This window comes from Python bivittatus, unplaced genomic scaffold (assembly GCF_059951505.1).
Source record: "Python bivittatus isolate LINGU-HERP-01145 unplaced genomic scaffold, Pbiv_v1 ctg000220_np1212, whole genome shotgun sequence".
NCBI lineage: Eukaryota > Metazoa > Chordata > Lepidosauria > Squamata > Pythonidae > Python > Python bivittatus.
The window spans coordinates 19,773,733-20,029,662 of NW_028277048.1; the positions used below are offsets into that span (position 1 = coordinate 19,773,733).

At 42.1% G+C, this 255,930-nt stretch overlaps 5 protein-coding genes across 17 annotated transcripts; 2 read left to right on the forward strand and 3 right to left on the reverse strand.

The window, feature by feature from the left end:
- Window positions 1-28,317: 28,317 nt before the first annotated feature.
- On the forward strand, window positions 28,318-38,611 carry TMEM106C (transmembrane protein 106C). The gene is made up of 8 exons (XM_007432328.4): window positions 28,318-28,469; window positions 30,926-31,144; window positions 32,291-32,354; window positions 33,798-33,957; window positions 34,052-34,192; window positions 34,867-34,910; window positions 36,192-36,245; window positions 37,175-38,611. Exons 2-8 carry the CDS (start codon window positions 30,961-30,963, stop codon window positions 37,281-37,283), a joined length of 756 nt encoding a protein of 251 aa, XP_007432390.1. The 5' UTR covers window positions 28,318-28,469; window positions 30,926-30,960; the 3' UTR covers window positions 37,284-38,611.
- Window positions 38,612-39,910: 1,299 nt separating this feature from the next.
- On the reverse strand, window positions 39,911-168,813 carry AGAP2 (ArfGAP with GTPase domain, ankyrin repeat and PH domain 2). Its single transcript, XM_088138053.1, has 18 exons — window positions 168,503-168,813; window positions 68,929-68,987; window positions 67,447-67,534; window positions 65,317-65,402; window positions 63,064-63,205; window positions 61,342-61,476; window positions 60,011-60,108; window positions 58,126-58,278; window positions 56,510-56,596; window positions 55,978-56,082; window positions 54,939-55,101; window positions 52,711-52,812; window positions 52,445-52,591; window positions 48,676-48,827; window positions 45,568-45,658; window positions 44,529-44,751; window positions 43,609-43,864; window positions 39,911-42,420 (listed from the first exon to the last, which is right to left on the reverse strand). Exons 1-18 carry the CDS (start codon window positions 168,660-168,662, stop codon window positions 42,214-42,216), a joined length of 2,454 nt encoding a protein of 817 aa, XP_087994179.1. The 5' UTR covers window positions 168,663-168,813; the 3' UTR covers window positions 39,911-42,213.
- A 28,719-nt stretch (window positions 168,814-197,532) lies between these two features.
- LOC148216290 (uncharacterized) lies at window positions 197,533-202,639 on the reverse strand. Of its 5 annotated transcripts, none has more exons than XM_088138057.1 (3): window positions 202,535-202,639; window positions 200,208-200,312; window positions 197,533-199,774 (listed from the first exon to the last, which is right to left on the reverse strand). In XM_088138057.1, exon 3 carries the CDS (start codon window positions 199,685-199,687, stop codon window positions 197,759-197,761), a length of 1,929 nt encoding a protein of 642 aa, XP_087994183.1. In that variant the 5' UTR covers window positions 199,688-199,774; window positions 200,208-200,312; window positions 202,535-202,639; the 3' UTR covers window positions 197,533-197,758. The 5 variants fall into 5 exon arrangements, with proteins under 5 accessions (XP_087994183.1, XP_087994184.1, XP_087994181.1 ...); XM_088138058.1 differs by having other exon boundaries at window positions 200,208-200,309; window positions 202,535-202,634; XM_088138055.1 differs by having other exon boundaries at window positions 200,208-200,532; window positions 202,535-202,633.
- A 154-nt stretch (window positions 202,640-202,793) lies between these two features.
- Window positions 202,794-226,082, forward strand: TSPAN31 (tetraspanin 31). The gene is made up of 6 exons (XM_007432639.4): window positions 202,794-203,036; window positions 212,930-213,097; window positions 216,512-216,592; window positions 217,835-217,975; window positions 221,645-221,758; window positions 222,313-226,082. Exons 1-6 carry the CDS (start codon window positions 202,974-202,976, stop codon window positions 222,385-222,387), a joined length of 642 nt encoding a protein of 213 aa, XP_007432701.1. The 5' UTR covers window positions 202,794-202,973; the 3' UTR covers window positions 222,388-226,082.
- Window positions 226,083-229,723: 3,641 nt separating this feature from the next.
- CDK4 (cyclin dependent kinase 4) lies at window positions 229,724-244,744 on the reverse strand. Of its 9 annotated transcripts, none has more exons than XM_015888830.3 (10): window positions 244,620-244,698; window positions 244,181-244,248; window positions 243,691-243,898; window positions 242,378-242,627; window positions 239,955-240,090; window positions 239,651-239,818; window positions 238,967-239,076; window positions 232,128-232,178; window positions 231,210-231,345; window positions 229,724-230,592 (listed from the first exon to the last, which is right to left on the reverse strand). In XM_015888830.3, exons 4-10 carry the CDS (start codon window positions 242,602-242,604, stop codon window positions 230,500-230,502), a joined length of 921 nt encoding a protein of 306 aa, XP_015744316.2. In that variant the 5' UTR covers window positions 242,605-242,627; window positions 243,691-243,898; window positions 244,181-244,248; window positions 244,620-244,698; the 3' UTR covers window positions 229,724-230,499. The 9 variants fall into 9 exon arrangements, with proteins under 9 accessions (XP_015744316.2, XP_015744315.2, XP_015744318.2 ...); XM_015888829.3 differs by having other exon boundaries at window positions 244,181-244,251; XM_015888832.3 differs by lacking the exon at window positions 243,691-243,898 and having other exon boundaries at window positions 244,620-244,696.
- Window positions 244,745-255,930: the final 11,186 nt, after the last annotated feature.

Consider the following 255,930-nt stretch of genomic DNA (forward strand, 5'->3'; position numbering starts at 1 on the left):
TATTATCCAGTTGAGGAAAATTATTTCTATATCGGGGGAAAAAACTCAGAAATCTATTAGTACAATAAAGCAGGCACTGGAGGCTACTGATTCTCATTTATTTTTCTCTGTGTTAAGAGATTATGGATTCTCTCTAGTACAGTATATATTTGAGAGAGTGGTAAGTGAATGAATAGCACCAATGAAGCAGTCTATTTACGGACACATGTACAAGCTGATCAAGCATTACTAAGCAGAGATGAGGTTCAGAAGAAGAAAAAAAGCACTGATAAAGTATAAGGCCCATAATTTGCTCTTGTACAGTATATGACAAAATTTCCAACCATTCTGGCTTGATATGAATGTTCAGGAAATGTAAATTGTGTTAAACAACCTTCTGGCTTTTAGGCTCCAAGGCATCTTCAACAACTGCCCTTCCCCTGAAAGTATTTTGAACTACCTAGTACACAGTGTACAAGCCTTCTAGGCTTATCACACCAAAAGCAAAACATTTTGCATGCAAACAAATCCTCCTAACATGGAAAATACGTTGCATAAGATATGGATCTAAGGCATGGCTTTTAGTTTGCCTTCCAACTCAAACTGCTGCCCCTCAGCTTTTGTCCCCCAACAGTTCTCCTTGGATTAAGTTTGGGCAATGCAACTGCAGCCCCACATGCATTGATTCTGGAGCCTTCCCATAGTCTTCTGCCAATATCAGAAGCTTAAAAAGAGAGGGATTTATTTATTTATTTATTTCATACAAAAATGAAAATGTTGCGAGCAGCATGACTCACAACAGTTTACTTAAAGGTACCAGAAGGAACTGGTGTTTTCGACTTCAGTCTTCGCTCTTGATGTTGTAGACAAATGTCTACAGGTGTGGCAAGTTGATATTACGGAAGCAAAGGTCAGGATGCACCAAGGATGCACAAAGGAAAGGTTGTGGCTTTCTGTGGCGGTTCCTCCTTATTATTTTAATTCCGTCTCTTCACATTCCATTCCCAGAATGGGCACAATGGGGTGCTTTTAAAACTTGGATGATGTCTAATGACCGAGGAGGAACAGCATGGCATCTGACATCAGGACCGGACTCCTGTTTTTGTGGGCAACAAAGACAGAGAGACCGTTGTTATAGGAGTATTCTCTGAATGAGGAAAAAAAGTAACCTGTGCTTCCAAATTACATATTATAATTCTCATTATAGCAAGGAACACTCCATTCTGCCAGGAACCTCATTGTTTGTAAGTCATTGTAGGCAATTAAAACCTAAGTACTGTGGTACTTGTTTGCAGCTCTGAGCCTACATTGTTTTTCAGCCAGTGGTTGCCTGTGCTCTTCTTGATGAACACGTCAGTTGTTAATAGGGCTGCATGTAGGCCTCAATCCTGGGATGGTGGCCACAGAGGTGCAATTTCAGGAGGCTCTGGGGGGCCACAGAAAAGAGGGTGAGCCAAGAGTTCCACTGCACTCGTATTTTCGCAGGGGTCATTTGCAGCCATAGTAAATTACTAGGAGGAAGCCTGGCTGCTATGCAAAGCACGCGATCTCTGCACATTGAAAAACTCTGTCTTTGTTGATTGTTAAGTCATTATCCTAATCAGGCTGTAACTTGAATTAGCCAGTCCAGAACCCAGCCAAGAGAAGTGCTCCAGTCATGAAGACACATGACTGGCTAGGTTTTTACAATTATTAAAAAGGATCTCCAGACAGGTTTTACCCATGATGTCTGTGTCCTAAAAACCTCTAGGCCATTTTGTGTGTGCAATGGCAACTCCCAAGCAGAAGTGATAAAAAAGAACAGAGTTGTGCTTTCTCCCATTCCATTCCAGGCACTGAGTGGGATGGAACAACATCTTGCATTGCAACCTGAGTTTCCTAACCAGTACTACTTAGAGGATGGAGCAGTATAGGACAGGCCATGCAGTACATGGAGTTCTGTATTCCCAAACTTTTTCCAGCTCTCTGCCCTTTAGTTCTGCTGCCTATGGAACTGCTTCACTCTGCCTAAAAGAAAAACCAAATGTAGTCCTATCATTTCCCTTCTGACTTTTACCAGTTAAGTTGAGAGTTGCCATAAACTTTGTCTAGTGCTTTCATTTATGTTCTAAATTGACTCAGTTACATCTTCCCATACTATCTGCCAAATCTTTAACACGGTCCCCTTCCTTATCTGGCACTTTCTGTTTCTCTCATTCTCTTTCATAGTTCTGTATATTCATGTGTTAGCTGCTGGTTGAAGTTTGATTCAGAAGTGGAAAGTTTGTGGCTGCCCAGACATTGCAGTATGACAGATCATATTTCTCATAATTGGCCATGTTGGAGAGGACTGTTGGGAACTGTGGTTCAGCAGCATTTGCTTCCCCATTCCTGGATTAATCTAAATAACCTCTCTATTCTATATCACAGCTACCTAAGTGGTCTAGCCTACATTTCTCTGATTTAGGCTTCTGTAGCTACCCTATTGGTATCAATAAATAGTGCAACTTTCCCTTGACACATATCTCTAGACTCAAACTCTACATACACATTATCACCTGGGTGTAGTATGTGTTAGACATATAGTAACCAGAGTACATTCCTGTAATCGATGGTCTGGCTGAAGACCGCTTGAAAGCATTCTCTATGAAAAGACTGTCGATTCCAAGTCTAATGTGAAGATAAAGAGATACAAGAAGGAAGAGGAAGAACCACCTTGAAGATGCTCGTCAGTAGTCAATACCTGAGTAGCTGCTTGAATAGGCACGTAGGTCACTGCCTCCCCTACTGTCATAGGAGTTAAATTATAACATAAGAAATGTCTTGTTGGAGTCAAGCTTGACTTCTGGTGATGTCATGGCCACGGCCATATGATGTGCTTCCCAGCAGCATAGAAATGATTTACCCTTGCTTCTTTCTGGATGATTTTTTTTTTTTTTTTGACATTTGAATCTAGCCTCTAACCCAAGAATTCCTTGATGGTCCCTCATCCAAATATTTATTTATCTGAATTTAGGTGCCGTCCAACTACCCAACCTTGTTAGCTTCCAAACCCAGAGAAGGTCCAAATGCTGAAATATAAAGATTCAATGGCAACTGCAGGAGGGGTCAACAGTGTCAAATTGGTGGATGTGGCCAGGCAATTGAAACGCTGCCCCCTTTTAACAAATGTTGCATGCGTGTAAAAAAGAATGGGACTTCAGTCACCCCAGCCACAGCTGACATTTGCATGTTGTTGACCCCTTCCTGTGGATGCCCCTGATATTTCCCTACTTTGCCCTTTCCTTTGGTAATTTGCTTTTTTATTAATACTTTCCTGGCTGCCCTATCTTATGGAATAACAAAAGAAAACATGGGCATGTACCGTATATGCATATATAAACCCAAAGAGAGAGCATGCAACACACTGGCTGCCATGGAAGCTTTACAGACAGATCCCCAAAGTATCCAAATGATACTTCTCTAGTGCCGATACCAAACAAACAAACAAATAAATGCTTCATTTTAAAGAAGTTTGAAATGGCCAGAGGATAGGGGAGGAGATGGGTTGGTGGAGTTCTCTGAATGATACAGGAAGTTCCTGTCAGCTCTTTGAGGAACTCCAGACAAGAAGTGCAAACCATGAGTACTAATACTACCTTTATTGTAAGGTTACATTAACAGAATCTTGCAAGTCTGAAAGTACTTCTCCCCTCCTTTACTTTTACTCTTCTGAGATGCTTCCCACGCCCCTTCTTCTTCTGTCGGCTGAGATACCTTTTGCATGGCAGTTGTCCAGTCTGCAGCTCTTCCTCCTGTCTCCCAAGGTCATTCCCACAAACCATTACAGTTCCTAGCAAACACCTCACCTCACCCTCATAGCCTGTCATTGACACTGTTCCTAAGGTTCTCAGTTTTCAACAACAACAAAGATATGGTTTATAAATCCTCATGATGACAAAGATACATTTGATATTACTATGCAGATAACAAATTCTTAGAGACTATAGAGGGTTAGTTTAGGCTATCAGAAATCCAGCTGAACTGCTGTGCTATAGACAGGCCAGTATGTCTGCCCATTGTCACCCCAATGTGTAACACATTGATTTGGATCAGGGAGAAAAGTCTCCTATGTGAGACATGCAGAACATTGAAACAATATTTGGGGATTGTCCAGGAGAAGCTCTGTACACAGATGGGAAACTCTGGCTCTATCAGTTTGAATGCCTTGGTCCCCAATCCTCTGCTAAAATTTGTCCAAGGTTTTATCAAAGCTGAGGTGGAGACTGCTGAAACAGAAAGGCCATAGTATGCCAAATCACGATTTGTCTCCTCAGGGAAGAAACACAGTTATATACAGGTAGTCCCCATTTAGTGACTTTAACATCCATTTGTAGTTATGATGGTGATGAAAAAGTAACTTTATACCAATCCTCGCATGTACGATCTTTGCAGGTCTGTAAAGCAAAGGAAAATTCAAGTAAGATCATAAGCCTAGTCACGGTTTCACCTAGCGACCGCTTCACTTAACAACTGAGTTGCTAGTCCCGTTTGTGGTCGCTAAATGAGGACTACCTGTATGTTCCAACCTAGAGGTTCAACTTGTATCACACGTACTATTAAAATGCTCAATGGCAAACAGATAATTGTCAGAAAATGTAACTGTTCTTATGAATAAGGGGTTATCACTCCTTTTAAGTGACCAATTTCCAGTTACCTCCAAGAAAGTTGCAAAATCCATATCGATAGCTACAGTTTATAGAAGTTGTTTGGTGCCTTCCTTACATTATTAACTTTCAGGCTTTTTTGGCAACTTTTTATTATTTTTTTATATTTTAACATGATATTTGATATATTTTATGACTGGATTTGGACTGTAAATAAATAAATAATGAATGTGTTTTATATAGCTCCTCACCACTATTCTTGTCAACTAGAAACAGATGGAATTATTCTGGATTATAAACCTGCAGAATATTTTATGCAAAACTCATGTGGGCTTGATTGCATAATCTTTACAGATCAAAGAAGGTATCTTTCATTTCTGCAGATCTCACAACCTATATATTGGGCTTACAAAAAGAGATTAATAGCATCCTTCTGTGTGTCAAATGGGGACTTGTAATGAAGGTGTGTTGAGTTTATTGAATGAACAACCCTGCCTTTAGCACAGGAACAAATAGGCAGCTGCAGGCCTGTACTGAACCACACCAAGGAGCTGAATAAAACCCTGTTAATAAAATTAATTTGGTTATCCTCATTCCAGAGGTCTGAATATTATAATCAAGTTTCACCACACAACACAAGAATGTGGTGGGGGAAGAGAGACTATATTGAAGATGGGATTTTCAGAAGTTGTAGATAGCCTGTTTCTAACATAGCCGATGTGGGCAGAGCCCTGAGAACACAAACCCAACAGAGAGGGACAGTGACCAAAGTCAGAATGGAATTCTTGTGATGGCATTTCTAGGTATAAGATCCTGCCCAGTAAATAAGCAATCAGGTTTGGGAGTGGGCCAGGCAGCAGGAGAGCATATGGTCTGCCAGAAAAAGACACCACACTTTTGTGGACAGTGACAGATGAGGATACCAGAAGCCTGCACTTTCCATGGAAGGTGTCTTATTCTGCAGACCTCTAAGTAACACTTTCCACAGAAATAGAACACGTTTGGTTTTCTAGGAAATGGCACTGATGGAAAATTCCATGACCTCACAGTGACTGAGACATTAAAAAAAAAAAATTGACATGCAAGGAGAAGGAATGAGAAAGAGCAGGCTACCACTGACCCAACCTTCCCCGGGCCATATCACCTTTCATGTGTAGAGAAGGATTGTCTTTTCTATCCGTGGAAACCAGGATCTACATTTCTCCTCTATTGTGAATAGAAGGGGGCACTATTAGAGTTGCCTTCTATCCGAGGAGGCAGACAGTGGGGTGGGGTGGGAGGACCTGGAGCAGAGGCATCTGAATCGACCTCTTCAGAAAAGGATGCAATTGACGCAATGACATCGGTCACATCAGGCCATCTGGTTTTGCATCTTGTCTTCCTCTGAAGGCTGGAAAGCTGTTTGCAGAAAGTTTACACGCAAACCATGAAAGGCACCCGGCACCGTAAGTGGGGCTTGCCCTCAGGTGCTGCTTTCATCCCAGAGATCCAGGAAAAGGGGGCAGCTCATCAACCTCCAACTTCACCAGTTTGTTTTCAGGAAAAGAAGGGATTGGCTGTGCCCTCCAATTTGATAGCCATATTGTGAACCTCCCTCCCTCTCCCTGGCAACCTTTCTGGGGAGTACCCACAACATACTCTCAAAATGCCCAAAGCATCCTAATAGCCTAAAATGTCTGCCAACTCTGTTCTTGGTGATACAACTGTATCGTTATAAGAGCCATTACAAGTTCCTCTGCTTGCTTCAGTGGACAAGGATTGCTTCCCTGAATTCATTCATTTTTGCCATTCTCACCATTCTTGGAGCAAGATTTGGGCTCTCCTTTTTATTAGCATTGTTATGGTTATTTCTTCTGCTTTGTTTAGTTCTTGTTTATTCGGTATCCCTTTGGGGATCTGTTAAAATTATTTCTGAAAGCATGGACTGTGTGCTTCTTGGTTGCCCAAATTAACCGATTTATTACTTTTATTTCCACCCAAAATAACACTAAAAGGTGGCTAACAATCACTGTATAGCAACACATCTAAAGTATTCAACAATTGAAAAGGCATTAATAAAAACAACAGCAGCCAATAAAGAACCCATCCCAGCAAATCTATCAGTTTGACTTTTCATGTTTAAGGCATTTCCACATGAGGTCTTTATTCCAAAACTGGCTGTGTACCTCTGTGGTCTCACACTTTCATCTACTGTATATGTAGCAGCTGAGCATGTTGATTTCTGTCTTCACTATGGGGTAGCTAAGACAAAAATCTTAGTGGATGCAGGGGAGTGCTTCTTCTGTTTGGAATGATAAATCTTTGCAGAGCTTGTGGGTGATTTGGTTTGCCATGGGCAGGTACCCTTTGCCCTGCCACTGAGCTTCAAATGCACTACATAGTCTTTCAGGTCCTTAAAGGAGAAAGGCGGCTTGCTGGTTTTGTATGTACCCCTTCAAGGCAACCGCTCAGATGTTTTTGAATGTAGCCAGAAAATGCTGATTCCATTTAAGATGAAGCTAGGATTAATCTGGCCTATTTTGATTCTTTGCAGATCCTTGCAACTGTTTCTGCCCAACCAGGTGAAGACTGGTGGGGTGAAATTGACAGGAGTTCAGCTTGTTTCCCCCTTTTTTTCAATAAACCAAAGCTTTTCAGGCTCCTGGATGTTTCTCCACCCCAAACAACTATCCCTGTTAAATGGGTGAGGATGGGTGTATATACATATGCATTTAAACATGTATAAATTTCTTTTATGTATTTTGGGAATGAAATAGGGAACGGTGATTTTGATCTCATCTCTCTCTTCGCCACCCCCCCCCCCATTTCCTTTTCTGGGATTTAGCTACAGGCATTGTTTAAAATTTATTGTCCCTCTCCTCAATGTTTATTTATTTATTTTATTTATTTAGCAGATTTGTCCCCACCCATCTCCCCCCAGTGGGGGACTCTGGGCAGTTTACAACAATTAAGACAAATAAATACATAATTACATAATGTTAGCCACTACTGCCACTTATAACCATGAAGCTTTGGGAAAAAATAGCTGGTGGTTGAACTGCTGACATGTCAGTTTCACAGCTCTCAATGGGATTTTCAGTACAGGAGGAACACAGTCTTGGTAGTTAAGCAGCTTTAGCCTGTTACAAATGTTCAGAAAACAGAAAACCCTACACCTGTAGGTATATGAGTGGGGTGCTCATAATGGATTTTCTTTCCTGTTGCCTGGAGTTGTGAATGAGAAGATTTTTATTCTTCCAGGACATGCATTACTTTGGAATATGGCATTTATATTTTTTGTACTCTCTTATTGGTCAGCTGGGAGAGCAATGATTGGCACAGGATGTTCCCTGCTTCTTTTTTCTGCATGCCAATGCCTAAAGGAGTGAAGAAGAGTCCATGGCTGGGTTCAAAATGGTTTGGAAACTGTTGTGTAGACTAGCAACTATATATTTAAGGGTTAATGGAACAGCAATCTGTAAATTAGGTAAAGAGAGAGAATACCTTTAAGATTGGTTGTTTTTTGGGGGGTGATAATCAGCATTCTGCCAAGCCACCATCTCCTGGTAATGGGAAGAACCGACTGATCTTCTCAGTTCTCCTAAGGTTGCTGTCATTGTTTTCCTGGGCAAGGGGTCTTCCTGCTGCAGCAGAGCAGCTTCCCACTCTGTTGGTAGGCTGCCATTACTTGTTTTAGTTGAAGGAGGGGTCTCCTCTCTGTTCTTGGGTTCTGCCAGAACAGAAAATCACTCTTCCCTCTTCATTTTCAGATATATTATTGTTGTAGGAGATCTCCATAGCTAGGCCTAGCAGATGACGTGGTGCTGAAGGGACTAGCCCTCAAAGACCAAATTCAGTCGGAGTGCAGAAATATTATTTTAATTCTCCATAAAATATTGACATTCACCCACAGTGGCCATTAGGGAATGTTTCTACACACAAAAATGAACAGAGAGAACAAAATGTATATGCATAACTAAAAATAAAACCTAATGTGACGGTGACTATCTAATCATAAGCCCTATTCTAACATAACTGCTCCTATCGTTCTTGGAAGGGAAGGTCTAAACCACTCACTGTTGGATGTAATTTTCTCTATTCCCATCTGTCCTCCAACCACCAGTGTCAACTGCCCTTTTTAACTCTTTAGTGGCTGTTCCCTTGTAGAGGGACATGGTCTAAAATTGAAATTCTGTACCCAATGGCTTAGAGGTCAGTCTTTCTAAACAAATTGGAAACATGGAAAGAGGACCTGCTTCAAAATGTAAGCATGAAAATAAGGCCTTTCTTCATAGCTTCATGGACTATATTCCACTGATCAGGTGATTCGCTTCTGAATAAACATGCTTGGATTAGACTAAAAGAAATATAAAGTAAGTCAACTAATTACTTAGATCAAATGCTCACCTCCTATAATACTGCAGGAGTGATTCATCCATCTTTGGGGGCTCCATTTCCCATGAGATAATAGGGAAAGGCTAAGAGCTACAGGCAGTCCTCACAATAGGGACTGGCAATTCCGTTGCTGAGCAGCATGGTCATTATGTGTGATGTCATGTGACTGCACTGACTTACAATGTCAGTTCTGTCAGTTCTGGCTGCGATTGTTAAGCAAATCACTGTGGGTCGTTAAGTGTGACGTCACGTGATTGTGATTTGCAACTTCCTGCTGGCTTCCCCATTGATATTGCTTGTTGGAAGCTGGCTGTGAAGGTTACAAATGGAAATTACATGGCTGCGGGATGCTGTGACCATTGTAAATGCGAGCTGATTGCCAAGTGCCCAAACTGCAATCATGTGACCGTGCGGAATGCTACGATGGCCACAACTTCAAGGACCAGTCATAAGTCTCATTTTTTCAGTGCCATTGTAATTCTGGATGGCTGCTAAACGAGTAGTCAGTAAGTGAGGACTACCTGTATTTGGAAGAGAACATAATCAGTGATTGGCAGGAGGAAGAAAAGGATGGGTGGATGGATGGAGCAATGATCAGCAACAGAGAGTGGAGAGATCTTGAGGAACCCTGCCTGGCTGAAATTTAAATGCCTTCTTGGGAGGTAGGAGGAAGAGTCAAACTTAATGGTGCATTCTTATTCCTGTCATAACTGAGCATTGGACTGGATGCCTGCTGAAAACACCACACAGCTGCCAAATACATGTCAGTCACTGCAAATTTACTTACAAAAAGCATCAACCCCCGTTTCATAGTGTCAAGATCAGACTTCATCTGAATCAGTGTTGAAATGATAAGCTAAAACACAGGCAGCAAAACAGTGTATATTATTCCCAGGGAAAGATGACAGTGAGCATAAGAGAGTTTGGTAGGCCACAGGAGTAACTAGTAATCCCACCAGTTCCTGTGGGAGTTATTTCAATGGGGCTTAGCTGATTCTGGTGTCATTCTGCCCAGCCATTTAGCAACAGAAGCACTTAGGAGCACACCAACTGGTACATTCTGAGGCTACCTCTCAGGATTGATTAGCAAGGTAGGTTTTTTTGGTGGGGGGAAATCTCCCCCTGTTCTTTTTTTTTTTTATCTATTATCTATTATATGCCAAAAAAAAAAAAAAAAGGCAAAAAGAGGCCCACAGAAGCATACAGGGTTAATCCTATACACACTCCCACACAAAGGTCAAAATCAGTTCACAATAGGAAAAAATGGGAAATTAAGCATCTAAAATAATATATGCAGCCTGAATGGTCTAAAATACTGAAATATAGAGAAGGAAGTGAACTCTTCAACCAGTGATATAATTGATTGAGAGGAGTGTCATTCTAACCATGGAACATTTTCTTTTCTAACCATAAAAGTACACAGAATCTATTTCCATTGTCTTCCTGTTGCTTTTCAAACCATTTGGAATACAGTTCAAAATCATAGATAGGTAATATTTTTTTTGGTCACTGACCAGCAAATTAAAGAATCAACAGCATAAAAAGAATTTTTTAAAAAAGCACAGGAAGCCATGGCATTGGAAAGACATCATGGTCTCGGTGAAGCAGCCCACTAAGTAAACTCCACTCAGTGCTTGTTTTATTTGGTTTCTGTTTTCTAGACATTTATTCTATCACCTTTGAATTATTTTATCTTATTTATTCCCATATGTTACTTATCATAGAATCCCACGATTCTGCCCTGCAGCTTGTAAGTTCAAAATACTGTCAGTTGCTACAAAAGTTTTCTAGAATAGGAATACATGCAATAAGTAGCATCCAAAAGGGAGCCACAATAGCTAGAACCAAGTCGACATTTCAACTTGAAAAGAGAGGGAGGAATTCTCCATGTGCTCCTGCATATTGTTTGTGTGTGTGCATGCAAAAGAGAGCGAGGGAGGGAGGGAGTTCAGGCCTTGCCTTCTGTATGACTGGTTCTGTCCTAAGGAGGTCCTATATGGATCTGAGGTTCCACAAATTGCAGAGATCCAGTAACTGGAAGACTGCAGGATAAGGGCTTCTAATTCTCTAAGCCAGTGTTGTCCAAACTTGGCCACTTTAAGATGAGTGGACTTCAATTCCCAGAATTCCCCAGCCAGCCATGCTGGCTGGGGAATTCTGGGAGTTGAAGTCCACTCATCTTAAAGTGGCCAAGTTTGGACAACACTGCTCTAAGCAGAAGAAATGAGGCTTCCCTAAGGATTCTTAAACAATTTATTTAGGCAAGTAACAGAGAGTTATATAAAAATTGTATATGCTACTAAAAGTGTGTTACAGAGGCACACATTTAAAAACAATTACCTTTAAATTCTCATATTATTTGTTTTTTTAAAGATCTGTTTCTAATTCATCTTTTTTTTTTAATCTTTCTTGATGATGATGATGATGATGATGATGATGATGATGATGATGAGACCATGCTGAACTGAGTCCAGTTCTGGACCCACATCTCATAAAGGATTCAGTCAACTGGGAACAGATATGGAAAAAGCTGAGGACCAAGGGATGGATATTCAATTCCTGCCACTCCACAACTGAATCAATGAAACCACAGTCCAGCCTATGAACTTGGCGGTCACAACTGCGGGTAGAGCTGGATGATTAGATGAGGTTCATGGGCTACCAAAATCAAATATGTCTTTTTTAAAAGATAGCAAAGGTCTTGTCTTCTCCCTCCTCAGCTTTCTCTCATCTAGGGGTTCTCTCTGGAACAAAAAGGGAGGATATGCAGCACGTCCAAAATCTTTTTAAGAGTGACAGAAGAACCAGGACTGCTGTTGCTGGAAAGCAGATGGAGAATGAAAGGATGGAAAGTGTGCAGCAGCAGGAAAGGGAAAGTGACGGACAGAAGAGGAAAAAATGGAAGAAGAACAAGGGAGGGGATAATAAACTTTTTTGGGCGGGTGGGGTGCCTTTGAGTCCGGTGACTGCCTGGCCAAGTCCCTGCAGTTTTCTTGACAAGATTGTCTGAAGTGGTTTGCCCTTGCCTCCTCCCTAGGGCTGAAAGAGAGGGACTGGCCAAAGGTCTCCCAGCTGGCTTCGTGTCTAAGGCGGGACTAGAACTCAGCGTCTCCCAGTTTCTAGCCTGGTGCCTTCACCATGACACCAAACTGGCTCTCCATAATAAACAATGGATATGTTTATTTATATTTCTGTTTCCTTCAGGGTATCAAAGCCACCCACATACCACTCCCTCTTCTCATTTTTCTCTTGTGAGATAGGTTGAGATGCAAGAGACACTGGCCCAAAGTCACACAGGGAGTTTCTGTGGCTGAGAATGGACTTCAACCAGAGTCTCCCTGGTCCTGGTTCAACCTCTTCACCGCTAAACCACACTAACCTGTAGATTCTTCGGGCCATCTAGTACCCTCTCAGCTCTGGCATTGCCTTTGCTCACCATTTGTTTTCCTATCTACCAGCCATAGAGTTACCGAAATCCTGCTCTCCTGAGCCTCTCTAGCTATGTAATGAACTTTGTTTAACAAAAATTGTCCTTCACAGGGAATGTGGGGGTTATAGTTGTGTGAGGCTGGAGACCAAACTACAATTTCCAGGATTCTTTGAGGGAGGTGCCACAAAAGCTAACGTTTAGATTTGATATAACCAGTCTTTCAACATTTCTACACCATCATCATGTTCTGTTTTTCTAGATTCCACCTCAAACAAACCCTGCTGAAACCCTTCTTGACGCAGATGCTGATTCTAAATAAATCCCAGAGTCATTAGGTATCAATGGAGAAGGAACAGGTTGTTAGAGGGAGATAAGAGAAATATCTTATTTGACATTTTGAGAAGGTAATAGCTAATGAGGCTGAAACTTTCCATCAATGATTTGCCATTGTGCTGGGAAAGAGAAAGAGAAATGAAGCCTGCTTGTGTTCTGGGCATGTGAGAAGGTTATTACAAGCACTTTCTTGCAATAAACTGTACATTTTACAGTTCTGGCAAAGTCAGTCGAGAGAACAGTAGAAGAGGTGGAGCCGGCACTCCTGCTGTTTCTGCTAGGGATCTCAGGCTTGTGGTTGCCGGAACAGCTCCCCTGCGGCTGCTTTTCATTTAGGCTCTTCCTTCAGATTGGATGAAATTTTGAAATCTCTCTCAAATGATTCCAGGAAAAGTGTAATGATTGGGGGCATGGTACATTATAGGGCTTTCCCCTTCCTTTTTAGTGTGAATGATGAAGTTGGTCTTTACAATCCTTTCACTGTGGTTGACAAAGTCAACAAATATGCCTCAAGAAAACCCCAAATTAATCTAGCTGACGTCAGTGCTGGATAGAGCGGGCGTCAATAGTGGTCACCCCTTTCTCCCACCTGGTGGTAATTCTGTTTTCCTGAGCAGGGGGTAGCCAATGAACCCAAAGCAACCTGGCTTTGGAGAGACCCCACATTTTGTACAGACCCAAATCAGAGAAACAGGTAAGAGCTGGGCTCTTCTTACTGGAGTGTTCAATGTTATCCAGGAATGGGACTAAGAATTGTCAGGTTTGCTTCTGTTGACCTCAGAACAGACAGCAAGGAGATTGTAAGAATGTAAGATGAGAATTGCTCATCCCACCAAAAGTTCTTTGGGTCTAGCATCTTAGCCAGCTAAGAGCAATGGGAAACCCTCAAAATAGGTACAAAAGAGCAGCATTTCCTTCCCACCGTTGGTACCTGGAACAGCACAGTGCCTCTGCATTTCAAGGTATTCTACAGTAGCCTTGCAACGATTACAGCATTCAGGGCACATAATCCATTTCACTCAAGATATTCTCTCAAGCCCTCTCAGGTTTTCAGCTTCCGAGTTGAGCTTGGTTGCAGTTAATGTCTCTGTATGTGTGCAGAAAAGCTTTTCCTGTAACACAGGCTTTATTAGGCTCTTCAGCATGTGTGAGATTAGAAGAGGAGAAAGTACTTAGATCAAAAATTATGGCTTCGAGACATACATTTAAATTGGTGAAACATACCAATGTGTCAACTATGTTTGTGGCAATCACTCCCGCATTTTTGATTAATATCTGTCTTTGTTTGGATCTATGGGCGGAGCTGGCCCTGACAACATTTAAAGTTAGAGTAAACTAACTTCTGCTCTGCCCAAAGGGGAGCAAGGCATATGGAAACAGAAGCTCCTTCTCCTGGCCTCTTATCTCTACTCACATTGAGATTAGGATGGTCCTTATACTTCATAAATAAATAAAAAGTAACACAGATTTGCATATACTAATTTATGTAGGTGGAATTTAGAGATAACTGTTATACAGTACATTATATTGAGTTGTCTGCTACAAAAGAGATTGGATAATTTGGAGTTTTGAGGGATGAGGATAAGGAAGAGGAAGGAGAAAAAAACCCTCAGATATCCAAGCTATGTATTGCCATGGGATAACACAATAATTGATTATGTAAACTCTTCTATCATTTGGAAGGTAGAAGCTAAGGCAAGGAAGATCAAGGATGGGAGGAGACCTGAGATGCTTTTTAAACTCTTAGCAAATTTACACAATTGCACCCATCCAGCACAAAGTTTATATGAATGCATGGTGGTTTTTGGCAGAAACTAGACAACCCATGATCCGGGTCATCATTTCAGAGATATTTCCTTATCTAAACAGAGAAACAGAATGACCAAGGGCAAAAAAGCAGTGGAAGTGTGAGCAACTTATGACTTGCTGCTGGCCTCCCCATTGAAATTGCTTCTGGGAAGCAGGCAGGGAATGTTAGAAATCTCCCTTCCCTTCCCTTCCCTTCCCTCCCCTTCCCACATATAATATAGACCTGCGCCGTTTGTCCTCCTCTCACGACCCTCAGGAGAGCCCTGATGAAGCCTCCTCCTCCTCAGCTGACCTGTGGAACTGCTTGCCACTTTGCTGGGGGGAAGTGGAACAAAGGAAGCCATGGACTGTGAGGAAAACTACACCCCCACTCCCCATTCTTCCTCTCAAGGGAGGAAGAGGGCTTGCCCGTTGATCATGGGTGCCCCCCAGCCTGCCCTACCTCACCAGCAGGCATCCAGGTCACTCCCTCACCCTTCCCTCAACACCCACAGCCATTAAGAGATTTCAAATTTCTGCCTTGTTTCCAAAGCAGCTAATCACTGCTCCCCTGTCGGGCCTTGCTGCCAGCCAATTGGGTGCAGGGGACAGAGGAAGGTGGGAAAGAGATTGGAGATACGCCCATGACGATCATGCGATCTGGGCTGACTGCAGTGGCACAGCCACAAATTTCCCAAATTTCAATCCCACGGGAGTAATCAGTCCTGGATTTTGGATGTAATCTGTAAGTTAGCCCATTTGAGGTACCTTGGTTCAAAAATTGTTGCCCTATGACGCACCGTTTCGCCCAGTTGAAGGTTACAGACATGAGAGTTTTAGTAGTATATAGATATCCAACAAAATCCCAGTTCTAACTGGTAAAGGTTTTACAGAAATTTAAAAAAAAAACACCAATAATGGGATAAGAACATCATAGGAGCCTTATAGTTTATAAGCAGTCACACCCAAACAAAGTGTCACTACTCACCCATATCTTGGTTACTGTTTTATCATAATTTTTATGTGGGTTGTGCAGGGAATAAAATTGTTTAAACAGCAGTATTACATCCACACCACACCCACACCCATGTGCTCTGATCTGACATTTCAGGATTTCTGAATTCACATAAAGATTGTTAAAGCAACCAACAAAGCATAATTGTTTTATATGCAACCATTAAAATGGCAGCTCTGGGCTCACTCATCTGGGCTGAGGTTCCTTGTTCTCAATCAAGCCTCAGTTCTAGAATTTACTGCTCTGAAATGCAAGATCACAGGAAAGGAGAGACTGTCACCAAACAGATGACGAGAGAACCATTCCCATACTCTACTATCAGTCCACTCTCAGATGTGGACTTTTGCCATTTGTCCAATCACTTTAATGGTTTATTATTGTTATTTTGATATATTATTGTTTTTCAAAGCTTGTGTGTTTTCCTTCTCTTGTGAATAAAGGTTTGGATGGAGTTTTTCAATGGGGGAATGGCTTTTCAATGGGGGAATGGCTTTCAATTTAGGAGGACTGGGTCAGGGTCAAAGTATCACACTTGTTGAGCTTACTTAGAGGGCAGAGCAAAGAGGAGTCGTGCATGCCATTCTGAAGACAATGTGCTGCCTATGAAGGACAAGTGGTGTTTCCTTAATTTCATACACAGTGACTGACTGGCTATGCAGCTGAACATGGCTTATAGCAACAAGATAATGTGCTCCATGTACCTGAAGATAGCAAGCTAAGTTACAAAAGACAGGATGACCATGAGACTCACAGAGTCATCACCATCTCGTGGCCTCATCCTATCCAGCCCAAGATGGCTGTTTCGGTATAAAAAGTAAGAGAGATAACTTTGACAGAGATATGCAGACACCGTTACCCAGGCAGAAGGAACTGAAGTATTTTTTCAGTCCAGAACAATGAGATAACATTTGGAAGGGGCTCAGGCAGACGCCTCCCTGATTCGCAGTAGTGGAAGAAAGGGGAGGCGATACAGCACAATCAGACTTGTGAGATTCTGTTATTAGAACCAGTCTCAAGATAGCAAGACAGTCCCTGCAGTTCCCGCTCTTTGCACTGTTTTCCATCTAGCTGATTACTCTTTGCTTTAGGCTAGGCTTCCATAGTTGGGTGCCCACCAGAGGCAAGTGGGGGAGGCTCTTGGAGGCCAGGGTTGCTTTAGTCAACTTTCACTTATCTACTTTCGCTGCCTCCCCTTCTGTAACGGGCTGTGTGAGGAACCTTGAGAGAAAGGAGGCCAACAGCCTGACGGGAGAAATCCAAGTCCAAAGCAGGAATGGGGATGGAGAAAGCGTCTCAGAATCATTCCTCCCCGGTTCTCTGGTACATAAAGGCAGGGAGGGGACAGGCGCATTCAGACTTGCAAGATTCTGTTATTGTAACCTTATAATAAAAGTAGTATTAGCATTCATAACTTTGGTCTCCTGTCTGGACTACCTCAAAGGGATGAGATCATCTGACACCTTTAAATTCACTGTTCTCATTTGGTTCATTGTTCATAGTCATGCTAATAACTGTACTTATACAGTACATTTTCCCAGGGCAGTCTCTGTCTTACAAAAAACAGGTAATTTCGTGTTCTTCCACATAAATATGTCATCGTCGTGCAGTAGGTGGCATTGGATTAGACTTGATATCTAGCTGGAATCAGAGATTCCTGTCGCTTTTCTGTTGTAGAAAAGAAAAGAAAAAAGAAAAGAAAAGAAAAGTCTTGTCCTGCTTCCTGATTAATACACCCTTAGTCTAAGGCAGCCAAATGTGCTGGAACATCTGGAGGCCACTCAATTTCCCCAACTTGATTCTTTTCTTAATGTCCTGGGTTTAGGATTGAAAATTCCAAGAATTGCAGGGCCAAGTCATCTTGAGAGAACCAGGCTGGGAAAGGGTGGCCTATGCCTTCTGTGATAATCTGATTGTGAGTCTTCAATCAGTTTCATTGTATCAGGGATCAGTAATGTCATTAATTTTAAGAAAGTGGTCAAAATCTTGCAAAATCTCTCAATCTCATAAAGTTTGATAGAAATTTCAGACAACAATGCTGAAATTACAGGAGATTCTGATGAAAAAACTGGAATTTTGCAAGAACTCTGGGATAAAATTGCTGAAATCTCTTGCAGAATGGTGAGATTTTGGTAATTTAAATGTATTTATATTTTGGTGCTATGCCAGTATGTGAGATCATACATGATTTATCAGAGTTTTATCTGGGTCTCTGTAACAGCAGATCTCCATAGCAGTTAGCTAGAGATGCATCTACCTGACTTTGAATGGACCATAATTTTCCAGTCTGGCACTCACTTAATTGGCCAAAGCTGCCTTTTGAACTCAATGGGATTGCTGTCTGAACTCAAAGGGACTTTTCTGGGCTGCAAAAAGGGCAGAGTGTCCCCCATGGGACACACAACTGATTTCCTAGTGGAGGATTTACGCAGAAAATATCTCTGTTCTGACATGTTGGTTAACTCATAAGGCATGGTACTTGAGTTATCCATTTCAAGCAACAAAATAAGATATGCCATTATAAAATGCTGACAATGAGATTGTCCTAATCTGGTGGGGGGGGGGAGAGAAAAGAAAAAAGTGGAATTGGGCACTGAGGTGTCGCTTCCTCCCTAATAATTTTTCCAGAAGAAGCTACCCACAAAAATATACTATTTTCAATCCAGCCATTATAGACATGCATTCTGGCGTATTGGTGCCAATGCAAGATGCTAATCTAAAGTCCTCCACTTGTAAAAGACCTTTCCAATTGTAAAAGGAAAAAAAGGAGGTTCAAACAATAAAAGGAGCAGAGAAAAAAAGGTCAGGCGAAAAAAAGAACAGAGCTACTGAGTAACTGAAATGAATGAAGATGGTGATTGTTGGTGATAGAGCAAACATTGTTGTTATTTCTTCCCACTTTCAGATCACAGGACTAACATTAAATACTAGAACAGACTGTTAAAAAGTCTAGCCTGACACATACATATAACGTAATACACCCAGAATGCAGAATATTTTTTTGGCGTACTTGGATAGTTATTTCTAGCGAGATATTATCACCAAGACTAATTTTTTGTGGGGAAGAGGGGGAACTATGTAGGGAAGCAGTCTATGCTGTCCTAGATCACAGGAGCCCCCACTGCATTAGACTAACTCATTCATCCTCCTTCCCAAAGTATTGTGTTCTGTCCAATGTTATGTAGAATCCCATAAGAAAGGAGAAGAAAATATCCTCAGTTTTGGTTCTCTCACCAAGTATTTAAGGAACAAGTCCCTCAGGACTGGAGGTGGCTATAAGCATTGTCAATAAAGCCACCAATGTCTGGATGATAGGTCCATCATCCTAGTAGTTATAGAGATTCCACTTAGCAGGCTAATGGTTTTGCTAGACCTATCATCCAGAGAACTTTTTTTAAAAAACATGTCTAAGAGCTTTTCTTCACCCGCATCTAACTGCAACACGCTCTGGCAATTTTTTTTTTTTTTTTTTGCTGCGTCCTGAAGACATTGCCCTCATCTGATGCCCAATTCTTACCAGAGGCAGCCTTAAGTCATCTTTAAAGTTAAAGTAGAATTTTCTTCTCTTGTTCCAATACAGGTTTTGCTATAGATGCACTCTGATACATCACAACTATCAGTACAACCATGTGAACCTCAGTCTTCTGAGTGGGAGAACTATACAAAAATAAATAAAATACATACAAACTTGGTACAGTTTCAGCATTACGACTGCAGTTTGGCCCTTGGCTATACACAGAAGTCTTTTTTCAGCAGTACTTATTAGTTTTAAGAAAGAACAAGGCCAGTTACAAAGAACATATTTTCTTCATGGCACCAACACAAGAGCGGTAATAAAGTTAACTTTAAAATTAAGAACTGGGGTGCAATTAGTGAAACTGCAACCCCTTATATGACAGGAGTGGGTAATTTTATTTCTGTTGAAGGCTACATCCGTGCAAGAGCAATTTGTTGCAGATTAGAGGAAGAGAATTTTCTCCAAAGAGTTCTTTAATAAATTATCGTTATTTAAATTTATTAGCCGCCCAATTCCAATGGACTCTGAGTGGCGTACAAAACTAGTAAAAACACCCAAACAGCTAAAAATAATAAAGGGGAAAAGACACACTCTTTCATTGAAACACAGATTGGTTTATTATGGTACCAGAGGCAGCGAAGGCTAATCTAAACAGAAGCAGGACTGTAACCCCATTATATAGATTTATGCTAATTATAATATAACTCTTATCAGTTACTACTGACTAAGAGAATGGTTTAGCAGCACCTGCTGGGACGAGGTAAGGATAATGAGGGATCACAAAAGAATAGTTTAATGAGTTAAACGTTTTTTCTTTGCAAAAGAGCTACTGCAGGCATGTTACATTTGCTAGGTGCTATCTTCTAGCCCAGTGTTTCTCAACCTCGACAACTTTAAGCTATGTGGACTTCAACTCCCGGAATTCCCCAGCCAGCATGGCTGGCTGGGGAATTCTGGGAGTTGAAGTCCACATAGCTTAAAGTTGCCGAGATTGAGAAACACTATTCTAGCCACTTGGCTTTCCAGCGCCATTACTGTCTCCCAGGGTCCCAATCAACATTCCTGGGTCTAAATATTTCATGGCTGAGCTGGCAGTTTATTTCTCCTGAGGGAGAAATTTTGGAGGGGGGGGGATGATTTATTTGTCATACCTAATGCCATTTTTTCACAACACCAGACACAGGCTAGTAGTGTGTGAGGGCAAGTGGGCAAGTCCAAAGCAAACAATAAGGCCAGGAACAAGAGTGGGGGCACTTTTCTCTCTTCTTGATTCCTCCCCTTCCATTTCCTTTCTTTTTGCACTCCTTCCCCCATCTCAGATGCCTCCTCTCCCCCTCCCTTCCTTCTCACACAACAGGCAACCAGGGAAGGGGCAGATCACACGTGCCAGCGGTCTGAGCCGATCATTTGCAAAGGGCCTTCAAAACAAGGCCGGGGCTGCATAAAATTAACTTGAGGGATATCCCATAGGTGACTGAGGACAGAAGCTTGCCTTTCCCTCTTTTCACTGCCAAGCAGGGCAATTGTTGTAGCTATTGACACTTGTTCAGCTGGACCTGCTGCTGACTTGCCCACCTGCCCTCTTTTCTGGTGGTAGGGAGAGATGGCCCATGGAAGGCATCTTGGCCATTCTCCCCTCAACAGCACCTTGGGCTGCTCAAGCCAGCTTCTCCATTTAGAAATGTGAAGATCAACTCATAGAATTCACAGAAATGGTCCTGCCACTGTAGAAATCTGGAAGCTGAATCCCCAAATTTAGGGAAGGGTGGTCTAAGCAATCATATCCACTAGCAATGGGACAGGTATTTTTTAGAGAGCTACCACCTAAATTTCTATCTTTTTATCGCCCTCACTGTCACCACCATCATCATCCATTTCCTTCTAAATAACAACTTGAAATTTGGCAACTTGCTTTCTCTGTTCTAGATCCAACGTTTTCCTTTGGCAGCTGGCTCTGTAATTTTCTATCTTTAGCTCTGGACTTCAAGCCGTGGTTGGGCTGTTTACCCAACAACGTATTCAGAAGGCTGAAAATAGGAAACATAAGCGAGCTAGCCAAGCCATGGAGGCTACCATGGATCATAAACAGAAAACTGCCAATAAATTCTCCAAAGAGAGGGGCAGATTCCATTATCAGGCACAGATTAAACAGCAAGTTTTCATTCAAAACCTAATTCCTTCCAATTCTTTGTGATACTTTCCAGTGTCAAGAGACAAGATTAGCAACCTCAGGAATGAATTATCCAGTTGAAACACGAATTAACATTTGCTTCTGTCACTCCTAACTTGTGTTGTGTACAACATTGTTATGCACAAAGTGAAGGGACTATTCTGTGTAATTGACCTTACTCCCCTCAAAGGCCAGAGTGATGACTCTTGCAGGATTGTTAGACAGAAATACTAAACGCCCCAAGTACAAGAGCAACATTTCAGTTTAGTACAACCCAAGTTTATGCGAAGTATTATTGATTAATAATGCATCCTATTGATACACATAATCATTAAGAGAACAGATGAGGTCTTCCTCTGGGATATGATGGACTTCTTTCAAGGTGAAAGCTTTGGTCATGCAACTATGGCTTCAAAAGGCTTTTCTAGTGTTGGTCTCGTAATTTTTGAATTCTTTAGCTTTCAGAAAAACAAGCCATTCTCTAAGAGACCTCAGTGTTCCTGGTCTCCTTGGCAGCTTTGAGTTTTCCTGTATATTCTGATTTTCATCTCTCCAGCTCATCACATTACTCCACACCAGTGTTTCTCAATCTTGGCAGCTTCAAGATGCGTGGACCTCAACTCCTGGAATTTCCCAGCCAGCATGGGAGAGTTTTGATATTTCCATCAAAATCATTCCCCATTTTCTTTGCCTCTTTTAACCTTTTTTTGCTCTCTTACTAGATACATTGCAACTATCCTTTTCTTTCTACAGTATACAATATATTTTCCTCATTTTTTTAGCCATCATTCTCTATTATTTGTTTTTGCTCATCCACAGCCTCTTCCATTTCATCATTGTATGAAGCACCCCTTTTCACATTTCTCACACAGGTCTATGTGTCACATTCTGTAATTCTTTTTATTCTGTTCCAAACAGCTTCCATGTCCTTTTTCCTTTTGTTCATGTTCTGTTCTTTTTGTCAGGAGATACATACTCCTTTCTCTTTTTGTGAATTATTATACTTTTATTTTAGTTTTATTAATTCCTTTTCTTTCATGACCATTTTTCTCCAGATCACTCTTGACAACAAAACTAAATATCTTCAGTAAACTGAAGCACCCTAACCTGGACTGTCTTATACAGACATTATTGCACTGTGTATCTTCCCCTTTCCAAATGGTTTTACTTGATGGAATTGCCTCTTTCAGTTCCATCTAGCTTATTTGTACAGGAAAGGTGCATATGTACTGGAACATTGATTAGATTCCAGATACAGAGTTTGATTCCAATGAAAATTTGCATTTCATTAGGTTAATTGAAGTCCATAAAAGCTGACACCATAATAAAAGTCTCTAAGTTGCTACAGAGGTTATGATAGTAAAAGTATATTAATGGTATAATGATTATGGAATGGATAGCCTAAATAGCCCTTTCTGCCACTATGATTCTATTCATTTATACAAATATTGCCCGCATCAGAAAATGGAATGGAATGTGAGAATGACCTTGGAAGACGGAGGGGAGAGATGCCACCTAGAGAACAATCAGATAAAAGGGGGAGGAGCCTTCAACTGAGTAATGGGCAGAGAAAGAAACTTAGGAAGGACCCACCCTAACTCTGAGGTGGTAAATAAGGAATGGGGGAGATTTGTACTTTCAGACTTGCAAGATACTGTTAATGTAGCCTAACAATAAAGTAGAAGTAGCTCATCTGGTTGGGTTTCCTGTCTGGTTCACCTGGGAAAGCTGATAGAAAACGATGTTCCTTTTGCACATGCAAAGTGGTCTTTCTTGAAAGCTGGTTACTGCTGAGCCTCATATCTATTGCTTGGGAAATGAGAACAACAATAACCTGCTTCACAGAAGTGCTGCAGAAACAAATTCAACAAAGATCTTCAAAACCATTCAGAAACTACAGCTGGTCCAGAAGGCAATGGTATAAGTAATGATAGTTAAACCTTGCTTCTATGTAGAACCTCTATAGTAACCAGTTGGTTTCTAGGTGCAAATCAAGGCGCTGGTTATTACCCATAAAGCTCTTTGTGGCTTAGTGTGGATACTTATGGAATTGCCCTTCTCCAGCTGTTTCTCCCCATCTGGTAAGTTCTTGCAGGGTTAGGACACTCCAAGTCCCATCAGGGAAGCAGTATCATCTTGTGAGACTTCAGAGATGGGCCTCCTCTGTGATGGCTGCAACTATACTCTGGAAAAGGATTCCCATTTGGGCCAGATGGCCCCAATCCTGTTGTGTTTTCAGAAAGCCCTGAAGACCTGTTTCAGCAGGCCCTAGGTCAGGGGGGTTTGTGACCCTCCATATTGACCTACATTTTATGGTGTGTAGATGGCTTTGCTATTTCCTTGACGTGTTTTAGCAATCTTTTGCCTTATTGTTTCATTCCTAATTATTTATGCTTTGTAAACTGCCTAGAGTTGCTGCTGAGATTGACCAATTAAATAAATAAGCAATCCCTTTTCAGTTTAAAAAGGGTAGCAAGTAATAGAAGATCCTTTGATAAATGTCAGTGTTTATTCTGATACTCCCCATTTGTTTATGTTTTTTACATATGAAAACTGAAAGAATGATTCTGTTTGATACTGAGCCAGATACAATTATATTCTACATACATTCCTTTCAATCTCTGGGCAACACGGGAACTCTCCAGATGTTACATTTCTCAACATTGGCCATTCTGGCAATTTTGGAACTTGGAATTCAATAACAACTGATGGAACTAAACATGTGAAAGGAAGGCCAAAATCCCTGGTTTTAGTCAAAGGCTAAATGAAAAATTGAACTTTCCCCTAGCGTCTGGCGCCATCTAGTGAAACAAAAGGAAACAGCAATTGATACCAAGATTTCTCCTACCCTCTTCTAATTAGCTTCTTTGAGATGGGCAGGCAAGATGGTTATTATTTTTCACTCTTTTCCAGGCAGTTGGCAACGTCCATAAATTGGAATTATGACGCTCAACATTTCCAGTCAGCATGATAATGGGATCATTATAAAAGTAGTCCCATACAAGTGACAGGCATCAAGTTGGAGATTGCTACTATACAGATTATATACTGTATATTTTACCTAGAAGAAACCAGTGACCCAAATATATAACCGTATTATTAAACTAGATTGTCATTTCTGCATTTATGAAATAGATAAATGACAAGTATTTTATAGTTAGTTCATTTGGATTACTGAATGACTTTAAGGATAATGACTTTAAAGTCCAGGTTACCTGAGGGACCGTCTCACCCCCATCACATCAACCCGTCCCACCTGGTCAGGCAGAGAGCATGTTGTGGACCCCGTCAGCGAGAGAATGTCAGCTGGTGGGGCCCAGGAGAAGAGCCTTCTCTGCCATTGCCCCCAGCCTTTGGAATATTCTCCCCAGAGGAGTATGGCAGACCCCTACCCTCCTGGCTTTCTGGAAAGGATTAACGACCTGGCTCTGCCAGCTTGCGTGCCACCTTACTCAATCCGGGGGTGGCTGGCACCTTGATGACACTCCCTGAGTGACTGCCAATTTCATATCTATTCTTTGATCTATTTATTTTCTATTTATTAAGAGTATTGCATATTGTAATTTTAATTGATTTTAACTGTTTTGTAAACTGCCCAGAGTTGTTTCAATGAGATGGGTGGTGACAAATTTGATATATAAATAAATATAATAAAATATGCCTAAAATATTGAATAATACTTGAGAGAGCTTGGTCAAAAGATATGAATCAACTTATTCTTTTAAATCCAAACTGTGAGAGTTTAAATACTGTCAAACCCTCAGATTCAGATATTGTAATGGGCTGTGAGAATAACTTTGGGAGACAGGAGGAAGAGCTGCAGCTGTTCTGTTACTGTAACCTTACAATAAAGGTAGTATTATTACTCATGATTTTGGTTTCCTGTCTGGACTACCTTGAAAGGCTGACAGATATAAAGGAATCAGTCAATAATTCAGCTGGAATTGTCTTGTGTTAAAACTCTTCTTTAATGCATGACTTTTTAGAACTAGGCAATTTATCTGATCCTGGACAGGGGTTGAGAGACAGAGAGAGATCCAGCACTATGTAGAGGAATATGAAGGGATGGCTCTGGGATTTAACTCCCCATAGTAGGATGGATGGCATATCATTTTTCTGCCCAACCGTGCTGCTGAATTTGAGTGATATAGTTTTGAAGTGTGAACCATGCAAAACCCATACAATGAGCCCTACAACAGTTAACAGTATTGGAAAGTCTCCAGATCCAAATTTAGAAAAAAGAGAATCTCAGTCCCACTAAGAGATATAACGTAGCTTGCTCTGCATTATTCCCCCCCCCAGTGTCCCTCAACATGTAAAATAAAGATACCCTTAAATGTGGTTCCTAGCCACAAAAGGATTACCTACTCTAGTCCTAGAGATTTAGAATCTAATTTTATCTCTTTATGGCAAATTTCTGACTTGCCAGACAACTTCAAACCTATTAAGCCTAAGTTTTCATCTGAATATCAACTGTTAGTTGGATATTCAAAGGGAAGTTCTTCCTGTTGCACTGCACAACTACTTTCCCCTCTGGAGTCAGCATGGAGCCGCCCCCCCGCCCCCAGCAGATGGTATGTAGCTTTGGATCATTTTCCTCAATAAAGAAATGAACAAGTAAAATGTTTTTGACTCATTTGTTTAATTGGGTTCTCTTTATCTAGTTTTAGGACTTGTAGAGCAGTAGTCGCTAATAGAACTATCCTTTTTAAAGCCATCCAAGTTAATGGCCATCAACACATCTTGTAATAACGAAGTCCGTAAGCTACAGACAAAACACAGAGACCCGAGACTCATTTTCATGTATTGCTGACCACAGGAGAAAGATGCCCTAAACACTCTTTTAGAGCGCATGTCCTCATGACACAGCCTTTGTCTCATCTCCAGCTCACTGTGGAGGCAGCCTAAGTTCATCCCTAACTCTTCCAGTTTTAAAGTTGTGTTTTCCATCTTTTCCTGATACAAGTCTTGGTCTATGAACGATCTATGACACTTTGTTCATGTTATTGGTGATGGCATGGTGGGTGGCTGGCATATGCCAAGCTTCTATTGGCTGTTAAACCTGCTGTGGGCATGTCCCCTCCCCCCTGGTCACTGCCATCCATGGCCAGTTGGGTTCAGGCTGAAGAGAAACAAAAGACCTGATTTCCACAAAGCAGTATCGGATGTTCTGGAAGACTGCTGTGTCTGTTACTAGACCTGTGTTCGTTGGACTTGTCTTTAAAAAAAAGGCAGCTGGTTAATTTAAAATGGAGAATAGATGTACAGCATTACTAGTTCTGTCCCAAATGAGCATATTACAGGTTTTCAGCTGCTTCTAGCAACACAGGCTTTTGCATGTGCACGTTTGCTATTGTTTGTATTACTTTGGGAAGAAGGCAACGCCGTTTTGTCTACTGTAACGCCATTCTGCAGACTCCATGAGATATGACTGCGTATTGCTGACTGTGCATACTTGCTGCCATTCCTTTGTAGCATTTATTGATTTGGGATAGCTGGGAGCTGGGCTGAGATTCAAGTGGTGGAATATTGGGTACAGATGAGGGGAACTCACTGCTGCATTCACTGGATCAGAATTTATCAGGTAAGTAAACACATCACTAAGTTTGAAATTAGCATATAAAACTAATCCTTTCAAAATTTTTGCCAAATCTTACAGAAGAGGAATAAATGCTATTATAATTATTATATATAATAAGTTTATATATATAAATTAGTGCTAGCAAGAAGTCTGGCAGGGTGGGAAATATTTATAAAATCCTCTCTGCATAATCTGATATACAGTGACTTGCTAGCAAACCTCCCTTTGTTTAGGACATAAACACCAGGGAAGATACAAGTTTTAGATTTTAGTTAGAATCAGGGAAAGCAAGGTGACTATTTCACGTATGCACGATGAGCCACAAACCAATCAACATCATTTTCAGTACATTGTACAAACCCAGTCAATGCAGTTAAGTTTATGATTTATCCTTCATGCAAACCCAGAACATTAGCTAGTGCAAACAGAGGTTAAGTTAATCTTAGATCTCATACAAGCAACTGGTAAATGGAATGCTTGGATCCACTGGAGGGAAGGCATTATCTTGAAGAATCAAGGACAGGGCCTAAAATGCACGTGTGGTACATGGAACAGGTACAGCGTATCAGTGCCAGTACGTATTTGATAAAGGCTGTGGTCACACATGCTAAAACAGAGATCCCCATTCTTTTTAGATTGATGGGCACATTTTAAATTCTGAGAATCTTATGGGTACATTTGTTAAATGGTTACTGTGGGGCTCTGCCTGTTCTCCAAATAATTTTCGCCAGGGCCACATTCAAGTTCTATGATAATAACAGAACAATAAGACTGTGTTACACAAAATGGAGTAAAAGGCAGAACTCAAAATGCAAATCCTGTTTCTGTGTCACCCCACATTCAGGTTCTAGTTTACCAAAATGCAACATGACAGCCTTCACACGTTTTCTCCTATAGAATCTCTAGAATGTATGTATTTGTGGTAGGTGGACACCATCAGAGCGCTGGCTATAGCTGTTTCATCAATTTTATTCCTCCTAGAAGTCCATGGGATCCAGAATGGAGCCCTGCAGCATGCCCGCACCTTCCCATTTTTAAAAATAAAACTTATTTCTTTTCTATTTACAACACGAGATGGAACAGGAGCCTGGCCCGGGGTCCGCAAACGAAGCAACGCCCCGAGACCCATTCTGGGGACTCCAGCCCTCAACTACGCTTACATCACGATGGCAAGGTTCATACAAAACGCCAGGCCACGAATAAGCAAATCTCCCGTGGCTGGAGGTGAGCCGGTTCACACGACACGCTAAGCCACTTTACAGTTTGCTTCGGCTTTGTCACCGCAGTTCGTAAATCACGGTTTGACCTACTGCGCAAACACAGCCGCCGTCCACACCCGCGTCGCCCCGTCCGTTGGTCAGCGGCATACAAGAGCGACACTGACACAGGGCAGGGCCGGAGGGCCACGTCCGCGGCCAGCAGCGTTCACGTGACAGAGAGCTCCGACGTCCGGCGCGCGCCTCAGACCACAGTGCCCCCCCCCCCCGCCAACCTCATATGCGCACTCTGGCCGCCCTCCCGTCGTTCGACCGCTTCGACAACGGTGCGGGGCTTCTGCACGGTGACGCCTCCTTATTGTGATGTAAGAAGGTGTCGTAGCGACCACAGTCAAAGAGAGGAGAGCGGCTTCCGCGGCGGGAGTTTGGCGCTGCGGCGGCAGGTAGGCTGGCGCGGCGGATATGGTGCTCGTGGCGGGGGGAGGGGACAAGGTTTCGTCACGGCAATGAAAGACTGGCGGTTTTGACGGTTTGTTTTCTTACCAGTGAGGAGGGGCTCCGAGAAATTAAGTTGGGGGGCGGAATGGGGTGGGGTGTAGCTCCAGCAGTAACTTAAGGTCCTCAGAGGCAGTTTGTAGCCGGTTGCGTAGGCTGCAAAGCAACTCTGGTTATTTATTCCTATGCGCCTGCGCCGTCTTTCCTCCAAGGCGATCAGAATTTTCTGGGAGTTTTTCACAGCAACCTTGTAAGGTAGGACAGGGCCTCCTTGTGGCCACGGGAACTGGCTGGGGTTCCGGCTGAATTTTGAGGCTCGTACTCCGGAGCATTATCCATCGTAGTAGGTCTTCGGCTCTGAGGATGAAGGTCGTTGTAGCCTCACGTATCTGGAAGGGACCAGAGGCGGCTTAATCGAATTCCCAAGCGCGTTTGGCAGAAGAATTACAGTACAGCGCTGGCGTTCAAGAAGGAATTGCTGGAATTCTGCCCTGTCTCTGGCTGTGTCGGTCAGCGGAACATTTAATTGTCTCTGAAGCATCGATAGCCGTAGCCTCTGCCAGCTGTGGGCCTGAATCTCCCTGCAGTGATGCAGTGGGCGGGCTCAGCGGGGGAAAAGAAAAACCTTTCTTTACCATCCAAATATTTCTTCCAGGCGTGAAGAATGAAGTGGGCCTGCCGCTTGCTTTAGTTTGGAGGCAAAGCAGGGGAAGTGGTTTTGGGTGGGGGGTTGAAGAAGTTGGTCTCTGCCCAGTTTTTCTTCTTGGCTCCGTTTGTGGCAGAGGCTGTGGTGGACCCACGGCACCCGCATTTCTTCATTTGCAGCTCCCCAGTTGTGGAATTGTGCAGGTGCAGGTGGGTTGTTCCCCTGACCCTCCCTCTGCCTTTTGATGGCTTGTAAACATGGCAGTTATTTTGGTCATGCCTTTGGTGTGAACTTTCCCTCTGACTATTGCTTAGCTGCTAGGATGCTGCAGTACAGTAGTCTATATTTTAGGCTCAGGGCTTATAATCATTGTTACTGTTTTCTTTCAATTAAAGAAATAAGTGACTAATTTAGCAATATTTAACTCTTACAGAGGTGCTGTTAAAGAGAGTTACAGTGGAGGAAGTTTCCTAAAAATGTCGGCACTGCTATTGTTCTATTAAGATGTTTAAAACCTGGGCCTAATCCAAGAGTAGGCATTGTGGTATCTATGGTTACCAATGGCTTTACAGCCATCTTCCTTGGCATTTATCAAATGTCTTGCCTCATCCAATTTTAAATTTTTTTAAAAAAGAGATTAACTTTCAAAACAATTCTTAAATAAAGTGCAGTGATGGGAATCTGGCATGCAGTGAAGCAGCAGCAGCGTCTTCAAGTACCAGAATGCATTGGGGGTCTTTCTTAGAAAATGGTGGTGACTACAGTTAAGCACAGTGCTTGAGAGTGGGTCTACTTCCCCTGGAAAATAGACAGGAAAGTAAGCTGGATGATAGAGACCAAGTTGTGGGCCAAGGTAGGGGCAGAGGGCCGCTTTCTGGAAAGTCAGTGTTTTGTGACTGAGCATGAACAACATTTGGGCACCAACGACACGTTCCCCAAATTTCAGCTTCCTTTGCCTTCCCCAAAGGATCCCCTTCCCACATGTCCTGTAGAGCCTGTCTAAAAGGAGCATTTTCCAATATGGCAGTCTCCAAATTCATGGAGTGCACCTTGCTCAAGAAAATAAAAACACTCTCAACTTACCCAGGAGACAAGTCTAATGAGTGCAGAAAGGGATTCGCTTGAGCTGCTGTGTCATTTCATGTACATCAAACTCTACTAATTGATAACTTGTGAAAATGTTAAATGGTGTACATGTGAAAGAAATGGGGACTTCCATAATGCGATAAAACCTTTATTCATTCTTAATTACTTAATACTGGTTGGCAGACCTTATATCCACTTTTTCTGGCTTCAGAAGTGTACCATCAGTCAGATATAGGTAACTTTGTGCTCTCCAGATATTTTAACTCTGATAATGCTCCATTGAGGTCATGGATACCATAGTCCAAAATGTTTGGAAAGCATTGGTTGGCCTTCCCCACCCTACATGCTTATCTTGTTCCTAAATAGGATTATAGTCCATCCAGAATAGGCTAATCTATCTCCCTTCCTTCCTTCTAATATAGTGGTAGTCACTTCTATTCCTTTGCTAAGACAATCCATTGTGAGTCCCCCCCGAAAAAAGCAAGATTAAATTTAGAAAAAATAAGGGAAATACGCAAAACCCTGTGTATAGGTCACAGATCCTTTTCGACATTTTCCTTCAGAATTTAGACTACTGGAAGGCACAATTTTTGAAGACTGTCCATGTGGAATTTGTGCTAATGGGAAGACTCTTATTCCTGTGTAATATTTTTCCTTCTGCTTCACTTACAGTTCATGTGGGGTTACCCCTGATATTAGCTGTTGCAATGGGGTCTTCACACTCAGTGGACACCAGTAACTATTGCTCCAAGAAGCAGAAAGAGAGTGATGAGGATTTGTTGGCCAATAAAGATCGAGAAGAAGACATTGCCAAGTTTCCGTATGTGGAATTCACTGGACGAGACAGCATCACCTGCCCCTCCTGCCAAGGCACTGGCTGCATTCCCACAGGTAATTTTATGTGCCCTGCTTTCATTGGATGGTGAGTCTTTTTGGACTTGAACATTTCATGGTTCTAGCATGCCACTCTCTCTTCACTTCCTACCTTCAGCATTTCCTTCTCCTAATTCATGCTCTGCCTCAGAGGTGTAGTGGTGACATTTGAAGGGCAACTTTCTTGTCAAGTGAATGGATGGCATTGAAAACTTACTTTGCACTCTCTGATTGGCTTATCACTTTGATCTAGCTTTGTTAGCATAAAGTGAACCAGTTGCTTGCCCTGCAGAAGTCCTCAGTGTGGTGTTTATCATTTGTTGCTTTGACTGACATAAGGAATGATGACCTAATAGGGTTAGGGTTGTTTGGAGTATTTTGTTTCAAGGCAGGACTCGGGCTGGATGTTCTTGGGATCTTTTCTGCTATGGAGTTCTGTAATCTGACAGCCAGTGTACTTCATCATGGTCTGGTTTTGAGAAGTTGTTCCACCTCAGTTTATCTTCTTGATTCTCTTATCCCCCACCCCTATTTGTTGCCATGATCACATCTAAAATTACCAAAGTCCATGGGGTTGACCTGCCTGCAATTAAGTCTTTCCTCAGACAAAAGCTTTGACAGATCTGGTTTACATATCACACTAAGGCATAATGTGGTTTCCTTGTGGTATGAAACCCTGCTATTTGGACTAGTAAATTGTGGTTTACAGCTTAGCATAATGAGTGAAAGCAGACTGGATCTATTCCTGTCTACCTTACATTGCTTCTAGTATGTGATGCAATGTCTTCTGTCTGGTTCCTGAGATTTACAACTTCACTGGTATGTTGCATATCATCTAAAACAGTGACTTAGAGAGCTTAGTTTCATTACTGCCACATGAAGTGAAATCTTGCTTAAGCTATTTCTTCCAGTTTATTTAGATTAAAAATTCCTGGGAGACCATACATGGTCTCATGCTCCAGAGAGATTCCTCTGTTTTACAAAGCTTGTCACATGTCTTTTGCTTGGTAACAAGACAAAAATGTAGTTTTTTTAAAAAATGGTGTGTTCTTCACTTCCACTGGTAGCTCACAGTGCATTTAAAGTAAGACTCTAAAAAGTGGTCAGTTCTCTCTGTGACACGGAGAGGCTGGTACTGATGTTTATTATTGCTTTTTTCTTTAGAGCAAGCTAATGAATTGGTTGCTCTGATACCATACCATGATCAAAGATTGAAACCTCAAAGAACGTAAGTACAAAAGAAGAATTAATTTCTTTTCTTGTGTTACCTATAGAATTCGGGCAGGCATGAAACAAATATTCAGCTGAAAAGTGACTTGTATTTCCAACTCCACCCATATCAGTTGAGAATGCTTGGCAAACCATTTTAATCCCTAAAATGTCTGGGGGCTTCTGGATTATAACCTAATATGATCAGACAGCCAAAATAATTTGTTGTCCTCAGTTTGTCCCTGTTATTACCAAGTGAATTCCAGCATATCTGGTGTTGAATTAAATAGGAACCTTTCCTAAATGCATCTTATTTGGAGGCAACTGTTGTCATTTTTTCAGTGCATCTTAGAGCATCTCTCTCACTTGATCTGTTCATGATTGATTCTGAATGGGTCTCATTTCAAATAATTTAAGTCTCAGATGTGGAAATGTCCTTGAACAAGGAATATTGATTGACATGTATATGGTGAGAGACATTTTCATGGACGGAACTGAGAAGTATTGCTTCTGGGATGAAGGTTCACAGGGGGAATACTTTAGATGAAGCAGGGTCTAGTCTAGGGTTGAGGACTTGGTGATTCTTCACATGCTACTGGATTACAGTTTTCAGTATTATTATATCATATACAGACTGGGGTTGCTGGGAACTGGAGTTAGCAATATGAGGAGAATCCTGGGTTAGAAATTTCATTTTCCTCAGTGAAGTCTTACCTTTAGGTTTTGATATAATTAAATAACTGCTTTAAGTTTCTCAGTTGCATTGTAACATCTTAAAAATAAGGGGGTTGCAGCATAGGCTTTCACAAATCCTCACTTGACTGATTGAAACTGTGTAGCACACAGTGCCCTGGAAATGAACAGTATGAATGGCCAAAGCAGTTTTAAGAATAGTGGTTTATAATCAGGGTTTGCAATAGAAAGATTAAAATAGAGAAGGCTTATCTTTATTTTTAAAAAATCCTTCTCAGCTTTATCTCTTGTGTACTCAATGAAATTAGCTGTGGAAGTGGGAGATTGATTGAAGTCTTAGCCGTGGCATGGGAAATCTAATTTTTGCTTAAGATTGTACAAGGCCTGTAGGGAACAAAAAGCATTTGAATATCATATTTGCCTATTTTTAGGCTATGATGAAATATTTTGTCGTAACTTGTTATTGGCCTGTGATTTGTGTCTCCAGAAAAACTAAGGTGCATTTTAGAATGGTTGGGAAGATTCTCATATACAGTAAAGTCATTTTCCAGATCTTATTATGTCTGATATGTGGACTCAGAATTTTGCAAACAGTAAACAACAATACTATGTTGAGATGCATTAACGAATTAAACAATAAGTAGAATGTCTTCAGTAGAATGTCCATTGCTAAGTGGAGCATGGAATCGTTTGCAACACAGCAAGATCTGGCTGCTGGACCTGAGCACAGAAAGCAAACTGACTGAACTATTGGCCTTGTCTTCTGCAGGAAGCTCTACGTCTCTGTGTCAGTGCTGCTCTGTCTTCTGGTGTCAGGGCTGGTTGTCTTCTTTCTCTTTCCACATTCAGTGCTTGTGGATGACAATGGCATCAAAGTGGTTACAGTCTGGTTTGATGAAAAAAACTCCCTTGTCATTCTTGCCATCACGGTAAGGTGCCAGTGCATTAGCTGAATAAAGTTAGACGGCCAGGGTGACTGGAAATCTGTTTTCAGCGGTTTTCCTTCCTCTCTCCTATTCACAGGCCACCCTCCGGATCAGGAATTCCAATTTCTATTCTGTAGCAGTAACCAGCTTGTCCAGTCAGGTGCAGTACATGAACACTGTGGTTGGCACCCAACAAATCAACAATGTTACTCATATCCAGCCACTGAGTGACCAGCTGGTATGGCAGTTATTTTACTTACATGAAAACTGGGATCTAATGGAGAGAGGCACTGTGTGTGAGGAGAACAGATAGTCTTCTAGCTAACTCAAAGATTGCTTACACTAGTGAAAGGCAGTTTGGCTCCTATGAGAATTGATGTCCCCATGGACTTCTCTGTTGGTTCCTTGCAATGTGACTTTATTTGTTAGATTATTCTACTGAAAAGTCAACAGATGGGAAGCTGGCATACTCCAAAGTACTCCCCATCACATCACGATCTATTGTGGTGAGCTGCCCAAAATTACGCTCTAAGATGGGTGGCCCTACCCATAGTCAAGAGACATTCTTTACTCATATATTAAATATATGAGTAAAGAATGTCTCTTGACTCAAAACAGACCCCACATGTATTCTGAAAAAAATGCAGTGCCTTGTTTTATTTGGAAATGTACTTATTTGTTGCCCCCGCCTCAAAAAAAGAGGAAGATAATCTGGGAGTGTTGAGGCCATCTGGGGATATGGGTGCCTCATTGTTAGTTTGGAAGGTTTTTTTGTGACTGGCACCATCCACTATGGCATCCTCTTTGTGAAGAAGCAAGCTCTTGCTTTCAAGACTCCGAATTTGCCAACTGCCCCCCAGACTCCTTTGACATTGCTAGCTTATAGTTAATTCACGACTTCTGTTTTTCCAGGTGAATTTCACCATGAAAGCTGAAATGGGTGGACCTTATGTATAGTGAGTAATTTATGTTTTGGTATTTGGGCTGTAATGAAGATCTACAGTATTTGCTATAGGATAGCTGCCACCATGTGATGGAATGTGAGGGCGACCTTGGAAGACGGGGGGAAGAGATGCTGCCTAGGGAACGATTAGATAAAAGAGAAAGGGGTCCACAACAGAGTAAGGGCCAGAGAAAGAAACTTAGGAAGGACCCGCCCTAACTACTCAGGCAGTAAATAGGGAGGGCAGAAGATTGTACTTTCAGACTTACAAGATTCTGTTAATGTAGCCTGACAATAAAGGAGAGTTAGCTTGTCTAGTCGTGTTTCCTGTCTGGTTTCCCTGGGAGGGCTGACCTCAATCTTGCAAGTCTGAAAGTACAAATCTCCCACCTTCCTTATTTACTGCCTGAGTAGTTAGGGCGGGTCCTTCCTAAGTTTCTTTCTCTGGCCGTGTTGTGGACTCCTTTCTCTTTTATCTGATCATTCCCTAGGCGGCATCTCTTCCCCCCGTCTTCCAAGGTCGCCCTCGCATTCCATCACACGCTGCTATGTTCCCTAATAAAATTTCAGCTACCTTGTCTTACTTCTGCAGTAGAACTACAGCAGCTCCTTCTGTGCTAGAGAGCCAGTGGATGGATATAATTTATGTGTAAACTTTCACTTGTGTTCTAGGCTTCCAAGGATCATGCCTGCTTACTCCCATTTGGCCAAATTTAAAAGCTTTTTCCTTGCATGCTTCCATGTCAAATAAAAGAATATTGGGTGTACCTTCCTGATTCTTCAGAAGCCATAAAATCCCATGTAATCTTTCTCATTGCTTCAAGCTGCTGGAAGAACCCAAGCCTCTTTTGAAATATTTTAATTGTATGAATGGCCTGGAAAATATGTGTAGAATAAGTATTTTCCTTATCATTCTGAAAGAAAATTGATTCCTAAAGAGATGTTGCTGTGTCAATCTTTTAAATTGCATCTCTGCTAAATGTTGTATATTCATAGCCTGGACATTTTTTTAAACTAATGTAGTTTCAGTGCTGGTGACTTTCATAATTGGAGTTGGAGGCTGAATACTGCAGCACATTGTGACTGATTTAACAAAAATCCTTATTTATAAAAAAATAGTCCATATCTCAAATAAAGTTGAAAACAGACTTGGCAATAAAATCTGCTAAAGTTTAAATTCAAAAAGCACTGGGCTATATTATGTACTGGACATAGAATAATAGTTGTCTTAAGACTTCTTGCATCATTTGGTTTTCTAAATTATTTTAAGATTTTGTGATTTTCTCTCTTTTAGTTTCTTTTGCACGCTACCCAAGATCCGAGTGCACAATATTGTGATTTTCATGAGGTGTGTAGCTCTTACGGGTTTTTTATGTGTGCGTGTCTCTTGGATTACAAACTTATCTGAAAACACTCCTCCTTCCTGTTCTATATTTTCAGATATAAATCCCTAACTAGTTATGAGTTCATTTTCTGGTATTGGGGAGAGGGTCAGTCACCAAATAACTTTTTCTTAATCCCCAAAACCCTCTTTAATAATGCTGCTGATTTTTGACAGCACAGTTGCCAAAAGCTGGAATTATGGTTTGCTAAAAAAAAAACAAAAAAACTGGAAAAGTAGTAAAACTGTTATGTATACCCTGGAATAGGCTTAACACATTTAAAATAAAAATCTCTCCCAAAGTAATTTTCCCCTCCCCCCTCATTTAATGTTTCCTTCCCTATTGTTTTCTTATAAAAACACCAAGTGAACCACCCAGGTTTAGTAGAAGCAGAGGGAAGGTTGGTTGGACCCTTTATATGTCAGTAGGCCCCAGATTACTCTCTGAACTTGACCACTGCTGGTGCTTAGCAAACCTGCCTTTTGCTGAACTGTTTTCTGGGCTTCTGAAGGGGAAGAGAAGAGAGGAGCTGCAGACAATTTAAACCAGGTGGGGAGTCTGTGCCCCTCGAGATCTTGTTGGTCTCTAATTCCTACCACCTTGGGCCTCCATGGCAGATGGTAAAAGACGCTGGAAATTGTAGATTTCGCTTCTCTACTTTAAATGCAGATAGTTTTATTAATATATAAATGGTGCCCTGGTACTCTGTAGATAGGTTTTGTATGCAGCTTAATGAGCATTTCTCCAATGTGGAGCTGCTGTAGTTATATGTTGAATGATACAAACATTCTGGCCCGTAATCTAGTATTTCAGTATAGGTATACGTTGTCTGGAATCCAGTTACTTTTGGTTTAAGAAAGAATTCTGTCTTTTTCTCTTTGCTTCTGCCTTTTAGAACCTCAGTGAAAATCTCCTACATTGGCCACATATCTCAAAGTTCCTTGGAGACGTACAATTACGTTGACTGTGGTGCAAACTTCACAGCTGCCCATTCTGGTCCTTAGTCCCCAATTCTAGAAGATGAAGCTCAAGAGGAGGCCAGCTTAAGTCAGCTGCTTATACTGGTGATCCTAACTCTCCGGCTTCCATTACTGTGTAACGTATGGTGGAATTTGTGTCTTTGTTTTGAGGAAGAAGAAGAGGCTGTTTTAGCCCTTGGCAAAAAGAAAGGGCTGGGCACGCAGCCTTCCTTCCACAATTTTGCATGGACAGCTGGACTGCGCCTTGGTGCTGTTTTGAAGAGGATCTGTTTAATTCTCCCCTCTCCAGTCCCTACCTTCTCTTCAGGCACCAGTTTGTGATTTTTCTGTTGTTATTCCTCACTGACTAACCTTGCTTCTTAATAAGATTTGTCAAGTTTACAGGTTTCTCCATTAAAATTTAAGAAAGGATAAGTTTCTGAAAACGTTTCGTTCCTTGTTGGGCTGGACTACTAACCGTGAAACATATTCCAAGACTTCTGACTTTGTTACTGCCAATAAGGGAGCTACTATCTAATTGTAGAAAGGGAATTAATCTCGAATAAGGTTTCAAACTTCTGTCTTGCTTATTGTCAAAGAGAAACAAACCAAGAATATTTGTAGAATAAGCCCCACTGAAACATGAGAATGTAGCAACAGTTACAGCCTTTATAGGTGAGATTCCTATAAATGTAATGTGTCTTTTCCTGGACATAACTTTTAAAACTACTTTCATAGTTCTGTGTACACCATTCCAAAGAGCACCCTGTTCACTTAAGAATTCTCACATTTACTGAATCTATTTTGATTTTTTTTGCTTTTAAGAATGAGCATCATGGAAGGGTTTGAGATCTTCAGATTTCTACAGAAGCAGTGAGCACTTTTTAATCCTTGTATCTCCAGAGTCTCTGAATTGGGGATTATAGTGGCTTAGCTGGCCTTTATTATTAGCACAGAAGCTTGATTGTTTGGGTAGGGATGGGAATACTTTGTTTTCTGCAAAGAGAGATTTATCTTAGTGTTGGTGTGTAGTGCTTCCTCTCTTAAAAAGATCAGTATGGGATAACTTCAGACAAATATTTAAATAGTAACATTAGACTTGGAGAAAGATAGATCTACAGCAGATAATCTTATTTTTTCAAATACCAGTTAGCAGTTCATCTTCTTAAAACATTTTCAGTGTTCTAACTCATCTGCTACAGTTTCTTTATTTGAAGAAGAAAAAGAAACCTATTTAAACTTGAAGTAAATTTTAAATTTTATTTTTTTACTATTTAAATGATGGGGGAATTTATGTTCATTTAGAATCTGTACTTTTCAGCTTGGCAGACTGGATTCCTAAAGAATAAACCCTTAAATCTTCTCTTTTGAGGAGTCTGCTGGTTTTTCTTTATCAAAATGGACTTGTTTTATTTTTTACTTTAGGGGGGCTAATGGAGACACAGAAGGAGCGTTTCAGGACTGACACTAAGCAGCAGCTGCAAATAAAACCCATTGAGTTTGAAGCCTGTAAGGGTGAGGAAGCCAACAACTACTTGTAACTGTAATGGATTATTGCTCAGTGGCATTTTCCCCCCAAATAAGTCTTAATCTACTTGTTTTAACCACATTTCCTATCTACCAACTCAATTTACAGATCACCAATTATCATACTTTAAATGAAGATACAGTAAAACCTCAATTCAGCAGACTTGTGAGGCAATGGGCAACATTTTTCTTTCTTTTGCTTCACCCCCAAATAACAGACAGAAGCCCATTTCTGGACAATTTACATAATTCACACCATTTGTGTCACGCAACTGGTGTAAATTGATGCAAATGACCTAATTCTGGAGTTAACAGGTACCCCTTCCCCTCTAGTCCATTAATTTGAGGTTTTCCTGTAATGACCATTCATGCAGCAGTTTACAGATGAAGGCATTGCTATAGCAAGAACAGGTGAGAATGGCTAGTAGGAGAAGCATTTATCATGCAGCGCATGTATTTTGAGTATGTGGTGGACAAAGTTCTCATGAACGTAGATGTATTTAGTTGTCTCTGTATGTATAATACTACAGCAAGACACCAACAGGAGCTAAGTAATAAGGGGTAAAGCAATGTGAGTTAAGCAAATGCTCTTAGGAATCTTCCTGCCCAACTATTTGCCAAGTTTTTCCTACTTCTGTCATCTTAATCACTAGATTTTGGTGTAATGGGGTAAAAGATACACAGGAGATGATCAAGTGGAGAGAATTAGAGAATTGTCACTTTCTCTTAGACTCCTGGGAACACTGAAGGGCTTCTGAGATCTCCTGAATATCATGTCCTTAGCTGGCATTTGACCAATTGTTACAAGCTCCGTTGCTATCCCTCTCCTTCTCCTTCCCAGTATAGTAATTTTCAAGAGGCCTAATGTCTACCTTCTCCCAAATGCTCTTCCTTATTTGCTGCTGCCACAAAGAGAAAAAACATGGAGAGAAGCATTCCCACCCACCTGCAATCCAACTCTGGAGAGCTATCACAAGAAGGAATAATCAGTCACTGTTATTACATCTTCTTACATTGTCACATACTTACAAGTTACAATCCAAGAGATTACAACAGCTGCACAGGGCCAATAATATCAGCTCTGGCACTTCCACATTCCCCCCCCCACTTCCCCCCACCTTACCTTTCTAACCCCAGATCTGGGGCTTGCACAAGAGGCTCTCCCACAAACTTGTGCTGAACTGCCAGCCCCCAAAGCATAAATTACATTCAGTGTTGACGGGCCAATGCCCCCTCCTTTCTTCTGACCCCCAAGGCTGGATTCAAAAGTGCTTGGAAGCCATGATGTGCAGGCCTCCCAACAGCCTGCTATGCTAATCCAGCACTGCTTGTCGTACCGTGGAAGCGGCAGCAACGTGGGTGCAGCTATCCTCTTGGCACCGGGCCTTTTGGGTTCCATCTCACAGCTAAGGGGCATGGGCCTCGTGCAACACAATCGCCAGTACATTCAAGAGCTTGTTCAGATTCAGAAGGGCAAGAAAGCCCGAGGTGTCTAAGAGGTGATGTGGCCTGGCTGGGCTGTGCCCTTGCCCACACGTCCAGCTCTAGTGGTACAAACCAGCGGCCAGAGGAATAAGATCAGGCTGGTTTTGACCAGAGGTCAGTGAGATGGAGCCGGCTATTGTAGCGGCTGCTCCAGCCCAGATCTGTCCACATTGGGGAGGGAGGATTCATTGCATTACCCTGATCACAGATTTGAAATAAAGCCTGAGACCACATCACTCATCACAACCACACAGATGCCCCTGCCACAACAGTGGAGAGGAGGCCTGTAAACACTTGCACCAGGAGAGCTGCCAAACTAGAAACAGAAGAAAGAGTGGGAAGGATTGGATCCTTCTCAAAACGAAGCCGTAAACTAGAACAAAAGTCAGAAAGGGGAGATAATACTGGGAGGAGTGAAGAAAGGAGCTTTTTACAAATGTTCCTTCATTTCTTTCTTTTAAAAAAAGACTCTTCTTTTAACAGCCAGGCTCTATGTTGCTTTGGAAGAACTCTCCCTCAGCTGCTCAGTATTTAGCGTCAGGAGGATGTTCAGCATCCATAAAAGATGGCCTTGTTGAATTCCTCAGAGATGCCCAGAGTTTGCCTCACCACAGTTGAGCCCCCTTCTGGTCCTGGAACCAGCTGCCTCAACCTTTTGCTACCTCCTCTGAATGATCTATAAGAGGGAGGCACCCTGGGGCCTTCAAAGGAGTGTAAGACATACAGCTATTTTCAGTGCAAAGATCAGGCACCGGACCTGAGGAAAGTTAGCAGAAGGAATGTGTTTCAGTGCGGCTTGAAGGAGGAGTGTGCTTGGTGTTTCCGAGTGATGGCAGGGAGATCCTGAGTCTAAGTCTAAGGGTGTCTGGCAAGGCAATAGGTGGAGACGGCTGCTAACTGGTCTTGGCCTAATACAGACAGCCCCCCACCCCCTGACTTGGACAGGCTGGGGTGTGGGATGCTGGTGGCCACCGCAACAGCCTCATGACATTTCAAATTAAAACGCTTCACAAAACAGGCATTAGGAGCTGTGTCTGCTAAATAAAGATATGTTCTCTCTGTTGGATAAAGGAAAATGCTCAAAAGAGTCAGTAGGTGGTTTTTACTGCCTGGGGAAGTTAGGATGCTGTGTTTTATATTAGGATACTCCCACTGGGCTGGACTTGAGCAAGCATCTTCATTCCTGTTCTTGTACACACTCCTTCGTAGAAGATGAAGGAGGCTGACCTACAGCCCCTTTAATGCGCCACAGCTCGAGTGCCTTCACTAAGCCCAATACCCTGACACAAGGAGGAGAGGGGTTGTGTCAAGTGAGTGACACAAAGGTTCTCTCTTGAACCTTCATCCCTCAGTGCTATTGTCATGACAAACTCTCTTGGACCCTTCAACACTCCCCCCATATTGTCATATTTTGGGGGTCCATAGAAGCGGTTAGTTCAGTTTAGTCACCAACCACTGCAGTAATGCTGATTTACATTCCGCCTTCAACACTTCTTACAAACCCAGAAAGAAAGGGGGAGCCAACACCACGTAAACCCCACTCGCCCCTCTCATTTCCCAAAGTCTTCATTGGGAAGACGACAACATCAGCCCAGGCCCTAATTCTTTGCTCCAAATACTGGGATGCATTGCTCTCAATTCTCTGTAGGCTTCTCTGATAACCTGTCTGGAGAGATGGCTGTTGCCCAGGACGTCAGCAGAGCAGCTCAAGGCCTGGCAGTAGAGAGAGCTGTGAGACAATGAGGTGGTCTTGGTGATGGCAGCCTATGCCAAGCAGAACCACTGAAGTTGGGCTCTGGATGGTAACCACCACCTCCTGTGCATGACAGAAGTCATGATCCATGCTCCTTGGCATTACAGTCTAGATGCCAGAGGGGAGTGGCATCTCCTTAAGGAGAGGAGGCATCAGTCACTGCACTCTTGCTGGCACCATTGGGATGGGGAAGAGGCTCCCCCTGGCATACTACACCAGGGCAGTTCGGGCCTCCGTCCTTCCCATGCTGGCACTGCTGCTTTTCCGGCGCAGGCCTGGGGTGGCAATAGTGCTGTAGCCTTCATTTGGGCAACCATGTTGCATTAGGATGTCAATGCATTCTTGGCTTCCTGCTCGGCGAGCGTAGAAGAGTGCTGTGTGCCCCACAGCATCATGGGCCTTCACGTCAGCACCATACTGTGGGAGAAAGAATGAGTGAATAATGTTAGGAACTCCAAAACTCAAATCTCTCTTCTGCTCTTGTATACGTAGGACTGGGACTCATCTGGAAGCTGGAAACCTAGAACTTCAGTAAGGAGTGGAGTATGCTGTAGTATGATCGCCTCTCTCAAAACATGGGAGGGAGTTATTTTCTTCAGCCCTTGTTTCTTTTGGTACTTTTTTGTATATTTTCCCCAAACTACACAATGTTGACTAGTACAGTCTTAGATCTTGTTCCAGATCTCCCTAACTCCACCAGTATCAGGTTTTCAATGGTATCAAAACCATGGTGAAATATCTCTCCAAAATTTTCACCCAATGCTATGGCTGGTCCCCACTTCTGCCAAGCGATGGTTTTTCTATACCTCCAGAAGGAGCCTAATTACTTTCCACTGGAGGAACAGCATGAGTTGTTTGTTCAACTGCAACTAGGCTGTAGGCTAAGGATGACCTCTGCATTTTTATGTGATGTGCTGATTTTTGGAAAAGCACATACATTGTCCAGTTTTAATTAATCAAAGAGAAACATAAAATAAATCTGTTAAGCAGAAGTAATTTTGGCCTGAGATAGTTATCGCCCTAGCTGCACAGGGCACTGGGAATAGGATATTGGCTAGAGCTTCTGTTCAGTTTCCCAGGCACAAGTGTTTTCCTTCAGTTGCTATATGATGCTTTTTAAAGAGAGATGAAGGGGATTGAAACTTCTGCATGCAAAGCCTGTGCTTTACTACTAAGTTCTGCTTCATCCCTGTTGCATAGCTTATGAGTGAAGATCACACAGGCTTTGGACATAATGTAAGTTTTTGCTTGCTTGTTTGCCTCAGCGCAGAATACACCATGGTTGTTGTAAATGGATCCAATTCATTTACCAGTCTGAAGAACTATTTTCAAGCTACTACCAACCTCCCACATCTGCATGGAGCAAGAACAACACTGTGTGAAATTTGAAAGATAGCATTTAATGCCTACATACTGAAATTATGCATGCATTACATTCTCAGAAATTAATGTTCTGACAGTCAGCCCTAGGCCACCTCTCTATATGCCAACTTTTCCCCTCCACAGCATGCCTTCCCTCTTTATTTTTTTAGAGTGAAGGAGAATCATTAAAGAGAATTCCTGCTCTCCTTGGATTTAAAGCATGTTCTACTGCCAAGAACTTACCCAGACCAGAAGCTGGGTGATAACCACGTGTGAAAGGTCACATGCCACATGCAGAGCTGTGCGCCGGTCCTTGTCCCCAGTTGGAGCATTGATCTGTTCCTTGGAGCTGTGGGCCAGCAAGAGCAGCACAGCCCCCAGGTCTTGGTCCAAGACAGCCTGGAACAGTTGGCACCCAAGGGACAATTCAGAGTTGGGTAGTGGTGCCAAGAATAGTCGTTGCTCATATTTGGCTCGAATCCAAGATTCTCGCTCTTCCCTGAGAAAGGAAAGCAAGAGAGAGCCTGCTAGCTGGGATCACAAGAGTCTCTAAACTCAGAGACTGCCTGCTATGAAAAACACACTGGGTAAGCAAAACATGACAGGTTCTTATGCAGAGATCGCCCAAGGGATGGAAGAACAGGATAAGCATGAAGTGGATGAGCAAAATTCGGACACCCAAGTACTGATTCCGCTGTGGTGAGAAATTCAAGATGGTTATATGGACCTCTTCTGACCTAAGAGCTAGGATGTTTCTCAGGTCCCATCTTGGGATGGGTATAGATGTCAAATGGTGGAACTCCTCTTTCCCCAAAGCTCCCCCCACCTTAGCATAGCTTCTTCTTCTAGACAGAGAGGGGTACAGAGTGATGATTGTCCGCAAGGAAAGATGGTTGAATTAAAGGTATAATCCTGCCCAGAGTTAACCACTTTTGAGTTCATTAACTCCAATGGGGAATTATGCATTCTCTCCCCCACACCAAATCAGCAACACTGCAATGCCCCAACTTTAGCTACATCATGCATGTTAGCAGTAATTTAACTTGCCTGTGTGTTGACCCAAAGTGTGCCATGGTGCTTACTCCCAGGTAAGTAAGCACAGTGTGACTGCATAAGTCCCCAAGCCTGCACTTTCACTACATTATGTGACTATTTGCACTTACCGTGATGACTCACAGGTGGGTTTCCGGCGTCCCTGTGTGCACTTCTCCCAGACGCTGTTGGCTGTTTCATTACCAATGGAGGTGAGCACCAGTGTCAGCTCTAGGGGCCAGTCATCTAAGTCAAGGGAGCGCACACGAGACAGGTGGGTGCCCAGATTCCGGTGGATGCCAGAACATTCAATGCAGATCAGCGCCCCCAAGTTCAGGCTGGCCCAGGTTGGATCTGCAGCAAGGAAACTGGATGAGTTAGAAAGTGGGATGAGGGGAGGGGACTGCCCTTCCTTTTCAAAGTGAAGACCTGTTATTCTGAACTAAAGGAATGTTCTGATACACTAAATCCCAAGTTAGGACAAGAGATCATATCTAGCCGAGTGAGAATCCCAGTGTGGTAAAGGGAAAACCCCAGCCTCCTTGGGAGTAAGCCTTAAATATTAGGGAATATTTTCAGATTTGGGCTTTTTTTGAGGGGGGGGAGCTTTTATAGAGGAAGGAAAAGGAAAGACAAAGAAGAGGAAGAGAGGGAACACAATCTGGCCAGCGAAAGGGAAGGGTGGAAGGGACTTCTCTCCAGAGCCCCATAAATTCCCCCAACCTTTAAAGAGGCCCAACCTTGAAATAGCTCCCTTCCCCAATGGAGAATCAAGCAGTTCCCTTAAAAAGGGAAGCAAGGGAGCCAACTGTTGTAAAGGAGAAGGGCCACAGAAAGTCCTCTGCTGAGGCTGGCATGCCAAACTTGCCTGCTGGGGAGGGAAAGACCAAAGGACAGAAATGTCTGCACTTGAAATGGCTTATCTCTTTAACTAGACATCATAATTTGATATAATAATTGTCAGGCTGAAGCTTCAAAGGAGACTTTAAAAAAAAAAAAAAGGCCTGTTCCTGAAAGCTTAAAGGAGCAGGTGGGAATAACTTCAACTATATTCCTACTCCTCTGGTGTGTCCTGCCTTTGCCTTCTTCTTCTTTGCATGCCACTGGCTGTGTTGGCTGGAAATTCAAGAGTGCACCTGGTTGGAGAAGTCTGACCCACCCCATACTTACTTAGTGCCCCACAATCCACGCACAAGGAGTTGCCTCTGGCATTTCGGATAGCCTGGATTGCCACCGCTTCGCTCTGGCTGTCCATCCGGGCCTGTTGGGGAGACAGAAGACATCTAGATGCTAAAATGCCCACTTCTTCAGGGGTTACTTCAAAGGCTGCCCTAATTCTGAATGTGGCCTTGCAAGGTGGGATAAGCTGCTATTCCTTCCAAACCTGTATGAAATTCTTGGATGATGTCCTGTTTCCATTCCCAGGTGCAACAGGATTGTCCCTGTGGATACTGTTCTTTCCCTGTGCTTTCCGTGTTTGATATGAAAGGAACAAATGAATTGCAAAGCAGGGCTTTCTTTGTGGCAGGACCTACTCTGTGGAATATTCACAAAAGGAAACCCTCTTTTTCTTCTCCAACAGATCAATCAGTTTCCTTCCAAATTCTTTGTGTGTGACTAGCTTCTATTTTTCCTGCTGTTTAAATGCTTGTGAATTGCTTTGATTGTTTCAAATGCGGTTGAGCTTTAATAACCATGTGCAAATAATGCTCAAACTGTTCTTACCAAGATGACAGATCTGTGTCTGGGCTAAGATGATAGATGAGAATTCACATGAGAGGCAGGCAGGCAGGCAGGCAGGCCGGCCGCCAGCCATGGGGTGGAGGTGGGGAGCTAGGCTCGAACTCTTTTCCCTTATACATTTACATTATGTGCAGAAATGTTTTAATGGATGAGGGTTAATTCATCTGAACCCCACAGTTGAAAAACAAATAGCTCAGAAACAGATTTAGCCAATCAAATAAAAAGCTTAGTAATATTTAATATTTTGCAAATGTCCTTGTGTAATTATTGGTAAATTACTCACATTTATTCTTTAATCCTTTAAAATGTTCTATCCCTAATTCATGTTAGGTCTGGGGATAACTAACTCTCTTCTCAGCCTATTTTCCAGCTCTCGTCCTAATAAGATGCTCTCTGTGTGTTGCACCCCCACATGGGCAACGGTGGTCTCTCTGTAGCACCTCTTTTTTGCCTGCTTATTCTTTGCTCCTGGCCTTTCTAGGCCTTCAGAGTTCAACCATCTTTTCCTAGGCTGGAGACTCTCCCAGGTAGGTGAAGAAAGAGAAAAGTAGGATTCCTGTGCATTTCCCAGCTACCATTTCAATAGCCTTGCCGTATAGAAGCACTTTTCCATTATGGTTTCCAACTTTCATCCCCAGCTGACTAATGTTTTCTTGCTCCCTCAAATGTCCATTCATTCTGCCTTGTTCCATGACATCCACCTCCTGGATATATATGTGGTGACCACTAGAATGATAGCACTGGAAGATAAACGTCTGATTTCACCATACCTTTGGGCCTCATAGTGCCAACACACTCAGATGATGCCCAGAGAGTTCAATTTTTTTAAAAAATGGTCACAATCTTTGATATAGCCAAGATATGCATTTTCACACATTCTGGCAAGATCCTGGCTATTCTTAAATTTAAAAATTAGTTTTCTTGCCTCTGGGATTCATAGTATCAGATGGAATCATATGAAGGTGCCTCTTGCTTAAAAGGTTATAATCCCTGATCTGGTCCAAGACCTCACCGATTCTAGAAATACGCAAGAGAGGAAGTCTTCTTTCTCCCAGGTATTAGCTTTTTTATATTCCCTTTGGCTGATCCCTCTTAAATAGTACTTCCAAAAATAATCAACAAAGTATATTGACATGTGCTTATCTTGTTCCATGGCTTCTCCTTCTGCTTACAGTCATAGCAGATATCTGACTGTATTGCCTATGTAACTCTGCAAAATGGCGTATACATGGTGTGGTGGTAAAAGGTAACCCCCACTCCGTAGACACATGAGCTGCATTCACTACCAAACCTATGAGATGCTCCCCCCTACATGTGAACTGCTTAAAGTGCCCTTGGAGGACAACATTCACAACAAGCTGAAGTGACCTTGAATGGCGACAGGGGAAAGAATCAGTCAGGAAGCTGTGGCCTTGTTTATATTCACTAACTATTGTTATATTGTTTAGATTCACTGACCATATCTCAGAGAGAGTGTAGCTAGCATGCCAACCTAGTAGGAAGGGATAAATAATAATAAGGTCATCCAGATGGGTTTACCTGAAACATTCCAACGTCATGCTGTAATTTACACTGTGTCTGCCTTTTTCTTTGTCTTGCCTTTGCAATGTAGTAGGCCAAGGATACATAAGCTCTGGTTCTGCCTTTGCTAAGGGCTGCCCAACAAGCTGCCAGTGCTTTGCTGGGAGCCCAGTCTACACTGTTTCGTTGTTTGCATGCTAATAAAATTATGTTGTATCTTCAAAGTGATTTGGTTGCTTTAGGTGAGCCAGGTTTTGTCCCCAACAATGGATTAGGTTTACCAGACATCTGGCAAAAGGAGGATGTGTCCTCCTTTTTGTCCTCATGTCCTCCATCCAGCAGGCATAGCCTTAAAATGAAATATTGTCTGGCTTTTTGAGTGTCTTTTTTTAAAAAAAAATTGGACTGCTTTCACAACAGTAGTCATTGAAACTGTGGTGTATTGTGACCTTGTAAATTGTCTGCTTCTTTCTATCGATAGACTCGACAGCCTAGATTTACATTATTTAATTATTTCCTGATTCCAGCAACTGGCTTCAATCTAGCAGCTTTAAATGTACAATCACCATTGTCAGTAGATCACATGACCCGTCATACATTTTTATAGTGAAATTTGGAAAGCATGTTATCGTCGATTCTATATTATGGTTAGCATATGTTCTTGAAAATAAAGATTTGTTGGAAAAATACTACATTGAAAAAACAGTCTTTCTGATGCTGGAAAAAGTAATTTCATATATGTGTAGGCCTAAGTCCATTTTTTGGCAGTTCTTTGCTGTAATTTTTGTCGTGGATGCGAAGAAAGTTAAATAGTTAGGGTGTCCTCCTTTCCCATTTGTCCTCCTTTCCAGTTGTCCATGTCCTCCTTTGCCTGCTCAGCTCTCCAGTTACCCTAACATGGACAGTGCATTTACCAAGTGGCCAAGATCATAACAGCAGTATAGGCAATCAATACTAAAGCTAGGCTTCGATCACTCTAGGGAAGGGGACAGCAGGGAGTGGAGTGATCAGTACCTTGTTCTTGCTACTTTCACAACACTGCAGGCTAGCCAAGATCTGGCTCTCGATCGCTTGGACCCAGGAATCTCTCTCCTCGAAGCTGTTGGCCTCAAAGTGCCAAGTCTGCCCTGTGCTGGAGACGATGATGAACTCAAAGTTCTCTTCCTCTGTGGATGCAAAACAGCAGTGCTCAGGCACAATGATAGCAGTCCTTGGAACTGTCTTACAGTCACAAACTGGTGTTGGGGCATAACTGGGGGCCGGGGAAGGACATTCAGAAGTTGACTGGACAAAGAAGATGCTTATTTTTCCAGCACAGACCCTTGGGGAAAGTAGTAGTAAGGATGTGATCTATCAATAATAGGGAGGTGATCTATCTAGAGTCTATGCAGGCTAACAGTTTAATTTCATAAACAGCAAGAACCTGAAAGAGTACTACAAGGATGCTGTCCTTTCTGGGGCAAAAGCCACACTTTTATTATTCTACCGGCATATGCCACTTCATCAATTCACATATTATTTGCTACTTTGAAATTATTTATAGAGCACCTTTAATTTGCAGAGCACTGTGCAATCCTTCTCTCTATGTGTTTGCTGACTACAGAACTGTAGGGTAAGTTGCTCACCCCTGAACTGGGGAGCTGAGCTTGGGTGTGGAAACACAATACACTGTACTGTGGATCTACAGGAGAAGAGAAGCTTCAACTTCTATCTTCCCAGTCTCACATTTGCTTTGAACGTGGATGGAAGGTGTGGCCACTTGAGACCCAGCCCTGAAGGCAAGCTCAGGAAGCAGGAAATGGGTACCTGCAAAGGGCTGATGGCCAGGCTTGCAATTCCTCCCAAATGAGGGCTTTGACAGGAACTAGCCTGTGGTGGGGAGCAGAAGCTTCTGCAAGCAGGCCCTAGCCCAGAGTGGGGTGGGGTGGGGTGGGGTGGGGGAGCGTGCTGATCAAACAAGCAGAAATTCTTGCAATATCAGCTTCCCTTCTCTTGGTTTTGCTGGGAAATGAGGGCAGAGAAGTGGAAATTAATTGGTTAGAATGATAAAGGACCATGATCCATCTGAGATGAAGTGCTTAGGCATCCCTTAGATTGGAATAAGGCACTTTATTTATTATATTTTGCTACCACCGTTGACTTTGCTTTGCAGTTTCCCCCTTAACTCTTCAAAGACCACGGTGAGGCAAAAATTCAGAGTACTTCTAGTGCCATAATAATAATGGAATAATGAAATATTGGTTAGTGCTGGACTAGGAGCAGGGAGATCCAGGTTCAACTCTTCACTCAGTGGTCCATGACCATTTCTTCTGGGAAGAATACTTAAGATGATGGCAGTGGAGAGTCCTTGAGGGCCTGGGGAAAGGGGCATACCTGCATTGGCTTGAAGGGGCCAAGGAATGTCTGCCTGATCCCACTCCTCAACAGGTCACGTGACTCTGCCACCAACAGAATAGACTGTGAAATGTGTCAGATTTTACACACCTAGGAATTGCTACAAATTTATTACCGACTTGAGGGAGAAAACACTGCTGCCAGAACTACCAGGGATGATCTAGGCCCATCTCACTCATGGGTTGGGAACAAGATGAAGCCAGTGTCATGGGAACATGGCAGAATAAAGAATTCATGATCATACCATTCTTAAATGCAAATGGGGAAAGGCTCTCAAGCACCCCGGGCTCTTCTTTCTGTATCCATTTGTCTTTCAAGGAACCTGCTTGTGCATGCAAAGGATTGTGAAGCCATATATTCTCCAGCAAACAATCTGGAAATGTGAAGTGCAAGCTTCTTGGGCCTCATTGTTACATGCACAGGTAGGGAAAGTACACTGGGCTAGAAACAACATCAATTGTTGTGCCTGCATATGGCAGGAGACCCTGTTAGTATTGGGCAAGGTGCCTTTCAGGGAACCTACTTATCTTTTTATAGCACTTTTTATTTGCACTCTCAGGGCTCATCTGTGTGATCTGACTGATCGTCCCCCCAAGGGACGTCTGATAGTTTCAGAATCAGTTGAACATCTCCCATTCTGAAGGAATTCTGGGAACCCAGTGATTTCTGTGATACCCAGCATGGGAAAAATGGAGGCGGGGAGGGGGAAGGGAACCGTTTGTACAGCCCCTTGTTGGCCTGGGGATGGTTAAGCCAGAAACAAGAAGGGATATATCTTGAGCATCAGGGACAGACATCAATGCAGGGCGCACGTCACAAAGTAAGCACAACTGCATGCAATGGGTGCCATGGCACAAAAAAGAGCCCGCACCTGCCACCGCCGCTCATTACCTGTTTTATAAATATTTCTTAAACTACCAAAGGTTTTTAATTTCCACATTTTACGCTTGGCTGCAGAGGGTCCGGAGGGGAAGCAGGAAGCGAGAGGCAGAGAAAGAGAAGGGAGGAAAAGAAGAAAGGGGAGAAAGTTCAGAGGAGGAAAAGGAAAATAACAAAAAAAAGCAGAGGCTATCAGAACTCCCAGACCCATGGGACAGGGTGCCAGTGGGGCGGTGGATGCGTGAAGCGCTGCGAGGGACAGTGAGGGAGAAAGCTGTGGAGGGCACGGCCCCCTTGGAGTGCAGATTCTGAGCAGAAGTGAAAGGCGTGGCAGCAGCTGCTTAGTGCAGGCAGAGCTAAGAGAAAAGGATGGGAGTGGGCAGCTCCTCGGACCGTGGCCCAGCCCCTTCTCAAAAGGAGAGGATGGTTCCTTTCCTTTCCTTTCCTTTCCTTTCCTTTCCTTTCCTTTCCTTTCCTTTCCTTTCCTTTCCTTTCCTTTCCTTTCCTTTCCTTTCCTTTCCTTTCCTTTCCTTTCCTTTCCTTTCCTTTCCTTTCCTTTCTTTCCATGGGTTGCAGTAGGCAGCCTGGCCTCCCCACAGCCTTGACTAGGGTGCTTCTCACCAACTTCCCCCCATGGGCTCCCCTGCTACTTCCCGCCGGACAGGCTTGCTCAAAACCTCCATCCCTCCTTTGAATAAGCCCTGGGAGGCATCCTTTGGGTTTTGTGCCTTTGGCCCCCCAATGGTCTTGGTCATGTTTCAGTTCAGACAATCAGTCACCGTTCCAGCATTCCTCCCTTCCTGCAACTGAGAGACAGCACCCAGGGCAACCCCCAGAATTGTGCAAATGCTTAACCCTGAAGCAAACACGATCTTCCCGTCCTTGATCTTCCCGTCCTTTTTGGGGAAAATGTTAACTACATATTTGAATGCCTTGGCTAATTCAAGACGCTCTTATCTGCCCAGTGGAAGAGAGTCGTTGCTCTCTCCTATTACCCCAAGGAGATATGATCTGGAATCTAAGACCAAAAAATGGCCCTGTTTATTGCAAACGTTAGCAGGGCAGCACTTTGGTTGGTTGGCTGTTTTTTTTTTTTTCCCCTTCTTTAAACTGGTCTTGTAAACAGACATCTTAAAGATACACATTATGAATGGCCTTAATTGCCATCTGAGACCAAAGCCTTTTTCTGCATTAAAAAATGGTTTCTTTAACACTCACAGGCATAATTTTGAATTCCTGTAATGTTATCCTGTAGGCATTAAAAAAAAAAAAGCCACTGGATCTCTCAGGATCCCCAGCTGGCCTATCACCTGAACATTCCGGCAGCTATGAACCCAGCATGGAGAGAGCACCAAGCTGGGGAAGATCACTTTAGATAGGCCACTCTAGTTTTTCTTTCTTTCTTCTTGAAAGCAAAGGCTTTCTAGCATGCCCAGTAGACCAACCTGAACTGTGGTCAAAAAGATTTATTTCAACCTTAAGAATCACGACCGTCAGCAGTGGCCCTTACCTTCGGCCTGCCCTGTGGATCCCTCCGTCTTTGATGGTGTGGTGAGCTTCTTCCGCCTGTGTTTCTTTCTGTCGATCATAGGAGATGGAGGGGGGTCTTTGCCACTGCTGCCAGGACTGGACAGTCCTTCTGCAGCCATGGATACTTCTGCAGGAATATGTAGGAGAAACAGAGGATGTGTCTGTGGGCTGATCTTTCTCGCTGGATCAGAGAGGCCAACCTTCCCTAGCACCCTCTCTGCTCCGTGGGGGTTTCTTGGAACTTACCAGCCTTGGAAGAAGATACGGAGCGCTGCAAGCGCTCAGGTTTGCCTAAGAGCTTGACTGCCGGGTCCACTGGAGGATTCAGCAGGCCCGGACTAGGGCTAGCTATGGAGAAAAAGGAATGAGCGCATGAAACTGCTAGAATCTTTGTAGAGCTGGTTTGGTCTTGAGACAATATTTTACATCTCAGATAGGTTTGATCATAAGTGCCCTTTTACCAGAGGTCTTTTAAGATGGAGGAGTTGGGAATGCAACCAGGTGTCTCCTGCATGCAAGTCGCATGCACAGAAGTAAGGTAAGGCCTGTAGTGGGATTCTAGTTTCTTTGGCCAGAGCTGAAGGACGAGGAGAACACCACCATCCTGGAGGCGGTTATTCAAGCAGTGCTTTTATGCTGAACTTTGGTGAAATCTCATCTTACCTAGGATTGAGCCTGAAGCTCAATGTGCTATAGTAGCACATCTCCCACTGGTTGGCAGAAGCATTCCATGGGATGAAGCTAAATGACTAATTAGTCCCTTTAAGGAGATTCTGAAGAAAAGTTCATAGCTGCTCATCCTATACGGTTGAGATGAACCAGCTTTACTTCCTCACAGGGCCCCCTCAATCCACCTCCATCCATCTTTTAAACATTATTTTTATTTTTCCAGACTTATAAGGCTTTCTCATTGATTCTGAGCAACGTGCAGTTCCCATCTTTGTAAATTCAGATGACAAACCAATAATTAAACATAGTCATATAAATAACAGCAGTAGAGCAAATCAATAGGAAAAAAAAGTAAAAAAAAGTTTAGAAACCCAGGAATACCACAATCAATAAACCAAAAATTGAAATACCCTTCCTCACCAGAGGGAACAGTAATAACATTCCAGGCTCATGGAACAGCCAAGTTTTAATGGACTTTCTAAAAGTCAGGAGGGAAGGGCTGTTCCAATGTCCAGAGGTGAGCTATTCCAGAGGAGGGGGGCAATAACTGAAAAGGCAGCTTCCAAAGTCCTTGCAGATGGCCATCTCTGAGAAGAGGGACTTGGACTGAGCCCACTGCTCAGTCCCCAATTTTACTGCCTATGAACAAGACAGCAAAAACAGGTGGGCATTTGGGTTCACCCTTCATTATCCCAAATCACGAAATTCTAGCCGCCACTGAATGGAAAGGTCTCCTCTAGAGGTCGCTGTTGGATTGTATTGTGCATGATTTCTGCACTGGAGCTAGCGGGAACACACAGCTTTCCAGCTTTATGAATTAAAATTGGACGTGTACTTGCTTTAATAAATGTTCTAATTCGAACAGGCAGCATTAGAAATTTTATGCCAAACTTGATTTGGTTTGATGTTAAGCTAATTGTCCAGACTGAACATTAATCAGAATAATTTCTATTTGATTATAATTTTTCCATATAGTAGGAGAAATGTGCAATAATGGCCAAAGGCCAGGAAAGTCAATGATTTTGCATCATTCATGGGCCAAATTTGTGTGGAAGAAGAAGCAGCCAAAGTGGCTGTCTTTAGAGATGCCATTCCTTATCCTATTTCCAGCAGAAAGCATTGAAAGACAAGTGTGAGAAAGCTAACACTTGATAATCTCCCAAAATATGTCTCTAGACTCACAGATATACCCACAAATACACACATCTACACACAGTGTGTAGATGTGACATATACATGGTTGGTCATGACTTCCTACCCTGGGCACACTAGGGAAAAAAGATGCATGCTTGATCATCCCACGTGACTCTCTGGTTTCTCTGTCTTCCCTCCTTCCCTCCCAGGTAGAATTCTGTAACGTTTGAGGAAGCCTTCCGTTCAAAAACACCATCTGTTGCTCTTCCTACTTTCTTTCTATCATATTCTTCTGGGCTGTTGCCAAGTAAGGTTAAAGAAAGTGTGACTACTGGCAGATCATATTGCAAAAGGAGGAGAGGAGGAGAAAGAGTGTGGGTACTCTCCCTCCTTACTCTTACACAGAAAACTGTAAGTGAAGGAATCGCAGCGCATCACAGTGTGAATTAGCAAACAGTAATTATATACGCACCTAGGCTGGCAAAACAGCTCGTGGAATTCCTCCCTTGGCTGTTTTACCAGGGTCTTAGTTCTCACTGTCTTGGCAGCATGGGTGTTGCCAAAGAAACCCCACTTCAGTGTGGCAGTACTTTTCACCACGGTGATGCCAAGCACCCCCATGATCCTCTCACCCTATGTCTATTTTGCCCGAGGCAGGACAGATCACTTACTACTGCTGTCCCCAACTCCAACGCTGCTCATATCTTTCACCAAGCCATTGATACTTGAGGAGGCACCACAGGCAGAGATGGCTCTGGGTGGGCGTTTGCCAGGTACCTTGACAGTGGTACGAAGTAGATCCATTTCTTTCCCATGGGTTCCATGGATATAATCCTGGGGAGGCAAGAGGAATGGGTGGGAAAACTTAGGAGGCTAGACACCATCTAAGCATGGCTTTTGAAACTGTCTTACTTTGGAATTCTTAATAAGTCCCATTGTTGGACTGAGAAGGTGTCTAGAACTTGTATTCCTTTCCAGGTCATGTCAAACGCTATTCCCATCAATTTAAGGCATTAAAAAAGACTAGCCCTAGAACAGCCCTTTCTGTTTTCATGCCCTTGGATGCATTTGATTACAACTTCCACCATTCCCAGCCATCATGGGGGTTGGCAACAGATGCAGTAAGTGGAAGAGAGTGGATTTGGGGAGAGGAGTTAAATCCAAAAGATATCTTGCACGTTTTATAAATCAAAGATTTTCCACTCTATTCCTCAATCTGTTTTGACCTAAAGAATCCATGTAATGAAGCATACAGTAATATAATTGAGGATCCTTTGCTTTAGTGGGGGTGGGTGAGGAGATCCAGAAGAGCTCTTGCCTTCGACAAACTTAGCCCCAATTTCCCATGGAATAAAATGAGAATCATAAAGAGACTGCTGTGGAATACAACGCCAATCCATTATGATGAATATAACACAATAAGGAAAAATAGGCTGGCCAAGGATTATGGGAATTGAAGTCCAACACTTCTAAAAGGCACTACATTGGGGAAAGGCTGCATGACAAGGTTTTAGTGCTTCCGTTCCTGGCAGAAAAATAATGGATACGGATACATATTTCCTGCAGTTACAATCAGCCAGTTTACTTCATGAGCCATGCTCTTCTCCTGAGGGCCTCCTATCAAAACCCTACCCATTTGCTTATTCTGTGAATCAGATCAGATCATCTAGGGACACCTGTCACACTCTGTTCTACTGACAAGGAACTTACATTAATGCTGGGGTGATAGAAGAGAAGCCCATTGCTGGATAGAGTGACATACTTTTTCTTCCACTCCTTGTTCAGAGAATTCCCACTTCGTTTCAGCAAGAAGCTCTACCAGGAGACACAATGGTCATTACCCAAGCCACAATTTCATTTCCTTGTTTACCCTAAAACCAAAGCTGCTGGGGCAGCCTACACAGTAAAATGAAACAGTAAGATTAAATGCAAGACAAAATATTTAAATTAAAAACAGCTAAGGAAGGAATACAAACCACAACGATATTTGAAAAGATGAAGCAAAGTTAGAAATGGAGATGTTTTAGAAAACAGCTTTGACTGGGGGGAGAGGAGAGAAGAAAAAACGGAAGGCAAGAAAAATAAAAAATAAAATAAAATAAAAGCCCCCAAAGCCTGGGAAAATGAAGCAATCTTTGGGTAGCATTACAGACGTAATGAAGATTGCCCTGTTCCCTCCCTTGCTATGACAAAGCATTAAGAGGACTGACAAACAGTGGTCAGCCCAAACTGGAAGGTTTACCTGTTTGATGGGTATAGCTCTCCCACTGCCCGTGTTGTCACCTCGGCTATCCAGGCTCCGCTTCTCTGTATCACTCCCTCTGCGATTCTACAAGGAGACAATTCAAATGTCTTGGTTGGGTTTATGAACTGCACTAAACCATGGCTTTATTTAACCATGATTTGCTTTACAAACCATAGCTGCACAAACCAATACAGTGCCCAATATGTTGCATTGGTACCCTTTATTCAGAGACATTTGTGTAAAAATAATTCAAACTGATGCAGTTTAAAACTGGGATACACATGGAAATACCATCTAGATTTCTGAACTTCAGCTTACATCTGCTCTAGCCAATGGAGGGCACCAGGTTGACTTCCCCTAGCTTAAAACAGCATCACCTTGACAGAGTAATTCTATAAACCAGGGACATGTGATCCTCTAGATGTTGTTGGATCTGGAGCAAGTCCCACTACCCCTACTGTTGGCTGTACTGGAAACTGAAGAGGATGATGGGACTTGAAAATGGTAACACATATTGCCTATCTCTGAAATCTCAACATGTAGTTTCTACTGAAGTCCATTCCTCCCCTTCACTGGGATTCAGCAAGGCTTAATCCTAGGTGTGCATGTAATGGCTGTAGCCTTAGAATGCCTTTTAGAGTGCAAACATATGAATTGCTTTTATGGAAACTTCCTTTGATAAACAATCCCTGCCCCCAATGCTTTGGGGATGATATTTACTTGCACGCTTTACCACTGCCTTATGTGAATTGCCCAAAATATACCCAAGACTTTTCAGTGGCCTTGCATTGCAGAGGCAGATTGGTAATAATGAGCAAGCTGCCATTTCTGTAAAAAGACACTTTTTGTGTCTTCAGCATTATTTATCTTTTTCTTGGGACCCCCTGAGAAGAATCTGAGCAATGCCACCTGGTCCCAGGAACATTCTTTAAAAACAGACGTTGCTTTAACTGAATAATAAGCATCACAGATTCTGATACAGGAATCTGACCCCTAGGAGGCACCAAGCTGGGAACAGCCTAAGAGGCAATAAGGGAAGAGACTTCAAGCATTTTGGATACCAGGAATGATGGAGATGACTTCACACCACACTTGATTACTCAATTACCCGTTTTTCTGGGTATGTGCTACACACTGAACAATAAAGTAATCAAACGGGCTGGGCTTGTACAATAGTCTAGGTCCCAAACAAACCTAACCAAGATTAAAATTGATCAAGCTTAGCATGTTGTACAAATACACTGTTAAATTTGTAACCGACCTTGCTCTGAGAACTCAGCTGCTGAGCTGGTCTACCATTAGATCACTTGTGAAAAGAGGATTGGGAGACCGCAGAATCCAGGAAAGAGCTATCCAGATTGGAAGCTGCCTTCCACAAGAACTCAGGGCAGAGAGAGATCCATCCCAAAGCTGAGCCATGGACCCTGCCCTAAATGACCAGGAGAGGAAAGCACCTCTTCTTCACACTTGATAAATCAATGAAACAGCTGGAATTTGGCCAAACTCCCTTAAAATGGTTGTGGTTGGTTTGACCTAGCTAAGGGTTTGGGTCATCCAGCCCTTGGCTTTCTTTCCTTATTCTCCCATGCTGATGGACTTCCAGAGAAACTCACAGTGAACAGGCTGGTCCGGCGTTTGGTCCCACGTTGCAGGGAGCTGGGTGTGCCAATTATAGCTGAAGCCTCACTGCGCAGCTCCCGATGGCTGATATTGGGTGTGGAAGGCAGGGATGAAGAGTAGTCGCTTGTATGGCCACCGTTACTCGCCTAGAAAAGAATCCAGGAAGACTTATGGGGAAGGGAAGGAGGAGGACACCAGTATGAGAATGTCCTTCTTGATTTCTAGGTGTTCATACACAATTCTGGTTTGTTTTTAATATGCAAGAGCATTCACTCGGGTAATCGCTCAAATGTAATCTGATGCAATATAGTCTAGGAAGTATTTTCACATTTCATCAGTCATTTGCCAAATCTCAGTTGGTATGATCATAGGATATCAAGATGTCTCCAAAAGGTACAGCTGCTTCCCAAAATATTTTCAGCCATTCCACCTGCTGCCTGAACCCAAGAATATTTGAATTAATTGCATATAACCAAACACTTCCTGCCATCATCATCATTTTTGTTATTCCTCCATGCCCTCAAACTAGTATTTTGAACGTGCCTCTGCCTGTTGTTGTGAGGCCCTTGGAGCCCAGGAAGAGGCTATCCTTGGCTGAAAATGCCCCATGGAAGAAAAGGCAGACCAGGGCTTCTGCATTCATACAGTTGCCACTGAACCAAAGGTAAGTATCTAAGAGGTAGGCCCTAACTTTGCACAGAAACTCCTAGTCTTGAGTTCTTCTTTACTGTTATGTTGTGTTTTTAATATGTCCTGTATGCCTCCTTGAGTGGTTTGACAATTAGGCGGCCTTACAGTAATATTAACAACCACCACAATAATATGCTCATGCAAAACTGTGGATGTTTTAATAATATAACAACTATGACTGTCTTTGACTTGTACAGGATCAGGGGAATGCAGAGTTAGGCCCACTCCAGCTTGTCTGGGAAAATGGAAGACCTTTAAGGCATTATTTTTCTTCTTTGTTCTTCTATCTATTGGTGTCCATGGCTGCACATCTCTGCTATGGGGGTTTCCCTTTCAGTTGGGCTCTTCAGATGATGATATAAAGCTAGAGATGTAACTCCCCCTTTAAAAAACAAAACAAAACTGGAAAGGTTAAGGGGAAAATACTCTTCTGCTTTTTGCTTTTCCTTTCATTCATGCCTCTTGGGGAAAAAACACAACATTTTTCTCCCAATTCTATTTTCCCTCAAGCCTTCACACCTTTACATATTGCAGAGAATTACCCCAGAACAACCCTTGATCAACACTACACCCTTGTTAATCCTGTTATTCTTCTCATCTGCCATGGGATGGCACAGGGACTGCAGATATCGATTTTGATTTTTTTTTGTTTGTTTTAGTTTTTTTTTCATTAGCCCTGGAATTAATTTTGGGTTTTTTTTCATCTTTAATTTTTGAAAAAATTCATTCAGCATCTCTGGTTCAAAGTGCTGAAAAAACACCGAACTTACATAACTGGTATTATGGTAGCCAAGTTTAAGGACTTATTTACCACACCTGAGCAGCTACATTACATGATCCAAATTTTTTGCAGTCCATGTGCAATCTGTCTGTTGTAAAGCCACAATGTTCCACTCCAATTTATTTCAATATTACGCCTGAGCACCTGGGCTGGCATTGCAATTCCACCACAGGCAGATGCTTTTCCAATCAGTTGGTCCTTAAGACCTCTTTTCCACCTTCTGCACTGACCCTACATGGAAGTGTTTTAAATCTCTGAGAAGAGAGCCCAGTGCCTTTACACCATGCCAACTTCTTCCTTCCCAGGGGCTAAGGACCTGGGTCATTTACACCCCCTCTGAAGAAATGTGATTCCTGAAAGGGAGAAAAAGACACGGGCTATGTTTGTACAAAGTAGATTCTACCCACCGGTGTGGAAACTGCTGAATGGCTGGGTGTGCTGGGCAAAGATTTGCAAGATGCAAGGAGCTGCTGCTGTTTCTTCATGTTCACAATCTTCTGGGCAACTGGAATTGGGAAGGGAGAGAGGTGTAGGAAAGTCAAATAGTTGCTGAGGCTTTCCAGCTGCCCCATCGAAGAGTAATGGAGAGATCTGACATAAGAGAATTGGAATTCTGTCCAACCCATAATTGTTCTTCCCTCAAGGACCAGGTCACAAACTGAACACATTTCTGGTAGCCAATCCGCTCACTCTATGAACCCATCCAGCAATTATCACTTCAATGTGTTGTGATCTTGTACTAGAGGGAAGTATGTGAGGACACAGCCATATGTGTGGGACTGATCGTATGTGTCTTTCTGTGCAAGTCCCTGATGGGAAGATAATGATCAGGTTAAAATAAAACACAGTGTGATCAGCCCCACTCACATAGACACATTCTGAAGATGTTCTTCCCTGCAATCCTGGGTTGCACCATAAACATGCAACTGCCACATCCTTTACAATGTTGAGCTGATTGTTCTTGCACTTTAGACATTTTGAAACAAAAAACACTCGGGGAACAGCAGAACTGCCATGGCAGGAATGAAACTGTATGCAGGCCAGTAACTTATCTACACAATGACTTATCTCTGCAACTGCCAGCCTGAAGTGCTCCCACATATCCAGCGTTAGCAGCTTGCCTCAATATTTTATAACAGGAGCATATCCTCTGAAAGTGTTAAGGACCTCACTGAGCCCTGCCTTTGCCTTCAGTTACTGAAAGTGATAGGTCTCATGGGGCTGCTAGCATGCAAACTCAACACAGGAGGAAGAAGACAAGGAACAGCCCTTGGTCAGGTGTACACTCCCATAGTCCAGTTGTATCATGTGTACTGAACTTTTCCCATGCTCAGAATGGCTAAGAAGCAACATTGTGGAAACAATGAGACAGGCATAGTTTTGCGGAGGGGGGGGGGAAGACAACAGAAACCCATGATATCACCTTGAACCTATGGATCACACACATTTAAACACCAATAGAAAAACGTCCTAAGGAGGCAGAAACTGTGCACACGCTGTTGAGCATGTGTGCTATGTGCCTTGCTAATATAATTCATCATGTCTGTAGCAGACAATAGGAATCCATCATATCTGGAGCAGAATATCAAAGATATATCCTCCTGCTGTACTACCTGCAGAGTTGGTATACGCTGGGGAGAACTGCTTATTCACACACCACTGTTTTTATTGCCATGAAGTACAGCCAGGCCTTCCTCTCTTCTACCCGCTCAAAAATACATTCTAGGAAGATACTCACCTTCACTGAAGACCCGATCAACATTCAGCCCATAAGTGGCACAGGTCTCATAATAGAGGCAACGGCGCATTTCTGTACATAGAGCCCGGGCTCGGGAATCTTCAATCACACGTGGATTGCTGGCACTGATTTTGTCTGAATGAAAGAAGAAAAAAGATAACGCCCCCCCCTCCATTTGTGAGCTGGAAAGAGATACACTGAAGAACAGAGATTTCTTCAAGTGATCTTGCAGAGTCTGCGATAAAGATTATTCCTCTGCTCTATTAACACCATGCCACATTGACTTCATTCAAACAAAAACACATTCTTGTATTATTGTCATTCTGTAAGCTTTTAAAGCTAGGTGAACCATAAAACCAGGAAAAGGGCAGTATTTATTTGCTTTGCATTAATTTGATGCATATTATGTCTGCTGTTCCATCAATGCTATGAGTTTTCAAAGTATTCTGCTGTGTTATTGCCGGACAGTGTTATAACTTCTACTGCTCTCCACTTCCCTCTTGGTTCCTGACCTGTTTGTCTCCTTACTCCAGTCCAGCTCTTCTCAGCAGCACTTTGGCACAGGTGGACGTGTGACCTAGAAATAACAAACCTGTTTGGACTTAATTTTGCTCCTATGCAGTCTGCCTGGAAGGGTCACACTGGCTTCTTTGGAAGGCATCCAAGTCAAAGCCTTTACATGGCATTACCAAACCCACTTCAGTGTCTGGAAAATACTAGGGCACTGGGTCATTGCTAAGTAGCTGCAGATGTCTTGAATGCTAAATGGAATTCCTAGCTCAAAGTGAGGTCTCTAGTCCCACTACGGAGCATTCAGGAATCTACGTATTCCATTACTGCACCCGTATTCAGGAAGTGGAGGTAGATCACTTCTTCTTTTTATGAGTATTTAAAGTAGAGCAATCACTGGGTAGAATCTCATAAACCACAGAGGGATTTCCAGTGATCAAATATAAGTAAAGCCTCTTTGATGTACAGAGCTGTCCATAAGTAGCACAAGTGGAAACCATCATACAATTTAAAAATACATATGAAAATCTCTGAGAGCACAGAATTTCAGTTATATGGCACATATTTCAGAGTCTCTTTAAAAAGAACTGTAAATGGATTAATTAAGAAAAGAATATTTAAATAACACTGGAGAGCAACTTCATCATTCTGGGGGACCCTGGCAGAAGGCTATCTATGCCTCTCCAGGGAAGAGTGAATGATGCCAACAGTGAACAAGAGATGCAGACAGAGCACTGCAGAGTGCTTTACTCTAACAACTCATTCAGTGGAGCTCAGCTACACATCAACTTCATTATGCAAGTGAAGGATGTCCATTTTCCATGCTAATATCACCCAATCTCTTGACCTACCTATCTACCAATTTTTTTATATAAATCCTCTGGGTTAAGTCCAAGTAGCATCTTGGATCCATACTCAAGATTAGAACTCCATAGCTCTTCTATAAAGGTATGTGCTGAATGGATGAAAAAACCATCCACTCTTTTTGTAACCCAAACAGTCAGTGAAAAGCCAAAGGGTGAACAGCCAATCTAGTAATGAATAAGGGGGAAGACCAAGGCCACAGCATGTCTCTACCTGAAGGTCCTACTCCATTTCCTTCTCTTATTTAAACTACTCCCAGTTGGCCTTATGCCCCTGTAATGCTCCCTTAACATCTTCTGGAGCCCCTGGAGAGCATTTCCTGAAGAGAGGCACCCTCTCCCCACTTACCCTGAGTGCCCACCAGGGCAAGAGCCATGTCAGAAACGGCACGGTAGTTGGTGAGAAGCCCGTAGAACTGAGTCAGCTCTTGGAAGCTGGCCTCATTCTCCAGACTGAAGACAAAGATGACTGCATCTGCCCAATTTGCAAACTGTAAGCGGGAAGGGGAAAAAATGGGAAAGATCAGCACCAGGCAGTTCCCAAGTAGGCTGCCTTTATTCCTCACTCAGGATGGATCTGAGAATGAGAGAATGATACTGGCTCCAAATTCTCCCCGACTAGAGAGATTATGAAGACAAAGATTTGAGAACTCTACATCAAGCCAAGCTTTTATTTCTTGATTCCCACAATTAGCACTGCACAGAGTTAAATTACACATATAAAGTCTGACATGTTTGTTTATCCACAAGTCATCTATAAAGTAAGTGGGAGGGGAGATATCCAATTTAAATTAAAAAGGCACGTGTGGTAAGAAATTTGAGACCATTCTTCTCCTTTCCTCCCTGTGTTCAGTTGCCCAAGACACTTTGCTCCCAGCCTGGCAGATTTATTATAAGAGTTGGGGTGATAAATGAGCTCCCCACACCCATGCCCTCCTTTGGAAACAAAACCAGACACACTTCTACCATCTTTTCGTTTTACATGAATGAGCCAGACAATTGAATGGCTGTCCCATCATGTCTGGTTGGGTCCACAGAATTTCTCTTGCAATTAGAAGAGCTTGTTTTCAATACAAGCTAAAAATGGGATAGCCTTTTCACAGAATTGCCAGGACCTCAAGTGGGCTGTGATTTGAGTCTTTCCCAGACCATAGCAAGCTGAGAAAAAGAACAGCTGTCTGAAACACACAGGCAGACAGTTCCTGGGCTGAAACTCTGGAGGAGTGGATAGGTATGTCCTCCTGCGCCAGACACTCAGCCCATGGCCCCCAACACCTCCAGATCATTCCACTGAAATTCTTTGGCAAAGATAAGATAAACGATGATGTAGATTAGGGTTTTTCAAACTGTGTTTCATAGAACCTAGGGTTCTGCAAGAATTTGAGGGGGTTCCATGAGAGACTAAGGGCAAAAAAAAAAAAGAAAAGAAAAGTTCACTTGAACACAGTCAATTCTCAGTCACTAGAACTATATCTCATTATTAGTGTTGCTCTAGGAGTTTTGGGGGACCTTTTTGGAGGGAGGGGGAGTAATAGTTTCCATGACCTGAGGAAGTTTGAAAAACCCTGATATAGACAAATCATGTGTGGGATCTGTAAGTCATTCCACAGCTTTTCCCTCTTTTTGTGGGGGGAAAAAATCAGAAGGGTCTGCACACATGTAGAAGTCTCCATGCATGCAGAGTGGAGACATCTCAAAACAAGTTCACTTAGGGCAGCAGTAAGCAAACTCCAGATGTTTCAGGTACCAATGTCTATTAACTTCAGCCAGTATGGTAATGGCAAGGTGGTGTGGGACTTGTACATCTGGAGGGTACCAGGAAGATTATTTCTGGTTTAAGGCAAACTGTGTGGCATATACAACTCTGTCCTCTTAAGACCATGCTATATCCCTGCACTGGTTGCCTGAAGTTGCCTCTTCATTCTGTCTGAGAATAGGGCTGGTCCTGAATAGAAAGGGTGGGCAGTCATTTCACCAAGGCTAACAGGCATCAACAACCTTTTCAGGTTCAGGTTCCATCACCTATCGTAGGAGACTTAATGATTTTGTGAGATTTTGGCCACTGTAATTTTTTAGAATTAATTCTAATTTAATTGCAGGAGATTGTGGTTTCATTCTAAGGCTTGACAGATTCCCTGACAGCTTCCTTACTGCATTGTGACTCACTCCCAGATTAGTAAGTACAGTATTTGGTTCAAATTTGCATGTGAACTGTGCATCATAAGTAGCACTGAAAATTCCTTTCCTAAAAAAATTATAAAAGACTCTCAATGGTATTAAACTTTTGTTGTTGTTGTTTAACATAACTGCTGGAATGGGGGAGCATTTTTTAAAGGTGAGGTGAAGCAGCACGCAGGAAATAGATGTCAGCCTTTACTTCTATAGCTAGGACCTTCCTGCAACCTGTTTCCCCTCTTCTCCAGAATTACAATTCCTAGACCCCCAGGTGAGGGGAAAGCATTGCTACACCAGAATAAGCCCGTTCCATAAATCAAATCCTGCCATTTAAAGCAGGATCAACTACAATTGTATACAAATTGTATTGCCAAAGTGCTGTGGCTCTCAGCAGCCTGCAAACTTTGGGCCAGTGAGAGGACAGTACCTTAGCATCTGGTGGTCCTGCTTCCTCTCGAATCAGCAGCAGATGGCTCTGTCCATCCACCACCACCTCCTTCTTGAACTGCCCCCCTGAAAAATAGAAGGCGGCAAAATATTAATTCAGGTAGCATTTATTTTTTAGATTTATATTACACTTTTCCTCCAAGAGCTCAAGGCAACATGCATAAGGAGGACAGCCTTCTCTGCCATTGCCCCCACCCTATGGAACATTCTCCCCCCAGAGGTGAGGTGGGCCCACCACTCTCCCGGCCTTCCAGAAAGAGGCTGAAGACCTGGTTCTGCCAACTCGCGTGGGGCGAGAAGAAATACAATCAACCCTGGGGTTAGCTGGTGCCTTGAAGACCCTCCCCGAGTCTAATAACTCTTAGTGAACATCAGTCTCTTGGAAGCATTAGATAGGAATCTTGTTGTGGTAGTGTATTTTAATTAATATTTATTCTATTTTAATTAACATTTATTCTTTTTACTGTAAACTGCCCAGAGTCGCTCTGCAGTGAGAAGGGTGGTGACAAATTTGAAAAACAAACAAACAAACAAACAAATAAATAAATCTCCCTCCTCAATCCTGCCCCCCTCCCCAACTAAGAAGGGGGGGCTGGTATAAATTACCCCAAGTCACCCTCTGAGCTACTAGGGCTGAGTGTGAAATGGAAGTTGGGTCTCCTGCTTTTTATTCTTTCCAACCTAATGAAAGGTTTGGAAGAAATGATGTAAAGGGATTCAGGACTTTACCTATCTGCCTGCCTGCCAGCAGGAATACTCTCCCCAAAAGTACAGAGTGAAACCAAACTTGATGTAAGGGGAAAAGTCAGCAAAAGAACGATTAAGCTAAAAAGTGGGCTGGAAGGTGTGGAGGGAAAAAAAAAACAGTGCATCTTTATGGAATGTTGCTGACTGTTTCATTCTCAGACATCCTCCCTCCTAGTCATGCGCCCCAAGACCCTGCAGCTATTAAGGATGGGAAAGAATTCCAGAAGCCCTGCAGATTTTCTCTAACTCACTGTTTCTCAACCTCAGCAACTTTAAGATGTGTGGACTTCAATTCCCAGAATCCCAGTAAATTCTGGAAGTTGAAGTCCACACATGTTAAAGTTGCTGAGGTTGAGAAAGACTGCTCTAACTTATTAATCCAGTAGTTCAACCCTCCACCCCACTGGCTGAACCATCTGTCTGAATTCCTCAAGGCAAACTGACACAACTCAGTGTACCACTCAAGCTTGAGAAGGCTGGGAGGGACCTTCTGGTCCAGCCATCAAGCGCTCCCTTCTTGTGAAATATGTAAGAGGTAGATCAGGTGACAGACCTTCTCAGTGGTGGCCCCTGCTTTATGGAATATCCTCTCCCTGGAGGTGCAGATGGACCCAAATCTGCTGGGACTTCGTAAACAACTCAACCGGTTTGTTCCAGGGTGTGTGTTCAGTCCGTAGATTAGTTTAGTTTTAAGGGCACCTATGATGCTTTTTAATGACTTTTAATATTTCTTTAACTGTTTAGACTGAATGTTTACTTTTGCTGCACCCTTTGCACTTGACTTTGTTATACCCTTCCCAAGTCTGCTAGGATTGGGGCAGATTATATATGTATGTAAAAAAAAAATGCTTATTTTTTATTTAATCCAATTTTGAGGCCGCCCGACTCGGGGTGGCTTACAGATAAGACAAAAGAAAAACAATACATATAAAAGAGAACATGGTCTCACTTACTCACTCTTAGTTCAGAAAGGAAATCTAAAGTAGAAGGACCTCCCCTCAGTGAAAGGGCGCTTGGTCTGCCTGTAGAAAGTTCCTCAGAACTGCTATTTCTGAGTTTTAGGTAGCAGACAATAATAGGAAAGACCTATCCACCCTTTGTCTGAGTCCCTGGAGAGCTCCAGCCAGTCAAAGCAGACCACATGTGGCTAGACAGAGGAACTACTTCAACTGGTATAAGGCAGCTTTTTACGTTTCCTGTCTGAATAAAACAGATTGGTTTTCTCCATTCACCTCCCTCCTGCCTGCCCCCTTTGGGCTCCCCAGTGTTGAAGCTTTGTGAGGAAAAGAACAATCCCAAAGGGCTGAGTGAAGGCTTGGCCACAGAGAAGATACTTCAGTTTGGGGAGAAGGAGGGAGCTCACCTTCTGCAGGTTCAAGGCCCAAGTAGGAGCCAGTCAAGTAGCGGTGAACCAGGGCTGATTTGCCACTCTTGATGGTCCCAAGGACACCCTGTGGAGGTTGAAGAACACAAGTCTTTTCAGGATGAAACTCACCCTCTTTGGCTTTTTGGAGCTGTTAAGGTAGCGTTTTCCTCACATTTGATGCCCTCCACTGAATTATTGGAGAACAACTCCCATCACACTGCTAGCCAGCATGGGTAGGGCCTTTAGCCATGCTGGCTGGGAGCGACGGGAGTTGTAGTCCCAATAAGATGGGTGGGGTGAGATCAAAGGAGGCTGCTTTAGAACCCGTTGCCCTCACCATTCAGGTGCTTTATTCTTCACCCCCAAATTGTGGTTCATCACCAAGTTTGCAGTTCTCAAGAGCGATGAGTCCCCTTATGAAAGGGTCCCCTAAGGAGGAACAGGCAAATCTGTTTATTCTGGTCAATATTGCTTTTATTGGTGTTCACATTTCCATTCCTGTATGTAATGGTATGTGGGAAAGACCTTGGGAAACAGCAAAGAGATGCTGCCTAGGGAACAGTCAGATAAGAGAGAGCATAGCCCACAGCTGGATAGAGAGTAGAACAAGAAGTTCAGAAGGGACCCTCCCTAGCTTTTCAGTAAAGGAGACAGCGAGAGAACTGTACTTTCAGACTTGCAAGATTCTGTTAATGTAACTTTACAATAAAGTAGAATTAGCTCATCTGGTCATGTTTCCTGTCTGGTCTACCTGGTTAGGCTGACACATATGTCTTGTAAAGCATATTTTAATAAGCTGTGGGATCCAAGAATATTCGTGAAGTGGAAAAACTGCTGGAAACCTAAGTTTCAGTCCTAACATGAATCCAGGATTGAGTCCATTTGTAATAAAATCTGCAAAGATCCAATTCTTCAAGCCTCTGCTTTTGAGGACTGATAAGCAGCAGAACAGGGAACAGAAAGGTAAAGAGAAAATGGAAGCCATGCTTGTTACCCACTCATCTGCCCACCCATTCCATCACTCTACTCTGAGGTCAAGCCAGCTCCAAAACTACTATAATGCATTGATTACTTCATACTTAATTATTAGCATCAATGTTAAGTCAGCATTATCTAAGATTAGAGAATCTGCATGTTAGATAGACAGACAGGCAGATGATAGATATAGATAGGTGATAAATAGATAGATAGGGAATAGCTAGATGTTTTGTGTCATTTCCTTAGGGAATCTGTGGCTCACTAGATGTTTGCTGAACTATAACTCCCAGCAGTCCTCACTATTGCCCTTGCTGGCCAGGTCTGCTGGAAGCTCCCAAAAGGGCCACCAATTCTTGTGTCTGAACTAGCTCCATCAGTGAGTGGTCATTTACAAAAACATTAGAGGACAGATTCTTGTCCCGAAGAACTGCAGTTTAAGGAATAAATGTGTGGTACCGCGAATCAGATACCAATTAGGAATAAAGGTGAATGAACTCTTACCAAGCGTAGCTCAGGGATGGAGCGGCTAAGGGTCCATTCTTGGCTATTTGCAACAGCCTCTAAAGAGAAAAGGAAGAAAGGAAGGGAAGAGAGAGATATATAGATTAATAATAAATAGTAACTATAGTGCTATAGTTCCTGCAACAGCTGCCTAAGGCAGTGGTGGTTGTTCCCACACTGCAGGTAGAAGAAGCTTCAGCAAATAATGGTTCTCAGCACTCGTGCAGCAAGTTCACAACCATTCTAAAATGCAATTTTAATTTGAACTATGTTGGCTCACAGTTCACATGTGGGACATCAGGTTTCCATCAGCACCCACCCGACAAGATAGGCCATTCCCTCTTGATCTCCACACAGAGTCAAATAACATCTTTACAAGTTCCCTATTTTTGGCTTTCTTTTAGTGGACAGGAAATTCAGGACCAAATACTTGATTGTGATGGCAAGACTGCTAAAAAGAAACCCAGCAATGAGTCCTTCTCCTCACGTCCCATCAGCTGCTCTATAGGGACAACTCACTCCACCCTTTGGCTCTCCCACGCGCAACAGTCAGTTCTTTGTGCTCCTTTCAAGGAGGCAGGAAGAACAGGGAAGGCAGCTGCAATGGGGTGTGCAAGGACAATTCTTGGGACAAGAGTCACAGCAATGGGGTGCACCCAGCAGAGCATAAAGAGCCCGTTCAAGAAACGGTTTGAGTGGCAGGGAAGGCACAAAGTGAAACTAGAGGCAGGTGTTTGGGCTGGTGCCTTGGAAAAGCGACTGAGAGACAGGTCCGGGCTATTTCTTCATTGCTGGTGGCCAAGGTTTAATCTGCCAGTTCTCAGCTTTACCAAATTTCCAAAGCGTTCAGATACTTGGGGGTGGAGGGGATGACCTTTGCCAAGGCTGACATTTATGCAGAGCAAGAGATGGTATGCAGGGAGATAAAGAAGCAATAGATATGTAAGCAGATCAAAGAGAAAACGTACCACACGTAGAAGGGGGAACAATCAGATAAATATCTAAACCTAAATAGACCTTAGTACTATATCTGCTTTCCTTAAATAGTTTAAGTCTGAATAAAGAGGAAGTCGCTGAACATGCAAAGAGGACTTTTCCTCACTAAAACAAATCTGCCCTTGTGCCGAAGGATTCGAAGTCTGACACTGCAGCTCTCAAACAGATTTTTCTTCTCCAGGTTCACTCTTTTTAGAAACTAGCGACAGAGTGAGGAAAGAAGCATCTAGACTTAGGACTGTATATCAGCACTGAACATGTTGATTCATGTTTTCTCATCTGGAAAGGTAAGCAATTTGATTCAGATAATTTGGACGTCAAATCCTATTCGCCACAGCCAACGTGGCCAATGGCAAAGGGTGTACAAAAGGTAGCGTTCAGAACATCTGGAGGGCAGCAGGCTTGATAGATTTAAAACGCACGAGCCAAAGAGCAAAATCCCATAATGTACCATGTGTGCTTGCATGCTCGTTCATGCTCTTTTCCAGCCTCGCTGAAACAGCTGTGCAACATGGCTCTACTATTTGCATATCCGTGCAGATGCTCCGTGTTGTTCTGCAGCAGGTCCAAAAGTCCCAGCCGTGGAACTACACCAGCTTCACCAGGCCGCCTGCAGAGCTCTCTGTGGGCAAAGAACACTTCTGAGGGTCCACTGCACCCGCTGAGGTCATCAAGGTCCAACTCCCTGCCATTTTTAAAGCACATTAAAACTCTTGCCATCATTTCGTCAGTTGTAGTTACGTGCACTCTGGGCTAAGTGGCCATTTGTGATTATTTTCAGACCACATGGTCCTTATTTCTAAACATTAATGTGCCAAGGTTTAAACATGCTTGGAATCAAGAAGCCCTCTAGCCTGAAAAATAAGCTCATTGGACTATATATCGGCAACGGCATTGGAGAAATGTGAATAGCAGCGGCAGGGTGTGCTCCGTGTTTGCTCAGAGGTGCTATGTGAATGCTCATGAGAAGGTACCGAATGCCTAAATTACAAAAGGAAAAGGTGAGGCTGGCACCAAGTTGGCTTGTAGTTGAGTGCAGCCTCACATCCATCCTACCTGGCAAGAATCAACTTCCACACAAGACCTGAAACAGGAGGAGGAGTTCAAAGCATGCCCAAGCAGGAGAAAGTTGAGTTGTCGAGCAAAGGAAACCTCTTCCCTGAACATAGATAGTACTATAAACCTAACTACACAGAACATACATCCGATACGTTCCAGGTTCCTGGGGTAACCCTAACCTAGTGGATTTGGATTAAAGCTAAGCCAGGTGTGAATTCAACTGAATGGCTTGAATCAAATCTGAAACCGAATTCCAGCCCTGTCCTCCTTGTACAGAATATTGCTTCCAGTGAGTTATTTCTGGCATTAAAATGGTTGACTGCTGTCCGTTGTCTCCTGTGAAGAAGGTTTGGTTACTGTTTTATTGAACATGTGAATGGGCATGAGGGGCCTACATTGACAGACAAACAAAACTACAGCCCAAGATTGCAGGGGGTACTTTCTGGGGGCACGGGAAGTTGCTACGGTAATAGAAATGACTACAAGCCAGCGCACGTTCAAAACATTACCACTTGTAGGGAATATTAGCACAATTTGTAATATACGAACCGATCCTTCCCCTTCCAAACCAGTTTCTCCTTACGCACTGGGGTGGAAAAGTAGTGAAAGCTTTCTTCTCCTGCAACTTCCCTATATTTAAATCCTGGTGGTAAGGTTCTCTGACTGAACTGCCCTTACCTTGGGCATCTGAGCATCAAGGTAAATGCAGATGGCCATACACAAAAACACAGCTAAAGCCTTTTCTTGCTCTCTGTGTTGTGTGTGTTAACTTGAAACTGTTGCTTAGCAACGGCTCCCTGCATATCACCAAGGTAACCAAAGAGAAAAGGGGACAAGGAGTGCAGACCCTGCTGGTCTTTTGCTACAGAGCCCCAAAGGGCATCACTTACTACTCACTCAGAAGCAAAGTGACCCCTCCAAATTTGACCTGTCTACTTGACCCCCACTGGCAAGTCAAGTGCCCCTTTTCAACAGCAGTACAGACAACAAAAGTGCCTTCTTCTTTTGCTAGCTTATTGACCCACCAGAATTATTTGGCAGGTCCAGTATAAGGAGAGCCCAATTAGGTTGTGTACCTGGTTGATCTTGGCTGAGCTAGAAAGCTAAGCAGGATTGACCCTGGTTAGTACCTGGATGGGGTCATTTGGGAAAGCCAGGGCTGTGGGCTAGAGTGGGAAGTTGAAATAACACCCTGAAATAAGGCAAATGCAAACCACTTCCATATCTGCCAAGAAAACTGCATGTATGTAACTCACCAAGAATCAAGCTTGACTCCAAGGTGACTTGACTTTGAAAAAGGAAGTAGTGGAGTGCAGTTCTGAACCCAAGTTGAAGCCTCTAGCTCCTTCCAAATATGATGATAGCACAGATCCATACCCTTCCTTAATGCAACCTTTCCACGCCTGGTGAGCTGCAGATTATGGATTTCTACTTCCATTATTCCTAGCCAGTGGACTCATTGGTCTTGGTGTCTACAGCTTATGGCAGGCTAATACACCTGGGCACCCACAAGCTTGGAGAAGGCTGAATGAATGCAGGCGCTGACTGATGACTTAGATTAATCTTGCTCACAATGATTTCTCTGCTGACATCCACACACGCCCATCTTTTGACTAGTTAAGACTCCAACCCTACCAGCCATGTAGCTTTTGCTCTGAAAGCAAAAGGTGGAACCTGGCAACCCCAATGTTAAGAACTTGACGGCTTTCCATTTTTAATGTTGCTTCAAGCCAGTAAATTTCATCTGCAGAATTCTTGCTTGGTTGGTGAATGCTTTAAAGTACCCTGCCCCTGCATTAAATACATTTATCTTCCTCTACAAAACTACAGCTCAGGCTGAACGTAGTTATTCTGTTGATGGGGCAGAGAGATCGATGGGGAGTTGTGATCGAAGTTCCTGGTAGCAATGTAGCAGCATGAAGCGTGTGTATGAAGGAAGCATCCACTGTGACTGCTGTCCTAAAGTCCATACATAATTCCCTTGCAAAGGAAAGTTCCTAGTCAAGCGTGGGTCTCTTTGGAGTGACTGCCCGGGGCCGACAATGTTCTCTCAGATTATGATGTAAGTAAAGAGCAGGCAGGGTAGACAGGGAACTGACAGCTTTGTCCACCCAACAGCCCCTCAAAGTTGCAATATTTTCTCTCCTGGGAATGCCATGTCAAAACCTGAACTCAAACGTGCAAAGAGGTAGACTGTGATGGGGACATCTCACATGGCAACCTCTCCCTCCCTTCCTTCATTTCTTCCTTTTTTGGCTGTGAGAGGAATATTGCTCAGTGGTTTGTGCAAAGCTGGAGCACGGTTTATAATTTTAGATCACCATGACAATCAGTTTCTATGCAAACCCATGCTTAGCTCCCCACAGCTTCCAACCCAGGGCATCTCAAATGGCATTTCCACTGGTATGAGCAGGAACAAATGAATGGAAGGGTAGCTAGTTGGTCTTCTAGACAGCTATGCCCTAGCCTTTGTATGGCTCAGTGATTCTCTGCACAAGAGAATCTTTACTCTTTCACTCATATGGAGAATCAGGGGCTGTGAATTCATATGAGGACGCAGTCCAGAGTTATTCCCATTTAGTTTCCTGGAGAGCACTGTCCTCATTTCCCTTCCAAAGTTCTGAGGCACCACAAGGAGTTCAAGAACCCTTATTACAGGGGCAGACCATATTGTGGCAACAGGGAACCAGATACCTCCCTTAGTGCTGATTAGCTGTCCCATCTGATCTCTTTAGAAGTTTCTTTTCAAACAAACAAACAAATCGCATACTGACACTGCAAAGCAAAGCACCAGCTTCTTGCCTCATATTTAACTGCAGTGATGATTTGGGATCCCATAAAGATCCCACTGGGTTGGGAGAGAGTATGGGGGGGGGGGGCGTAGTTCATCTTCTGGTAAATGCAATGTTGTGGCTGCGGCAGTCATGTTGTGAACAGACAAGCTTCCCATAACAGGCATTTGGTGAGTATGCTCAGCACATGCTCTCTAAATTCCAGTGAGTTTGTCTATATCACCCGACTCCAATGATGTTTGCAAAAAACAAGCCTGTACTGAGCCTGCTCTCTGCCACAGTGCCTTGCTTGCTGGCTGGCTGTTTCTATGCGGGCCAAGCCCACCAAGTGTTTGAGGGTGAGTCCTGGAGGAAAATTCACTGAAAAGGAAAAGCACCATGAGACCTAACCCACAATACAGACAGCCCAGGGCTGTGCCAGAAGAGAGGCGGAAGAAAGAAGATCAAAGATGTACCTGCCAGATGGCCATTAGCTAGATTCAGGCCACCTGCTAATTCATCTGAGCGAGAGAGGTAGAAAATTGCCGCAGAGCACATTTAGATAGGAGTAGCCCTAGTATTTAGCAGCTCATAAGGGGGGGGGGTGTGAGGCTCATATCATAACTGCCTAAGATATGCCTACTTCGAGTTGTTCTGAAGTTAAAAGTTAGTGAAGAAAAAAAATGCTTACTTTGTATTTTGGCATCAGGATATCACCTGAGGCAGGGAACTAACACAAAATGATCTGTGAAGCCACCAAAGCGAAGCTGCTTGACTGCTCTGAGAAGGCTGAAATGGCTTCTTACTGTCCTGCCTTTTGGGTGAATTTTAAAAAGGGTGGAAAACAGGATGGCTCTGCCTCTTTCGATCGGATCCCTCCAAGCCTTGTATGCACCGGGGCTGTCCCGAAGCCATTTTCATTTACGCACACCCCTGCTCTTCGCATCTACATACTTTGGTCTCAAGAATTCCTCTTGGGCCTGATTTTCATAGACCAATATCCCCTGGTGTGAAAGCTGCTTCGTGTAGAAATAGCCCAAGACTTTACGCTGTCTGAGGTGTAATCTCCAAATGACAACCCCAAAGGTGGGGAAAGCGCCAACTGTTCAGAGATAATTGGCATTTGCAACTCATTAATGGGTCCCCAAAGGACTGGAGACAGGGATTAACGCTGTCAGGCTGATGTGGAGGCCCACATTCAAAGGGAGCTCTTTCTTCTTGCTCCCATTCTCTGCTCACCCTCCCTCCAAGCAAGTGAACAGCACGGGGCAGCTCCAGCCGTCTCCCTCCAAACAGGAGTACAGATTAGGCCCAGAGGGACAGGACAGACAAGTGAGCAGTTCAGATTCAGGACTAGTGGTGTGACGCTGAGGGAAGGCACAGGACGTCTTCTTGTTCAGGGAACTTCCCTCTGCAAATTAAAACAAAAACTGGGCCTGCTGCCTCAAAACTCTGCCAGCCCAGGCCGACGGCATAACCTTGCCTTACAGTAGGGCTGTCAGATCTGCACTGCAAAAATATAGACGCTCACTAAACGGCAGCAAAGCGCTACTATAAGATGCTAATTCTTGGCATCTAGCAGTCATCCAGATTTTTGCAGCTCAGTTCTGGCAGCTCTGCTTCAGGGCTGGGTTGGTACCAGTTCGATGGGGATGTTGCACTTGGATCTCTGCTTGCACTTTGGGGAAATAGCATGTAGGGCTTTATTGTGGAGAAAAAGAAATCAACCACCACTGAGCCATTTTATAGACGATGGCCTTGATTTAAGCTGCCAGTTTAGTACCCCTCCCATTGTTAATCGCACACTGTTAAACTAACAGGCATCTAAACAAAGGCATGAAAGAGGGTCCTTTGGGGTGGGGGAAATCTTGAGAACAAGCCCAAAACTATTTCAGATCAGAGGTCATATGAATCTCAGTAATAAAACAGCAGCAGGTGAACGCCCCCATATGCAGGGCTTCAATCTGTTGCCATTAGAGGACTAATTATCCTCTTATTTACTCTTGAGTTCCTGCAAGCCAATAGGAATGAAGTAGCTAGTCCCTAGTCCATCTTTCCTGGCTTAGTGGCAGTTCCTGTACATTAAACAGCTTAAACAGAGCTATAAACATACTGAGTCATCAAAGTCTTGGCAATGTGCGTGTGATTGAAGAAGCTGGCCTCCTATTCAACCAGTTGGTAACTTTGCCTGCAACGCATAGCATGTCACACCCCATCACTGCAGTCAGCTCAATGCTATCAAGAAGGCAATAGGTTATCATTACTACATTTCATGTCAGCAGATTCAACAAGTTAATAATGTGTAGCATCAAGAAATATTCTCCTTTATCTGTCCTGAAAATGTAGTTCCAATATCACTGGACACTCAAATTACAGCATAATAGGAGAGTGGTATATGATATGAGCAGTTCCATTTCCAAAACTTTCTTTAATAGTCCCTAGCCCAGAATTTGCTCTCTTTGCACCACTCTCACAAACAAAAGAGAAAACAATGTATTATGTATAGGTTCATCATTCAATTTATATACAATGCTTTGCTTTTATTTTATTTTCCCTTCCAAAAGAAATTAATTACTATTTGAACAGGAAGATTAGACCCAAAGGAGATCAGTGTTTTTAAAACTCTTTTCTTCTGAGTTCTTTACTGACTAAGAGGTCTGCCTGTCCTCTTGCTTTTAGTTCTGCTCAAGAACAGAAACAAATGTAGCCTCTAAGTTCTTCTGCCTTGGACCAAGGTATCTCAATTTTCATCCAGTGAAATTAAGAAGCAGCCAAGTTTGGAGACATTGGCTGGGTTCACATATTCCAATAAATCTTTTTTTTTAACCATGGTTGGTTGAGTCATCATGACTGTGACTGATTTCACCCATGCACTAAATCTGCAGTATTCAACTCATGATGCTCCTATTCTTGAATTACAACTCCCATCATTCTCAAGAAGCTTTGTCAATGGTGAAGGACGCTGAGAGTTCTAATTCAGTAACATCTGGAATGCTATAACTTACCTAATCCTATGCTAAACCATAATGTGCTTCATCCATTTTGGCTTAATGTGAAGTATGAATCCAGCCAACCCTTTAATACTTCAAATCTCCCCAGCCTGTGCTGAAAACATCAACTCCATGTGTTTGTTTGTCCGCTTATTTAACAATTTGGGCAATCTACCAAAATCTACAGGTTCTGGGGGCCATACAAGAGAGTGAAGAAATAAAGAGCGCACACACATATTGAAAAAACAATGCTATTTCTAAAACTCTCCCAAGATAGCCATCAAGTCTGCTAAAAGCAAGGTGGAGTTGGAGTGTTTCAATGGCTTTGAGAAATGCCAAAGGAGAAGAAGCTGCATAGACCAGTACAGGAGTATACAATTCATGTCCCCTTACCCTCAGTTGGAGTGGGGATCCAGCAGGCCTTCTTGCAATGTTTTACAGGGCAGGTAGATTCAACCTCAGCCAGATGGTAACCAGTTTTATGCTGTATAGGTAATCCCCCAGCATCTTGAATTGGCACACTGTTTCATATCGGAAGACTGTGTAATCCAACTGAGTGATGATCAAAACATGAGTTACTACCCCCAAAGGCATCCTGCTTCATGTAGAGTTGTAACTTGTCGGCCCTTTGAGGTAGGCCAAGTCAGGAAATAGATACTGTACCTAATAACAGAATCTTGAAAACCTATCAGAATTTCCCTGAGCCCCTCTTATACCAAACAAAATCAAGACAGGGTTATTCTCAATTTCTTTTTCATGTTTCCCCCTTTCCCAGGGCTAGTTGTTTCTCCACCCTAAACAGCTCCTGGATGCCTTCATCAAGATTATCCCTGCAGTTCTTTTCATAACAGGCACGCCAGTGAAAGCTGAGCAAAGGACCTCCAGACTGCGGTGTCCCCCTGCTGCTTAAGCCAGGAGTGCAGGAGTATCTCCAGATCACAAACCAACTCATTCAGGGGGAATGTAACTCTATTCTGAGTCACTGCTGGGGCTAATGTTCCTGGATGTTTATTGGTAAAAATCAACTTGGTCTCAGAGAGATTTAATCTGAATTTATTCAGCCCCATGACAGCCTCCAGAAAAGTTTAAGCTTTCCATAGATCCTCAGTTTGGCCCAGGGTGGCAATGGACAGTTGAGGGATTTCAGCATACTGGTAAAACCTCACCCCAACAGATGACTTTGCCCAGTGGCTTCATATAGATGCTTAACGTGGGGGAGCACAAACCCTGTGGTAGTCCAACTGGAGCAATCACAGCCTTGAGTGCTGCTCCCCCCCCCCCGAGAACAGCCTGAAATTGTCCAATCAGGTAGGAGTGGAGCCCTTGAAACTCAATTCCCTCAACTCCCAAGATAGTTCTGCAAAATTTGGCCCATATAGCTCATGCAAGACTTAAAAAGGTAAGCAGATGATGTTCTTCTCCCCATCTGCTAAGAGGGAAGCTGCCTCAGATTGCCAGGGGTCAGAAGATGGAGCTCTGCTATTCTGCAAGATACCTTATTGACACATCTAGCATTTTTGTCCCCACAGCTAATCCTCTTCCCATTTTCCTAATCCTTCCTAGAAGAAATCCCATTTTCTTTTGAAATGGTTGGATTACGTTAGCAAAAATTAGGTACAACATGTATTATCAATTTGACAAATTAGGCAGATTTGCATGCTTCACTTCTGTAATTTATACTGGTTGTAGAATTATTTTTCTTTTGGCTGCAGAACACAAATATCTTTGCTTACCGAGTTAGAATCTGGCAGTGCAGGACTCGTTTCTAAACAGCCCTGCTCCAAAGTCCCAACTCTGTACTGGGAAATTCTTCTGCCTAAGTCTCAATGGGTAAATTATGATGAATACCAAAGGCCAAAATATATTTCTTTATGTATGATATTTAGGGAGCATATAGAGCAACAGCAACATAACCAAGGCAATATAAAGTATATCCAGTAAGACCAGAACTTTCACCCTAGACCCCAACAATCAAATCCCAAAGGCCTGCCAGAACAGCCAAGGTTTTTTCAAGCTTCTGGAAGACTATTAAAAGGGGGGCCACCTACTCCTCGGGAAGGGCTAGCTGTTTGGGGGTGGGTGGGAACTAATACAGAGAATGCCCTTTGGTGATGGTGATGGGGAAGCTCCCAGGGTATCTTCCACAAGCACTCCTTGTTTACCCAGACTGTATTCTCAGGTGCTCAGAGATACTCCTATGTATTTATTTCAGTTACTTCCATGATTCTGGGGTTTGATCAAGAGTTACTGAAGCTATGTCATGCCTCCAATGAAATCCCAATAGATCTTCTCAGTAAGATCTACTCAGGACCCAAACACTTGTTAATCTGTGGCCTCTGGCTCACACAACGCCCTGGGGAGCCAAGCACATTCCATGGCCCTTCCCACCGGCTTGATGTGCAAGTTTCAGTCGATTATGCAGGATGATTAGAGCTGACAGCTGCTAGTTGCCAGTTTGTAAAGGCTTAGAAGTATGATTGGGTGCCAGAGAACTCAAAACAAAGCATATTTCTAATAAATTCTTCCCCTCCCCCTGCTTCTTCTTCCTAAGCTTGCTGCATACTGATTCTCTGGGGCTGATTTCTTTTTTTTAGCTGTCAATCAGCGAGGATCAAAAAGAAAACCGAAGAAGTCATTTTACACCCTTATAATTCTTCCTGATGAACACATCTGCTCAGATGGAGGCTTATAGCTAGGGAGAAAATGGGGGTAGGTGGGGGAGGGAAGAGATGGAGTCAGGCCATCAAAAGCAGCCTGGCACATTTGTCTAGGGAATATTATTTCTACAGCAAATCTCAGTCTCTTGTTTCCTTTCTTGGTCTATGTATCTTTGTCTTGCTAAAGCCATACGGTTGCCATAAAGTATGGCTGAGCATTGGCTAAAAAACGGAAGCAGTGGATGATAGAACCATGTCATGTTTAATACAGCCATCGGAATTCAGATATTGTACCTAGACTTCTGCGTGAAGGATAAAAGCATATTTCCTTTATGTGGCTGTGGCTTCCTAAGAGACAGAAGCAGTGGAGAATAAGGGGATGAAACACAAACAGAGGACATTCTACAGGGTGACTGCTGGGTAATGCAAGCCAATATGAATAGCTATAATTCTACATGCGCAGCCTGGGATTCTACATAAGCTGAAGAGACTGATTGTGAAGAGTCAGAGTGATTGCTAAGTGGAAAACGTCCTCAAGAAAAATTTCAGTACTACAAAAGGAAAAGGTAAAATCCCACCAATCATTTTAAGTGTGCATCTTTTAAAAAAAGAAAAAAGAAAGAAAACAACTGTGCATTCAATAAGCATACACATATAATTGATGCACTCTTAACTGGGGGCAGTGACTGGCTGCATTTCCCAACTTAATTCACCCCCACCAAAATACCACAAGTTCATTCTGGTATACTGTGAAATGCTCCCAGCTATCTTTAAATGGATTTTGCATTATTGAACTACAATAGTATTAACCAGTGATATTCTATTTAATTTACAAAATTACACTTTTTTATAATCTCTGCTATGGTATTCCAAAAAGCAATTGATGGGTTACTTTCCAACCAAAAATGAAGGTAGAGAGATAAGGGTTTCCTAAGGCCGCACATCTCCAATGTCCAAACCTTTTGCTATAAATCCAATGATTGGATTTTTGATAAATTTCACATTGATCGGCCCATGACATCACAGTGATATAGGCTTATGATGTAACAAACATGCTGCTTATATCAGGAAAGGCAGATGAACAGCAGAAGATTCTCTCAGCTGATACAATTTCCCTGCCCCGCTCCCCTTTTTGCTGGATCAAATTAACTGCAATTTTATGGAGGCTTATTTGGAACTAAGTTCCCACTGAACTCCATGAGCCTTATTTCTGTGTGAGTAGGCATAGGGTTTGACTATCAATGGCTGTAATTTGATATACTTCTGAATTTATACTTCTGACTTATACTCTAACCAGGAAATGATTTGTTGTTAGCAGGGTACGTACCTCTTTGTTCAGTACAAAGTATTTCCTAGTAGTTTGGCAACATATCCAGAGGGAATGCAAGCTCTTTCAACTATGGTGCGCTCTCCAAGGTACTGAAAAGACCTGTTTTCAGTTTTCTAATACTGTATATTCCAGTCCTATGAAGTTGTGAGACACACTCAATATTTAGGGCTTTCTCTTTTCTTATTATAGTTCTTGCTAAAATTATTGGACAGTACATGATAATAGAAATCAAGTATTATTTTTTGTTTTTGCAGATGTTTCCATTGGAGTCTCCTGTTTGTACATTATTTGCTGCTTCTCTTTAATTTTGGTATCTGCTCCACAGTCACTACTATCCTTCTACATTTGCCCAGACTAAATGACTCTGGAATAACTTTGCTACCCTCAGACCCTCCTTATATAGTATTCTCCAGGGATAGAGACAGGGCACATGTTAAAACAACTATATGGAAGACACCACAATTCATTCCATGGGACTTTATTCATATGTGGAAGCTTGATATATGAATTGAGCACACAACTAAAAATATCTTTTGTGGGCCACATTTGCAGGGACCTAAAGAAAAGTGTCCAATCTCATGCAGTTGAACAGCTCATTAGGTGAAGTCTTGCAAGCAGCTTCCCATCTGGTTGTCTGTAACATATGGGTCCTTAAGTCAGTTTTTATTCTCTACTTTAAATGGTCCATTGTGCACACTCACCAGGGAACTTATTTCTGGATGAAGATGTTTAGGATTGGGCTGTGTGTGTCCTAATAGGCTTCTTATTGATAAGAAATGCAAGTATGATGAACAAAACTGTATCTTCCATTAAAAACAGCAGAGTAGAAGAGAAGAGAGCTACTATAGTACAATATCACTTTCCAAAATCTGTGTATTCCAAAATGTTTATATTATTTGTTCCCTTAAGCCTCAAATACCCTTGAGTTTGGACATGAGGCCCCCTCCCCTTTTTGCATGGGATGCCTTTATGTTCATGAATTTCAGCTCAACAATAACTTTGACCTAAGATTCACTTGGACACCAAGACTGTTGTTTATGAACCTTTCTTGACATTATCCTCTCTACATACTGGTGCCCATATTACATTTCCAGGGCAAAAATGTGTATTTGTTCTCTCCTGAATAAACTTGTTGCCTTGTTTACTCAAAGAGATCATTGTGGCCTTGAGTTGAACTGAGACCAGAAAGACTCAGGGTTGAGTCCACTCTCAGCTCTGGAAGCTCACTGAGGCTAGTCCCTGAATCTCTGCCCAACCCAATTCACACAGCTATTTTTGTAGTGAAATAATAGAGGAAAGAATGCAATATGTGCTTCTTGAGCTCTTGGGGGTTCTAAGTCTAACACACCAATTAATCAGCAAAATGTCCCCTGAGTTTAAAGCAGAGGTAAGGCCTTCAGAAATCTCTGAAAATTGTTACCAAACTATAATTTTAATGTGAAAAAAGGGACAAGTTGTGAGACTAATAATATTTATTTTTAAATTCAATATGTTTAAAATGAATGTATTTTATGTCTATTTTAAAATAATCATAAAAACAATATAAATATATATTTAATATATTAGTTTTAACTTTAAATAACCTTACATACAATTGAAATCAAATACAGCTTTTGTTCTGACCCAACTCACTACCTTTCAGAGTGCAGAGGGCTTGTTTTCAGTGCAGGAAAATTGCACACCTCTGCGCTAAAGTGTGGTTCTGTACACAGCACAGCACAGCACAGAGACATTTGAGGTTTTATATGTAATGCAGTGAAGGGTGTGTGTGTGTGTGTGTAAGACTAGTTCATATATTATACTAAGTATAATATAATATAAGTTCATATATTATACATGCTTAGCTATTTGGTTTGCTGAATAAAATGCAACTGGCTGAATTCACATATTTTATTAAACCAGTTGGATAATTGTTTAGTGCCTGGAGGCTACACTTTTGTTGGTGGAGCTCAGTAGCACTGTGGTTGGGCCAGTGATGCAAAGTAGATGAGGTCAGAATACATACATAGATAAGGCTGGCATTTTCTGTTCTTCCCTGGGATTTTCATTGTCCCCCCTTTTTTAAAAAACGAAAATTATTAAGCCTGATTCTGGGTTTACAGTATAACTTCCATATATCTCCCAACGTAAAGTGGTAAAAATAATTTTCAGCAAGTCTGTTTGGAGGCATCTCTGGGGACTGCATGCAGTGCTAGCACCTCAAATTGCCCACTTCTCTGTTATCAACCATGCTTTCCAAGTGTTGGGTTCTCACATCATGCTAAGTCACAAATAAACAAACCAGTATGATAATCTTCTCAACAAAGTGTGCAATCTTCCCAACCCTAACCCTTGGACACATCTAGGAGGAAGGGGAATGGGGACAGCGGGAAGAAGAGGAAATTAATTATTATTTAATGATTCTGCCAGCAAAATGGCCCACTGAATTTGAAAAGTTCTTCATGTGGAAGGAGCTATTCTGCTCATAGAAGGACCATCTAAGCCACTGTCTAGTACTTAAGAAGAAGCTCTTTCCACTTCAATAAACATAGTTCAAAACTCTGAAAAATACATATCACACTTTGGAAAGGATCCTTTTTCTCCCAAATCTCTCAATATGTGTACACATGCAAAATCAGGTACGCACTCTCTCTAGTACCCAGAAAGGGTCGGATGGTCCCCCCTGAGAACTCTATGTCTCCTTCTGTACTGCACCCACCATGTTATTGCAAGTTCCACCTGAAATGTGATCTTCACCTACGTATTTCACAGTGATCTCCTCCCAACACCTGGCTGCCTCTGGTACTTCAGGCCAGTTTCCAAGCAGTTTTAGAGAAGTTGCAAGTCTGTCAGCTTCCATAAAGCTTTTAACAAGCATTGGTGGCGTAGAGGTGACTTAGAAGAACCAACCTTCATTCATTTCATAAACGTTTCCCTGCTTATAAAGTGATCCTTATTCATCAGGAGTAATTATATTAGCTGTTTGCAAACAACTGTGAAAATTGGTAATTGAGGGAAATTTCCAGCAGGGTTTACAATGACCTTAGGAATAGATTCTTGAGGATATTTGGAATCATGTTGGGGTGCTAGCTGCAGTAAAAACTATGGCAAATTCCATTGTTAGCCTTTGAGAGCCATGGCAGTCTTCCAACGTCCCTGGAATTGGCAGAACCCTATTGTTAAAGCAAAAAATAAGTTTATTAACCCCCCCTCAAAGTCCAAGTAAGCTTATTTTAGGGCTTAATTTGTGAAAAAAGACCCCCAACATTTTGCTGCCAAAATCATTGTTTTATTGTGGAAGTCTGACAGGGCAAGTGGGAGGAGGATCCCTATGAGCCAGAAAAATTAGGCTGAGGATCACAGGAAACCCAGATGCCATGAAGAATCCTTCCCTGATCAGGGCAGAAGATAAGCAGCTTGGTATCATCTCGATTTTGAGTAATTTCCACAATTCCTTGTGGTTGCCCAAGTGTCTGGAGCTGATGGGAGCTGAAGTCTAAATTGTCTGCCCCTGTTCAAGTTAAGAAGTTTTTGTCCAAGTCCCAGATCTTATTTTAAGTTGCTCAACAGTTAAGGTTGCTCAACAGTTTCAACTTGAGGAGAAAGGTCCACTGGGAAGTGCTCTACAAGGCCAGGTAGCTGAGAGAAGGCAAATACCGCAGTCAACTGTGGGCTAATGATGCTTGCGAGTGTCCCTTCAGAAGGCAGCCTAGATCATGAGGCATGATCAGGGAGTGTGTACACAGAAGAGCAGCTGTTTACCTCCTCTAAAGAAAGTAGAGGGAAGAGATCTTCAAAGGAACAATTGTGGGTGATGGCGCCTCAGTTCAGAACTGAAAAGTAACTGTCAGCTCCAGGGCTCTGAGTCACCCTCAAAGCAGCTCATTATAGTGTCAGGCCCTGCCAAACTCTGTGGAAGGGAGTGCACCAGGGGGAACGGGTTGAGGGTGGAACTGCAATGGGGGTGATCTACCAGCATTGTTCATCCCCTGTCCATCATTAACTCACGTTTTTAAGGCTGCTAAGAGAAAGGGGTGGGAACGCCCCTGAGTGGGAGTTTAAGCAAAGAAATGCAAAGCAGCCCAAAACAGCACCTGGGTAGAAGAGAGCAATTACGGAATCTGCAAAGAAGTTACTCTTGCTGATTCTGCCGCAGATTGACTTGGAGCAAGCGGCTTGCTTGTCTTCCTGGCAGGGAAGTCACCCAGAAGCAGCTTTGGGGCACTTCCACACCACCATCGTTTCCACTCACCAGTCCCACAAAAGGTGGTCCCTCAAAACCAGTCCCTCATTGAAAATGATCTGTGGACACTTCAAAATCTACCAGTGTTGAAATGGTGAGAGCAAGGAACAAAAATTGTTGCCATAGATCCTGCAGGGAAAAAAAAAATCCCCTCACAGAAAAGGAAAATAAAATAAAATGCTACACCCCTTACCCCCAAACCCACACTTACTTCAAGCTGTGTGCATAGGCATATTGCATATACAAAATGCATTGCACTTCCTACAAAACGGATCTGGAACAGTATCAAGCCACCTTTCTAGGAGTGGGAAGCAGGGCTAGGCAGAAATTTCTGCAAAAGGGGAAATGGTCTCCCACAAGGACTCCACAGAGCCACACTATTAAAAACAAACTAACCAGTTTTACTGTGGTTTCCAATATACCACAGCTGAGCCAGTAATAAATCTCAAATAGAACGGATTGTATAGAATCACAGATGTCCAGAGCTGCTCTTGAATTAGCACAGGATATACAAGTGCTGTTAGAATCAGGTCCACACACCCACACGCACACACAAATAACCTAAAATAAGCTTCAAGGCCTTTTAAAGACACTGAGATGCTCAGGGATATAATGTTCATTCGAATCTCCCCATTCTCTTTCTTCTTACCACATCCTACGTTAAGGCAGTTTTCTTTTCCATTTTTCTTTTTAATTCCCTGAGGTCAATGCCCTACTACACAGTGTTGATCCCTAAAATACTGTAAAATCTCTCTTGAGATTATATATTTTAACTAATTAGTTTTACTACCTTGAAAAAAAACTGTTGGTCTATTTGATTCTTCCAAATGCTGATGTATATATTGGACAGGATTGATTAAAATGGTCCTGGTCAGCTTTCAAAACTTGATTTTTTCACAGAAGCTTCTCAAATCTTCCACAATGACAAAGTTGCCAGCGGCTACTTATTTTCTCTTGCATATTGTGTTTCACAACATGCACTCTTATCATTCTTACCCATGGTGTGGTGGCAAATACATTTATTTATTTGTACAAGTTATATCACTGCCTATTTCTATGACTCGAAAAGAAAAGAAAAGCCCATAATGACCCAAATAAAAGCCATAAAAAATAACATTATGTAACCCACTGCAGAATTGTAGAAAACTTCACTGTCACTGACTGACATATTCAAGAGTCACACGCTTGAATAACACGTTCCATGTAACCTTGTTGAGGTTTTAGACACACGGATATTCATGAACAGGCTACTCTTTGCTTAAAACAGAGGCATATAACTTTTCTGGGCCAAGAACCGCAAATGTTCTTTCAGTAGCATGTCTCTGACTGCACTCAAAAAAGTAAGTGGGAGCCAGGACAAAAACTAAATTTGATTTCATTTGCGTTTAAATTAAATTAAAATTACATCTAGTTAATGTGATTACATTCCCTGGTTAGATAGTGTATATTTCTGGTTTAAAATGATCACAATAAAGGTCATACCAAGCAGGCCCTTGGATTTGCACCCTAAAAATGTATTCCAGAAAATACAAGGTTTGCCCAGAGTGATGTGAAAAATGCTTCTTCCTTCCATCTCAAATTGCAGTTTTGCTGCACTACATTAAAAAAAAGTTGACTATTCAGAACAATACAGACTGAGTCGTGCTGTCCTAGATGCTTTACACTCATGTAAAATGTGAAATGGCCAAGAGGATTAAGTGGAAGTCAGGTTTGGGCAGTTTCTTCTGGAAAGTAATCAGGCCCAAAAGGAAAATGAAGCCACCCTAAAGTGTTCTTTTTCTATCTCTCTGAGTAACAGTTCTTCATTATCAACCTCTGCTTCTCTTTCCTAAACCCAGGGTGGCATGCCCGATTCTCTCCCCAGTATTCTTCTAGTGTTCCAGAATGCTGCAAAGAAGGTAGAAAGACAGTAGGTGGTCAAGGTGATCCAGGGAGCTTTTCACCCAGTAGAGATTTGAACCTTGGTCTTCCCGTTCATCACTCAAGCCATGCTTCAATTAAACAGCTGCATTAACAGCTTCCTGCCTATCCAACACACTTCACAACACAACACACGCTATGAAAGCTGAAAAGGCTTATAAAACAAGTTCTTCCTCATTCTACAGGCCTGTTGAGTTGGGTTTTCTGAGATGTTGCAGTGGAGTGATTTTTTTTTTTTTTTACTTATAGTTGTTGAAAATAATTATACTCTCTCTTTTAAGGCAGGCAGGCAATATAGCTCAGGATGCTACTTTCTCTAAGCATCTGAGCTTGAGTTGGGCCTGAATCCTGAAACAGCTTGAACGATAAAGAACATATATGATGTAGAAAATACATTTACAATTTTTCTTAAAATGTCTGTTATCGATGTACCTCCCTATGAATTGAACTGCAACACCCAGTATTCTCAGTCAGCTTGACCAATAGCTAGATCTGAGGAAGACATCATTCAACACATCTGAAGGATCCCAAGTTGGGGAAGACCATACTACATTCACATTGTACTTATTTATTACTGGAGTCCAAGAGATGGCTTATATCCTACCCAGAGAACAACTCTGCGGCTACTCACTCACAAAATAATACATCAGTTTTTAGTCCCATTTTCAAGCATGGAGTGTACACACAAATAAAGGAGTACAACAAAGGAGATTCTAAGTTGTAAAAAGCAGAAAGATGCTTGCTGAAAGAGACCAGAAAGCAAAACTAGGCAATGTCAGCGCAGGCCAGCTATGAAGAGTTTACGGAGAGAAGCTACGGCTGATGAAACAGCAAAGAAACTTCCTAATATCTGTAGCAAGAAATGGAAGCACAAAGAATGCACTGCAGATGGGCTGGCATATAATCATAAGCCTAGGCTACACCATCCATTGTGGTGGTAAACTGGGCTGTTTCTCCAAGGATGCCAGCTGGGAGAGAGGCATTGATTGATGATTGATTGATTGATTATGTGCCATCAAGTTAGGGTTGATTCTTAGTGACCACATAGATAGATTTTCTCCATGAGAAACAGTCCCTAACCTGGTCTCCCAGGTCTTCCAACTGTGCACCCATCACCACTGTAACTGAGGCCACCCACCTTGCTGCTGGTTGTCCTCTCCGTCTCTTTCCTTCCACCCTTCCCAGCCTTAGAGCCTTCTCCAAAGGGAGAGATACATATACAAGAGAAAAATGGCAAATACAGGAAGGAAGAGGAATTTCCCAGGTACAATGACTATTTCTGGTTACCTCTGCTACTGGATAAACTCTTATATTTTGCCTACCAATGAAGATAGCTTTGCAGAAATTATTTATCCGCTAATGCCCAATCACCTACATTCATTTTTTATCTTTACTTTTAGATGAAGAACGTAAAAGCATGTGCATGAGTTAACTGTTACGCTCATTTAAATTGCTTATCAACACCTTGTTTTACTATTTGCCATGCTAAACAAAGAGTGGTAAAAAATCTATTCTCTCTCTCTCTCTCTCACACACACACACACACACACACACGTACGGTCAGTGCACACTTACAGTTGAAATGGGAAATTCTAATCAGGGCCAAGTCAAAATACGTGATTTTAATGAACATTTTTGCCTTCTTGAAAAGCTGCTTATTTCTTTTGCATAATGTGGGGGGGGGCGGGGAGAGTTGAAGGGGAATTGGAATATTTAGAGTGAGGGTCACATAATGCTAAGTATCAGCCCTGTACAGAATTGGCTTTCTTTGCCTTCAGTGATGCCATCATGTAGCCAAATTAGGTGAAATATATTATAAAATTACTCTTTCCCCAGAAAAGGATGAGAATGTCACAGTTAAGTGAGTAGTGGGGTGCACAATGGTTCTGAAGCCATTAATAAGGCCATATGATGTAAACAAACAGGAGTTCAAGAAACACTTTTGACTTGACTGGGTTCATAAGCAACCTTTCATTAGAATCTCTAGTTGAACACAGTTTGATAGAAGTCACTTCGGGTTTGTTAACCACATCTTGCTTTCACAGTCAGTGTCAGGCTTTTCTGAAACAGTTATTTAGGGCCACATGTCTTCACCTCTAAATTCTGTGCACGTATCATGACAAGAGGCACAAAGATAATCATGTTTAGAAAGATCCATGGGGAGAAATCACCATGGTCTTTAAAATGGTCATGCCCACTTTACAAGAGAATGAGAGAACTGTGCTCTGATAGTGTTCCCCTAAATTTAGGCAATTTAAGCAAAGTAGCACATTGTTCCCTTCCAATTTTAGTTGTTTGACAAGACCCAGGGCATGGCCTGAGGGCACATAATGCAACCACCTTGCTGAAGCTAAGAATCTCCATGTCTAGTGAATGTTTGATTGAGAAATTGCTTGAGGACTGCTTGGAAGCAAGAGGTCACTTAAATCTACTAACATGTAGCAAGAAGAGCACACCACAAAATGAAAAATGTTTTAAAAAATAGGTTGGAATATATTTATGGGCTAACTATTAAAAAAAAACCCCAAACTCAGAATATTTGCAAAGCTTCCAGGGAAAGGAGGTTGTAATAACTCTTAATGTAGCCTGTATTGTCAAGTTGTTATGGTGTAAATCTAGTACAATTTTCCACTCAAAACTGATAAACATGATCAGTACTGAGGCTTATTTTTTTATTCTTCTGTTTGTAGGGACAAGGCTATCTGGGTCATCCTGGGGCTGCAAATATCCATAGTGAAGTGATTACCTGGTCACATGACCACGCTCCTTATGTTTTTAGCATGTGACTGCAATTTTTTTGAAACACGTGTGCTAGTACCCTTTCTCCCCAAATTTTTAGAATGCTTCACACAGATTATCCCAGCAAACTTTACAACTCTGTAAGGAGGAACAATAATTATAAGCTGTTATTCCACATGGGGAGCATGGCCGAGATTTAAAAGATAGCTCTGAAATCCTGGTGGGGTCCCACGCATCACAGAAAGGTTGAATCTGGCACTGTATGGGTATTGTGGAAACCATCTTTGAAATAAGCTCTCTTCAGGTCTAGCCTGCTTTGGCCAAGCTTTGGAATAAGGCAAAAGTTCCCTTCAAGCAAGCCCAGGCATCAGGGAGCAGAACACTTAAGAAGTGATTATATTTGCTGGCAAAATGAGTGTGTGTCTCATCAAATCAGATTCAAGAAGCAGAAACTGCCTGAGGAAGTCAAACCACTCAGAAGCAGCTCAGGAGACGGTATCTGGCTTTCCTCAGTTGTGCTGTGCTCGGAACAAGGGCAGTGAGCAGGAAAGATGAGAGACCGGGGGCCATGCATCTGGGAAACGAAGCACTGAGGTGGATTCTCAATCTACTTTTCCCATTTAACCAGGCTAATGGCAGATGTTCAGCTTCTTAATATCTTCTTCCTTGGCATTGTTCATACTTTCATTTACTCAGCTCCATATCATTATTTCCTGAATTGGTGAAGTTGAGAGATCTCATCAGGGTTGCTTTCAAACTTTTACCAAAAAGAGCACTGAAAATGCTATTCAGATGAACAGCAGGACATCTGAAGGGAAGTTACTGTGTCTATATATACAGTACAAGATGCATCTACACAAGCTTCTTATACTACCACACAGGAACATCAGCTTTCTAGTCTTTATACTTATCCATGGCATGTTCTCAGCTGACTTGGTCAAGAATTGGTTCCCTTAATGGACAGGCTCAGTTCTAACATATGGACATGTTAAATTAGACCATCCAGCTTAGCTTCCCAAGCATGGATAGCCTGTTGGAATTGCAATTAAACAAAATCAAAAGTAACACGCAAAGGAAATGGTCATTGCCTGTTCACCCATGAACAAAAATGTCCCTTTTTGTGGACAGCTCCATTTAGCTGTTCTGGCTAATATGCTGAGAATTCTCTATCAATTCTTCTAATTTTATTTTTAAAAGCCATCTAATCTAACGGCCCTCTTTATACCTAGCAGGGGCCAATTTCTATAAAGTATTACATTTTGTCTTTCCTGAATCTGAATTATGAGAATGAAGAAAAGTTTCCATAAAATTCTTGGAAGAAAAATTCCCATATTATTAACAACACACAGTAGACATTTTTAGCAGTGGTAAGGAGATTATTTATGAGATGGCAGTAACCCAGCAGAATACATTATACTATCAATCAGACTCATTCTTAGTTTTCTCCAGTCACCTGAACTGACTAGAAATCAATTCAAGTTATTATTAATTAACATACTGAACTCAACACTCTGGCCTTTTAGGTGGTTCTGGGAACACTTCAGATAGCCTGAGAACGGGTAACCTTCAGGGTCACTTAATCGCTTGAGTTGTGCAAGATTCATCAGGCCAGCGCTTAGATTCATGTAGTACTTCTGTATTTTCATGTAGAACAATCTAAGGTTTAATTTTGATCTATACAACCCTAAATGATTTGAGCTTTCTATATATGTGACACTCCCTTTTCCTGTATATTGCATCAGTCTTTAAAGTAAGAAACTTGTATATACAACTATAACGACAAATTTGCACCATGAGATGCTATCAAGGGCTGCTTGGAATTATGGAACTTCCTTCATCTGAAGATCATTGCCAAAAATATTTTTTTAGATGGTATATCTATCCAAAGATGAGGCATAGGGAAATTCTTGCACCTCAGATGGAATGGAATGGTTATTTGGCATGATATAGCTACTATTGTAAATCACTTGTTTACAGTAAAAAAAAAGTTATTAAATTATGCTGTATCCTTGGAATATATAGAACTGACCCCCCTCCCCCCTCAAGACACACACAATGAGAGAAGTGCCCCAAGTCAGCCTTACCCCATCCCTTCCGCAACACATTTTTGAAATCTTCTCAAATACTCATTTGAATCCAGTTGGAACTCCTATCAGTTGACAAATCATATATTACAAAACCAGTTAAATCTAACAAGAATCTTCAGGAACTAGCTGGGCAGGCTTTCTCTAGTAGAATAAATTTGGGGCCAATGATGACTACTTTAAAGAAATGCCTTGCATTGTCAGACACTTTTTTTTGAGCAGAAAAAGCAACTGGGTACACAGGATGTGTCCCCACTGGCATCTAACCATGACAGAGACATTTCTTTTATTTATTATTTATTTAAAATATTTGTATGGCCGCCCATCTTAAAATAACTCTGGGTGGCTCACAACATCGATACAGGTAGTCCTCAAGTTATGACTGCAGTTGGGACTGGGATTGCCATCACTAAGTGATGTAGTTATACGGCACGATGTCAAGTGACTGCATTGCTTAGCAACAGCAACCCAGGCAGTCCCAGTTGTCATCGTAACCCAAGACATGTGGGTCTTAAGCGGGAAGTGGAGGGAGTCCCAGGTAAGGAGCGCATGGGTGCCACAAGAGGGTGGGGGAGGCCTTGGGAAGCCCAGGCAGGCCACGTGGCAGTTTTGGGCGGGGTGCTCGGTGAGGCGCAAGCTCTGAAAAGCTGGGTAATGAGGGCGCAGGGTGCATGTGATTGCAGGGAGGACATGGAAAGAGGGTGCGATGCATGTGCCTGTGTGTGTACGAGTGCAGAGAGGCTGAGGAAAGAGGGTGTGGAGTGCATGGGACTGCAGGGAGGCCAGGGAAAGAGGGCTCAGGGCATGTGCGTGCATGTGTGTGATCGCAAGGAAGCTGTGGAAAGAGGGTGTGGGGTGTGTATGTGTGTGCAATACAGAGAGGCCACAGGATGTGTGCGAGCAAAGGTGGGAGAAGGGTATGGTATGTGTGAGTGAGTGAAGAAAGGCCGAGGGGTGGGGGGGAGACTTACCTCAGCAACTTGCAACTTTCTTTGCTGGCTTCCCATTGACTTTGCTTGGGGGAAGTTGGCAGGGAAGGGCACAAATGATCACATGACTGTGGGACGCTGCAACTGGTCATAAGTGTGAGCTGGTTGCCAGGCACCCAAATTTTGTTCACATAACCGCGGGGGTGCTGCAGTGGCTGGAACTTCGAGTACTGGTCATAAGTCCCTTCATTCAGCACCGTCGTAACTTCAAACGATTGCTGAATGAATGGTCCTAACTCGAGGACTACCTGTAAAACTATAAAAACCATAAAAATCATGTAACAAAAACTAAAAACCCAGTGCCTCAATCAACCCCCCAGAATGCCCCAACAGCCCTCCCCATGTTCCACCACTCAACATGCCCTGAATACTTTATTTTTCTGCTAAATTTCATTGATTAGATCTTTCCCCTTTACTCCAACCCTACCTAAGGGGAGACTCAAGGTCTAAAAATCCTGTTTGGCTTTGTCACCACTACCTCGGAGGGCAGTCAGAGGACTGGACTGCCTAGAAGCTGAGGCAGGAAAGGTATCAGCTGTGTGGACAGAACATTTCATGCCTGCATAATTTTCTACCAGTTCAAGGATGAATGGAAAGCACTAGAGTTCAGTAGCAGTGACAAAAAGCCCATAGAAAAGTGGAGCTTCCACAAAACCCTCTTTCAGGCCAGTTTGCTTTTGTTTAAGTGTAAGTTCTTTACTTTGGACGGAGACAACCTATAATTCAGTGGTCAGAAGCTCTTCTTTTGAGGAGCCATGGTGAATACAATATAGGTGGGGCCAGGGCTTCCAAGAGCCACCTCCTCCATTTTTTAGGAGATGGCTTTATTTAAACAACCCAAAACCTCTGTCGGGAAATAGCATCTCCACCAATTCTCAGCCAAATTCAACTGTTCAGTTTCTAAGACCCACAAAGAAGGAAACTGAGGGGCCTTCCCTGCATTGTAGCTTGTGGTGACTGACTTAAGGACTTAACTATAAAATACCTGGCTGTAAATGCACATTCAAGCCATCTCAATGCGGTCTACCCACCCACCCACTGATTCATAATTTTTCCCATTCACGAAGTGTCTTTCCCATCTTAATTTCTCCAATACCTTAACCGCTTTGGCATGCATTTTACTTTCCATTGATTTCCAATTGCCAGATGTGTGATTGATGTCCTCCAGGAAGCATAAGCCTTCTATAATGTCCAGAACAGAATGCCAACCAAACCTACTTTGATTTGAACTCTGCCAAGAGGCTGATGTATTTCTTTCCTATCTTGTAAACCAAGAGGTCATGTGGGACCTAAGGTAGCAAATTACAAGATGGCTTGCCTGGCACTGTGCCGGCCTGCCACTCATGCTAATTGCAAGCAGGCAAAGGGATCAACTTGGGCCTGATAAAATAAGAATGGGAGAGGTAAGAAGATATGTGCAATCAGGAGCCATCTCCCACATATCCCACAGATTTATGGATTTCCAAGAAGCCTTCTCATATTTCTGTATAAGGACACTGGGTGCCAATTGGCTCTTTCATGGAAAAAGTAATCCAAATTTGGAAACAGAAACCCAACATTCAGCACGTCCACACAATGTTCATGCAAAAGTTATTTGAAAATCAGACATTTTCAACTCCCCCCGCCTCAAAATCCAGAACAGCCTTTCTCTGGAGAGCACTGTTAGCACAGAGTAAATTACATTACAGGTGGGGCAGAATATTCAAACTTCCAAACTACCACTGGTCTACATGGGCGATTCCCCTGTACCTCATACTGGCTGAACATATTGCCATTACTTTCTAATTCATCGCAGATGAAATTAGGGCTGCTTTAAATGCATAGAATATGACAAAAAATAAAATGTACCTCTGGGCATACACAGAATGTCCTTTCCCATTCTTGTTCTTCTCATTGTTCCTTGAGATTTTTAACATTCCTTTTCCCCTCTCTCTCAGCTTTTATTTATTTGGAACGGGTTTTTGTGGTACAACATTTTCCAGGGTGAAATCTCCCCGCCTGACCACAGCGATTACCACCCAACTTCACCCATCAGGGCACCCCTTCTGTATCTGTGCCACTCTATCAGAATGCCACAATTCACTCATTTGGCATCCCATAACAGCCATAAAAACATCCACTCGCAGAATACAAAATGCATCTCCTTTGAAAGTACAGCTGGCGTGCTGCTGATAAATGGAGCCATTCTCCCTGCACATGTGGCTAACCACAGAGGCCCTCACAGACGTTTCCCTCCATTCTGTGATGCTCTGAATGCCGAATGGGTTCTGTTTAGAAACACCCCAGGACTTTCATGGGGATGCGGAAACGATTGGATATTCATGTTGCAATTACAGGATGTGAATGTTACCTCTTATAGAATTCAACCTTCTCCTGACAAAACAAGGGTGAGCGCGCAGGCCTTTTATTAACTTTTTCTGCTTATAGATACAGTCTATGTGTTTGGATAGGCAGTTAATAAATCTAACCGTTTAAGCCTCAAAGAAACCCTGGATTCTGCAAGGGATACACTTGTATTGATGCATATTTCATTTTGCTGGGGCTACTTAGGAAGCGACAGAGAGATACATCACACGCAAAGGCTCCAGCCCCAACCCTAGCACTGCGGTGAGCACAAAGCTTTGGGCTTCACAAATAAGATCCCTCTTGGCTTATGGCTCAAGCCATTATGTCACCTTCTACAGGTGGCGGAATTGCATCTGCTCCTGTCTAAAGCCAGGCTGAATTACATGCTACATTCAAGACTTCCCTAGCGCCTGCCCACACTCTCAAGCCTACTTTTTTGCCCTCATGAGGACAAGAGTCTGACTTGTGGAACTAATGTCACATCCACCTCCTGAGCTTGTTCTAAGTTCTAGTGTATGATTTACTGCCCTCGTCCCTCACAAACTGAATCAATGCTGTTTGATGTAATATGCCAATAAAACTGTCAGATAAATGCAGCTGAATTGGGCCATTAACAAACTCCACTGGAAGCAATAGCAATAATTTGCCGGAGACTTAATTGTTGGGATGGGGCACAGAGGGGGCATATGCACTGCCTGCAAGCAAGGAGGTCACACGTTCAAGCCCTGGGGGTTTTTTTTGGTAAAGGAGAAACCATTCTAGAGTCACTTGCAAATGTCAGCACTGTAGTAACAACACCTTACTACAAATCACCACTGGTTTAAAAACCTCTTCACTGTAGGGGCTAGAAGACAGATATATTCTCACGAGATTCTCTGGACCCCAACAGATGTAGACTTGTCCATAACAGAAGTCAAGAGTCAATGTCTTCTTCTAAAGAGAGCCAAGGAGATGACCTTGGAGAAAAGAGGCAGACACAACAATTGCAAAAACACACTCTAAGCCTGGGAAACAGAAAAAGTGTGAGAAATAAGCTAAGACTGACTCCTCTCTAAGAAGGAAAGCTCAAGTCGCTCTTTCAAGATTCTGTTGCTACAGCTTATATCGGTACAGGCAGTCCTCGCTTATTGACCACTCGTCCAGCAACCGTTTGAAGTTACAACGGTGCTGAATGAGGGGTACTTGCCACTGGTCCTTGAAGTTCTGGCCATCTCAGCATCTCCGCAGTCACGTGATCATGATTCCGGTGCTTGGCAACTGGCTCACAATTACAACATTGCAGCATCCCACGGTCACATGAACACCATTTGTGACCTTCGTTGCCGGCTTCCGACATGCAAAGTCAATGGGGAAGCCAGCAGGAGGTCGCAAATGGCAACCATGTGATGTCACGCTGTGGGATTTGCTTAACAACGGCAAACAGAAGTGCTAGAACTGCCATCACTAAGCGGCACAGTTGCATGTTGTCATGTTTTATGAATATGTTGTTTAGTGACAGAAATTCCAGTCCCAGTTGCCATTGTTAACCAAAGACTACCTGTAAAGTATATTCCAGCCAGACTTGCGGAGTCTATTTTCTGACCTGGCCTACCTTGAAGGGCTGATACCTCCTGATTCAGAACTCCATGGGGTTATTTCACTACTGGAGATATACCATATCCTCAATTCATATGTTGTTGTTGCTGCTGCTGCTATTATTACAGTGGAACCTCAGTTTACGAACTTAATTCGTTCCGTGACTCTGGCCGCAACCTGAATTGGTCGCAACCTGAAGGAAATTTCCCCATAAGGTTCAATGTAATTACTGTTAATCCCTTCTGGAGTGGAGGACAGGGAGGCGGCTATTGCTTGGAGGGAGAGTCCCCCTCCCTATGACCATGTGTCAGGGGCGGAAAATGGCTGCGGGCCACGTGTCAGGGGCGGAAAATGGCCGTGTATCCTGCTCGTACCCTGAGGCGGAGTTCGCAAACCAAGGTAAATTTTTGCGGCCGGAGCTGGTCGTAACCCGAAAAGTTCGTTAACAGAGGCGTTCGTAACCCAAGGTACCACTGTATTATTATATAGTACTACAACCTACTGCAAACTTTTCTTAAGGAAAAGAGGAATCACTCTCAGCTTTCAGGTTCAAAGCAACATACATGCGACAATTGTCTGCACACAACTATTCCCCATTCCATTACATTTCTAAATCTAAGGGCTCCAGGATTTCTAAGTGAAAAAGGCCTACCCTGCACACTAAACATGGCTTTGTCTTGAACTGACGGTTGTTGGCTACTTCGATTTTTGAAAAGAAAAAGTAGGATAAAAAGCATTCTAACTAAATGAAATTAAAGGATGCCTGATACACATTTTCACATAATGATTATTAATTTGTATTCCACTAATCCTGAAAAGAGCCCGAAGTGGGGCATAGATGCAAAAAATAAACCAATAGCCAATTAACAATTCAACAATAACAACAAGATTACAGTAAAATAGTCTACGATGTAATAGAAAAAAGTAATAACGAGCTGCATTTAGCTGTACAGTTAACATAAAATTCAGTCTGAAGCATCTGTTTTTCAGGCACACAAATGATCCAAAGTCCAGCTCCCTGGTCAACAATTATATTCCCTAGAGGGCCAATTCAGGAAGAGAACAACAACCACAGCAACAACAAAAAACTTCACCAGGCAACACAAACTTGCCAGAAACTGCCTCCAACACATTTTATGGTTCTAGAAAACACTTTATTCGTATCTCCAATTTGGCAAATGCAAGGAGAGGCAAGGCAGGAGAGAATAGTGTATAGGGCCAGATTTGCTCCAAGGGTTTCTAGTTGCTGACCTTTGCTCTTATCTCATGTTGATCCACGCTGCTACCTACCATCTTCTGCATCATCCACCTTAATGTAATCATCGTACGTTACGGCATCTGGCCATATTCTAACATGATAAATAATTGTTACAAGTCAGTCAGCTGCTTATAAATTTCTACCCTTTTATACAAAATGAGACAAATGTAGCTCTTTATTCTCATTTTGCATAACAGGACAAAAATTCACATATTTCCTTAACATTTAAAGAGGCAGATTCAAAGGTAGACTATGTGAAATAATGTGTTCTGGTACAGGAGTTGCAGCTGGTAAACTGTACAATTGGTAAAGGACACATTGTGTTGAAACAACTTCCCCATTGTTTTCACAGATAAAGCAGATTTTGTTTCGATGAGTCCCACAGTACAACTAACCAAACAGCAAAACTGCTTTATTACAGGGAAACTAGATACAAATTATGTACACTTTTCTGGAACAGCGTATAACTGAAAAAGTTGAGGCTTACATCCAAGTAAACCTGCACAGGAGTTGACTGCTTAATAGCTAGTCCCTTGCCATACATATTTAATCCTGGGAACGTGAACTCTGCAAGTTATTGGAAGGCAGAAGGATTAGGGATTTCAACTGCAAAATGCTTAGCCTTTCAACCAAATTCTTGAAAACAACTGGCTCTTGGATTTCTTGAGAAATGCTATAATAATGAACCTTCAAACCTGCTATAGTTTTGCAACACAGACATAGGTATAACAAGCTATCATGGTAGGTAGATGAAAAACCTGATGTTTTAAAAACTGGAATTACTGAGACACACCCAAGTGGAGAACAATTTTTTCGAAAGATGGCTATCTCTTGGCTATCAAATATTGGCCAGCTTCTTCCACACAAGAGAAACGGGCTCAATAAAACTAGCATATTACTTTACCATAAGGTGAGCTTTTTTCTTGAAGTCTTCTCTGACTGCATTGCCAGAAAACAGTAGTTGGAAGTAGGAAATACAAAAAAAATCTGCAATGTTCATTCGGAAAAGTCTACTCATCTGATAAGAACAGATGCTTTCAACTTTCTCGGTATACATGACCATTTAGCAACATCATTAGACCCACTGCCCCCCACCAAAGAGCACGTTGAGATCTGGGTTCCCAGAAGTTGCTCACATGTGCTTTAGTGACTTCACACTCTCCTAGCAACTAGACCACTGGAACAAATATCTAATGAACTGTTATGAAACCTATCATTTCCCACACCTAGTACAAAACAGATCAACTGATTGCAAGTGATTACTTTTCTCTAGAGTCCCAAACACATCACAGAAAGGAAGCCTGATGAAGACTAATCCAGTTCACGTATGAACCTGATGAATTACATTCTAGCCTAGCCCATCTCTCTTGGTCTACAATTTTCAGAATTTGCAGCCAGATGTTTATGGATTCTGGAAGTTGCATCCCAAAGCATCTGAAAATCATTAGTTTGTATTATGGTACTACAAAAGTACTATTATTTTTACAAAAGAACCACTAGGGTTAAAAGTAATAAATATGTGCTACATCAGCTCTCCAAGAAGGAAATGGGTAGGAACAGGGCTGCTTGGTTCTGCTCTTAACTTTCCAGATGACCTCCAGATGACCTTCAAGAAAGTAGTGGCGAAGACTGTGTCTTGAGTCTATGTTTCAGTTTTTCTCTATATGAAATAAGGCAGCAAACATACCAGACAAATTCATGGTCCATCTTTGTAAATGGCTCAGTGATTCTTATACAAGAAATGATGCACCCAGATCGTTGTCAGTGGTTATAACCACCTCCATTAATCCTAGGAAGCTTCTCTGGGAGGAAAGAATTTGGCTGCTCTGACAAGAGAAACTGTCCCTAGGCTGACATATTTAAAGCAAAAACAAGAAACAGCAGCTGAAAAATTATGGCTCCTTTCCTAAAACAGCAAGTATCTGGACACTGACTTTTCATCACAAAAGAAGGCTCGATACTTAAGCTCAGAGTTTCCGTGAAATTCCCAGCAGCTGCACAGCTCTGGGATGAATCTGGCTGCAATACTTCACCACTTCCTTAGCATCATGATTAATCCCAGCTTGGCTAGGAACGGCCCTACAGGCCCTTTTGCACTTACATCGACTTTTCCTTAAGCCCTTGTAATGGGTATGCAAAACAACGAATGCAAAAACATAGAGTTCCCAGAAATGAACGTTCTCTTAACTGCATCTGCAACATTCATATGTGGAAGAGCATGGGGGCGGGGGGAGGCAGTATTAAACAACTTAAACGGTACTCTTCCACATGGAAAGCACCTCAAAGACCCACACAGTCATTAGTTCATCAAGCTGAATGTAGTTCACTGGAAGCTAAATGGACCTCCTGCTTTTGCCTCCTGCAGGTTGCAAAAATGGGAAGGAGACACTTTAGCAAATACTTGATAGCCCTTCATACTTGGGTGGTGGACTGCGTTCTGTTGGATGAGTTGCAAGCCAATTCCTTGGGTTGTTAGCTTGTTTTCTCCCCCAACTGACTATCATTTATACGAAGAGCTGTCTAATGGAAACATTGAAAGACACGGTAATTTTCTCCAAAGTGGAAAACAAGTTGCATAGGACGAGCAGCTCTTGCTGAAATGGGGCTGGTATATTTTTGTAGAATGGGCTGCTGAGTATAGAGTCCGTCCCAAAAATATTAGAAGTTGTTGTGTTATAAGGGGTATAAAGTAAATCTCTGAAGAGTTTCAAAGCCTACAAGAGACATACAGGCAGTAGTAAGACTGTCAGTTTTCCACCTATATTTATCAGATTTCAGGGCTACCCAACTCCAAACAACTCTGATTAGTTTGACATGCACAAAACCTATAAAAACAGCAATAAAACCCAATAGATAACATAACTTGGAAGGAACAACCACTGACTTCTCTCCTCCACCAGTAGAGGGAAAAACAGACTGAAAGGCCCACATGACCATACTAAGCAAGCCCTGGGAGAAGAGCCATGTTTTCAATGCTGTTTGAAGGCCAATAAGGTGGGGGTCATGACTTTGAGTTATTACAACAGAAAAATTAGAATTTCCAACATAATACCGTTCCCTTATTTTCACAATCCACTTTTATTCACAGCTTATCTCTTCTGCCAACTTTGCTTTCTTTAAAGAATCTTGGGAAGTATGATTCACTAAGGATGCTGAAAATTCGTAATTAGGCAATCTCAGCTCCCTTCATAAGACCTACTAGTTACAGGGTTTCAGTGAAAGGGGCAACTTTTTGGCCATGTTTAAAGTATCAGCCTACATACATCACTATAGAAGAGCATCCCAAATTCTTTCCTCTATCAAGAGATTGCCCAGAATTGAGGTGCACTGACTGCACCCCGCCATTTCTCTAGTTGCTCCTAGTTGCTAGAGGTTCTGTGTTGTCAAAAAAGCCAAATCACAGAAAAATGATCCCATCCAACAGGGAGAGGCAACTTGGTGTCCTTTGGATATTTTTTTGGATGTCAACTCCTGTTAGGCCTGGCTAATGGCAAGAATCTTTGGAAATTATAGACCCAAACTGGACAACAAAGGTTGCCCACTCCTGCTATAAGAGCAGAGTAAGCATTTTACATTGGCATTTCCATCTTAGAGCAAATGCTATATTATGAACATTCACAAAATCTATACTTCTTTGTAGCAAGATGTCCAGGTGGGATACTACCTTGATCATGCAAATTTCATCACTCAGCTTTTCTCCCATTTCTTACCTGATTAGGAGAGATGAAGATCCTGAAAGCTTCCATGTTTTTGTGACTTCTGAGTTGTTAATAAAGGTCAACATATAATTTGTGATGGATTTTGCATTTTTTTTCTTTTGACAAACATTATTTACTTTACTTTCTTCTTTGTCAGCACTGCTAAATGCATGGGGGTGTTTCATGCTAGGTGGGAACAAGGGGTTGCCTTAGTTCATCAGAGGGGAGCAGTAATTCTGCTTCTTAAAATATACCCTTTAATTCAACTTTCCTCTTCAATTAACATCTCACTTCAGAGAGCAATTGGAGTAACAGCCTCTCTGTCTAGAAAGGTCTCCCGTCCCTCCCACAATGAGAACACTTCAAATGCAGAAGCAAAACAAAATATATACAGGCCAAGGAGTTGCCTAGCCCATAATCTAGTCTTTTGAAGGCAGTAGGTATAAGAGAGAAAGCACTTTGGTGACTAGGGCAGTTTCTTGGCATGGCCTGTGGTCAAATGACACATGGAATGCTCTGTTATTTCTCCCTGGTCACTTGTCTGTGTGATCCTTGCTCCTCCTGGCTCCTCTGGGGGTCAAGGGGGAGTGTGACGGATTGGATCAAAAAGGTGGTCCTGAAGTAAGGACAGGAGGTAGTGCTGGAAGCCTTGAAAGAGGCTGGAATTCACTCCCTCCTTAAGAGGCCCGCCCTGGATCTGAATTTATTTGAAACCATTGCACCATCCCTAACCTCTCCTTTCTAGGGAAGGTTATTGAGATCACAGCTGGTATACAATGACACATCAAGCACTCAAGAGGAAGCAGATTATCTGGATTCTTTTCACATCTGGGCATGGGATGAAGGCAGCCTTGGTTGAATCAGTGGATGAGCTTGGTCATGACATGGATGGGGGGAGTGCACCTGTCCTGGTCATTTTAGACCTCTCAGCAGCCTTAGACACCATCAACCATGTTAGCCTTCTGGCCACTTACAGGGGTTAGGGATTGGAGGTGCTGTGCTACATGGTTTCACTCTTTCCTCAATGGGCAGTTCTGGTCAGTGATGAAGTGTGGTGCGGGGAGGGGCCACGGACAGATCAGCTGAGTAGCTGCTCACTTAGGGGGTATCATAAGGTTTGCTCTTCTTTCCCTTGCTTTTTAACATTTATATCAAATCACCGAGGAGGATCAATATGCTGATGATACCCATCTGTACATTGCTATGCTAGGCCAGACTGGAGGTGTCTAGACGCAGGGAGGACCTGGATAGTGAAATGAGCAGGTTGGATTCCCCCCCCCCCCCCAATATGTGGTAGCAATGTTGTGAAGTTCAGTTTTGGGAAATGATTTACATTAGAATGAAACACAGTTTAAAAATCAAATTCCCATTTCAACCTGTTATATTATTAAATCTTACTAAACCATATTTTCCTTCAAAGTATACTGAACTAGCTTTGTCTATGTTAACTGCCACAGGGGTATTAAATGCTTCTTACTGGAAAGGCTGTTTGATTCCCTCCTTGGAAGAATGGTTAACAAAGTTACAGGAGAATGCTTTGATGTCCAGAATAACTTTATATCTTAAAAGTAAATCTGTGGTAAAAATCAATTCTAATTGGAAATAGTTCCTGGCTGATAACTTAATACACGGATTTGTGTTTTTTTTTTTGTTTGCACTCAGTCATTGCTGACCCTGCAGTGACTGCTTGGATGAGTCCTTGCAGTTTTCAAGGCAATTGTTTTTTGGAAGTGGTTTGCCAGAGCCTCCTTCCTAGAGCAGAGCCCAGCTGGCGAGCGCAGGAGGCAGGGTTTCTGTTGCTTCGCGCCCTTTTCGGGTGCGCGCGGTTTTTCGCGCTTACCAGCAACTGCTCCCAACTCCTTTTTGCAAGGCGCCGCCAGCATTTTTCCTCCCACCGGAGTGAGAGTCCCCATTTATCTACTCACGTGAGTTTTCGACCTGTTGGGTTGACAGGAACTGGGGAGGAAACAGGAGCTCACCCTGTTTAATGCGAAGGCTGGACTCGAACCGCTGAAGCGTCGACCATTTCTGGCCGGCAACTTTCAGCATCATTAAGCCGCTGCGCCACCGCCCAAAATTTGAAATTTTCTATGCATATTCCAATCTGAATAGACTATTGATTCAATTCATTGTAACTTATAATGTCAATCAGTGATTTATACTTTATCCACTGTGGTTCCTTATACACATTCTTTCCTTAAAGCTTAACAGTGTTTCCTAGCTTTTTAAAGTAATATAACATTTTATAGTTGATAATTAATGAGATATCGGAGAACTCCATAACATTCTAGTTCCCTTCCCCTGGTTCACTTATTTGTATTTTATTAATTGCATCCTCTTTTATTATTATTTTATTATTATTTATTACATTTATTATGGCTGCCGACTCCAAAAGACTCTGGGCGCCTACAAGTTCCAAATATACAATTAAAACAGTTAAAAAAACACTTATTCTTTTTATGTGTCTTTTATCTGTCTTTTAGTCCTTCTCTAAAGTACTTAATTGAACAAGAGGATACTGTTGGGACAAAACAGACTGAAGGCGAGCACAAAGAAGATGAAGCTGCTGCTTGTTCATCAAGGTACCCGGATGCTTCTGATATTGTCTCTGGGTGAGGTGGCATTGGCCCTGAAGGGGTATGTTCGTGACCTGGCAGGCCTCCTGAATGCCTGGCTACTGCTAGATGTGCAGTGGAAGCCATGGCCAGGGGCCTTTATCAAGCTCTGGCTGACTAGCAGTTGTAGCCCCATCTCTTGGGGCTTCTCAGAAGACCCTTGCAGCAGCCATTCATGCCCCGGTCACTGTTTGCCTAGACTACTTCATCCCAGCCTTTGGAAGACCATTTGGAAGGTTCAGTTGGTCCAGAATGCAGCAGCCCAGTTGTTGGTGGATACACACCCACACGAGCATATTACATCCCTCCTGCAGGCCCTGCGCTGTCTCCCTGCTGGCTTCTAAGTGCAATTCAATGTGCTAGTTTTGACCTTTAAAGCCGTATGAAGGTGGCCAAAACACTCGCAGGGACACCTTCTCCACCCGATTTCAACCCGCCACAAGCAGACATCCTGGGAGAAGTTGCTTAGGACTCCCCCACTTTCATGAAGTAAAGGAGATGGAGGCCGAACTTTTCTGCTTACAGTTTAGGACAGCCTCCCCACCACCCAAGAAATCTGGCCTGCATGCACTCTATTGCCTTTTTCGCAAGTTATTAAAAACTGAGTTAGCCATTTGAGGAAGGATACCAAAACCAACACCAATAACTAAGGTATTCTTCCTGAAATTGCTACCCACCAGATATCTGAAATTCAGTGCCCCTAATTCCAAGCTAATTGGCTATTCTGGTTGGGAATTATGGGAAAACACATCTGGAGGAACTAGGTGGGGAAGGCTGGCCTAACTGAATATTCCAGACATAAAAAGCCTGGTTTGATTTAGCACAGTCCTTCAGTCATCAGTGGATGGAAGGGTTAGATGTTAATGTGGTTATTCTCAGAATTATATTTTGAAATCGAAAGCTAACCCGTTTCTTCCAGATGGTTTGCACTACCATTTCTAAATCCCATTGCCACTGCCCATGCTTGCCAGAGCTAATATGAACTGAAGTCCAAAATCCAGTCCAAGGGAATTGAAGTCCTACTCCTGCTCTTTAATAAGGGAAAATGACACATTAATGGATGCAGATATCTTTCTATATTACCTGCAAATATTCATTTTTCACAGTCTATCTTGAACTGTGTTTCAGCTTTAAAGAATGAGAGAGAGAGAGAGACAGACAGACAGACAGACAGACAGAGAGGAAGATGCTGTCCACCATGAGTACCTCAGTCCGGTATAATCTACTCTGACTGGCAGAAACTCTCCAGGAACTTAGAGAGAAGTCTTCTTCATCTCCAGCTCTTCAATTCCTCTACCTGGAAATGCTGGAGGCAGAATGGGGACCTTCTGCATAGAAAGCATGCTGCCTCCTGCCTAGCCATGCTCCCTTCCAAATGAATGGAAGAGCAACAGGAAAAGAATGCAGTTGGAGGCTGTGACACAAAGTCACAAAGAGGCTCGCAAAGGAATGGCCTCTTGTACAATGGAGACAACTGGACAATATATACTGAGCTTCACAACTATGAGAACGATATGTTTCCTGCCTAACAAGAAAGCAAAACACCACGGAGAGGCTGTCAAATTACGTATCAAGTTCCACATGGATTTTAATGCCTATGTAATCATACAGAAGACACATATGTTTCTGTTAGAAGTCTCTAATACCAGACAGCAGTACATCACCATTAATATTTATATAACATGGTATATAAATGTTCTTTTATTTGCCTGTTAATTAAGTTGAATGCCAATAATTTCTCCCTGGTGTAAAACAGTAAACCTAGCACTTGGTTTACATTCACAGTGAAACACACTTTTTGGCATCTCCTCTTAATCATCATCTCTCTAGATTTATGTTTTACATACACACCTCACACCCCATCACATATTCTCATATCACACAATTCTCATGAAGCAACCTGTAATCATCATCATCATCATCATCATCATCATCATCATCATCATCATCTGGTTCAACACAACAAGCAAGAGAAGCATTTGCTGCAGAGATAGACTCCATATTGTGCTTGCCACTTCTGCCTTGGCAAAATTTGAATGTTTGGTATTGTAAAGAATCCAGAAATAGCCTTGCTAATGAGATCCATCCTTGGTAGAACTCCAAGGAACAGAGCCAGGTCCTAGATGGCTCAAGATCATCATCACTGTATCATCTGACAAGGGGAAGATTTTGAAGAAGGCTCAGAGAAGACTGCTGTACTATTTGGGAAGCTAACTCTGGCTTAGGAAAGTAGAAGGTGGTTTGCCTAAACAGAGCCCTGGGATTTGCTCCGTTCTTGTACCCAGCACAGCCATTCCAAGCCAAGACCGGGGAGGAGCCTAAGGTGACCCCTGCCACGTGTGGCCTGTATCATACAGATTGGCTCCACACAGAAAATCTTGAGATGGAAAGAATCCTTATCATCTACAGATCCCCATCAAAGGTGATAATAATATTTTCTCCCCAGTTTCTCACAGGGGACATGGAGGTCATCTGAAAGCCTCACACATGTCCAAAACAGATTCGGTTGCAGTAGCATTCATCTGGGAGCAAGAAATCCTTTCTAACCTCAACACTTTCCCAATCTCATATTCATTGGTGGCCATGATCTACTATCACCTTGGCAACAAGGCTAGGCTGCCCAGAATTTCCTTCTCAGAGAAACAGTAGGATTCTTCTGTGGGAAATCTATAGAAGATCAGGTAAGACAAGAGGTCCTCCAGAGGCTGTACAAAGGAATCACTATTAAAAATAGGGGAAAAAATAAAATAAAAACTATGTAAGTCTCTACTAGTGCAACTTTTTGAAGAAATAGCACACCAACCTGTTGCCTAGGTTGGATTACAACACCCAGAGTTCCCAGTCAACCAGGCCAATAGCTGGGAATTCTGGGAATGGTAGTCCTAACATCTTAGAAGGTGCCACAGACTGAGGAAACCTGCCCTACTCTTTCTCTTCCAATATTCCAAACCAAGATTTGGGGGTCTAACTTCCCTCAACACAATGCTAAAACATTCTAGTCCTCAAGCCCTCTCCATTATTTAGCCTACAGCACTCAAGCTCAGTGGATAGGAGGTCCCACCTCTCCCAAGCTTTCATCTAGAAAGCAGGATCCCATACTTACTGGGTAATTCTCCCTTGGCCAGCTCAGCACTAAGCAGCTCTTTATGGCTCAGACTCCAGCCAGGCCCGGGGTGAGTGGGAGTGGAAGCTGGGCTCTTGGTGAAGATGCCACTGATGAACTTGAGCATTTTTCGGTCACGGGTAGAGGCCCGTCCACCCTCCCGGCCTCTCTTCAGCCCCACTGCAGCCTCTGAGGAGCAAGAACCAGATGAGGCCAAGCTGGCTGGGCCATGGTTGAGGTCACTGTTGTCCAGAGTCTTGCTTTTGTTTTTGTGAGGGGACAGTTTTGCCCTGGACCCTCCTCTGGGGACAGTCTCCCCACTCCCTTTGACTGCCACCTTCATGCGGCCCTTGACTTCACTCTCTGGCCATGACAGGCGATTTGGGGTGCCCCCTTTGTGGCTCCCCTTGCTGGCCTTTGACTCTGTACCCACCTTAGCCCCCGTGGTGGTCACTGTTTTGAAAGGCTTATTTGTGGCCAAGCGAAGGCGGCGATTTCCAGCAGCAGGGTGAGGAGAGGAGGCTCCCGAGTGAGAGAAGGAAGAACCACCCACACGGCCCACTGTCGTCTCCATGGTCCCAGGCTCAGGGCCACCCCAACTGGCATGGCTGACCAACATCCGGCGTCCAGGTGCAGCAGCACTGGAGGAGCAGCTGGCAGTGGTTGGGGGTGGGAGTGGCGGCTCATCTCCAGGGACTTCTAAGGTTTCCTTCAGCCCAGCCTTGGAGGGGATTATAGTCACTTCTGGCTTTGGCGGCACACTGGGAATGACTGGAACCAAAATGGCTTTGGGCTTTGGAGCTACAGCTGGAGCTGATGGGATAAAAGTACCTTCAGGCTTAGGAAGGACAGCTGATGAGAGAGAGGGGCCGACAATCACAGGTTTGGGAGGAGCGGATGAAAAGATGATGCCCACAGGTGGCTCTGGCTTGGGGGGGATGGTGGGGGCGATAGAGGGAATTGCTGGTTCAGGTTTGGGTGGTAGAACTGGGGCTACACAGGGCATAGTTGGCTCGAGCTTGAAGGGCACAACGGGTTCAGGTTTAGAAGCCAGAGGCGGAGCCACACAGGGGGCCACTGGCTGGGATTTGGAAGTCAGCGCCATCTCAGGTTTGGGGGGCACAGCTGGCGCAACAGGCAGCACCAGTGGGTCAGGCTTGGGGGGCACAACTGGAGCCACTGAAGTCCCCAGCACCTCAGACTTCGGCATAACGGCTGGGGCATCCAAGCTGATGGTAGCTCTGGCCTTTGGGGCGGCTGCGGCTGCGAATCCAAGATTTGGATCCCAAGGGCTGCCTTGGCCACTGCCGCTGGGTGGGGTCCAGAGAGATCCAGCTCGCCCAGTGCCATCCGGGGATGGGGATGGGCCAGGCGTCTCAGGACAGCCTGGCGACAACTGCAGTAGGTAGTCAGGAGTGCTGGCGCTGCTGGTGCTAATCCAGAGCGCATCCTGCCGGTGGAAGATGCGCTCTTGCCTCTTGATCTTGGCTGCCTCCTCAGCTTCCCTGTGGCTCTTTAACCCGGAGGATTCAGCAACTGATGGAAAGGCCAAAGGGCTGGAGGGGAGGCTACCCCCACTGCCCTCGGGCTGGGGAGCTCCATCACCAGCCCTCGCCTTCTCATCTTCTGGTGGTGGTGGTGGCGGTTGCTGCTGCTCCCCTTGCTGGAGCTGCTGGACCGATTCGAGCTTCACAAGGGTCAGGGAGATCAGGTAGGTCGTCCTCCGCTGCAGGGTGGCTCCTCTGCTCATGAGTGCCTGGGGGAACGGACGGCAGTGCCCACCCCGTTAGCCAGCATCTGCCAGACGCTTCTCCCCTTCCTGCTGCTGGTTGGGTTGCTGCCACCCCCTCCGGATGGCAGCGGATGCCAGCTGCCAGCTGGAACCCTAACGCCTCCCTTGCTCTGTCCATGCACAAAGGGCAGCTCCGGAGGAATGCTGCAGAAGCCCGGGCATCTCTTCCAGACCTTATCCAATGCTCTGCAGATCAGCTGCTGACGGACGGCCTGAAGGGGAGCATCTTCCAAGCAGCCCCTTGCCGGCAGAAGAGTCGAGGCAGGCGCCAGGAGCTGGGCAAAGGGGGTGGGGCGGTTAGCCTCCTGCGAGGAGGAAATCTCAGGCACAGCCGGAGCCTGGAGTGGGATGCGGCGGCTCCGAAGAGGCAAAACAGCTGAAGGCAAAGGATGGTTGTTCTCGTGCAGAGAAGCCGGCGCAGGGAAGGAGAAGAAGGGGCAAGGGAGGAGGTGGGGGAGGAAGAAGAAAAAAATCACAGCTTCCTTGCAAGCAGGTCCCCTTTTGTGGTGCTGCGGCAACCTCGATAGCCCCTCAGTGCAGACCTCATAGTCCTGGCGAGTTGCCAGGATCTTTCACACTTCCCCTCCGGTCTTGCCATTTGCAGCGCTCCTACGGTGCATCCTTCGCCCGACGACCAGCCCTCTTCCTCGGCCTCCCGGCTTGCTGAAATCCGCCCAAGCTGAGCGGGAGGCCAGTCGGACACCTTCTTTCAGCTTCCCCCAATCACCCGCCTCTGCTGCAGCAATTCCCTCCTCCCGCTCGTTTGTGGGGGGGGGGGTCTCTGTCCCCCTCCCCTCTTGTGGTTTCTACTTTTTAGCGCATCTTTGCTTTGCACGCGCTCGGTGCAGCTGCCTCTGGCACTGGAGAAAGCGGCGGCTAGTGGCAAGCAGAAATGCGGAGATCGCGGAGGTGGGTGGGGGAAAACGCGTGGAAATCATAAAAAAGCAGCGCTATGTCAGCACGAGCAGCCAACCCCTTCGCTGAGGCTGATCCCCGAAAAAAAAGCAGCTCTCCCCGTGTCACGATCGCTTGCTGTATCCGATAGTCCCGAGTCAGAGGAAGAGAATGGGAGGAGAAGGAAAAAGAAAAAAGGATTTAAAATAAAAAGAGGGGGAGGCGGGAGAGACGAGATCTTGAGAGTTATCACATTGAAAACGCACACGCCAAGAAGTGGAGGCTGCTTTTTTTTTGCCAAGACACAAGGAAATCCCGGACTGGATCTCCCGCACACAAAACCTTCCAAGCTCTTTTCGCTTTTCCCAGCCACTCTTCAGACATTACACGGGGCGGGGTCCTATTCAAGATAGGGCATGTCTGAACCTAACACGCCCTTCCGGTGCTGGCCAAAAGGAGGGGGGGGCGCAGATGTTGCCTCTTTCGACGCAGAGTTAAATTAGCCACGCTGGTTGACTTCTTCGGTTCGGTTCGCCCCATTGCCAAGGTCATCGGGGCAATCCCCTGCAAACTGCCGGGGAGGGTCACATCTGGAAGCGTGGCGGCCGCCGCCCAATGCGCTCGTACCCCTCTAACCCACCCGCCTGCCCGCCACGGGATCAGTGGGGTAATTAGAGAAGGAAGGGCTGCGTGTGTAGTTACAGGTGGCTGCAGCTCGTTTCGGGAGCCCGCCCTGCTTAGCCGCCCCACCGTCTGCCCTTCCTATTCGTTTCCCACAGAAGGACACGCCGATGGCTCCATCAGGCAGGAGAGATTGCTAAGCGCCTGGGCTCGGCCACCTCTCTCGAATGCCCTTTTAGTGCGGTATGGATTTAGCCACAATCAGTGTTAGGGGCTGCAGAGAACATCAGCCTTCTGGATACACCTCCAGGGACTAGTGTGCTCTCATCCATTGGGACAGCAGGGGTGCAACAGCGCCACCGAATCTGGGCTGCAAAAATCTGAATGACCGCTACCTGGCATTCGGCCAGATCTAGTAGCCCTAAGCCTAACCACTGGAAGATGGTGCCGTTTTTTGAATGCTCCAGACATTCAACTCCCCATGTCCTAGAATGCGTTGCCACGTTACCTGATTCAGGATATAAGGGCACGTGGGAGTGTGTTTCCACAGGTTGCTACACCATCTTTTCCCAAACCATGGGCTATTCAGTAATCCACTGTTGGCTGGGTTTTCCCAATGCACTGACCCATATACCATGTTTTATCAACCAAACTGGTTAGTTCATACAACACACTAAGTCACAAATGAACAAATCACAGTTTAATGTGTTGTGCCAATCCAGCTGGTGATTAGTTGATAACTCAGTTGCATGGACCCAGTTAATTGGGTTCACAATTTATAACTGCGGTTTAAAGTGGTATGTAAACAACCCCAAATTTTATAAATCATACTAAGATATACTTTGCTTCATTGTTATTAAATAAAAGAGGAAACCGTTTAAAAAATTAAGATAGCCTTTATTTATTATTAGCCACCCAGAGTTACTTGTTTAAGATGGCCAGCCATATAAATTTTCCAAATAAAAATAAACCATAGTTGGCTTACTAGATACATGTTACAGCTATAAATGATTGCGGAACATTATAAAGGCTTGGTAGATACTATGTTAAGTGAAGTCCAAACCAACCATGTTTATTCTTATTTATTTATTTATTTATTTATTTATTAAATTTCTCCCCTGCCCATCTCCCCCCAATGGGGGACTCACACAAAACATTAAAACCATAAATATATATAAATACATAAAACATCAAAATTTTAAAAAACATTACTAAAAAAAAGGAAAAGGAGAGTCCAAGAAGATGAAGAATCTGGGGCCGAAGACAGCAGGTGTCTATGGGGCTAGCCATCCCCACGCTTGAAGTATTTCCTCCCCACCCCAGGCCATGTGACAGGACCATGAATGTTGAATTGAATGAATGAATGTTGTAGCTAAGCACAACCTGTGAACCTAGTGACTATTTCTACATACATAAAAACAGAAAGAAGAGTCTGTGGTTGTATTTGCACAACACATTGGCTGGTTTCATACAAAAAGAAAATGTCACAAAATAGCAAAGAGTATTTTAGCCTAACATGTTTGTGAATCCAGCCAGCCAGAAACATAGTCTTGTACTTTGGGTGGCTTATTTCAGAGTCAGACAGCCAGGTGCCTGCCAGATGTTTGGACCATAGTCCCTACAATCTAATTATCGGCCAGCTAGGCTGATGGGTGTTAGTCCAAAAATATCTGGAAGGCAGCATTTTGCCTATCTCTATTCTAATTCAGTACTGACCTAGTTCATTCATTATGTGTTTATAATAATCATGGTTTATAATAAGCCATAATAGGTTGTGTTCAATTAGCTGTAAGTTAAAAACCATTTTTGATATGTCTCAGTGACTGAGTCAGCATAATACGCTACTGCCTGAAGAAAAAACTCAACATTATGGCTTAATGTTGTGTGGGAACTCAGCCAATCATTAATGCCCCAATTAAAATCAACAAGACTGAAAAGATGACAGAAGGATCTTCTTTCATTATTTTATCCTGACCGTAAGTATGTAAGTGCGTTACACATCTTGCCTCCTTCTCAACAGGTGGCTCAGGATTGCAGGAACGCCAGGATAGGTGCCTGGAAATCAGGGTACCTAATAGAATTCCAGATATAAAACAATAGCATGGGGGTCACTGCAAATGCAGCCCCTCTTTAGTTGTGGTGTGGCCATGTTGCTCTGACTTTCAATCAACTGCTGTAACTCTTGGCATGGTTTTGCCATTTCAAGCCTTTCATGACTTTGCCACCAGCTTTCCACACATGCCTGTTCGCGCCCTGAGATGTTCAGAGAAGCTTTCTGGTGGGTATCTTCTCCATCTGAACTGCCATGAGAAAAGGTACCTAGTCCAATGATGTATTTCCTTTTGAAGAATGCTCTCTCACGAAGGCTCCCCAGGCACCGACCTTATTGTCCTTTCAGCATTAAGGTCCTTTCGTCTACTCTAAGATATCTCTTCGAGTATATTTCTGTTGCTGTTGTTTTTTTCCTCCCAACTGTACTGTCTTTAGATTTGCTGCTTTTAATATATTGCTGATATGTTTTTAGCTATTTTGGTTATTGCAGGCTGCTCTGGAATTTTTTGTCTGGGGAAGAAATCTTTGTTAAAAAAAAAAATCACTGAAATAAATGCGGTATAAATACAAAAGTGTGGGTGCGAGCATTGTTTAGAGGTAGATGTTTGGTTCTGGGTGCCCAGAATTACATCAATCAGATTGTCTGATCCTTTCCATAAGCTTTGTCATCTTACCAATGTTTTCACTCCCCAACCATCTCCTCACCTTCAGAAGAGATCTCCGAATGGCATCTAACCGTTTTGAAAACTCAGGCTTAACCAGCCAATCTTCCCTTCCCTTGATCAATTTGGGAGTACAAGATACATCCACTTCCACATCCTCCTCCTTATCCTTGTCTGTGGCTGATTGTAGTGAGACAGGGGAACAGCCGCTGCTAACTACGATGTCTGAAAATCAGTTACAAAGACAGCTTAACTGGTTTATCAGAGGCAGGGGGAGATAGAAGGTGGACATTGGTGGGAAATTCTGCTGCTAGAGAAACCACTTGTCAAAAGCCCTGCAGAACTCAAGTATCTTAAATCACAAAGTAGAAATTTTGCAACCACAGATTTTGGCCAACTGAACCAGAGGAAAAGCAGCTTGCCATGATGCCAGCTTGAGAACAAAGGGGCGTGGCACTGTTTCAGGAGCAACGCCAAAGTCTTATGCAAAAGTGCCATGTTCTTCAGAATAAGTACTAAACCGGTACCCAGGCACAACCTCATCTCTCTAGCCTTGCTAATGTATGCCCATCTCCGGAGTTTTTGTTATGTGTTCGTCCAGCCAATAATATGGTGTTGCCAGAGAAAGGACCAATTAATGCTAATTGCATCTAAATATCCCAATTGACAGCGCTATTGAAAATTATTCATACTGAAAAAGCAAGCATGCTCTGCTCTGCACTGGCTGTTTCCTTTCCAAAGTGCTGAGGGAGCAATCCTAGCCAATTGTACTTACATCATAATCACAACAATTCTCTACATGGGTTGCAAGCTATCTTACTGCGGTGACAGGAAGCTTTCCCATGGATATGCCCACATTCACATATTTGCTGCCACTGCAGAATTCAGGTTGCTTCCAGAAGCAGCTTTGCAGCCTGTGATATGGGCACACTTACTCTGGTTTAAACCAACATGGTGCTCCGTATGAGAAATTGATTATCCGCATGCATGCTTGACTGAGATCTGCTGTGAGTCCTCTACATGCGTAGAAATCCACTGCTCAGTTTAGGAACAGGCGTGCACCAATGTGAAATGGATCCAGAGAATCATTACTGTATGCAAGGCTATTTATATTCAAATCTCTAAATAACTGAGCTGTAATCTGCATTCCACATGAAATCTTTATGCTAGTTTTTTGCTGTTGTTTTTTTTGCACAAGAGCAGGTCAAAAGTCATGTAGACTGCTGCTTTCACAATTATGTGACTATACACCCTCTTGAGTGTAAAACCTGTACAGGGAAAGTCAAAAGGTTTTGCCTTTAGTTCTTAAAGTTGTATTGTAGAATTATTCTAAAAAATTTTTTTTTAAAAAAAGAAGATACCTTTAAGAATGTATTATATTTTTCTCTATTCATGAAAGTGTCCTAAAATTATTCCCACCTATTTGGCCATCAGATGTTCCTCTCAAAAATATCTGATAGTGATCATGGGAATACTAATTATATAAACAAGATTCCTAAAATGTATTTTTTTCTTCGGAAATAAATTGAGCATTCAGTCCACAGTGACTGATGAAGCTAAAATAGCTTGGAAGAATTCCTTTAACAGTGATTCAGGGGCTAGGTTCATGCATCCTTTGTGATTTGTAAACCACAATTTACAAACCACACTAGTAAGATCATGTAACATGCTGACCCAAAAGCAAACCAATGACATTTTGGCTTAGCATCAAAAGATTAGGTTCACACAGCATTTTCAACCGTAGTTCACTTAACCACACTCTGTTAGTTGCATATATACAAAAAGTATACTAAGCCCAAACCAAATCACATTATGACTTTGTACACTGTGCAAAACAAGTCATTGTCCTTTTCTTGTCAGATCCCTTTTACTGGATGGACCTTGATCTCTGGGCCAGTCTGAAAAACAGGATGCTTCCACCTTGTATATTGTTCACAATATACATAAAATGTTAATTCTAAAGAATCCCTTCCTGTTTAGATTAGAATCATTGTTAGCTGGAATGCCATATTAGCTTTCTTTGATAGGCTTGATATTATATTTTGATAATAAAGATTTCTTCACTTCATCATTCTATTTTGTTCCTTGACTATTCAAATTCTTGCCGCTCACAAATCCTTGTTAAGTGATGAGACATTCCATAGCTGGATATAAAACACAAGAAAAAGGTGATAATTTGAATAGAATTGAATCAATTCCCAACTATGGCCATTTCTTCACCAGTTAATTTAGTGTCTTAAAGTGTCACCTAGCTATCACTGTGCTGATATAACAGTAAGAAAGTCACTGTTGTTATCTACTGTAACAATGGCTGGGAGATGTTTTAAGATGCTACAAATTACTAGTGAGGAAATGACCTATATATGTCTAGGAAACCTATCTACTCTTGAGTAAAGATGGGCTCTGGAAAGAAATTTGATCAGTCTAGTATTATTTGTAAGTACTGTTTTAAATATCCACTGTGGCTATGACAAATATAATTGGTCAGAGTGAACACCAGCACATGACTATTGCATGCTTTGCAGTTCTTTACTGAATAAAATTAGATTTCCATTGTCCTCCATCTTTTTGTAGTGTGAATGGGAAAAGGCTGCTATATAAGTAACCTATAAAGACTTGTGTTAGGACACTGCAGGTGTCTTCGACTTGGTGGGATACAGGCAACTTTACGTGGCTTGCAAGATCATCTCTAAATCCTAGCTTGCCTAGAATAGTATAAGCATGCTTGGGGTAAAACTGGGCTTTGACTGCACTTTGTATCCTGGCCCAAATATGCCAAAATTAACTATTCTTCCAGTTAACAGGGAATATTACATATGGCATAGTTACAACTAAGGCTGTTAATTCAGTCCACTCCTTCGTTCTCTAACAAGTGTTATGTGAAAACTTTGATTATCCTAAGGCATGATGGATGGCAGATGTCAGTATTTATGGGTCCATCTGATGCTGACCATAGCATATGGATGCTTGTGACTTGGAATGTAAGAAGAATAATTGGTAAAGAGAATTAATTAATGATTGAAATTAAAGAAAGACATATTGTGTATGAAATGAAGAGAACTGGGAAAGGGGTATTAGATATGAATGAAGCTGTCTGAGCTTATGGAGCGGAGTTGATGAATATACAGGGAAGAGAAGGTGTAGATTTTATTACAAATTAAAAAGCTAAAATGAATATGAGAAAGCATGAACTGGCGTAATCTAGGTTGTTATGGGTTCACATGAATCTAGGGATCCAGAGGTTGGTGATAGTTGCATGTTACAGTACAGCAAATTGTGCTAGTATAAGAACCAGGGATGAGAAATTGCAGAAGATTCTGAATGTACATAATGCAAGGGGAAAAATTGTTCTGTAATGTGATATGAATGGAGGGTGGGAACAAGGCTAGAGAGGGTAGAAAGAATGATTGGGCTATTCAGAAGCTCCAGAATAAATAAGAATAGTGATTGATGAATATTTACTTAGAAAAAGGTCTGTTAATTTCAAATACATAGTGTAAGCATAAGTGCATTCATGCAGACACATGGCAAAAGAATAAATATAAATCTAAAAACATGATTGATTTGATTATGTGACAGACTGAGAAAAATTGAATGATACAAGGATGATGAGCAGTTCTGAATATGAGACAGACTATTTTCTAGTAGTGTAAAGAGTAAATCTTGAGAAAAAACAATGTGGAAAAAAACAAAAGAAGTGAAAGCTAGAGCAAAAGTAGAACAAATACAGAAAAAGAAAGTATGAGAAATTATTAGGTTCTTAAATATATTTATGGATAAAAGTATAAGCTGACAACCTGAATGATTTGCAGGGAATACTAGATAGATTGTATAATGCAACTAGAAATACGGACTTGAATATTAATGTATGAATACCAAGGTAATTGTGTCTGACGGGGAAAATGGAATAAACAATAGTAAATTATACATGTATGGTAAAACTAGACTAGTAGATATATTTATGTACCTATGATGGGAAAAGGTTGAAGAAATGTTAAGACATGCTAATCTTAACATAAAGATAATATATCTTGTGAGGAATGAATGTTTGTTGAAAAAGCAAAAATGGCTTTATAGAGGAGTGTTCTTCTGTCCATTTTATTATATGGAACTGAGAGTGGGAATGTGGTAAAAGAAGGAAAGTCAGGAATAAACAGGTGATCAATGAATGAAGATCGAATACAAAAGTGAGTGGCCAGAATGAAAGGAGTAAGTTGAAAGGTTTGATATATGGAGAGAATGAATGAGGATCAAATTGTAAAGCAAATACAGGAAGAATGAGTAAATATGTTGAGAGAAAGGGGAAGCCTGGGAAAATTGTGATTGAAATGAATTGATGAGATTCTCAAGGAGAGAGAAAAAGAGAGAACAAAAAGCAGTACAGGTAGTCCTTGACTTACGACCACAATTGGGACAGGAATTTCCATCGCTAAGCGATGTGGTCGTAAAACAAGACATCACGCGACCGCATTGCTTAGTGACCATAATCCCAGCAGTCCCAGTTGCCCTCATTAACCAAAAATTGCAGGAAGTGAGTACCCAGCCCAATCCAAGCCATTCTGGGCTTGGTCCCTCCCAGCCCCGAGCATCAGCAGAGTAAGGGACTGCCTCCAACTCTCCCCACCCACCTATCTTCCCCCCCATCTCCGCCCTTCTGGCTGCCCTGCACCCTGCCTTGCGGGATGGCAAGCAGGCCCAGAACCGCGCGGCTCTGGGGCTGCTTGCCATACCCCAGGAAGCTGCAGCCACCCCAGCCCAGTTCCAGTCACCACCCTGCACTCTGAGACCTCTGCCGCCCTGCACTCCGCTGTCCCAGCTGACCTTTGCTGTCTTCTTGCTCCCGCTGCTGACGAGGCGTCCCTGGCCTGCCTGCTGGGCTGGGCCAGTCTGGTCTTTGGCTGCAGGAAAAAAAAATGCCAAAAACAGACCCCGAGCAGCAGTGCACCAAAATGCCCCTTTGCACTATGCTCCTGGGTGGGGCTGGGCTTTTGGCTTGCTTTTTTTTCTGCAGCGTGAAGCAAAAGCCCAGCCCCGCCCCGCCCAGGAGCTTTTTGCAAAGGGGCTTTTGGGCACACTGTAGCTCTGGGGTGGCTTTTGGCTTTTTTTTTTTTGCAGCCAAAGCCCAGCCCAGCCCAGCCCAGCCCAGCCCAGCCCAGCCCAGCCCAGCCCAGCCCAGCAGCCAGGCTGGGCACACCTCATCAGCAGCGGGAGCAAGAAGATGGTGAAGGTCAGGTGGGGCAAAAGGGCATAGATGGGGGGAGATAGGAGGTGGGGGGAGCTGAAATGCCCCTGCGGTTGTAAATGTGGGCAGGCTGCCAAGTGCCCAAATTTTGATCACGTGATTATGGGGGCACTGCAATGGCCGTAACTTTGGGCCCGAGTCGTAAGTCACTTTTTTCAGCGCATTCAAACAGTCACTGAATCAATGGTCATAAGTCGAGGATTACCTGTATATGAAGCAAGCAGTGTGTGGATGTGATGAAACAAGGATGGTTTGCAAGGATAGCAAGTTATAGAGAGTTATAATGAATGGTATTGGTGTAAATAGAGGGGTTTTTTTTCTTATCTCCTGCCTACAATTTATTTTGCCCATCATTTCTCACTCCTATTCTGCAATTTGCATAGTATTCCTTACCCCAAAAGGAAATACAGGAGTCCTCCTTTAGCAACTGCCTCATTTAGTGACTGTTTGCAGTTACAGTGGTGATGAAAAAGTAACTTTTTGACCCATCCTCACATTTTTGACCTTTGCAGGTCTGTAAAGCAAAGGAAAGCTGAAGTAAGTTCTTAAGCACAGTTGTGGTTTCACTTAGCAACTGCTTTGCTTAATGACCAAGTTGCCAGTCCCAATTGTGGTTGCTAAATGAGGACTACCTGTAGTGTGATGGAAATATAGATACCTTCATACAAACAGGTCCTGTTTGCCCAACAAGCTGAGGAAGAAAGCTTAGATAGCGAGAGCATGTGCAGCCCCATTTTTAAATCTTGCCCCCATAGCAGGTTTTACACAAGATTCAAATGTCATTTGAACTCAGAGCTACGATCTGAGGAGTTTTTAGAGCCTTTTCCTACTGCTGAGCTGAAGTGCTGTCCACCTATTCTTGAGCTGGAAAAAACGATACTGCCTTGAAATTCCTATTACTAATCCTTATCCTGCCTGCATTAACTCTGTTCCCAGTCACCTCCCTGCTCTTCAAGGCAGCGAGTGACAAACGTACCTTGAGGATGCCCTTGGACAGCATTGGAAGAAGGGGAAAAGCATAAAACACTCTTGCAGCTAAGGATGATTTAAGCATGTCTTACCCCTGGGCTATGGATAAGCTGAAGGCAACGTCATGGAGCCAGGGCAGAAAAGTGATGTGGCCAGAGCATGTTTCTGCCATGGGTAGATGCAGCTGGAGAAAGGCCTTATGAAGTATACAGGCAAGTGAATAACAAGATGCCAACCATTTTGAAAGTTGCTCAGAGTCTGGCTCAAATCTCAAGAATTGTAGGTTTATGTGGAAAGCCATCAGCCCCATGATTCCCACTGAGCTGATACAGGAATATTGCTGTCTATCCCGGTGCAGCAAGAAGCAAGCCACCACTTCACTGGATGATTACCATGGTTACCCAGAGCACAAGATGCCTGAAACCCACCGTCAGAATCTGCAGCCAAATCCAGGTCTCTTTATACTTATTCACCATGTGAAGTAGCAGATAACCATTAGGCCTGGGAAGATGATTTGACGAGAGTATGCTTGTTAAAGGGGCAAAGAAGTGCAGCTGTTCAAGGCCCACTCAATATCTTCTGGGCTTCTGCTGCTTCAGACCTTCAATAAACAGCTCTAGAAGGGCACTTGGCTGTCACTGAATAATCTGCTCAGGTCTCTATCAAACATATTGCTGTTTCCTCACCCCTCATGCCATCCCAGGTAGTACAGCCCTCCTGGCTTGGGTGGTAACAGCTAGTACTAGAAAAAAAATTTCCCCAAGTTACTCAGTCTGCTCCTACATTATAGTACACTGTTTAGTTTTCACAATGAGCTCAACCACATGTACAATTTTCATCCATTATTAGACAGCTTAGGAAAGTCACCCAGGAAGAATATCCTCTACCTAGAAGCATGGTCTACTGCCAGGAAGAGGTTGATTTGGCAGAATTAGCAACACTTTGAATGGGCTTGAGAAGTTCACTAGGAAGCCAAGAAGCCAGGACACTTGATATTTTGAAGACTATAAACATGGAATATATAGATGACTGTAAAGGAGGTTATACACCTCTATGCTAGAAGCCTAACAACGGCTAATACTCCTAGTAAGACCTGAATGTTCTCTGCTCAGGGACAAACAGAGAGGATGGTTATAAGACTGTCTAATGATTGGCCACTGCTGGAAACAGGACAGAGCTTTGGGTTGATACAAAGGGCTTACAACAGGCTTAGAAGAAAGATCATTATAAACTTTAGGGGGCACAAACCTAAGGCAACCACTGATGGTCAAAGTCACACCTTAGACATCCCTGCATTTGGAGAAGCATCCCATTTTTCCCTTTCCAGAAGAGAATGATTGGAGAGCAGGAGGTAAAGTGAAACTTCAGACCCCATCATGTCAATCTGTCATAAACACTTAAGCGCACCCAGGTGGTTCTACTTTTTTGCTCTGCTGTAGACTCGTAATTTGTTCAAATCAATTGGTGCAAAATTAGTGTTCTGCTAACTCATTGCTTCTTGGTCTTTGTTGTTCCTTTAGGGCTTCCAGATCTTGATCTGACTCTTTATATATCTAAATTAAACAAATCAACACATAGCACCACACTCCTTCTCAAGCAACCAATTGCTCCATATGAACCAAACTAGAACTAGCTTTAAGCAGCTCTTACTGATTTAACAGAGGCCAGATTTTTATAAGGACTTTCTGTGCTGCTAACTGGAACCTTTCAAAAACCCATGCTGTAGTGATTACAGATGGAGCTATTAAATACAAGAGCAGAAACCTGTTTCCTATTTTAAATCCTAGAAATGAATAAATAGATAAATAGCCACACTGCAAAGAACATCCTGCTAATCATGCATTATCTTGGATATTTCCACCACTTATATCCGTGTTAAATCCAACAGTCTTTCTAAATTGGAGAAGCTAACGAATATATGCATTAGATTTTTAATAAAAATCCTAGATTTTGTTGTTATAGCAACCAAAGCTGTGAAAATGCAGGGAAACAGCAGGAATAATTAAACCAAGCGGTGAAATCAACATTAATGGGAACAGTAAAAGGTACTCACATCATCAAAGACTGAGACTGCTTATATGGGGAGGTGATATGTGGGAGGCCTGGAAAGACACTGAATATCCCCAAACAAAAGACAAAAATAGGCCTATCCAATAGATCTATTTAAATAATTAAATAGATTATAGCATAGCTATCAGGCCAGCTACAAAAGGAGAGAATCTTTTACCTTTACATGACAAAAGAGCTACAGCAATAGAGATACAGACCCCAGACAGTCTGAAGAAGCAAACACATCTTACCTAGAGAATAGGTGACAGTGAAACTATGCTGGGTCGACTTAATGTGTTAAGTCATGGTTTGCTTAACTCTGGTTTACTGAATAAGTCACAATGCCTGGGCTGACACAGCATGCAGGCCAATTCCCACCCCCAAACACATTATAGCTTAGCATAACAAACCCAGTCTATGATCTAATTCATTCATCCTGCTAAGGAATAATTTGTTTAAACATGGTTAACTGAATAAACCATCATTGGTTGGATTCACAAACTCCAGACATAAACAATCTTAAAACCAGGATTGCTGGGTTCATGCATTGCACTGTGCCAAAGTGCAGCTTGGTTTTGATGACCACTTAATGCAAAGTCGGCCACCGTCAGTAGAGTTTGGGACTTACTGATTCCAAAGGGGAAAAAGAATGAGCAAATCTGTATACAGCAGCATGCAGTCGAACTCCACTGACTAGTAAAAATATGGTGATTTATGGATACTCACTGAGGATCCACTCTAATGATACTAACAGGCATGGGCAACCTTTTAAATTCTGCAAGTAACATGCAGTGTAGGGATCCCGCATGCATGTCAATGCAGGCATACATGTACACATACTCACACCCTCTCACTATCATGCTGACAATATTCCTCTGCTTCCAAGCTGATTGGTGATCTTCTGAGAACGTGGTAGCACTTTAGTACAGCAGCAATTATACTACTATAGGGCTATAATGCTAACCCACTCCCCTGCAGTCTTGCTATCCAAAGATTTGGCTGTCTGCAGGCAAGTGCTGTTTTGCTAGGGCAAAACGTGCTCTTCCCCCCACCCCTGCTGCATTTGCTGCAGACCCTCAAAGAGCTGGCTGATAGATTTCCAGGTTGGGGAGGAGAGAAAGGACAGGCTGAACCGCAGAGTGCTGAGCCACAGAGAGTTCACAGGATATGCCACTGTACTGTGATGGAACAAATCCAATTCCCATTGCCTTGCCTCTTAACACTTTTCACAGAAAGGCAACAAAGTAGGCATTTGTCCTGCTCCTTTGGAGCTAGAGGAGCACCGGGGAGCCCACTGTCAATATTATCATTGATTCCTACTTCCCATTATGCAAGGGAATTCAGGCCTCTACTGTCATCTGGTCAACCGTGTTCTTCTGGCCAGAATCACAGGTATGTAGAGTAGGTGTAGTTGCTAAGTAACCACACTGCCTGCTCGCTATTAGGCTGCGGGAATGATTTGGCAGTGGTGGGGAGCACAGTGAGATGAAGAGGCCTTTGGTTCCTCTTACCCAGATATCCAGAGAACAAAAGCCATGACTTGGACCATGATTTCCAATAGTGTCCCACTGTCGTTTCTCCCCTTGAGTTAACGGTTATTCTTCTATTGCGCTTAACATAAACAAAGGACTTCGTACAGAATTAAGAAAAGTTGCTCTGGCACAGGCTCACGTCTTGTAAAGGTGGGTCAAGACAGGCAAGAAGGCCAGAAAAACATCAAAGGAAACAGCCGAAGAAGTATAACAGCAACCTGTTATTTACCAGGCTTTAGAAGTATGCTAAGTGACAAATAACAAAAATCTTCATCTTAACAAGGGTGTCCCTAGCTGCAAGACTCTGCAGAACACCTGTTTAAAAACTCAGGAATCTTCCTCACAGCCACATTAATGAGTATTCCTCCAGTCTTTGACTCAACAGAAAAAGATGCCGACAAAATTAGTGCTGCCCTGACACCCGAGCTCTAACCGGCCTCAGTAAAAAGGTGAGGGGTTCTGTCCTTACAGCCTGATTGTGGGAAAATTTAAGGATGGCAATTGGTAGAGTCCCCTGGCTTTGTTTCCCCTCCCAGCCAGTGTCAGCAGCCGGCATGAAAGACCAGTACGAATCACTCTCCTTAAAGCGTGGCAGGGTAACTTGGAAGAGTATGGCCAACTTTCAAGTTGCCCAGCTGACAGGTTGCCTGTGCAGAGACAGTCTACACCCGTCTCCTGTCATCTGGGCTATTTCTGAACATGCATCTCCCAATCTTCTGGAAGATCAGGAGACCTGTGTCTAAAAATAGTCTTGCTGGCAGGTCAGTAGGGCAGATGAGGGGTGTGGGATGAAGTTGGAGGAGCTCCCACAGCACACTGAGAGAACTCCTTCCCGCTACAACCTGAGCCATTCTCCATTCCACCAACTTATCATTTGGGTTATTTTTGGACAGAGGGTTTACCAGTCTTCCCAAAGATTGCTAAATAAGTTTACCAGTCTTCCTGTCCCTTGGAATAAAAGGGGACACTGACAGAACTATTGTCAATTTCATCCCAACTCCAAAATACCCCAGATTGATAAGTGCTGCAGAAAAGGTTTAATAACCCTGACTTGGGACAGAACCAACAATTCATTTCGTTCCCAGTTTAAACTGATCAGCGGGTCTTTTTTCATTTACAGACACATTTACTGATCTTTTGAGATACTACTGAATGTGTTTAATAACAACCTTAGCAGCCCTCCCAAAGACCGGTAGACCAGTATGTATATTAGGAGCCTGTATGATGTTTGGACAGCCTTTTGCAAAGCATAAGTCATGCATTCCTTGTAAAGGTGTCTCCATAGAGGCCAGTTTGGCTTCTCCTGCAGTTCAAACCAAATTGGCCACAGAGGGCAGTGCCTAGGGGTGGGAGGGAGGGAGGAGGCATGCCTAAAGGGCTCAACCAGCCTATAGGAGCTTAGCATATGTCAACCCTTGACCGTGTCATCACTTAGTTCATGAATGAGGTCCCACAAATAATTTGTATATCAAAACGTTTGTCAGAAGACGATGGAAAGCATTACTTTATAACTGGAACAACGATGGATGAATTAAGACTGCCTCCATGGTAGACTGGGGATGAGACAAAGGCTACATCATGAAAATGTGTCTTCTAACAACAGCTAGTGGGGTGTCTCCAAGTCATGGCTGGCGGGTAATATAAAGGCAAAAAGATTTATACAATCAGAAGAGTACAGCAGTTAGTGCAAAAGAGCCCTCAGAAGCCTTGTTCATGCAGTCTTCAATGTTTAGTTCAGTAACAGCAAGGAATCACACCAAGAAAGTGTAAATAAAAAGGTAGTTTCTCTTTACAGCTTTAAATGTATATGTGCTCAGCACTATCATTGCCTAGCAACAAGGTGTAACTAAGGAAGTTTGTGACAGGCTTCAAGTTATACACAGAAAAGATCTAGCATATTCATATTATAAGTATTGATTTCAATCTGCAGGCCTTCCCAAAGAACATTTTAAAATCCTTTTTATTTTACATTGAATGTATTGATTTCATTTGCCAAAATCTTAAACCATGAGATTCAGATTAGATTCATAAATCTAACCCATCATTTGTTTCAATCATGGTTTGTTGTAGTGGTTGGGTTCACACATTGGGGCAAGCCACAAACAAGGAATATTGTGGCTTGGTGCAATATAAGGATTCAGCTTCTGTTTATTCAGATACTCTGGTGACAATTCTGTAATATATTTATTCTATGCATTTAAAGACATCCATGCCACAATAGGCATGTTTACTCAACATAATGGTTTGCATAACCACAATTTAATCCAGTTGCTGGATTCATATAACACAACCATAAGCAACTACATTAGTTGGGTTCACAACACACTGCTACACAAACTGGGAAGCCACATTTAATTAAGGGAATTATAAGACCCAGACAATGGATTAGGGTCATATAAGAATCCAGTCCCTGAATAAACACCCACTTACAGATAGCAAACACAATTGCTCTGTAAATTATGTACTAATGGACATAGGTTCATGTAGACAGAACTAGCCTTTAAAGTACTACCAGCATTCCTTGAAAAAAAAAAAAAGGCTGATTTTCACTATGCCAGAAAGTGGTTTGCTTACTTGTGGTTTAGCATGTGAATGCAACCATTGTGGTTTGTAAAACCACATTTTATGTTTTAATGCATTGTGCAGAAGCAGCCAATTATAGTTTATTTAGTAAATCATGGTTGAATAAGCCACTGTTATGAACACGGCATTACCCCTGAAACCTCTCAGCCAGTTGCAACACTCAGTCTCCTTTGCGGTCTGCAAATCCAAAAAACGTGGTTAGCTGAATAAACCTTAACAACTGTTCTGAAAACACAGAACGTGTGTGCTTCAAGGAATCAGGAAAATATATTCTATCTGCTAACGTATCAGGTTCAGGAAAAGGGAGATAAATTTTCAGTGCACCGTTGGCCACCCACGAGCTCTTCTGGGCTTTGATTGTAGATAGAAATACTACTTTTTTCCAGTTTAGATGACATCATAGCCAAGCTAGAAATAAATCAGCTCAGCTGCTGAACATGGATGACAGTGTGAGAACGCAGAGGTGTAGAGCTGATTCTGGAATGGTGTCAAGAGCCCGATGTGTATTCTCCATATGCTCCGGGTGCAGCATTGAGACTTCCCTAAGAAGCTGTCTCCAGATGCATTTGGCTAACCACACTGGAATAATTTCACAGAAAGCATTACTGCGTAAAGGAAAGCATATTTCGCAAAATGAGAAAGTACAGGTTGCCCAACAGTTAGACCTTGCCATTTGAACAGTTGGCGCCAAAACTGATATGTTTTTACTTCCTCATCAGGCATGGCAAGTATATCTATAAAAGGTTGGTACCAGATAAACTCTATACAAAAACCATTTTGTCAGGCAATGGTTCTAGCAAAAGTATCAATGAATCATTCAGATCAGTTCTCCTGATAGGATCAGGTACAAGCACCGCCTTGAGAATGGGATTTTTTGCTTCATATACACTGATATGCCCTTGGAATTTGGGGTTTACAAATGATCCATCAATATCCAGCTTTCTGATCAGCTGCAATGGAGCAAATTTTGAGTCTGCCTTCTGAAAGTTTTCCTTAGTAATATCAACAGATAGTACACCATTTTTCTTCTAAAAAACGATGGGTAACGTAATACAACATGCCAACAGGTCCACGCATACTATAACATGGCAGGGGACAGAAGACTACCACCCAAAATGTTTTGCACACCATCAAAAGTATAGATAACACCTTGTACATTTTTAAATGTGCTACTTCCTCTGCACCCTTTGTGAATAAAGGCTTTTTTTTTTTTAGCTGTGGCTGTCCCTGACTTGTCTTCTGTCCTTTGTTTTCCATTGGAAAGGCTAAATCTCTGCCAAGGCCTTTGCCTCTGGAAAGGACTGGAAGACTGGAAATGGCAAGGGGAAGTGAGATGCATAGGATCAGACGGTCACCTTTATCCTCTAGTGGAGATATAGTACAGTACATGCTGTGGGAACCAGCAGGTTGCTGCTCTGTGGATTGGAGGTTCCTCCCATTGAAGCAACATATTAAAGTTCTCAGACCATTTCATACCTTGGAGGTTAGTTGACTGGTTCAGATGACTCCATTTTGATATATCTTAACCTTAATCCCTGACGAATCCCATCCAGCGCAGTGCATTGTGAGAATAGCACCCACAAACTTTCCCATCGATTTCTTCTGTTGATGCTTTGGAACAACGTGGGGCTTGGCAGTTGTTACTGAGGTCCTGAGACAAAAGCAAGCCAATACGTACTTGAGGCTGAGTCCTGATTCATAAGCCATTTTTAATGCCTTTTGGAGTATGTTCAGTATCTCCATGGATTGCTGTAGGCTTATCCAGAATGTGAGACCTAACTGAACCTTGAAAATCTTCAGTGGTGACAAGTACTGGGAGAGCTTGTCATCCTTGTTAGAAGTGCCATCTGTCCTCAGTGAAGGTTGGTTGGTTTGCTTTTTAAAGTCAAATCACCAGAACTTTCTGGGAATTGCTTTTGGATGGTATTTTTATTGTGTTTTCCAATGCGGTGGATAAAATGACGGGCTTTTTTGCATCCTCCTGCATAATCTTCTAGCGCTTTCACTATCTGGGAACGTTCTGCCTGCTGCTTTACTGAAACTGTCGTTCACACAAAACAGCAAACTCTGCGGTACTTCAGAATGAAAAATGAAGAAGTAGTTTTGCATTCCCTGCTCCGGGTTGGGTAGAGTCCACCAAAAGCTCACCTGCCTTTGGGTGGGGTGTAAAGCCTTTTGACTTTCTGCATTTACCCTCTACTTGATGGTAACTTGTGCTCTTTCTCTAGCAAGATCCACGCATGGGCCAAAATTTGGGACTTCCTGGAGTGCAGGTTTCCTCCAACTGTGACGGTCCCGGCCAGTCTAAGAGAGTAGGCAGATATTCAACTGTTAGAAGCTGAGGCTGTGTTCAGGCAAATGCACTGAACCACCAGCTAGCCGGCCAGATCTCAACTGGCATGCTGGATGAACCCAGCCACATTTATTCCAGGGGTTTGTTCATTTGCAACTGCAGCATAGCAGCCCTTTCTGAAAGCCAGAAGTGTTTTTTTTCCTCTTCTTTTAATGCAAGCCCACATCAGGGAATACCTTTGGCTGGTCAGGTGTGTTTGGCACACTTAGAAGCCTGAATAGCTGATGCAGGCCCAGAAAGACTCGCAAACAAAATCTCAGCAGCAGGCGCACAGACCCAGCTGCTCCTCTTTGTTCCTTTGATGCCAAGGCCAGCTGGGAGGGGCTGCCTGAAAGAGGCTTCCTCCACGTCCTGCGGGATGGACTGGCACCAGCATTCAGCTCCACAGCTGAACCCAAGGGCTGCTAGGCTTTTGAAAGCTGGTCTTTGTTCCAGGGGAGGCACTGGGATCAGCGGGCTGCGGGGGGAAAGGGGGAGCGGGGAGATGGGGCTGCTTACTGTCCAACAATCCAGACACATCCAAGCGTACAATTATCAACTACTTTAGTACCATTCAGATCAGAGAGTTAATAATTCATGTTTCAGCAAAACTGGAATATGGATTTACCTACTAAACACCTGTGTACTCCTATATCTTATATTAACTAATGTCAGGATTTATAATGAGCTAAACTTATCTCAATGACCTGCTTTCAGTACCAGGCATTAGATACAGAATAAGAAAGAAGGCCTCTATCTTTGTGGTAAGTGCTGTTTCCTTACCAATTAATATTCATCTGCTCTAGCTGAAATTAGAGGCCAGGGATTATAAAGACTATACTTCATAGCCTTTTTAAAAAGGAGCAGCTAGCTAGAGCTTTGCTTTTTAACACTTTGCTTCGTTTTTGGCTTATGCTATGCTAAGTTGACTGGGATTGATTTAATAAACTCTAGTGAAACAAACCATGATGTTGAATCCCATCAGTAATTACAGATAAATGAACAAATGTTACTTTTTAATTCAATGCTCAAACTTCACTAACAAGTATGCTTTGTAGCTATCTCAGTCCTGGTAAGCTCTCAGATTCAATTTAAGGTTCTGGTGGTCACCTATAAAGCCTTACATGGCACAGGACCAGGTTATTTGCAGGACCATCTATCGCCAATTGGGACTGTCCATTCCACCAGATCAGACAGAGTGGGCATGCTCTGCGTCTGTTCCATGAAACAGTGTCATTAATGGGGCCCAGAAAACTTGTCTTCTCTGTCACAAAACCTACCATACCTCACCCCACAAGAGCTGGATAGTCCTGACCTTGTTAGCCTTCCAGAAAGCCTTGAAGACATGGCTTTTCTCTCAGGTTTTGAGATCAGGCATGACATGTATAGGATTTTGATTGTACAATAGTTTGTAATGTTTTTTTGATGTCCTGTGTTTTTATGTTTTTGCATTGTGAGCTAGCTAGAGTTACAAGGTTGAGAGGAGCAACTAGTTAAATTCAATCAATAAATATGCATTCTTTTACACTCTTTGATCGCATCTGTTAATTTTTACTGCAATTGTTGGTTAAATATGGTAAAGAGCATTTTTTGCTCATCCTGCTGGTGAGCAGGGGGAAGTTTGGGAGTCTGACATTGATAATAGATAATAATAATAACTGATAATAGATGAGAATGGAGAAGTTTGATGCTGCCTAAATGCACCATTGGGCCATAGAAACTGACTGGACTTAATCACTGTGCTAAGCCATAATGTGGTTTGATTTTGGCTTACCATGGTGAACCCAATTAACTGTGGTTTTATTCAGCATATGAGCACCGTATTCGATCCATTCACTGGATGGATTCACATGACGTGCTAGGCTACAATCTGGTTGGCTAGTATACGGCTTGGTGTGTTGACTGAACCCAATTTTATTAATTCAAATCATAGCTCAGTTAAGTGTAGATGAGCATGATGTATGAACATAACCTTTCTCTGGATCTTTATAATAATAATTGCTGATTGTAATAACTGTAGCATTTGGCTGTATGCATTCTCCTTCATTTCAAAATTAATTATTCCTTTATGTACAATCTAAAAACCCAATTTTTAACAGAAGTGATGACAAGGATCTTTGTAAAGGACAAAATAAAAATGTCTCTCTCCTCCCCCAAAACCTCAATATTTGAAATTCTTTTGAGGGTTTAGCTATTGGAATTTGCAATTTAGAACATATCTAATAAGGAACTTCAGTTAATCCTGGCTCTCTTTTGAGTGTATCTGTACACGTAGTTAAAAATTCTTATCACAAATCAGCATACCACTAGATTTTCAGTAGCACACTTTTGTCAGTATTAAACAGCGGAGGAGGAAAACTTTGGAGAGATAACCAGCGTTGATAAAAAATATGTAAATCTCCTCTATTATGCTCTGCCCCCTTTCCCCAGGCACTTTTCACTTGGGGTTTCCAGGTGTATGCTCTCACTGGATGGTGGAAAAGCAGGTAAGGAAGGGTACAGTAAATCCAACCCTCCCCTCCACATTACATTTCAGGATGACTTCCTTTGAGGCTCAGACGTATGCTGAACAGGTCATAAAGGAAGCGTGTGTGTGTGTGTGTGTGTGTGTGTGTGTGAGACATATGAGCAGGTCATCCCTAGTATGAACTGCCCATTTTGATTCCCTGTATGAGTAATTTCTTTGCAGAAATCCCACTTTTGGTTGAACCAAGCCACTATGCCTTATTTAGTGAATCATGGTCAAAACGTCCTGGGTGTTAGGGATCAGTCTGAGCCTTCAGGAGCTATGTGTAACTAGCAGGAGGGAATACTGGGTTAGCATCCATGTGTGAACTAGGCCATGTGCTGTGAACATGCCATTGTCTCTTGATCATGCTTAAAGAAATAATAAATCTCCTATACAACCTCTCATTCTCCATCCCCCAGGCGAAGGCCCCATCACACCATAAATAGCCCAGCAGAATAGCCACCTAGCTCTCAGCACCCCAGCGCATGGCCAGTCTAACTGTCCGCACCTCCTTTCATACACTCACCCTCCCATCCCTCAACTCCTCTGCTCTTACTCGGTGGGTCAGAGGAGAAAACTCTCTCACATCCCGCCCACCCCATCTTTCATCTGAAAAGGGGTGAATGGTTCTGGCTCCTTTCCAGCACCTTTTGCCCAAACCATCTAACACCCGACTCTCCAGCCCAGTCAATCCAATCACAGTTCTCCCTCAAATCCTTGGAGACGCAGAGGATATAAGCCCAGGGCTGCTGCAAAAGACCCATTCAACAGGCATGGCAGATTCCTATCCATTGCAATCTCAGGTTTGTGAAATGGGGCACGAAAGAAGATGGCAAAAAAGCCAAAATGGCCGTTGGTCACACAGCAGCCACAAGATACAAGTCAGTTCTCTCCCAAGGCCACCGACCTCCTCCTCCTCCTCCTGCTGCCTCAGGCCTGGAAGCCCAAGAACTTGCATCACCGTGAGAATGGACATTCCCAGGTCCCTGCCGCCACTGCAGCCTACTGAAAGGTGCCAGCTGTTTTATCTAAGATCCGACAAGACCATCTCAGATTTCAATATTCTCACATATCTTGGGCAATATTAATTTTTACATTTTTCTGAGTTTCATTTTGTAGGCCGCTATAGCTGCACTTGCTGTTGCCCTGGTTCCTATGTTGATGTGGTGGAATGGAATTATGAAGGCCAAGCTCAGGGAGATAAACATTTTGGGAAGATTGATGTCAGGCCTAGCTCAAGGAACTCCAAGAGACAATGCCAGTTCAGTCCAGCTATGTTTATTAGCTACAACCTCTAGCAAGAATCTTCCCAGACTAAAACCGCAGTTCCCAAAGTCCTCCAGCCACAACAGTGTGAATTCCCAGGGAGGTACCAGTCTCATCCTCTTGTTCCTCCCACGCGGTTCTGGCGAGCTAAGAAAATGTTTATCTCCCTGAGCTTGGCCTTCATAATTCCATTCCATCACAGCTGCCAACCTCCATCTACTACTTAGCATGATACATAAAACCAACCCTGTGGTTTTTAAATCATGATGAATTGGCTTAGCATGATGCGAACTCAGGCTTCACCTTAAAGCAGCTGTCAAAGATAAAAGACCCAATCCTGTTATCAGGTTCCAGGGAGCAACCTTGGTAAATTAAACTGTAAAAGCATCCTGCAAGATTCAAGTTCTGATAGTGATTTGAAGGAATAAAGAGGAACTCTGGAAAGGACAGCTATCATTCTCCAAGGATATAATATCATGGCTATGATAAGCCCCCTTTGTTTTATATTTTAGTGTTACGAGATGACCATATGCGTTGGCAGCTCTGACTCTAAAATATAAAACTGAAGAGGCTTAGCAGTCTGCTCTACCTCAGAGTTGGAAGTGCAGACGCCCTATTTATTCCAAAAACATGCAGGGAAGAAGCGTTGCACAGAGAAGAATTAAGCCTTCCCTCCTGCTACTTTCCTCTTACAAACCGAGGCTTTCCTGCTGCTTTTCAGCTGCTCTGCCACAATCCAGCTTCCTCAATCATGGTCTGCTGCAGAACATCTCATTCTGTTCTGGAGAACATGAAGCAGCCCTTCAGCTCTATGAATATAGCTTGTTGGCTTGGCTTGCTCCGTATTCGTTGGAGCTAATCACTCCCATTCTGATAAGGATCCAAGAAACAAGCGTCAATTGTATACCACAGTACTGCAAGTTCTGGAAAACCTTTGAAAACAAAGCTTGAATCTGAAGATGATACATCATGATCTATTCTTGAATTGTTCTCCAGGTTTCAAGTCAAACAGGATATACTTCAATCTGATATTTATCATAAAGCTATGCTGCTACTGTGGTAGAGGAAGCATGACCTGCACAATTTAACTGAATGAAAATATTAATGAATCAAATACAGAAAATCTCCAGGGGGGAAAAAAAAACCATTGATTTCAGTCCAATGAAATGAATTCTGGGAGGAAGAAGCTGACAGCTAATTTAATAAAAAGCAAGCTACAGACTTTACCCTAATTCTGACCCTGGTATCTAGTGATACCATAGCAGTGGAAGTTGAAGTTAGGAGGAGTGTTAGGGCATATATTCCTTGTTTGAGTCTTAGACAGATCTCTGGAAAGTGAAAGAAACGTTGTTAGAGAGGTATTGCAGATACTGGCAGTATGATTTTACCTATTTAAATCTATCTCAGGAAAAAAGTGCATATACAGCAATAAAAATGTTTGAAAACAATATTTTTAGATTTGGGAGAAAAGATGCCTGCAAATATCTGTCAGATATGAGAGATGAACAGTTAAGTATCTATTAAATTAGCTCATTTCTTCCTTTCTAGAATATGGTCAAGGTAGACCTGTTAAATAAGCATTTTCTAAATCTTGATATAGGAAAGTGATTTTGATTGCGTGAACGCTGTGCCATGCTAAGCTGTCTGTAATCTTTTGATACAACATTTGCTTATTTTAACCTATGATAAAATAGTGTTCTATTAAGCCCAATGTTCTATAAAAAGAGAGGAAAATATCAGAGAATGATTTAAGACTCCAAAAGATTAGTCTGATGGTATGCTTCATATATTCTTTAATACAGTGACAGTTAAGCTAAGGATGTAACTAAAACAGAAACTCACAAGGGATTTTTTAAATATAGAGCGCTCATATTATAGGTTGTTGTGGTTTAGTTACTTCTGATTCTTTATGACCTGATAGACATCATCTGATCAGCTATCTTCCAGTAACTCCTTCTTTGACTGTGCTCCAGCTTGCATCGTCAGTGGTAATCTTGTCACCTTGTCTTCTGTTGGTCTCATTTTGATTGTCTTCCATTTTTCCAAGCATCACGGTCTTCACTAGTGACTCTTGCTTTTTCATTCTGTGTCCAGAATATCTAAGCTTTAGCCTTACTCTTAGTGCTTCATCTTCATGTGGTATGGAATGTTTCGTTGTTCACATGGTCCAGGTTGTTGTGAAGCCAGCTCAGTCAGTTGCATTCACCTAGATTCCAGACTCCTGGCCTCTCATCCCAGACTGTCAGCTGCATGTCAGGAAGACATCATTTATCTCAGGCAAGAGAGTTAATACTTACCTGTACGTAGACCCCATGGAGATCCCTTCAGCCCTTCCTCCTTCTCAAAAGAAAAACTGTTGTTCCTTTAAATAGAAGTTTTGAAAAACTGAGGCAAGGAAATGGAGCCTCTGAGAAAGGATTGCAGATCTACCAAAACCTCATAAGGTTCAGGGAAGCAAAATGGATCCTTTGCTTCAAGAACTCTTGTCTCCAAGGAATAAGAGATGTTTTAGCAAGAAATCTACTGTATGTGAAGATTTAATTTGGCTGTGTATACAGGTAGTCCCCCAGTTTAAGAACAAGTTCCATTCCCAAGGTCTGTCCTTAAGTCGAATTTGTATGTAAGCCAGAACAGCATTATTATATAATGCTGTATAAGTAGTATTGTGTAATTAACTTGAACCATTGTGTATTTAACTTAAGTCATTGTGTATTTAACTTGAATTTTGCTACAATAGGCTCCATGGTTAACTATGGGTTGTCTGTAACCTGGGTGTTCTTAACCTGGGGACTACCTGTACTTAAATCTGCTTTATTGGCTTTGATGATTATTCTCTGAAGGTCTGTTTGTTTTTTTTTAATCTATGCAAACCCAATGTTTGGATGAGTTTTATACCACTTTGAATCTCTAAGCAACAGAGCTCTCCATGATTATTAGCAAATCAATGCCATCTCATGTTTTGTTGAGAATCTTCTAATTTTAAGCTTCTCTTATGAACTTTTTGTGAGAGGAGATTCTCTGGAGATGCTTTCTATATTTTAGCAACTCTATACCGGTACTCCTCGATTTATGACTACAATTGGGACTAGAACTTCAGGCGCTAAGTGATGCAGTTGTTAAGTGAGTCACACTCAATTTTATGACCTTTTTTGCCATGGTTGTTAAGTGAATCATGTGGTCGTAAAGCAAATCCAGCTTCCCCCATTGACTTTGCTTGTTGGAAGCCCCCTGGGAAGGTCACAAATGGCAATCACATGACCCCAGAATTCTGCAAACATTGTAAATACATGCTGGTTACCAAGGGCCCGAATTTTTATCATGTGACTGTGTGGATGCTGTGACAGTTGTAAGCCACTTTTTTCAACACTGTCGTAACTTCAAATGGTCATTAAACAAACCATTGTAAATTGAGGGCTACATGTATTTCTATATCCTTTACCACTGAACATTTTCTATGTGACTCCTTAGAGTTCCAAAAGAATTTCTATATTCTCTTTCCCTTTTTTAGAAAAATAATGTTTAGGTTTAATATTCCTTTGTGTGAGTGATTCTAAAAGGGGAAGAGGGTCTAAATTCTCTATCACACACTCTAAAAGCTACAGGGCCAGTGTAATGGTATGTGGAAATGACCTTGGGAGTCAGGGGGAAGAGCCACAGCCAGGATAATGGTCAGATAAGAGGCAGCTTGGCCTGTAGCAGGAATGTGGGCATGGCAAACATCTCAAAAGAGATACTTCCTAATTTCTTGGGCTGTAAAGGCGATGGGGGAGAAATGTACTTTCAGACTTGCATGATTCTGTTAACGTAACCTTACAATAAAGTAGAATTAGTTCATCTGGGCATGCTTCTATCTGGACTACTTCATAAGGCAGACAGCCAGGAGTTGGCATAATAGAATGTACTGCCCTTTTTCATCATTATTATTACTCTTATTTCCATGTTACTTACCAGTGGGATTCCTATTTGTCCCACGCATTGGGGTTAAGAGGGAGGATGCCAGATAAAGGAAACTACCACCAACCCCGGATGATAGATGGCAGCAGGAACTATGACTCAGCTGCACTATGGAAGGCATGGTCCAGGAAGGAGCAGGTCCAGAGGACTTTTGAAAGAGGAGATGGTGATTTCCACCCTTCACCCTATGAGCCCAGCCTCTTGCTGCTACAAATTGTGGATTCTCAACAATTTTCTTGAGCACAGTTCAACGGCATCGATGTTTTCTTCATTCAGCCTTCCTGATGATCCAACCTTCATACCTATCTGTTACAACTGATGCTTTATCTCAGGGCTCGACAACCTTTTTGGGATTGGGGGTTGCATGTGGGTTTTTTATCTGAACAAAGGCATATCCAGTGACATGCTTATATCACCAGGATGGGTGGGACTGACATTATTGTTTTGTGTGTCTGTAGCTAGAATTGGCAGGACTTTAGAGATAAAAAGAATGTCCCTTATTGGGTCAAAATGCAGATAATTATACTGCTGAAAATCAGTGGCTCTACTATTGGCATCAGAATGTTGGGGTGCTCTGAGGGCTACAAAAATATGCAGCCCATGCTCTATGGGTTATCAACTCCTACCTTGCCTCAGGTCAAATAACTATATGCAGGTAAATATTGCCTTACAGTATCTATATGGCAGTGTTGTCCAAACTTGGCCACTTTAAGATGAGTGGACTTCAACTCCCAGAATTCCCCAGCCAGCATGGCTGGCTGGGGAATTCTGGGAGTTGAAGTCCACTCATCTTAAAGTGGCCAAGTTTGGACAACACTGCTATATGGGGATATGGTTATATGCTATTTGTGTACATGCAGTGTCATAGAAAGAGATCAATGATTGAAGGGTCATATTAAAGCCAAAAAGAAATGCAGCCAGGTTCTACTATTGACAAGTCTACTTAATAGCAAGAATATTCATGCTTAACTGTGAAAAATCCACAAGAATATTCGTGCTTAACTGTGAAAAATCCGCGCAGAGCAACTTAGCTTGGGGGTAGACTCCCAGAAAGCACCAGCCTTGCCTCCATTGTCCCAGCTGCTTTGGAAAGAAGACATGTTCTTCACAGGTGGCTGAACGTAAGGCAGTAACAGGAGGTTTGGGATCTCCAGGTGAGTGCCGGTAAAGATAGAAACAAAACTGATGGGGGGTTTTTTTGGTGAATTTTTGCAGGCATTCAGCCTGCACTTTTCCATGATCTGTCTTTCAGCACAGAAAGTTCCTTTCTCCTTAATATGACAGAGCCCTATTCCTACTGGGAGATTGATGCAAATTATTCCTTTATTCCTTCACCTTCTTCTTTCCAACTAAACCAAGTACCCACCTCCTCTTCCTTCTTTTTACTTTTCTCTGGATGTCCTATTTATAGGCACATACCTCCCTCCCTCAACTCTTGAACATTGACATACAGAGAGGGCTGGCACAACGGAATTAGCAAGCGGTGCAACTTAGTACAAAATAGAAACATCATTCCTGTTTCCCCAAAGGCCTAGGCTGTGTGCCAATCAATATGACATTAATAATATGGCATGTTTGCTTGTTCCCCAAGCCGATTTCTCAATTTGGGTGGGGATGGGCATTTTGCTCTGAAAAATAATAAACATTTTGCAAATGGGAATTCCAAATTCTATGTTACCAGCAAATCATACAAACCAAGCAGATATTCAGGCAGATTAAAATAACAGTATGTGGTTCTGTTAGGAAAAAAATGGAATAAGATGACAATAATGATAAAAGGATAGGCTGATGCCAGGGAACCTGTTCATGCATTTTAAAATAAAAGAGAAGGAACTGGGGGAGCCCTGAGCTGGGTGATGAAATAGGCAGAACACAGACATACTATTCTACCAGTGGTGGAAGTTCTGCACTACCTTTTTGATATCCATATCAATAAGGGTTAGAATATTCTTTTGCTAGACAGTTTACTTCTGTGTTGACAGCACAGTGATTTCACCCTGTCTGTGGGATAGAGGTTGTTGTGTCCTCCACAACTAACATGCCATTCTCATCATGCAGCAAACAAAGCTTTACCTGATCTCAGCCAGATCTTCTCTCTTGCACATCAAAAGAGAGAATCCTGATCTGGATCCAGATTTAATGTGGAAACAGAATTAAAATGAAGGATCACTTTAGAACTTATTATCCAACATTTCTCATCCCAATGGCCAAACTCTTTCCTTGTACATGCAACGTAGTGCTCAAAATCCAGATGCCCCCAGAAGTAAAACCTGTCCAGTTTAAAGAATTTTGTTATTAAATGTGGGCTCCTTTCTACCTGACTACAGCTGAACCTCTCAAGTGTCTCTTTTGTAATGGGAGTACCTTCTATTTTTCCAGTTCCTTGAAAGTCAGGCACTTTGAAACTCAGCTCTACTGAATTCTTGATTCCAGTTCTGACTGACAGATAACAAAAATAATTTTAATGTAGCTATTTGCATGGGTGGATCTTAAGGGCAAGAAGAAGACAGGAAGAAATTCAGAAAAGCAGTATAATAAATCTGGTGCCCTCCAGATATATTGAATTATAGTTGCCCTAACTTCCAATGAGCACGGGCAATGACCATGATGGCCAGGAATTATGGGGGTTGTATTGTGTGAGAGCACAGAATGGAGACACTATTCCAGACAGTAACATCTTTTCACACTACTGATTGTGGAATTGTGCCTGGTAAATGGAATTACTAGCCTGCTGTAAAATTAGTTTCCATATATACGTGCATTTTTCATAGGATCACTTATAGTCATAGAATGAATTTTACATTGTGGCAAGCCATGAGGTTGTCTTAACCATGTTTAATAAGCCACAATTAGCTGAGACTATATAACATGCTAAGGCAAAAATCTATGATTTACAAACTACAATGTCTAGGTTCAAAATTACAGTACTGTAAGCAAAAATTAAACAATCCATGTTATAGTTCTATATGATGAGAGAACCCAACTACAGTAAAGGGATATAATAGTATTAATGTTCTATATCTCTCAGGCAGAAGCAGGCAAGTGGCACCCACCAGAAATTTTGGATTAGATCTCCATAATCCTAGTTGGCATGGCCACAGTTTAGGGTTTATGGGATGTCATCATGCTTTGAGAACACAACATAGATATGTTCCCTTGTACCCATTACAGACAGGCTGGGATTACACACAACACTAACCCAGATTTTCGCATGGTTGGAATAAGCGACAGTGGCTTGATTCATACCATAATGGGTGGTTGATACATTACATCCAAAACAAACAATACTCCTGGTTTAGCATAATACGTCAGCTAGGCCTAACCCTAAAAATGATTTGTTTTGCTGAGCAATCCCAAAGGATGCAGCAGAAACAAAGAAGAAAAGCCAGCCAAACATGGATGCAAATGTAACTCTGAGGGAACTGAGAAACTAAGAGTAGTTTTCTTATTCCAAACATTTGCATCCATGTTTGGCTGGCTGTAAGTAATCCAGATCCTACTTCAAGAAAACCTGAGTGCTGAAAATTAGATATATTATTGGTTTTAACAAACTGGCAAATATTTACCTATTTGCAAAAGTTATCCCACTTCTGCTAGTTGTGGAGAGAGAAGGAGCTAAGCAGATCGATGATGCAATCCCAGCTTTCTACAGAACATGAAAGTTCAAGACATGTGAAAGGTAGAAAACTAAGGGAAGCTGACAAAGGCAGTGTTCCTTCTCCCATTTGTACCTCATATTCCACAAAGGGGGGAATAGTTCAGTTTTCTTTTTCTTTTTCTTTTTTTCAGGCACTAATCTCCTGCAATAACTAGTCTTGTGCCATATCAGGAGGAGGAGGATGGTTGAGGAATGGCAACTTTTACTGCAGTGATAGTGCTGCTGGCGTTTCCATAGCGACCCACCCACATTGTCCCTGGTTCCTGCTGGCTTTTATCATCTATTTCCACTCCCACTAGAGTCCTGGAGGAAGGGTCTCCCTGTAAAGAAATATCCTGGGCAAAATTAGGCATCAACTATAGCAGCAGGCTTGAGGCCCAGGAGGTGTTTGGAAGATATGTGAAAAATATAACTATCACAGCATTGTGCTTGATGAAACACACACACACACGTGCATATAGACTGAACTGACAGAATCGCAGCCTTGTTCTTACTGGATGTGTATGCGAGCAAAATAAAGCCTCTCAATTAAAAGTTCAACAAATCTCTGTATTCTGTTCCTGGCTTTTTCTGTACTCATCCACATGACTCCTCAACCAATTACCTCCTTTGACTCATCACCAGCCCACAGTTGAGGCGGCTGAAAGTTGTCTTTAGCTGTTCCAGTTTTAAAATAGCGTTTGCCCCCTTCTCTTGACATAATTGACATAATTTCTGCCACACTTCATCAATGATGTAATTATGGATGCTGACTACTTTGGGCTGCTGTAGAAACACACCCCTGCCTCTACTCACTGGAGCTGCATCTATGGCTAGTTTGGTTTAGGCTGCAAGAAAGATGGGGCATGTGGTTTCGCAGGGGCATATGCCCACAGAATGCCTGACAGATGCTTTCCAAAGCATTTATTGGGTCTAATGGGAGTCCCTTAAAACATGGGTTTAGTGCACTTTTGAAAGAGCATTAGATATGTACTTCAAGAAGGATTAGTGCCTTCTTGAAAGAATGCTATCGGTGTGCTGCACAGAAGATCAATTTCAACTAGGAAAGAAAACCAAATTCTTCATACCAAGTTGTAGTATGCCCAGTGGTATGTTACTGGTTCTGTCACCACTGGGCATACTACAACTTTCCAACAGCTTCCGCCAACAAGGAGTTTTATGTGGCCATCCTATTTACTGTTTTTGAGTGAGTGCCTTTTTGCCTACCTCATTCTGGCTCCATGGTCATCCACAGGTTACTTCCAGGTGCTGCCAGACAAGAGAATCAGACTAGTGGCCAACACCAGTTTATGGATCTCACTTGTTATTGCTTCCTCTTGCTCCACCCCATGCCCCTCTTCCACATCCATGACTTGTCAGCCGGGCTACTTTTGGACTTGGGTTTTTGCACACTTCCAGAAGAGTGCTAGGACCATGTTCAGAAGTAGCCCAGCTGACACTTGGCAGATGTGGAGGACGCCCGTGCCTACTTCTTTTTTAGTTCCATTGGTTTTTGCTGGTGAGAGAGGCAGCCCCTTGTACTCCTATATTGGCAAGTGGGGAAAAAGAGTATGAAGTCGAAGCAGTGCTAGACTCTAGACATAGAGGGAAATGTTTAGAATACCTGATCCACCGGAAGGGCTACCCAGAGAGATCATGGGAGGCAGCTATGGATGTGCATGCTCTGCAGTTGATGTGCCAGTTTCATGACCAATATCGCAGCAAACCCCGTCCTTGACAACTACCACCATTGCAAGAGACCAGGGCAGTCCAAAATGAGCAAGAGACATTCTTCTATGGGGTGGAGGGAGCCACAGGGCAAACTAGAGCACAGTTGGAGGGTCAGCTCCATTCATATTAGGGATGTGGGACTTGAGGAGGTGTCAGGTTCAGCTCAAAGAACTCAGTGAGACAGCACAGGTCTAGTTCGATAGCTTTTATTAGCTTCCAACCACAAGACAGAATTCTGCCAGACTGGATCTAAACTTCTCAAGCCAGCAAGCAAACACCGCGAATTCCTTAGGGTGGTGCCAGTCTCATCCTCTTAACCTTCCCACGCTCCTGCTGGGGGCTAAGGAAATGCTTATCTCCCTGAGTGCGGCCTTCACCAAACCATTCCATCACAGGAGGGGAGGTAATGGCTTTCCAATCAGGAAGACAAAGAATGGCCAATGCAGCAGGAAGAAAAGGTATGGGGAAGTCACCTCTCCAGATACAGCTGTGTTGCAAGACTTCTTGTGTGATCTTGGGGAGCTACCAGCAGAAGAGGGGAGCAATACAGCTGCGCTTTGTACTCATAGCCCACACTCAGATTCCTCTGGGAACTCGGGAGGGGTTTTGAGGCTGACAGGGCAGGTAATGTAATGGGAAGTGAGGATAGCTTGGGGAGACAGGAGGAAGAGCCACAGCCAGGGCAACAAGCAGAGAAGAGATATCTCAGCCCACAGAAGGAATAGGGGTGGAGACAGCATTTACACAAGGAAAGTAAAGGCAAGGGAGGGGAGAAGTGCTTTCAGACTTGCCAAATTCCGTTACTGTAACCTTACAATAAAGGTAGCGTTAGTACTCATGGTTTTGGTTTCCTGTCTGGACTACCTCAAAGGGCTGACAGCCACATTCCAGCCCACGTTAGAGCTTGTGCAGCTTGGAACAATTACCTCAGCATCTCCTGAACTGCAAGGAGCCTTTCCTAGAGCCAGGACTGATGTTTGCCCTCCACAGTTCTGAAAGGGAGATTTACCAAAGTCCCCACATGTATGAGAACCTGTCCATATAGCACATAAGCTATTGAGACCATAAACATATGTTTTTATACTGCTTCTATTACCAACGTAGCTGAGAAACTTTCATTCTTCCTTTACTGACACATGCTAGTGATCATAACGAAAGTTTTCTTCTTGATTTTCTCCTAAGGAACCATTTATTACATACAACATTCACTAGATTTTTCCTGGCAGCAATTTAAATTTGTAGACAGATAATTAAGGATACTGGGTGTGGGTAAACTTACTGAGAATTCCTCTTTTTAAAATTTTTTGTTTTTACATCTTTTTTGTGGCCTTCAGAGGCCCCCTCCTTTAGTCCATAGTCTTAGTATTAAGAATTTTTATAGAAGTATCTTAACATTTTAATTTTATAGTATTGTGCTAGCAATCCTAGCTTTTAGTTATCTTTCATCTCTTCAGTGTTATTATTGAAATTGATGTAATTCTTCTTGGTTGTATTTTATGCTGGTCTATGACCGAAATAAAGATTTGATTTGAATATATTAGATAGGTGTGGATATATTGTATGCATGAAATAACACATTGACTCTCACATGTATCATGTTATCATAATGTCTACATGTGTGAAGAAGTCAGAATTATAGCAGAGTTTTACTATGACTTGGATTCTAAGATATTAAGTAGAATTAAGTTTCTAGAAAGATTTCCTCTTTTTGTTCTCCCTGACAACCACCTTAAGACAATTCTCTGGACAGAGAAGTTTTGAATCAATGGAAATTATCTAAAGTTAGGCAGATTCCAGAAAGTCTGCCTGACACTGAGCAATATGATTTGCCTCTACCATATTCCAGAATATTCCATTCTGTATTCTTCAAACCATCTTTTTCTAACATTAAACAATGGCTTTTCAGGTTGCCTAGGGGTAAGGGGTAAGAAAGGGATAGATGGAACTTTCTTGTTATCCACTTATTTAAGATCTGAGCTAATCATTGGGTTCACACATCATGCTATGACACAGTGTGGTTCATTTTGTTTTGGCTTAGAGTGTTGGGTGAACACAGCCATTATGGTTTATAAAAAGTTCAAGGTATGAAGTCTGCCACTAAAGCTTACTCAGCAAATCATGACTAAAACAAGCCACTGTGTAGCACAATTTATGAATCTACGCAGTATGTAAAAAAGAGACTAAGAAGAAGGTAAGTATTGCTTACATATTAGTACTGATGAAAGGTGGGGGAAGAGTGATGATTCTTGTGTATAATTAAAAGAAACACCTAGAGTTTTGTTAATCACAAAAACCATGGCTGTTACCTATAAAGTCCTAAATGAATTGGCACCCAAATACTACAGGACCATCTCTCCTGCCCAAATTCAGCCTGGCCTGTCTCAAGAGGAACTGCTTAGGGTCTTCACTTTACATGAGGTGAAAAAGGTGGGGGTCCAGAGGTGTACCTGCTCAGCTGAGGCACCCCACATTATGCAACCCCTTGCTTCCTACCTCTCCCCCCACCCCATTGCTTTTCATTAAGACTTTAAAAACAATATTGTCCTGGTGAACTTTTGCTGTAGATGGTAGACTAGGTTGGTATCATCATCATCATCATCATCATCATCATCATCATCATCATCATCATCACCTTTGTTATTTTGCTTGTTACGTAAACTGCCCTGAGTCTTTGGAAGTGGGTGGTATACAAATGAATGTGTAATAAACAATACATACATGTATTTCCCTTGGACAGCTTGCAGGTTCAAGAGAGCAACTGTATAAGTTGGTAAGGATTATAATCCATCACGCTAGGACTGAACCCATGGTGACCAGTTCCTTGTTACGATGAGATCTTATGAAATTATGGGGAGTGTGAGGCAGACTGGTGCTAGGACTGCTACCTGAAGGGAAGCTCCACTCGATTTTCTTGATTGGCTAAGTCAGCAGAGTTGAGCAAATTGTTCAAACTTCATTTTGTCATCTCACATTTCAGGTTCTCAGCTCAAGGCAACTGACAAGCCAATAGCACTACCAAGGCTGGAAAAGCCATTAACAGAGCCATGCTAGAAAGAGAGGCAAGGGGAAAAGGACAGCATACATCTTATGCAGGATATATATAATAGCCCTCTCCTGCATTTTTTATTTCACATTAATGAATTCAGAAAGCAACCATTCTATTTTTCTTACTTCTTACTGATGCACATATGAGTTCTCATCTTTTCACCACTCATTTCTCAATGATATGCAGTCACGATTGAGTTGGTGAAGAGTCACTATTCAAAAGCATTATATCTAAGGTGATCATTTAAATGTGACGACCTTCCCCTCCATTAAATTATCACACCGTGATCTCATCCTCACCACTGCCTATTAGAATTCCCACTTCTCCAACACAAATGCATTGGAAGAACGCGTAAAGCCGAGTATGAATATTAAAATGAAACTCAGAAGTTACTTCATGATAATGATCTTCCTATAGAATGTTAAGCACTCAAAGAGATTTATGTACATTCTCATCTGGTTAAAAAAAGCAGTATTATGGGTGAAATAATCGTTCATTTAATACTGCCTAGTGAATTCATGGCCATACTGTATTTCAAAATGGATATTACAACCTCTTTGCTAAGATCAAGGTTTTAGTGTAGTTGATGAATCTCATCTCGCACATCAGTTTACTATGTAGCTTTAGTTATTGTTGCTCTCCTAAATCCTCCAACTTTGCCATTTATTTTAATGCTTCATTTCACAGGTTTTATAGCCCACCCAATTCAAAAGACTCTGGGTGGGTTATAACAAAGTAAAATTACAAATTAAACAATAGCATAAATCCAAATTATATATTAAAAAACCCAATAATTATAAATGAACTTTCCCCAAGATGGGCACCAATAAAACCTAGCTAGGTTTGAAGGCTCAGCAAAATGAAACTATCTTTAAAGACCTTCTAAAAGCCAGGAAAGAGGGAGCTGTATGGACATTTACACATGGAAATGGTAAAACTGGACAGTCTTACAAGAGTGTTGCAAGGATGTCGAGATAATGTAAGTAATAGCACCGTACAGTTCACACTTTAGGGCTTCCTCTACAGCCATGTTTCCCAACCTGGTTGGACTTCAACTTCGAGAATTCTTAGTCATGAATCTATATCTGAAAGGGGCTTGGAGTACATCTTTGAGTCCTGAGGTGGAAAATTCAACCACCGCCCCTAATAAAATAACATTCTTGTAATAGGCAAAATACTTTCTCATTTGCTGCCCTTAACAGGACCCCCAGATCTGCCTCCAGCAGCAGATTGTCTCATCCCTGCCTTCTGCCCTGTTTTAAGCAGACTCATCTTATATGCTCCCCCAAGGAAAAGATCCGTTCTCTTACACTGAACAGCCGTTATCACTATCTTCCCTGCTCCCCCCCACTCCTCCCTTGGAGCTGTTCTAGGGGGTTGGATTCCCCAACCGCCTGTCAGCTTTTGACAGGTAAGGAAGCAAGTTGTGTGGGATGGGACTCTCAGTCACGCTCTGCCACACGCCTCTCTCCTCCCTTCCCTCCCAACCATGTGGAAGCATCGCAACAAAGCACAGCCCTCGCCCCCACACACACGAGACAAGGACGTCCTTAAAGGGGCTGGAATGTTGTGGGAAAAGATTGTGTGCCTGACGCACTCATCATCCTGCACAAGATGTCCCAAGCAGCTAATGAGCATTTCACACCTTCCTCAGCCAAGTTCTCCAAGTGTACTTGGGACCTCCTGTCTTCCATGAAGTCACAAAGCCCTTGTTTATGACATCACCAACCATTATGATGGCCAAGAAGAAAGACATTTGGTATGAATACCTAATAAAATAAAGCAAGGTGGGTTTTACAAGCATAATGTGGTTCATAATCCCCTTTGATATTTTCATTTTATACATGGAAAATTGAGACTGTGACACTAACTTGTCTCTCCCAAGTCAGAAGGCAGCTGTAATGCCGACCGCTACATCCCGTAAAAATGTAAGTTATACCTCTGCTGTGCAGTATGACCTTTTCAAAAAAGTCTTTTTTTGGAGGGGGCTCTTTGATAGTTTTTAAAGACCCAGCACTTTCTGCAACATTTTCTCCAAGCAGGACATTGTGCCAATTAGCTTTAATTAATATTCATTTTCAAAAGTCACAAGGAAACTAATTTGAGATCTTAACTAGGGATATGCAGTGAGATGACCGTGGCCAACTCCTTTGAGGCTCTCTGCCCACCTTACTTTTCTTAAGTTTATTTGAATTAAACAAAAAATAATTAGAAAGCTGGCATGCTGCAAACAAAATACCAATCTCTAGCATGGTATTTATTTATAAGAATATCTATGGAAACCACATAAGCGGTATTGAAAAGAAAAATTAAATACGTACAGTACATACATACATACATACAGTAGATGGTTTTTAATCAAAATACTTTGAAGAAGTGCCTCTGCTCAGAAAAAAACACAGAGGAGCAAGATTCTCAGAGAAAATCCTGTGGAACTGGGAAGGATTGTAGGGGTTGATCACCCCTGTTCCTTCTGACAAATCTGTATTTTATGACTGACTATGCTTATCAGCAGCCATTTTGTTAAAAGGCAAGGCTTCCTATGTCAGCCATTTTATGAGAAAGCCAACAACTTATTCCAAATATGAGAACCAGCAAAAAAAAAAAAAAAGCCTGTCCTTGCCTTAATCATCTCTATACCAGACCCACACTGAGTTTTTTTTGCTTTTGTTATTTGTGGTGCTAGAATAATGAAGAGTTTGTTGCAAACATCTTCTTTCAGGCAATTCTAATGGAACACTGTATAATTCCAATCAGGATCACGACGTAGGCGAAAGGATGCTTGTTTGATTTAAATGTATTTTCTTTCCCAACGGAATTTCCTGTCTAAAATACCCTCTCCTGAAACTGCTATCAGCATTGTGAGAAAAGTGTTTGGGGTTGGTATATCCCACCCCATAGCTAATAGCATATATAGAGAGAGGGGATAAGGTTTGGCTGTTTCTCCAGAGTAATGGCCTTAACTCAAGGCCCAATTACCAGCTGATATTTAAGGGAGAAAATTATTTGAAAAGTTCCTGAATTCCTGGCAAAGCATATCAAATAGCCCTGAAGGACCCGTACTGACAACAAACAAAACTGAAATTTCAGCTTTCTCAAGAGAGAAATTACGAGAAACGTGCAAGATTTTGGTGGCTGGAATCCTAATTCATTTGGGAGAAGCGAGGGCCTCAGTGGCTGAGCTGATGATGCAAATAAGCAGAACAGGGATTTTTTGATTTTCATTTTCCTGGGTTTGGGGAAAGTTGTCTTTTTTTTTTTTTTAAGCTGTGAAGCTTTTCAGCAATTCTAATCAGAAAAAACAGGGGCCCAAAAAGGAGGCACAGGTTGCTCGATTTTGAGTTAAGGAACCGTTGTTGTTGAATTCAGAGCCCTCTTCAGACACAAAATAGAATAGAATAAAACCCAGGCAATGACCGGGTTCTAATACTGCATTAACTGCAACTTAATAAATCAACCACAATGAGTTCACACAACATGCTAAGGCCCCCCTTCCCCCCCAATCACCCTGTAGCTTAGTCTGTGATCGGTATGATAGTTCTAGTACAAATACTAGAAAGGTAGCCTTTTGCCTTTCCGTGGCTAGTAGAGAACAGTGCATCTGCTTGGTGTACTTCAAACTCCAGTTTCCGGCTCTGGAAGTTAATCTTGGAATCTGGAAATAATTATACATCCTCAGGTATGGCTAGCCAGAGCCAGGATGCTGCAGTTTAAATGATCTCCCCAGATGAGCAACCCAAGGGCAGAACTTAGGTGAAGTCACAGTAAAGCTGCCATTTAGAAGGCTTGGCACTCTCTCTCTCTTTGATCTCATTGATTCTGCTGTTGGTTTTAGAGCTATTAATCTAGGCTATATTATTCTGTCTCCAGATCTTTTTTTTTCTTTCTTTCTTTCCTTCTTCTTCAGCAGACTGGCATTTCTCTTCCCACCCCCACCCCCCATCTCCTTGGCACATTTGAGGAAATTTGAGGGTAGCAGAAGAGATGAATCACAGGAGGGCATGAAGCCCACACAGCAGGGCCCAGGATTCAACCAGGCAAGCCAGATTTGCAGCTCCATCTGGCAAACCAGGGCTGCAAAGGAATTTTTTTTTTTAAAAAAGAAAGCATGTCAGATTTCAAATTTGGGAATGGAAGAACGGAATGTCTTAAGTTCTCTCCCACCCATGTCACCTCTAGGCAGGAGACAGGAGAGAATATACCGAAGCATCCTGCCCCTCTACTTCCCTCAAAACCTCAGTGATAAATGGGCTGAGTTATCCAGATTTACACACTTGACCTCAGCAAGCCCAGCACAAATAACCACTGCTGAGCCTACCAGATCCAAGAGATTTAGGACAATCTTGCAATGGTACCTATAATGGGCAGGGCCAGGTTAACAGCAGGAAAATGATGAATAAGCACAAATATGTATTCGTTTACAGAACAGGAAAGGGGGGTGGAAACTGCACTGAGAATAAACCATGTGCATTAAGCAAATTAGCCTTTTGTCTTACTTTGGATCATTTGTATTGCCTATAAGAAAACAGGGATTTGATCCCCACCATTGGCAGCTTCAACTGCTGTTTTAAGATGTGCCTGTGGAAAATGTAACAACATCCGAATGACTGCGTGTGCACACGAGAGAGATGTTGTCTACTTATCTTCAAGGTCAACGTTATGCCAGCTGACAGAAGACCAACAGACTGGGTTTACGCATCACACTATTCTTGATTTGCTTAATCATTATTTACTGATTAAACCAAAACTGGCTGGATTCACACAGCATGCCAAACCATAAAACATGGTTCATAAACCACAGCGGCTGGGCTTGCATGACAATGCGAGCCACAAATTACACAATGGATTAGCAGAATGGATGAGCCCAGTCATAGCTTCCTCATGAAAATTCACACTTATAACTGTTTATTATACACCCAAATGGCATATTTGGGGGTCACACTGAAAAATATGGTGAGATCAAGACAAAAGGGTAGGCAAGGCCAAAGCAAAAAATAAATTGCTTTAATTTAACATTGATTTAAACAAAATGTTATGGCTTGGCTTGCTGTATTAATCTAGTAATTCTGGATTATTCAATAATCTTGATTGTGCAAGTAAGTAAGTGGGCTATATAATTAAAATTATAGAGAGAACAGTATGACTTCCCATGTATTTAACCATTTTTACTTTTATCACGTGGAAAAGAAAAATAGATAGCAATTTTTGGAGGGTTTCTTGGGGGCACCCCAAGACTTGGGAGGACATTATGTGGCTCTGAGGCAACATGTTCTGCATGTCTTCTTAGAACATAGGAAGCTGCTTTATACATGACTATTCCTCTAACCTGGCATGACACTAGCCGACAAGTTTCCAAAGGTCCCACTGGACAGAAATACTTCCTATCACCAGCAACCAGAATTTTCCAAAAAAAAGATGCCAAGGGCTACACTTAGAACCTTCTGCATATACTGTAAATCAGTTTTAGGGCATCAAAAGGGCAAGATGGAGAAAAAAACCAAAACAAAATATTTGCCTCATATGATGCTCTGCCAATCTCATTCAGAGAGAAGAGTCCTAACCTGTTTCTGAAGATTAGCGCTTACCATGTCATAATATCCTGTTTTAAAAGGTAAGGTTGTGTCACATACACTTCTGGAGTTTTTCACTTAGTCTAAGTCAATAACTTGTGCATTTGGAAAAAAAAAAAGTAAACCTGCAATAAGGACATTTAATATTTTATATAAATCACTCCCTAATCAAGATTCCTTCCACTGTCATGTTGAGGTTACTACTGTACTCAGGCTATGGCTAAATCACCTCTGAGAAAGGTGCCACATATCATTCTTAGCAACCCTCCATCCTTCCCACGCTGTCCGGTTGTCATGGCAGCAGAACATTAGGTTGCTATGTGGGAGATGGCAGCAATTGTCTAGAGCAGCAGATGCAGCATGACTGGGGCGGTCGGGAGGGAGAAAAAAAGAGGGAGGGTGCCAGATATGTATTCTTTATGGTGAAGCCAAGGCCACGTCGATGACGTGCTGGACATAAGAAGCTGGTCTAGGAAAAGTGTAAGGCTGGGTAGCAAGCCAAGTCTCCCAATGGCCTTGCTTTCCATGGGAGATAAGAGAAATGGTATAACACCAAACTGGCAAAACGAGTGGGCCAGCCAGGAGTTGGAAGAACAGCTGGAGGCTGAGGGGTGGAGGGAAATGGCAGCTGCATATGGGAGACAAGAGTCTTGAGTCACACAGTGAGTCATGGGGTTGTGAAATGAGCAAGATGAGAAGGAATATGAAATGCTGAAGGGCTAGAAACAAATTAATGTCAGATGCAACTATGTTAAAAAGATAGGTAACCCGTGAGGTGCAGGAGATCCAGAGTTGGGTTTTTAGGGGTGAGCATCAGATCCATACATGGCAACCTTGGGTAAATTACACACCTCTTCTCATTCAGATCAATCCCAAGAGCTAAGTGTCCTCCAAATTAGTGTCTTCCAGATAAGATGTACTACAGCTTCCATGAATTTTAATGAATACTGCTCTGCTGGCTGGGAAACATGGGAATTGTGGTCCAGAAAATCTGGAGGGATCTGGTGAGAGAACCCTGTTGCACACCAAAGCCTAGTAAAGTGTGGCTAAGCTGATTAATAAGGAGCCAGCCCACAGGAAAGAATTCAGATCCACCATATGCTATTGTCAGCTTCTTCAAGTCATGGAAATTGTAATGGTGTTATAGATTGCACACCAATTTAAAGTTGATAGTTCTTTTTTATGTTCTCTACCTTCCTGACCTTGACAGCATGGTCTCTTTGTCACTTTTTCCACACCTTTCTTCCTTTGCTTTACATAGCTGCTTACTTTTTGTCTCCTCCTACTACCTCTGTCTCTAGCAGCTTCTTTCAGCATGGTTGAAAATCATAGGCTGCCCCCTTTCAGTCTCTCCTCCTGACCACATCTTTAGAGCAGCCTTTTCTGAACCACCCTACGATTTGCATCAACTGTACTGCAAAGCTAAAAAGCCACAGGTCAGTGGCAGAGCATGTGCTTTGTATATTGTGCCTAATGTCTCCTTGACTGAAATCCTGTAGGCCCTCTGCCAACGAGAAAAGAAACCTTTACAATCTGACATCCTCCAAATGCGCTGGGACTTCAACATCAACATGGAGGTCCTTCTTTGGCCTACAGGATACATCTTTCTTGTCGAAAGAGAGTTAGCTGCAGCAGTTACACATTTCAAAAGACCAAAACTAAAAGCAACCCTGAGCAGAACCAATTGCCTAATTGAAACCGTAAGGTCCAGAAAACAGATTCCTTACATGGGTTACAATTCCTGAAAAACCAGGACTTCAGTACAGTCTGGGCAGATTACCATGGTTCAACCTTCATTTCTCCCCTTTGTGAAAATGCCAAAAAACACCTTGCACGTTAAATATTATGTATAAGTGATTAATACCAAACCTTTTGGAGGATAAATCTTGACACTGCATCTAGGAAACCCACTACCTCAGAATGGATGTTTGTTGAAGACTAATCGATGAGGATAAACCATCTGCAACATACAGCTAATCCAAATGCAGGATGTGAAAAGGGCTGTGTTTTTTTAGAGTTCAGTGTTGCCATGCCCAAGGAGAGAATCTCATTAAAACAATGGGGAAAGGTCTAGTAACTCTGATGGAGATCCACCCGAAGGCTTTCCCTGCCCAACCCTCCAGTTTCTGCTGTCCACTGTTCAGCTGGACTACATTTGGAAACTGGATACAGAAATAAGGTATCTTAAACTGATTCAGATCATTGGTTTATCCAACCCAATTCCATGAACTGCAGTTCACAATGATAATCCAAAATTAAGCCTCGGGAGGTCTCTCTTAGTCCTGTTTTCGGATGCTTTTAGCAGAAGAAACTGAAGACTGAAACTGGGGGTGTATACATGTGAAGCAGGTGCACTCTGAATTAACTACAGCTTTGATGTGTAGAAATGACTTTATAATGTAGCATCTTGCGGGTGCTTCTTGTTCCACATGGCTGGCCCTGTGTGAGATGTCACTTATTTTATGTGAATGTTCTTAATTCTGGAATGTGGCATTTCCATTGAAAATAGGGATGTGTTTTATTTCAGATTACTCTGGCTCCTTAAAATTCATTATACCAAATATTCAACTTCAGGATGTCCCTTTTCAATTAAAAACAAAAACAAAAGCAAATATCGAGGCAGTGCCATGCCTACAAAAGCTACAGATTTCTTCTGTTTCTCTAGAACAATAAACTGAAATGAAGGTCAAAGGAAGGGTTCTTGTTTAGCCCTCTGCTTACTCTTTCACGTCTTCTGTTATGATGAAGTTGGCTTTGACAGTCGTTCTCTTCTGAATTAGTTTGAGGACAAAATTCAGGAGCCTAAGCCATCTTGGATGTTGTTGAATTCCAGTTCACATCAGCCCCAGACATCATAGCTAGGTGTTAATGGAAATTGTCCCCCCTCCCCTTTCTATTTAACAATAGGCAGCATGGATTATTTCCTGGAACTAGGATGTGACTTTCATATAGGATTTTTGCACTTCGGGGGGAAGCTTCAAGTCAGCGTTGACTCCTAGCAACTGCCTGGACAAGACCCTGACGTTTTCTAGGCAAGATTGTCAGAAATCGTTTGCCCTTGCCTCCTTCCTAGAGCTGAGAGACGGGGACTGGCCCAAGGTCCCCCAGCTGGCTTCCATGTCTACATCAGGACTAGAACTCACAGTCTCCCGGTTTCTAGCCTGGTGCCTTCCCCACTGCACCAAACTGGCTCTTTTTAAATCCTGCACACGGCATTTTCCAGGCAGAAACACAGTAAATAATCGAAGCAAATCCGAACAAATGTATCTCAGGTTTCCTAATTTATACAGGTCACACCATTCTGCTTTTGGTGTGGATTAGCAGCAAGGAATCTGACATAAAAACAAACAACTGAAAACTGACTATGCTAAAGTTATAGCAAATCTGGATTACAAATATAACATCCAGCTGTTCGCAACCATCAAGGTATTTATCTGGATGTCCAGTAACCTGCCATGTCCCCTCTTCCTTCCGTGGTGCATCCCAAATAATTGACACGCATTATATAACAATAAAAATGCACAGAGAACACCAGTGACCATAAAGCGTGACCACAGTTAAAAAACAAACAAACAAAAAGGAGCCTAAACCTGGTTCTCTCCCCTTCCCCAATTTTTCTGGAAAAGAGCAGATTTTCCTGTTATGAAAGGTAAAAGAGGAAGATAGAAAATAAACTACTCAGTTTAGAGGGCTGAGAGAAAGAAAGAAAGCTCGTCAGATCAGTAGTACAAATGCAGAAGTGTCTGGCAGGAAAACCACAGCGCTCAGCTTAAAAACTGAGGCCTTGTGGTACTCTATTCCCTGTACCCCTATCTACACAATAGTCAGCAAGCCACTTCCTGCTATTTTTTTTTTTTAAGATAGAATAAAATCACGTGCTTAATGATCTGTCAGAGAAAAACAGGTTTTCTTGCTTTATGTTAAACAGGAAGGAAGGAATTCCTAGAATGGTTCTGAAAATTGAAACAAGCAAGCCGCTGCCATGGACATTTGCCAGCTTTTTCCTTTGACGTTATTCCTGTACCTTTAAAAGAAATCTGTTTGCAGTAAGAAGGAAACTCTCTTTGGTTTTGAACCCCATGGAAGGAGAGCTTTCCCTGTTCAATCTGTGTCCACTGGACTGCTGTTATGGGTGGAGAAGCAGTATGATTGGCACACGAGAAGTTGGCAACCTTCAAGCTTTAAACATTAATACTTTGGAGGCATATATAACAAGGGATTGGGTATTTCTTTGACTATGGTTTTACAGCATCTTGATGTTCTGCTGAATGATAATGCTTCATCGTGTGAAATACTGACTTCAGGTTGCTTTTAAAATCTCAAGAGAAAAGCCAGGCTGGTTTGTTTTTTCTCTCTTTAGTTGGCAATCGACATTCAGTCAGCTAGCAGCTGGCAATATCACAATGTAATGCAACCGACTGCAGGAACAGGAAGTAGTCACTGGATCTCAAGCTCTGTTTAATGTGTAGTGAGCTTCTACGAAGACTATTTCTGCATTCTCATCAATAAGCCTTGGCAAGAACAGGATCTTTTCTCCAGTCCACATTTTCCAGCCTCCCGCCTTTCCCTTCTGATAGAAATAAGACAAGGAATAAGGATAGCTGAGCAGTATTTACTTTGATTCCAGACCCTTATCTTCCCTGGCAATACAGTACATTTCTCTCCCCATCATGAAAATGTGTAACGGCTCACGACAGATACCCTCGCTTAGAGACTCTAGGACTTCACAGCAGCATAACACGGGCTCTAGAAACCAACCGGTTTCCTGTCCCTGTTTGTGCATGACCGTTGCTGCATTCCTGTAAAACAGCTGTTCTGGACTCTAAACTTCTGTCCATAAAATTCTGTAGATAAACTGTAATCCTTAACTTTGTTTATGGGTCTGTGATATACCTTGGGTGCGGGTGAGGGGAGTCACAGATATTTCTCTTTAGGAATAAGGTTTTCTACAAATGCTAAAGACTCATTCATAGAACTACAGAAGAGACCTGCATCTTCCAGATGTGTTGAACAACAACCTGTATCAATCCATAGGCCAAACCCAATCTTGAATCAAATGAATATATTCAAATTAACATGCTTGTATTTTTACTTGACTGCTAAGGCACCAATTTTAACTTTTTTTAAAACAAAAGGTATATTTCAGCGAAGTCAAATATCAGGTGCCATTAATTTTCTTAATTAAGTATTCATTTAGGGTTTTTTTTAAAAGAGACATATAATTTACTGCACAAGTATCTACATTACAAAATAGTTTAACCAATCAAATAACAGGCTTTGCACTTGTGATCATCTCCACCAATCATATTTTACAGCATTGTTCAGTTTCATATTAAATGCGTTTCAAATGTTGCTTGCCAAATATCGAGGTATGACATTCAGCAACAGTTTTAAAAGATACTAAAGATATGCTTAAAAAGTTGTGCATAATATGGTTTAAAAGTCACAATTAAGAATCTATATGAAGACCTCATCACTAACAATGGTCAAACTCATCACCTTGCAATCTGAATACAGACAGAAAGAAAAAAAATGGTTTCATCTCTTAGGCTGAACATTATCAGTTGCTAATTTCACATATTTGGAGCTCTGCGATGTCAAGAGCAGGCCATTTGAGTTTTCAGTTCTGCTCAGTTGATAATCACCACTGGGAAAATAACCAAGGAAGTTAAGGTCCTCACAGCATGCTTTCACCTGCCAAGAAATTCCTGCTGATTTCCAGGTACATGACGATGTTCTGAGCTTATCATTTCTGGGCTGACATTGCATGCTACCTCAGAGCGGACCAAATGGTGGAAATGCAATGCTGTGAGTACCTGCAATAAATTGAAGCCCAAAAGCCCTTGCTTCTCCAAGCTACATCCACTGAATGAATGATATTGATTAAAAAAAACCATTATGCAATTGTGTCAGTGCTGGGTTACAGAACCTGTGGCTCTCCAGATACTTCTGAACTACCATTCTTCATCCTTGGCCCTACTGGCTGGGACTGCTTGGTGTTCAATTTCAACTATATCTGAATGGCTGCAGATTCTCATGCCGGCATTAGGGCAATATTTTGAGAGTGCCTTTTGGACACATCCCACATTTCATTTACTTTGGTTTCTAGATGCTGGGGGGGTGCAAAACCTTTCTAATGTTAAGTGGTTCTCACTTAAAACAGGTTGTTCAGAGCATTCTGGAAGTGTCCTCAGCCCCAACAGGCCCCATTTCAAACCCCAAATAGTTTCTTAATTAAGTATTCATTTAGTTTTTTTTAAAAAGAGACATATAATTTACTGCACAAGTATCTACATTACAAAATAGTTCAACCAATCAAATAACAGGCTTCCACACTTCCACACTGGTCAGAACGATCTGTTTCAAGCTCAAAAATTCCTACTAGAAACCTAGTACAGCAGATCCATACAAACATTTTATTTCATGACTAAGACCATTACTTTAATGTTATATGAAACACTCCCCAAGCTGTCATTTTCCTTCAATATACTTTCTTTACAGTTCTTTGGCAGGAATGGCATCCTTCTCCTGGAAAGAGAGAGAGCCAGAGAATGCCTGCAATCAGGGAAGCAGTTACTGGGCATTTGGTGAGGATGCTGCTAAGAGGAACAGGGAAAAATGAAATGAAATGAAATGAAATAAAATAAAATAAAATAAAATAAAATAAAATAAAATAAAATAAAGCACAGATGTACCACATAATCAGGGTCAGCAAAAAGTTCACTGCTTGGCTCTTAGGGCTGGGGAAGGCTTGGTGGGCCAAAATGGTTACTATTATTCTTGCTGTTTTAAGAAGCTGCTCAAATGTGAAGAGTCAAAGACAAACATGGAATCTGCAATTACAGCATTGTGAGTTGTGAAAAATACGTGACCCTTCTTCCTGAGGTCCTTCACTTTGGTTAACTTAGTGCCACATGTTCATATATTAAACTTAACTGATCATGCTTTATTCTTTATACTGTATTTATGGCATCAAGGGGCATTTGAAGAAAAAAAATCTATTGATATCTCTTATGCAGAAAAAGGGCCTGAAAAAAATGATGACATATTCTCATTTCCCTTTTTCTTAGACTTTATTTCCATATTCTATAATTTGGTGTGTAGAATTTGCAGTAACAGGTCAATAGTGCAGCACACTTCTGCATTCAAAAATTCTTTAGCTTCTTTTAGAGCTGTGTTTCTCAACCTCAGTTACTTTAAGATGTGTAGACTTCGACTCCCAGAATTCCCTAGCCAGCATGCTGGCTGGGGAATTCTGGGAGTTGAAGTCCACATGTTTTAAAGTTGCCAAGGTTGAGAAACACTGCTTTAGAGTGTGTGTTAGCAGACTGCATCTACCTACCAACTGCTTGGTGTGATATGGACAACAGCATGCAAGCTAATCTCTGGAGTAGAGATCCTAGCTTGCCTAAAATAACCTGAGCGTGCTTGGCATAAATCTGGATTGGCTATGCTTGCAGCATACTGCCCCAAATGTGCTAAAACTGACTGGTACTATTGTTTCCATTACTAGGAATGTGGCACAGGTATGACTAACTACACTGCCTCTAACATCAAATGAGTTATGGGGAAATTTCCATTGACCAAAGCCATAGAGGTCAACATCTAGGCGACAACCACGGCATATGGAAGAGTATGACTTAGAATATTAGAGAAGCAAATGGCAACAGCATGAGTTAACAGATGAAACTAAAGAAAAATAGGTATGTTGTTTGTGAAACAGAGAGAAAGGAGAGTAATGTAATAGTTTTGAATGCAAGTAGTCTGATCTTGTGGAGTGGAATTGAATGCAGGGAAGTGAAGATGTTGAATTAATTGTAGATTAAAGTGCTAAAATATATGTCAGAAAGTATGAATTGGTGTCATCTAGGTTGTCATGGGTGTATATGAAAGTAGGAATCCTGGGTTGGTGCTAGCTGCAAATTACAGTCTAGTGAATGGTGCTAAGGTAAGAATCAGGGATGAGTTTTGGAAAAACTATACAACATTCTTAATATATGTAATTCAGTGGAAAAAAGTTATGAATGGATGGGTGAGAATGAGATGAGAAGGTGCAGAAAAAGTGATTGGGCCATTCAGAGGCCAGAATGAATGAGAATGGTGGCTGTGGTGACTATCTGCTTAGAAGAAGGTCTGTTTGTTCTGAAAACAGGATTTAACCATAAGACTATTCATACATACACATGTCAAAGGAATGAATATTAATCTAAATGGGTGACTGCTTTATTGTTTAGGATGAAAGCCTATGAAGTAGTGAATGGTAATGAGAGATCCTGAATGTGGGACGAGCCAGGGTTTAGTAGTGTCAAGAGTAGATCTCAGGGAATAATGCAGAAGAAGGGGAGCAGAGAATTTAAAACTGAAAATAGAATAACAGCAGGAACAGAAAATACAACTCTTGTGTTTCAAAAACATTAAAATATAAATTAATCTCCTAATAGAATAAAAAGAAATAGGATATGTTAGCTGCTTGATACATAGTGAAAATAATTCTGTTACAGAGTTCCACAGAACTTTATAAAATTATATTAATAGAAAGTATGTTGGGAATGGGAATTATTAAATTATTAAATTAATGGGAAGTACATTTATTAATGTAACTGTAAAGTTATATTAATGGGAAATATGAAAAGGATATTTGGTGGAATGAAGTGAAAGAGGTAAATGAGAAATATGCATATAAGGGAATGACTGCTGCAAAAATAAGGATGAGAGAAAGATACTGTATAATGTGTACAGGGAGAAAAGATACCTACAGAAAATGTAGGCAGAGACAAAAGGCTGAAAGAGGCAGAAAAAATGTGGGTCATTTTTTATAGTATTAAAAAACTGTTTTGGAAATAGGTAAAAAACGTCTGGCAGCGTAAGAACCAGTAGTTTCCATGCTCAGGAGAACTAATATGTCATCCTAGGTCAGATGCTTTCTAAGCCATCAACAGAAAAGCCAAATATCCATTGACTTGGAAAGCTAGGAGGAAAAAGCCTAGAATTTAAATCGTGAAATGTTGTCAGTCTTTTGAGGTAGGCCAAGTCTAGAAACACACATCACGGTGATTCCACAAATGCTACTTTATTGTTGTATGGTATAATAACAGAATCTTGAAAGCCTGTCCAAGTTTCTCTCTGTCCCATCTTATACTAAACAAAATCAAGGAAGAATTATTTTGAGTTTATTTCTCATGCTTCTTTCTATCTCTGGACTGGATAATCTCTTTTCCAAGTCCTTCCTGAATGGCTTGTTCTTACCTTCCTTCCTTAACAGCTCTCTCACACCTTCCTCAAGGTCAGCTTTAAATTCCTTTACAAATACAGGTGGTCCTCGCTTAATGACCATTTGTTCAGTGACTGTTTGAAGCTACAACAGCACTGAACGAATAGTACTTACAACAGGTCCTTGAAGTTCTGGCTGTTGCAGCATCCCTGCAATCACATGATTGCAATCCAGGTGCTTGGTGACCAGCTCACAATTATGATGTCGCAGCATCCCACAGTCATGTGATCACCATTTGTAACCTTCCCGGCTGGCTTCCAACAAGCAAAGACAATGGGGAAACTGGTAGGAAGTTGCAAATGGCTACCATGTGAAGTCACACTTAACAACATTGTGGATTCGTTTAACGATGGCAACCGGAAGTGCCGAAATTGCCATCACTAAGTGGTGCAATCACTTTATGACCATATTGTAAAGTGATGGAAATTCCAGTCCCAGTTACCATAGTTAACCAAAGACTACCTGTATAGACATACATATAGGCTTTGATTTCAGTGTAATGTGGTGGGTAAATCTTCTGTGTGTACATGTTTTCATTCTTGTCTGCAATAAAGAAACTAATTTAGCGCAATCATTTCTGAAAGCCTTCCGCCAAATAAGATGATTACAAGTGGGTTAAGTGTCTGAAGAGCCAAGATTTATTGCCAAGCTTGCCATGAAGCTTTACAAAGTCTAAACAAGGAGTCTCCAGCAGGAATGGAATAAAAACAATGAAATTATTTGGAATGAAACTGAAGTGAAGAAATGCTGGAAGGAGTATATTAAAGATCTATATAAGATATGCCATATGTCAGAGTGTAGAACTGAAATGAATGCTATAAATGTTAGTGTCCAAGAAGAAAATTGATGAAAAGGAAGTTGTATATGCTCTGAGGACTTTGAAAAATAGTAAGGCTGCAGGTGTAGACACTGTAACTGGAGAATTGTTAAATATGGATGTTTCTGCTTCTAAACTGGTTGTGCAATTTGCTTAAAGTATGTGAAGACTGGATCTGTGCCTAATGTTGGGAAGAATGCCATTATTGCTCACCTAGATAAAGGGGAAGGAGGAAAGAATGAATGCAAAAACATTAAGGGATATTCAGACCAGATTTTGGCTTTTCAGCAACTAATGAACAGGAAAAGAAAGTTTATGTCTGCTAATGTAGAAGAAGTGTTATAATAAAGTGAATAGCTTAAACTATAAAATGTGCAAAAACAAAAAAGATACGCAGAGGTATGGTGAATGGAGTTGGAGAAATTCATTTTAGGTATCATTCATTCATCCAGTTTACTATTTCTTACTCTGTTTCTGTGTTCTACATAACACAGCTTATCCCAAAGGGATATAGCACAATGGGTGAGTATCTTGGTCTCTTATGTCCTATTCCCAGCAAGTCCAGATACAACTGAGGGGAAAAAACAAAAAACAACAACCACAAAACTTACTGAGACTCTGGGCAGCTTGCACCAATTATTGTTAACAATACTGAGTCAGACAGGCCAATTATCTGACTCAGACTTCAGCAGCTTCCCTCAATAAATATTTGTGGTATCAGCATAGCCTTCTTTGGACAGCTATGATTTTAAATGTGTTCTGGCTAGCGCAGAGCAAAGGCAAAGGCCCACCGTATGATGCGCAGTCCAACATACTGTTTTCCTAACCAAATGTCACAAGCAGGACGTGAGCCCAGCAACTAGTGTTGAGAAGTACATTGCCTCTGATATTGGAGGTATCATATAGCTGACAATTACAGACAGACATTTCCCCGGACCCTGCTCTGGATCTCTCTATTCCTTTTGTAAAACTGTACTTTTTGTTGGCTGTTTACCCCTTCTGAAAGGAATCCTGTTGTTTAACTGTACCCTGAATGGGGAAGTACTTCCTTTTGTCTATCCTGATTCTCCCGTCTGTGACCTCAGATTCCAGAATTGGAATCCATTTGATGCTTATGTGTGATGGAATGGAATGATGAAGGCCAGACTCAGGGAGAAAAACATTTTCTTTTATCTCCTGAGGCGTGAGGGAAAGATAAGAGGATGAGACTGGCACCTCCCTGAGGAATTCACAGTGTTGTGGCTGGCATTACTTGGGAGCTGGGGTTTCAGTCTGGGAAGATTGATGTCAGGCCTAGCCCAAGGAACTCCAAGAGACCATGTAAATTCAGTCCAGCAATGTTTATTAGCTACCACCTCTAGCAAGAATCTTCCCAGACTGAAACTCCAGCTCCCAAATAATGCCAGCCACAACATTGTGAATTCTTCAGGGAGGTGCCAGTCTCATCCTCTTATCTTTCCCTCGCGCCTCAGGAGATGAAAGAAAACGTTTTTCTCCCTGAGTCTGGCCTTCATCATTCCATTCCATCACATCATGGCCTGTTTGCCGGAGAACGCAAATGAGCTACCTGGCGGTTGCCTCGCCACTAATATTAGGAGGGAGCTGTCTACTTTCTGGGCTATTTATTGCCACAGTGAACACTCATGGAAGGGGGCCCTCCAATACTGCCTTTAGGATGGGGTGTCCCTTTCAGATAATGCTTTAAACAGCCAGAGCTCAGCAGATTTCTCAGAGTCTCCCCAAACGGGAAGTGAAAACGGTGCCAAGCAAGGGCACAGACATAGCCTGCATTTTCTACTTGCTCTTCACAGACTTGGGGGGTGGGGTGGGAAAAGAAACAGGACGAAACCTTATTTCCCCATCTCTGACGCTTCTTAGAGCTCCCTGCTGAAGCCATGGGAATAGCGCGCTTTCTCTGTAGCACTGCTGAAAAGAAGAGAAGTTTTGTTGCAAAGGCAGGCTAACCTCAGCTGGGTGCGGAAGACGGCTTCCTGCATTCTTTCATGTACAGCCGAAGAATAATAACCACATGCGGAAGAGGACAGGGCTGCCATGCCTATGAGGTAGAGCTCAGCGTATCAGCTGGGGCAGGTTCTTCACCCTGGCAGCACCGTGGGACAGCCACCTGGGTAGGGGGGCCCTCAGGTAACGATCCACCCTCCATTGTGGAAGCTCACTAGATAACTTTGGGGCAGATGCCATCGCTCAGTCCAGCCGGAGGGTTGTTATGGGGGGGAAAAAAAACCAAGGGAAGTACAGTAGTGCACTGTATGTTTGGAAGAAAGGCTAGATATAAATCCAGTGCATTAATATCAATTTAATTTACACGCTACATAAAGTCCTCTTTCTTCTGCCTCTAGTGACCCGTATGTCTGATGGCAGTCCAAATGATAAACGGAGGCTAGGTGTCACTCTTCCTTTTGGGGCGGACCACTATATAGCTACTGGATACGGTCTGCAAAAATCCAGGTGACCACTAAAGGTCAGGAAAGAGATATAGAAAACTTTGAATGCTTTGCTGCTCTTTCGTTGTTGCCCAGATTTCGGCAGCCCAGATACGATAAGCCAATTGTGTACTACATATACATGCCAGAGGCACTGTTCTGTCCAGTAGAAACTTACATTTTTAGTAGGACTGTGGTTACTACAAGGCACGTTTGAATAAAAATGCTTGGGATACACTCACTTTGCTGAAGTATGTATAGCGCAGTGAACACCAGGCTCCTCTACTTTCCTTATATTCTAATCCATGCTGTAACTTAGAGTCAGGGACAATGCATATATGTTGCAGATGCATTGGGGGATTATATTAGGTAGCCTGCAGGTTGCGCACTGCTACCTTAAGACCACTGAAAACTGGTGCAAAATGTATGGGGGCTGCCTGGATGACAAACCAAACTAGGGACATTTTCACATGGCTATCTTTTTCACTCACCAATTCCTCCAGAACGATCAGAAGGTGACTTCTACTGATCTCAGAATACCAAGAACACACCAATCCACATTTCCTCCAGCTGACCAATATGTGCATGCAAGGAATATCATTCGATCAGCATCCCCAACTTACCATGAATCCAGCAGGAACCAGAAGAACATCACCCACATTCTTACCCTCACTCCACATGAAATGGAAAGATAATAAATTGCTAGCCCTTTCTCCCTCCAAATCCACATTTTAATCCATTTCTAGCATGTTTATTTCAATCTGAATGGTGGCAAATGGGGGAGCTGCAAACTCAGCAGGCCACCTTCCCATGCATTTAACAGTCCCCGTTAACAGCCCCTTTCACTAACAGTGAAAGGGAAGCATCTTGACATTTCTTCAATCAGGTATTTTCCCCAATAACTGTACCTTTGGTTCTTCATCTCCACTCCAATGGCAAATATATTCTACATGAATGATTTACTAAATGTAAGAAGCAGGGGATTGCCTTGAGTCCAGGAACCTGCAGGGGGACACTGCACACAAACTCTGCAGGGCCACAGTCTTGCGAAGAAAACACCAGTTTTGGAATCAGAAAGCCAGCCGATGCCATGAAACCATAGAGGTTCAGAACCAGTTTCAAAGTGGCACAAAACCCTTGCGTAGAAGTGCTGCAACAAGGAACGTCTCCAGGCAGCACAGCACCTCCAACTTCGTTTGAACACAGTGCTGTAACTACATATGTGTAGCTTTTTTCTGGCTGTGTTGTCTGATTGCAGCACCTACAGGACTGTGAACGGAAATCATCACCATAGGCAAAGCTAAAACCCCCAAGGAGATGCTCTCTAATTTCAGCTACAGTCTCTGGCTTGTGGCTTCTAAGAAAACTCTCAACTGGAACTAAGCCATAAGCACCTAGTTTTGAACAGGAGGAAGTGAAGATGAGTGAGGTCACTGGCTCAGTTACTTCAGAAGTGTTACAGAAGTGAAGGAGGGCTGACAATTGTTAGAGGAAGATAAGCCATGTAGGTATGGAGGCTAAATTTGGCCCATGCTTCTTCTTTTTTTTATAGTACAGTGATTATTTCAGAAATTGGTATATGGATATGACTGTAATTCTCATGTCATGGATTATTTTGAGTCTTGTCCTCTGCTACCAGAGAAACAGATAAAGAGAGAGACCGTAACTTGACTTCAAATGTTGTATTCATTTATTCTGCTAACAGCTGTTTTTCATTTGTGTAAAAGCTTCTAATGTGACTAATACACCCAAAAAGCTTAATATATTATCTTGTAATATATTTATTAGAAGTTGAAAATATAGTTTAGTAGTAGAATGAATTGCAGGCTGTGGCCTTTGATCTTCATCTACATGGATTCACTTCTTCTTGTTGATTCTGAAGAAGTGGCTATGGTTTTGGTGAGCAGTATGAGTTCTACCACATGTAGGCTGGTCCCATGGCCTCCCTGGCTCCTTCAGGAAGTTAGTGAGGGCTTGACCAGCTGGCCACCATAAAAGAAGCAGTGGCTTCTCCTGTCTTCAACAGGCTCTCCCTGGATCCAGCCACATTGGATAATTATTGTCTAGTCTGCAAAATACCCTTTCTGGAGAAGGTTTTGGAGTGTGTGACAGAGCTGCAATGCAGCGTGTCTTAGAGGAAAAAGATTATCTAGACCCTTTTCAATCACATTTCAGACCTGGCCATGGGACATAAACTATATATTGACTGCGTTTAGTACTGGTAGGTGATCTACACCAGGACATAGATGGAGGGACTGCATCCTTCCTGATCCTTTTAGACCTCTCAGTGGTATTCAATACCATCATTCATGCTGTTCTTCTGGATTGCCCACTGGACTGCCTGTAAGGATTAGGAGTTGGGGGCATCTTTCTCCACTCTAGGCGAAGCTGGCAATACAGTGGAAGTTTTGGCCTGGTGACTAGTGGCTATAAGGATCTAAATAGGGAGAAACTGGGCTACTGCAATTCATTCTACATGGAGCTGCCCTTGAAGACCATTAGGAAACCAGGTCAGCATGCAGCAGTCTAATTAGTTATGGATGCACCTAGATTTTCCAGTGTGACTGCTACTGTGGGAGCTGTGTGGAGCGCCAGCTAGTTTCTGGGTACAATTCAAGGTGCTGATTGTCAGCTTTAAAACTCTTTATGGCTCAGGGCTTTGATACTATGAGACCACCTTGTCTGGACCGAATGTGCCCATTCAGTGACATTTGGAACAGAGGGTTTGCTGAGAGTTCCTTCCCCAAGGGAATGCCATCTACAGGGACTCCCCACTTTCCATGGAACAGCTTTTCCTCAAACATCTGGACCTCTCCTATGTTACTGGGCTTCCAAAAAGGGCTGTAAATACATTGTCTCTTTAGGAAAGCATTTGGGGACATAGAGGAACAGCCTTCCCCTTATTTAGAATAGTGAATAGAGTTATATTAATTAGTTAATTAATTGTGAGTGGGATGGGATGGGATGGGATAGGATAGGATAAGATATCTGTATTACTATGTTTTGATAAGTTTCCCTTTTCTTTTCTGCAGCCGGTTTGATGTTTGATATTAAGTGATAGACATATTCAGAGCTTTTGGGAATTAAGTGGGATAGAAGCTGCAATAAATAAGAGAAACTCCAACTGATACAAAATATAACAGCCCTCTTCTTGGTGGGTGAGAGCCATCATACACGTACCACACTGCTGCTACTAGGTCTTCATCAGCTACCAATAAGCTTCTGTGTTGGTTTTGAACTAAAAAGCTCTACAGTACAATATATGCCTTGGCACCAAAGTACCTGCAGGACTGCTGAGGTTAAATAGAACCCACCCATCCGGCCCCTCTATTTTGGTGAGGATGCTGCGGCTTCCCTTGGCATGGGAGATTATAGGAGGGAGGTGCAGAAGGCAGGGCTTCTCAATTATGGCCCCAACCCTTTGGGGGAGCCTTTCCTCAGAATATGTCAGGCCTAGCCCAAGGAACTCCAAGAGACAATGCCAATTCAGTCCAGCTATGTTTATTAGCTACAACCTCTAGCAAGAATCTTCCCAGACTAAAACCCCAGTTCCCAAAGTCCTCCAGCCACAACAGTGTGAATTCCTCAGGGAGGTGCCAGTCTCATCCTCTTGTTCCTCCCACGCAGTTCTGGCAAGCTAAGAAAATGTTTATCTCTCTGAGCCTGGCCTTCATAATTCCATTCCATCACAGAATATGATGTATGATGTATGTGTAAGATAGATAGATAGATAGATAGATAGATAGATAGATAGATAGATAGATAGATAGATAGATAATTTCAAATTTGTCACTGCCCATCTCACTGCAGAGCAACTCTGGGCATTGACATGCATGATGCAGTATGATGCCATCTCTTCCAATATTCAGGAAGGAGTTTTCAATGGTTAAAACCACTGTCAGTTGGGGATGCCTAATAATAATAAATTTTATGATACATTGTTTTATTGGGTGGTTATATAATTTTATTTTATGTTGTAAACCACCATGAGTGTTTAGGGAGTGTGGCAGCATAGAAGTAAAGTCAATCAGTCAATCAATTTGCATACATGTAAGCTAGAGACAGATGCATTCCTTACTCTGACGCTGGAGAGAAAAACAGATATGGGAAAAAATGACTATGCCAGGATTGCTTAACAGAAAACAGCACTCTGTTTGAAGGATTCTCTGATTTAAAGAAGGCGAACCAGGTTGTGACGTTGCCCATTTGCAGGGAACATTTGGACAGCAAAGCGGGCCAGTACCCAGATCACAATTTTCCTCACAAGAGGAAGATATATTGTATTTTTAAAAATATGGTTATTTATAAATGGGCATCTATAGATGTACGTTTCCATATGCAGATTCTATACAAATATCTTTTAGTGTCTTTTTGGTCAAATACTAGCAGCATCTTCTAACTCTAGCATGCTGCACTAACAATATGTGAATAGAATATTACCCAAAAGGAGTTGGGGAGCAATTCAGGGAACAGAGGTCCAAAAGGAGAGGCTGTTGCAGATGGGTGGGACCATTTGGCAGGGCGGTCCTACCCGAAGGCAAGATGGGTTGTATACTGTATATACCCTGTTTCTAACTGCACTTGTATCCAGGCAGTCTTTCTGGGGAAAATGACTCCCTCTACTGTTTCTCCTCTTCCAGATGCCCTGAATTTCAGAGCAGATGCAGGGAGTAGGGAAAGCAATGGAAGTATCCAGGTGAGGCAGTTTTTGCCAACTCAGGGGGAGATGCTGGAGGAGAAAAGTCAGGATGGTATTCAAGGACCCCAATGTATGTGCTATGCAGCTTGCCCTGGAGACCCTAAGCAGTAGATCCCTACTCTCAGGAAAGGTACGGGACACATCAGTGTGAACATAAAATTTAACTGCCCCCCCCCCCGATTCTGTAAATAAAATGAATGGTGCGCGTACTATTTTATCCTTCATTTTAGGTGGCAAGCCATATTAAATCAAGCCTGCTATTTCAAGCATACAGCCCTGATCTGGACATGAGCCTTGATTCCCAATTTTCCATAGAACTGTAGTATCATAACTGTTGACATGATGCATGCTGATAGCCAGACAGTATTGTGAAGGTGAGAACAGGCTGCATTTAATATATAACCAGCCTAACTCTTAACATGAACATTTTAAAATTGATTAAACAATTAAATGTGAATGTGCTGTTCAGAGAAATCCAGATATAGATTTACTTCAACTGAATTAAATACGTCCTATATTCCCCCACCCCAGATTTGGAACATGATCCCTGTGAAGCTTAGCAAATCAGTGAGTTCTACTGATTCAATAGGTGGACACTTCACTCATGATTAACACCTATCCGTGATACCTTTGGGAATTTAACATGTTTATACTTGGGCTTGATCATACCTTTTTTAAAAAATAGAAGTAAACCTTTAAGGTAAAGACAGAGTCAAACCAAACTTTAGGAAAGGCATATAATTGGCCATTTAAAACTTTAAAGTTCACGGCCTAGCCCAATTAATGTGAAGCTGACCACAAGTGAGAGAGGCCTGTGACCCTACAGTTGGTTGCCAACTGAAAGGTAAGGAGAACCTGTGCCTTCAACACAATCTAGATAAGCAGTAGTTAATGAAGCTTTTTACAGCACACAGCACTATCATTTGCTAATACACCTTCTGCTGTAAATAAAGATAAAGGGATCATCCATACAAACAGTTTCATATCCCCCCGATGTCATAGATCTTCAAGAATTCCAGAAGTTAATCGGCTACAACAGTGTCTCTGGAACAGCAGGGCCAGGCAGACTCCCACTGACTGGAATTCCTGCAATATCCTGTCTTCCGTCTTTGAGATCTACCTTCTCCATGGGGCTTTGGTGTCTTCCCCCAATCCTTCCCCACCAAACAGAAGAACCCCAATAATGGCAAAATTGCTTTTCCTCCTTCTTGTAATATGACAAACTAATATGATAAGGCACTGCTGCCTCCTGAAGAAATGGCTTTTCTTCCCAGATTGTAAAAGCATGAGCTTTTACTCTTAAATGTTCCATAACTATTACCTACAGGCTTCAGAGTCATTTCCATTTTTTAAACCCCATCTGATCTTTTATGTTGCAGGCCCCTTCCCTCTAGATCTGTGGGAGGCCTTTTTGGAGGCCCCGTAGCATTTAGAAGAGTGAGTTCAAATCTACCCTCTTGACGGTTTCAGAGAAAGTCCTAAGCACCATTAAAGGTTTTCAGCCAGCCAGATGACCCCCCTCCATCCTTTGGCAAGCCCAAGTCACCTACCTCGTACAATGCTCAGGGATGCCTTGAAGTTCTTCTTAAGCTGAGGGTCATCAACCAGCTCCACCAGCCGGAAAAGTTTGTTGAGCTGCACTTTGATCCCTTCATACCTTTGGGCCTCAGCCCGGATAGCTGCAGAGATCAACTGCCTTTGCACATTCATGATGCATCAGTGGTTGGCAGAAGTGACTCAGGATCTCAGCCCATGGTGCAACCTCCTGTCTTTTCTTCGCCAGGGAAGTTAAGAAGGCCTCAAGCAACCTTAAAATGCCCACTTCACTCTCATGAACCTGATGAGTTTCTTCCCCCCACACTCTCTCTCTCTTTGTCGGTTGCACTTCCTGAGTAGAACGTCACATTTCAAAGTCACTGCTTTGAATCGCCCCATCCCTATCTGATTTTGACACTAGGCAAGGGCGTAGCTGGGTTAAAAAAAAAAAAAAAGCACAGCCCAGCCAGTTTCTTCTCAGCCAAGGCTGCTAATCATCCTCTAGGATCCCAGGCATAGCTACATACTCCAAAGCAGGCAGGACAGGATTCGCAGGTGCTGGAACGCTGGTTCCCGAAAGCTATAATTATTGCAAAGTATTTTTGGCAGCTGCATCTAGGTAAACAAAGAGCCATGTGGAGGCACACAGCTACCCTCATCACCCAATGATGTAGGCACACCCATTGATATGTCTTGCCCATGAAGTGTAGTCTATCCCCTCAGGAAGTAGGCATCAGTAGGGAGAAACCAGGGCCAAATAAGAAGGCTTAAAGGACAATAAGGGGAAACATGACAGAGTTATATAAAATCATGTATAGGACAGATAACACAGTTGGGGAGAAGTTTTCCTTACCTCACAGGGTCAGAACTTGACTGATCCTATGAAACTGAATGGGGGGGGGGGAGGTTTAAGATGAAAAGGAAGAAATTATTTTTTAAATCGTGCACAATTAAACTGTGAAATTTACAATCAGCAGTTGTGGTAATGGCAGCCAATTTGGATGGTTTTCAAAGGGGCAAGTACTGGACAGGTTTATGGAATATCAGGCTATTAATGTCTCTTATATTGATTTCCTATGGTTTCCTACTTTCTGAAGCTTGCCTTTAATACTGGTTCGCAGGAAGCAATGGTGAAAGGGAGTTATCAACCTCCAGGAAATGCACGTTTCCCAAGTGCATCCAGTTGGCCAGTGTCACACAGTTTGCTGGACTCAGTGCAACTTCAGCCCAATCCAGCAGGGCTTTTCTTACGTTCTTGGGATACTGAATTGCAGACCGAACAATGCAAGGTATCTCTTTAAGCAATAAGACAGAGCAAACCTAGCAATACTTCTGAACCTCCATTCTTTTTCTTCAGTAAGAGCAACTAGGAATTACGAATTGTGTTCTCACTCTAGGCAACATTGTCAGGTTTGATTTCAGCTGGTCTTCACCTACTGTGGCTTGTAAATCATGGTTGTTGCTGGGATCCAGCTCCGTCAGGAGAAGATTTGACAAAATTGTATATTTGATTTGTCACTTGCAAATTATATAGTGAAATGGCGGGGGGGGGGGATTTCTGCTCAGCACTAAACAGACAAATTTCAAATGCTAAATGAAATCCAGCTGTGCATATTTAAATAATTTTACAGTAATATTGAAATAGTACACTGAGGAAAGCTCATCTGACAAATCCAAAGGTAAAAGGTGAATTATCAAGTGTTGACAGAACCATTTCATGCCCCAGCAACAAGTAGAGTTCATGTCAAAAGTGGGCAGGATTGTTTCCAATCTTTTCTACTCTTTTTTATCCAGCTTTTATTGATGGCTGTCTTCAAATATTTGAAGGGTTGTCACTTTGTAGAGGGTTTGGACTTATTCTCACTTGCTCCAGAAGGTAAGAGTAGGACAACCGAGACAAAACTTCATGGATGTAGATACAGATTGGATATTAGGAAGAACAATAAAGGCTATCAGTCAGTGGAATATGTTACTGCATGGGGTGATTTCCTCCCCTTTACTGGAGATTTTCTAACAGAAGCTGGACAGTCATCTACCAGTGATGGCAGTGAATACTGCAGTGCACAGAGGGTTAGACCTGATGACCTCTTAGGTCCCTTCCAGCTCTATGATTCTAGGATTTAAAACCAATTCTAGGGTGCTTTTAAAGGCCCTCTCCCAAAACAGCACGTGTCACAAAAAGAAACCATAAAACTTTAACAGTCAACAAAAAGAATGAATGCCAAATCCTAATTCACAGCATTTTTAAAAATTAATAAATAATTAAATTTATTAGCCTAAAAAGGTTATTTTGGGGAAAGGTAGCAAACACAAGGAGGTCTTCAGAACATTAACCTGAAATGTCACAAAGAATAAGGACTTTCACACAGACCTTTGCGATTTGAGCAGCTTCACTGCATGGCAATGATGGGCGGGTCTCTTTCTCATTGGTTGGAACTACAGCCAATCTCCACCCTCCAGCGTCATAGCTCCCTCTTCAGATCTGTAGGGATTACAGCAGCGATGGTGAAGCTTTTGGGCTCAGTGTGTCAAAAATTCGGAAAATGCCTAACTTGACTCTGCTGGTGTGTCACCCCCCCCCCCCCCGAGCAAGAGAGAAACAATTCTTTACATATTCATTTATTTTAAAAAAAATACAGTCCAATCATGTGTGGTGCTATGTATTATATAAAGAAATATTAAGTAATTACAAAAATGAAATATGAGTAAAACAAACTCAGTTTCTTTGGTAACTCAAACAGGGAGAATAGTTGTTGTTGGGGTGTTGGTGAACCCTGGCACCCATGCTTCATCTTCAGCCCTTTCCTAGAGGGATCAGCTGTTTTGTGTGTGTGGGGGGGAGGATTTCTCATGGAGATGGGGGCAGGAATAGGGCACTGGCTGCATTCCCTATGCTAGTGTTTCTCAACCTTGGCAGCTTGAAGATGTGTGGACTTCAACTCCCAGAATTACCCAGCCAGCCATGCTGGCTGGGGAATTCTGGGAGTTGAAGTCCACACATCTTCAAGCTGCCAAGGTTGAGAAACACTGCCCTATGCGCTTCCACTAGCTGCATCCAGCGAGTGCAAGTCAACTCTGCACCCACAATGGCTGTGGCTATGGCAAGGTTGGCTGGGTGCAAATCTAGGACTGAGCCTCAGAGCAGCCTTGCCAGACATCTGAACTGGTCCCTTGAAGAGGACTTTTAAAATTAGGCAAAAGCTCCAGCTGCCCACCTCTGCCTTAGAGTCCTTGAAAATATTAATGGCTAGAGAAGATCATAGCTTATTCCAGTGCACCATCACTGCCTGCCCTGTCTGTGTGCCAGATAAAATTTGCCTCTCATGGAGACACACATCTTTACAGAATCAGGCCTTGAGGAAGCATGATAATAAACAGGCATCAAATAAGGACAGGGAACAGAGGTGTAAATGCTCTCCTGCCTTCAGTCTTTCCTGCTCTTTGTTATTAAAATTAGCTAACTTGGGAGAGGTATCATTTTGACAGTTTGCTTCGGGTGTGTAAATGTCAGGGGACACCTTCTCCTGAAGCCGCTTTCAGTTCAGGGTTTATCCCTCGAACCAGAGTGCGAGCCAGCAACAAGCCACTGGTACAGCTGGACAGCTGCCCAGGAAGGTGTGAAAAGCCCAGAGCTTAGCCGCAGAAAATGCCAATTCTATCCCACATTCTCTGCTGCTCTTCCAATGCCCGGGAGATTAGTGGCATTGATGAGAAAATTAGGCCTCTTAAGCAGATGGCAGGAGGTGAGCTACAGCTTGCCCAAGACCCACAAAACCTAAGAATTGTCCTTGTAAAGAGTATGTGAAGAGAATATTTTTTATGTCAGGTCAAGTGGCTCTTTATCAAATACTGCCAGTGGGTTTCCCAGATTGCAGTTCAGAGGAGTTTGTTATTCCTTTAAATCTACATTGCAGTGGGTGACAAGACAGGAGCTGCAGTCGTGTGAAAAAGAAAGTACACCCTCTTTGAGTTCTATGGTTTTACGTATCAGGACATAATAAAAGTCACTGGTCCTTAGCAGTTCTCAAAAGCAGGTAAATACAACCTCAGATGAACAACAACACATGACATATTACACCATGTCATCATTTATTTTACAAAAAGAAAGCCAAAATGGAGAAGCCATGTGTGAAAAACTAAGTACACCCTTACTGCTTCCATAGGTATGAAGAGGCTAGGTAGCAGCCAGGTGCTGCTAATCAAATGCCCTTGATCAACTGATCATCAGCAAGTGTGACGACCTCTGTAAAAGCCGAAGTTTTAGGAGTTTGCTGGTCTCAAGCACTGAGGTGTGTGTTAACACAATGCCAAAGAGTAAGGACATCAGCAATGATCTTAGAGAATCAATTGTTGCTGCCCATCAGTCTGGGAAGTGTTATAAGGCCATTTCCAAACAATTTAAAGTTCATCATTCTAGAGTGAGGAAGATTATTCACAAGTGGAAAACATTCAAGACAGTTGCCAAACTTCCCAGGAGTGGATGTCCCAGCAAATTCACCCCAAGGTCAGACTGTGCAATGCTCAGAGAAATTGCAAAACATCCAATATATCTCAAATTCTACAGGCCTCGGTTAGCAAGTGAAATGTTAAAGTTCATGACAGTACAATTAGAAAAAGACTGAACAAGCATGGTTTGTTTAGAAGGGTTGCCAGGAGAAACAAACGGCTTAGGTTTGCAAAGTTGCATCTGAACAAATCACAAGAATTCTGGAACACTGTCCTTTGGACAGACAAGACAAAAGTGGAGATGTTTGGCTATAATGCACAGTGCCACATTTGGCGAAAACCAAACACAGCATATCAGCACAAACATCTCATACCAACCGTCAAGCACGGTGGTGGAGGGGCGATGATTTGGGCTTGTTTTGCAGCCACAGGACCCAGGCACCTTGCAGTCATTGAGTCGACCATGAACTCCTCTGTATACCAAAGGATTCTAGAGTCAAATGTGAGGCCATCTGTCCGACAGCTAAAGCCTGGCCGACATTGGGTCATGCAACAGGACAATGATCCCAAGCATACCAGCAAATCTACAACAGAATGGCTGAAAAAGAAAAGAATCAAGGTGTTGCAGCGGCCCAGTCAAAGTCCAGACCTCAACCCGATTGAAATGCTGTGGTGCGACCCTAAGAGAGCTGTACATAAACAAATGCCTGCAAGCCTCAATGAACTGAAGCAATGTTGTAAAGAAGAGCGGGCCAAAATTCCTCCACAATGATGTTAGAGACTGATAAAATCATACAGAAAACAATTACTTCCAGTTATTGCTGCTAAAGGTGGTTCTACAAGCTATTGAAACATAAGGTGTACTTAGTTTTTCACACATGGCTTCTCCATTTTGGCTTTCTTTTTGTAAAATAAATAATGACATGATGTAATATGTCATGTGTTGTTGTTCATCTGAGGTTGTATTTACCTACTTCTGAGAACTGCTAAGGACCAGATGACTTTTATTAAGTCCTGATACGTAAAACCATAAAACTCAAAGAGGGTGTGCTTTCTTTTTCACATGACTTTATGCGACTAATTCTCTGGGCAGAAGGAGAAGATAAGAAAGCCATGTATTGACTGGCTACTGTTGTTACAGCAGGTAAGAAAGGAGATGTCATGGATTTTTGTTCTTCAATTGCACTGGGAAATTTAATGATGCAAAACAGATATCCAGTCGTGCTACCTGTTAACCATAAACACATTCAAAGTCAGAAGATCTTTGAATTGGCCATGGCACCTATTGATATGAAATAGTGCTACTAAGGAATAGTTCTGTCTAGAGTCTAGACAGATAAGAATAAGGGAGAGACTAGGAGTAAACACCTGTTAAGCCAGTCTTGCCAATGAACCACAGACACCTTGTTCTAGGTAAAACTCTATACTCTGGATTACAAAGGTTACACACACACTTAGATTGTACATTAATTCACATGTACTAAGCCAGCTTTGCTGCCCATAGTGCTGAGCAAGCCCTGTAGGCTTCTGCCCTCAAATTCTGCTGTGCTGGAGCCACCAATTTTGATGCTGCTTGCCCCATTTCCTGGGGAAAGATTCTCTTTCTGGTTTCAGTTGCAGCGCTATCTGCATTACTGTCTGTTAATGAGGATTCAGTCAATCATCTTTGCTTTACTCGTTCCACCAGCAACATTTTTTTTCCTTTTACTTAGCTTTCCTAAGAGATGGCAGGGAGGAGACCGGCTTCCTACTAGAGCTGCATTGTATCAGTAATTGCCATATTTTCTTCAGGACTGTTAGATACTGCTGAGGTGGTACAATCAGCCTTCCTTCACAGCTGGAAGAAAGGCAGACACTGAAAAGGAAGTCTAGGCCTTCCTAGAACCCCAAATTACAGTGAAATGTGGTTTACCTTTTAATCTGGGATTATTTTATTTTCTACAAAGGTTAGTCACGAAAATGCAACACAATGGAGGTTAGAGAGGAGGGGGGAAGTGGTGTGTCATCCCCATGCTACTTCTGCTCTCCAGGTGGACAACACCTCCAGGTCAACAAGGCAAATGCAGAACTAAAGCTAGTTCCCAACTCGCACAGGTGTATTCTTTAGCCTTCCTAAAATGAAGATAGCAGTTGATTTTAAAAATGTTGAACACATGAAGGAAAGGGGAAATATCACGTCCCCATCCAGTTTATCTGCTTACCTGTATAGATGCCATGGGCACGATCCCACAGTATTTATTCTAAGCACTGCATGAATATTAGGGCGAATGTGTGCTTTGAAAACGATTCAGAAGAATTTGAAGCTTAATGCAAGCACAGCACTGCTGTGCTATGCTTTAAGCAGCCCATCCCTCTTTTTTTTAGGTTTTCATGGGAGCCAAAAAAAAAAAAAAAAGAAACACCTTTTTTTCTAATCTTCCACAGAAGGCCAAAAAAAAGTCAGGCTGCTTTAACGTATGGCATAGAACTACGCTTGTATGAGGCTCAAAGATCATCATCTGAATTGTTTCCAAAGTGGGCATCTTCATCAAGCCCACTGGCACTTGCTTATCCCCTTTTGTGCAGTGGCTGAGTCCTGTAAATAGAATCTACAGGAACTATTTGGCCAAAATGCTGAAGTGACAGTCAGAGGACTCACACAGCTATAAGCTATGTACCTGTTGCGTGTTCATGGGTTTTGTCACCCCCCACCCCCACCCCCAGGGTCAAAGAGAGTGTTTGGAATTGGTTTCCGGCAATTGTATGTAGAAGCAGGGCTAATCCAAGACTCAACTGACATCAAGGTGCCCTCCCTCCCGCAAGTCTGCAAAAGCTGATCCTTCTGACCGAGGAATCTTACTTCAGCGATGAGAAGCCGTATGTACACCAAACCTGTCTTCTAGTACCCTGCTGCCTTTTCTCAGCATTTTCTAACTACAGCAACTGTCTCACACAGCCTGCTAATATCACCCATGCTGAATACAGACAGTAAGGCAGAGCAAGCCCAGCCAGCTGTGAGGATAGGACATTTCTGTAGTGTGAAGTTACCCATCTACAGCAAACATCAGAAAAAAATAAATACACAACCTATTTGGTCACCCTCTTCTTCACCATAAATTAACACATACAAATATTATGCGAGCCGACACCTCCTTTCACTGAGAATGAGTAGATGGCCACCCTAAACTGAAACGAGCTAAGTATCTTCCTGAAGTCAACATCAGGTTATCTTTTAAAAAGCACAGGAATGATAACAAACATTAAATGGATGGTGCTTCTTAAATCAGTCCCCTCTCCCTCTTCCCGCTTCCCCCTTGCGTTAACAAGCCCTGGGTGTGGAATTACAGGAAGAGTGTTCAGAGGTGTCATCTCACGAAGCTTGGTGTCTCCACTTTAAATCCAGCCTTCCACCGGCCACTCCAGCTATTCAGGGCACTCGCTCATGGACAGTGGGAAGAAATGCAAGCTTTACTGATGGATGGTTAGCGGGGGACAAATCAGTATGCTAAGCCTAGACACAAGGTTGCCGCTCTTATAGTCCTGAGGGCTGAAAGGCCAAGACCTCGATTCAGCCGATAGACACTGCCTGATTTATTATAACACACACACACGAACACACACACACACACATATATCTCCCTTGCATTCTGGAAAAGCTGCTTAGAGATGATGGAAGGTCAGGTTTCACCTGCTAGAATCATTCATTTTCTTACCCCTTCCTGCCCCCTGGAGGCCTGGAAGAGCTACAACATCCATCGACTGATCACCTGAAATACGGCATTAAAGCCTGTAATTACCATATTATCCATCATGATAGCATTCCCCAGCATTTCCAGTTTGTATTTATTTAGGGTTTCCCCCGGCCCAGAGGAGGTTACAGAAGTCATTTCAATACCACAAACATCTGGTAAGGCAGACCAGTGCGTTTCTCTTCGTTACCTGTTAGAAATGTTAGAAACTCCCCAACGTTTAGAAGAATAGGGACCTAGTTATTTGATTTATATCCCGCCTTTTGTTCAAGAGCTCAAAGTGGCATACATAAAACTTCTTTCTCCAATTTCTCCCCAGAACAACAACGCTGTGAGGGGGGTTAGGTTGAGAGAGAGAGAGAGAGAGATTGGCCCCCAGACAGCGAGTGAGTTTCCATGGTGGTGGGTAGACTTGAACCTGGATCTCCCTGAGTCCAACACATTCAGCACTACATGGAGAGAAGTAAAACTGGCAATCCTAATCAGAAGAGTTCCCATTTTCCCAGCGTTTTGTTGCAAATTATTTCACCTCAACACTTGCATACCTGATCCCCACCCACCAGATTGTTTCCTTCCTGGTGCAAAAGAGAGGAGTGATCACTTGGTGTCCTACTTTCCATCTCTATTCTGCTGCTGTTAGGTAAAGTGGTTTAAGTCTGGAATAATTAAAGGCCACTTTGGGCCTTTGGGACGGTTCACACTTATCACCTACAGTATTGTTTCCAGTGGTTCTGGAAAGTTCTGTGCCTTTTGATATATAGAGATATATGACAATTGATTGTGTGCTATCAAGTCAATGTCGAATCTTAACCACTACATACATTTTTCTCCAGGATATCCTGTCCTGAACTTGGTCCTTCATGTCTTCCATTGGTGTGCCCATTGATAAGTGAACCCATCCCCCTTGCTGCCGGTCATCTTGTTTTTCTCTTTCCTTCCACTTTTCCCTTCCCAAGAGAGCTAGCCTTTGCACAATGTGTCCAAAATATGATAATTTGAGCCTGGTCATTTGCGTCTCGAGTGAAAATTCTGGGTTGATTTATTCAATGATCCATCGGTTTGTTTTCTTGGCTCTCCACGGTACACAAGAGTCTTCTCCAACACCAAAGTTCAAGTGTCAATACTCTTTCTATCCTGTCTCTTCAAAGTCCAGCCTTCACTTCCATAGAGGGAAAAACCATTGCTTACTCAATCCTGATCTTAGTAGATCAGACATAGGTGTAGACACATCATGGCATTTGAATATTTTTTCCAAGGCCTTCATTGTTATTCTAGAAGCGCTAGCCTGTGACATATTTCTTGACTGTTAGTTCTTTTACTGTTGATAATTAATCCTGAAAGGCAGAATCTGTCCACCACTTCAGTCTATTCCCTGTTCATTCAAGGTTATACCTATTGTTATTAGTTTATTCTTCTGTAGATTTACCCTTAGTCCTATTTTTTCACTGTGCTCCTTGATCTTCATTACTGGAGCTTCCAGATCATTTGCATTTTCAGTTATCAGTAGCATCATCACCATAACACAGGTTATTGGTGTTTCTTCCTCCAATTTTAAAACCGCATTCATCTTCCAATCCAGCTTCCCTCAATATACATTCAGTGTATAGGTGGAATAAATAAGGGCGAGTATATAGCTTCTCTCACTCCTGTACTGACCTGGACTTAATTTGTTTTGTCATGTTCTGTCCTGACCTACAGTATGTATAGGTTTTGTATGAGGACAATGAGATGTTCTGTGATTCCCATTTCCCTAAGCACATTTCACAGCCTGACATGGCTGACATAATCAATGAAGCATATATTGACTTCTTTGGGGAATTCTTTGGCTTTCTCAATTATCTAGCAATAATCAGCAATAATGTCTCTTGTTCCTCAGCCTTTTCTAAAGCCAGTTTGAACATGTGGCACCTTTCTTTCTATGTAGGACTAATCTGCATCAGATGATCCTATGCATTATTTTGCTAGCATGGGAAATGAAGGGTATTGCGTGATAGCTTGCACACTCTGTTAAATTGCCTTTCTTCAGTATGACCTCTTCCAATCCGTTGGCCACTGTGTCGTTTTGCAGATTTGCTGACATAGTTTGATTAGATCCTTTACTCTTTCTTCTGTCACTTGCTGTATTTCTGTGGGTATTCCATCAGTTTCTGAAGCTGCCCAACTTGGTGAGGACCGAACAGCTGATCTAACTTCATCTTCTAGTATGTAGAGACATTGCAGGGGTTATATTAATTACTGACCACTAGGAGGCACTATACTTTCATTCTTGTCCTAGTGGTCAGTAGTGAACACAGTATAACCTTGGTAATACAAAGTTCAATAACTGTCCAGGGGGGCAAGAGGAGGAGGGAGGTCTTGGGGCTTCTAGTACGAGGACCAAGCAAATTGATAGCGATATTATCAAGTTTGAGAGTGCAAAAAAAAAAAAAAGAGGGAGGGAGGGAGGGAGGGAGGGAGGGAATATAATTCATAGCTTGTACTAGAGGTTCTTGTAAGTAGGGAATATCTTCTAAGGCATGGTTGGCTGGGGAATTCTGGGAGTTGAAGTCCACACATCTTCAAGTGGTCAAGGTTGAGGAACCCTGTTCTAAAGTATCTTGAATGTTGCCATCTCTGCTGAATAGAATTTCAGGATACTATTTCCCTTTTCGGTTGATCTTCTTTGAATCAGTACTATCTGTCCATTAGTGTCCTTTATCATACCAATTCAAGGCTGGAACCTCCTCCTTTTTTTAAAGATGTTTTTATTGTTAACATAATGAAATACAAAGGAAAAAGGTCTACGCTGAATAGGAATAGTTGAGTAACACAAACAGAAACAATTGCTCAGCATTAATAAAGCCTAAATAAAAGCATTGTGGGAAAACTTTCTAATAACACATTCTCCCCTTCCCTTCCATTTATTTCCACAACCTAGAAATGTACATGAAACATTAAAAAGATATTGTTAGTGTCTATTTCACAAAGCCAGCTGGGGGACCTTGGGCCAGTCGCTCTCTCTCAGCCCCAGGAAGAAAGCAAGGGCAAACCACTTCTGAAAAACCTTGCCAAGAAAACGGCAGGGGCTTGTGCAGGCAGTCTCTGAGAATTGGATATGATTGAATGGATTTAAAAAAAAGTGTCTAAGAACTGAAGATGTTACTTAGCCGGGTAATGAAACATTTGCAAGAAAACAACCAAGCTCAGAGAACCCCATGGACTCTAAAGGGTCTATTTAAAACTTTCTTCCTAAAAACCATATTCCAAATGTCTAAATTTGCCCTGCTGTGTAATGTGTGATATATATGGGATCCATTTTTGCTTAAATTTGGTTAAACGTCTCTTATGGATATACACTGTCAGTGCTGCTATTACTGCATATTCTCCAGTTTTGATCTCAATCTGATATCATCAGCAACGTTCCTCTTTTTCAACGTTGTGCCAGATTTGTTCTTGCAGCTGTCAGGATATAGCTTAGTAAATTGTGATATTTTTCATTTATGTTTCCTGGGATTATAGGAACCTCCTTCTAAGTTCAGAGATCTTTGGAAGACTTCCCTTGTTTTTCTATGTCTGTTTCCATTTTCAATGTTTTTATAGATGCCATTGTAATACTGCTTCTTGCCTCTTCTAACTTACAGGCAATTCTTGTTATTCACGGTAGTTACGTTCTGTGAAAATGCCACGAATACTGAATTAGTGGATGTTGAAACATGCGCTGGGAACGCACACATCAGGCAATTCCAATATTTTGCTGCTCCACATGTCTGTGAATAAGTGCAACAGCGCTGCAACTACTGATTTTGGGTTACAAAAACATTTTTGCAAATAAGGAAATTTGCAGATATGGAACCCACGAATAACAAGGATGACCTGTATTTGATTTCATTCCACAGTTCCTCTGGTTCCCTATCATTGAGGTTCAGGACTTCAAAACAATTATTGATGTTCTCCTTGAAAACGGTAGGTATGCGCTCAAGATCATATTGTGGGAACTGATTGGCTTTCTTCTTCTACTTTAGCTTGACTTGGACTTTGCACATGAGCAGTTTATAGTCTGTTCCACAGTCAGCCCCAGCCATGTTTTATTGTTATCACTGAACTCTTCTACCTCCTTGTACCAATACTATAGTCAATTTGATTTCTGTGTATGTCGTTTTGGTTATTGGAAGAATGTGTTAACAATGAAAAAAAATCATTGGATTGGCAGAAATTAATGTCATGATTCATTTCAGTTTCCTAGGCCATATAATCCAGCTATGTTTTCCTCCTTAATATTTCCAAATTTGGCATTCCAGGCTCCAACACAAGCAGCACATTTGCTTGCATATTCTGCCAATTTCAGATTAAACCTGACTATAAAACTCATCAGCCTCCTCTTCTTCCGCTTCTTCAGTGGCTGGAGCATAGACTTTAATAACCATCATATTAAAGGATTGCTTGTGAAATCCATTTGATACTATTCAGTCATTGATTGCACTGTAGCCAAGTACTGTCTTTGCTATATCCTTCCTAACTATGAAAGCAATGTCGTTTCTTCTTCGTTTTTCAGATCCTATATAGTAAACAGTATGATCTTCTCACTGAAAGTGTCCAATTCCAGTCCATTTCAATTTGCTGATGTCCTAAGATGACAAAGTGTAGCTGATTCATTTCATCTTTCACTTTGTTGAGTGTTCTCATGTTCATGCTTCTTATGTTCCATGTTCCCACTGTAATTCTATATTTGCAGCTTTGGATTTCCTTTTCTTGCATGGCAATATCAGCAACTAGATGTCCCAAAGGCTTTGATCTAACCATGTCATAAACACCATTAGTATTCTGAAAGATTCTCAGCTGTTCCTCAGTAGCATGTTGCCATCCGATCTGAAGGGCCCAATACCTGGCACTATATCATCAAAAACTTTGCATTGTCTATCCGTGTTTTTTTGGTAAAATACAGGAGCAGTTTACCACTACCTTCTCCCATGCAATATGAAATGCTTTTGCCATTGTCACTAAAGTGATCACCTGTCTCCAGCATCTTCCTGTATCGCTGCTGCCCAACATAGTTGCCTGTTGGGCAACTGGGAAAACCTCCATGCCTTGAGTGGCCCTGCTGGGATTATAGACCCTTGGCAGACATTCTCAGCATTCCTCACTCATCTTTCCCAGGAACACTCCTCATCCCATCCCTGCCATAATGAGGCAGCATGGCAAGATTTGATAGGAGGATTGAAATGCATAAATGGCTAATTCTTGCCTGTCGTTCATGACTTTCTGTCCCTGTTTTTACCTACTTTTTATCCCATTTTACCAGTTAACTGTTTTGAAGTTTGCCTATGTTTAATAAATAAGCATTGAGCTATATTTTTGCTAACTGAATGGAGTGGCATGTGATCTAGACCCTTGCTTTTTCTCATCCGGACATAGGGACTGACTGAGGGTGTGCTGGATACAAACCAACCTTGGCTCCCTGTACGTTTTCACCCATCTTTCCTGGCGACTTCACCCCTAACGGCCATTTCCATTCCTGCCTCTTATAACTTGTGTCCTGCCACCCCCACCCCCCCCGCCACTTCTTCTCACAGACCAAACATTCCCAAACTAACTTGAAGAAGAAAAACCCACAAGGAAAAACCGTCGACTTTAGCACGGCTAGAAAAATGCACATTTGAAAGACGTGTAGGCAAAATGTGTGGGTTTCTTTCTTTAAGATCTTCATGCAAAAGATCAGCAATAACCAGTTAAACATAGTTGCATCTTAGGGTTGTAAATAGAATGGCCTAAGATATTTGCTGCTCGCGGCAAGGGATAAGATGACGTTTCTCCGCTCCACATTTCATGGCAAAAACCACCTGGAGCAGCAGCAGAATCTGGCTTCAGGAAGACAGTTTACTCTGTTGCTCTTGAGGGCAGTGAGTTAATCTAGGGGACACAGAGACACTTCAGAATTGCACTTTGTTTTCTTGTTTTTGCCCAGTAATATATACAGGAGAGCCTCTGTGGCTCCCCTCCATAGGCTGCCTTGCTTCTAAAGACAGGAAGCTCCTTTACGGAGAGGCAGACCAGTGCATCTAGCTTGGTCCTGCTTCACTGGCAGTGGACCAATAAGGTCTCAAGATAGGATTGCTTCCAGCTCCCACTTGGTGATCGGGCTGGGATCTTTGGCATGGCTTCCAAGGACCATTCAACCCCAGCACCTCTTAATCAAGAGAACAAAAGAGCAGTCCTGTTGGGTCAGACTAATAGCACATCTAACCCAGTGTTTTGTGTCACCCAGTAGCCAACTAGATACAAGACAAACTCAGAAAAGAAAGTGATAAATCTCTCTGCTGTTGCTCCACAGGTGCTGATAGCACGCTATCTATCAGCCCTATCTCATTTGAAGACAGCAAACTCCGTAGTTAAACACATACTATTTATTAAGGTTTGTTAGCAAACTTGTATACACATCAGCACATCACTTGATGCACCTTTGTGTTGCGCAAAGAGGTACTTCCCATTGTTGGTTCTCATCTTTCTGGGTTTAGTTTTAATGGATGATCCTGAATTCTGTTGTGAGAGATGGAGAAAAACTCCTCCCTATCTACTTTGAAGATGGCTTGCATGATTTTATATATATCACATCCCTCTTATTTGTCTTCAAGCTAAAAAGCCTTGGATGTTGTGCTTCTAATCATGTTTATTTTTTGTTTAAAAAAGAAAAAAGAAAAGAATTTTTGTCCAGTTCAGCAGTAGTGGTTAATGTTATAACTGCTATTGGCTGTTGTATTTTCAATTGCTTTCCTAATATTTCCAAGGCTCAAAATTGCCTTTTGTTTTTAGAATAGTCTCATGCTATATTGACATTTTCATTGAGTTGTCTTCTAGGGCTCCAAGATCCCCTTTCTACCATCTCAGATTCCATGTGGAATATGAAGTATTTGTGCCAGTATGCATCACTTTGCATTTGCTTACACCGAATTACATTTGTCATTTTAAGGCCAATTCATCCAGTTTGGAATGAATTGCAATCCTGATAGTATCGTTCGATATCATCAGCAAAACTGAAAACCTCACTATAATTTACCAAAACATTTAAAAGCACCAGTTGCAATCTCAATCCCTGGGAAACCCACTTTAAACATCTCTCCAATTTGAAAATTTTCCATTTATTCCTACTCTCTGCTCCTTCTCTTTAGGACTACTCAGCCCTTCCTGAATTCTTGTTTTAGAAGGGGAACAGGTGCCTTTCATCTGACAAAGGATCCAATGTGACAATTTTGGCAACTGCTGCAATATTAGGAAGGGGGGGGGGGGACCCTGAAAGCCAAGTCCGTTTCTTCAAAATTGTGCTTGGACTTTTTTAGCTTTGCTAACAGACAGCACATTGATAAACCTGCTGAGAAACAGATGTTCTTTCCAAAGCCAAAGAATGGTGAGAATGTTCTGAGAAGGGAATGGCCAGATGCAAAAGGATAGAAATATCGTATTTTAATCACAGTGAAGCAGGGGGAATTTCAGAAATCTGCTACATTTATGCCCTTCCCAGGGTCCCTGCAGTATTTCACATGAAAGCTGCTGAAACCATCCAGCAACACTAGGCAGCTTTCAGGCATGGAAGAGACAAATGGGCACCCACCGTGCCAACTCTCTGTATGAACTAGGATGGTCAGCTTTTCAGCCAACCAATATGTGGGCTTTAAAATGTGTCTTGGTTACAGGAATCAGCAGATGAGCGTGCTGATCTCCAACTCTCCAAAGCTTCACTTGCTGATTTCTGCAGATCATTCTGCCGTTAAAGACACAAATTTTTTTTTTTGTTACTCACCTGACAATTGTAAGTACACACCAGAATCCACAGAGATGTTTTTATCCTATCATTCCGAAACATCAAACATATAAAGAGAGAAAATTGAGCCAATCCTGTAAAGCCTGCCCTCCTTTGCCTCTGATTAATCTATCCCAACAAAGATATCTGCTTGTAACTCATTAAATGGTCTGGACAAATGATGCCATGCTTTTTAAATCTTCCAAATTCCCTCCTTTGCCTTCCTCTCAGTGAGATTAAGATGATCCTTCTTAAATCCTTCCTCTCAAAATAGCATGTATAAATTTTTCATCTCAAAAAGTATATCATTCTTATCTAGATGGTCCCAAGGAATCCAAGGAATCTTGCACTACAGAAGTACAGTATTACTTTTCCAGTTGCTGAACCTGGAGTTAAAACAGAGCTTCTACACAAACAGAAACGGTAATATTACCTACTAATGTCCTTTTCCATAGCAAAGTCCTTTGACAATGTTTACTCACCACTAAGCAAAAGTTACCAGTATGTTTATTAAAAATATCCTTTTTGTAGATTCAATCTAATTCATTTCATATTAATAAGTATGACAAGAGGATTAGCAATGACTATCCTTTTTTTCTTGGACTAATTCCAGACAGATGGTTCAAAACCCAACCAGCCAAGATGGTTTGCAGCATTTCCATATTTTCCTTCTTAGCATTCTTAAAAATAGAAACAAAAAGAAAAAAAGTGGTGAGAAAACACAGGGCAGTTTCAAGTAGATAATGATAATGTCTATGTCACCCATAACTGGAAGGACACCTGCGTTCTTAGCCAGACATTATCAGGGTTCAAGAAAGTATTAACACAACTCTCCTTGTTGCTCTCCTAATTCAACAATTCTCCTTCCTCAGCTCTGCCAACAAGAAGAAAAACACTGTAGTAGTTGAAGAAGTCTCCATAAAAATGGTTTTCACCCCCAACACTGCCTGGTATGCATAACCCATACCAATATTGCTTGGTGCTGCTCTCTGTTTCCACTAGGAAGACCTTTTCCTCTACCTTTTCTCTGCTTGTTTGTTTCACAATAGCAAGCCAGAAGACAAGGTGGGCAGTCTGGAGGCAAAGCAAACTTTTGGTAATCTTCCAGCAGGTGGCATCTATGAACAGCCTGGTTTTAATGCAAAGAACTCAGAACTCAAACTGAAGAAGTATCAAGCCAATGTCTTTAAAGAATCGCTATAACCATGCGGTGTTCCCTTGCGTCACCTGAAAGCAGCTGAGCTCCACTGATTACTCCAAAGAGTGACACAGATCATGCAGGCAATGCCTTCTTTTGGCAAGGATGACACAGAAAGAAGAGCACAAGCAAGATAGGCTTTCTCTGCCAAAGTACCATTCAAGTTTGGTAAATCAAATTTGGGTATTGGACATAGCAAAGTTTTGATTGTTTGGTGTACTATGGACCAATATGGACCGGTGGCCTTCTTCTCCCAGAGGTTCAGCTATCCCAAATTCTAACATGTTTATGTTAACTAAAAATCAGTTCAGCATAATAGTATGCTCATAGACCATACAAATGAGTATGGTGAGTGTTACACGCTCCTTTCACTATAAAATCAGGAAACATCCCTTTCTTTTTATATGACTGGGTAAGTTCCACGTTTAAACCCAGAGAATTATTACCATCATGTGTCATTTTATCCCTATGCTCATCGATCTTAATACGCACTGCAAATCAAAAAATGTTACAGACCATACAACAAAGAATATAAGGTATTTTTTAAAAAAATTAATGAAGCCTAAACAGGCAGTGGTTAAAAAAACAAAACAAAAAAACAGCTTGTGTCTTTTAGTTCTTACAGCACATTCATCTTTTAAAGTTAGAGACCAATATTGGCTATGATGTTTTTATTAGGATGTTTTTTATTACCCTATAAGGATGTGTATAATATTTCACTAAATCTTGGAACCCAAGTTGAATCAGGATTCCTCTGGGATTCTCTCCAAAATGACGGATCTGGACTTTCTCAAAATTTCATGAGCAATTTGACATATTAGCATTCACAGAAAGACAATCTACAAAAAAGGGGAAAAAACCTCTGTTGCCTCTTTCTATGCATAAAAAAATAGCAAGGTGAGGAGAATTATGGCACTGACAGGTCTACCTTAACATCTCAGGGGCTAATTCTCCAAGAGCTCTCCAATCACTGCTTTTGAAGAACTTTGAAGTGGCTGGTTTGCTCAAGTTTTCTTGGGTGCACTTTATGAGATCTCTATCATCTGAGTAGGATTACTGAAGAACTTGATGGAGGAATTGCTCATGTACCATGTAGCTTCCTAATTCTTATATCTGCAAGCAATTCTTCCAAACGATCATTGTTTTAGTTTCCCGGTACTTTCTGTAAATTTTTGTCTTTTGAATTCCAACACATTCCTTCCTCTAAAAGGTAAGTTCCGTTTGTCATTGTTATTAGGCCTTGTGTCTTATTAGACTTTAGGTCACATAGGCATTGTCACTTCTCTTCCCCTCTAGCCTCTTTATACAGTTAAGGCATACACACCCAGATCATTATGTTCCATTTCCAAAAATGGGAGCAGCTGTTCTAGTTGTCTTAATTGTGCAAACAAATTTGTGGCCACTGTTGAAAGCAGATATCAGTGTTCCTTACTGAATTCAGGAACCCACCCAACCACAAAATGGATATGGGGAAACAAATCTTACCAAGGAAGACAGCTTATTCTTTTGGTAGAAACTGCTTATCAAACCAAAGGCAAGTTTATGGACTTATTTTTATTACCTTAAACTAGCACAAAAAACTCTGAATCTCTGCCTGAATTTTGTCAGGATGCATCTTCACAGAAAAGGCAACATGCACCTTTAATTGGCATCTAATTCCAGCAAGCAGACATATTTTGGTCCTTTCCTTTTGTAAAAAAATCAAACATTTAGAGAGTGAAGCAATACAATTGCTGTAATTATTTATCTGAAATTTGTCAGGATTCAGCCCTTTAACAATATATATTTTGCTTATAAATTTAGTTAATTTTATTTTTTAAAAAATCAATTCATAGATTTTCCATAACAGTCCATGAAAGAAATGAAAAGTAATATTTCCAATCCGGTTTTGGATTTGGCCCCATGACAAATCAAGCAGTTTCCAAGTGGGTATCAGTTTGGACTTTTTCCTGCATTGTCCACATGGTATACAAACTGAATCTTGTGGTCTGCGAACATCCCTAGATCCTTATAGGTGAGGAGAACTGCATTTTGTCTAATTATCAAATTTCCCAGGGCTTCTTGAAAATGTACCATAAAAATCCTACAGTAAGCAAAGTGTTTTGGTGATAAACCCTGACTGGCTATTCTAGAGTGCTACTTCTCTCCTTTAAAATGAAAGATTGAGAAATCTGCGGTGAATTGAAAGGACAGTGTAAACACCATTTCCCAGACCTGTGTTGATTTTTTTAATGGTATATTAGAATATATAAAGAGATTATATTATTTGAGGAAACATTTCCACCATTGTTATTTCCAAGAGCATTCATGATTTCAGGAGTTCCATTACACTGTTCAAGAAGTAACCTTTAATGTTCCAGCAAAGAGCAATCCCAATCTGACAGGCAGGCAGGCAGGCAGGCAGGCAGGCTGGCTTCATTTCATTATTCTCTTTAATACTGAACCAGAGTAGAGTGGGCTGATGGCTTTCTAACCAAAATGACAACAGCCATAAACAGAGAGAGGAATATTAAATTTCAGAGGATCCGCAAGATTTGCAAATGTAATTCTAAATCCTTTTGTAGAGTCTCCATCTTTTAGATATGTTGTTAATGTGCAGAACTTGGTTAATACTGAATCTACTTTACAGGGCTATTGTGCAGATTACAAAATAACATATGCGATGTGCTTTGAATGTAACCCATGTATTTATTTTTTCTAGACAGAGTCTGTTTGCTCTGGTGGTAGAGATGGAAGTATATTCTGTTTCTAAAAGAAAACATACTTATAGCAAGAACGGTAAGCTTACAGACTTTTTATTTTAAATAGTGCATGAGTGAATGCATAGTGCATACATGAATAACAGGCCACAATTTGTTCACAATTCATGGTGAAACATGCAACAGCATGAAACAGGATCAAACGTTTAGAAATCATTATATCAGCACTGAATGCAGTTGACTCTTAGCAGTATCTTCTTTCATCATTGTAAGTAAACAGGAAGTTTGATATACTGTGCTTCAATATACTTCTCCATGTATATTTCTGTCCACAGCTCTCCTAGATTATATTTTCAAACAACATCATTTTTAAAAAGCCCTTCTCTCCACTCCCTCCCTCTCTCTTATAGAAACATTGCATACTATAGAATTGCTTTCTATGGTTATTGTGGCCTCAGATGAAGATGCTTCTGAAGGGGAGAAGAGGAACTTGGTGGTGGATAGTCACAGATTCATCTTTTATGTTCAGTATAATGGCTACTCAGTAGAAAGTACAATGAGTTGGTGACCCAGTATAAGGTGGGATTTATGAACCTGATGGTCTCAGATATTGCTGAATTACATCTCCCAGTATCCCTTTGCTACAGGTCTTGTTAACTGGGGTTGCTGGCAGCTGAAATTCAGTGGTATCTGAAGAGCCCAAGATTCTCCAGCTGTGCTTTCCATGTTTCTAAGATTGCAGTTCTGCTTATCACTGAACCAAATATGGGTTAATTCTAAGAAAATGTGCTGGATCCAGACCGTCTGAACTGAGGGGATTAGTATCTCTTGATAGCAACAGATACTTCTTAGTAATATGTAATGGAGATGAGAGTCATACTCAAATGTTCTGGCTGCAGAAAATGTAATTCAATCTGGGTGGGAACTTGAGTGGTCCTTAGCAAGCATTTATACCCCACCAGGAATAAAAATTTGCCTGCCTCCCCCTTCTAAGAGGGCTCCAGCTCAAACCACAGAGACAAGTCATGCTGGTGAGTTTTAATTCTGAAAATAATTAGCTTATTCAACAACAGTATTTCCCACGCTTCAGTCAGCCTTTCCATTAGGCCAAGGATGGACAGCATTAGGTCCCCCAGTTGTTGAATTTCATCTCCTTTCAGCACTAGCTGAAGCACTGATATAGCCAACAGTGAGGACGAAGGGAGCTGCGGCTCAAAAACATCTGGAGGGGCTATGGCTGGCCACCCCTGCATAAGGCAAAATGAGGTGGCTTCTGCAGGTAGGCAGTTGTGGATATAAGGAAAAGCAGCAAATAGCAGTTTAATAATTTAATTTATTATGACTGCTTTCACTGCCAGGGAGAAAGAGCTGTTTGTGGGATTTTCTGCCTCAAATACTAAAATAAATTGGTGGCTAGTTTTGGTGCTGTGTGAGTTGTTACTTTCCAGTTACCTTCAGGACTATCTGTACCAATACATTATCTGCTGCTTTAAAGGGATGGCGGCAGTTAACAACCCCAGGGCCTATTTGGTGGTGACCCTCCCGGCTTAGGAATAACTTGCTCCCCGTGTTAGAATGCCCTTTCCTTTATTAAAATTTAGGCAAATGATTAATGGCGTGCTTTCCCAGCCACCTCTCAGAACAGAGGTTGGAGGCAACCGTTCGAGGTGATACGACGTTATGTATTGCTCTGGTTATTGTTTTAGAGTTTCATTTTATATGATCTGGTCGTAGAAGGCATAAGCTACAGAGAATTATTAGATGGAATAGCGAAGGAAGGGGGGGACTGTGAGATGGATGGATGATGAGAGTGGTGGGGAAGCAATTGCCTGATCTGCCAAGATAACAGACTGCCTTGGACTTGCCTGTTACATTCAAGATACATGGAGGGAAGGAGAATTTAATAGAGCGCCACGGTGCCTTCCTCCCAGCACCCACGCTAAAATTCTGATAATTGTCCGCTAGATGTCAGGGTGACAGGTAGGAGGCAGACATGCCATCCAGCAACAGGAGGCAACTAGCCAATCACCTTCCATCCAGGAGGAGGCTGTTTCCTTGCTGGCTCTGTGCAGCCAGCAGGAACTGGCTGTTGTCAGGCAAACCACATCTGTGCAGTAAGGAATTATACTTGCAGCGTAGGAGGAAAGAAAATGACAGCCGGCAGATCCGAATGCAGAAAGCTGCAACTCAGACCCCCACTCTGTGGCTCCGTCTACCCTCCCTTGCTGCAGTGCATGAAATCCAAGGCGCAGTTAATGAGTACAATGCAGCAGGTGATGCAGGTGATATCTGGGTAGGTCATGTTTGATGAGGCTTGTTTTTTTCAGCAGATGGGAATAGGGTGGCTCTGCAGATCGCATCGCTCACAGAAACTTGGCAATTGATGCAACAGCCAAACACAAGTGGGAGGGGAAGGCGTAATCCTTCTTCCTCCTTTCTACTCTCCTTATTAAATCGATCCTCCTCCTTCTCAACCTGATTCGTTTTCAGACCCAGGAGTGAATCTCATAATGTGCTAGTAACTGCAAAAGAAAGCATGTGTCTGAACCAGACCCAGAGTACACTTTCGGCTACTGCAGTATTTCTCAACCTCAGCAACTTTAAGAGGTGTGGACTCCAACTCCCAGAATTCCCCAGCCAGTATGGCTGGCTGGGGAATTCTGGGAGTTGAAGTCCACAATCTTAGAGTGGCCAAGAGAAACACTGGTCTACTGAATCAGCAGCATCCAGGTGGCACCCTTAACAGCAGTTTTCTGGCAACCCTCTCAGTCCCATACGCTCACATGCCAGCATTGTTGTACAGGAGAATGTGCTCACTAGTATTGTATATCCCAGGGGTACCTAATGTTTGAGCACACTTTAAATACAATTTGGAAGAAATGCTTCAAACCTAGTACAAAAACAGCATCTTTTATCACACTTGGACAAAAAGACTCTTGAAGTCTTTAAAAAAAAAAGGTTGATTTAATGAATAGCAGAGTTCTCTTTAAAATGATTTTTATTGTGTACACAGCCCTAGTATCTATAGCAGTGTGTGTAATCACATATAGCGCATAACTGCTGTGGTGTCTTAGGTAAGCATCTTTTAAAATTTAAACCCACAAAATGGTGTGCTGACAGAGATAAATCCTTCCTGATGGTTTCTGTGTGGAAATCAAAATTTGGAAATTCTGTATCTTTAAATGTAGTTGGTAGCAGAGAAAAATTGGGCAACTGTGATTAAGAAGTGACGTAGATCAATTAGTTCTATTGAGTAGAACAGCTTGTCATTACAATGGGGAGAAAAGCTACAATTGCTGAAATTCCTTCTTCTATGTACCTAATATAACTACTATCCTTATTGATATACTAGAAATGCTCCATTAAGTTAATGTCCTGTTCCTGGCCAAGTACACAAACTAGGATTAGCCTGCAGCAATTTACTTTGGGACAGCAAAAATTTACAGGCAGCAGGAGGCAGCCCAAGCATGTGTGCAGTTGCATGCATGGTTAGTGAAGTCCCAAACCCACGCACAAACAAGACTGCCTGCAACAGGTCCAAAACAGCAGGCAGCAGCATTGTCAAATCATGGTCAAGGCATTCAGTGGAGTTTGTGGGATCGTCATCCGCTGGTCAGAGTAGCAGAGTTTCTGGATATATTAGTTCAGAAGCACGAGCACACCCAGGATCCAGGGCAGAATGGCTGTCCCCAGTGGAGACGGACTGGTTGGCAGGGATCCTGATTTAGGACAACCATCAGGTGAAAACCAATTAGGAATGATGCAACTTGTGCTGGGCAAGGAAGTGTGCCAAGCGCCACTATTTTGTTCTCTGAGGCGCACGGTGCATCCAGTGCTGTCTGGGATTGGCATCCTGGTCACCTGACTGCCTACCCAGCTGCTCTGAAAGATCGCTGGCAGAATCTGCCTCAGGTGCTGGATTACTTGCTGATTCCTGAGGCTACCATTCATCCAGTGTGTTTGAAGTAGGCTCTTCAGCATGAGGTTCCTCAGAAACCAAGTCAGGCATGACACTATTCCCTATCTCACCCCCCAGGACCCCCTTCTTTCCTGACCAGGGGCCTGGGCTTCTGGGGATAGCACCGATGGAAGAGTTGCATCAGCCATGCACCACAGACTTGTTCCATGTCTCCCACAAGACTTCTCAGGTCTGCAGCTGTTAGCCCTGCAAGGTAATCCACACAAGAAGCACAACCAAGAGTATTAGCTCTATCTTTATTGTTGGGTTACATTAACAGAATCTTTCAAGACTGAAAGAAAGTATTTCTCCCCTCCTTTCCTTTACTCTCTGGAAAATTAGGGAGGGTTCCTTCTGAAACGTTTCCCATGCCATTCCCACTTCGGTGGGCTGAGACATCTTTTACATGCTGGTTGTCCAGTTTGCAGCTCTCCTTCTGTCTCCCATGGTCATTCCTACATACCATTACAGTAGTCCTTCCAAACTATGAAGTACTGTAAGCAGCCCCAAAGATGGGAGTCTAGAATGTGTATCACCTTGTATTTGGGCTCCTCCAGGATTACCACAGGTGGCAGAAGTAGCATAGCATGATAGTATGGGCTCAGGGGAACAACAGGTAGCCTCAAGAGTAACCAAGTATGGAATTTACTGTCAGCATCAAAGGCAGCTTGATCCTGTACACCATGGACTTGATTACAGCCTCCATAGGAAACAGCCCCAAGAAGCAATGGGCTAGTTTTCCCAAAGGCCATTGCATTGCCATATGCCTTGTCAATATCCACACCAAGTCCCCCATTGCTAGGGAAGCCCTGGGCTGCCAATGCTGATCAATGAAACATTTATAGGTTTCTTGGCTTTTTGGAGCTGGTCTTGGAGGACCTGGTGGCTTGAAATTTCTGCAGCAGCTTGTCTGTGGCCATGCTGGTTGCGCCCATGGGAAACATTGGGTTGGAAACCATAATTTGCCAAGAAGAGTGCCATTTGACTGGACATATGCTGGGCCTTGTTATAGGCAAACTCTGCAAGGGCCAGTAGCTGCTCTCAATTGTCCTGTTCAAGTTTATCAAGAATCTCTATATCCATCTATCAAATTGAGGATGGAGTGCCAATGGCATGGATCTGGATGCACAGATTTTTAAACAGCACCTGCCCAAATCTGGTAGTAAATGTGGGCTGCAATTGGAAATCAGGTTCTGGCAATCCATGTGGGCAAAAGATGTTCTGTAAAAAGAGCTGGGCCATGTCCTTTGTTCTGGGCCAAACTGAGCCAGGCACAAACAGCCATCTTGTCTCCAGTGCTCAGCCTGTGTCAGTTTGTCTAGGAACTGGTCAGCAAGGGCCATGTTGTTCCACACCAGAACTTGAGAGCCAGCAGCCCAAAACTGCTCATGTATTCAGACACCCAGCAGCTCTCTTATCACAGTTCTCAAATGCACCTTTTAGCTGTTTGAACTCTCACTGTGTTGTCGTACATGTCTTGAAGTTGCCTGCTGAATTCCTCAAGGTCATTCAGCAGTGGCATGGCCAATCTCACAGCAGAACCCAGCAGGAGAGTTCTCACAATCCCTACAGGGGAGCAGTCAGTCAGGAAATATTCAGTATGCAACCTTATGCAAAGTTTACACTGTGCAAAGAATGCAGAAAAACGAGTACGTACCCCATCAAACTTTTCTGATGCAGCAATGGGGCATTTTCAGGATGGGAGGGGAGTGGCAGCTTCCAGCTATTGCTGGGTCTGCAATTTGTTCAGCCAAGTGGTAAGTAATACAATTTGATGCCTAAACTGGGCATTTTCCATAAGGACCTGTTCCATGTTGTGGCAGTGGCAGAGCAAGAATCAGTCTCCCTTCCCTGGGTACTAGGGAGGCTAGGGACAAACTTCCTGTTCCAGGCCAAACGTGCACACTGGGATCAGATTACAGCAATTTATTTTGGGAAAGTAGAGATTAACCAGTATGGCACACAGCACAGGCATGTCTGTAATTGTATGCACAAAGTTAGCAAAGTTCCAAAATGTACACGCTTGCCTTCAATGAGTCTAAGCCTAAAACAGCAGGCAGTAATATCAAGGCACAGTCCAAGGTTCAGTGGTATTCATGAGATGGTTATCAGCCAGTCTGTGGTCAGAGTAGGAGAGTTTCTGGGTATGTTGATCCTGAAGCATGAGCAAACAGAGTCCATGTGGAACAGTTATGTGGAGACATGCCAGTGGGGAGCCACTGTGATGTAGGGCAATCACCAAGTGGGAACCAATCAGGAACGGTGCCACTGTTGCCATGTGAGGATGTGTGCCTAGCACTGCTGTTCTGCTCTCCAAAGTGTGTGGCATGTCTGGGGATTGAGTGCTGACTGGGATTAAGACCTTCCTTATCTGTCTACTCAGCTGCTCCAGATGATTGCTGGTGGAGTCAGCCTTAGGTGCTTCATAACTTGGCGATTCTGAAGCTGCCATTTAACTGGTGTGTCCAAAGCAGGCTCTTTGGCATCAGATTTCTTGGAGTCTGGGTCTGGCATTACAGTTAATACTACCAGCATCTATTCTGTTTTAAAGTCTTATCTAATTCATTTTAAGGGTTGGTCGAAAACAGGTTTATTACTGGAATGGACCCTCATAAGCTTGTTTGGCTAAAATGAAGTCCCCCACCTTTTTTTTTTTTTACTTCTCAGGATACACCAAGCCATTTATGCCATTCTCTCTCTCTTTCTCTCTCCCTCTCCATCAAAGTATAAATCCCAAATCTTCCATTTAACTACAAAGATACAGGAAACCATTTTAAGTAATTATTGTCCAGAAAAACACTTTTAAGAAACTCCGTGCATGACAGTTCCACCCATAAGCGTTTTCTATTTATTAAAGTAACTTATATGGCTGCCTATTTCACACAGTGATCCTAGGTGGCTCACAACAACCAATAAAAACAACAATATAAAAATAGATTCTTTATCAGTGACTAAAACACAAGCTAATCTGGAATTTCACAATATGAAAAATGCCTACATTACCTCTCAAAAACTGACCTCTATAAACCATGGCTAGAATGGACTTTTTTTGTGGAAATACAGCTGTAGAGAGTTAACCAGCACTCCCCTTTTGTGAGTTTGTACAGCCCAATTTTTTAATAAGCTGGTTATGATGCCCAGACTGGAGCAGAAAACTGGGACCATCCCAATCAAATCAGGACATACATGGGGCTCTATGTGGGGCTGCCCTTGAAGACCACCCAGAAGCTTCAACTGGTCCAGAATACAGTGGCATGGGCAGTGATGGGCATGCCTCAGTATGCCCATGTAACACCTCTGCTTTGTGAGCTGCACTAGTTGCCAGTTTGCTTCAAGGTGTGACTCAAGGTCCTGGTTGTTACCTATAAAGCCTTATATGGTCTGCTTAGTTGAGAGACTGCCTGTCTCTCCTAGTATCTGCCTGGCTGATCTGATCTGGCAGGGTTGGCACCCTCTGTTTTCCTTCAATTAAAAAAATGCCTTTACCAGGATTCCAAATTATACCTTCTCTGTAGCAGTGCCTGTTGTCTGGAATAAGGTTCCCACCAAAATTCAACCCACATCCTATTGGTGTTTTGAAGGGCCTTAAGAACCTGGCTCTTCATCCAGGCTTTTGGTGAGGGTGACTGAAATCCCCTTTTCTTCTTTTTCTTTGTTGCTATCCAGGTTTGTCATCTCTGCCATCTTCTTATTTTGTTTCCTTGTTTTTAAATGTTTTTAATTATTTGTAAACCACCCAGAGTCTCTGGGAGTCAGGTGGCATATAAATTAAATAAATAAATAATAAACAAACTGGGATTCAGTGCTGTAATGTCTGTTGCACACTTTTAATCTATACAATTCTGGAATCTGGGCATAGCAGGAAAATATTCAAACGATCTATGGGAGGATCCTGGCAGATGCAGAAGGGTGGGGTTATGCAGGGAAATGTGTCAAAAAATAACACCTACAGTTCCAGCCACCATATTAACCACTAATTCACCCTTCCTCCCTTGAAAGGCCTGTGGGACGAACTGCTCTTATACCATAGGAGCTAAAAACGACTGATCTTATGTTATTATGAAGTGAACCCTATTGGTTTAAATTATGGGCGGGCAGTTTGAGGCTCTCAGACCAATGTCGGGTACCCTTCAGCCTAAGTTTAAAACCCTCTGCAAGAGATCCGTTCAGACAGCTGATAAGAGCTATTTGGCTCTTCCCTACATCCTGCTCTGAGAGAGAGAGAGAGAGGAGTGTCAGAGAGAGAGAGAGAAAAAAAACCCCTGATATCAGAGGGAAATCAGGTGTCCCACTCCCTTTGGGTTTTGGCACCACCTACTGTACTGAATGCTTCGAGCACATCCACTATATAGCTCCCAAGAGATTACTCTGAGGGATTCTGCCATCAAAAGAAAAAAGGATATAAACTGGGAGTAGGCAATGCTTAAGCAGTATTATCTTAACCTTTAGAGTTAACCTTATAGGAATTAAAAGTAAATAAATAAATAAAGTTCAGACCTACTCCAAAATTCACAATGTACTGTGTATTTGAGGAAGCTAACAAACAAGCAAAATAGGAGGCTGATGTAAGAAACAATAACAATATACTAATAGGTGTGGTTGTCTGATTACTAAGAGTTAGTGTGGTTTAGTGGTTAAGGTGTTAGACTAAAAGTGGGGAGACTCAGGGTCTAATTTACCACAGAAAGTCTCTGGGTGACTCTGGCCCAGTAACTGTCTCTTAGCACAATCTATCTCATTATTATTGGGGGGGGGGGAGCACCGCATATGCTGCTTTGAATTCCTGAATCAAAGGTGGGATATAAATCAACTAAAATCAGTGACTCCTTGTCCTTGGACTTTCAGTTTAAGAGTATTATTGCAAGAACTGCTTCTTTAGTCTAATACAGTGCCAGAAAACCTACTGCTGTTGGGGGAAAAAAAAAAACCTGTTGAAATGAAAAATGAGGTGTGTCTGAGTGGGAGGTCAGTTTTTTCTCTAAGGAGTCACTATGCTGCAGTGAATTCAGGCACTGGAAGCAGGGCTGTGGAGTCGGTAGATAAATGCTCCGACTCCGACTCCTCAGTTTTTTGTACTTCCAACTCCGACTCCTCTCTATTAATATGTGAATGTATTTTATACATTCCTTGAAGGAAAGAAAGGCAACATACATGTCATTACCACAGGACTACTGGCTGGGAAGCCAACAGTCTACTGTATTGAACAGTTTAAGCAAAAGACAAACACAATGAAAACAACAAAGTTTTATTATTTTTTTTTATTAATGAATCAAGTGGCTGGATAGTAGCAGCAGGCATAAACATCAGGAACAGTAAATTTATTAGTTCAAACATACAAACCACATTATTTGGTTGTTTTAGAACAAAAACAAAGCTTATCTATATGAACCAAAAACAAAATTTGTAAAACCTAGAAATGGTTTATATTAATCTTGAAATGTAGTTATAGGCTTAGCAAATGCAAATCAATTCAATGTAGAGTTCTAAGGAAGAGAACTGCCTCTGCCAGATCCTCTTTCATAGAGGCTCTTAAGTCAGACTTTATTATTTTTAGGGCTGAAAATAATCTTTCGACACTGACTTGGGTGGGTGGCATTGCAGTAACTATTCTGGCCACATCACTAACAATCTCTGGATAAACAAGGATGGCTTCTTCAACAGTAAGTTTTGATGAGCGATCATACTTTTCAACTTCTTTTAGTGCTTTATAAAAATCCTGTTGGAATTTTTCTATTTGGACATTTACTGGTTCTGTAACGCTTATGCGACTTCGCTTTCCTTTAGCAGCTTCCATTTTGTCTAAGAAGGAATCAAAGTCTAATTCTTCATTTGAAGAAGATGATCCTGAGTTATCACTATTGCTTAAAAGAACTTCATCCTGTGGAGGTATTTCAGGTCCTAATCCTTTCATGCGAACTGCTACATCATAGAGGGCCTTTTTCCCAGTAGCAGTCTGTTCACTGTTCAACAAAAGTCGGCTCATTGGGTCGACATAAATAGCCGCTAACAAGATTTCATTTTCCAGCAAAAGACTCTCTCTTTTTATCATTGAAGATGCAATGCCCTCAGCTATTAACCCTCCATTTTTGTTCAGGCGATATAACAGGCTCTTCCATTCCAAGAGGAATTTACCCGGGGTTAGATCGTCACATTGCAACCTTTTGGTGACAGTGAAGGGGTGAGAAAGAAGGTTCTCCAGCTCTTTTGTTTGTGTCCACTGGCTTTCTGTTAATGCAAGGTTTTCATTGTCCATTTCTTCTATAAAGTCTTTAAGTTCAAGCAAACGCTTCACCATTAAATAAGTGCTTCCCCAGCGAGTTGGTTGATCCAAAATGGCTCCTTTTCCTGCACGTCTTTTCAAAATTGCATCTGTTTTAGGTGCCCTGGCTGCAACAGTTACTTGCCGTAATTTGCCAATTAGTGTAGCTGCATGGCGATCTTTTAATCCATCTCTTATGGCAAGTTGCAGTGTATGAACAGCACATCGCATATGATGAATAGTAGCAAGCTTCAATGCTTCTTCAACAAAGTAGTCTAAAAAAATGTCAGCATTCTCTTCAGTTTCTAAACTTTCTCCAATACTTGCAGAGCTGCCTTCCTCTAACTCTAATATCTGTTTGTTACCTTCTTCATCTGCGTTCATCTTCTCAATTGTGCTCAACATGTTAGAAGCGTTATCTGTCACACTCACAACACATAAAATCTGTTCCTTTTTAATTTCAAAATCTTCTAGAACACCCTCCACTAACTTCTGAAGGTAATCACTGGTGTGATGTGCCTGAGTGTCCTTTAATCCGAGGGTCCGTGTTATTGTTTTGTTATTTTCATCCACAAATCTAACATTAATAGCGAAATAATTGACTCTGTGACGTGTGCATGCATCCATTTTAAGAAAGACAAAACGTCCTTTCAGAACTTTCTGTAGTTCTTCCTTTTTACATTTGGCCTCCTCAATTATAAGTTTCCTTATACTTTCTCTTTCCAGAGAAACACCAAGTTTTTTTGCCATTTCTCCATTTAGGCCTAAAAAGGCTGTATGTGAAAAGAAGGATAGTGGTACACTATTCTTTACTACCATTTCAATAATGTGGTGTTTGAATTTTTCTGGTGTCATCCTTATGGTAACTTTGTCAGATATAAAGAATTTTTTTATTTGTGATTGTTCTCCAGAAGATTTCTGAACGTTTTTTGTCACAGAAGTAGATGCAATGTTTTCATCGCTATCTTTCTCATTCACGGCTTCTAACACTTTGGGGTGAAAACGCTGTAAGTGTCTTTTCAAATTTGTGCATTCAAGGTGCATTTTTATCAGGCCCACTGAAACTGCTAATTTTTGCATCACATTGTTTTTCACCATCATCTTTTCTAATACATTGGCACACGTAATGTTTTCCATCATTTGATAATGCAAAGTGCTTATAAACAGTAGACTTTGTCGTGTTTGGTGTTGGTAGTTTTTTTGCCATTTTTTAGGATGCCTCTTTTTCTAAAATATAAAATATGTTATACTAACTGGCATATAATTAGATTTTTAATATCAGCATACACAGTCTTGTAAGTTGTACATACATGGCTTTATACAAACAAATAAACTATATATCCCAGAACTAAACCTAGACATGATTTGTCCTATACAGAAAAACATGCACAGACATGTACTGTACACACACACACAACACAGAGCCTACATTTTAGTACTCAGAGCATATAATCAATCTGTACTATACATAAACATTCATACATTCTTGCACCACACTTACAAACCTAGGATAGACAGTTTCTTCCAGAAATTTGTACACGTCTTCCCTCATACAGACAAGCAGGGACAGCTATGCAATTTCTTCCAGAACCATATACACATGTCTTCCCCCATACAGACAAGCAGGCATGCAGGTTTTAAAATAAATATAAACACTTACAGTTGAATCCAAGAAGCTGTTCCACCAAGTTCTTCTAAGCTCTTCTAGCAGAGAGGTAGTTGGGCAGAAGCTGCTGCATTCTCCTTTTTGTGTGCTGATCTGCTGCTGAAGATAGGGCAGTGGGAGGATCCAGGAAGGGGCATTTATTATAAAACATGATTTCCCTAGTAGAATCCCATAGTCATGTTTAAAGTTTAAGCTGACAATCGGAGTTTACAAGTTTTTATAGCCTTAGCTGAATGACAACAGTTTTTCCAATGGTTTACAGCTTCAGTCTTGAACTATTGACCTTCCATTCCCTTCACTTATACAAGTCTCTCTAGTCCTGCAAAAAACATATTTACTTAATCCCTTATCAGTGAGAGGCTAGGTTACCAATGGGCGCTGCGTTCCCTGTAACAGCAGAACACAACACTATGGAAAGTATAAGTATTGCCGTTCCTAATTGTGCGTTGCGTGTCATATAGTGAAGCACATGAAAAGCATACTTCTTCACGGTCACTTAACATGTTCGCTTTTCGGTTACGTGAGGCACTGCATGCATTGGTCTTTATTCTTACGGTAGAGAAGTCATTAATTATAACTTTTTGTGAATTGGGACATTTAAACTTGCTTTTTTTTTAATTCCAATCTAAATTTAGTAGGAGTCGGAGTCGGAGTCGGTGCATTGTTTGGCGACTCCGACTCCAGGTACCCAAAATTTCCTCCGACTCCGACTCCTCGACTCCGACTCCACAGCCCTGATTGGAAGTACATTTTACTGATGACACATCATGGGAATAATAAATAACTAGCAAACTGCCTATTCTTATATATTTGGTGGCTACTGGGTGGAAAGAAACTCACTCTCTCTACATACATACACACATACTTTTCATCTCAGGAATGAAAGGCAACCATTTATATAATCAGTTAAAAAATGAAAAGATGCACTTCAAAATACTACTGAGGGATGAGCCAAATTGAATTCTTACTTCTGTCTGTCTGGAAAACTCATCATTTTTAATGTGCCTAAACCTCTCCTGAGTACTGTTTCTTAGACATATGTAATAATATGACAGAATTCCAATAATGGATTTAAACAGATAATAAACTGGTGCAAAGCATCTCTACATTCTTACTGTAGGTCAACAGTATTATCCCAATATTGTTGAACAGTAAGACAGTAGTGTAATAATCCCCAGCCTACATTCTGGACATACTAGGGGATGGAGAGAAGAGTTCATGACACAACTGGACTAAAATGTTGCTTTCACTCAGGAGTGGACCACGTTCAGTGGGCAAAATCCAAGCTAAATATTTTGGGAATGGACCCTTAGAGTTGCAAACTGTGCAGAGCTGTATCAAACTTGTGGTTAGGGATCTTTTGGGGAAAAAGCTTAGGAAGGTGTTTTTAACTACGATGTGGCTATGGCTGACATAACAGCTTTTGTTCCTCATTCAGAATGGTGGGAAACTGTGGTCATGTTTTAGCAATCCTTGTCAGAGAAGGCTCTGAGGGCAAGGGCCACAAAAAGGGGCTTGGAGCCTTCATGCTGACCACTTACTGTAAATATTCTGCCAATTCAGTAGAAAAAATGCACTGAAGCCCCAATTGTAGACATCAGTATAAAGCCCACTTTATACTGATGTATACAACTGAGCTTATTTCCAAAGGTAAACATACAGAACGACCTATTCACAATACTTGAGTACAAAGTTGCTTCCTCTGAAATAAGCACAAGCACATTGATGACCTATTTAGAACTGTAGACAAAACTATTAGAAGTTGGCCCATTTAGTTCAATGGAGCTTACTCCCAGATACACATGCAATGGGTTTTATTTAAAACATCCTATGTATCCCTTTCATTTTCTTATTATCCTCAGCATTCATTCCAGGACTAAATTTACACAACTCCTGCCTTAACTGTATTTACCAAACGCTCCTTTCCTTTCTATAAAAACATTCAAAGCTGAGTATCTTTTTTATGTTTAAAATTCTATACAGTTCATATGAAAAATATCCCAAAGAAAGAGTCAGCATGTATGTCCAAAACTGTTAGCAAAGATTCTCCTGTCAGCCGACCCACGGAAGTGAGTTTTAGCAAGCTGATGACCTAGACTATGATTTAAGAAAATTCAGGGGACAACAATAAATGCCTTCGGTTTTAAGGCATCACAAGGATCTTTGATTCTGCTGCAGAAGACGCCGCGGGAGCGTTTCTGGAAACGGCTGCACCATCGTAGCCGGAAAATATTCAAACATTACAACGCAGAAGGATGCTACTTTCCCATCTGAATGCGTGAATGCCACCTAAGAAACAAAAATAAGCTGTTTCAACGTACTATAAAGAAACGGTGCGCTATAAAACTCTCCACTCTCTGCTACGGCTCCCCAGACGGCTCCAACTGCCCGTCCCCCGAAAATGGCAGCCTAGAACCGGAAGTCAGGGCGACGTCAGCTAGCAGTTGTTTTTCAAAAGCGCCTCTCTGTGGTTAAGTTTCATTACGCACCTTCCGCGTCTCTGCTTCAGGACCCGGATGGAGACGACCGACTCCCCGGGGGCAGTGAGCCCTACTCCACGGGCGCATGCGCTAGCGGCAGAAGAGTAGGCGTTCTACCAAGAGAATGCGCCGAGCCGGCAGGGAGCCCTAGTATCGGCGCGCAGGCGCGGTGGGGGCAGGCCGGGATTTAAAGGGGTAGTGTCCGCGGGTGCTGCCCCTTAGGGGGAATCTGTTCCGCGTTTTTAGAGGCGAGCGGGCTTTGTTCCTCCTGTTTGGAAAGATGGTTTGCGGGGGCTTCGCCTGCTCACGCAATGCTCTGTGCGCCCTCAACGTCGTTTACGTGGTGAGTGTGACAACCGGATGGCTGGCTGCTTCGCCTCTTCCCGGACATGGCTTGGAGAGGAGAGGAGAGGAGAGGAGAGGAGGAGCTTGGGGTTCCTACGGCGGGGAAGTGGGGCCAGGGTGGGAGGTAGGCTGGGCAGTGTGCGTGAGGGTGGGGGAGAGAACCCCACCCACGATGGGGCTACTGGATGCCCCGGGGGACCTTGGGCTTGGCCAGGTGCTCTGGAGGCTGAGGTGGGGTTTGGAGGGAACCGGCGGTGCTTTTTAGAGGAAAAACAAGTAAAAGCTGGGGAGGGATGACCTCACTGCTTCTGTCTGGAGCAGCTTCCCCGGCCTGGTGCCCTATAATGGGTTGGACTATAGAACCCCAGAATTTCTAGCTAATATGGCTGGCAATGTTGAGGGTGATCGTGGTCCTCTGGAGCAGAGCAGGTGGAGGAAGGCTAAGCTAGATTGATAGGTGAGAGGATGCATGGGAGGAAAGAGAGAGAGAGGTTTGTTTGGGCTGGCTTTTCTGTGGGCCTGGGAAGTATGGTATAGTAGGAAGAGGAAAGCTATCAGTCCTGCATACTTGCTTGCAAGCATTTTTTTTCTGAGGTGCTGAGTGGGTACTGGGTTGGCCCCAGAAGAGTTGGACACCAAATGTTCCTTTGAAGAAACAAAAGTTTTGGATTAAAGATGATGACAATTCAAAGATGCTTATCCCTGTGACTAAATATATGTCTTGTCAGAGTTGCATAGGATGGAAGCTTGTTATGGTATTTACCTAAGAAAAGTTGGCTCTGCAAATCTGAAACCTCGCCTCAAATGTTCCCCTGATTGCTGGCAACTGAGTGGACCTTCTCTTCTTGTTTACTGACCTCTGTTTTGTCAGATCTGGTAAATAAGTTACCAAGATTATCTGTCATTTGGTTGGGTCCCTGGCTAAATTGCAGGAACATCTGGGAAACTTTGGAAAAACAAGAATTAACAATACATAGCTCAAAAAAGAACAGAACAGCAAATGACTGCTTTAATAGCAGTCTAATAGTATTCCTTGTACAATGAGAGAAAATGTGTGATTTTTATGACCTGCATATACTTTCTATTTGAAAATGCTAGACTGGCATTGGGGAAATCGAGGTTCTGATCCATTCTTAGCCATAGAAGCTCACTGGGTGATTTTGGGCCACTCACTCTCTTGCTGTCCAACCTACCTCATATGGTGGTGGTTGTATGGAGAAATGGAAGGAGGGAGTGCTCTGTGTGCTGAACAAAAGGTGGGTTATAAATCTAATGAATCAATAAATGAGCTTTTCTCATCCCTTTGAGAAAGGCAAGAGGCCTAGAACGGATTAGGTATGGATAGTAAGTATTTGAAGAGGAAGTTGGAATTAATATGTTCTGCCATGAGAAGTTGTGCTATGTTGGAATTCTGGGTGAAAGAAAGAACTTTAAAAGGCCCTGAGACTGATTAATTTAATAATGTACAGTAAGTTTCATTCAATCCCAATGGGCATAATCTTTACAACTGATAGATAACTGTTAGATAACCTGATTCCATTTCCACAGGACAGACAACTTGGCTACATTTTTCATCCAGTTAGAAATCTTTGAAAGCAGAGCAACTGTTTTCAAAGCAGATTACATGTATTTATTGCTTTAGATATGGAGAAATAGCCACCTAGATAGTGGAAAATCATGGCCAGAAGAGAACATTGGGTCTAGCTGTCATTTGTGCTTCATTATACAACCGTGGGATGAAATCTGCCTAACATTTTTTCTAAAAGTAGTAGACACTGTTGAGTACACATAGAGATGCTTGAACTTGCAAGAAAGGAAATAACCAAGAAATGCTTGTTACTATTGTTTGAATAGGTAGTATTTTTTTCCTTTTCAAAATCGGCTAGGGACCTTTTTCATCACAAAGTTGCATGCCCTGATTAAGTGGGGCTAAAGCACAACTCGTACATTTTATTTATATGTAAGCCTCCTTCCTGGATCATCTGTACCCAAATGTCCACATTTTTTTTTTTAATTTCAAAATATGCAAGTTGATTCATACAAAAACTGACCCATCTTAGCAGCCAGGCCTAAAACATAATTATTAGAAAGTATGGTAGGTAGGAAATCTTTGAGATTATAGTGTGTAGGAGAGGGGGAGAGTTAGATTTCTCTTCCCAAAAGTAGTGGTCTTGTAATTCACAAGTTGCAAATGTCCTACCGAGGATGAAGCCAATATTTTTCCTTTATGGGCATCTCTGCAGCTGTACTGTGCAACCAGACTCCTCTCCCCCACTTACTTTTTAATTTTATTTATTTATATTTCATATTTGTCACTGCCCATCTCACTGTGGGGTAACTCTGGACAGTTTACAGTAAAAATAGAATAAACGATTTCCTGCAGATTAACCAAGTCCAAGGATGAAATTGAAATCTATCTCTCTGCTGCTTAGAAAAATCAGCTAAGCTAAAGAGGAAAATAGGGTTGCTGTGTTGAAGAAAGGTCAAAGAAGATGGCGCAGTTGACTACATCTGGTCTGGTAGCCTCTGGTCCCACACACACACACAACCTTCAACAAACAAATGCTGAATAATAATCATCTTCATATGCAGTTCAGAGGTGTTTGATGTTTTTCAGTCAAATGAAGCTATTTGTAACCAAGCACATTTATTTTGGAGCAGAAATACTGAGACAAGTTGATACATTGTAAAACTTCATCTAAGGGAGCATTCAGTATGGCTTCACCTAAAGTTTCTGCATATGCTCATAACAAGGGCTTTACATATTTCTACATCAAATGTGGTTAGTATATTTCTCTGTATAATTTTAGATTTTGTTTGCTTCTTAAGAAAGCAATTCCTAGCACTTATTTTTGCAGTCAAAACCTTGAGTAGCAGATTTACTTCTGTCTCAAACCAGAGGAAAAGATATTTTGTACTACTCATTTCTTTTTTCTTCCTTCTTTCATCTACATACGCTTTTCAGTTTCTACTAAATGAAATGTTTACCTTTTCCAGTCTTCACTGGACAATTCAAAATCTTCTAAAATCCCAGAACAGGAGAAAAAATAAGCTGGAACTGTAACTCTAACATAATGCAGTTTAACCCACTCATAGGATTTAGATTATTTTGTGCGGCCAAGTACGCACAGCCCAACAGTACTTTGCGAATAATGTTTTTTATTGTATAAAATAATTTTCCCACAAATGTGAATTGGAGGACAATATCAAGAGGCTACACTTAAAACATTACAGCCAAGTGCTTTAGTGACAGGTAAGCAAATTATAGCTCCCATCTTATTGGGAGAATGACCTAGTGAAAGAAATATTGTGGTAAATCTAACCCATTTCTTCCCCTCCCCTTCCTGCTTAGTGCAGGAAATTCACAGCTGTGGCCTTCTCCAGGAGATGGTTGTTTCAGTAATTGATTGAAAATCTCACACAATGAAAAGAAACTACATACTGCTAAGGTTCTTTTGATGTTCAATCAAAATTTACCTTTTTAAAGCTTACTGTTCCTGAGACTTAATCTTATCTTCCAGGATAACATTTGATTTATTTATTTATACAATTTATATAGCCACCAATGTCACAGCAGTGACTCTAGGCAGTTAACAGAGGATTAAAACGAAAAACAGCAACACAATCTATATTAAAAAAAAGATTACTATAACATGCACAAGGTTGAAAAATAATTCCACTTTTTTTTAAATTTGAAATGTTTTTATGATAGATATATATATATATATAAAGGAAATAAATAATAGAAGTAAAAATTTAAAAATTTAAAAATGATAATACAAAGAACTAAATATATGTGAAATCTGAAATAGCATAGCTAATATATTCTAATACCTCATTAAAAGTTTATAATACTATAAGGCTTTTCATTTTCTAATCTATATTTGTCACTATAGAACTTTAAACAAAAGGTACTTGGTTAACAAAATTAAAAAAGAGAAACTATAGATGATAAATCTGTGTGGTGATAAATCTATGTGGTATCTATGGTGGTTGCTAGGAGTTGAAAATGACTTGATGGCGCATAATCATAGGTGATAAACAGTACAGTAGGACAATACTGTAGATTATATGTTTATAATATGTTTATAGATTCCAAAACCCAAATTTTCGATGTGGCACAATTCCATGTATAAAATTGTAATCCTTTTTAAATATGAAGTCATTCTAGACATTGAGGCACACTCCCACAATTTGATTAGCCATTCTGCCAATGCAGGGATCAAAGATATTTTTTAATAAAAAGGCATATAGACTCCTTGCAGCTGTTAACATATACAGTGCCAATTTAGTATATTTTTAAGGAGTATATGGCTTAGTGAAACTAATTGAAATGTCTCAGAATAGAATGGGAATATAGCTTTCAGAATTTGTTCCATTCAATGATAAACAATTTTCTGATACTGTTGAGCTTTACAGCATTGTGACCATCTATGTAAAGAGGCTCCAACCTGTTCATGTCAGCTCCACTATGTAGACCAGACTAGGAAATCAGCTCCACAGGAAGACTAGAACTACCTTTATCGAGATTGGCCATGATAACAGAATCTTGAAAGTCAGATTGTGCAGTACCTGCCCTGCTCTTAAACCCCAATGAATTGGGGAGGCGTCCACCTAAGCCACTTCTGAATATTACCTTGTTTCCCAGGGCTTAAAAAATGTTTCAGCCCCCTTTGTCTTGGTAACAGTTCTTGCATAATTTTGTGAAGGTCATCTTCCTTATTCTCTCTAGTTTATTACATTTCCAACATTTTTCAAAAAGGAATCACTCATTTTAGCAGGGAAGACTGGAGTGATACCCCAGTGGTAGAACATCTTGTACCAGTTCTCTCTGAATGTATAAAAGCCTGGGAGAACAGCCAGGCCTTTAATACTTTGTAAAAGTCCAACAGAGTTGGGGCCATCCAGATCCTAGAGAGATGCTGTTCCGTAGGACAGGCACTGAAACAGAAGAAGGCATGACTCTTAGATCCCACAAGGTGACACTGCCTAATAGAAGGGACATGGAGCATGCCAACCTTGCCAATTCTCGGGGGTAAGCAGAGACAATCAGGCAGATGATCCTGAAATAAGCTGGCACTGTGTGATGTAGGAATTGATAAGCGATAGCCAGCACCTTGAATTGTACCTAGAAGTTTACTGAAAGCCAATGCAGCTCATGGAGCAGAGGTGTTACATGAGCATATTGTGGAATGCCCCAAAGAGCCCATGCTGCTGCATTCTGGACTAGTTGCAGCTTGTAAAAGCTCTTCAAGGCAGCCATATATAGAGCGCATTATAGTAATTGAACCAGGAGGTAGCTAAGGCATGAGTCACTGTAAATAGAGCCTCTCAATTCAGAAATGGGTGCAATTGGCACACAAGACAAAGCTGTGCAAAGGCTCTCCTAGTCATGGCAGCCTTCTGCTCTTTCAGCAGGAGCCCTGAGTCCAGGAGGATCCCCAAATTGCAAACCAGCTCTGTCTGGGGAGTGCAACCCCATTCAGAGCCAGGGATGGAAAGTCTCAGGATCTGGAGGGTTAGGGTGCTAACCACAGCTAGTTGGTCTTACCAGTGTTGAACTGAAGCCTATTCTTCCCCACCCCACCCCCCACAGCCTCCAGACATTGGGAAAGAACCTTGATGGCATCACTTAATCAGTCTGGAGCAGAGATGTATAATTTGGTATCATCAGTATGACACAATATATACCCTGTGTCAATGGATAACCTTCCCCAGCGACTTCATGTAGATCCTAAACAGCAGTAGGGAAAGGGTAGAACCCTGAGGAGCTGGGGCATCAGGCTCAATCTTCCCCCTTCCTCGTCCCATCAACACCAACTGGAACTGGTTCCAGAGAAAGGAGGAAAACCACTTCAGTGCTGTGCCTCCCACTCCCAGTCCCCTGAGCTGGTCCAGAAAGATACCATGATCAATGATATCGAAAGCTGATGAGAGATCAAGGAGGGCCAGGATAGGTGTACTGCTCCCATCTCGAGCACACCAAAGGTCGTTGACAAGCATAATCAGTGCCATCTTAGTGCTAAAACCAAGTTTGAATCCTGATTTAAAAGGGGTCCAGATAATCTGCTTCCTTGAGTGCCCTCTGGAACACCAAGCCACCCACCTTCTCAACAACCTTCCTTAAAAAAGGAAGGTTAGAGACTGGACAGAAATAGAATAAGTCTTTGCTCTCTTCTGTATAATAGTCCTGTGTAATGCTTAAAAAAACGTTACTGTGTCTCTTAAGCTTCCCCGCTTTAAACAAAACCTGGTTTCCACATTTTCTTTTTAGGCCTTGTTTCCCTATCCTTGTTACCTTCCTGCCCAAAACAGATGAGGCTAGATGGTTAATCTATTAATCCTAATGGTTGAAAGATGGCCAGTATTGGCAACTAGAAAGCAAGATTCCCCTGAGTTGCTCCTGCTCCTATTGCCTGTGGAACTATAATAGCTTCTCCTTCAAACTCAGACTTGCTTCTGCCTGGAAGACTTTCAGGGCTTTGTCTTTGGGTGTGGAATGTCAAGGGAGATGTTTATGTATGGGAAGCCACTCTTTGTCTCCCTCCTTTTGATTAGGGGATCCTTGGCAGGCTGAACTCCCATTGCAAGTGCCTTACCCAGGTAGATCCAAAAGTTCAGGAGTCATATGAATGACTCAAGTGTGTGTATATATGTTCACCTTCATACACTGGTACTCATGTGAGATACACATGAGCTTAGTGGATACGTATTAACATCTAAGATTTAAACAAATGGAATTTGAAAATGAATTTCTAAAGCTACCTTTGTTTATATTGTGTTTATATTTCAGTCAAAACAATGGGAAAGATGGGCGAAGTGCCAATGGCATTCTACTCTCGGTCACTCATGCCCTAGTCACTTTCAGAATGGATTACTGTAATGTGCTGTACATGGGGCTGCCCTTGAAGAGCATCCAGAAGCTACAGGTGGTGCAAAATACAGCAGCATGGGCAGTTATGGGTGCTCCTTGTTCAGCACACCTTATACCTCTGCTCTGCGAGCTGCAGTGGTTGCCAGTTTTTGGGTTCAATTCAAGGTGCTGGTAATGACCTAAAGCCCTGTATGGCATGGGGCCAGGTTATTTGAGGGACTGCCTCTTCCCAGTTACATCTATCTGTCCCATCAGGTCTGGCAGGAGAGGCATGTTAAGGGTCCCGTCCAGTAAGAAATGTCATCTGAGAGCCTTTTCTGCCTGGCACTCACCCTTTGGAACATCATTTTCCCCGAGGTTAGATTAGCCCTGACCTGCTGGCCTTCAGAAAGGCTCTTAAGATATGGTTCTGTCATCATGCCAGGGAGTCCAGTGGCGGTATTGATCCTGCTGGTTGGTTGCATTGTTAGTAATTTATTGGTACTCTCCCACAAATTATATTGTTTTAATTAACTGTTTTAATTGGATTTGATGGCATTTGTTTTATTTCTAATTTTTGTTTTTAATTAGGTAAGCTGCCCAGAGTCACTCAGGTGAGATAGGCAGTAATTTAAATTGAATAAATAAATAAATAAAATTCAAACATTAATTTTTGCAACGTAAAATGAAAGCAGTCTTTCATTTTAAAATAGATTTCCTTGTATTTAACTCCTCTTAATTATATCGACTTTTACTAAATCTGCAATATCATTTGAGTAAATATCCACCAGTTGTTGAGAGAGTTGCCAATGGAGAGAGAAAGATGGGACAAGTTTCCAGAAAGTCTTATTTTTTAGAAGAGGTGCAGGACAGCTGTTATAGTTTGGAAATCCATGGATAGGGTTTAGCTATTTTACCACTACTAGGCATTGAGGTACTTCAGATATCTTTTGTAACCATATTGTATGGGAATTGTACTATATTTAAAAGGAAAAGGAAATGGTTGTACTGAAAGCCACTTTTGCCCTTGAAGCTAAACTAGGTCCCTAGCCCACCATATGAATCAAATTCCACCCTTCTGAATAGCTGCACCTATTTCTTTGCAGAGGCCCCTTCTGAGTTTGAGTTCTGACCTGATTATAGTGCAGTGCTATAAAACTTTCTGAATTGACTTCTGCTGACAATATATTTTTTAAAACTATGTAAGTACATTATATAGGTAATGATAATTCTGTCTTTATAGCTGGACAGTGCCGTCCTTGTTATGGCAAGTCTGGACCTACACATCTTAGCAATGCCCCCCAATGTTTTCTCTTTGAATGTACTTAGAGACCTTGCACTTGGCAACCTTGTTTGAGAAATGCATTTGTCACATTTCTACTTTGTGTCCTTTCTCCTTATCTGGACAGGTTTTGTGGTTAAAAACAAATTTATATAGCTTATATTGGAAAGCATTTGAAATTGAGTATGAAATACAGGTAGTCCTCGGTTAGCAGTGGTAATTGAGACCGAATTTCCATTGGTAAGCAATGTGGTTGTAAAGTGTGATGTCATGTGACCTCATTGCTTAGCGATGGCAATCCCGACACTCCCCATTGCTGTCATTAAGTGAGGATTGAGGGTCATTAAGTGAGTCAGGTGGCTTGCAAGCAGGCTGGCAGGCAGGTAAGGTGCAGGGGGGCTGGGGGGGGGCTGTTGCTGGGTGAGGGAGGGTGTGCAAGTGGCCTTTGAGGCGCAAGTGCGGATGGGGCAGGGAGGCTGCTGCCAAGCTGGGGAGGGTGTGAGCAACTTACGGCCTTTGCTTGTGGGAAGTCAGCAGGGGAGGTCACAAATGATGATCACGTGATTGTGGGATGCTGCAACTGTCATAAGTGAAGCCAGTTGCCAAGTGCCCAGATTGTGATCACGTGACCATGGAGGTGGTGCGACAGCCGGAACTTCGAGGACCAGTTGTAAATCTCCTTTTTCAGTGCCTTCATAACTTCGAATGGTTGCTGAACAAAGTCAGTAAGCAAGGACTACCTGTAATTCCTTCTTTCCTCTCTTTTGTGAAGAATGGCTGGGTTTGGCACTTATTGGTTGCTCCTTGTATAAATCAAAAAGCTTCTTACCCCTGTACACTGAGAAAGGGTGTGGAGGAATCCTTCAGTCTTGGAAGTTAACACCAAGCAAGCTAAGATACTGGAAGAATTGAGCAATTACAATATTCAAATAGTGTAAAATGTCAGAGTGTGTTATTCTCAGGATAATAACTTTATTATGGCTCTAAATGACTCGCCAGCCTTTGTCTAACTATATCCTATTGGGTTGGAGCCATTTTGAATAATTTAAAAATAATGTAGTTCAGTGAAAATGTAACTTAATATATGGGTTTATGGATGCTGATAAGCCTATCCAAATCAAAGTGTTGTATATAAGTTTGTTTAATGTGAGGAGTCACTTTCTTAATCGCTCTGTTGTAATGGCACAGGGAGAAACTCTTCTACTTTTTTCCCTCTGTTTGAGCTCACTTTGATGTTCTACAATAAATGTAAAATAAGGCAACATTAGAGGGGAGAGAATGTAGTATCTAATTTTGGCATTGAGTATTTTGAATGAACAGTAAGAAGCTGAGAAAAAAAAATCTCTGTTTTCATTTCAGATCTCTTTGACTCCTAGAATATTGTGGGAATTTTGTAATATATTAAAACTGTTTTTATATGATGTGGACAGTTTTTCCATGACCTGGTTGATGAGAAAGCCTCGTCATTAACTGCAGAGTAGGATGGTGATGCTACTGAGCAGACATTCAGACCAATTCACTAGAATTGGGTTAAATGGATTTGTAATCCAAACAATACTAGTTAATGGATGCAATGCAATACAATGCTTGAGCTCCAGGAGCTGAAATGAAGGCAGCAATTGCGGTATAATATGTAGCATTTGGGAATGAATATTAATGCACTTTATTGAAGAGAAAAGCTAGGTAGGTTGGAATTGTTTTCTGTGTTTCTGACTTTTCCATCTTCCTTCCAACCCAAATTTTTCTTGTTTTCCAGCTGGTTGGTCTACTACTGATTGGCGTGGCTGCCTGGGGTAAAGGATTTGGCATAGTTTCCAGCCTCCACATCATCGGAGGGGTCATTGCTGTGGGCTTCTTCCTGCTTCTCATCGCCATCGTGGGACTCATTGGTGCTATCAACCATCACCAAGTCATGCTTTTCTTTGTATCTTTCTATGCTACTGGCAAAGCAGAACGTATTGCCTGCTTCCTGAAGTCTGCCATGCAAAAATAGATACACGAGGATTCCACCATGCTTGTTATTGGCATGACTGGAGTTGTACTTGCCAGTTATTATATTGTGGGCTGCCTAAGTTAAAAGTGAGAACTTGTAGCTCTTTAGACAAAATTGTAGTTAACTACAATTCCCAGCATCTTCCACCACTATGTTTGATGGGAGTTGGAGAGCTAAGGTTCCTCACCTCTGATTTAGGGGATTGGGGAGGAAGGTAGATATGTTGGTGAAATATACTTATAAGTTTTTCTCACTTTCATTTGGGATATTAAGGACTACCAAATAGATAATGTTTTTCTTCTTTATTGGGAATAATAGCTGGCATTGCCTTAATTCCAAGGCTCTGCTCCAAGAGCTCTCTTCTGTTTTCAGCATGCTGTGGAAAGTGTGAATCTGTTGATGAAAATGACTAGTAAAAAGTCCTGCCCTCAGGCAAAATTTGATTATGATCTAGTCCCTTCCAACCCTCTGATTGTTATACTAAGATAGGATTACAGTCCTGTATATATAAATTGATTTATAAATCTGTGTCTGTGTACAAATGTAGAACATTACAGCAGAAAATTTATTACATTATAAAACAATGCATGTAAACTTAGACAAAAGAGGCCAGAAGTAAATTTTATGTTTATGACAAATACCTGTATTGTCAGTCCCATCCCATAGACTTCCAGAATAAAAGATCACAATCTGAAAAATTGCAATAAAAGGAAAGGGAATTGGGGGAAAAAATTCTTGTAATTATTCTTTCTAGCAGGGAGGCAGAAAGCAAGTTTTCTGAAGTTGCTCCATCTCTGAATAGTGGATAGGTTCAGGCTAGTCCTTCCTTTGTCATGATGATCTGCCGGAGGCAAAAGTTGAGGTATACACCATTAAAATAAAATGGTGTATTTGTTTAAAAAAGCATAATTTGACTGGTTTAAGGTAAGTGTTCAGGATGACATATTTAAATAACCACCAGTAATTAGTTCAACTTCACTGTCATTCTGGCTACATAGGTATAAACTTTTCCTGAATTTAATGCTTTTATATTGTCTCTTCTTCTCCATCCATTTTTATATTACTGTACCCTAAATTGTCATATCCACTTTGGGTGTGTCAGATGCCAGAATGTAGATTATATAATCTCTAGTGATAAAGCTGGATTGTTCCTTGTATGTATTTTCATATTTATATGGGCACATTTACTGAATAGAAGTTGGTAGTGTACTTGGGATAGGATGGATGGTGAACCTGTTTTTAGGATTATATATGGTGGCTGAATATTTTCTTTTGGGACACACATTATTATTATTTTCTGGTTCTATGACTTTTAATGTGGTATGATGTCCAGAGTCTTCTGGAGTTGGGTAGCCTTCTAAAATAAGATGAGGGATGAAATTTTCTTCTTGTACCTTCTATCCACTGTGCCAATATCAGTTGTGCTAAGGTGTTGCTGAATATGTAAAGGATTTAGTAGGGGTGAATTTTTGTAAGTTGCTCATTGGCCTCTGATGATAGGGTGGGAGAAAGTATGATGTCTAGCCTGAGCATAGAGGCAGAGGTTTCCCTACACGATTTTAGCACTTTCTCTCAGTGATTGATATATTGGTTCAAGTAGTAGCAGATTGTTGATACGGATACTCTTGATTAATGGGTTATAAAAAAAGAAAAAAGAAACCATGTTGTCATGTCATCCGTAAAGAGATGCTACGCTCTACAGGTTATGAGGAGGACAGTTGACACAATCTCAACAGTAATGGGGTGGAGGAGAGCAGCATAGCTTGCTAAGTTACGTTGAAGGCTCTTTTTCAGTAAACGGTCTAATAAAAGGAGACTGAGGCAGAGTTCACACAATACCACAGTGTGGTTGGTTTGGTTTTGGTTTAGCAAGTTGTGTGAACCCAGTCATTGTAGATTATAAACCATTGTTTATAGTTTAATGTAGGGATGCACAACTGATGTCACTTGAGGGCTGCATCGGGCTTTGGAAGGCCCTGTCCAAAAGTAGCTAGGACCCAGAATAAAAATGGGATTGATTTTTGGTGACAGTGGCTGAATTTTTAAGAGGTGAGATAAGTGTCTTAAGCCTCTGCAAGTTTTAAAGCACCGATCCTTTAAATTCTCCCAACTTGAAAATTGCAAAACAATGAGTTAATTTTTGGTCCTGCCCATTGAGGACTGACAGGCTGCATTTGATCCATAGGTTGCACTTTTTACACTCCTGCCTTTGTGCTTTGTGGAAGCCAAGCCAATTTAACACAACATATGAATCCAGGCTGACTCCTGAGCTGCGGTGTTCTGAGTGATACAGTTTTGTTAGGTGGAAATGTTGGTGGTTTCCTTTTTGTTTTGTTTTTAGGGAAAGGAGGATGACTTCAACAGAGCGGATGTTACTAGCTCTATTGCTCATCGTCATTTCGGAGTATTTCAGGGTCTTCGTGTTTGTGTGCCGAGGTGGTTGTCAGCATTATTAAAACCACAAAAATCCGAGAGGAGACTTTTTGAAACATTGTGGCAAGTCGCTGACCATCCAAAATCTGCATAAGAAACATCATTCACCTTGTTTTATCATAATAAACTCCCCCACTTACAGCAATTTCTATTTTTTGTGGATTTCTGAACAGAGTTATGTTGCTCATGAATGAATGACAGGCAGTGTGAGTGGTATCAAGCAGTTTCCTTATTTGCCCAGGAAACGTGAAATGAGAAATACTGATGTAAGGCAGCAGAAAATAACAGTCAGTGCCGCTGTGTGTTCTAAGACATCTCTGACACATCAGATTTAATTGTACTTTAAGCCAAAAATAGTCACCTTTGAGTTGAGCAGCAATAGTCATCCAAGAATGGAGTATACTGAAGGGTTCTAGAAAAGCTAATCCCTTTTTCTCTTGCAATAATGGTGGAGAGGAAAATGTCAGCTGCATAGTCTGGATTGGTTTCTGGATTTTAATTCTTATTTACGTATAAGATCCATCATTGATTAAGAGATACAGTACAGTAGTTTACTATTGACTAATTCACTTAAAAGATCTTGAGTAGGGAAGAAAGATCCTTCTCTTGCTGTCATCCTTGAAAAACCATTGTTGCTTAGATTAGCACACTGGGCTAGATGAACAAATAGTTCCTCACGTACAACAGCTTTGATTGTTTGAAACATCCTATATACCTGGATTCCTAATTCCCAATCTTTAAAAAGTATTCCCAGTTTTGTGGCCATCTTGGAAGAATCTATATTACTTTTGAGGGTATTTTACTTCCTGTTAATTTTCTTCATGTAAATATTTATCTGTACCTCAGTTTGATTTGCTGTTCACAAACTATATTTTTTTCCCAAGACTTTCCTTAATTGCATCTTTTCTTCAGTATATGATAATCCTAGGGCTAATCTTTATTTTCCAGTTTGGAATTTCCTGTGCATGCCTGGCACTAAAGACACATAAGCAGGTAAGTCTGCCTTTCTGCCTCAGTTTCATTCAGATTTTCTGGCATATTTAGCCTGCATTACAGCAAATTTTACTTTCAAAACAAGGCCTTAATGCTTATTCCCATTGTTCAAACAAACAAAAGAACAAGAAATGGAGCAACTTGCAGGATGTCCCAATCCAGGGATCAGGTGGAGTTTATGATTTGCACCCCAATTGCTTTAACCTCTTAGACCTCTGATACAAATGGAGATACTGTATGTAGAAACTGGGATTTGGCAAACCGATAAGGAAGGGAACTGTTGGAAACATCCTTCTTGTTGGGTCAACAGTGGTACAAGCAAAGGGTAAATTCCCTCTTTGTTTTCCAAGCCCAGCAACAGGATGACTTTTTTGTTGGTCCAAGCAGTGTATTAATCTTCCATTTGCGGGGGATGGTATTCAGCGTGTCCTTCAGTTCAATAGTATAGCTGTTTAATGGTCCATCCAGTTTTTATACATACCATTGAGTTTCCAGCAAGGGTTCAAGGTGCTGGAAAGAATAGTAGGCTGAACCTTCTCTCTTCCTTTCCCAATAGCATTTCAAGCAGATATTGATGCTGCCTAGAGTCACTTGTATAGTGAGATGGGTGGTATACATAAATTTGAAAATACGATAAATAAATAGCATTTCCCATTAGCATTGTTGCATGCTGGCTGTGTTCACACAATACCCTGAATCCTACATCTGGGCTGGCAAATACAGTAGTTCTAGTCATGAAATGTGTTGTGGTCAAATAAATACACATTATTGCTTTATGTGATCTGCTCGTTTGTGCAACATGTTAAGATAATGGCTGACTTCCCACAACACACCAAACAATAAACTACCGAACTGCATTTAGTCTAGCATGTGGAACAAACACAGCCACTGAATGCACTTTCTTTTCATTTAACTGCACTTCTATTATTTAATCTAATTAAATTTATATTTTGTACAAGCATTCCCTAACATCATATTCTTCAGATATATTAGGCAGTTCCCAGAATTCCTTTTGCTGTACCACTTGGGAGTTGTGCAATGCATCAGGAGGGAGACAGGTTGGAGAATATGACTAAGTTGCTGCTTCATGGACATTTCCATCAAGGTAGCTAAGTCAGTAGAAAATAAAAATTCAGCTTCCTTGGCTATGTGGACAGGAATTAAGAGGTCCCATCTCACGTCACTGAAAGTTTCATGTTATGATATTGACTTTCAAAGTTTTCTCTCTCTCTTTCCTACTAGGAAAGTCTTTTGAGCAGTGCCTGGAAATTATTGAATGACAACACCAGGGTATCATTGGAAAACAACTTAAATTGCTGTGGGTTATTCAATAATACTGGATCTGCTGAGTTATTTAAGAGCGATGTTGACAATTGCAGTGCGGTAAGTGTACACTTTTGGATTCTTTGCCCCAATAGATTGCAAAAAATAATAATAAATAAATAAATAAATAATGGGACTGGTCTGATTTTGAGAATTATGGATGAGATATTTAACTAGTGAAAGATATATGCCCATATAAAGAGGTTTAATATGCTGGAAGTGATGAGTAAGGATTGAGATGCACTTGCTGCTTTGAGCCGTTGGCTAATTTTCTAAAGCATCAGCTACAACACTCAATATAACTTGGCCACATTTACTGGTTTAGTAAAGGGAGTTTTAAAGAGTAAACCATTCCTAAATGCTAAATGTATGATAGTTATACCTTTAACTGAAAAATGAAACATACTAGTAAAATATTTCCTTTGAGAAAATGATACTTAGAAAACTAGAGGATGCTGCATTAAATTCATCTAGATGAGAGCAAGATATGTGCAAGAAAAACAGGCCTAGTTTAAGGAAGCTTAAATGAAAGCAACCCCCACTGCATGCACTGCATATTATGGGTTGTAACAACGGAAAATCCCAAGATTTCTTAAAAATTGGGGTTTTTTTCCCGCCTTTGATACTCGTAGTTATTCTTCTCTTCCTAGTTTTCCACCATCCTAAAGGAAAGCCTTCCCCACCTCAAGTCCTTCCAGATATTCCCATCCAATATCCATCAGGCCCAACAAAGCCAGTAGTCAGACATTGGGAGTTGCGGGGATTTTTTAAGTTCCTTTGCTTGTGGCTCATTTCCTCTTCCTTCAGTGGTCTAGATTTAAAAACGGAAATCTCTCTTCTGTTTTCAGGCTCCTTCACTGGAGGCAGTTATCTAAATTGCCATCTCCAGCTGTGTATCTCTGAATGTAGTGAGGGGGAACTCCAGCGTTATTGCCTCATTCCAGGGTGAGGAACCTGGGGCTGCAACTTATTCCCCAGTGTTGTTTCAAGTGTAGTGACTTAGAATAGCCTCTGGCTAAACATTTTAGGAAAGATTCACAGAGAACCAGGCAAACTGTGTTTTTAGAAAAGTGTGCCTGCCTTTTCAGGTTTTCTCAGCGAGGGCTCCTCAGAACACAGATTGAAACATGCTGGATTAGAGCTTTAGTTGTTCGATAAGACATTTGCTACACGTGTGACATTCTGTCTACCTCTGTGAACATTTGTCCCTGTACATTTTCTTTACTGCCTTATTTTATTACTCTGTACAAAGTACCAGGCGTACTATAAAATAATAATCTTTTCCAGCAATTTTTCAGCAGGGCTGATTCTCTCCTATTCAACAGAAAGATGTAAAATAAGGCTGGGCAATGTATGCTTGGCAGCTAGTTCCAGCATCACTCACATCGGTTCTGTTAACTAGGACTTAAACTTTATATTATTTGCAATTGTATATTAAATTCACTCAGATTGCAAGATAGTAACTGGTTCACACTAAGCAAGGAGTCTTTTAATCATGGTTTGTACATAACCATAATCTAAGGGTTGGAGACACATTTGGAATTTTGAGAGTATGCATCATCATACTCACAAATTTCTGCTAGTCACAAAATATACATTTACCAGAAAGACCTTCCTAGGGCCCAAACCTATTGCTGCGCTAAAAGATGAAGCTAAATTGCTTTCCTTTGCAACATCCTACCTTTCCTCTTTAAGGAGCTTTGTTTTAAAGATAATTAGGACCAAGCAGCTGGCTGAACATTGTTGTCCAAGACACTGCATTATCTTCTGTTCTAATCCATAATACATGGGTTTGTTTATTTAATTACTTCATTTGTATACTATCCATTCCCAGATGCTCGGGGTGGTTAACAATCTCATCATAAAAGAAAATGACATCCAGAAAAGAAAAAAAAAATAGCCCCAAATATATAAATAAGTAAAAATAACAAAATCAAAAATATAAAAACCAGAAAATAAAGAAGTCATGAACTTGCAACCCTCATCTTCAATCATAACTTTTTTGGAACAGGAGTGATGTACTCCCCCAATTCCAGTCTCTCCATGTCATCCACAAGTGCAGCCAATGTAGTTTCCTGTGTGGCCTGTAACCTGGCTACCAAAAGTCTAAATACCATTTCCTCTAGGGTTCTCTGGACTTGCAGGGCTATTGCTTTCTCTAGATCTTTCCTAGATTATAAGTCTAAATCAGGGTTCCTCAACCTCAGCGACTTTTAAGATGGGTGGACTTCAACTCCCAGAATTCCCCAGCCAGCATGGCTGGCTGGGGAATTCTGGGAGTTGAAGTCCACCCATCTTAAAGTCGCTGAGGTTGAGGAACCCTGGTCTAAATTATCCAAAGCAGTCAAATCAAGTGGAGGCTTCTTGAAGAGGGGGCATACCACAGCCTTTTTCACAGGCTATAGACACAGGCCCCCACTCAGAGAAGCATTAATTACTCTTCAAATCCAACTTTCTGGCACTTCATGGGAGACCTTAACCAACCATGAAGGATAGGCATCCAACCAAGAAGTGGTGGAGCTGACATTCCAGACATTTCCTCAAGATTCAAAATGATCCCAGATCATATCGCAAGATGAAGCTCCAGTCATCTCTGTTGTCCCACTGAAATATAACTCCTCTTGAATCTGGGTGGTTTTATCCACCAAATACCATGAGAATTCTTCATAGTAGCCTTTCAAATGGTTGTGACTATCTTTCCCTAAAAGGAACAAGTCATTTTAAAAAGGGCCATTGGACAGCATTAACTCTAAGGGGCTTCATGTTGATGAAAGCTGATTTCTAAGTTGTTCCAGGTTACATTCTTGTTCTAGTCTGTTAAAAGATCCAAGCGATAGGGAATCACTCTCCTCCAAACCAACCTGCAGAGCAATGCTGACGATATAGGGGATTCTCACACCAAAGTCCAACTTGCAACTCACAGCTGGTACTGTACCATCAGCTGCCAACCCAGATCTCCTGCAGCTAGCACAGTACCTTCTTTGGAGGTCTTGTTGGCTTCTGCTGCCATAAATTCAGGCATCCCAAAGATGAACAAGGAAACCCCTACCCTGAGACTCTCCAGACTTCCAGAGGATGAGAAAGAGTCCCCTGGTCCAGGCTACATTGAAAATTCAGGCTGTAGTGCTGCATTCCTGTCTGGATAGTGTCAATGGGTTCAAACATTGTTAAGACAAAAACTGTGTCACTGTTATTTATGAATCCAGATATTGTGTATTTCAGAGTTTTAGAAGCATTTTTCAAACCAGTTCATCTTACTTAGAGCAGACTCCCAAGGATTAAATTCAAAGCAGAATATGCATGGGATATGAATTCCTACAAGCAGTTTTGATGTGGTAAATGTGTGTGCCTGAGCTGTTCTGCTTCTTCCACTGTGGTTCTGTTCAGATGTGCTGAAGTACTTCTTTGACAAAGCTGTCAGGGAGTTAATAGTTTAACATACCTTAAATAATACAAGCTGCAGGAAGACTGATGTTAGATTGAGAGTCAGTTTTGGCAGGGCTCTATCCGTTGCATTTATTTGTAAGTATGCAACTTTCTTCTGTGTTGAAATAGCTGGATGGGATCACCTGCTGTTTCACCAGTTACAACTTCAAATGAAGAACAATCAGTTTCTAATTGAGCCCAATTTTTTACTGCTGCTAATGGTATCTGCAAACAGGTAAAGTTTCTGGTTGTCTCTTACAAATGGAGAATCAGAGTTACACTGCATTTTGTCACCTCATGCAGCCATGCACAAAATCAAAGAGTGGATGCCTCAAATGTGGTGTTGTGATGATGGAACATGCAGATGAGGCCTTGAAAATCCTTGGTGGAGTTGGACTCTTCTTCAGTTTCACAGAGGTAACTGTGTCCATTAAACTAAACAAAAGCAGGGGCCACGCAGCCTAAGTCACAATCATTTAAATGCTTCAAACATCTCCTGATCTCAGGGAGGGATACAGTCAGTGGAAACAAGTCACTTGAGTAACAGTTAAATCTACCTCTTTGATAATTACATATCAAGGACAAGCTATGGTTCTTACATCTCTAAAGTTTGGTTGAACAGCTAATTTTTAATTTAGTGTTGAAATGAAAACAACATTTAAATTAATTTGGTATCTTGAGGGAAGCATTCTAGGGCGCACAGCCAAAAAAGACCTCTTTCAGAGGCATGGACTACAACTCACAAATTCTCAGCAAAGGCCATGCTGGCTAGGAAGGTCTGTGAATTTAACTCTGAAAACTGGAAGGGGGCATCTCAATCTAGAGGGCTGTTCTTTATTATCCTAGTTAACATGACCATCTATCTGAAAGACCCAGCTTTGATCATGGCAAACCATTTCCTAACCATTCATAAGATAAGCATGGAATTAAATCTTGTAATTGGATTTTTCTTCTTTCTTTTTGCCTTTCAGATCCTTGGAGTATGGCTTGCAATGCGTTACAGAAACCAGAAGGATCCCAGAGCCAACCCCAGTGCCTTTTTATAGTTCCTTCTCCTATCACCTTCCAGGTTCCCTTTTCAGTTAGCCACTTCTTGCTTATTTAAGACCTCCCATTTCCATCACTCAATACCCAGCCATTCTCGCAGGCCCTATGAGGGTGAACTTTGCCATTGTGCCAAACCGCTGATTGGATGAAACAGCAAGCGAAGGCTTCATCCATGACATGAAGCCTTTGGCATGTGGCAAAGGGACCCAGTACTGGGGGAGGAAAAAAAGCAGATATTAGTTGGTATCACGTAAGATGACTGAAAGTCATTTTGTTGACTTATGTAATTGCTGCTTATAACTACAATCACTCTGGTGTTTTTAAAACTTTTGCATTGTTAGACCCAAGTTTTTAAAAAAGATTTTCCCTAAAGCTGCTTTTTTCCTCAAATATGTCTTCATCTTCGCAAGACAAAGTGCTTTGTGTTACTTTTTAAGCAGTGGAGGCAACAGTTTTCCCATAAACTTATTTTCACCAAATTTGCCTGCTCTTCCCAGTTTGTGTTTCCTATGGTCAAACACAGTAGACATGAGTGCTATGTGAAGCAGCTCTAGGGAAAGATTTAGATTTAGTTTAAACAAACATGCTGGTGTCTTATTTTAGGATTTTTTTACAAGCCGAAATTGAAATTTACCTAAATTCAGAATTTACAATCGTATACTCAGGCTGCCTCTTTTTAAGGGGGAAAAGTCATAATCTGCCTAAAACTGACTGGAGAACTCATAGTGTAACTCAGTTCATAGTGTAATTACAGGTACATCTACTTACAAATTCTTAAACTGGCTTGAAAGTGGTTTCTCTGAAAACCTGTTTCTTTGGAACAAAAGGGACTTGAATGAGATTAGCCTGAGATTTGGATTCCAGGTTCTTTTGCAATATTATTCCTGTGGTTACTTAGCTGGAGGATTAAGACTTGAAACTGTTGTATGCTGGTGATATAGACGTGTCCTATCCTGTTCAGTTGCTTCCCCTATATCCGACTGTTGTGAATAAGGATGTATGTGAGGATCATAGCTAACCCTTGGGGATTCTATTGTTTGAACACTAGACTGCCTATGAGGCAGCCCCTCCCCCCTGCTTCCGGTTTCAGCCCACTATATTCTGAAATGCAATTTCTTTTGTCCTACTTTTAACAAGAGAAGCTGTAGCTGAGCACAAGCATGTTACACATTAGCACTGGGCCTTGTATAGTATTAAGTGATCTAGATGGCAGCCTGGGAAAGACTGTTGCGGTGCTGTCAGTCTCTTGCCCAAGAAAGGTTCTAGTGAAGCTCTTAGCATCCTCCAAATCCCTTCAAAACCAGATATTTCTAGGACAGAGATTGGAAGGAGCTGTGCCTTCAAGATGAAAAGCAGAAGCACATTCCCATTAACACGGAAAGAACACAGACTACTTCCTCTTTGATGAGTATGAATGTCTTCTAGTGAAACCTTGAATGTTTTATATGCTGCATCCTTAATACACGTACCATACTATTTATTTATAGAGTAGGGAAGGTCTCATAATCAGTGGCATATTTTGCAAACAAGTACTTACATAGGGCAGGTAGAAATAGCTTGGCAAATTCCTCTCAACTCCTAAAGCTACAGTCGGCATCTGAGGTTAACATCCTAGGTGATACGCAGTATTAAATGGTGCAGATAAGCCCAAAAGCAATGTGCTGCCTTTTGAAAACAGGTGTGGATAGAGAAAGATTGGTCTCCCTAACATACTTTTTGAGCTAGGGGTTACAATTCCAGTCAAACTGTTGGGGTGGTGGGTGGGGAGAGGATGATTGTAAACATTTATTATATTTATACTCTGTCCTTCTGATGATCACATAAGGTGGCCAAAACAACAGAATGCAAATATAAATGGATGATAAATACTAAAATCATCTAAAAAGTAAAAGCTGGCAGAGCTGTATCTTTACAGATTTTCTAAATGGTAAAAAAATAGTGGCCATATGCAGCTCCCAAAGGAGTGTCTGAGAACAGTAGCTCCCAAAGGAGCATTGTCTGAGAGCAGCAGCAGCAGACCTTCTCCCACATCCTCAAAAGAAGAGCCTCCATCAGTTGCCTAAGAAAGACATCATGAAAAGGGCCTGCCCTGTAGATCCCAGCAACTATAAAAGTGTGAATCAGAAGACAGATTGTAAGCCATTTAAGGCTGTAAAGATTAACACCAACACCTTAAATTATGCTCAGGAGGCAACTAGCAACCAGAGAACTTTTAGCACAAGCATCACGTGATCCTTGTACCTTGCAGTGGCTAGCATCCTAGCAGCCACATATTGGAGTAAATGCAGCTTCTGGACAGTTGAGTGTTTCACATAGAAAAGTTGCAGGAGTTAAGACGTTAAGTAACAACACATTGATAGCTGAGGTCATACCTGACCAACCTGGGAAAGGTGCAGTTAGTTTACATGTGACTGCAAGGGTGCACCTCACCTCACCTGAGAATCCAGTGACACTTGAAGTTCAAGGGGTACTCCCAGACTGTGAACCTGCTCTTTCAGAGTGTGTGGAATCTTATCTAAAACAGGCTGATCTCTGTCTCCATCTTCAGTTGCCCATTTAAAAACTTGTTAGAATTTAATTTCAGCTTGTTCTTGCTCATCCAGTTGCACTATTGAATTACCAATGTTCAAGGAAACTAGTTCCTTTCTTGGAACTGAATGACGATGAGCAATAGAGCTAGTAACATCAGTTGGTAACACCCCTCCAAAATTCTGGATGACCTCCCCTCCACTGGTTTCATCTTGACATTGAAAAGCATAGAAAGCCAGGTGGAAGCCTATCGGACATCATGAGTCAGTGGCTAGGTGACCCCAATTAATGCTCCAGCACCACCTTCTGGACCTGGGATGATTAGAACCATGGTAAAATGAGGTTCCAAGTCCCCATCTTGCCATATAGTCCAGAAAGAATGCTGTAGTGATGGTACTGAAGGCTGCCAATGGGTACAGAAGAACTGGTAGGGCTATACTCCTCCCATCCAATTTCCAGCACAGGTAATCCACCAAGGCAATTGAGGGCATTTTAATTCTATAACCCAGCTGAAAGCGTAATATACATCCAGAAAAATCAATATTATTTAACTCCCACCTAGAACTGCAAGGCACTACCTTCTTTATCACTTTATCAAAAAATGGAATATTGAGACTGGCTTGTAATTATACAAGTCTCCTGGGTCAACATGTTTCTGCAGTAAAAAGTCTTATGATTGCCTCCGTTAGGCAGGGGGAAGACGTTTTTAAGCAAGAACTGGATACCATTCTTTTGCAGCCTTTACACACTGGGGACGGTGCTGGCAGTCTACTGAACTTCATTACTCACAGGGACTGATTGAAACAATTCAACAAGCACTTTATATAAGGTGGCAAGTAAAAACTGGGCTATAGCCAGGTAGTATTACAAATGGTTGTCTCATCCTATTTACCTTAGAGAAGGGGTTAGACAGGTACTGTGCATTAACACATAAAATGGAGTTTCCAGGCTATTTCTTTCAATGCGCCTTTTTTGCTAGGAACTATTCTTGCCCTGCAGTGGTAGTTGATAGGGAGGGTGAGGAAAAGACCTATCAGAAAATAGCAATCTGATATATTCAGAGCTGCCTATGGCTTTAAGAATTACGTACTTTTTCCATCTTGTACACATGAAACTGCTCCTATTGTGACAGGCAATTTGAATAAACTCATTTCTGTCAAATGCAGATTTTTAGTATTTACTGCTTTACTACCTTGGCGAAAGGAATGGCAACGGGGTTAGAAAGGTTATGTGGTGATACATTCTGTAAAGGTAAATTTGCCCCAAGGCATACTATCTTCAATTTTGGTGCTACAGATAAAAACAAGCCTTCCAATACTACTAAAACCAGAAACCTTTCATGTTAGAGCTTTTGAAAATAGAACCCCGTTTCACTCTTCCTCCCAGCAAGGAGTAGCAGCATCCCCCTTTGACTAGTAAAAAGGTTGACCGTGAACTAACCCACACACTGGAAGACAGGTGGCTCCTGCTGTGTCTGATCTGTCATGAGCCTGGCTACTGGTAGAATGGCAGTGCTAATTCAAACCCAGCATTCTTACTGCACCAGAAAATCATGCAGGGGCCTCCAAGGAACTTGGAAGCCAAGTAGGAAAACAGTGGCGTTCGCTTATTTTTGACCCTAATTACCAGACCCTGGGATGTATTGCAAACACTTAATATAAATTCTTGGTAAGGGGGATTGGTCCTAAAGGGAGATTGTGACTTCTAACCAGGGGGAGGGATGTGTTTTTACTTTACTGTTTAGTTGAAATAAGGTCATTTCTTATGAAAGCAAAACTCCAAGATTAGCAACAGGAAAACTCGAGAGCAGGTTACATGTACAATGCTCAAAATAGGCTTCAACTACAATTCTGGGTTTCCTTACTGAAAAGTTCAGTGACAGCCACACAGCTGTATATTTCTTTCATCAAAATAGCAACATATAGGTGGTTTCTTAAGCTATATAAATGGTAATGAAGAAACTCCTCAATATAAGGCACCTCCCCAAAACCAAATAACCGGCCCTGAGCATATATATGCACCAGAGTCATACGCCTTTTCAAAGGATTCATACGATGTACTGTCATTACTGGATACAGCAAAATGAATTACCAAGCCCAGAACTTTGACCATCAACAGAAGAATATGAAACAACATCATATGCCACTGAATTTATTACAGTCCAATTCATTTGCCGTGGGCTGCCCAGGGTCTCTGAGATTTGGACACGTTACAACTACTGTTAAATAAGTTAGATGGCTCCAATTTGTAAAAATAAATCCAAATCTGCCCAGTATGTATCTTTCCAATTTTGAGTACCCCCAAATCAGATGCGTGTACACACACACACACACACACACACACATGAAACCCCTCTAAAATTTTGCAAGTGACAGAACTGGTTGCTTAATATACTGGTGGAGACGAGAAAGAACCTCACTCAAACTACGCATTATAAAAGTTTACTTCAACATTTAAATAAAACAAGGAAGAAAGAAACAGGAGGAACATAATAGCAAAAAAGATGATTGTTACTTGTAGTAAATGCTGAACATCTGATATTCTCACAGCATGGTGAAGATAAACAGAGGTCCCACCTGAGTTTTAATTAGACGTGAATGGCTTAGATTTCAGTCCAGTTTAGTGGTGATGTGGCACTTGTGTCAAGTGCTTGTTTCTTAAAACAGTCACTCCCTCCTCCCCAAGGAACAGCAAATGCACTAAATATTGTTTGAATTGGCTTCCATCCCACACAGCTGGACTCCAGTTTATCTTGGCAAAACCAGAAGACACAAAAAGCAGTTTGTTGAAGTGACCTGGATGTTGATGTATGGGCTTCCATATAAACAATCATCTACCCACTTCCTCAGCAAAAACAAATTATTTAGAGCCAAGGTATATTTTTGCAAGTAAAAATATAAACACAAGGTGGCTTTTACTCAGCTAAACTACACATTCGTGAAGCACTGGAAACAGCTCTTTGGGGGTTCACGTCAAAATTCCTCAGGCCTTTCCCTAGATGTCCTTTAAAGAAAGAGTTCAAAGGCCTTTGAAAGAGTTGAACTGGGAGCTTTTTTTTTTTTAAGAAAAAGGTGCACTCCACCATGGACTCATGTACGCCAAATTCTCCTAAATAATTCTATTGATTTTGGGCCTCCTAAAGGTCGTATCAGATTCTGGAATTCAAAAGATACGTAGGTGGTCTTTCTCTTGACTGAACGTACCAGAGAATGGGAATGTAAGTCAGGGTGGCCATAAAAAAAAATCAGGCATTATAGAGGTGCCTGTCCTTAGCACTCCGGATGATGATAGGGTGAAGTCTACCACCCCACTTCAGGAAAATAAAGCATCTCAAATAAAAACTGATCTTTGTATGCTTCCTGGAGGCTACCTCTATGCCTACCTTGCACTTTAGTGAGTGAATTTCCCAAAACAAAAGGATGATTTCACAATAGGGAAGAGATCAAATGGAGTGGCATAAAAATCTTGAAGCAGTCATTTTCATGATGTGTAAGACCACCAGTCCCTTGGAGCTATCCACTGCCCAAAGAATCAAGCAAGCTTATTCCCAGAGGGCACAGGGGTTGTGTGTTTGTTAATCAAAACTATTGACTGGGCTGCTGACACCATATCCTGTGCAAAGGTTTTTGAAGCTGGGACCAAACTACCAAAATGGGGTTACTTGCTCTAGCTGCAGGTATGTGGAGCCTTCCAACAGTGACCATGGACGTCTGTCATCCCCGCTTGCATTTGATACTAGGATGGGAGTGCCAGGGTCAGCACTGTGTTGTATTAAGAGTGATTCTGCCGCCCGTGTTTCTGGATTCTATGCAGGTTATTGCCTGGTCATCCCCTCCAATAAGGCCACCTCGATCCTAGCTCAATATCCCAGGGGAAGACCAAGGAACAGAGTCATGTGTGCTTGCAAAGGGCTTATCTCTCTCTGCATCCAAGTCAGCTACATTAATCTGTCAGTGTGCAATACTTTAGGCATCTGCTTGTAATATTTCTGCAGCTGTCGCCTGCCTCAGGAAGATGTGAATGGGAGCCTGGCAACTTGTTCCTTGCAAGGAATCCTATTAGATGGTCCAAAGCCACAAGGCCTTCATGGGGGATCTGCTGCATCTCCTGGCTCTCAGCAACCAGTAAAGGAGGGACCAGGGAAGACAATGTTTTCTCTTGACGTGTCTTTTTCCTCCTTGCCTGACCTAATGGTTCAAATGCAGGACACTCGGCCACCTTCCCTGTTCTATCCTGGGCAACAGGAGCAAGAGTTAGCTTTTTACCCTCTTCCAAGGCAGATCAGGCAAATATGTATGTTGACAAAAGCTTCTCCACATCTAAAGCACTTTCTAAATGGCACCTTCGGGTCCATAAGACCCTTAGTAAAGGGCAAAGCAGCCCTCAAGAACAAAGGGAGGTAGGGAAAAGAAAAAGAAAAAAAGAAATATCTAGCAGAAAGTAAAATGGATATGTGAAAATAAACACGAAAAGGAAAGGAAAAAGGATAAGCAAAGTTCAAGAATGTTCTAGAGATGCTACTTCAGAGATTGGCAGGAACCCCATTAACAGATCAGGCAAGGGGCAGGACTTAACAATAAATCTTTTACCTTTGGAAGATTCTGAAAAACATGTATTTACAGGATCTCATCAGTACACATCATGGAATACACAATGTGAAGCATCAGATTTCCAATTTGAAAAGCAAAAGGTTCAATATGAGTTTCTGTTCCTGAAAGCCCCTTTGGGTGTAGATGAATCAACACTTGAGCAACCAAACCCAGATAACCATTCACCAAACTAATCACAACGCGAGACAATTTCAAGTGACAAGAAAAGGGAAAGACCAAGCTATACTTGCCTGGACCTTGCCCACATCCTTTATTGAAATGTTATCATTTTTAGAAGCCTTTAAAAATGTTTCACATTAATATTTGAAATCAAACAGATGGAGAAAACCCCCATCTGAGCATGTCTCCCATGCTGAGATAGCCAACAGCGTAGGTCTGTTCTGACCAGTGTCTTGGCAATTAAAAAAGAATTGTGAAGACTTTACAAAAATATTCTTCTGCTCCCATTTTTGTGGAGCTTTGTAACATGCTAAGGCAAGGCTTTAGTGTCAAACTGTTAGCCACAGGAATGTGATAAGGCAGCAACATTATTGTGTGTAAACTGTTATAAAAAAATTATTAGGGAAAAAGGGGTTATCAAAAAGAGACCTTTGGCAAAGAACCCATAGATGATCGAGATGCCTCCAACCAGGCTGTCCCAAACACAAACTGACCTTCAAGAATGCCACTGGAGATCAACCCAGGAACACAGAATGTGTATGCATGGTGGCAGAGAGATGCCACTAGAGTCCTAACATTTTCAGGGTGGGAAAGGATTTCAGTGGTGCAGGTCCTGCAACACGATCTTTTCTGTTTTCACGCATGTTGTCAAAAGCTTCGTCCTCCCCCCCCCCCTTCAATCCTAGCACAGCCAGGACAGCTTGGGGACTAGTCTGAGTGTAGCCACTTGGTGGGGTGCACATTATCCTTATACACACATTCACAAAGTCTTTTGTACAGTCTCTTCCCCCATGCTAGGGACCTGCTGGGATGCTACCCTTCCCCTGCATTCTTATCCTGAAAGTATTGATGATGCAATGCTTTGAAGGCAGAGATACGCTTCAGCGGATTGAATGTCAGCATTTCCTAGAGAGGCACATACACAAAAAGGAAATCCATTACATACATCTCAAAAAACATATATGCACATACATCCCCACTTCAGGACGTGTTCCAAATCTCTCCTGACCAAGACCCACGAGAGGTGGCCTGAAGGCAAACAAACCAAGAACTGGGGTAAAGGAGCTGGCTCCAACTCCAGCAATTCTCAGTATCTATCCTAGAGATCTCTGGTGTGTCTCTTAAACCTGAAATCAGCTTTATTCTGAAAGTACTGCTCCACGTTATCCTATGATTAATGTTGAATTCACACAGTACATTATTCAGATGCCAGCTGCAGTTGCCACCAGCAGCATGACTCGATGAAAACTAAGTCACTCCTAGTTATCAAATACTGAATCACCAACACTCACTGCCTCTTCGCTGCCAAAGACAAATGCCAAGAAGGTGGGGTGCAAGAAGCCAATGACTTGGTGACTCATGTAAGCTACCTAGATAGGAAATCTTTCCTTCACTCCATGTTTCCATTAATGTCTTCAAAATAATACCAAGTTCAGGCTCCAAATTATCATTCTATCCCCTGTTCTCAACTCCCACTTTTGCGCTTGTTCGCTCCATAATTACGCTGGTGTCTTGGAACATACCAAAAGCAGCTGAGCCCCCAGAAGTTCAATTTCTGGCACAAACTTCTCCACAGGCTGTGGGGAGCGAGCAGCAAAGGCGCAGCGTGGTAAAGACACATCCAATGGCCAATCCTCCTCTGAAGGGAGACCAATCAGGCTGCAGTAAGGAAGGAAAAAACATGAGCTAGATCTAGCTCAGATTGGTTTCAATGCTGCTGGGCGTTGCAATACCAAAGACTTGGTACTTTGGCTCCCTACCACAGCACACCAGTCTTTGAATTACATGAATAAATGGTTTCTCATCTTGTAACCATTGTTCTAAATTCAGGATTTCCAGAGCCTGTAAGTGCAGAACAAGATAACTCCCCTAAATAATACCTCCCCTGCTTAGTAATAGGATCATGCAATCTAATCGGAATCAAGCACAACTAATCATTAAACACCGCCAACAAAATACTCTAAAAATGGATGAGTTGCATTCACATAATTTCTTACCATCTTTTTAGCACATGAACTGGAAACCTGTGTACTCTAGATATTGCTCAAATGCAACTCCTGGGATCCTTCATAAGTGGTTGTGCCCCTTGGGTGTTACAATTCAGGAGTGTCCAGAGGGCCATTATTATGTTATTCCTGCTTTAACTCTCAACAAAAGTCAGTGGCCAAACCCCTATCACCCATGGCCAACCAGTTCTTTGCTCAATTAGAAAGATCAACAAAATGAGATCTTACAGCTGTAATGTGACACTTCTGCTTTCTCTGGCTCACAAAAACAAACCCACAAACTTTTGCTTGGGATCCTTATAAAGAGCAGAATCAGGCAAGCAACCTCTAGATACGTTGAGCAAAACCAATGCTCTAACTAATTATAGCAACTTCCTCTTTGTGATGATTTACTGACTCAGAACCTTTGACACAGAATGAGAAGTGGAGACTCACTCAAAGATCTTGCCCAGTTGGTCAGCTTCAGAGTTGCCACAGAAGAGAGGTCTGGAAAGAAGATAAAGGGAAATTGTGGTCATGGCAGTTTATGAAGCTCACAAATTCTGTGTCTCTTAAAGTCAGGGCTGCTTCTTCCTTATTATTTTCTCTGATATCAAGGCACTGAGGTCAAGGCATAGGGCTTGGTTAATGTTGCATTACTTGGGGGTGGCAGTAGGAGCTGCATCACAGGGCTAACTCTTTCAGGGCAGCTATGACTCAATCCACTGAGCTGAGAAAAGTAACAATTAAAAAAGCTCAATAGAGACAGGCTTTGAATTTTCTAAAGACAATGTAGGAGTCAAGCCAGACAACTGGGATTAGCAAGCAATGGAAAATGGTACAGACAGGAGAGGAGTGTACCTAGTGATGGGGCCTACTAATAAGGATACATGACACAAGACAATCCACTTCTTCATCAGATTGCCCCAACTAGAATTTCAGATTCATCAATATCCACAATTCCATCAAACTCTGCAGCTTAATGAACCATGTGCATCTCACACCCAAACTTTTAGTCCTCAGCCAGTAACATTTTGAGATTTCAAAAGATCTATCAACATACTTCATAAATGGTTAGATCCACCACCTCTTCCAGATGAAAACAGCAGCTTTTGACAGAACTTGTATAAGGTGCAATATCCCTTCAATAGGATTTTAAAAGACAGATGCTTGACAATTATAACCTAGTTCAGAACTAACACTGGATCGTTTACAGTGTCTAAAGACCGAACAGTTTAGAAAGAAGATTAGAGAACTCTGCAAGAAGATGCAGTATTGCGTGAAAGCTTGAAGGGAGCTAATAAATCTTAAACCATCTGATAGCCAAAAACTGTGCTAAGCACCTGACATTCTGTGTGGAAGAGAAAGGGAAGCTTAGACAGTCAGAATGGTTGGCAAAACCACAAAGCATAATTGGCTTTCACTAATAAACCCCATGCCATGTACCCTTCCTTTCCTACATTTGTATGCCAAGGGGCCAGGCAAGAAAGAAAGAGCTTGCAGAAAACCTCTGAAAGCTGGTGGCCACCTCTTTTTGGCAGCCACCTTCTATTATGCTACCCCCTCTGCTGGTTTTGAGCAGGTAGAACAGCTGAACAAAATGTTGCTGAGATGCCTCCAAAGGAAACAATTACAGTCCAAAGGGTAGGCTATGGCATTATACGCAACATGAGAGTAGGTTACGGTATTACGCGCAACATTTACTGCACATTTAGTATCTACAGCAGTAGGAACCGAGAGATCAAAAGAAGTGAAAGCCTTAAAGGTAAAGTTACAGGAAAATAAGAAAGAGATTGAGAAATGCAAGTAATCACTGCTGCTGCAGCCCTGAACGTTATCAAAACAGAAAATCAGCAGATGCAAACACAATTACACAGTTGCAAAACAGGAAAATCAAACATCAGCAATAATAGGGCTAAATTTAGTCTGGCAGTCCAAAATTTGAACTTGAAAAATGCTTCAGCAATTCAGTATAAAGATGTTCTAAATATAGAGGTAACAAAAGAAAAATTGATTAGAAAAGATTACAAAGCTGTTACATGTATGGGAACAGGGGGTTCCCAATTGTTGTACCTATATCTCAATGCCCCAACAGTATTCATGACAATGCTACTTGACATAACACTACTTGAAGCAACACATTCAGAGTACAGTAGACAAATTATGGCCGCTCCATTGTTCATTATAAACACATCAAGGGTATGATCACCAAACAGACCCTTGGACTGGACAGCATGAGTAAAATTAATTTTCAACACGACCTACTACCAGTACTGCAGTCATTTCCCCGCCAACTTATTTGAATAATCAATACAGCCAATATTTAGCAGAGATTACAAAGGAATGAGTTAAGTGATGAAGAGGACTGGTGAGAAGAAGAAATAGCAGGAAGAGGTGGATGAATTAGGCTCACAGTATTTCAAGACGGACCTTAGAGAACAGAAAAAATGATACTTTAAAGGAAATGGGGGAAGACAGCTTCAGTAGGATGGAAAGCTAATTACAGATGGAATCCTAAAAACAGTGGAGATAGAAGAGATATGGGGAGAAAAGATATGCATTGGAACAGCAATCTAAGATACCATAACAATAGACCATAGAAAGAAAAGGCGTATGATGTCATCTGAATAAGGATGGCTAAGTAGAAGCAGGTTGCAATATTTGGAAAGACTGAGATACAGCTGGAATAGGGGGATGGAATATTATATAATGGATCAGGTTTTGGGCAACACAGGAGGGACCATGAAAACACCACAAAAGGCAAAGATGATAATGGCAGAACAAGGGGCGGAAATCATTATATATCATATAATATACATACATACATACATATATATATATAAATAAATTATATATATTATAAAACAGAGTAAAGAAAACAGAAAGCAAACTTGAATGAAGTTAAGAAAAAGTAGCTTTAATGGGTGAAAAGCATCCTTTTTGGAGGTTCACCAATAAAAGCTCAAGATGGGAAATTAGTAAAGATAAAGATTCAGCTGGGGATCAATCTATTCATTCAACTTGTAGAAATTATATACTAGAGGTGATTCAACACTGGAGGTTTAATTGTGAAAAATGCAGATGGTGTGGTCAAGAGGGAAAGCCACTGCTCCAAACACTGTATGAGAATATACATTTACACAGGCCTACAGGATTCTGAAAGACAAGCTGTATGTAGTAGGAGTGTCCACATCACTGCCTTGAGTTCAAAACACTCCATCTCAAGTGCAAAACAAGGTTCCCTTGATCGTTTTGGAAAGGTCTCAAGCTCAATATACTTCCAAAATGACCAAGACAGCCCATTCCACATCCAAAAGAGGTTTTTTGCACTCAGGGTAAGGTGTTTCAAACTTCAGATGGTTCAAATCTGAAATTCAGGTATACCCCTAGAATGAATGTAACACTCAAGAAAATAATATATTAGAAAATGAGTGCATTAAATGTAAATTATAATAATAATAAAACTACCCAATTACCTACTGAGCAGATATAAAATATGATTCCCTTTCTTGATTTAGTAGAAGAACTGATGAGAAGCAGGCACAGAATAGACTAAACCTAACTTTATAAAGAGCACAACTGCTAAATGATCATGAAGCAAGGCAACTCTACAAGGGGATATTTCATGCGCAGCCAATCGGAGAATTGATTGTGAATTTAACATTTCTAGTATAACTGCAAATTACATGGACCTCAACAGATTCATCCTACTAACAAGGAGGGCTGTACAGGTAGTCCTCGGATTACGACCACTCATTCAGTGACTGTTCAAAGTTACAACGGCAACTTGTTGTACGAGGGGGACTTACAACCGGTCATCGAAGTTCCAGCCATCACAGCACCCCCCGCTTGCCTGCACTCATACGCCACCCCCCTGCATGCCACCTCCCTGCCCACCTACCCTCATGCCACAGCATGCACCCCCCTGCCCACCTGCACTTGCGCTAAGCTGCAGCACCACCCACCCACCCACCGACCGGCCCGCTTGCAAGCCACCTAAGGAAAGGCTTGTCATGACCGGGACTTGCAACTTCCTGCCACCTTCCCCATTTACTTTGCTTATTGGAAACCAGCAGGAAGTCACAAGTTGCAGTCAGGTGAGGTCTTCACTTAACAACTTGCAATCCTCACTTAACATCGGCACCTGGGACCGCCAGGATTGCTGTCACTAAGCAATGTGGTCATGTGATGTTGCGCTTTACAACTGCACTGCTTAGCAACAGAAATTCTGGTCCCAAGTACCATCATAAGGGAGGACCACCTGTAAGTATACACACCTACTGATTATAAACTTACTGACCATGGAAAGTGTTCTAAATATAAATGCTGAATAGGTTCCATTTTCAGCTATATAAGAAAATACACTCTCTCCTGATTTTCTAAGAATGAGGATAGTGCCTCCCCTCTCTGAACAAAGTAATCTTATGAAAGAGAAATTTATTTTGAATTTCCTTGATCTAGTTATTTTTTGCAAAATTACGTTTATTATGATAATGTAATAGGCTCTGTCAGAAAAAAGGTGGCTTTCCATTTTCTTTATAGTGAAGTTTCAATCAAAAACAAATCATGACCAATAAGAAAAAAATTATCCCTCTAGAGTGATCTATATTATGTATTTTCTTTATATCAGAATGGACCTAATCATAGACAGAAACATCAGAATCCTTGTGTGAATATATTATTTAATGAACTATCATTTACACAAAATGATATATCTGTCTCTTTCACATCCACCCTATATCCCAGAGGGTTATGCCACACACCCCCCGCCACCCCCGCGCCATATCCATTTCAAAATACAGTTTGTCTTTAACCCTTGCAAGCTGCCTAGAAGCACTGATAAGTGGATGTCCCTGGAACTTAATATATATTTGTTGCTCAAGATTTTGGTCATATAGAGACATCTGGCAGGCTACACATTTATTGCATGTTTGACAAATAGACCACTAGTTAGATCAAAAACTTTGGTTCAACATACACTGTTAATATATGATAGGAATTATATATTTGTTCTATGGGTCAGATCACAATTATATAAATCATTTATATTTTGAACTGAAATTCAGAGGGTCAACTTATCATCCCTAAGTTTTGTAAAGGGTATACCATTAAGGTTTACACCAACGTGTAACACAAATATTTTTAGTTTTGCATTTTGATATGTTACTTTTTAATTTTTTAAAAATTAACCACAGAAAAAGCAATGAAAATGAATATACAATTTTATAAAAGTAGTAGTGAAAAAAAGGTAAAAAAATAAACAAAAACATACAGGGCATATGTTCACCGACTTCTAGCTCTTGAAAAGTACCAAGTAACATACTGACGTAGAATAGGCATACTGGAGTGAAGGTCAGGAAAAAAAAAGTCCTGCACCATTTACTTCCCAATTTAGTATCTCTGTTCTGTCAGGTTATATTCTCTTGATTATGACAGGAACAGAAGATTCTAACAGCTTCCCAAAAAACGGACATATGACGACATAAAGACCATCTTGCAAATCCACAACTGAATACTGGAGTAACTTCACTGTATTGTTTACATTTTAAGAGTAGTGTAAAATGAAGTACCGTTCCTTTGGAAGAGACTCACGCTGTATATTATTTGTTAAAACGCGGGAACTGTCACAAAGACAAAGACAGCTATTTTTGTAACAACAGTTTCTGTTTCAGAAATGACTCAGAATGTGGCAGGGTTTCACATGTGGTAAAACAGGTACATTTGTTGAATGTTAAGGATGTGAAATTTGGGCTATATGAGTAATACAGTAGTATCAATAATGAGGTGACTAGTATTATACTGTGTCTGTATTTTATGCTTGTTTATAGCCCAGAGAGATGCTGTTTGAAAGGAAGGAGAATATCCCAACTGCAGAATTTTGGACATCTGCTGTGTTTCACAAAATAACCTTCCTCCACCCCCCAAAAAACCCTTAGCATCCAAAGATGTAAATAATACCGTCTGTTGTAAAATCAGCTAAGAACTTTTTTAGTCTAAGTGGCAACGGACTGAAGATTGCTGGATGAAATCCAGTAATGAACTATTCATGCGGTACGTGCCTCAAAAGAAGCCTGTCTGTTGGCTGCACTCTTGAATCTGCCAGAAGAAATTTATGGGAGCAAATTATATAAGTAGTGAGAAATACACTCCCAAGTTATATGTGCCTCTCTGAGCAATCCTGGTTTGGAAGCACGGTCAAAATAACCAAGCCTGATTTGATATCAGAGCAAACCCACACACTCAAATACACCAACCTACGGAAGTAACAGCCAGGCCCTTTTTCCCTTATGCAAATGAAGACAGCAGCACTTTAACTCACTTACATGATGGGGAGAGAACTGGCAAAGCCCTACTTAATGAAATTGGGATTTTTGGTTAGCTGTGTGTTTCCCCCTCACTCCAGCCAGAAAGTTTTTCTCCTCCAGTGCAAGTCTGTGAAGTGACTAAGCGCATGAATGCGCCGTGACTTGTGACTGGTTTGGTAAGTTACCTAATACTCAAACTTAAGTTACATGCAAGGTGATTTCAAAACAGCACGTGGTGCATTTCATCTCTGTAGTCTCCCTAACCCTATCTTCTCATGAAAGGGGAGGCTAAGAAGAGCAAGAGCAGGTCACTGACTCCTCCCTATCAGTCCTTAGCCTGAAAGATAAGCAAGACAGAATTCGAGCAGGCCAAGCCTTAATCTATTGTTTCCCAGCTGTGCTGCTGGCTGTGGTATGTGCTAGTAAAAAGTATATTCACCAACACTAATCTGGCACAAGGAAAGCAATGGGGGCAGAACGCAAGTCTCCTTGGAAGGCAGAATAGCTGGGCCAGCCCTTGCCTTGGTACCGGCCCCTTTTCCTAGCCAGCTATTCTTTATCCCCTCTGTATCAATCCTTCGCTCTCATTTTAAACTATCCCATTCTATCCTGAAGGCTGTGAAAAAGGAAGCCATGGATTTAACCTTTGCAAATGTAACACCCCCACCAAAGGCTTACACAAGCACACACAGGAAACACATTCCCACCCAGACTCAATCCTGTAAACGTCCCTAACGGTATTCTGAGCAAACTCGGCCTCATGAAATATTTAAAAAATAGAATATGCAAGAATCAAAATTGGGAAGAAGGGGTTGCATGGAAGTTCAGACTGTTGCCAATGCTCCTAACAGCAAGCATTATGGGGACCTACACAACTGCTTTGAAACAATCTGAAATCAGCTAGCTAAATCTCTGCTACAACCCCGATGATTTGTTTTCCCAAATGGAAAGAAAGTCCTCCTTCCCTCTTCCTTCCCCTCAACCACTTACTTCCTTCGGAACATCTCTGCAAAGATACATCCAACGCTCCATAAGTCCACCGGAGTAGCATAGGTTGACTGGAGTAGCACTTCTGGAGCACGATACCAGAGGGTGACCACCTGGATGAAAGGAGAAATCAAGAAGCATGAAGATGGACAAAAGCCGCGGAGAGAGGCTCAAGATCCACACTGGAGATGAGGCTAACTTTCATAAGAAACATCCTGATGCCTTCTCTTTCACGCTTCTTTCCTTCACATTCCTATTCAGCACTACCCACCTCTCCATTCCCAACAGAACTTCTGGGCATCGATTCTGGTTTGGAAATAATATTAATATTAATATCGAATATAGATCTGCAGCTACATATTATAGGCACAAAGCTGCTTTCCATAAAACCTACCAAGACCACAGAGGCTATGGAATATCTCTTGTACACTATCAACAGGAAAAACAATAACAGAGCAGTCCCTTCCTATTAGCTGCAAAGATCTCACATGGTGGAACAGCCACCTGCTATCCTCCAGGTATTATAACCCCAATTCTCATAAGCCCCTGCCAGCTCAGCCTGGGATTCTAGTAGCTGGAAGTCCAAAACTCTGGGATGGAATTAGCTGGTTTATTCTTGTTCTCATGAATCTCCCAACTTAGCTATGCTAGCAGGAACAGACCTTTTTCTTTCTCATAAGTGCTCACCAATGGTGTCAGGGCCATCTGGCAGCTATAGATACGAGCCAGTCCAAAGTCAGCCAGCTTGACTTGACCAGAGCTGGTCACCAGGATGTTCTCTGGCTTAAGGTCACGGTGAACAATGCAATTTGAATGCAAGAAATCCAAGCCACTCAAGAACTGACGCATCATGTCCTGGAGGTGAGAGGTGGGAGAAGAACATGTGACATCAACATCTCTGCTTAGGATTCCTTGTATTCTGACCCCATCTGGAGGCCAGCCCAAAACAGAGTACCAGACATCAATCTAAGGTGCCTCTGAAGACATTTACCTTTATTACTTCTGGGGGTAAGCCAGGAGGCGGTGTTTTTTCCAAATATGCTTTCAGATCCTGATCTACATGCTCAAAGACCAGAGTCACTTTGGTCTCTCGTTCAGTCCGAGTTGTTGTGCAAACATCCATTAGCCTAAAGAGGAATGAAGGAAAAGACACTCAGCAAATGTTCCACAACTGCCAAGAAAGAATGAGACTGGTGAAGTTAAGAATACATCTTCTTAAATCAAAAGGATCTTTGAATAGTTTTGCTGATCCTGAATCACATCCAGGCACATCAAATGTCCTGAATAAGGAGACAGGATGGAAACCTCAAAGCTTGCAAGAAATAATACAGGCCTCTACATAATGGGTTTAACGTATTAGGCTCTTAAGGGTCCATGCCATCTGCCCCATATGCTTTTTTCTTTGTCTCACTAACCTACCAACATACGTCTATTCCAGCCTCAAGATCCTTCTATAAAAGATTTATTGATATACCCCTTCCCTCAATCTCTCCATTCCCATCCTATGCTTATCTCCCATTCTAGCTCTACAGTTCTTTTAATTCATCCAGTTTCTGCTGTGAGTCATCCTTAAGACAAATACTGAGCATGTTGTAAATTACCAGTAGGCCAAGGCCTCCACATTCCCTTTGTCAGGACAAAACCAGAGAGCCACATAGAAAAAAACAGTCTCTAAGCCCACCAGCTTCTCCTAGACCCAATTTCTGATCTGACTTATTTGATAAAGGTGATCCTTTACAGCAAGCAGTCTTCTCTAATCTGGCTCTCCACCTACGTTAGATCTGCAACCCCAGTATGACTGGTCTCCTTCTGTTGCCAAGACACTGCACCATAAAAGGCTGTGTTACACTTTCAATGAATGATCTAACCAAGCTATAGCCCATCCCCTTAGTTGGTCTGCTCCACAGAACAAAGGCAGATGAAAGTACCCATTGTTATTGGAGGATGCAGCATGGGAGAAAGAATGGAGAAGACCAAATAACTCAAGAACTATAATCTGAGACAAATTATTCTAAAATAGCTCTAATGAATTCAGATTACCCACTGCGCACAAAGTCATAATCTGATTGTTTCAGTTTTGGCTTAGCATGTTATAGGGATCTAATCAATGTGGCTTGTAAATCATAGCTTAAAGCTTAGCATAATTTGTAAACCTAGGCCAATTGTGGTTTATTCAATAAATCAGAGTTAAGCAAGCCATGCCTCAGTGCAATGCCCACCATCCAAACCCCCATATTCCTGGTGCTAACTACGTACCTGAAGAGGGCTACCACCTTCCACACAAGTGGCTGTGACAGTTATCAATGGAGGCACAATATGCTCAGTCCTCTTTCACCACCTTCGATTGTGGTTATCCTAACTGAGCTAGGAAGTGTGGCAGCACCCTGCTCTTGATAGAGGGCTAAAAAGCCAACCCATATTTATCAGACTACAAATAGATCACACTTAGATTTTCCCTCCCACATTTCTTAGACTGTGTGATCCTGCTCTTCATATCAGTTTTTCCCAACCAGGAACATTCTTCCTGTATACAAAGGCCACACTGGCCAAGGGTGATTAAAGCTGTAGTTCTGCCTATTAAGATCCAATTTAGACCACCAGTTTCCTGGCCTAATCCGAATCACTTAAAAGGGGCACTGAATTAGGAAGGCTGCCCTAACTGAAGACAGCCTCATTTCCAAGTATAGCTCTCAAACATTATAGGCTAAACTCAAGCAGGAATACAGAAGATTACTGGAGAAATTCACAGCACTGAATCTTGAACATATTCCTTCTATCCAGTCCTTGATATGAAGTCTTGGCCCTGTCTTCATTTCCAAGCCTTAACTCTGCAATCTCACACAAGTTGAACAAAAGACTATTAAAAACTTTCCAGCGAATTACACTTTATCAAGAAAATCAGTTCTGTGCAGAGTCTGTGTAGAGATAATAGTTTCCAGTCCCCTTGTTAGTGGATAAATAAATTGATTAGTTAACATAAACTTATGTTCTTTTGCATCACTGAACTGTCTAAAGACTGGGCTTTTTGAATGTCAGTATACCATTTAAGTCAAATTACACACACACACGCTGTCTCTGTATGTATGTATATAGTGTATGTTGACTTGATGGCACATTCTCTCTGTATATATTTATGTTTACCAATTGAGGATTATTCATCATCATATGAAACCCACAAAAGCCCATGCCACAGTATAACATTTATTTGTATTATTTGTATTTGCAAAATAATTACCATTATCTCTGCAAAGATATAGAACGCACAGACAATTTGAGCCATTTACACAACTGACTCTCAAAGGCAGCAGTTTCAGGCAATTTTAAACACCAGCCCCCTAGTCCTGGACTAGTTGCACATCTACCCTCCCCTAAATCCCACCCTGGAAGGCTTGTAGTCACGGATCAGTCCCGCACCGCACGACGTTGGGGTGGTCGAAGTGCTCCAAACGTTTCAGCAGGGCCACCTCTCGGACCGTTGACAGCGGGAGTCCATTCTCACTGTTCTGCACTCGTACGTTCTTGAGAGCCACAAATTTGCCACTCTGCAGGTCCCGGGCCTTGAAGACAGTGCCATAAGCTCCAATACCAATTTCAGCCACGGGCTCATACTGTTCCTGCACGCCCATGGCCATCCTGGCCATCCCTTGCTGGAGTCGCTGAAGTTCTAAAAGAGCAAGGAAGAGGAGAAAGGCTACTTCTCATCTATCTCTTCTCATAGCAAGCTCCTTGAATACCCCAAGGACAATCGTTCTCTTTTGTTTTTAAACAAGCCAGTTTATTCCTCCTACATAGAACCCATCTATTACATCACAGCCTTTCCCAAGGATTCCACGGCACCCCCATCCTTATCTGACGGACAGCTTCTTTCCCCACCTCGCTAGAATAAACAACTCTAAGGGAGGAACCTGGTCCTTTTGACAGAGAAATGGATTTGGAACTCTTTCCATCTGCATTCAAGTGGGTAGTGGATCTGACTCAGCAGATAGCACTAGCAGATTTTGATAACTAGGCTTTTAATATTGATGCAGAAGAGGGAATTTCAGCAGGTGCCGCTTTTCGCAATGCTTGCAGGGAAAGTGGCACTTTGGGGGATTCCCCTTTCTAACAGCATCGATAGGGATATGCTCCCCACATAGGCCCAAATGATTCACGTATACATTCCAGCCCTTTTATTTGCAACAACATGAGTGGGGTGCACTCATCAAATAGTATTACCTATTTTGACCATAATAACTTGTCCTAAGTGTGCACACTCAATGTGTTCACCTGGCAACAGGGGAGAAAGGAAAAGCAAATCCTAACTTAAACTTTAGTCTATGCATCTTCCCTAAAGTGGCTACAGAGATACTAAGTGGATATCAACAGGGCAGTAAGCTTTCTGTATATATACAGAACTATGCATGTACAGTCTGCACTCAGCAATTATTCCGATAGGTTAATGAAGGCATGTAAGTTTGGCTAGGCTTCCCCAATCCCCCTTTCTCCCCCACCACAGATCCTGAGTACATACATTAATGTTGTTTGAAAAGAGCTGTTGTATCATAATTACAACTAGAGGAGGTGGAACCTGGCCTTTCCCCATATTTTAATGATGGGGTACAGAAGATCGTTGATACGGGGCATACTTGGATGCACTGAACCATATGTATTTTGCTCAATTTTACACAACTTAAATTAATCCCCCGCCCCGCCCCATGAAAGTACTCACGTAAGGAAATCACGCTTACCTTGTCTTTCAAACAGCCAACTTGCTAGCCGGTATCGACCACGGCTTTGCCCAAGCTGTACATGGCCACTGCTCTGGGCCACAGATGGCGTGTTGCTCCTACCGCAAACAATCTCCACGTGCCCCCAAACAGCGCTAAAACTTTTTTCCACACCCACAGTAAAGCCGCTGCAGCAAACGAGGCGGCTAGGCCCCGCACATTCAGACTCCTACAGGAATGGGGGGCATGTCAGCGTCCTCACCCCATGGACAGACCGCTCGGCTGTGGGACTGGCGGATCAGAGCCCGGCCGCGACGTGAAACCCCGCACGCGGAGGGCAGCCTGCGAGGCGGCTCGAAGGCGAAGCCTCCCGCACTCGGCTCTCGGGCGCTTCTACTACCACGCCGCTGTTACGCCGCGCGCTCCAGATTCCAGGCAAGAACAGTTACATTTCAAACAACGCCCTATCCTCGCCTCCCACCCCCGTGCGAGACCAGTGATCCTAACTCACCCGAACAAAGCCGACGGCTACGCTCCCAACATCGCAGCCGTTTCCTCAACCGCCTCTCCTTTCGCAGCCTCCTAGAACAAACGCACACACGCACACACACATACACAGAGATCGGAGAAGGGGGAAGCGTCCTCCCTTAGTAGCCTCATTCACCAGACAGTAAGGAACTGCAGTACGTGATAAGGCGTTTGCGAAACGTAAAAACCCCTCTTAAAAACCCGCAGGCCGAGGCCACCCGCGGTGATCCGAAGACATCGCCTGCTCCCCCAACGCCGGCCCCTCTGACTCACTCCCGGTGCAAGGCTTCCTTAACAGGATAAGGCATTCCCCCCTCTTGCAAACACACGGGAGAAGCGGGAGCGCGTGCTCCGTATCGGGAAGCTCCCCCCTTCCCCCCTCCCGTTCCTCCGCGTTCCAAACGAGCAGGGCCCGAACTCACCCCAGTAAAGGAGCCGCGACGGGGCTGCTACAGCTCCGCGGCGCTCTAGGTAGCAGGCTGGTGGGCGGGGCTGGAAGACCCGGCGAAATCAGAGAGGCGGTACAGCCAGAGTGGCCACCAGAAGGAAGTAGGTCGCCATAGTTACCGGCTTAAGCCGTAGCTCCCCCTCCCCCTCTTCTTCAAAGCGGTGGGGGGGGCAGGGAGAAGGCGCCTGCTTCCTGCGAGGATGCTGGCTCGGGCCAGGTGTTCTTCCTCCTCGGCTGAAAGGGCAGAATGTTGCAACGCGTGTGCGCGACTGGCAGGGAGCAAGCGCGCCTTGGCCTCGTGCAGCTGCTAACCCTCAAAGGACGTCGGGGCTCCGGCGCCTGTTCACGGCTTTGACGGGCGAGTTTGGTTAACCCTTACGGCCAGCGCTTGCCGTTTTGCTTTTTGCTCCAACCTGAGGTTTAGAGGTCATCTTTTGTCGCCCCCAGTCAGTACTTCCAGGCGTGCTGAAATTATGGGAGCTGAAATCCAGCACATTCAGAGGGCATCAGGTGAGCTGAGGTAGACGGTAGGGTAGAGGGAGTAAAAGTGAAGCCTTTCTTGCATCCAGCACAATTTCTGGTGATTATGTGGGCACATCCGTGTTGTTTTCTTGGCAAACAGTGGTTTGGGATTGATGCCTTTGGTTGATTTTTTTTAAAAAAATGTCTCAGTCTACACGACAGCCCTGGAAAATCTTGGTGGTCTCCCATTCAAGCCGTAACCAGATTCTAAGCTAAGGTGGCTGTACTTAAGTTTCCTAGCAAGGTCAGCTAGGTGTTTCCATTGGAGTGGACTGTGTAAGTTGAATCTCAGTTCCACCACAAATGCTTTCAGTCAGCTTGCCAGCTTAACCCTGATGTTTAGGGAAACCAGTGTACATACCATACCCCCTCAGAGAGTTTATCCTGAGACACAGCCAAAAAGTTTTAGTGGTTCTCCAACAGTAATGATAGCAAGGAGAGTTTTTTGCAGAACTTTTAGCTCCTCCTGTGTCACTATCAAAATACAGGGAAATGATGGGAAGTCAAGAAGCCCCTAAAGGAAGGACTTGCCAAATCCACAGTTAACACAGGAAGATTTGGGGTAAAAAGACTGTTCCTTGAGTCTGGTTTCACATGGGAGTGAGTCAGTGTGTGGAACTAAATGCCTCTGCCTCTCCAGGCCTTAGTCAGCTGAAAATGTGACCATGAATATAAGGGTTTCCTCTTGTCTCAGTTTACTTTGAAAGCTGCCCCTCTGACGTAATGTGTCTTGATTAGAAGGTGTAATTCTTATTTCTATTGAAAGAAACATTTTAAATCCCTCAATTATATATCATAATATTACTTAAATTCATTTTTCTTTTTATTGTGTATATTATAAGAATATAAAAGACTAAGTATTCCCCACTACCATCTCCATGAAGGTAAAAACTGTTACATTTGATGCTCAGCAGGAGTATAATCAGTAACACAACTTGACAACACTATAATTAAATCATTCCAAACTTAACAAGCTAGGACCTGACTCAATCATACAACAGCAATTTGCTCATAATAGGAATGTGTTCACCCTTTCCTGCACATCTGAAGTGCTTGCTTAAGCAGATTTCTGAGAGGAAGTTCCAGAATCAAGGCAGATAAAATCCTACCTTCAAATCTGAATGCAATGTGTTCTAATTAAATTAAGTTCATATATCAGATCTCATTCCTTTTTCTTTTGGAAAAAAACCCCATTCAATAAATTGCTTGTGTAGAACAGGATTAATCATTTTATTCTTTAAACATCTAGATTTCAGAGGTAGACAGTGCCTTTTTAAAATCTACCTTAAAGTTTATTTTGAATAGGTCCCAAAGTGGGGGGGGGGGATAATTAATGGGGGGAAGAGCTGAGATAGATGATAGGTTAGATGTGAAAAGTGTGAATTGGTTCCTGGATTCTTATCATGTAGGAAGGGAGAAAGCAAGCATATTTTGATTGTGACATATCATAGAAGATATGGTGGGAGGTGTTGGGTAGGCTGTTACAGGGGAAGGGAGGCTAGAAATCTGCTATTGGTCCCCACTTCTGGCCCAGATGTCCCACTCCTGGGTCAAAGTGATAAGATTGTTGGTGACCCTAGCCTCAACCCTGTTGATAGTGAACATCAAGTATGTCTGCAATATGACTGTATTTATCCATGATTTGACCATGGATGAGTAAACAGACCTGGCATGCATTACCAAACTTGGTGGGGTGAGGGAGGCAATGTAGCCCTCTGCAAGATTTGTCCCTCTAGGTTTCAGTTTTTTCAAGAGCTTTGATTCCAAGGATGGGCAGTGGGATAGCAATGGTTGTGACAGACTACCTGTGACCAGGGTCTCCTGGAATGGAGGAATAACAGGGTATGAATGCCTGTGTGTTAAGTTTGGCAACAGGGACAAGTTAGGAGTCCTGCTTATATACCAGCTGTCTAGCAGGATCTCTTTCTGAACCTTTGGACCTTGTTGCCAGGCTTGAGGCAAAAGTTTCCTCAACTTCTTGTGCTGGGGGACTTCAACACCTATGCCTTGAGCTGGGTTCAGGGAGGATGCAGGAATTCATGGCCTTTATGACAACCTTGGCCTAGTCCCAAGTCATATCTGACCCAATACACTCAGGTGGGCATAAGATAGACCCTGGAAGATGTTGGAATTAGTCCTTTGACACAACCAGATCACTTCCTAGTCCAGATGTGATGTTGTTATCTGGGATCCCCTGCAGGACAGCTAGACTTATTAAAATCATTCATCCCAGGCATTTAATGGATCCCCATGAATGCTTGGGGAGTTTCTCAAATTGATAAGGATTCCTGTTCAGAGTCTGGTTGCTGTCTGGAATTGTGAAGTACCAAGGCTCTTGACCTGATTACTTCTTAACAGCCTTTTGCTCTTAAGGATCCTGGGGAGTTCCTGGTTTACTGAGGACTTGTGGAAGAAGTACTGACAGAAAAGACACTTGGAGTACTGGTAGAGGAAAATGAGGAGTGAATCTGATGGAATGTGGGTGCAAGCTCATGTCTGAGCCTATACTGTGGCACTAGGAACAGCAAAGTGTGCCTACTTCTCTGTTCTTACTGAGTCAACATGTTGCTGTCCAGTAGCCTTGTTCAAGATTGCCTATTCCATTCTGAAGAACACTGAGCAGGAATAACTACGCCCTGGCTGCTATGGTCACTTAGTGCACTATTTTGCTGGCAAAGTTGCTCAGATTCACTGTAATCTGGACTCTTCAGAATCTGATGTAGTATCTGGAATAACATTCTGCAATTTTATTTGGGATTCTTTTTGGTCTGTGGACTCTGGTGAAGTGGAGAGGGTGCTCTCTAGTATGACTTCTGCCACTGGCAGCCTCAAACCATATCCTTCTTGGTTTCTTCAAGGAGGCATGATGAGTTTGATCCAGGGAATAGTCAAAGTTTTGTTGGGAGAGATAGTATTTCCATTAACCTTGAAGGAGGTGGCCTCAAAAAGCCATTCATGGGCCTACACAACTTAAGCAACTAGTGCCCAGTTTCCAATTTTTACTTTCTTAAAGAGTCTTTGAAGACGGCTGGTGTGGGTCTTCCGGGCTGTGTGGCCGTGTTCTTGAAGTTTTGTTTCCTAACGTTTCGCCAGCACCTGTGACCGGCATCTTCAGAGTGCAGGAGCACAGACAGGAGCTGTCTGTGCTCCTGCACTCTGAAGATGCCGGTCACAGGTGCTGGCGAAACGTTAGGAAACAAAACTTCAAGAACACGGCCACACAGCCCGGAAGACCCACACCAGCCATCGTATGCTGGCCGTGAAAGCCTTCGACAAGTCTTTGAAGACCATTAGAAATTATAATTGTATAAAATGCAGTAGCCCATATATTAATGAATCAAAGTCACTTTACTCTTTTTTTTTAACTTTATTGATTAGTCCATATCAAAACAATTGGCATCAGCCCCAATAAGATAAGATAAAGTAAGATAAGATAAAATAAAGATGAAAGAGTGAGATAAAATAGTGTAACATAAAATAGAACATAGAGACATAAAATGAGTACTAAAGTACAAAACAGTATGTGTTTAGCTGAGTTCATCACCTTAAAATGTATTCTCAGTTGGACAGCCCTAGCTATAAATTTAACAGTTTTAATGACTATATATGTATTTGTGCCCTGAAGGAAATAAAATAATTTGTTGCTCATACAAACACCTGTTTTACAGTTGCTGCTCTGGTTACCAGTACATTTACAGGTGCAATTCAAAGTGCTGGTTTTGACCTATGAAGTCCTATATGCTTTGGCACTGAGATACTTAGAGGACAGCCTTGTTTGCCCAGAAGCAGCCTACTCAACTCATCCAGTGAGGACTTGATCAACATCTTTTAATGGTCCACCAGTTAGGTGAGGTAAAAGGGGCTGGGGCTTGCAGGCAATGTTTGTCACTTGCAGCCCCCAAATTATGTTTTTTTTTTCTGTAAATTAGTCTGGCACTCTCATTGTTGGCCTCCGGGAAATTATTAAAGACAGGAGGGCCTTTGGGGAGTGAATGGCCACCATTATGTCTACTGTATTATGGCAGATGTGAGCTTTTACTGGTTTTCAGATTTTTATTATGTTTTTATGTTTTTGATGATGTGAATTGCTGGGAGATGTTTTCTGAGTCCAGCAGTATGTAAACAAAATGATAGCTAGCTAGATATCGCCAGCCAGCCAGCTAGACAGACTGACAGCAGAATTTGCTACCAGGAGTTGTAGTCATGGCAGCCAATTTAGATGCTATTCAAAGGACACTGGACAAGTTCATGAAGGATCAGACTATCAATGGCTACTGATATTGATTTGTTGTTTACTACCTCCTTAATTATAGGCAGCGTGCCTTATGTCCTGGTTGCTGGGGAACAACAGCCGAAGGGAAGTAGCACCCTCCAGCCTACTGTGTGACATAGAATGTTGAACTAGATGGGTGCATGGCTTGATCCAACAGGACTTTTCTTAAGTACTGATGTTAACAAGAACTGTGCCTTTTTTATTCTCTTTTCCATTGTGGAAGGATCTGCAGTTTTTATCTGAAGGATTTTTATGTTTTTAAAATGACATCTTCCATTTGCTTCCCTTTCCTTGCACTGTATTTATTGGAATTTTGCAACAATTCCACACTTTCCCCAAAACACCTTCTTCCCCCCTGCTCCCACACCCCTTTTTATTTTGCCTGAGGAAGCACTCTGTGAACTCATTGTGTACTAAGCTTGTTCCTGATGAATATTTTACTGCCTGGGTTTTGCTTTTAAAGAAAATACTGCCAGGGATTCCCCATCCTCTTTTTTTCTTTTAGATTCATAAACGTGATAGAGGATGTTTTTTTTTTTTTTTTTGGAAATTTTGTGATAACTGTCCCAGTTCTCCAGGCAGTAAAAATTTCCAGCTGCACTTATCTGGCTTTGATGTGCTTTGGAATAAGGTCACTAACCATTTATGAGGCTTGGTAGTGTTTGTGAGTATTCTTTACAGTACCACAGTATTGTGAGTATTTACAGTATTAACTATACAGGCTAAACAGAGTTGGTGGTACAGTATTAAACACCCACAAAGTTCACTTGCACGTACATTACATTTTTAAAGCCAGCAGCCCAAATTGCTGTTAGGTTTTTCACAGTTCAACCTGAGTCTCCTTTGTGCTCTGAGTCTCTTTTATGCCTGCCTGTAAAAACTGCCAGTTGGCTTCCCATTTATGCACACATAGCTGGAGGCAGGAGGAAAGGAGAGCCATTCCATTCTTTGCTGGCCCTTGACAAGAGAAAATGTAAAAGCTATTGGCCTGCTATTTCCCTAACAATGGTTAGCTGCTAGGCTAAGCTTGTCCAACCAGCTTGAATATTTTATGCCTCTTCAGTAAGTATGTAGGAAGAGCCCTGCTAGATTAGTTCAAAATTCATGTAATCCAACATTTGGCCTCATGCAGTGGCTGACCAGATGCATCTGGGAAACTGTCAAGCAGGACGTTTATGAAGATTCTCAGTCATCCAGGTGGAATTGTCTGGAGGCTGAGTCATGGCAACTGGACTTCTTTTCTTTTGGTTAGAGACGCACAGTTGCAGTTTTACTTAGTGATCTTGTCACTTAACAACTGAGTTGCCAGTCCCAGTTGTGGTTGCTAAACAAGGATTACCTGTAGTTGGATGGATGCTGTTGGATTGGATGCCAGGTTTCTTGTTTGTTTGTTGGATTGTTTTATTGTGTTTTTATTATTGTTGTTAACCCCCCAGAATTGTGTCTTACAAGATGAGTCATATAGATCTTATAAATAAATAAATAAAATTTTATGACAGTGATAGGTGAGAATTAAGAGTCAGTAGAAAAATTAAGCCATGGAAGAATTAGGAACCATCACTGACCAATTTTTCCTTGCAAGTATCTTGTTACTGCTGCCACATTTGCTTGCTGGGAATATACACCCTTTAGATCATGAAATTATAGAGCCATAAAATCATAGGATTGGAAAGGATTTGGAGGTCTTTAGTCAAACCTCCTGCCTAGGGCAGGAGTATTCATACCATATTTAGCCCAGACACATAGCTATCCAATCTTGCTTGAAAATTTCAAGCATCCACTGATCTAGCAGGCAGCCTGTTCCATTGCTTAGTAGCCCTCACAGTCAGGAAATTCATCCTTAATTTAAGTTTGGATTTCCCTCTGTAAAGCTTCAACCCATTGGTTTTTGTCCTATCCTCAGACTATATGGAGAATAAATCCATACCTCTTCCCTGTGATAGCCCTTAATGTATTAGAAGATTTCTATCTTGTCTCCCCTTTACCTCTTCTTTAGGCTAAACATATCCGGGTCCTTTAACTGTTCTTCATAGGATTTAGCCTCCAAGCCCCTCACTATATTTGTCACTTTGCCCTCTTTATATTTCTTCAGTATCCTTCTTGTATTATGGCAGCCAGAATTGGACACAGTATTCCAGGTACAATCTGATCAGTGAAGCATAGAGTGGAGCTACCACTTGCCACGATCTCAGCACTATACTTCTGTCAACACAACTCAAGACTGCATTGGTTGTTTTGGAGCTGTGATCTGTAATCTGTGGTTTACCAGGATGCCCAGATCCTTCTCATAGTCGTACTGCTGAACAGGTAGTGCCTATCTTGTATCTTGTACTTATCTTTCCTATGTAAGTGTAGAACCTTACATTTCTCACCACTGAACTGCATATTGTTGGATAAGGCCCACTGTTCAAGTCTACCAAAATCCTTTTGAACTTTGAGCCTATCTTTTGAAGTGTTAGCAACCCCTCTCTCCCAGCCTGGTGTTGTCTGCAATTTTGATGAGCATACCCTCTATTTCCTTATGATTAAAGAGATGTCTAAGTCATTTACAAAAATATTTAAACATAGTAGGCCCAGGACAGAACCCTGAGATAACACACTGCATATCTCCCTCCAAATCTGTTAAGAACCACACATTGGATATGGTTGTTCAATCAATTCTAAATCCTTTTGGTACAGTAGTGGGGCCACTGATTCCACATTGTTCCATTTTATCAAGAAGGAGGCTATATTCAATGTCTTATTGAAGTCAAAGTACACTATATCCACAGCATTCCCTTGGTTTACTAATCTAATTACTTTGTCAGAAACAGCAGTAAGATTTGTCTGGCACGACCTGTTTTTAACAAACCCATAATGGCTTCTAGTAATCATCTTGTTCCTTTCTAAGTGCTCGGATCTTCCCAAGTACTGATGTCAAGCCAGTTGGTCTGTAATTTCCTGGGTCTACTTTTTCCCGTTTTTTAAAGATTGCAACAACATTAGCTCTTCTCCAATCAACTGGCACTACCCTGCACTCCAGGAGTTCTCAAAGAGTACAGTCACTGATACTGAGATCACATTTGCCAGTTTCTTTAGCCTCCTGTCCCAGAAATGTAAATTCATTCAAAGTAGCTAGGTGTTCTCTTAACGATTCCTTACTTCATGTGATCTGCATTTCTCTTCTGCTCCCCATGGTGAGGCTTCTGACACATTGGACTATGTTTTCCTTATGTGAAAAGACAGGCACAAAACAGGAATTGAGCAGTTTTAGCCTTCTTCCTGTTGTCCATCACCATCTCACTATCTTTTTCAGTCAGGGGACTGACAGCTTCTTCACCTTTCTTCTTGTTCTGCAATACCCAAAGAACCCTTAGTTGTTACTTTTGGCATTCGTTTCAAGCCTCAGCTCATACAGTCCCATGTTAGTTCCTCTGTGTTTAGGACTGCAGGTATTTACACTCCACCTGCAATGAAAAGAAGCATTCTTTCACATTTTAATTCTTTTTAACCTAATTTTTCCCATTCTTTGCTTCATGCTGTATCTTACTGTGACCTGTATAAATATGTGTGAATTATACTATAAATAAATATATAAAGGAAAGGCCAGAGATATAAATATGCTTGACCTACCCATTTATCATATACGCTTACCTATCCTTTCTGTAAAATTTGTACCTAGAAATCCCACTGATTCTCTCCATTCCTCCACATTTTTATTATGACACTATGTCTGTGGCCCTTTCCTTTCCTTCATCTACTGACAAAACCTAAAATCTTTTTAGGTTGGAGTTCTTCTTTAAAAAGTCAAATATTTAAACCTTAATAGAGTTGTCTAATAATGTGACACATTAATTTTCCAAAGCAAACGGTTTTAACATGAGCAGCACCTTTGAATCCAATGTAAAAGCTATTCAAAAACAGCTAGAATGAATATTTGAAAAGGTCTACTTTTTGGCTTGCGTTAACGATATCCATTTGGAAAAAGCCCCGAGGACTGGATTTTTCTTCAAGTTCCCTAACAAAAATGATGTTCCAGTTTCATACGCCGTGAGAATTTTGTTCGAATGACCACTGGGCCACTCTTACACAGGAGGAGGCAGGAGCCTCACAGCACGATCAGTTCATCCTGGGTGCCTGGTCTTGCTCCAGGATTCCAACGAATACACCTGCTAACGGGGGTGGCTTACCAGTTTGTGCATCTGCTTTGAGGTCCCTACCAAAAGCTGAAATTCTGGCGGGCCTGACTCAGCATTGCGTGCTTGTGTGGGAGATAAACTCCGCTCTGCCAAGCTTCTGGGAATAGGCTTCTGTCCCAGTTAAGGCAGGAGGGAGGTGACTGTGGTGAAGAGAAGCCTCAAAGGAAAGATTTTCTTTCCAAATAATTTTGCGAGTCTTGAATTTTGAAACATTTTGATATGTAGATGTTACAGCTCTCCCCACCCCACCCCCCAAGATACATTTCAGAGGAAAATGTTTACTGGGAAAATATCACTTGATTGATAGTATGCTGACAGCCATTCTGCAATGTATTTCTTCATTTTTTTTTTGCAGCAATAAAGATGAGACAAGTGACAGCAAGGTTAGGGCAACAGAAAGGCATGGTGTGGAAAAAAAAGAAAAGAAAACCTATTACTAGGTTTAGAGCTGGCATGGGGGTAGAATAATACACGAGTGCAACACAGTGGGATTTGTATTTGTACATAAATAATTACATTGATGTATTGGTATGTTTCAGTTAAGCCTCTCTTGCTGTTTAAAAAAGATGGAATTCTATCCCCAAGTAAGGTGCCGGCTCTAGATGAATTTGGCATCCTATGACTATTTATGGATTGTTTGCAAGGCTGTATTTTTGTCTATATTTTTCAGCATTTCTTATTATGCTGATTCATATTTGTTTTGGTTTTACTAATCAAGGGTAAAGGAACAAAAGAAATATGTAGGACATGGAAACCTTTAACTCTGTTTCAAATCTTACCTATCTTTCCAGACTTTATGAACTTCCTTGATTCCAGGAACATTGCCCACATGCTTTCAAACAGATTTGTACAACTGAAGCCGTAGGAACTTTTTTTAAAAAATGAAGGCTTACTGAATGCTGAAAACAATATTCACATTCTTCATTACGGTTTTCTATGATCCTGCAGAATCTTCCTATCAGATCTCCAGTTTTAGGAGATAGACAGACAGACAGACACTGATCTATCAGAGATACCAGAAAGCAGACATAGAACCAATTTTCATTGACATGCTTGTCACAGAAGTGGGCAACCTGTAACTTTACAGAAGGTGCTGGATTATTAGCATAATTCCTTACCACAGGGATGATGGGATTTATAATCTTATATCTAGAAGACAGCTGGTTGCCCACTCCTTTCTGAAAGAAGACAAGGCTTTTAAAGAACCTAAGGCTTGTAAAGGCTTAATAAATAGTGATGTCCAAACCATCAGTTGTGGTAAGGAATCTGTATACCAGGAATCACTGTTCTGCATGGACAAAACTGCACAAGATAGGATAACTATAAACGACATATCAATAAAGGCGTCTCTGCACAGGTTGAAGCATGGAGAGATGTGGATAGATGAGGCAGAATATGAATTTTCTAATGTTGCTTTCCATCTTTAATGAAGTGGTAAAATATTGGGTAAGATTTTAATGGTCAGAGATAAATGTTTCTATGTCCAAATATTGGGACTAAGGCCAAGGACATTTGGAATCTAGGACAGGTTGGTCTAATATGTTCTCTTTTGCCCAGTACAGATGGTAGCAGGTTTTCCAATCTGTTTCATCCAATATAGAGGGAGAAATATCCTCTTATGTTATCTAGGAGCATGGTGCACAGCTTTCTGTTGTACATAATTAGCTAATCAACTTTGTTGTCTTTATTCTCACCCATCTTGCCTGAGGTCAGACAAATATTTTTACAACACAAGACATCCCCCTAGTGCTCAGTTAGACCTGCTGTTGCCCCGGCTGCTGAACAGGAAGCAAGCATGCAGTCAGGATCTAAACTGCATTATAGTAATGATTTCCAACTTGATGTCCTCCAGTTATGTTGGATTTGCTGGTTGGGGATGATGGGAGTTGTCATTCAAAATACCTGGAGGGCACCAGGGTGAAGGAAGGATATACTGAAAGTTTGCAACAGAAAATAAACAGGCATATAGTGCTTGGTTTGGGTTCATTATTTTATTAAGAGTTAGTGGTGTGCAAGTTGGCCACAGAAATTGAAATTATAAGTAAATAAACATTGTACCTGAGCTTTAATCTTTCAGATTGATTTAAGCAAGAACTTCTTCATCAGATGCATCATCTGACAAGACAAAGTTGTGAACCATTCAGGGCATGCTGGCAGTGAAGTCAGGAGGTTAAATATTCCTACTGAACCCTTTTGTTACAAAGCAGGTTGAAGGATTCAAGCTGGAGGCAGATAACAGCTTCTCCAGGCTGCTGAAAAGAATATGATAGAGCCATCCTTGCCTGCGATATGGTGCAGAGTCATGCTTTTGT

Coding starts and splice junctions, on each gene's coding strand:
- TMEM106C (XM_007432328.4), top strand. CDS start 30,961: ATGGGGTCTTCACACTCAGTGGACACCAGTAACTATTGCTCCAAGAAG. Junction 32,355..33,797: donor AGATTGAAACCTCAAAGAAC/GTAAGTACAAAA, acceptor TGTCTTCTGCAG/GAAGCTCTACGTCTCTGTGT. Junction 34,193..34,866: donor AGCCACTGAGTGACCAGCTG/GTATGGCAGTTA, acceptor CTGTTTTTCCAG/GTGAATTTCACCATGAAAGC.
- AGAP2 (XM_088138053.1), bottom strand. CDS start 168,662: ATGAATGTGCAAAGGCAGTTGATCTCTGCAGCTATCCGGGCTGAGGCC. Junction 68,988..168,502: donor ATCCCTGAGCATTGTACGAG/GTAGGTGACTTG, acceptor TTTTCTCTTTAG/AGGCTGTTGCAAATAGCCAA. Junction 65,403..67,446: donor GGGCCTTGAACCTGCAGAAG/GTGAGCTCCCTC, acceptor TCTATTTTTCAG/GGGGGCAGTTCAAGAAGGAG.
- LOC148216290 (XM_088138057.1), bottom strand. CDS start 199,687: ATGATGGAAAACATTACGTGTGCCAATGTATTAGAAAAGATGATGGTG.
- TSPAN31 (XM_007432639.4), top strand. CDS start 202,974: ATGGTTTGCGGGGGCTTCGCCTGCTCACGCAATGCTCTGTGCGCCCTC. Junction 213,098..216,511: donor ACCAAGTCATGCTTTTCTTT/GTATCTTTCTAT, acceptor TCTTTTCTTCAG/TATATGATAATCCTAGGGCT. Junction 216,593..217,834: donor CACTAAAGACACATAAGCAG/GTAAGTCTGCCT, acceptor CTTTCCTACTAG/GAAAGTCTTTTGAGCAGTGC.
- CDK4 (XM_007432644.4), bottom strand. CDS start 242,604: ATGGCCAGGATGGCCATGGGCGTGCAGGAACAGTATGAGCCCGTGGCT. Junction 239,077..239,650: donor AGATGGCCCTGACACCATTG/GTGAGCACTTAT, acceptor CCTTTCATCCAG/GTGGTCACCCTCTGGTATCG. Junction 232,179..238,966: donor GCAGAGATGTTCCGAAGGAA/GTAAGTGGTTGA, acceptor TCTTCTTTCCAG/ACCTCTCTTCTGTGGCAACT.